General features: G+C 41.5%; 3 protein-coding genes and 1 long non-coding RNA gene across 18 annotated transcripts; 2 read left to right on the forward strand and 2 right to left on the reverse strand.

Annotated features, from left to right (window-relative positions):
* Positions 1 to 2,614: 2,614 nt before the first annotated feature.
* LOC105466567 (sorting nexin 25) lies at positions 2,615 to 152,034 on the reverse strand. Of its 11 annotated transcripts, XM_071092744.1 has the most exons (20): positions 145,629 to 146,206; positions 112,082 to 112,166; positions 100,106 to 100,322; positions 94,642 to 94,814; positions 91,611 to 91,797; positions 81,571 to 81,669; positions 76,415 to 76,485; positions 53,402 to 53,583; positions 46,031 to 46,162; positions 43,092 to 43,364; positions 33,802 to 33,966; positions 26,813 to 26,944; positions 24,161 to 24,301; positions 20,263 to 20,376; positions 14,965 to 15,129; positions 12,990 to 13,107; positions 8,847 to 8,913; positions 4,451 to 4,632; positions 3,868 to 3,968; positions 2,615 to 3,201 (listed from the first exon to the last, which is right to left on the reverse strand). In XM_071092744.1, the coding sequence occupies exons 1-20, from the start codon at positions 146,052 to 146,054 to the stop codon at positions 3,121 to 3,123; spliced, it is 3,111 nt and encodes a 1,036-aa protein (XP_070948845.1). In that variant the 5' UTR covers positions 146,055 to 146,206; the 3' UTR covers positions 2,615 to 3,120. The 11 variants fall into 11 exon arrangements, with proteins under 11 accessions (XP_070948845.1, XP_011713899.2, XP_011713900.3 ...); XM_011715597.3 differs by lacking the exons at positions 81,571 to 81,669; positions 145,629 to 146,206 and adding an exon at positions 151,779 to 152,034; XM_011715598.3 differs by lacking the exon at positions 81,571 to 81,669 and having other exon boundaries at positions 145,629 to 146,284.
* On the forward strand, positions 16,021 to 19,135 carry LOC139362263 (uncharacterized). Its single transcript, XR_011620727.1, has 2 exons — positions 16,021 to 16,698; positions 17,452 to 19,135. It is a non-coding gene; the product is annotated as an uncharacterized lncRNA (long non-coding RNA).
* A 150-nt stretch (positions 152,035 to 152,184) lies between the features above and the next one.
* Positions 152,185 to 200,464, forward strand: LOC105466569 (cilia and flagella associated protein 97). 4 transcript variants are annotated; one of them, XM_011715606.2, is made up of 5 exons: positions 152,186 to 152,345; positions 167,382 to 168,442; positions 183,387 to 183,652; positions 196,378 to 196,528; positions 197,625 to 200,464. In XM_011715606.2, the coding sequence occupies exons 2-5, from the start codon at positions 167,398 to 167,400 to the stop codon at positions 197,753 to 197,755; spliced, it is 1,593 nt and encodes a 530-aa protein (XP_011713908.2). In that variant the 5' UTR covers positions 152,186 to 152,345; positions 167,382 to 167,397; the 3' UTR covers positions 197,756 to 200,464. The 4 variants fall into 4 exon arrangements, with proteins under 4 accessions (XP_070948853.1, XP_011713908.2, XP_011713910.2 ...); XM_011715608.3 differs by having other exon boundaries at positions 152,337 to 152,452; XM_011715605.3 differs by lacking the exon at positions 152,186 to 152,345 and adding an exon at positions 152,408 to 152,560.
* A 13,798-nt stretch (positions 200,465 to 214,262) lies between these two features.
* LOC105466570 (solute carrier family 25 member 4) lies at positions 214,263 to 218,405 on the reverse strand. Of its 2 annotated transcripts, none has more exons than XM_011715609.3 (4): positions 218,180 to 218,405; positions 216,289 to 216,775; positions 215,644 to 215,784; positions 214,263 to 214,725 (listed from the first exon to the last, which is right to left on the reverse strand). In XM_011715609.3, exons 1-4 carry the CDS (start codon positions 218,288 to 218,290, stop codon positions 214,568 to 214,570), a joined length of 897 nt encoding a protein of 298 aa, XP_011713911.1. In that variant the 5' UTR covers positions 218,291 to 218,405; the 3' UTR covers positions 214,263 to 214,567. The 2 variants fall into 2 exon arrangements, with proteins under 2 accessions (XP_011713911.1, XP_070948857.1); XM_071092756.1 differs by having other exon boundaries at positions 216,289 to 216,887; positions 218,180 to 218,335.
* Positions 218,406 to 222,005: the final 3,600 nt, after the last annotated feature.

The following is a 222,005-nucleotide window of genomic DNA, read 5'->3' on the forward strand; positions in this document are numbered from 1 at the left end:
TCATAAATAATTGGCTAATTTATTACATATAAACTTAAAAAAAGTGGGTTATAAGACACTGCTTTGGAATCTTGCCCCTCCAAATCTTCCCTCAAAGATCTTAATGTAATGAGTAAAACAACTGCTATATACATATGCAGAATGTGTAATAAAACAAAAAGCAATTGCTATTTGAAAATATTTATAAGAAAGTTAAAGCAAATTGTTTCTTTGTGCTTCAGCTCATTTTCTACATTTTTAAAACCCTGTGGTAAAAACCTAAATGAAATCATCTACAAGAACTACAACTAAATACTGTTAAATTAGCAAAAGGCTTTCCTTATATAGATGACATCTATGAAGGCAAAAGGTGACAGTAAAAACAGTAAGATCCATATGCTTAAGACTGTACAAGGCTATTCATTTGTGAAACAAATATACATATCGAAGACAGGTCTCAGAAATACCTTAACTATCCCTTTTTAAATAAACATATTAAATGATGTGGCTTTATTTTATAAATCACAACCATCCCGACAGTGGATTTAAACAAGATTTCTTTTTCGTCATGGGAAAATGCAGTTAATATGGAGGTGACAGTCACTAAACTGTTGAATGGCAGAAAAGTATTTGCTCTAGTTTTATGTTCTGGCTTGTCTGTATTGCTTGAAACTTCATTTTGTCTTTGCGTAAGGGAAGAAATTTCAACAGACTCAGGTTTGAGATATCTCAAATTGTCATGTATTTCTGTCTCAAATCTCTTAATACCATCCATGTAACATTCCTTCAACCACTTGAAGATCCAAATTCCCAACCAGTATTCTCTTCTCCACACTTAATCCAGTTCCTAAAGATTCTTTTTTTTTTTTTTTTTTGAGATGGAGTCTATCTGTCACCCAGGCTGGAGTGCAGTGGCACGATCTTGGCTCACTGCAAGCTCCGCCTCCCGGGTTCACGCCATTCTCCTGCCTCAGCCTCCCGAGAATCTTTAGGGTTGGGTGCGGTGGCTCACGCCTGTAATCCCAGCACTTTGGGAGGCCGAGGCGGGCAGATCACCTGAGGTCAGGGGATCGAGACGAGCCTGGCCAACGTGGTGAAGCCCTTCCTCTACTGACAATACAAAAATTAGCTGGGCGTGTAGTCCCAGCTACTCAGGAGGCTGAGGCAGGAGAATGGCTTGAAACCGGGAGGCGGAGCTTGCAGTGAGCTGAGATTGTGCAATTGCACTCCAGCCTGGGCGACAAGAGCGAAATTCCGTCTCCAGAAAAAAAAAAAAAGAATCTTAAAATAGGAACATAATAAAAGATCGACCCTAACTAAAGAGCACTTTTTAAACTGCCATTAAAAGATGGGTTTCAGAAATCATACACTTTGACGTGTGCCATATGTGGTAACATGCTGTGCTCAAATGTCTTCCATAAATCCAATGCAGAATGTAAAATTTCAGTTTACTGTAGTTACCATAAAGCTGATGCTCTGGCACAAGTGAGCCCGTGCAAACTACCACTGCTGAGGACAGTAGTAAACCCCTTGACCTGCGAGTGCGGTGAGTCTGTAACTCGAGCTGAGGCTTCCAGATCATGACTCTTACACACACACACACACACACTCCTTCTCTAAGATTCCTTATAGCTGATATCTCATGGAAAAATGACAATTTATCATAAATAAATATAGAGACAAAATAATAGTGATCTTTCTCATTTGCAATATAAACTTAACAGCTACAGTTTAAATGATAGCATAGAATTATGCCTAAAATGGACATTTCCAATAATTGTATTATGATAAGTTCTCTGGGCTTGACAACTTCACCTTGCCTCTCTTCCTTGAATGTATTTTATCTGTTTTTTTCTATGTAGTCTTTTGAAGGATAATTTTTATCAATAGCCAACTTTGGGTATTTTTTTAAGTGTCAAATATCACGGTCTGAAAAAAGGATAAAAAAGCTATAATGAAAAAAATCTTAAGGATAACATTTGCTTTACTAATTTTTAATCATTTATCTTTCAGAACTTGTTTCTTATCAAGAAGTTGGCAGGTATGATACGTATATTATACGTATATAAACTGGCACAGGTTACATACTGGGGCATTAGGGGAGTATGTTTCAGGGATTCAAACTGAATTTTTACCTTTTACTTGTTTGTGTTGTTTTCAATATTCTTGGGGATTAGAGAGGGGAAAGTATGTTGTTGTCACATAATAGATGGTGAAACCCAGGAAAATGAAGTACTTGTCCATGGTCCCACTATCAGTAACAGGAAGTCTGTCCTCTGGATCTCCCCTAATGCCCTTATGGTCTAAAAGGCTCGATGATACAACCGAGCCCCTGAAGTAGCTGCCTTCCTCCTTCCGCTCCCCCATCTCCGCCCTGCCCATACTCCAAGGGTCAGCTCCCATCTCTCCTCCCTAATGCCTCACTTCAAGCACTAATCTGGCTCTTTCTGCTCACTAAAAATCATATATTTTCACAGATTTATTTTGTTTCTGGAGAAGGCAGCAAACTTTTACTTCCCTGCAGAAGTAGTTAAGTGCATAGCGTTTTCTCTAAAAAGGCATTCAATAAATATTTGAACTGCCTGTAGAGTTTCAACCTCTTTGAGATATAAGTATCTTAAATATCATAGAGCGCTGAGATTCATTTTTATATTTTATTGCTTTGAATGCTAAAACTATGGGAAATCTTTGGTAAAAATAAAGACAATAAAATCTTCACAATAGCTTTACACAAAGCATTGCACAACAATGTTCTTCAATATACATGAAATAATATAAGAAAGTTCACAATCCTCAGTGAGGAAATTAACTGTACAATATTCATAGTTCATTTTAAAACAAAATATTTTCATAAATATTTAAAATACTTCCTAGGTGCTCACATATTAACATCTGTATTTCAATCAGTATGTTGATCTTTAAAGTATTTATATTAAATAAAAATCAATAGAAGTTTTTTTCTGTTGCCTACCACAGCATAAGTCCCGTCCTCCCCGATTCTGCTGATTTCACATAAAACTAGAGGGAGGTAACTAAAATAAAAATCAGTATGGTTCTCAGTCAAGCCCTCTGTGGAAAAGAGGAAAATGTTTCATGTCTATTATTACACAGACATTTTTCTGGTGGTTTATTTGTGCAGTCTCAAACTTGGCCAGCTTTAAGTTGATCTAAATGAGTTCTCAGCTCAGGACACAGTTCAATTAGCAGCAGTTCCATCAGCACCTGAACCAAGAAAGAAGGAAAAAAGTAGAAAAATGTTTTTCTCCAAGGGTTTATTCAAAATAAATATCTGCGTCTAAGAGAAAAGTGTAATTTTAGGTCTGAAATAATCTCAGTAAACAAGTAACTCTCAAACAGTATTTAATATTGGTAACTATAATCAGAGAGATGACTGGGAAACAGTTGGCTTTGCTGAAATAAGAAAACCAACCAGTTAGGCGGCAATGTTATATCAAAAGTCAAGGGAGGATGGGCACGGTGGCTCCTGCCTGTAATCCCAGTACTTTGGGAGGCGGAGGCAGACAGATCACCTGAGGTCAGGAGTTAGCGACCATCCCGGCCAACATGGTGAAACCCTGTCTCTACTAAAAATACAAAAATTAGCCAGGTGTGGTGGTGCACGCCTGTGGTCCCAGCTACTCGGAAGGCTGAGGCAGGAGAATTGCTTGAACCCAGGAGGCAGAGGTTGCAGTGAGCCGAGATCACGCCACTGCACCCGAGCCTGGGGGATAAGAGCGAAACTCTGTTTCAAAAAAAAAAAAAAGTCAAGGGAAATGACTAGTCTGTGAGAATGCGAGCGTGCAGCCACTGGGGTACATGCTTTTTCTAACCAAATGAAGAAACAGACAAAAATGAAGCAGAAAACCCCCTGGGCTTTAATTCACTCACGTATAACAGATGCTTGTTGGCTCTTGTTTCTTGCAGTGCATTGAATATTTTTATTATGCCATGGCGGGCATTTTGCTGTCCAACAAGGCTCTGAAGCATATCTGAAAAATTAAGTTTATATTCTATGCTGCTATTGATAAAGTGCTCAGTGCATAGCTTTGCGGTGAAAGGAATATAACATTATACACATTCAGTCAATAAAGACATGGAGGCATGAGAAACATGAATGGTCAGTTCTCGCAAATGCTTCAGGAGAGAATTTTTCAACATAAGGCATTTATACAAATTACAGTTTTAATATGTTGCAACTACTAATTTTAATAATTAAAATGTTAATGTTTTGCTAAAAATTAAGCTCTCAAAACACTATACTTTAGCAGGATTTCCAAAACACAAAGTTTATTATCTGTTCTAAAACATTTTTCAAGTTAACATTCTCAGTAGCAAGTGACAAAAAATGGCTTAAAAGAGTATGATCCTTTTTTTTTTTTTCATTGTAAAAAATGGTTCCTGCAAGACATAAATGAAAATCACCTCAATGGGGTTCACATTCCCTCATGATCTGTAACAGCCCAGGCCTCACCTGGAATGTTTTCAAGCAGCTTTTGCTGCGCTCTCTGTTTTGTTTCCTGACTTTGCTCTTCGCTTCTGATTGTGGTCGGTGGTGCCAACTTCCCATGTGGCCAAAAAGCATCCCGGAAAATATTGATGTAGTAGACCAACATTTGTTCACTGAAAATCCAGTTGACTGTGTCCCGGATTTGTCTTTTAAGAGAAGAAGATTTCTTGGATGAGGTTTTTAGAAATTGTGTACTCTGCTCTCAAAAGGCACTTATCAATGCGAAGGTTAAGATACAGCCTGACCTAAATGTTCGATGAAAAAACTAGGAATTGGATTTTTTAAACTCTGGCTCTGAAAGTTATATATATTTTTAATTATTATTATTTTTTGAGATGCAGTCTTGCTTTGTCACACATGCTGGAATGCAGTGGTGCAATCTCGGCTCACTGCAACCTCCGCCTCCCAGGTTCAAGTGATTCTCCTGCCTCAGCTTCCCGAGTATCTGGGACTACAGGTACGTGCCACCACGCCCAGCTGATTTTTGCATTTTTAATAGAGATGGGGTTTCGCCATGTTGGCCAGGCTGGTCTCGAACTCCTGACCTCAGGTGATCCACCAGTCTTGGCCTCCCAAAGTGCTAGGATTACAGGTGTGAGCCACCACGCCTGGCCAATTTTTTTATTTTGGTAATACTGCATGACCATTTATTCCTAGAGCTAGTTTTGTCATTGGCACTAACTTCTCCAAATGTTGGCTGTGTTCAGTCTATAAAGACAAGAACAGAGAGATTGAGTTGTCTGCAGACTGCAACATTTCCATGAAGTGTTATAAGGTGAAAACATAAATCCATTTAAAGACTGTTAGAAGTGGTCTGGGGTCCTGAAGGCCTGCAGGAGGAGCAGGCTTTCCATAGCCGTCTTTTAGTGTTGCTGTGGCAGAGAATGCTGGGCAGGATACTCGGATCCACATAAAGCACTTCACATGCCCATGAGGCAAGGAAAAAGACAGTCCCTTTCACAGATACACCGCTATGTGGCCAATTTCAAAATTCCACAAGAACGAAAACTGGGTGGCAGGCATTTGACTTGCACAGTTACGCATTTGAGTTGGTTACCCAGGTCTTCCACACAACCCCATTTCGTCAGTCATTAGTCAAATTCTTTTTTTTTTTTTTTGAGACAGTCTCGCTCTGTCCCCCAGGCTGGAGTACAGTGGTACAATCTCAGCTCACTGCAACCTCCGCCTCCTGGGTTCAGGCGATTCTCCTGCCTCAGCCTCCCAAGTAGCTGGGACTACAGGCATGTGCCACCACGCCCAGCTAATTTTTTGTATTTTTAGTAAAGACAGGGTTTCACTGTGTTAGCTAGGATGGTCTTGATATCCTGACCTTGTGATCCGCCCACCTCAGCCTCCCAAAGTGCCGGGATTACAGGCGTGAGTCACCGTACCGGGCCAGTCGTTAGTCAAATTCTAACCAGTTACAGGTCCTCTGCTGTCAAGAGACAACTACACACAGTTCAAAGAGCCCAAGAGTGGTTGTGAGGTTGGGAGGAGAAAGTCTCTCCATCAAAAAGGGGAAAAGAATCATCTTAGACTATTTGTGCCAGAAGGACTTCACATTTCAAACTCAATTCATGAATAATAATATATTAAAAAGCCCTTGAAGAATCTGACTTCCAACCAGAATTTTAAATGGACAATGTAAGGTTTTCAGATAGTATCTAAAATAGATGTTTCAAGTCCAGTACTTTGCACATAGTAGTCAGTCACTATTGAATGTACATCTAAACTCCACTATGAGTCAAACTACACTGTCATCTCCATCTATAGCTGCACATCTCCCAGACTCTTCTCTATATTTCTTGGAACTGTGCAATTCAAATCTAGACCATATAAAATAAGTTTATTAATTTAACGGAATTTGTGGTTCACGAGAGCATCTACTGACCTGCCTGCCTACCTTCCTAAAATGTCAGTTTACAACTTGAGATTAGGAAGTGACTCTTCATAAAGGTCATCATCTAAGTTATTTTCTACCGATTTAGATCTGACTTTCTATCAGCCGAAGCCCGTCCGATGCTTTTGAAGCAATTCTAGCATGTGAAATTGTAGTCTACAAGGCAAGAGACACACACTGTGCTGCTGCTTAATTTCATGATGCGTCATCATCTGCTGAAGGCAAAAATAGCAAAGAACCATGTGCTCCATGATCACTACTTGACAAAAAGCCCAATGAAATCAACAGCCTGCAAATCCTCTACACGTGCCTCTTCTCCATCCCCGTGAAAATAACTGCCTGATGTTATGCACCACTCACAACCCACGGCTGCTCATTTTATAATTAAGAGCCAATATCATAAATAGGAGCAAGGAAAGTATGCATGATTTGCTGAAACTGAAAAGGAACTAAATTAGCAAGTCCTGAGTACTGAGAAACAGAAGGCCATCTGGGGAATTTCTTTTAATTACAGGTGCATGCACCCACCATGCCCGGCTAATTTTTGTATTTTTAGTAGAGATGGGGTTTTGCCATGTTGGCCAGGCTGATCTTGAACTCCTGACATCAAGTGATCCACCTGCTTCGGCCTCCCAAAGTGCTGGGATGACAGACGTGAGCCACCGTGCCTGGCATTTTTGGGGGAATTTCTTTATCTAAGGCTTGTCAATACAAAAGAGGTTTGTTTGCCTTAGACTAAAACAAAAAAGTAAACAGGCCAGTTTTTCTGATTAGAACAAAAGCCTATGATACTTAGGTCAACTAAAGAAGCCTGTAATGGACAATTACAGCTTTTTTTTTTTTTTTTTGGAAGAAAGGTCTTGGTCTTTCATCCAGGCTGGAATGCAGTGGCTCACGGCAGCCTTGACCTCCTGGACTCAAGCAGTCCTCCCGCCTGAGCCTTCTGAGGAGCTGGAATCACAGGCATGTGTGTACTACCACCCCTGGCTAATTTTTTTATTTTCTGTAGAGACGGGGTCTTACCATGTTGCCCAGGCTGGTCTTGAACTTCTGGGCTGAAGCAATCTGCCCACCTCAGCCTTCCAAAGTGCTGGGATTATAGGCATGAGCCACTGTGTCCAGCCAACTAAAACTATTTTTTTTTAACCTTAGGTAGAAGTAAACTTTTGTTTCTGACCACAAGGAAAATATATTCATTGGCAAATCAATAAAAAAAAATAGCAAATGTTCTTTACAGTGTTTCCTATAAAAATCTATAAGCTTTATTTGGTAAAACTATCATATTAACCTTGTACCAATGTCTGATCACTAAATCTTTCACTTGGGAAAATCTGATAATTTCACCTTAAAACTTATTTTGTTATATCAAAAAGTGATTTTTTTTTTTTTTAATTTCTAGAAGCTGACTCATATTCCTATTCTGCAGGAAATCATAATGTTTATCTTGTGAAGAATTCTGGGTATAGAGTTACCATATAAAAGATCTTGATAACAGTATTTCCAAATTCCAGGTGTAGAGATGAAGCAGGCACCAGGCCAGGGGGCCAGGTTAGGTCAGCTAATGGGTCTGGTGACTTCAGACAAGCAGTTGATCTCTTTGGTTCCACTTCTTCACCAACAAAATGAGGAGTTAGACTAATCTCTAAGACCCCCTTTCAGGCCTAAACCGATCTAAATCTATTCAACTTCTATTGGCTACGTGACTTTGCAGTTATGAAAAATTCCAATAATTTCTTAGAAACTGATAATAATTGACTGTATTAATTGAGTTCTCAATAACAAACCCAGGGCTTTCATAAATGAATGATCAAAATGTGGACTACTTTTTATGAGCAACATTAGAACACTCAGCGAAAGACCGGTATAAGTATATAATACCTTTATGTATATGGATAATATAATATAGTTTAGAATATACATATGGCTTATAACAGTGCTAGATGACAGGGCCACACATGCACCCCAGTGGATACTCAGATATTAACTAACAAGAAGAGTTAGCACTTCAGTGCTAGACAACTCTAAAAACCTTAATATATGGTCTGTATTTTCCTCTAAGTAAATGCCTGCCATGTGATGCTCATCCTACTTTCCTTCTGGCTTACAGTCTAAACCTTAAACTGATTCTCATTATTTGACATAAAAACATTCTACCCAAGATACTCAAACTAGTTGTGGTGATCAAAGGGGAGCTTTACAGAGCACAGCCTCCTGACCCGCGCCAGCCAGAGTGCAGAAGTAGCTCAAGCTTTTCTTATCTAACTCGCCACATGCATTCTGTGGGAGAAATTCTTTCAGAAACCGATTCTCCTATCCAATCTTAGAATCATATCAGAAATGAAAAGAGAGAGAAAATAAAAGACTTTCAGTTAAATCACTGGCTGCTAGATCATACGGTAATTTGACTGTCAAGGCAAAAGAGTACGGCATGGATCCAAATATTAATTTCATACAACTCACTTGTTGATGGTTCTTCCAAAAGTGACCTGAACGAGGGCAATTAATGTTCTTCTCACCCATTTAAACACTAAAACAGAAACCAGAGGAAAACTTTTTATCACAGGGTATCACAATTTGGGACATTTTCATAGCTGTACAAAGCATAAATCTTACCACTTAAGATCATTTGAGTCCTGCCATCAAGTCAAGACTATGACATCTGCAGAATTTGGGTTTAGGTTAGCGAAATTCTGCTCAGGAAAACTCTTCTGACTAGGCTTTCATTTTCTACTAAGCAACTGATGAGATGAAAGCAGAGTTTTTACAGTGTTTCAATGCCTCCCAACAGCTGAGCTCGCAAGTGTTAAGAGTACTTCATCTGTCCCTGGGCTACTGACAACATGTCTGTTTTCTGCCAGCACACAGTGTAATTCTATTTTAGATTTCTGTCTGCTTGCTGAACCCAATTTTGAACACACTGCGGAATGAGAAACATCTGCAGTCAAGTATTTTGAAATATTAATGAACTGACGGGTCTAACTGTTCCCGTTCGAAGCAGTTTGCAGATCACTGTGTACTTTATATAGACCACGTATTTGGGAGAGGATAAGTGAACGGTGAAGAGCCAGGACCCTGAATGAGAAATGAATTTGTAGTCTCCAGCGCCACCCCCCAGCAGCAGGGCACAAGTCACCTTCTCTGAACCCCAATTTCCTCCTCTGGAAAGGATGGTATTAACATGTGTCTTTCTTTGCACTGAAGGTCTTTCCCCATGTGTGTGAAAAAGACTGTGAAGGGTTCTACAGATCTACACTTTTATTATTGACATAGAGACACATTTTTATAGGTATAGAAAATGAACATAAACCAACAGAAGGCAAAGAAATGCTATGAGGATATTTTAGGTTCACAAATTGGAACTTAAACCCAAATTTTCATTTATATATTCACCTCCATCTATTGAAGTGTTTGGCTACTGACATACGAGGAAATAAGAAATTCAGACTCAGTCATAATGGGGCCAGGAGTTCAGGGCTCTTGTATCCACTAAGAAAAAGTAACAATGGCAAATTCCCAGACATCTCTGTACAAGGGCAACCACACAAATAAAAATCATAGAAAACATAGACTTGGCATTAGACTTCAATATACTCTAAAGCCATTTCTAAATTTTTTAATGGATCAAAATATCCAGTTAAAGTAGTATGAATCCCTCATGTAAAGTCAAGTCTTAGAGTCGGAACCATACCTCAAAAATGTCTTAAACTTTTTGATGGAATTTGCTGGAATGCTGCCAAGCATGTAGACGTGTTCGTTTTAGATTGGCGTTGAGGCTGGGATGATCGTCTGTCAGTGATGATAACTTCACTTTGCCTTTCTAGGGCAGGAAAGAGGTGGCTCATACCTAGAGGGTCTGAGGACAAGTGCAACTCTAGGAAGAGTGCCTGATGACCAGGGGGTTATTTTTAAAAAGAAAGGGGCAGGGGTATTACTGGTCCCTTTCTGTATACTAGAGCAAAAACCAAAACTCATTTTGCTACAAATTTTCTATCACTGATAGCCCCTTACTCTATTATTTTTCCCTCACCTTCCCTAGTCCCCAATACCCCCCGATACCCACATACACACGAGCCCCATTACTCCAAAGTCTTGTTTGTTCAAAGCCACAGAGGCAGCTGCACGAGCACTAGGATTCTGCTGATGACGAATAGATCACATCTCATTATAAATGAGGTTCTATTTATTCTCTCTGAAATGCCACTAGCAAAACCAAATATGCTCCGAGCAGGCAGAGATGGAGGAAGTGCATGCTACAGGCATGGTGAGGAGCCCTGCTCTGGCTGATACTGGCTCTGACACGCCTACCGTGTCTCTTAAGCTCTGTACCAACAGCAAAGACAAAAACAATGATGAAGGCTCGGACAGGGCCCTCATTCTTATCAACTCTATAGGAAACTGGGGAGATGCATGATTTAATGGGCCACATTTCACCAAAGAAGAGTCAGACTTTGGGTAGATTATTATTTGTCTATATTGAATCAAGTTAAACATCACTATGTATGTCTTAAAGCGTCCCAAATATTGAAAGGCTATTAGGTTTTTTATCTGAAAGGAGTTTTCATATGTGGATGATATGCCACCATATAGATACATCTTCAGTAAGTTATCTTCCATTTCCAAAATTTATCTTAGTTCCAACTTTTCATTAGTGTAATTATGCTAAAATATCCTTATGTGTAAATCTCTGCCTGCACTTTAGAATTTCATTTTGTCTATCGCTTAATGTGAATTACATTTTTGGACCCCTTAATCTGAAAATTCACTGATGGCAGAATCTGCATCTGATATGTTTTTGTTTCCCTACAGATCTGTATCTAAAACATATGGTCTCAAAGTGTTTGATGACTGACATTATATATTCTCTTGGCTTTGGCTCAGAAGCTCTCAAAGTGTTTGATGACTGACATTATACATTCTCTTAGCTTTGGCTCAGAAGGAGAAAAAGGTCAATAAGCAAAGATAGCAAAGATAATTCATTCTGGCACTTAACATTTTTCTTGCCTATTCATTCATCAGAGCATCCATCCAGGCATGTTACTGATCACCTACGATGGATCAGGCATTGTAGGAGATACTGAGGATTAAGACACAGAAGACAAATTCAAGTTGCACTTGAAATTTTTTCATCTGTTAACAATTCTTTAAGTGACATGTTAAGGGATTTATAAATGAGAAGGGATCCATGGCCCCATTTCCTATGTAAGACCAACTGGTAGCCTACTCCTTTGCCTCAAGGGAAAAGGTGCTGATGTGAACGACAGAGCCCAGGACATTGCCGCTGCACTGTTTGGCTGGCTGGTGCCATTACTGAGTCTTACTAACCCTTGCTCTTATCATTTGCTTCCCCTTCGAGGTGGTCAGGTGTGCCCGTGGGCACCCGCCATATCTCTAGCTGGTACTGAGGCTCCAGGTATGACAAAGTCTGCTGGTGTCAAGACTTAGAGTATTGGGAGCTGTGAACGTGTGGACGGAGAGTAGTATTAAGTCCTATTCAACGCTCAACACTAAGCCAGGAAGTCCAGTTTACCTGTCACCAAGGTGATGCTTTCGGGGAGAGGCACTTGTACAGCTCTTAAAGAAACAGAACTTTGATCCCCATTTTACAGTGGTTTCTTCTACATACATCTCTCCTTGAGGAATCACTAGGGCAGGATTTCTCAACTCCAGCACTGCTGTCATTTGGAGCAGGATAACTCTGCCGCGGGGCTGTCCTGAGCACTGTAGAATGTTTAGCAGCATCCCAGACTCTACCCACGAGATGCCAGTAGCACCCCTCACTCCACGGTATGACAATCAAAAACATTTTCAGACATCACCATATGTCCCTCCCTCCCTCTGTGAAGAACTACTGCTCAAGAGGAAAAAAGGTAGCTGAAAAACAGGGTAGAGGCATTCCCACGTCCTTGCCATGGAATTATCCTAACACCAAAACTCACTCTTAACAACAGGATTCTTACTGTGCTATGCAGAATAGTTTTCTGTATAACTTTTAGTGATAAGGCAATGAAGCTACGCCAAGTCACATAAAAAGGATTCCAACCTTCTGTAGTCAGAGGAACATGGTGCAAAGTACATCAGGATGCTACGCTACGTTAGGACAGAGATGATATCTGTCTTGGGGTGGTATATGTAGCATAGTGTCTAGTTGGCTCTTTTTTTTTTTTGAGACAGAGTCTCGCTGTCACCCAGGCTGGAGTGCAGTGGTGCGATCTTGGCTCACTGCAACCTCCGCCTCCTAGGTTCAAGTGATTCTCCCGCCTCAGCTTCCCAAGTAGCTGGGATTACAGGCATGCGCCACCACGCCCGGCTCATTTTTGTATTTTTAGTAGAAATGGGGTTTCACCATGTTGGCCAGGATGGTCTCGATCTCTTGACCTCATGATCCACCCACTTTGGCCTCCCAAAGCGCTGGGATTACAGGCGTGAGCCACTGCGCCTGGCCTGGGTTGGCTCTTAAAAGGCTATGTTGAATGAATGGAAGCATGAATATAAATACATGTCTGATGCATTTCAGCAATAAAGGGATATTAAATGCATGTGCATGTACGATTATGTATACCACTTAACTAGCAAATACCACTAAACAATAACAAAGAAGCTTACTTCCTCGAAGTTCAAAAATCTCCCCAATCAACATGAAACATGGTTCAGCCAAGGCGTCTTTCCTCCCATCCACATCATCGCCATAATCTGACAGGTCACTGTCCTCCTCTGTCTCCTCCTGGGAATACAGCAAAGTCACAGGAAGCAGATAACTTATCCAAGAAAATTGGCAGAGTTGTTCTCCTTTTTCAAGTGTAAATCCCAAACTATCTACTCATATTTTAGCCTTAATTTTTCAGTTTTCATGCAGAAACTATCCATTCTCAACACAGAGGACAGAATCAGAAAAGCTTGATTCTAGAGCCTTATTCAAGGCTTAAAATAAGCTAATTTTAAAAAATCTGTCACTGTATTAATAATCGTTAATTAATAGTGAATTAACAGACAATAAAATAGTTTTCTAACCATTTTGAATTTCAAAACTAAGGCTTTTATTTCATTTTATTTTTTTTAGTTTTCTCTCCCTTAAAACAGCAGGAAGTAAATATTTCTAAATTCACTTTTTTTTTTTTTTTTACAAACATGCATTTTAAAGTAATTTGGTTATTTTTAAAGCTGTGACTTAAGCTTTTATTCTGTCCTTCGGATAGTCCCATTTCTTCATCTGCACATCAGCAGGTTTCAGTTAAAAACTCATATGATCTACCAGGCACCAGGCTAGTGCAAATGAGTGTGAGGTGCCTTCTGGGGAGACTGACAGACACACAGGGCAGGACACAGTGCTGTCCCAGAGGTGCCGACGTTAGGTGCTGGAAGCAGCTGAGGAAGTGTACCGCAATGTCTGCGTAGAGGCAGCAGCTGAAACGTGGGCCCAGGCAGGTGTTTGGGAGGTACTTACATCAGGCGAGCAGAGGAAGGGACGGGGAAGTCATAAAAGCTAGAGGAGTTCCCTAAAACCTCACAGCATCACAGAAGTCCAGCAACAGCAAACGCCTCAAAGAGGCTGAGAAAGGTAAAGACTGAGAGGAAGCCACTGGCAGCTTCAGGTCACTTCACAGAGTGACTGAGCCATATGTCAACTCCAGGGGTTCAGGAGTAAAAGGGAGGTGAGACAGGTAAGCCAGCCAGGTACAGACGGACACATGAAGGAAAGAGGGGGAGACGCTTGGGGGGCCAAGGGTAGACGTGTGGACCGGAGCAGGAATGGGTGTGCTCTGTGGGACGTGCTGACTTCCGCGCCAGCTGAGAATGCAGAAGAGCAGTGTGCTCCTTTTCACCATCAGTTCCGCTGTCCAAACTCGAAGCCACCTCCGATGAAGAGGCAGTGACATCTGGCAGTGGACTGAGGGGAAGCCACATTTCAGAGGTGGTCCTGTGCAATTTGCAAGAGGGCCAGGCAAGGTACCTCCGTGGTGTGCACAGGAGTGCACAGCCTACTCTGGAGAGAAGTCTGGGGTTCAGAAGATGAGATCGAAAGCTCTGCAGGCTCTATACATTCCCTTATCCACACACTACTGCCAGATCATCCTGCTTCAGTATAGCCCATGCTTCTTCATGCCTGAGAATACAGCCTAAACTCTCAGCCTGGCGTGAACCTCACCCCTCCCCGCTTCTGTGCTGTACCTCATCTTCCATTAGAGCACGGCACAAAGCCGCCAGTCCAGGCCAACGACCTCCAGCCTATTCCATAAACACAACCTCCTCTACTGAACCTTCAGCATGAATCCCCCGCCCCCACCCACGACGGCCCACACTCGGCCTCCCTAGACCTGGGGACTGGCGCCCCGTGTGTAGCGGGGTTCCTGCAGAACTTCCTACTCTCCTTTCACTTACCAACTCCGAAGTGAGTCACTGCGAGTCACTTCCAACTGCGAGTCACTTGGAAGAATTAAGATACAGAAATACAAGCAGGTGCCTCAAAATGTGACAGTGATGATGGCTGAAAATGGAGGGATGTGCTTCCCCCCATGAGGAGCACGAGCTTAGTATCTGCTGAAATACGCTACAAAAGTGGTTCACCCTTTGGACAGCTCACCTCCTGGTGGGAGAAGAAGTCGCGAGGAAGTCTTTCCAAAAATGAGGATAATGAAAAGGAATTTTTTTTCCCCTGCACATCAATAACCTTGAGGTAGTCAGGAGAAGGGCTCAAGAAGGCATAAAGTGCTTCACTCTGACACAGTCTTTCATCTGACAGCAGATTCTGTGGAAGAAAGAGGATTAATGCTCTAGTGTGGGAAACTGTCTGTGCGGCTGGGAGCTACAAGCAAAGGCAAGCAAGGCGGAGCTGTCACAAATTTACTTTCCTCAGACTTCTGAGCCTAAAACCACTTCCCCTTCCCCCTGAAACAAACTGTATAAGATCAACTCTTAATGATCTTAACGGCAAACAATCCTCTCCAGGTTAACTAGTAGTGCCCAAATCACTCCGCTCATGGGAGACACCTATGCAGAAGGTAGAACTCACTCCACTCTGCACCGCCTGGTACAGCGGAAGATTCTTACTTTCCAGCTCACAGATCCAGGTGCTATCACTTGTGAAATACAACTTTCACTCATCTGTGTTTGACCAACTTAAATTTTTGCAAATTACACATGGATACCTCTAAATTGCCTTTTATGGTTATATTCAGACTTTGTACATCAGCTGAAAAAAAGAACTTTGAGTTATCACATGGTGGCACTACCTGCCAGGCAATAGTTTCATTTCCCCATGCTGCCACTTTCCAGGCAGTGCGCGTTTACATAATTAGGTAACAGTTTCTTTGCTTTTTTTTTGAGACGGAGTCTCACTTGGTCATCCTCGGTCATCATGCAGTGGCGCGATCTCGGCTCACCGCAACTTCCGCCTGCCAGGTTCCAGCAATTCTCCTGCCTCAGCCTCCCAAGTAGCTGGGACTACAGGCGCGTGCCATCACGACCAGCTAATTTTTGCATTTTTTAGTAGAGATGGGGTTTCACCATATTGGCCAGGCTAGTCTCGAGCTCCTGACCTCGTGATCTGCCTGCCTCGGCCTCCCAAAGTGCAGGGATTACAGGTGTGAGCCACCGCACCTGGCCATATATAAGTTTCTACTGGCCCTCAAACTGGAAAGCTCCGAAAGTTCTGTATGTACTTACCTGGCCTTAGAAGAGAGTAAAGAAGAACATAAATTGAGCTTGTCGATGTACAAGCAAGTGCTACATAGTAAGATGGCAGAATTAACAATGTGACCACAGAATATTTACACATCTAGTATTATAAGACGTCGGGCTTAGGAATAAGTAAACCTACAGGAACTGTCAGCCACGTAGGGAGATGGAACACTCAGGAGCCAGCTATGCCTCTGATGACACAGTGTTGGGGGAGGTGGAGGTTCAGTTCCAGAGGGGTTGGTCCATGACGGCAACATCCTATTTGTTGAGATGGCGAACGACCTGACAAGTGCTATGACCTTCCCTAGAAAAATCACCTCTGAGAGGGCCCAATACTGCCACGCTGGGGACAAAGGGTCCATGGAGCACCATCGGCATTCACGTACCCTGCAGAAGACTGGCCTGGAGGTGGGCAGGCCCTGCCATCGCCATTGAGAAGGAGATTAAGGGGGATGGGCAGTGCCCCTACTGCCCTCCCTGTCCCGGAATGCTGCAGTCTTTGTTTTTCAGAATTAAATGGTCAGTTCAACTTGTATGAGAAGATGGATCAGAAGGAGTGAGATATTCTCCCCCTACCTTGATGTCCTTCCCTCATCTACTCTCTAACATTTCACAAAATAGCAGGATGATACTAATGGTAAGTCTCAAATTTAATACAATCAGCATATTAATAGGGAAATCATTAGAGATGTAAATCTTTGACCTTAAATTATATTCAATTATGAAGGAAAACAACTCAAACAATTCAACAGCAAAACACGCGCGCGCACACACACACAATAATCCCATTAAAAAGTGGGCAAAGGACTTGAATAGAGACAAATGAAAACATAAAAATAGAAAACAGGTAAATGAAAAAATGATCAACATCATGAATCAGGGAAATATAAATCAAAGCCAGGAGACACCATCTCACGCCAGACAAAAGAAGTGCTGGCAAGGATATGAAAGAAAAGGAAACCCATGTACACTGTTGGTGGGCCTGTAAATTAGTACAGTCATTATGGAAAATGGTACGGAGGCTCCTCAAAAAATTAAAAATAGAGCTACCATATGATCCAACAATGTCACTACTGGATATGTATCCGAAGGAAATGAAATCAGTATGCCAAACAGATATCTGCATTCCCATGTTTAAAGCAGCACTATTCATAATAAAGAGGCAAGACATGGAATCAACTTAGGCGTTCAACAGACGATTGGATAGAGAAAATGTGGTATACATACATCAAGCTTGTCCAACCCACAGCCTGTGGGCTACACGTGGCCCAATGCAAATTTGTAAACTTTCTTAAAACATTATGAGATTTTTTTGTGATTTTTTTTTAAAGCTCATCAGTTATCATTAGTGTATTTTATGTGTGGCCCAAGACAATCCTCTTTCTTGCAGTGTGGCTCAGAGAAGTCAAAAGATTGAACAAGATGGAATATTATTCAGCCATGAAGAAGAATGAAATCCTGCCAATTGCAACAACGTGAATGAACCTGGAGGACCTAAGCTGAGTGAAACAAACCAGAAAGACAAATACTGCATGACCTCGTTCATCTGTATAATCTGAAAAAAAATAGATATATTAGAAGCAGAGAGAGGTGGTTACCAGAGACTGGGGAGGTAAGGATGGCAGAGATTGGTCAATGGCTGGAAAGTTACGATTTAACAGGAAGAGTAAGTTCTGGTGTTCTATTGCTCAGTTGGGGGACTATGGCTAACAGTAAGGTATTATATATCAAAAAGGAGCGAGAAGAAAGGTTTTTTAATGTTCTCGCCACAAAGAAATGATAAATGTGGCTGGGCACGGTCGCTCACACCTGTAATCCCAGCACTCTGGGAGGCCGAGGCAGATTGGTCACCTGAGGTCAGGAGTTCGAGACCTGCCTGTCCAACATGATGAAACTCCATCTCTACTAAAGATACAAAAATTAGCCAGGCGTGGTGGCATAATCCCAGCTACTTGGGGGGCTGAGGCAGGAGAACTGCTTGCTGCCTCAGCCCAGGTAGCTCCAGGTGGTGGAAGTTGCAATGAGGTGAGATCGTGCCACTGCACTCCAGCCTGGACACAAGAGAGCAAGAGTCCGTCTCAAAAAAATAAAGAAATGATAAATGCATGAGGTGATGGATATGCTAACTACTGTGATTTGATCATAACATATACATGTATCAAAACATCAAACTATACCTCATAAATACGTAAAAGTGCAATGTCAATTTAAAGAATTCTTTAAAGGATACAAATATGCAGAGTATTTTTTTCAGTCTCAGAATTTCTAGCTTCTACTGCATAGGCAAAACTTGTTTTATGAGGCAAAGTTCCATGCCTCTGAGAACTTCAGGGCTTTAAGAGCCAAGGTGTGATTAACAATTATACTCTGAATATAGATGGTGCAGCAAAGGAAAAAACAGTGGTTGTTATTGAGGACAGCACACCTTTGGCCTTATTATTTAAAAACAGACTGAGAGAAAATAATAAAGTGTTTAAAGGAAATTAAGAAAATATCTTCAGGGCCTTGGAGTAGGCCAAGATTTCTTAATAGGCACAAAAGGCATTAACCATAAAATAATTTTTTAAAAAAATGATAAAGTGGGCTACATTAAAATTGAGAACATCTGTACATTAAAAGAAATCATTAAGGAAAAGACAATCGATAGAAAGGGGGACAATATTTGTAGCACATAAGATCGGACAAGGAACTCATATCCAGACTGTGGACAAACCCACACAGCATTATGGAAAGGATGAGCAGCAGCACAATAGAAAAGTAGACACAACAAATGGCCAGGCGCAGTGGCTCATGCCCGGAGTCCCAGCACTTTGGGAGGTCCAGGTGGGCAGATCACCTGAGGTTGGGAGTTTGAGACTAACCCGACCAACATGGTGAAGCCCCATCGCTACTAAAAACACAAAAATTAGCCAGGCGTAGTGGCAGGTGCCTGTAATCCCAGCTACTCAGGAGGCTGAGGCAGGAGAATCACTCGAACTCGGGAGGCAGAGGTTGCAGTGAGCCAGGATCGTGCCATTGCACTCCAGCCTGGGCAACAAGAGTGAAACTCCGTCTCAAAAAAAAAAAAAAGAAAACACAAAAACCCCAAACACAATGAGATACCACGACACCCAAAATGGCTAAGAGGAAAAAGGCAAAAAATAAGTGTTGGTGAGGATGTGGAGCAATCAGAACCCTTACACACTGCTGGGGAGGGTATAAAAACTGCTATGACCATGAAGAAAAACGGAAAAATCCTAATCTCTGGGCATCAGCCGACATGTATCTGCCAAAAGACAAGTATTACATGTTTATATAAGCACTCTTGGTAAAAGCCTCAGAGTGGAAAGGAGCCAAAAGCTCATCAACAATGGAATGACTCCGGAATGCAGTGTATTCACACAATGAAAACCTTTCACAGCAACAAGAATGAATCGTCTACAACTAAGATGACACGATGGACGAGTCCCGTGAACATCATGAGTGAAAGAAGTCAGAGACGAAGGAATCCACACCATACGGTTCCATTTATGTAAAGTTCAAAGACAACTGTAACTAATCTATGGTGTTGGGAGCTGGGACAGCAGTTCCCTTTGGTGGGGGGCGGTGATGGGAGGGAGCCGGGGGCTGCTGGTGAAAATCAGTTTGTTAGACTGGCTGCTACTTACGTGGGTGTGTTCAGTTTGTGAAATGGAGACAGTTACACCCTTACGTGTATTTTTAGATGTACATTTTATTTTAATTTAAAAAAAACACCTGGCCGGGAGCGGTGGCTCGCGCCTGTAATCCCAGCACTTTGGGAGGCCGAGGCGGGCGGATCACAAGGTCAGGAGATCGAGACCATCCTGGCTAACACGGTGAAACCCTGTCTCTACTAAAAATACAAAAAATTAGCCGGGCGGGGTGACGGGCGCCTGTGGTCCCAGCTACTCGGGAGGCTGAGGCAGGAGAATGGCGGGAACCCGGGAGGCGGAGCTTGCAGTGAGCCGAGATCGCGCCACTCGCTCCAGCCTGGGCAACAGAGCAAGACTCCAGCTCAAAAACAAACTAACTAACAAACAAAAACCAAAAACAAACAAACAAACCAAAAAAACACCCAAGATTTTTTTAGCATCTAGCATGGCTTGTGAGAACAAAAACCAAACTACCACGCTCTTAGAATGATGACAGTTTAACCCCAAATAACTTTTTCTCTCATATCCCACATTTTTCACTTGCTTACCTGTAAAAACTTATTTAATTGATTCTTCGACTTCTCCATAAACTTTTGATCTACAGATTTGAAAGGCAGCTTGCTAAGAGAAGGCAACTGGACTTTTTTTAAAGAAGGGACGCACTGTGGGGGGAAAAATGAAATGTTAGTATTTTGAAATTACATTTTAATCTTAAAAAAAGATTGAGAATAATAATAATTAGAACAAAACAAATCTCCTCCTCCTGTACTTGTTCCTCTGAGGTGAAAACCTACCCATTTTAATCAGGCTTGAAGAACTGGGAGGAACGGAAACTGATGGAAACCTACATCCTCAAACCTACAGATCCCTGGGAGCTGGGAAGTCACACGGCCAGGCTGGTACGAGGGACCTGCACACCACGTGGAGCGGCACATGATGTGACAAATGAAAACCTGGCTCACAGAAAGTTTTTCAACTAGAAGGTGTTGTGTTGATAACATCTCCATAAAAAGCTAAAGTTAACAAAAGTAAACAATGGGAACAAAGAAAACTTGGGTTGTAGCTCTATTACTGCATTTCTTTTCTGTTTTTTTTTTTTTTTTTTTTTTTGAGACAGGATCTCACTCTGTCACCCAGGCTGAGTGTAGTGGCATGATCATGGCTCATGGCAGCCTTGATCTCCCGGGTTCAAGCCATTCTCCCACCTCGGCCTCCCAAGTAGCTGGGACTATAGGCACACACCACCATGCCTGGCTAATTTTTAAATTTTTGGTAGAGGTAAGGTCTATGTTGTCCAGGCCAGTCTCAAACTCCTGGATACAAGCGATCCTCCTGCCTCGGCCTCCCAAAGGGATTACAGGCATGAGCCACCACTCCCGGCCTTATTACTGCCTCTCAGTGGCAAACTATAGATTGTAAGTATATTAACAAAATATATTCCTAGTACGAAAAGAGCACCCTTCGTGGATTAAGTCCTCCCTTCTACCAGACACTGTGCTAGAAGCATGGCATGTGTTATTTCATCCTTACAACAACTCTGAAATTTTAGAGAAATGAAACAGGCAGTGAGAGCTGGAAGGGAAGACTAGAATCACAAAGTACCCAAAAAGGTGCTTCCTGTCACAGCTGCCGACAGGAAGCGTTCTCACAACAGGAAAACTCACACCGTAGGAAAGGGCCGGGGTAAGACAAGAGCCCAGCCATCAGTCCACAGACAAGGAAAGAGGACACAGGACGGGCATGGACTTCCATGTTTGTTTCTTTTAATGCTTCCATGTAATTGTTTCGATTGTCTAAGTAAATTTTACTTTCCCAAGACATTTCAAAATTTTCCCTCAACTCTTTTTCCTCCTGCTTTGATACTAAACTTTGGTTTCACAATAGTTTTTCACAGAGAAAACAACACATTTTTTCTGTAGTATCAATTTTACTCAACAACTTTGGGGAAAATTCATTGTTATACTGAGACAAATTTTTGCTTTCCACACTGCGAAGGTGACCAAAGGTCGTCTGAGAAATGTAGCATGCATGACATTCAGTTTTGGTCACTGTCCTTAAAAAGCAGTTGAAGAAATTATAGTGTGTAGTGATGAAAACAGGTTAAAAAGCCACTCTGGGGACAAGGTTAAAGAACAGAGACACATTTCATTCACAGAAGAGGAGTCTGAGAGGTGCCCATGAGGTTTTGTAAAGGAGCAGCGTGGCTTCAAACCGCGTTTTCAAACTTTGTTTTCCTTCCTCCTTTCTCCTTAATCTCAAGATGTAACTTTGAGATAGGCTGCGTATGTGTCTCCTTTCATTCTGAAGAGCAGCCTGGGAATGTGCTGTGAACCTCCACTCCCTTTCTTTCCCCATCCCATGCTTCCATGCTTTATGCACACTGATTTGCCCACATGCTTGTTAAGCACACACCATGCTCCTTATCTGGTCATCTATTTCCTTAGAAGCTTCAAGGGCCAGATCCTGATACGGACTAGACACCTCCAGCCACAGCGGCGCCGGCTGCTTCACTGGATGGAACAACAATTCAAGACGAGCCATCAGGGCAGGTCACGCCACCTGACAACTCCTAGTCCCGCTGCCTCTTCTGCATTCCAAACCCTCTCTTTAAAATCCCCTGGGTTCCCTCCACAATTCAAGGGTGGACATTTTTATTTTTATTTTTGAGATGGAATCTCACTCTGTCGCCAAGGCTGGAGTGGAGTGGCATGATCTTGACTCGCTGTAACCTCCGCCTCACAGGTTCAAGTGATTCTTTTGCCTCAGCCTCTTGAGAAACCGAGACTACAAGTGTGCACCACCACACCCAACTAATTTTTTGTATTTTTAGTAGAGATGGGGATTTCACCATGTTGGCCTGGCTGGTCTTGAACTCCTGACCTCAAGGGATCTGCCCACATCAGCCTCCCAAAGTGCTGGGATTACAGGCGTGAGCCAACATGCCTGGCTGAGGGTGGAAAGTTTTAGTAAGAATTCTGCCCACTCCTTCCCTTGCTAGCATGGATAATAAAATCTCACTCTCTTTTTGTCACACCTCACTCTTGTTATTATGATGATGGCTTCTTTCTACAAGCAGCGAGCAGCTGGACCCTATGACAGTTACAGTTTGACCAGTATCAGTTCACGCTGAGGAAGAGAAAAATGGACCTAAATTCAAGTAGAAATAATTGAAGAACTGTTCACTGCTGGGGAAGAAAGGCAATGACCCGTAGCAGAAGGAGAATTAGAGAAGACAGCAATTCCTGAGGACAAGTAGGAAGAATAATCTAAAAGTAAGATTCTATTAATAATCTTGATTTAGCCATTATGTACATGTCCTATGACAAGTCAGTTAAGCTCTGGGATCAGTTTCCCTCATTTCTCAAATAAAAGAATTAACCTAGATTAGTGGCTTTCAGACATTTTACATTGCAATCCAAAATGCACATATACACATACACATAAATAAAACCGAAACCAAAGGTCTATGAAACAGTGCTCATTACTACTGCTGCTACTACCAAAAAACACAATGGTGTTTACCATGTGCCACACATTCTTCTAAATGCTTTACATACACATATTCCCTTAATTCTCGTAACAACCCCATAAGGTAGGCACTATTAGTATTCGTTTTCACTGATAAGGAAAAAGAGATAAAAAGCAAGTGAATGATAAATCCCAGGTCAGGCCGAGCACCATAGCTCACACCTATAATCCCAGCACTTTGGAAGCCGAGGTTAGTGGATCACCTGAGGTCAGGAGTTCGAGACCAGCCTGGCCAACATGGTGAAACCCTGTCTCTACTAAAAATACAAAAATTAGCTGGGCGTGGTAGCACATGCCTGTAATTCCAGCTACTCGGGAGGCTGAGGCAGGAGAATCGCTTGAACCTGGGAGGCGGAGGTTGCAGTGAGCTGAGATCGTGCCATTGGATTCCAGCCTGGGCGACAGAGCAAGACTCCGTCTCAAAATATATATATGGATAAGTAAATAAATAAATCCCAGGTCACACAGCCATGAAGAGTAGAGCTGACATTCAGAGCTGAGCAGTCTGGTTCTAGAGGCTGTGCTCCAAGCACTGCACCTTACTGCCTCCCTTGTGTATGTGAGAGAATCCAGTGCAGTTCGTTCTTTCTACTGCTGCAACTTGTAACTGATGTCGCTACCATCAATGAATCACAATCGGCCACTGCCAGGTGTGAGATGTAGATGATGCTCAGGTCTCTTCCAGCTCTAGGGTTCTCTGGCGATTTACAATGAAAATCAGACAATTATCTGTCCTGATGGAATTAGGCTAGACTAGATGGTTTGATCTATGAGTCAATTTCCAAATGTCAGGATGAAAATGCCACTGTGCCAGTATCAACAGCAAAGGACGAAGATTAATCAGTTTTCTTATGTGTAAAAATTGAAACGAGCTCTTGTGCAGTAATTCTAGAATCTTGCATTCATGAGTATTCATACCTCACTGAGTTTCCGGTGTAAATTCTGAAACTCGCTGAGCCTTCTGGGGACTGTCCAGTTCTTAGTTTCAACTCCTCCAACTTCTTGTAGGCTTACCGTGACAAAGTAACACGGCAATTGCTCACCATTCTCTTCTGTAACCTTGGGGAAAACATCAAAATCGATACTTAACAAAAAGCATGGTGAACGGATGCAGCAGGAAGATTTGCAAGTGTCCTCCTAAGGAGATTTCCCTCCTCATGGTGTACCCTGCAGGATCCCTGCAACTGTGAATATTACAGAGTTTATTCTAGCGAGTAAGTTACATTATATGGCATAGTAGACCTTAAAATAGGGGGATTTCCTAGGTGGGCCTAACCTAAAAGCAAAGAGTTTTTGCTAGCTAGTAATACGAAAGGAAGTCAGAAAGATTCAAATTCCAAGAAGGAAGCCAGCAAGAGAACAGAGATCTCAGTTCCATGACCAAAGGAACTCAATTCTGCCAACACTCTGAATAAGCTTGGAAGTGGGTTTTACTGGGTCTTCAGACAAGACCTTAGTCTGGGAAACATACTGACTTCAGCCTGTGATCCAGCCGGCAGGGAGCCAAGGCACTCTGAGCTGGACTCCAGACCGACAGAGGTGTGACCAATAAATGGGTGTTGCTTTAAGCATGAAATGTGTTACACAGCAAAAGAAAACTAAACAGCAGGTTCATCCTGTGTTACTTTGAAAATAAATAAATAGCAAGCAAACAGGCACCAAATACATCAGAACCTCTCTCGGAGAAGGATGAGGGCACCTCCAGTTTAATTTCAGGATCCAACAAGCCCTGATTTCTATTCTTATTAAATTTTACACTGGGAGATAAAATTTCCTTTACCTCCCAACTGAGATATTGTGTGTGTCTGTGTGTGTGTGTGTGCGCGCACACACACACACACACACAATAATCCAGAATAGGCCACTACTATACTTAACATAAGAAGATAAAAGAAAAAAATGTAAAATGCATTGAATTTGAGCTTGAATTAGCATCATAAATTGAATTAGAGTCAGTAAGAAAGGCAAGGGAAAGAGATGAGAGGTTTACTGAGCACCCCCTCTGTGAGGCAGGATTATCACCCCACTGTAAGGATAGGGAAGTAGAGGTACAGACAGGGTACCTGACTTTCCTAAGACCACACTTCTGATGAGTCAGCTAGCACAGAATACAGGCATGTCTGGCTTGATGAAAATGCATCTTCCGCACCTTCCTGGGACTGCTTTGTGAGCTCCAGACGTCAGGTACCCCTTTCCCATTTCCACTATCTTTTCCCCAGCCAGAGTACCTCAGCAAGCTCCTTAGCAGCAACCGACTGCCAGGGCACAGAGCCTTGTGATGGTTTCCGTTCCTTCCTTCCCTTTCTGCCTCCCCTAATATTTGCCTTTGGAAGATGATTTTAATATGCTGTGAAGTGTCAGGGCCAGCTCTAAGCAAAACTGAGGAGATAACAGAATTTGTATTCTGTCCTCCAGCAGCCTCTTGTAGCAGCTTTTGCCATTACATTCCCCTGAGCCCATTACCTTCCTCCACTTCCACCCAAACAATAACTACCTGCAGTTACTGAGGGTTTCTATGTGGGAGTCCGAGGTTGGGCATGACCTTCCCTGATCCACTGCTCCCTACCTTCCATGGAGAAATGTGTATTGTTCAGCAGCTTAGCTTAATGGGAGCACCAGCAAGTGCCAAGGACATGCAGCAGGCACCTGGTTAGGCTCTCATGTACTGTGTGTCCTTTCAGGGTAGGTCTTGGAGAACATGCTTTGTTTTGCTATCCAACCTAGAGATAAATTTAAGGTTGTGAATTGACCCTCTCCCAACCCCTGTAAGAGTGTCAAGCCACTGGCTTGATGGAAAGGCAGGGAAGAACAAAGATAAGTCATATGAAATACCATTGAGGACCAAAAAAAGCACTCTCTTGCTCAGGACCTTGATATTTGCATATAATGTGGTTATGCAAACGACCACATTATATGACTTTCATCGCCAGGTTTCCACTTGACAGACAGTAGGGCAGGGGAGAAGGAAGTTGTCAACAGTAATGACGTAAACTCCTATAAGCATCTTTCCTCCTAAATGAAATTATTTTTATAGAAAAATGAAAAGGGATACAGTATGTTCTACAAACTCTTATCTCATATCCCTCAAAAAAAAAAAAACAGCAAAACAATTCAAAAAATATATTCATTGAAGATTTTAGAGATACTGAAATTTAAGCAATTGAAGTCAGTAGGGTGAAACAATCAGATGCACTTACATTTTTAGTTTTTCATCTCCAAGATTCATTTCAACCCTCAATGGAAAAATAAATGGCTCCAAGATTCATTTCAACCCTCAATGGAAAAATAAATGGCTAATTCAAGGACATTAAAGTTGCTTTCAATTCCAGTGAACAGGAAAAACGTGCTGTTTGAAGTGGAGTGAGATCAGATCTACACCACGCAGCCTTGTATAGTTCCCAGTCATGAGCGAACCAGAGTGAAAATTATGGGGGAAGGAAGGTAGGACAAATATGGTCTAAAAGAATGAGCATAAGTCTTCTACCCTCAATCTTCATTCTTCAGGATAAAATCTTTTTTAATAAAGTCAAACTTTAAAAATAAATTAAGAGGAAAAGCACTCAAACCTACCTCTCCACTGGTGATGGAGGCTTTCCACATGCCAAGGTTTTCACACCACCAATCCGTTCTTGCCATGTGCAGCTGAAGGTCTGTGCGTTCTTTCTCTATTAGGATTATTTCATCCCTCAACTTGGAAACAATCTGCCACAGGGAAAATATCCTGGGAGTTATGAAAACACTTAAAACTACGCAATTCGGCAAAGTAGCAGGATTCAAAGTCTACACAGAATAATCAGCTGTGTTTCAATACACTAACAGTGAATAATCCAAAAACAAAATTAGGAAAAAAATTCCACTTACAATAGCATTAAGAAAAATTCTTAGGAATTAATGTAAACAAGGAGGTGAAATAATTCTACAATGAAAACTACAAAACACTGATGAAAGAAACTAAAGAAAACAAATATCTGTAAAGGCATCCCATGTTCATGGATTGGAAGAATTAATATTGCTGTCAGTACTACCCCAAGCAATCTACAGGTTCAATGCAATCCCCAACAAAATTTCAGTAACAGTTTTTTGCAGAAATAAAAAAAAAAATTCATCCCAAAATTCATATAAAATCTCAAGAGACCCCAAATAGCCAAAACAATTTTGAAAGAGAACAAAGTTGGAGGACTCAATACTTCTTGACTTCAAAACTTACTACAAAGCTACAATAATCAAAACAGTGTGGTACTGGCATAAAGACAAACATACAGACCCAGGGAATATAGCCCAGAAATAATATATGGTCAAATGATTTTCAACAAGGGTGTCAAGACCATTCAATGGGGGAAAGAACAGTGTTTTCAACAAATCATGATGGGAAGACTGGATACTCATACATGCAAAAGAAAGAAGCTGGACCCTTGCCACCCAACCCTATATACAACAATTAACTCAAAGTAGATTAAAGATCTAAACAAAAGAGCTAAAAATCATAAAATGCATAAAAGAGAATATAGGGGGCCGGGTACAGGGCACAGTGGCTCACACCTGTAATACTAGCACTTTGGGAGGCTGAGGCGGGTGGATCACCTGAGGTCAGGAGTTGGAGACCAGCCTGACCAACATGACAAAACCCTGTCTCTACTAAAAATACAAAAATTAGCCAGGTTGGTAGGGGGGTGCCTATAATCCCAGCTACTCAGGAGGCTAAGGCAGGAGAATTGCTTGAACCTGGGGGTTGGAGGTTGCAGGGAGCTGAGATTGTGCTGCTTCACTCCAGCCTGGAGTGAAGACAGAGCGAGACTCCATCTCAAACAAAACAAAACAAAATAAAACAAAAACAAAAACAGAATATAGGGGAAAAGCTTCATCACATTGGCTTTGGCTATGATTTACTAGTTATGACACTTTAAAAGCACAGGCAACAAAAGAAGAAATAGACAAACTGGAATTCATCAAAATTTAAAACTGTGCATCAAAGAACACTACTGATATAGTAAAAATGCAAACCACAAAATATAAGAAAATATTTGCAAATCACCTCTCTGACAGAGTTTCCATCTCCAGAATATAGAAAACTCCTAAACCTCAATAAAACCCACAAACAACCCAATTTAAAAACGCACAAAGGATTTGAACAGACATTTTCCAGAGACACAAATGGCCAATAAGGACATGAAAGGATACTCAACATAACTAATCATTAGAGAAATGCAAATCAGAATCAAAATAAGATGCCAACTGATAACCATTAGGATGACTACTATAAAATAAGAAAATAACGAGTGTTGGCAGGGAGGACATGGAGAGATCGGAACCCTTGTGCACTGGTAGTGGGAATGTAAAATGGTATAGATGTTGTGGTAGAGAGTTTAATGATTCCTCAAAAAATTAAAAACAGAATTAGCATAGAACCCAGCAATTCTACTTCTGGGTATATACCAAAAGAACTGGAAGCAAGATCTTTTTAAGAGGTATTTGTATAACCACTTTCACTGTAACATTACTAACAATAGCCAAGAAGTGGAAGTAAACCAGGTGTCTATTGCTGGATAGTTAGCAAAACAAAATGTGGTATAAACATGCAATGAAATATGATTCAGCCTTAAAAAGCAATGAAATTCTAACACACACTACCACATGGATGAAGCCTGAAGACATTACTCTAAGTGAAAAATGCCAGTCACAGAAGGACAAATGTTGCGTGATTCCACTAACATCAGGTAGTTGGAGTAGCTAAATTCATAGAGATAAAAAATAGAATGATGATTTTTCCAGAGCAGGAGAGAGGGAAAAATGGGGAACTATTGTTTCATAGATACAAAATTTCAGTTTTTCATGATGAGAAAAGTTCTGGTGATGGTTGCAAAATACTAAAAAGCTTCTGCACAGAAAAATAATTAGCAGAAATAACAGACAACCCACAGAGTGGGAAAAAAATCTTCACAATCTATACATCCAACAAAGGACTAATATCTAGAATCTACAAAAAACTCAAACGAATTCGCAAGAAAAAAAACAAACAATCCCATCAAAAAGTGAGCTAAGTACATGAATAGACAATTCTGAAAAGAAGATGTACAAACGGCCAACAAGCATATAAAAAAAATGCTCAACATCAGGAATTATCAGGGCAATGCAAATCAAAACCACAATGTGATACCACCTTACTCTTGCAAGCATGTCCATAATGATAAAAAAAAAAATACAACAATAGTAGATGTTGGAGTAGATGTGGTAAAAACGGAACATTTTTACACGGTTGGGGGGAATGTAAACTAGTACAACCACTATGGAAAACAGTATGGAGATTCCTTAAAGAACTAAAAGTACATCTACTGTTTGATCCAGCAATTCCACTACTAGGCATCTACTCAGAGGAAAAGAAGTCATTATACAAAAAAGATACTTGCACAGGCATGTTTATAGCATCACAATTTGCAATTTCAAAAATACGGAACCAGCCCAAATGCCCATCAATCAACAAGTGGATAAAGAAAATGTGGTCTGTATGGAGCACAGGAGCATAGAATACTACTCAGCCATAAAAAGAAATGAAATAATGGCCTTCACAGCAACCCGGATGGACTTGGAGACTATTATTCCAAGTGGAGTAACTCAGGAATGGAAAACCAAATATCATATGTTCTCACTCATAAGTGGAAGCTAAGCTATGAGGAGGCAAAAGCATGACAATGATACATTGGACTTCGGGGATTCGGGAGAGGGTTGGAGCAGGGATGAGGGATAAAAGATTACAACTGAGTACAGTGTACACTGTTTAGGTGATGGGTGCAACAAAAATCTCAGAAAGCACCACTAAAGAATTTATTCATGTAACCAAATACCACCAGCTCCCTAAAAATGTACTGAAATAAAAAATAAAATTTTAAAAATAGCTAAAATGGTAAATGTTATATATATTTTACCAGAATTTACAAAAATAAATAATATTTTTTAAATGCCACACTCACCATCTCTTCAGATCTCTTTTATGAGAAAGCCTATAAAGTTATATAACTCTGTAGTTTGAGGACAGCAGCTTTGCTCCAAAACTCTCCTGAATATGCAGTGTTCAAGGGCTCTTTCCTTCCTCAGAAAGCCTACAGGAAGCACACCTTGCCTATGCCATTGTCCTGCATTTTATCATCAATAAGTACTGTGATCATTTTATTTTCATGTCTGTTTTAATTCCATAACCAGCATATTTGCTCCTTGAGGGCAGGCGTCAGACTCTATGTTACACTGAGTCTTCAGTGACTAACACAGCACCATGCATTTACTCATCACTTGTGTTACTGAGATTCTTCATGGTTAATGGTTTACTCCCAGCATTATCCTAGAATTGGACAGTTTGCTCCAGACTCACAAAATCTCTGTAAAGGAAAAAAACAAAAAAACCGGCCGGGTGTGGTGGTTCACGCCTGTAATCTCAGCACTTGGGGAGGCCGAGGCGGGTGGATCACGAAGTCAGGAGATCGAGACCATCCTGACTAACATGGTGAAACCCCATTTCTACTAAAAATACAAAAAAAAATTAGCCGGGCGAGGTGGCGGGCACCTGTAATCCCAGCTACTCGGGAGGCTGAGGCAGGTGAATGGCGTGAACCCAGGAGGTGGAGCTTGCAGTGAGCCGAGATCGGGCCACTGCACTCCAGCCTGGGCAACAGAGCGAGACTCCGTCTCAACAACAAAGACAACAAACAAAACAAAACAAAACAAAAACCTAGGCAGTAAATTTCAGGAATCAAACTAAAAGGCTAGCTTTACCATCTGGCGGCTAATTACACTGCTGGTACAGAGGTCTGTGAGAGAAGGAGGGTTAAGCAAACCACTGGCATTCTGTATTGAGGAGAAGTCTGCACCACTGTGTACTTACAGGAAAATGATCTGATTAATAATTAGATATTTAATCCAGAAAAGTCTTACTATTACAAGATATTGGGGGTGGAGTGTGTTAATTGCTAGATTGCCAAAACCGTTTTCAACATCAATCTTAGGGTTTTTTTTTTTTTTTTTTTGAGACTGAGTTTCACTCTGTTGCCCAGTCTGGTGTGCAATGGCGTGATCTCGGCTCATTGCCACCTCCACCTCCCAGGTTCAAGCGATTCTAGTGTCTCAGCCTCCCGAGTAGCTGCGATTACAGGTGCCCGCCACCATGACTGGCTAATTATTGTAGTTTTAGTAGAGGGGGGGTTTCACCACGTTGGCCAGGCTGGTCTCAAACTTCTGACCTCAGGTGATCCACCTGCCTTGGCCTCCCAAAGTGCTGGGATTACAGGCATGAGCCACCACGCCCGGCCAATCTTAAGTTTTTTAAAAAATTAATTATTAATTTTTTTACCAACATGAGTAAAACACAAAAGGAGGACTATGTCTCCTTCTGGAGAGAAGGATCAGCTGCCTTCCATCCTCAGGGCCCTTTCTGTCCCGTGCGCAACTGCCAGAAGCAGAGTGCTCCGTGAGTAGCCTGTGGACAATATGATTACATAGCAAACGTAGATCAGAGAGTAGAGTTCAAATTAAGCCATAGTACCAGTGAATTGCTCCACGTTTCCTGAAAATTCTTTCATATAATATATATGAAATATAATATAGCTAAGAATGTTTATTCCATGGTTATCAAAAGTTATTTTAAGAAGGGCTGAAGAATGTCTTTCAAACAAACAAACCAAGCAGAAAATAATTCAATGAACATTCTCTAGCTTATCTTTCATACTGTTATCCATAGATGCATTTTAATTTATAATGAGATGAATCCAGAATAAATAAGACAGCTGTTCTTAAAGAACATGCCACATTGCAGATACTGATTATCTGCCATGCCAGCAAATTCTGTGGATCATCTCAGACATGTTCCTATCACTGGGAAGACGATCAGGCTTTTGAGTTCTGTATGTAGTAACTGGGAATGACTCCCTGTAAGGGGGAGAATGAACTATTTCTTATGACAATCCAGGAAACCTGGCCATTTGTTTCCATTTCAGAGTACGATTAATATTGACTGATTGATTGATTGATGGAGTCTTGCTGTGTTGTCCAGGCTGGTGTGCAGTGGCATGATCTTGGCTGACTGCAACTTCTGTCTCCTGGGTTCAAGAGATTCTCCTGCCTCAGCCTCCTGCGTAGCTGGGATTACAGGCACCCGCCACCACGCAGGGCTAATTTTTGTATTTTTAGTAGAGACGGGGTTTCACAATGTTGTCAAGCCTCATAAAGTGCTGGGATTACAGGCGTGAGTCATTCGCCTGGCCACGGGTTTTTGTTGTTGTTGTTGTTGTTGTTGAGACTATTGCCCAGTCTGGAGTGCAGTAACGTGATCACGGCTCAGTGCAGACTTGACTTTCCAGACTCAAGAGATCCTCCTGTCTCAGCCTGCCTAGAGCTGGGGACTAGAGGCATGCACTACCATGCTGGGCTAATTTTTTAAAAAAATTTTTACTAGAAATGGGGTCTCCCTATGTTGCCCAGGCTGGTCTCAAACTCCTGGGCTCAAGCGATCCATCCATCTCAGCTTCCCAAAGGGCTGAGATTACAGGTATGTAATCTCATTGTGCAGCCAGCCCATCACCAATGATTATGAATGTGACACTCCCATTAAACTTCTTCCTACATAATTTTGTAAAAATATTACTACTAACCAAGATGACACACCTTTGCAGGTCTTTCTTCCTTCTCTTTTGCTTTTTCTTTGTTGAAGAAAACTCACTGTTTAACTAGACAGTAACTGGATTATAGATTAATAGATATTTTAATTGTAAATTGCTGACAGGCTCATGATACCAATTTTTCTTACATCTTGTCTCAGGAACATTCTCCTACTACAAAAGCATTTGAATGTCTACAAAAAGAGTACTAAAGAAGGCTCAATAGGATTGGGCACATGCTCACAGAAAACCCACTGTGACTCACTGAAATTGTTTTATTTTAAGTTGCTCTCATGTTGACCACTTGAAATCCTCAAACACACATTCAGAAAGTGCCAGAGACCAATCTGGCAGACCAAAGTGCATCAGCCATATCTATATTAGAGAAACCTCCTTGTTTAATTCTAAGGAGCAAAACACAAAGCAAAAAGCCACACCACAGCTTGGGTTTGAGAAAGGTCAATTAGTGAGATGCTGTACATTTTTAAACTTTCAAATTGTTGTTTTCTAGCAAAACAATTTATTTCCTGTACAATACTGTAAAGTTCCCTAAATTGCACTTGCAGCAGTTAAAAGAAAACTTTTTTTTTTTCAAAATATTGTCCTCGAGTATTTAATTAACTTTCAGAAATGACCCTGGCACAAGAGAAAGCTTACTTAGCCTGTTCCCCAAAGGCCCTGTAGGCAAAGCAGATGCAAAGGACAGAGTTACTCACAGCTGAAACTGAGAAAGAACTCCAAACCATAAGAGATTAAAAACAAATGCTTTCTAGTTCTATCCTAGAAGCAAAAAAATAACAATGGAACTTGCTCATGGTTAAAATTATTTTAAAAGAAAAGGACATTTCTCAACCTCAACTGAAAACTACCAAATTAGACAAATGTAAATTTTCAAAGACAACCTTGAAAGCAAAGAGTTACCTTCTTGTCAGGTTTTGGTGCATTTTGAATAGAATTTAGAGCTTGCCTTTTATATTCAAGTTTCTCATTTAGTTCTCGCAGTTTGTTTACAGCAAAACTGGCTTGTTCATTGATCCGATTGGTACTGTCATCCGCGGCTTCCTCACCAGCCTCATCTCTTGGGCCCTGGAGGGGAGAGTAACATACCACCATATCTTATAATGATAGAAAATTCAGTAATTATTATCTGTCACGATACCCTGTTGCAAAATACTACATTTCAGGAAGGAAAGAATACCAAAGTAGAAAATTCAGACTGCTTTTTCTCAGCAAAGAGAAAAATCAAAGTCTTTGGAACCAAAGTAAATGGTGTTCAGAATTGCAAAAAGGAAACATTTTATAGCCTAAAAAAAGGGGGGGAAATCCCATGCCATTATTTCCCAAGTGGTACGTCTAAGGAAATCTGCATAGAACAAGGGACGGCAACTCAGTTTTCTTCCCAACTCGACCTGATATTCTGTACCTAATCTTCAACCAAGACACTGACTTTTGGCTTCTTTCCAGTCTCCTAAGTATATTATTAAAAACTCATGCAATAAAAGAAAATTACCATATTCCCATGAGCGAAAGTATTTTCAGTATATACTTTGTTCAGTCCTTCTCTTGATATATTCTACAAATCAATAGGTATATTATTTTACAAGTAAAATAGCATTTGAAAGTGACTTAATAGTCATAAGAACTCTGTAACTTGGAAACGTCTGGCTAGATTACCCAACAGCACAGGAATTAGATTCATGAGCAGCAACAGCATGCAGGGCACTGCAGAGAACTGCTGAGATCCAGCTTCCAGTTTATCCTTAACTTTCTTCCAGGTTTTCTTGTTCTAACTTTTAGTAATCGTAACAAACAGTAAATTAAAATTTTTTCAAGGAAGAATAAAGTACCAATGGTCATAGAAAAATAGGCTGTTTGCATGTGTGTGTGGTTTTTTTTTTTTTTTTTTTTTTTTTTTTTGAGACAGAGTCTTACTCTGTTGCTCAGACTGGAGTGCAGTGACATGATCTCAGCTCACTGCAACCTCTGCCTCCCCGGTCCAAGCCATTCTCCTGCCTCAGCCTCCCGAGTAGCTGGTACTACAGGTGCTCACCACTATGTCCAGCTAATTTTTGTATTTTTAGTAGAGACAGGGTTTCACCATGTTGGCCAGGCTGGTCTTGAACTCCTGACCTCAACTGATCCACCTGCCTACCAAACTGCTGGAATTACAGATGTGAGCCACTGCACCCAGCCCATATGTTCTTTTAACTGGTTGTCTATAAATATATATATAAATGATATATAATTTCATACTTTGTATTCATTTGAATGGGTATTCTGCCTTCTTCACATAACACACAATGCTGGGTATTGAGGGTATTATCATCTTCAAAATTACCATTTTTAAGTCAGCCTTGTATGAGAATAATTAGAACAACAATGGCATTGAGAACTTATGAGGCACATTCCTAACGATGCTCCTGTTATGGGTTGATTCTGCTTTATTGCTGTCCCAGATGTACAAAAACAAACAAATGCATAAACTTTTTTCTACATTTTAATTATTTTCCTAGGATAAATTTCCTAAAGTTCCCACTTCTAGAGATTACTGGAACAAAGAGTTGGAGTTCTCGAAAGGTCAGTTATGTATCAGCCTCTTTGAATCCTAGGTGAAAGTAGATACTTTTTCCTATTTGTTTACTGTCACCTCACATCAAATGTCAGTTCACATCCTTATTCAATGTATCTGCTGAGTATAGATGTTTTAATTAATTTGAATAACCTCTTTTACAGCGTTTGCTGTAAAATTAACCATCTTAATTTCTGAAGTAGAGAGATAACATAGATACAACAAACTGTGACCTATCAAAAATAAAATGCAATAAATAGCGAATTTTGGACTAATCAGCTCAGTGATTTTACATGTAAAGGACCAAGCAACAAAACTTAAAAAAAAAGAATGTATATGAAGTTTAGACAACCAACAGTTCAGAGACCCCAAGATGACTTCTAATACCATCAAGAGCAAACACTTGAGTCCTCAGGGCTGGAGATAGTGAACTGGGCAGAAAGAAAAAATCCAAGACAAATCATAATCTTTCTATGTAAGATGACTATAAAAACAATTTGTTTCCTTTCACGCAAACCTTAAAACTCATAGGGGTCACTAACAGTAAATAAGAGATGGCAACTGGAGCTATCCAAAATAATTGTGTACGCTATAAGAAAACTAGACTTAACGTGTGGTTTAGCTGACAGAGTAGGAGCATCGCCATCTTGGACAAGCACCACCATTTAAAAGTTTCCCTTGACCAAAAACTGCCTAAATCCAAAGGGCATCAGCCTAATGGCTAAGGTCAGCAAGACCATAAACCACAAATGCCATCTCCAACCAGAAACATTCCAACCCTAAGATAAATCCCTCCCCGACCAGAGACATGCCAGCCCTGAGATAACCCTCCAGCCAGAGAGATGTCAGCCCCAAGATAACCTTCCCTCTGACCAGAGACATTCCAACCCTGCAATAAACTTCTTCTCCACACAGAAACATTCCAAGCCTGTGATAAGCTCTCTCACCCTAAAAACCAGTAACTACTCTTCGTCTGTAAGAGAGAGTGCTCCTGAATGAAATCGGCCAGAAGCCCCTCTCGGGTTTATTCTCCAAAATAAACCTGTCTTTGACTGTTAGGCCACTTTTCATGCTTCTTTCCTTTCTTTAACTCTTACATTTGATACTGAAACCTAGGATGGGTGTTGGGGATAGAGACTCTCTTGCAACTCAGGAAGCAGTGGGCAGCAGCAGCCCGTCCTGCTGGACCCTGAGTCTCTGGCCACCCACCCTGTCTTGTCTCTCACTTCACTTTTTGAGTGATTTGCGTGAGGAGGACAACTAACCCGAAGTGTACTGTGAGCCTCAGGCTGGGACTACTCACAGGTGGGTTCTTAAAACCCTCAGGTCTCAGGAATCCACCTCCAACTGCCCGCAACACGTATTTAGCTCTCTAGTCTTTGTCCCCTCCTCCTCCCTCATCCTCCCTTCTCTCTCTCTCTCTCTCTCTCTCTCTCTCTCTGTCTTCCTTGTGCAGCTCCAGTCAAAGAGGCCCTTTGCTGATTCCAACCGGAACATCCAACATCAGACACTAATCCAGACAACTGGTAAAATCTGCCTTCCCTAGGCTTTCTCACGGTGCCCAGGAAAGTCAGGTCTGCCATCCTGATCCTCAGAGGAGCAGTGGGACTAAACTAGAAGAAATCTTGGGGATACCCAGTTTCTTCTTAGCTTAACCATCCTCTTTTGGAAAGAGGACTCTGGGTCTCTGTCTTTTGTCTGGGGATGCCTGGAACAAAAAAACAGATACCCTTAGCCTCTTCTCACTCGTCCACATGGGTGCCAAACAATCCCACATTCCTACATCCTTCACAACTTCTCCAAACTTGGCTTATAAGAAGCACAAAGCCAGGCCGGGCGCGGTGGCTCAAGCCTGTAATCCCAGCACTTTGGGAGGCCGAGATGGGCGGATCACGAGGTCAGGAGATCGAGACCATCCTGGCTAACACGGTGAAACCCTGTCTCTACTAAGAAATACAAAAAATAGCCGGGCGAGGTGGCGGGCACCTGTAGTCCCAGCTACTCGGGAGGCTGAGGCCGGAGAATGGCGTGAACCCGGGAGGCGGAGCTTGCAGTGAGCTGAGATCCGGCCACTGCACTCTAGCCTGGGTGACAGAAAAAGACTCCGTCTCAAAAAAAAAAAAAAAAAAAAAAAGAAGCACAAAGCCAAAGTGTTTGGTTTTTCACTGCAACACAGCCTGGCCCCAATATAAATTAGATAATGACAACTGATGGCCCAAAAACGGCACCTTTGACTTTCAAATTCTCAGGGACCTTGACAATTTTATAACCACGAATAGCAAATGGCAAGTGGTTCTCTATATTCAGGCTTTCTTCTACCTTAGATCCCAACCCTCCCTATGTCAAGCTCGCACCCCTCATGAAATCCTTCTTCTTAAGGAAAACCCTCCCTGGGTCTCTCCTTCCTCCAAAACTCCTTCCTTGGAAACCCCTTTTGAGCCTGCAGATGGATCTCCTCTGTACTCTTATTCCCCTGCATCTGCTCCTCGCCTGTTCCAACCTCCACCCCAGTGGCCCCTCCTGCCCCCAAGCCTTCAGTCCCAAATCCTGCTCCTCCTCCTTCTCCACCTGTTACCTGTTCAAAAACTACTCCAACCAGTCAATCTGCCATTCTCCCCCTCCGGGAAGCAGCTGGGGTTGAAGGCACTGCTTGCGTTCATGTCCCTTTCTCCATGTTTGATTTGTCACAGATCAAACAGCATCTGGGATCTTTTTCTGAAAATCCCTCTCATTATCACTGGGAATTCCTACACATAACTCAATTCTTTAATTTAACTTGGCATGACATTTATATAACTCTAACCTCCAACCTCACCCCGATAAGAGCACTCAACTTAATTAAAATGAATATCCAAGCTATGAGTATATTTAAAAGGCCTTTATGTTTTCCTCTTCGTAAATCTTGTTTTCCTGGAAAAGGCTTTTTCCCAGTCAACTGAATTACTTTTCTCCACTCTGTCTTGCCACTCTTGGTGCATGTATGAAAGATCCTAAAATGACATCTGGTGGCCTGGGGCTCCTTGGGAAAACCAAAAAAGTGCCACAAATCCCGTTCTGGGAAAAAATCTCTGTTTTCCTTATGGAACCCTGGATTTAGAGGTGAATAAGTACCTTTCAAAATCTGTCTTTGTCTTCCAGCTACACTTGTTTATTAGGCCATGGAAATTGTTTTCCTAGCCTTTGTTCTTAAAGGGCCTCACCCAAAGGCCAATAATCCAATTGGGAAATTAGAAAAAAAAATCTTATAACTACTGGATCTTCTTCTGGGTGTCTGTGTGGCTATACATGTGTTGTGTGCAATGTCTACTAAAAGAGCTTTAATTAATTGGCCTAATAAAAATCAGTGCTTAAATCAAATATTTTTATGGGAAAAGTAAAAGCTATGCAATCTTTCAGTTCACGAGACTTTACAACTTACTGGCACAGTAAGATCAGAAATGTCTTAAGAACTGCCTGCATACATTTTTGCTTTCATTTATTGATCAAGCAGTTTCATACTTATCTCTGCCAAATACTGTAAGGTGTCAAAATCTAGCATACAGGCTACAAAATTATAACTCAGCCCAGACGGAATAATCTTTGCTTGTGTAATTTTTTAATAAATGAAACATTAATATTGGTCTAATAAAGTTAGCTACATCTTGAACTATTTAGTGAAATACCCTAACTTCTAATCTTGTGGCTTTAGGCAGTCTAGTCCACAGACATAAAGGAAGTTTGTTTTGGGAAAGGATTGTTACCATCTTTGTTTCAAAGCTAAACTGTAAACTAAGTTAATACACAAAAATAGATAAGGCCTGGGGACATATGAAATTAGCCATACCCCCTAGCTATGCAAATGATATTAAAGAAAAGATAATTTATATAAAAAAGTATCTTATATGGTAAATTCTTGTCCTAAAGTAAATTAACTGGTTGTTTAAAGAGAGGGATGTTTACAACAAATCAGAAAGTCGAGGCATGTCAGAGATTGTCTGTGTAAGTTGTGAAAAATTTTATAAAAGGGAATTCATATAAGAAATGTTGTACAATTTAAAAGTGATTAAGCCTCCTGAATGCTTTATAAAATGCTACTATAACTCTTAGCTGTACAACCTGCCTGCTTCACAGCTAGAGAAGGCCCAGGCCACACAGAGTCAAATGCTGGAATAAGTCAGACCTTATCTGCACTTCTGTCCAGGTCCTCAGCTCTCCACCTGGTACCTAATTAAAACCCCAAACTTACCAACAAAAGTAAAGGTTGCTAAAAGTTAACAGTGTAATATGTATTTAAGACTATTGAAAAAACATTTTACATATACTTTTGGCAAAAAGATTATAAGGAGGCATAGGAATGTGGATTTTTACCTAGATTAAAAGATTAAAGAATTGTTTTAAGTTGAATAAAATAAAAAAGAAGGTTCACACAAGTTTTGGAAGGTTAATTGTAAAGGAAATTCTGTGTGTAAACATATTGGCTAAAGTTGAAGGGGTATCATCCAGTTTTTCTGTAAACTGAGCATTAAAATAAAAGCACAACGGGTTTTTCTCAAAGCACTAACCTGCTCCTTAACAAAAATTATAAAGGGTTAAAAAGGGTCTATAAAAATCTTACCTTATGGTCAAACATTAAAATTGGGTAAATGTGTCTACAAGGTTTATTAAAAATTGAGTTTAACATTAATAGCACACTAATATAAAAGTAAAATTTGGCTTATTTGGTATAAAATCATATAGGAAGCATTGTCAAATACAAAATGGTGTTCGGCTTTCTTTGGGCTATGTTTGCATAAATAAGTTATTGGTATGTGTTCCAATGTTATGGGAGACTCCTATAATTCTGATATATCTTAATGTATGTTATCAGTAGTAATTATAATTGTGTTAAAATTACTTTGTGCCACAGAAGTAACAGATTTCCTTGTCCATTGTGTCTTTAACGATGGCTACCCTAAAACTTTTGGTCCTCCATAAACAATTGTTGTCTTGTTTTGGTCCTCTTTAGAAGGTGGTTTTATAATCAGCTATAAGGCTCTAACAGGTGCTCTTAAATGCAGGTTTCTGATAACTTTGGAGATTGTGACATCAGAATAGAGGAAAAATGTTCAGGACTCTTGAATAGCTAAAACGTTCATTAATGTCAAGCAGGACAGGAATTAACTGCATGAACAGAACTAACAGGGGACTGGAGTGATCTTTCTGACGTTTTGCTTAAAATATTGCTAATCCTTTGTTTTGCTTTTCAAAGTCAAAGTAACTTTTCTTTTGAGCTATTGACAGCTTTTAGCAATACTCCCATGAACAAAATTTGAAGCATACTTGTTTCTCTCTACCTGATTTTCTCTAGCATTTGGAAACTATCTCTGAGTATTCTTAAGTTATGGCAATATAGTTATTTGCATAAGTGCAGTAAGAATTTGTTTTCTTTTGTAACAGGGCACAGTTGGAAAAAGTGGTTATTTTACCAAGGCTTTGACTGGAATGGTGTGCTTCTCTTTAAGGAATCAAACTTCACTTACGAAGCCAATAAAGCCCTTAGAAAACTGGCCTCATATACTGTGTACACAGTTCCTGTACAGGGTTTCTGATCTGTGGTAAGTAAAGAAGGTCCCTTTCTGACAGGCCAGGAACCCCAAGTTATCCTGGAACCTCAAGAGGAGAAACATCACCCAACTCATAGGTATCTGACGGTAAAAATCCATGACTGGACTTGGCTTTAAAAAGGTCTTATCTCAGGTTCCTTCTACGGAACAAAGTTCATCAAAGCCAATTTAAAAGTCCTATTTAACAAATAATTCTTCTTACTGTGCTGTATGCAAATGATTAAACCAAGTATAATACAGCAAATCAGTCCTACCATGATGTGTCTTTTTTTTTTTCTTTTTTTTTTTTTTGAGATGGAGTCTCACATTGTCGCTCAGGCTGGAGTGCAGTGGCGCGATCTTGGCTCACTGCAACCTCCGCCTCCCGGGTTCAAGTGATTCTTCTGCCTTAGCCTCCCAAGTAGCTGGGACTACAGGCGCATGCTATCACATCCAGCTATTTTTTTGTATTTTTAGTAGAGACGAGGTTTCACTGTGTTGGCCAGGATGGTCTCAAACTCCTGACCTCATGATCCACCCGCCTCAGTCTCTGAGATTACAGAGTGAGCTGGGATTGCAGGCGTGAGCCACCACACCCGGCGATTTGTCTTTTACTAATGGTTACTTACAGAAAATTACACATGGACCTTCCCAAACAAGCCCCTCTGTCTCTCATTGGGTGAGGAATGTTGTTTCTATCTCAATCAATTGGGCCTAGTAAGAGACAAACTGCTGAAAAACTTAAAGAAAGGGCTAAAAAGCTAAGGGAATACCAAAATAACCAAACGGATTCTTGGTTTGGAAACAAAATCATAGCATGGGTGATCCCATTCCTGGGCCCTCTCCTAATAATATGCCTAGGACTAATGTTCTTACCCTGCCTAATTAACCTTTTTCAAAAATTTTTAAATGACAGGATTATGGCTATTTCACAGATAACTACCCAAAAACATCTACAGATGGCATTACTCCTACAGTCAATTTAAGACCAGAAAATTCTCCGTCCCCTCATCAGCAGGAAGTAGCCAGAAAGAACACGCCACCCCTTGTCCTTTTTATAACTACAGGGTCTGGAGTGACAGAGCAGGAGCATCGCCATTTTGGACAAGCACTGCCATTCTAAAGATCCCCTTGATCAAAAATCACCTAAATACAAAGGGCATCAGCCTAATAGTTAAGGTCAGTAAGACCACAAACCACAAATGACATCTCCAACTAGAAACATTCCAACCCTAAGATAAACCCCTCCCCAATCAGAGACATGCCAGCCCCGAGATAACCTTCCCTCTGGCCAGAGACATGTCAGCCCCAAGATAACCTCCCCTCTGGCCAGAAACATTCCAACCCTGCAATAAACTTCTCCTCCACACAGAAACATTCCAAACCTGTCATAAGCTCTCTCACCCTAAAACCCTTAAATACTCTTAGTCTGTAAGAGGGAGTGCTCCTGATCAAAAAAAATCTGCCAGAAGCCCCTCTCAGGTTTATTCTCCAAAATAAGTCTGTCTTTGACTGTTGAGCTGCTTTTCGTGTTTCTTTCCTCTTTATTTAACTCTTACATTAGCAAGTTTTCTTTTGGAGCATTTTAATTTCTTCTGACTTTTTTAAACTCCAAAATATTTCCTTTAACCCTTCCTGCATTCCCTACCTCTCCTCATTTTTTCCCCATCTCTTCTCTCTTCTAGGGCTATAGTTCTACTGGTTTTCTTAACTGGTCTAACCCATAAATGTCCCACCCTACAGACTTTCTGTCTTCACTTTTTAGGAGTCAGGCCAGAGATGTGTCTAAAACAGACAGAGGGCAGGAGGTCTCTGACTCAATGCCAGCAGGAGGGAACATGTAGGTCAGAGGATAAAAGGGCAAGAAGAAATACATACAACCAGAGACAAGGTTATTCACGTTTACTTTTTATTCTATTTAAGGTCTTGTATATTAAAATATGTTACTTTTATTCTATTTAAGGTCCTGTATATTAAAAGATAAAGATGTGCATCAAATTTGGCTCATACAATATGCACCCACCTAAACATATTTAAAAGCTTATCCAATAAAAAGGAGCAGAAAGTTAAATGTGACTCACCGTCTCATCCTTGTTGGAAATCATCTGTGAGGCATGTTTCTCTTCCTCTTTTATCAACAATTTCTCATACAGGTCACTGACAATAAATGAAGGGTAATACCTATCCTTTAGGATCTCATAAACATCTCCCTGGATTTTGTAGAATACTTCAATACCTTTATTTCCTACAAGACACTGCTGAATTTCTTTGTAAAGTGATTTTTCCACAGATATTTCTTTGCTCTCCACAAAGAAATTCTGATAAATTTCACCAACTAATTGTGGAATTTCATTCTGAAAAGACAGGAAGATAAAGAAAAGTAAGACATATCTCTGAGAAAGATTATTTTTCTCTGAATTCTCTGCATTTGAAAGTCAGAAGAAAGACACTTAAGGTGCACCCTGGTATGTAGAATTTTGTGTCCATATTCAGGATCCAGGGGCAAATGTCAGATCCTAAAAAAAAAAAAAAAAAAAAAAAAAAAACTGGTTCTTTAAATGAACATGTTAAACAGTCAACACCTGCAATTTCTTTTAACCACTGGAGGCGGGAAAAACAGAGTAACAGTTCTCCTCCTGTAATAGATTCCTTTTCATAAATCTGAATTCCGCAAGAAAAAAATGTGTTAGCTAATATCAATTTAACTTTTTACCTAATATTACCTAATATAAGTAACTAGAAGTGCCATTTCTCATCCCAGAAAGAAGTCAATATAATAACTGTGTAACTCAGAAAAACACTCTTCAGAATGACTACTTCAGAATGATTATGTCCTCGTCAAGCTTATATTAGACAGCTTTGTCTTCAGCAATGAGCCTGGGTCATCACCAGCCTACTTCAGAAATGCAAAACCTCTCTTCAGATTAACATAATCTTTATAGTTCCTCTAAAGGCATTGCATTAACTCTAGGAATGTTATGCAAAGTTTTCGACAACAGTAAAGAGCAAAAGCATACAACTTAATGAACATAACTAATTTAACATACATCCCAGAATGTCCAAATCAATGTTGCTAGATCAAAAAAATAAGGCTATTTCAAAGAAGCTATACGCTCTTATTCCATTGAAAAATTTCAAATTCTCTTCCATAGTTTAGGAAAAACTTTTTAGATTGCTCTTTACAATATTCCTTTGAGAACAACCAGAAGTTATTTGTAGTCAAAACTGGTGATTAAAATGAGTAACAGAGTTAGCAAATACAATATTGGATAAAATTAGGTAATTTGGGGCTTGTAAATTAACAATAAAAGGCATTCCTAAGAAGATTTAAAGACTGGATTTAGTTCCTTAACAAATATAGTTTATGATTTACGATATATTTTAAACTGGCAGTCTATTCTAGCAACATTCACATGCGAATGAGTAATTCAATGTACAAAATGCTCTTGGTGTTTCCCCCTGCCTTCCCCAAAACCAAATCTTGTTCTGTCGCCCAGGCTGGAGTGATCTTGGCTCACTGCAACCTCTGCCTTCCTAGGTTCAAGCAATTCTCCTGCCTCAGCCTGCCAGGTGGCTGGGATTACAGGCATGCACCACCATGCCTGGCTAATTTTTGTATTTTTAGTAGAGTCGGGGTTTCACCATGTTGGCCAGGCTGGTCCTGAACTCCTGACCTTGTGATCTGCCCACCTTGGCCTCCCAAAGGGCTGGGATTATAGGCATGAGCCAACGCGTCCGGTCTCTTCATACTTATTTCAATAAACCTCTCACAATAGTATATACTGATCACATATGTCACGTTATAGATATTGTGTATGTTTATAGACATATACATACATATACAGTTGTACCTCGGGATCTATGGAAGATAGGTTCTAAGATCTCCTGAAGATACCAAAATCCGAGGACATTCAAGTCCCTGATATAAAATGGTGCAGTGTTTTCGCATATAACCATGTACATTCTCTCGTATACTTTAAATCCTCTCTAGATTACTTATACCTAATAAAATGTAAATGCTCCGTAAATGATTGTGATTTTGTAGTTTTAGGAAATAATGACAAGGAAAAGGCTCTGTACATATTCAGTACAGATGCAGTTTTTTCCCCCCAAATATTTTCAGTCCATGGTTGATTGAGTCCACAGATATAGAACCCACAGATAAGGAAGGCTGACTGTATACATAAAGATTGTGTACACATAATTCTTAAATATATATTGCCAAATGCAAAGCACAATGCTGATTACTGGGATCTTCATTGCAAGATGTATGTGTACCCAAAAACATTTTTATTTTCCTTTATTCATATTTAAATTGAAATAAAAGCTAGGTGTGGTGGCTCATGTCTGTAATCCCAGTACTTTGGGAGGCCCACATAGACAGATCACCTGAAGTTAGGAGTTTGTGACTAGCCTGGCCAACATGGTAAAACCCTGTCTCTATTAAAAATACAAAAATTAGCTGGGTGTGGTAGCATGTGCCTGTAGTCCCAGCTACTTGGGAGTGTGAGGGAGGAGAATTGCTTGAATCTGGGAGGTGGAGATTGCAATGAGCCGAGATGGCCCCACTGCACTCCAGCCTGGGTAAAAGACTGAGACTCCATCTCAAAAAAAAAAAATTGAAATAAAAGGCAAAGTATGAAACATGCACATTATGATATTATAAATGGCAAGATTATGAGACTGAAGTGTAGGTGAGGGGACCAAATTCATTGTAATAGCAATGTGGATATGTATATGCCTGTTTATAATGTGTAAAAAAAAATACTCAAAACTAAATTCAATCTCTTGGTACATTTATAATACCTCTTTTCCCTTGACTACACATTCAAAAGCATCTTCTGCAAAAATATAATGTAATTTTATTTGCCATTATGGGCTAGAACACAATGTCAATATTGTATTTGGTTTAAAAGATTCTTTTAATGTATACTTATCTTGAGAAAAACAGATACACTGTCTCACATGCCAAGTTCACATCAGCTAGTGATTAATATTCCTTTCAGCCTACATATACTACCTTGTTAGCATTCTTTAAATGTTCCACAGATTCCCAAAAACTAATCAGAGCTCTCTTGTCCATCCTTTCCATGTACATTCCAAAGTGCTCTCTGTAGAAAGTATTGGCCAAGATATCTTCAAACTGAAGAATCTATTGAGAGAATTTAAGAAAACATTTTTAAAAATCAATTTTAAATATCAGTTAGCTTTAACTTCCAATGGACTAATTTCTACATTTAGGGTAAAAATGCATTTTTTTTTAAGGAATAAAGTAAAATTTTATTGTAGTAATTTACAATTTATTTAAGTAAACATACAGGTTTGTTACATAAGTATACCTGTGCCAGGGTGTTTTGCTGTATCTATTGACCAGTCCTCTAAGTTCTCTCCCCTTGTCCGCCCACCCCACAATAGGCCCTGGTGTGTGTTGTTCCCCTCCCTGTGTCCATGTGTTCTCATTGTTCAGCTCCCACTTATGAGTGAGAACATGTGATGTTTGGTTTTCTGTTCCCGTGTTAGTTTGCTGAGGATGATGGCTTCCAGCTCCATCCATGTCCCTGTAAAGGACATGATCTCATTCCTTTTTATGGCTGTGTAGTATTCTGTGGTATATATGTACCACATTTTCTTTATCTAGTCTATCACTGATGGGCATTTGGGCTGCTTCCATGACTTTGCTATTGTAAATAGTGCTGTAATAAACATATATGTGCATGTGTCTTTATAGCAGAACGATCTATATTCCCTTGTGTACATACGCAGTAATGGGATTGCTGGGTCAACTGGTATTTCTGGTTCTAGATCCTCAAGGAACTGTCATACTGTCTTCCAAAATGGTTGAAGTAATTTACATTCCCACCAACAGTGTAAAAGTGTTCCTATTTCTCCACAGCCTCGTCAGCATCTGTTTCTCGACTTTTCAATAATTGCCATTCTGACTGGTGTAAGATGGTATCTCATTGTGGTTTTGATTTACATTTCTCTAACAATCAGTGATGTGAGCTGAAAACATGCATTTTTTAAAGTCAGAGTGGATGTAACATAGTACTGGTAAACTGAAATATCTCTTACTACATTTTAAATGGAATAAAGCTTACTGAATATTCGAAATGCACATACTGAAAAAATAGCAATTTCCTATTACCCATTCACTCATTCAACAAAGATTTATTTGGCATTGCAAATCAGAAAGTGTCCGAGACAGGTCTCCATCAGTTTGGAAGTTTATTTTGCCAAGATTAAGGACATGTCTGGAAGAAATAAACATGGAGTCACAGAAACAGTCTGTGGTCTGTGCCTTTCTCCAAAGATGACTTTGAGTGCTTCAATATTTAAAGGGGAAAAGGGGGCTGGAGGGGAAAGGAGAGTATGGTAATCCACACGTTCCAAGCAAAAAGGAGCAGGCAGGGCAATAGTCAATTACGTAATCCTCTGACGCTCAGTAAATCGGCACTTTACACAAGATAAGATGAACACAGAGTAGCTACCTGCGGAGATATCAAACCTTCTGTCTGTAACTTCTGCTTAGGAACAAAAGGAAAAGCAGCTTCCTGCATGACTCAGCTTTCAGCTTAATTTTTTTCATATCCTTCGCCCACTTTTTGGTGGGGTTGTTTTTTTTCTTGTAAGTTTGTTTAAGTTCTTTGTAGATTCTGGATATTAGACCTTTATCAGATGGGCAGATTGCAAAAATTTTCTCCCATTCTATGGGCTGCTGGGGCAGGCATTTTCTAACAGCTCCTAGTAACTAACTTAAGGACATGGATATCCCTTGCTACAGACCATTAATAATTCATTTCTATAAATATTTCAGACCAATAATATTTAGTTAGTTTACTAGCTGTGGAACACTAGAACATGTGTCTTTATGTAAAGTCTACCAGTGAAGCATTTTGAAGCACAAAATCCTAACTGTACATGCTCCAAAGGGGTTTAAAGGAACCCGTATCAATTTGGCTAAGGAAGATGTGCCAACAATTCCAGCATCAACAGAAAGGGCCAGGAAACCCTTTCAGATTCAAGTCAAGTCCTGGGCTGCATTCGATAGTGTTCATTTTGGATTGGCCTTGGATCAAATAAGGAAAATGATACGCAAATTGGCATAAGGATCTGCCATTTATTGCCGCTGATTTCCAAACTCCATGTACTCCTATTTCCATTTCCTCTTCAACCCTATTTTAACTCTTCCTTCTATCTTTCCATTTTGGGGCCACTGGTGGTTGCAAAAAAAATAAGGCAACACAGACTCTTTGTTTTCAAAACAAAGCAAGACAGGAAGGCAACGCTGTGAAGTTAAAGTTGCTCAGGCTTTGGAAGTAGATATACTGAGGTTTGAATCCTGACTCCACTCCTTTCCAGTTCCGTGAGCTCTATGTTACTCCATCACTCTGAGTCTCAGTTTTTTCACCCATAAAATGTGAATGATACCACCTACTTTCCAGGTTGTTCTGAGACTTACTAATAATAACTGTTCTGAATCAACAAAGACAACAACAAAAACTAATCAGGAAGAGCCTGAACCAGGAGAAAGAGAAGGCAAAATAAGTGCCAAAAATCAGAATAGTTAAGAGGTCACTTTCTAGTTACATAAATATGGATAAAAGGATTAGCAGTGATTCTCAACTGGGATCCAAAGAGAAATTACAAAGGACACAAAAAAGTTTTGTGGGTGATGGCTATGTTTATTATCTTGATTGTGGCAATGGTTTAATTGAATATATGTGTATGTCAAAACTTATCAAATTGTACACTTTAAATACGAGCAGTACACTGCATGTCACATACCTTAATTAAGCTGTTTTAAAAACAAATATTCCATTAAGCCTTAATAATAGCATTGCAAAGACATGAAGTAGACAATGATTATACTAAGGACCCACTGTCAGGAGAACATATACTGACATTATTTTTGTGAGTTACCGATTGCTGGATCTGATTTCCCAGTATTTTTGTTAAGGACTTTTCTGTCTAGGGTCATGAGGGACACCATTCTGTAGTTTTTTTCCTCTGGTTTGGTATCAGTTATGCTAGCCTCCTCCTAGGATGAGATGAAGCGCTCCCTTCTCCGTTTTTTGAAAGAATATGGTTAAGATTGGTATTATCTCTTCCTTACTTGTTTTATAGAATTTACCCGTGAGGCTGGGCACAGTGGCTCATGTCTGTAATCCGAGCACTTTGGAAGGCCAAAGAGGGCAGATCACCTGAGGTCAGAAGATGGAGACCAGCCTGGCCAACACAGTGAAGCCCTGTCTCTACTAAAAATACAAATGTTAGCTGGGTGTGGTGGTGCATGCCTGTAACTCCAGCTATTCAGGAGGCTGAGGGAAGAGAATTGCTTGAATCTGGGAGACGGAGGGTGCAGTGAGCTGAGATCGCACCACTGGCACTCCAGCCTAGGCAACAGAGGAAGACTCCATCTCAAAAAAAAAAGAAAAAGAAAAAAGAAAATCACCAGTGAAATGATCTGAGTCTGGAGTTTTGTGAGAAGGTTTTAAATTATTATCATATTCTTCAATAAACTGTGGGTTATTCAGAGTTTCTATTTCTTTTTGTCTTTTTTTTGTTTTGTTTTTTGTTTTGAGATGGAGTCTCACTGTCACCCAGGCTGGAGTGCAATGGCGTGATCTCGGCTCATTGCAACCTCCACCTCCCGGGTTCAAGTGATTTCCTGCCTCAGCTTCCCGAGAAGCTGGGATTACAGACGCCCACCACCATGCCCGGCTAATTTTTGTACTTTTAGTAGAGACAGGGTTTCACCAAGTTGGCCAGAATGGTCTCGATCTCTTGACCTCATGATCCGCCCACCTCAGCCTCCCAAAGTGTTGGGATTACAGGCGTGAACCACTGCGTCTGGCCTCTATTTCTTTTTGAATCAGTTTTGGTAATTTGTATCTTCCAGGGAATTTGTCTATTTCATTTAAATTGTCAAATTTATTGGCTTGAAGTTGTTCACATTATTCCCTTAGCATCCTTTGAATGTATGTGGCATCTGTAGTGATGTCCTATTTCATTCCTAATATTGGTAATTCACATCTTCTCGCTTTCCTTCCTTCTAGTTATTTTAGTTTTTATTTATAGCTTCTTTAAAAATTTTTTTTAAAGTTTTCTTTTTTTTTTTTTTTTTTGTAGAGAGGGGAGTCTTGTTATGTTGCCCAGGCTGGTCTCTAACTCCTGGCCTCAAGCGATCCTCCTGTCTTCGCCTGCCACAGTGCTGGGATTACAGGCATGAGCCCCCTCACTGGGCCAATTCATAGCTTCTTAAAAGATTAGATCACTGATTTCATACCCTTCTTCTCTTCTGCTGCAAGCATTAAAAAGTATAGTTGACCCTTGAGCAACATGAGTTTGAGCTGCACAGGTCCACTTGTACAAGATTTTCTTCCATATCTGCCGCCCCGAGACAGCAAGACTAACCCCTCTTCTTCCTCCTCCTCTGCCTGGACAATGTGAAGATGATGCGGATGAAAACCCCTGTGATGATCCACTTCCGGTGAGTAGTAAAAATACCTTCTCTCCCTTATGATTTTCTTAGTAACATTTTCATTTTCTTTATAGCCTACTTTATTGTAACAGTACAGTATATAATACATATACAAGATCTGTGTTAACTGACTGTTATTGGTAAGGCTTCTGGTTAATAGTAGGATATGGGTAGTTAAACTTTTGGAGACTCTATAGTTATATGTGAATTTTTGCTCAGGGGAGGGTCAGCACTCCTAACCCCCACATTGTTCAAGGCCAACTGTATATAATTCCTCTGAGTGCTGCTTTAACTGCACAATATATCCCACAATATATATATCATAATATATCCCACAAATAATTGATATATTGCATATTCACTCCATTGAAAATAGTTTCTAATTTTCCTTATAATTTCTTCTTTGATGAAAGCCTTATTTAGATATGCTACTTATATTTCCAAATATTTGGGAATTTTCCACATCTTCCTATTACTGATATTACTGAGGGGGAATGTTAACATTTCCAACTGTACTTGTGAAATTTTTTCTCATTTTTGTCAGGTTTTGCTTCATGTACACTCTCAAGGTCTCCCTATTGATTAAGAACATCTGATTATTACATCTTCCTGATGAACTGACTCCTTTATCATAATGAAATGTTCTTCATCTCTGGTTCTACTCCTTGTTCTGAAGTCTGTTTTGTCTGACATTCACAGTAGCTACTCTAGAGTTCTTCTGCTTAGTATTCACATGTCTTTTTCCCTCTTACTTCCAACCTATCTGTGCCTTTATGTTTAGTTTCTTGTAAGCAACATATAACTGTCTTGCCTTTTTAAAAATTCACTCTGAATCTTTATTTTAATTGGAGGATTAACCTGATTTGGAAGTCGAAATTCTGAAATAAAGTTAATGGTAATTCTTCTGGATCAGATATGATGAGGTCATAGCAGAAGTTTTCTTCCCACTCATGAAGACATCAGAATGGCCCCAAACTAACCAAAGTCTTACCTTTCAAATAGCAAATGACTATAACTATTGGAATTCTGTCTCATCTTAGCCCTCCATCCTGAAGACTAGAGGAAATGGTTTTACTCTGAGGATGAACTACTGCAACAGAAATGAGTTTCTCTTTTCCTGAATGTCTGGAAAGAACAAATCAAAAATGGATCTGGCACTCTGGATTAAGTCTACTTCTAGTAGACACTGCCGGACAGACAACCTGCACTGAAATCACATTTAATTCCCCTAAAACGAGTTTCCATTATCTTTCTTGAGATCTTCCTGTACCACACATCTAAAAGTGTATCATCTTTTGACTAGGTAGCAAGCCATTATGCACTTCTCCTAGGTATTTATCTCATATTTCTACTGGATCACTTACCTTTTTATTTTATAATTACATGGGACTCTTTGAGAGCAGGGATTCTGTCTTATTTATTTTTAATCCTAGTACCTAGCACTATAACTGAGATATTGTGGGCCCTCAATAAATGTCTGTTGAATGAATGAAGGGGACATAAGACAAAGATCTCATCTATGATAAATGTGGCTAGAAATTAACCTAAGAGCCTCAAAACAAAAAGCTAATAAGGAGGAGGAAGGGAGCAACATTCAACCTGTCAAATCTATCATCTCTCTGATTCACCAAAATGTTACGTTTCCATCTAGAACACAGAGCCAGTATCTCAAATATTTTATTTTATTTTATTTTGCTAATAGCAAAATCAACAGACTTCCTGTGGTTAGAGGATCTCTATAAAAACAGGAGCTCCTTGGAGCTGCACTCGCACCACTTGTGTAAGATGCTGCAGAACCCTGGCCCGTGCAGGGCTGGCCCTGCCTGCAGAGGCTCTCGCACCACTTGTGTAAGGTGCTGCAGAACCCTGGCCCGTGCGGGGCTGGCCCTGCCTGCAGAGGCTCTAGCTGAGACTGGCCAGAAACAAGAAGAAAGCCAAGGCTTATCAGCGGAATAGGGAGGCAGGGGAACATCACAGATGAGTAGCTGAAGTAGAACTGAGAGCTACACAGGAAAGAATCAAGAGACTGAAAATCAGAACAAGTGAGGTCAGAGGCTGTGGTGTGAGTTACATTACACCAATGTTGGCCTCTTTGTAGCTAAAAGACACACTACAGGAGAGGAGTCTGGCATCTGCTTTGAGGTCCCATTCCTTCCATGGCACAGCTAAGCTCCTGGGCGGGACATGGGGCTGCTTCCTTCTATCTTAGCATGCTCCAGATCTTGGAAGACAAGTCTGGTCCTTCAGAGTCAGGACAGGTACTGAGGTAGGGCTAAAACACTTCCCTAAGCTCCATGATTTGGTTGGTATTGACAGACAGCCTGAAGTTGGACAGGACAAAAACAGTCAGAGAGATGATATGTTTCAGTGAGAAAGCACTCAGATTTGCAAACCAACCAGATCTGGGCTTTTATCTAGTTCTACCTTTTCCTATCTATGTGGTTTTAGGTAAGATACGTAAATTCACCATTTCATCACCTGAAAAATGAAGATATCAAGTAGAAATTTCATAATATTGTGGCAAGAGTTAAGTAAAATAATTGGAAGATGCCTCCTACTTCATAGGTGGTTATTTCTCATCAATTGATAATGGGAAACTTGACTGGACTCTTGTAAATATAAATATGCTCTTCTGGGTCCTCTGGGCAGGACAAAGGGGAGGTGGAAAAACATACACACATGCGCACACACGCACACACCCGATGCCTATCTGTCATACCTGTTACCATCCACAGAAGTCAAAGACACCAAGGAATATAGCTCCTTGACTCATAAAGCAAATATGTAAGTGTGTAGTTATGGCACACATGTCTAAGTTCAATACTAAAAAGGTGAAAGTCTTTATATGTAGTTCTATCAGCATTTATAATAAACTTGGTAGGGTCAAAACAAGAAACTATAAAGTTCTACCTTCTGGCTTTGAGGCCCTTCCCTCTCCTCCAGGGCCCCATCCTCTTGCTGGTCATAGGCAGGGCCTCCTAGGATTCGGATTCTCTTCTCACACTGCTTCTTTGCCACAGTCAGTTGGTTGATGTACCTCTTCATGTTCCTGGCCCTCAGGAGATCAGCTTTCATTGCCGCAGTTTCTTTACCTTGAATAGGAGTGAGGAACAGTACCTGGTCAGAGGACAAGGCATGAAAGGACAGAGCGATTCAGAACCAGATCGGTGTCTGCTGTGGGCATTCTGAACCAAGTGGATACTAAACAAAATAACAGAACAGAATTCACAATAAATACATACACATACTCCCAAATACAAATGCCAATCATTTCTAAATATAATTTCCAAATATACCACTGACAAATCTTACCCAAGGGTAAAACATTTTTTTAAAAAAACCTCGGTACAAATGCACTCACACATCTGTGTGTGGATTCTTTAACATCTTTATATGAATGTGTACGTACAAACACTCATTCATAAGCATGTACTGAGTGCTAGTTATGTGTCAAGACACTTGCTAGGCTTTTGAGATTGAAGACCAATTGTTGGCCCTCATGGACCTTTCAGAGTCTAGCAAGTAAGAAATCCAAAGAGAGGAATCCAAGCACCTATAACACAAGCTATGAAGAAAATATGCATATACCATGAACTGTTTAACAGAAGATTCTAACTCAGGCTTCTTTGAGGAAATTATATTTAAACAAACGTGAATAATCAGTAGAGTATGGCAGACAGAAAGAATAGCGAATGTGAAAGTGAGAAATAGGCAGGAAAGAGAACAGAGCTTTCGAGGAACTGAAAGAAGGCCGTTAGAGCAGGTGCAAAAGGAGCCAGAAGATCCAAAATAACTCTGATGCTGGCAGGAGCTACGAGGTGCACAGCCTTTCAGGCCAGAGAAAGGACTTTGATCTCTAGCCCAAGAGTACTGAGAAGCTTTAATGGGTTTTAAGCAGGAGTGTGCCATAAATGGATTTGTATCTTTAATGATTACATAGGAAGCAGGATAAAAGATAGCTTGGAAAAAGAAAGACTGCTAGGAGGAGGACAAGCTGGAAGACCATTGCAGTCCAACTGAGGAGGGAGATAATGATGGCCTATACCAGGGTTACGGCAGGCCAGTAGAGAGGACAAGAGGATGTCAGGACCCAGTGACTGGCTGGGCAGGGTAGAGGGCAGGTTGATGAGAAATTAAAAGGTATCAAATATGGCTCCTAGGTTTCCAACATGAGCAGCCAGGGGGATGGTGGGGCCAATTGCTAAGCTAGAAACACTGGAGAAAAAGGTTTGTGGAAGATGCTAACGCAACTCTGGACAATGTGGCAGGTGATATTTTCCAAAAACGCCTGCAATGCCTTCCATCTCACATGCTCTTTTTACAATGTCCCTCTGACAATCTCCCTCTGGCAAGTAGAATATATGTTTCCTTTTGTTGAATCTGGTTGGGGTCATGATTATGATGGAAGGGATGCTATGACTTCCAAGACGAGATCATAAAAGACCGAGGACTTGGAGCTCTGGGTCACTATGTGTGGCTCACCTGTCCTGAGGCTTCCATGCTTTGAGGAAGCTTCAACCATCAGTCCTTGGAGAGATCTATATGGAGAGGAACCAGGGCTCCCTGGACCACAGCTCTGGCTGAGATCTCAAGCTCATATTCAGAACCAATGAGGCACCGTGTGAGCACACCATCCTGAAAGTAAACTGTCCCACCCCAGTCAAGCCACTCCAGCTGATGTCACGTGACACAGAGTCATTACTTCCAAACCCTGCCCAGATTGCAGCTTCATGAGCGAAATAAGTGACTGTTGTTAAAGACACTATGTTTTAGGGTAGTTTGTTACACAGTAAAAGACAACCAAACAGGCAAAATGAGTCTGAGGGCTTCTGAGTACCTAAATGGAGAGAGAAGGTCTAGAGTTCAGAAACATTCAGCTTTGGGACAGTAAATGACATCATGGGAGTGTGTGAGACAACCCAGGAGGAAACAAATAATCCTAGACACAACTGAGATACACCTTACCCTTAAGAGTAAGGGGAAAGAGAAGCTGACAAGGGAGATCGTAAATATATCCTCATAAAAGTAGGTGTTTATCTCTTTATACACTGCTATATCCCCAGCACCTACAACAGTGCCTGGCAGCACAGGAGATACTCATTAATCAGAAGTTGAATGGATCAATGAACTCTTAAATGCTATATTTTGCTAATATGTATCAGGTATTGTGTTCTTTCTAGAATTTGGGGCTGAGGAGGAAAGAAAGAGGGTGAGCATCCTCAACTCCTACTCTTCAAGGACTCCCATCTGGCTTCTAACCCACCCTCCACCAAATCTGCTGTTGCCAAGATCACTAGGGACCTCAGGTCAAATCCAGTGGAAAGCTTTCAGAAGAGCCTGCAATCAGAGTTAGGTTAGAATCCTGGCTCTGTTACTTACAAGTTATGCCACCTCAAGCAAATATTTTTTTAAATTTAAAACCACTAACAATGGTTTGTTTCCTTAAGTTGACATATCATTTAAAGCAAAAGCAAAATACTCATACAAAATTAATTTTTTAAAAAATGACTAGACATTGAGCATTACACCTTGTGGAGAACAGGCTGGCTGTGTATATATACCTAAAGGCAAGGGCTGGGGTGAGGGAAGGATGTTTTTGTTTTAAGTGAGACAGAATTGAGCTGGTTTTAATGCTGATGAGAAGAAATCAGTAAAAAGTAAAGAGAGATGTGGCCAGGCATGGTGGCTCTCACCTGTAATCCCAGCACTTTGGGAGGCTGAGGCAGCAGGGTCACTTGAGGGCAGGTGCTTGGGACCAGCCTGGGCAAGATAACAAAACCCATCTCCACAAAAAGTTTTTTAAAAACTTAGCTAGGTGTGGCAGTGCGTGTCTGTAGTCCCAGATACTCAGGAGGCTGAGGAGAGAGGTTCACTTGAGCCCAGGAATTTGAGGCTGCAGTGAGTGATGATCCTGTACTCCAGCTTGAGCAGCAGAGCAAAATAAATAAATAAATAGAAGTTGAGAAAGGTGACAGACAAGGAATGGTATCCAGAAGACAGGTGAAGAGATCAGAGACCAGCTTTGGAGAAAGGCCACCTCCTCCCCTGCAGTAACATGGAAGGCAGAGCAGGTGGACATTGGATATGAGGAAGTCTGCAGACATGGCTAGATGCCAGAGCAGTTCCCTTCATATGGATTTAGTTTTGTGCAAGTAGAGAGCAAGGTCGTCTGTGTGGAGTGAGGGGGTGAGACTGAGTGATCAGAGGCCTGAGGAAAGGGGGCAAGTGTGGAATCTCTCATGCAAAGCAGAGGCGCTCAGCAGGACTGCCAGGAATGCTCAGGGCCCAGAGGACCGCTAGAGAAACAGAATGTTTCTCCCTAGGCATGGTAACTACATATCTGGGCAGGTGAAAGCATCCTCTCTGGAGGTGAGTCAGCACATACCTCGCCTAGATTTGAAACTACCAATGATAAAAGAGCATTTGCGTTTTGTCTCTTAGTTTCCCTGAGAGCAGTCTAAGTAATGGTTTGCACATCCTCCCAGCTGGAGACCTCCATCCGGTTCCCTAGGATGGTCATTACCGCTCTCAAGTCCCACTTAGTCAAATGTGCAAATGCATAACATAGTACTCAGGGAGGCTGCACAAATGAGCTGAAAAAACTTAAGACACGGTACCATAAAACAGTTTTATCAGAAGCAGCTTTTCTTGTACTGAACACAAAGGGCCACAGGCAGGCCTCAGGTCAATACATGGCCTTGTTCAAGGTGATCTGTCAGGTATTATCAGATATCTTTTCATCCCCTTTTCATTTACTTCAATAATGGTTTCTGAACTTGTGTTATGCTTGGCCAACAGACAGGACCTGCCTAAATACTCACTAATTTAGCATTTATCTCAACAGGAAAAAAATAGTATTTCAGAGACTCCTTTGTGGGAGGATGAAGGTAAATGTAGTTTGCCCCAAAATTAGTCTATTGCAAAGTAAGTTGTTTTGTGGGTGTATCCAAGGAAATACATGCTTGGAAGACTTAATTTTTCAACAAAACTTTACTTTTTAAATATATACCCTTAAACTTCATAGTTTGTGTATAATGTTTAAGTTACTCTAAAAATTTCGGGGCTCAAGTTGCCTCTTATTTGTAAAACAAACCTAGACCTCAATTTTAATTTGGGGTTAAAACATGTTAATAAAGAGAGAGAGACACACACAGGAAACTGACACCCATTTATCAACCTCTACATTCTTTTACCCAAAGTTTAAAAAGCCTTTCTAAAAGGACAAAACCCAGAAGAAAATTCCAAAGACAAGTGAGAAAGAGAAAAACCTTTCCCTAAAACCCAGCTGCAAGGCTGGGAAGAATGTTCTGGTGCTCTGCTTGAATGTGGCTTGCTCACGGGAATGCGCTCTGTTTGCTGATGGGCAACACAATGCCACTGTCTCATCACAAAGCTTGTAGCTAACAAATGCAACAGCAGCTTGTTGCTTAGACGGTTCTGTTTATTTTTGCCACATTCAGAGCCAAAGGACTAACGTAGAGCTCATGCATCCCATGCTGCTGGCATGCTAAAATCCTTGTAAATCCAGTGATGCAGATGAATACATTTCTTTGTGGCCTTAAAACCCATTCATCCAAGAAATATTCACGTCAAGAAAAGTATAGGCGAGCGGGTGTGTGACAACACCCCGTGACCCAGCTCACGCCAGTGTTATGTGGCTGTTTCTCTGTAGAGTCTTAAGTAGTAATACTGTGCATTGTTAGAAACTGGGTTAATCACACAACATTTAATCTAGCTTTAAAAAGAAGTGGCCAGCGAAACACTGGATGGCAGGGGGTCTTTAAACTGGTGCCAAGATGAACACACACATGATGTTAGGTTGGTGCAAAAGCAATCACGGGTTTTGCCATTACTTTTAATGGCAAAAAACACGATTACTTTTGCACTAACCTGTAATATTCCAAAGCAATTAGTTCAAACATTTACTGTTTTTCCTTCTAGATAGTCTAGGTTCTACCGAGATCAGAGCAAAAGGAAATGGGTGAATTTGGGTTCATTTAATGAAAAAGACATTTAGATTAGACATTAAACTCTTTTGGCTACAAAGACGTTACAACAGACTTTGAATAACATCACAGAAATGCTTTTCACTATAAATCCCCTGCCCATGATATAATTCTTCCTTAAGCAAGTGAAGTGGCTTGCAGTAAAACAAAAACACCAACATCTAACGACAAGTGTTAGATGCGATTTCTAATAAGGCAGCAGACAGCAAAGTAACTTAAAGTGCAAACTGATGACTCCAGAAATAGTACAACTGGATTAAAATGGCACCACTGTGGTTTTCAGGTATCAAAAAAGAAAAACACCAACAGTAGAATATTTTCCTTCCCTCATAACATGCTACCATGTTCCAGGGCATATCATAATGGCAGCATCCTCAGCAGACTCACTGAGGGATTTAATGGATAATACAGGGCAGGGTTTCTCAACCTCGGCACTACTGACATTTGGGCAGGATAGTTCTTAGCTGTGGGGGGCTATCCTGTGTATTGCAGGATGTTTAACAGCATCCCTGGCCCCTACCACTAGATGCCAGTAGCATCCCTTCCCCCAGAGATGACAACCAAAAATGTCTCCAGACTACTGTCATATGTCCCCTGGGGAGCAAAACTGCCACCTCCTACCCTCCACCTGGCCCCACTTAGTAGTGCTGATACAGAGGTACAGTCTGCTGCTCTAACAAGGAGGTTAGAGCAAACAGAGGACAAGGCCACACCCTCCTTCCCCTTCCCTCACTCCTCAACATGGGCTCTCTCCTCCGCCCAGGATGCTCAGGTCTCCCTGTGAAATGCAGGCAATTGAGGTGTGGAACAGAGATTTCCTCCCTAGAAAATGTTGGTTCTCCAATCCTCAACTGTATGTGCACTGACAGATTAACCAGCTTTTGAATCTTCCTTGTACATTCAAATAAAAGTTTTAGATTGGATGTGGTGGCTCATGCCTGTAATACCAGCACTGTGCAGGGCTGAAGTGGGAGGATGGCTTGAGGACAGGAGTTTAAAACCTGCCTGGGCAACACAGCAAGACTCTGTCTCTCTAAAAAAAAAAATTAGGCCAGATGTGGTGGCTCATGCCTGTAATCCCAGCACTTCAGGAGGCCGAGGTGGGCAGATCACCTGAGGTCGGGTGTTGGAGACCAGTCTGACCAACATGGAGAAACCACTTCTCTACTAAAAATACAAAATTAGCCAGGCGTGGTGGCGCATGCCTGTAATTCCAGCTACTCAGGAGGCTGAGGTGGGAGAATAGCTTGAACCTGGGAGGCGGAGGTTGCGGTGAGCCGAGATCGCGCCATTGCACTCCAGTCTGGGCAACAACAGCAAAATTCCATCTCAAAAAAATAAAAGTTTAAAAATTAGCCAGGCTTGGTGGCATGCACCTGTAGTCCTAGCTACTCAGGAGGCTGAGGCAGAAGGATCACTTGAGCCCAGGAGGTTGAGGCTGCAGTGAGCCGTGATCACTAAAGCCAGGAGTTTGAAGTCACAGTGAGCTATGATCACATCTCTATGTTCCAGCCTGGGCGACAGAGTGAGACTATGTCTCTAAAATATAAATAAGTAAATAGAAGTTTTACTAAATCCTCTTGACAGAAGGGTTCAAGAAACACGTATATATTTACTTAGGGACTAGTCAAGAATCGAAGTGAGAAATGGTACTTGACCTCTTAACACAAAGCTGGCAGCAATTCTCAGTAGTTACCAATCATCACAAACTTCTTCAAAATTATCTAGAAATCACCTCAATAGTTGCTAAGGAACTCAAAAAAATATTTGCCTTACTTTTCCACCTGAGGCTGGTATGTCCTTTTTTGAAAGAACAAATGGGCTTCTCTTATCACACTAAACACCTGAGATTTCATAGTCTAACGTGTCACTCCACTTCAGTGGAGAGTATATTCGAGGAATAGCAGAAATCGTACAGGAGTTGATGGCGGCACCACTCACTTTATGATGGAGAAGAGTACAGAGACATACGGACTTTGTGCAGCCCGACCAGGGTGTGCCCACTGCGTGCCCTGCCTTGCCTTCCTTTAATGTCTCGGTGCTGGAACTCCTAGCACTCCTGTTGGTTTAAGGCCCTCCAACAGGCTTGCAATATGTTTTTAAAGGAATAATATAGCAATTAAATCCACATATAAAATTACAAGCAGAACCCTGTTCCCAAATCGGCACTGTGAGTTGAGCAGATTTGAGAACTCAGATCTGACCCCGTACAATGTTTGCTGTGAGCAGGAGCCCAGGACGAAACTCAGGAGACTTGGGCTCAAGTTCTGGATTTGTGTCGGATTAGTGTGTGACTAACTAGTTCTATTCAAACCAGGTAAGTTGTCTGACATCCCTGGACGTCAGCTTTATTTGTATAAAATGCCGGTGTTAGAGTCTATGAGGACTGAAGTTCTCCTGGGGGAGAGAGGGCGAGTAGAGTTGGTTATAAACTCGTGAGACTATAGTGAGCACAACGGAAGTGCCCGAGCCCGTAGTCCTTCAGGCAGGGAATGGGTGGGGGCCAGGTGGTGACAGTGGGGAAGGGACAGCAGGCACTGGAGGTAGTGCTGGAGGTTCAAGGACTGGGCAGGGAGGAACCCTTGCAAGAGCCCCTGGGGCAATGGCAGGGAAACAGCCTGAGAGCTGGTCGTAGTCCACTCAGTCGGCTCTAACAGAACACCACAGACTGTGGCATATGAACAACAGACATTTACTCCGCACAGCTCTGGAGGCTGGAAGTCCACGAGAAGGTGCTGGCAGAGTCGGCGTCCCCGCACCACATCCTCACATGGCGGAAGGTGCAAGGCAGTCTCTGAGACCTCTTTCATAAGGGCACTGCAAGGAAAAACCAACTCCAACTGCATTTTTCCTTTGCTCTCACACCACAACAATCAATACCAAAGACTTCTGTGACCAAATGTGTGGAGGTTTTCTCCCCAAACCCCAAGCTAGTGCTGGGTGTCCTCTAATTCAATTCCAGTGTTCTCCATTTGAAGACAGTGTCAGATCCCACAGGCAGATGGTTCAGTCCACAAGACTGCCCCGCTACAAGACACTAGTTGCAAGTCTAGGCCTCCAGAACTTATGATCAACCAGCTTCAGGTCAGGGTTCCCACAGCCCCCTCTTTGAGTTTGATTAATTCATTACCACTGCTCACAGAACTCAGGGAAACTCTTACTTGCATTTACCAGTTTATTATAAAAAGTCTGACGATGTAATCCCAGAAATTTGGGAGGACGAGGCAGGTGGATCACCTGAGGTCCGGAGTTTTAGACCAGTCTAACCAACACAGTGAAACCCTGTCTCTACTAAAAAAAAAAAAAAAATACACAAATTAGCTGGGTGTGGTGATGGGCACCTGTAATTCCAGCTACCCGGGATTACAGAAGAATCGCTGGAACCCAGGAGGCAGAGTTTGCAGTGAGCCAAGATCATACTGATGCACTCCAGCCTGGGTGACAGAGCAAGACTCCATCTCAAAAAATAAAAATAAAAAAGTGTGACTAAGGGCCAGGCATGGTGGCTCACGCCTGTAATCCCAGCACTCTGGGAAGCCGAGACGGGCAGATCACTTGATGTCAGGAGTTCGAGACCAGTCTGGGCAACATGGTGAAACCCTGTCTCTACTAAAAATACAAAAATTAGCCGAGCGTGGTGGTACATGCCTGTGGTCCCAGCTACTCAGGAGTCTGAGGCACAAGAATCATTTGAACCCAGGAGGTTGCAGTGAGCCTAGATCGTGCCACTGCACTCTAACCTGGGCAACAGAGTGAGGCTCCATCTCAAAAAAGAAAAAAAAAAGTAATCAAAAGTCTGACTAAGGATACAGATGAAGAGACGCACAATGCAGGCGCCTGTAATCCCAGCTACTCAGAAGAATAAGGCAGGAGAATCACTGGAACCTGGAAGGCAGAGGTTGTTGCAGTGCGCTGAGATTGCACCACTGCACTCCAGCCTGGGCAACAGAGAGAGACTCTGTTTCAAAAAAAAAAAAAAAAAAGGTTGACTAAGGATACAGATGAAGAGATGCACAAGGCAAGGTATGGGGGAAGGGGTGCAGAGCTTCCATGACCTCGCTGGGTGTGTCACCCTCTGGGAACCTCCTTGAACACGGTCATTAGGCCTTTTATGGAGGCTTCGGTGGATAGGCATGACTGAAGACAACTGCGTTGAAATGTGATTGGACAAAAGGGGTGTGATCTAATACTAACAGACTGAGGGGGACACCCAGCAAGGCCCACCTGTTTAGATTCTTCTTGGCCTTTTCTGTGTAGCATTTCTTCTTTCGTGGTATGGGGCAAGACTCTCTTTGGAATGAGGGTCTTATGACCCATAACCAGATGACAGTACTGCCTTGGGCAGGTGAAAGGAGGGTAGGAAAAGGTCAGAGAGATTTTGTTTCCTGAGGTCTGCTTCTGAGGCCTAAAGTGCCCCAACATTACAATAAAACACTACAAGGGCTGTGTGAGTTACGAGCCAGGAACCATGGAAGAAAACCTGTGTGTGTGTGTGTGTGTGTGTGTGTGTGTATCACAATAATCATAATACCACAGGCATTAATACCATGCATGAAGGTGAAACCCTCATGATCTAATCACCCCCCAAAAGTCCCACTTTGTAATACCATCACCTTGGTGATTAGGTTTCAACAAATGAATTTTGGGGGACATAAATATTCAAACCATAGCAGGATATTCTATGAGTTTAGGTCATTCATAAATGTGGAATAGTTTATATCACTTCACTGCAATGCTAGAAAATCAGATCACATCAAAACATTAGAAAAGACCCTGAGAAGTCCACAAGAGTCCATAGATTAGCTAGCTCTCTTCTTTCAGGCAGGGAAACCTTTAAATTCTAAAATGGACCAAGAAGCTACATAATATCATTTAAAAAAGAATTCCTGGCTGGGCATAGTGGCTCACAGCTGTAATCCCAGCACTTTGGGAGGCTGAGGTGGGTGGATCACTTGGGGTCGGGAGTTTGAGACCAGTTTGGCCAGCAGGGTGAAACCCCATCTCTACTAAAACTACAAAAAAAAAAAAAAAAATTAGCTGGGCATGGTGGCAGGTGCCTGTAATCCCAGCTACTTGGAAGAATGAGGCAGGAGAAGCACTGGAACCCTGGAGGCAGAGGTGGCAGCAAGCTGAGATCGTGCCATTGCACTCCAGCCTGGGTGACAGAGGCTCTGTCTCAAAAAAAAAAAAAAAAAAAAAAAATTCCTAATGGAAATCATTGTGATTCTTATCAGCAAGTAACAGAGTCTATGTGTTTGTGTATGTACACATACATATTCAACATATTCTACGGTTCTAATTGATATATTAAATTGTAAAACTGTTTAGTTACATGCTTTAAAAACTTTAATTACACTTGGGTAAGATGTACAATTTTTAAAAATGAGTAACAAGGCACACCCTCCTGATCTGTGCCCTGAGTGTTTCACTCCCCAGTGTGTACTATTTACACACAGCAGTGTCCAGTGCACTCAAATCAACCTCATGTTCTTCGCTGTAGTAAGCTGAATGAACATGACTCTTGAATCACCTTATATATGCTTGATAACATTTCAGGATTCAGAACAGCAGAGAAGAAAGCTTTAAAGGGAGACGTGCTGGGCTCATTCACATCAAACTGTGGGGGAAACTTGGTTTATGTCCCATAACTACTAGAATTCCTACACTTGGCCAGCTTATTTTAAAAGACCATTTCTCAACTACTCTAGCTGTTCTGTCTAGTTCTAAATAAAAAGCTAGGTAGCTGGGTACTGAAAGGCAAATATGAATCTGTCAGCGGCTCGTTATCATCTGCAGCAGTGGTTCTCAGTGTGATTCCCGCACAGGCAGCACAAGCATCATCAGGGAACCAGTTGGTAATGCAAACTCTGGGGCGCACTCGAGATGGACAGAATCAGAAGCTTTTGGTAGGGCTAGGGGTTAGCAATCTGCGTTTTAACAAGCTCTCCAGTGAGGCTGATGCCACCACAGCTTGAGAACCACTGCTCTACAGGATTACACCCAGACTTTCAAGGATAACTCTGAGGCCGTTTAGGCCTTGTCTATTAATCTCATCTCTCCATTGCATACCAAGCACGAGCACATGATCTCACCTGACATATCTACATGCACAAGGCTGCTTCATGCCTCTCTTTTTCTATGTACATGTGCCGCCATCCACCCATATCCCCTGAGAAGCCCAGAGGGAATGAGAGCCTCTCGCCTTTATGACTCAACTCAGTGTTCCTCTGAAAAAGAAGCCCTTCTTGACCTCTGCTCCAGGTAGGGCAGACCACTCCACATATCTATGCCACTGCTATATCCTGAACACACAATTCTCATTGCATTTATCAAGCTGCATTGTCGTTTTGTATGTGTGTTGACCATCATCTTAGTGCACTGCTGTACCTAATACACAATGGCACCCAAAAAAGGTTGAGTAACTGAAAACCCACTTCTGGTTAATAAGATATCCTCCAGAGTACATTCTCTACTGCCATAAGGGGTCCTAACAGAACTCAAGAGCTCTTGTTTATCCAGGATCCAGGGAGGTGGGGCCGTGAACAATGAAGAAAGAGACATTAGATATAAACTGTAATGAATAAGGAGGAGTTATCTAGACAGAATGATATCGAGAGTAGGGTAGCACTTCAAGAAGAAGAAATAGAATGTGCAAAAAATACAAGGTACGAGGAATCAGGGTGAGTTCAGGAAATAGAAAAGTTAATGTGGCTGGAATGCAGAGAGACAGGGTGGAAGGGCAGGAGATAAAGCTGAAAATAGAGCCAGGGACCAGAGGAAGCAAGACCTTGTAGATCACGTCAAGGAGTCTTCATTATAAGGAAAATGGGAAGACAATGATGAGTTTTAAACATGAAGGTGACATGATAAACTATGTATTTTTTTAAAAAAAATCACTATGACTTCAGTATGAAAAATATATTACTTTTTCATAGACAGAAATTATGCTAGGAGGCCAATTAAGAAGTTACTATAGGCCAGGTGTGGTGACTCACACTTGTAATCCGAAAACTTTGGGAGGCCGAGGCAGGTGAGTCACCTGAGGTTAGGAGTTTGAGACCAGCCTGGCCAACATGGCGAACCCTCATCTCTACTAAAAACAGAAAAATTAGCCAGGTGTGGTAGTACCTGCCTATAATCTCAGCTAGTTAAAGAGGCTGAGGCAGGAGAATTGCTTGAACCCGGGAGGCGGAGGTTGCAGTGAGCCGAGATTGCACCATTGCACTCTAGCTTGGGTGACAGAGTAAGACTCAGTCTCAAAAAAAAAAAAAAAAAAAGGAGTTACCATAATAGTTCAAGAGGGTGACTGGTGGTAGAGGATGGTGATGCACGGAAAGGGAACAGAGTTGAGCTATATGTAGATGGTCCATCTGCATAATAATGGACCGGATCAAGTATACAAGGGAGAAGGAATCAAGAAGGTGGACTCAGGTTTGTGACTTGTATGAATAGATGGTGTTATGGACTGAATGTGTTCCTCTAAAATTCATCTGCTGAAATGTTAACTTCCAATAAGACAGTATTAGGAGGTAGGGACTTTGAAACACTTAGATGAGATAATGAAGATAGAAGCCCTGTGATGGAATTAGGGGCCTTATGCAAAGAGAAAGAGACCAGAATTCTCCTTCTCCTCCCTCCACCCTACCATATGAGGATATAGCAAGGAGGCCATCTGCAAACCAGCAAGAGGGCCCTCATCAGACACCAAATCTGCCAGTACCTTGATCTTGGACCTCCCAGCCTCTAGCCTGTAAGAAATAAACGTTGTTTAAGCCACCCAGTCGGTGGCAGTATGTGACAGCAGCCTGAACTGACTAAGACAGATGGTGATGCCATTCACTGAGGCAAGAAATTGCAGAAGGTGCCCAGCTCTGTGAGGCTTTCCGTGGATATTTTCATTTGCAGCCACTTTTGAGATATCCAAACAAAACTGTTGAGATGGCAGAGGTTAAGCAGAAAGGTACAGGATCTCTACGGACAGAGGTTAAGCAGAAAGGTACAGGATCTCTACGGACAGAGGTTAAGCAGAAAGGTACAGGATCTCTACGGACAGAGGTTAAGCAGAAAGGTACAGGATCTCTACGGACAGAGGTTAAGCAGAAAGGTACAGGATCTCTACGGACAGAGGTTAAGCAGAAAGGTACAGGATCTCTACGGACAGAGGTTAAGCAGAAAGGTACAGGATCTCTACGGACAGAGGTTAAGTAGAAAGGTACAGGATCTCTACGGACAGAGGTTAAGTAGAAAGGTACAGGATCTCTACGGACAGAGGTTAAGCAGAAAGGTACAGGATCTCTACAGACAGAGGTTAAGCAGAAAGGTACAGGATCTCTACAGACAGAAATTTGGAGTCTTCAGTATACAGATAAGGGAAAGGATTAGAGCAGGGCAGTGCTACCCAACATAACCTCTGCAATGATGGAAATATTCATAACTCACTATCCAATATAGTAGCCACACGTGGTTACTGAGTACTTAAAAGGTGGTTGATGTAACTGGGGAACCGAATTTATATTTACTTTTAATTAATTTAAATTTAAATAGTAACATGTAGCCCACGGCAATTATATTAGGCAGCACAGGTATAAAATAATTAGGTATAAAAGAGGAAAAACCCTGAAGAACTCCAACATTTAAAAGCTGAATGGAGTAAAGAAAATAAGCAGAAAAACAAACCGACAAAGAACTAGAATAAGACAGGGAGCGTTAGCCCAGGCAAGTGGAATTTCAAGAAGACTGAGTAGTCGACAATATCAGATGCTGCAGAAAGGTCAAAGAAGATGAACACTGAAAAAAGTTCATTGAAATTAGCCAGTTAGACTCACTAAGCTCCCCAAATTCTATGACCAACAGGCAGCTGATGTAATCAGTGGGTAAATTTTAGGCCTCAGTCAAAACATGTGGCCAGGTTTGAATGATAAAATAAGGACAGGGAAAAGAAAATTTTATGAGCAAACTAAAACTCCAGAGACTAATTGTTTCAAACTGTTTAGTACTTGTTAAGTTTTCTGTAAAAAGCTTTCCCTCTAATTACACCTAAAGTAATTTTGTTGCCCATAGGACAAAGACCTGACTTCGCTGGTCTCAAAAAAAAAAAACCTTTTTTTTAGTTCTATGATTTCATTTATTTTCCCCAGAATTGTATAAAATTAAACTAGCTGAGGCACCAAAGATTTTTTAAATCATACTTATTTTCTTTAAAAGACTGAAATTCCAAAAGAAAAAGGCCATCAAGAAAAAAAATCAAATAAAAATTTCTTCCTTGTTAAGGAGAGTAAAGTTTCTCTCTCTAAGACAAACCAATCTACTGTGAACCTAAAACGTACAGTTTTGGGTGGATTTTCTGGAGTGTGTTGAAGCCTCAAAAGCCTTATTTTGAACTGTCCTAAATATACAAAGTAAAGAGCTCTACAGTTTGTCTTATGTCATCCTGAAAAAAAGGCATTACAGAGTTAGCTGGTGGTGTGGTTTGAATGTTTGCATTCCCTCCAAAATTCATGTTGAAACTCACTCCCTACAGAATTATCAGGTGGGGCCTATAGGAGAAGATGAAGCCAGGATGAAATGAAATTGGTGCCTTATAAAACGGCTGAGAGAACTAGCTAGGCCCTTATGTCCCTCCATCATGCGAGGACACAGCAAGCATTTGTCCCCTCCAGGAGATGCAACAAGAAGGTGCCATTTTGGAAGTGGAACGCAGCCCTCACCAGCCACTGAATGCCACGGCCTTGATCCCGGATTCCCAAACTCCAGATAAGTAAGAAATAAATTTATCTTCTTTATAACAAATACCCAGTTTGTAGTATTTTGTTATAGCAGCAGGAATGGAGTGAGACAGTGGTTAATCCCTTAAGGTTTCAGAGGGTACACAATCAGGTAATGTCTCCCAATCTGTTACATGGCATTTTTTCTTTAAATCCTCGAAGTATTTTCACAATTGCATATCATCTCTTACATCACAATATCAATTGCGGTTCAAAAAGACTTGTCAGGCCAGGTGTGGTGGCTCAGATTAATTACAGCACTTTGAGAGGCTGAGGTGGGCAGATCGACTGAGCCCACGAGTTTGAGACCAGCCTGAGCAATGTGGTGAAACCCATCTCTACAAAAATACAAAAACTAGCTGGACGCGGTGGTGTGCACCTGTCATCCCAGCTACCCGGGAAGCAATTGCTTGAATCCGGGAGGTCAAGGCTGCAGTGAGCTGTGATTGCACCAACGCACTTCAGTGTGGTGACAAAGCCAGACCCTGTCTCCAAAAACAAAAGACTCACCAGAAACATCTTTATGTGGAACAAAACCATATTTATATTGTGTGTGTATTAATATACACTACATTCACAAATAGAGATCCCATCTCTAGGTAGAATACTAAACATTCCTAGGATCGTCCATCTGTTCATTCTTCTTTTAAACTTCCTCAGTTTCCCACTTGTAAAAAAGAATGCAGCAATAAGGAGAAAGAACATTGGAAACAAAATTACTTACGACTAACTTTTCTCTGGTTCTTTGTCTGATTTTCACTAGATCACACTACCTCCAAAATGCAAAGATCTTCAAAAACAACTCAATAATTATATTTTGGGGAGATTTTTTAATGCTAAAAATTTACCTTTAATGACTTTTATGGGAGGGGCGGAAACACATTCTTATTGAAATAAATTAAAGGGAGGGTCAATCTGAGAAACAATGACATAGCTATTTTTAATGCAGCTGTCTAGAAGCATTCTATAAATTAGACTTTTATTTGCCAACCATACATCAAAACTCCAAAGATCACAGAAATACAAGACTGACTTCCCGTAACATCCAATAAGTTACTCATACTGAGTTAAAAGAAAAACGACAAGGAGGAATGCTAAATTTGTTCTTATTTTTCCTTAGAAAAAGTATCTGCACTTAAATTATAACTTATTTAAAATTGAAAGCACCTACATATGAATTTTAATGGGGAGACAACAGATGGTGTAATGAATTAGCGGAAGTCACTTCAGATTGTTAATACATTGTTCTGCTCTAATAATGCAGCAGCATCAGCTTTACTGATACTTGACCTGGAAAGAGCAGAAACAGAAGACTATTAACTACTGTCTCTATAATGGTAACTTCCAAATATTTCTCTTCACGGTTGTTCTCTCTCCACAGCATGAATCCCAGCTTAGAAATGCCAAATGAGGACTTTCCTATGCCCCTCTTGCCCCAAATCCAGGATGTCCAAGACCAAACCCCTACATAACCCCTGACTCTTTCAATATCTTCACTGAGAACCCTTTATGATTATCTAGAGCACTCAATCTAAAGAGGAAAAACATTGAGTCCTGGAGAAATAAAATGACTTGTGCAGATTCCATCAGGAAGCTAGCAGCACAAGTGAACTTGAACCAAGCCCCCAAATTCCTGTGCTAAGGCTTTTTCTTTTATACCCCAAACTTGATCTCATCAACCTGCAGGAATGGGACACATTGACTAGAAGGGATGACCTCGCTGAGCAAAGTGTTTTGAGCTGCATTTATGCGTGCTTGATGCTTACTCCTTTTGATCAAAGTGATTTAGACTAACTGACCGCTGTTCCCTCCTCTGTAAAGTCAGCAGATCGCACTGGCACTATCATTGTCTTGGATCCTTTGTTCCATCTTCCGCGAGTCGCTAAGCATGCTGTTGTCCTTCATGATCTTCCTTATCAATCCCTTCCTTTTCACTAGCATTATCCAGGTCCTAGATTTCAATACCTTATTCCTACTTGGTGCATCAGCCTCCTAGTTGGAATACTCCAAAGATATTTTTTAAAGTCTTCATCATTTGTCTATTTTTTCATTTTCTGTTTATAAACAATTGTGTTTTACATTGTTTTTCTAACTCTGTTAGTGCTGCAATCCCTCATGGCACTATTTTGAAATGTTTTCATTACTATAAAATTATGAATATGGGCCAGACGCAGTGGCTCATGTCTGTAATCCCAGCACTTTGGGAGGCCAAGGCAGGTGGATCACGAGGTCAGAAGATCGAGACTATCCTGGCTAACACAACAAAACCCCGTCTCTACTAAAAATTAAAAAAAAAAAAAAATTAGCCAGCCGTAGTGGCGGGCGCCTGTAGTCCCAGCTACTGGGGACGCTGACGCAGGAGAACAGTATGAACCCGGGAGGTGGAGCTTGCAGTGAGCCGAGATCGCGCCACTGCACTCCAGCCTGGGCTACAGAGTGAGACTCTGTCTCAAAAAATAAATAAATAAAAATATAATGTAAATATTACATCAAAACATCTTAGCAACATACACTGGAAAGTGACCTGCTTTCTGTCTATAGATGTGCCTATTCTGGACATTTCATATAAATGAAATCATGCAATATGTGCCCTATTGCTTCTGGTTTCTTTCACTTGGCATAAGGTTTTCAAAGTTTATTCCTTTTTATTGTTGAATAATACTCCATTGTCTAGATATACCACATTTTGTTTATCCATTATTGATGGTGACTTGGTTGTTTCCAATTTTTGTCTATTATAAATTATGCTACTATAAACATTCCAGTTTTTTGTGGAGATTCAAATTCATTTCTCTTGGGTATACACCTAGGAGTAGAAATGCTAGGTCACACGGTAATTCTATGTTTAAAATTTTGAGGAACTGCCAAATTGTCTTCTATTTTCCATTTCCAACAGCAATGTGAAAGCTTTCCAATTTCTCCATATCCTCACCAACAGTTCTTATCTCTTTCATTTTAGCTACCCTAGAAGGTATGAAGTGATGTCTTGTGTTAGTTTCAACTGGGTTATCGCTCTTTTGATTACTGAGTTATAAGAGTTCTTTACATATTATAGATACAACCTCTTTATCAGATACATGATTTGCAAATATTTTTCCTCCATTCTGTGAGTTGTCCTTTCATTTTCTTGATAATGTCCCTTGACAAACATAAGTTTTTCATTTATTTCTTATTTTTGAGATGGGGTCTGGCTGTGTCACCCAGGCTGGAGTACAGTGGGATGATCACAGCTCATTGTAGCCTTGACCTCCTGGGCTCAAGCAATCCTCCCAGCTCAACCTCCCCAGCAAGTGGGCCTACAGGTGTGCACCACCATGCCTGGATAATTTTTTAAAATTTTTTTGTAGAGACAAGGTCTTGCTGTGTTGCCCAGGCTGGCCTCAAAACTCTTGTCCATGTCCGGGCACGGTGGCTCACGCCTATAATCCCAGCATTTTGGGAGGTGGAGGTAGGAGGATCACCTGAGGTCGGGAGTTCAAAACCAGCCTGGCCAGCATGGTGAAACCTCACCTCTACTACAAATACAAAAAAATTAGCCGGGCATGGTGGTGGGTGCCTGTAATCCCAGCTACTTGGGAGTCTGAGGCAGGAGAATCGCTTGAACCTGGGAGGTGGAGATTGCAGTGAGCCGAGACTGCGTCATTGTACTCCAGCCTGGGTGACAAAAGCGCAACTCTGTCTGAAACAAACAAACAAACTGCTGTCCTCTAGTAGTCCTCCCTCCTTGGTCCCCACAAAGTGCTGGGATTATAGAAGAGTCACTACACTCAGCCAAGTTCTTCATTTTTAAAGAAGTCCAATTTACTTTTTTCCCCTCGTCACTGTGCTTCCCTTCTTTCTTACTAGACCGGCACCATTTGCCAGAGCACTGACTCCATGGAACCTGTCTTTTTCTGGACACGAAGGCACGTGGTGGCTGGAATTACCTATACAGTTCCTCCATGGAGCCTGTCTTGTTCTGGACACGGAGGCACACAGTGGCTGGAATTACCTACACAGTTCTAGCTAGTCTACTTTTTGCCAAAGCGTGTTTTCCTAACTTTGAACCCTATTATAGTCATAAAAGGGACTAATGTAGAAAAAGCTAAATACTGATACCAGAATTAACCCAAAAGGAGAAAAGGCAGAAATTCTTAATGTGGTCAGAAAGCTTGCTAAAAAGAAATATTTCCAGCATTTTCACACACAAAAAAGGGAACTAAATGCTATACTTGAACTTGCCAGTTAAAATGCAGTGGGTTGAATTGTGCTCCCAAAAAGATATGTTGAAATCCTAACCCCAACATACCTACTAAAGCGATCTTATTCGGAAATGGGGTCTTTGCCGATGTGATCAAGTTAAGATAAAGTCATGCTTAATCAGGGTGGGCCCCGATCCAATATGACTAGCACCCCTTTTAAGAAAAGAGAGACGCAAAACCAGAGAAAAATATCACGTGACGACTGAGGCAGGGATTGCAGTGATACACCTCCAGGCCGGGGAACACCAAGGATTGCCAGCAACATGGAAAGCTAACACACAGACACCGAAGACTCCCGCGGCGCGCTCAGAAGCAGCGTGGCCCTGCCACAGCCTTGGTTTTAGACTTCTTGCCTCCAAAACGGTGAGAGAATACATTTTTGTTGTTTGTGCCAGACAGTTTGTGGTACTCTGCCATGGCAGCTCTAGGAATTGAGACAGAAGAACCTTTTAAATATTGTATGATTCTACTTACACGAGGTACATAGACCTGTCAAATTCAGAGACACAGAAAGTAGAATGGTGGTTGCCATGGGCTGAGGGGAGCGGGGAAGGCGGAGTTATTGTTTAACGGGTATGAAGTTTCAGTTTGGGAAGATGAAAAGTTCTGGAGATGGGTGGTAATGATGGCTACAGAACAGTATGGAAGTAATTAATGCCACAGAACTGTACACTTAAAAATGGTCAATTTTGTTAGGTTTATTTCGCCATAATTAACCCTCTTCTCCCCAAAAGAAAAACGTTTTTTCTAAGGAATGTGAGCTCCTTTAAATGACCAGGGCCAGAAAGGCATTTAGAATGTAACAGAGGTCATGTCACACTTCCCCATGAGCTAAATAATTACTTCTTGAAGCCACTTCTATTCAGGCTCTCGACTAACGCCAGGCAGTCATAAAATGTCATACACATTACAGTTTAACTATGTACGGCCAAGCACTAACCAATGTTGTTTCTGTAAACCCATGAGAATTCCTGACAACATTTGTAATTGCCCCCTTTCCTGATTTGTGTTTTCTCTTTAAAAACGTGAGCCTCTCTTTTGTTCTATGCAGCACTCAAGGCAACCTGGCAGTGTGTCCCTGTCTGTAGTCCTCAACTTCTGAACTTGAATACATTCTCTTTAAACTAGATTCTGACCTTTTTGATCATTTTGGGCAGAGAGAAACTAATACTTACAATAAACCAAACGCTTCAGTTATAATTAAAATTCAACCAGAATATACCATATTAAGACTAAATTCTTGCCAGTTACTTTGTCCTTATATATAAACATGTACACACATTCTCATGCTAAAATTTTGTATTAAGCACAAAGCAAGTAAGAGTTTATCTAAGCAGTTTAACTGTGCAAAAAGCAGGAAGATTAAAGTCACTGCAGCATTATACTATGCGGACACAGAGGCCGGAGGTGACAATCACTGCTAACCAGTAACCTCAGAGAAGCAATGAAACCAGTATTCAATGTTTTCTGTCCCAGGCAAAATGGCTCCAAGGCCCCAAGAGTGCTCAGTTTGTTTGTCTTTTCCTCAGTGCTTAAATCACAGAAGGAAGCCGGGATACCCAAAAGAGTTGCAAGGACAGCTTAAACGGAAAACACAGACACGAAAGAATCAAGCATCACTGAGAATGTCTATAACATAACTGTTACGGGCTGAATCGTGTCCTTCCCGCACTCCCAAAATAAATTCAGATGCTGAAGTACTAACGTCAAGTACCTTAGGATGTGACCTTATTTGGAGACAGAGTCTGCCAAGTCAATCAAGTTAAAATGCAGTCATTAGGTGGGCCCCAATGCAATATGACTGGTATCCTTGTAAGAACAGAAAATGTAGACATGAAGGAAAGACAGGTACAAAAGGACAATGTGAAGACACAGGGAGAAGATGGCCATCTGCAGACAGGGAAAGGCCTGGAGCAGGTCCTTCCTCACTGCTCTCAGAAGGAACTACCTTGCTGACACCTTGGTCTTGGGATTCCAGCCTCCAAAACTGTGAGAAAATTAATTTCTGTTGTTAAAACCACCCAGCTTGCACTTTTTAATGGCAGCCCTAGCGAACTAATGGAATAACAAAATAAGAAAGGTATTTTGCTGACTGAACTCAAAGAGGGGCACTAAAGAAGATTACAGTGGCAAGAGGGCATGCCTCTGCAGTGTTCTCTTTCAAACAGTTACCCATCTATCTGGAAGTGAAGCATCTTCTCTGCAAGAACAATGATAAAAAGGAGAGGAACAGAGTCCACGCTCTTGTAGCAATTCATCAGATCAAGTCTCCTTAGCTCAAAAGCCCATTTAAAGACGTCCTCATTCAGAGTAAAATCCCAAGTCCCCGCAGTACCAGTCAGGCCCTTGTGACTGGGTTCCCTGCCGCCTCTCTGAGCTCGTGTTTGGCTTCTCTCCCTTTCTTCAGCCCCATCAGTTTCCATAAACCCTGCAAGTTTCTGCATCAGGATTTGGCACCTGCCCTTCTCCAGATACCCCAAGGCTTCCAAATCACTGCTCAAAGCCCACCATCTCAGTGAGGTCTTCCCCAACTCACTCACTGAATGCAGAATTAGCCTCCCCGCAGCAGAACCAGCGCTCCCTCCCAGGGCTCCCCACATCCCAGCTTTGTTTTTCTCCAAGGAACCTGCGACCGTCTGAAATCACCACATATTTTCTGGTGATTGTCTAACTTCCTCCCAGCCTAGTTTGGGGAATCAGAATGCAGAGGTTTGGCTTTGTTTACTAGCGTATCATTACCACTCAGTAGGTGCTCAGTAAACACTGCTGAATGGACATACTTGCACAGGCTTCCTTGCAGGCTGAGCTGAGGAATCAGTGCCTCTTCATAGTCTATACCTGTATTTGCTTTCTACTTGCTCCTACCTTCTGTCAGGCTCAGGGAGCGAGTCCAGGTCCAAGTCCCCAGCCCGAGCTTCCTTTGCTTCTGTGTGCTGATGAGAACCCTGAAAGCATGCTTTAATGTCTTTGGCCCAACTCTTCCCTGTTCTTTTAGCACTCTACTTCCTCTCCGTGGCAGAGACTGGAGCAGGCCTGGGGGTTTTTGTGGAATGTCTGTTCTTCCAGGTGGAAGCCGTGTTTGCTGCCCCTCAGCTGCAAAGCAAGACCTGCTCTGCACTCTAGATTTTACACATTCTCTACCTTTGTATATGCAAGGGGGAACATTCTAGCATCAGGCAAACTACAAGGGAGTTGAGAGCCATCCTCACACCTTAATCATTCTTCGGTATCCTGCCTAGGAAAGAATCTTACTTCACTGGAAGAGAAACAAACAGGAAGAAAAAGATAGAGCAATACATATATATATGTGTATATATATGTGTGTGTGTGTGTGTGTGTGTGTATGTGTGTATATATATATGCCACCCTCCCCGCCCCCCAACAAAACTACAACACAAGAGTGGAAAGACAGAAAAAACTATTAGCAATCCGATGCTTAAATAAAGGAAAAAGATTTTATAATTCCTTTAAAAAATGCTTTAAAAAGGAAAATAAAGGAAAAGATTAAGTAAATTATGAAACCTCAACTTATTGGAGTCATTTAAATGACCATCAAGATTATGTTTCAAGATAGAAATATTAAATTTCAATATGTGAAAAAGAATTATGTAATCATGTTTCATTTAAAAACAGAACAGAAACATTACATACTGAATGATTCTAACCTTCTAAAAATTATGACTGCAGCTGAATAAACTTTATACAGGAATATAGAAGTACAAACAAAAGTTTTTGTTAGGATGAAATTATATTTACTTCTCTAATACTGTAATAGTATTGTTCTAATAAATTGAAATATTTAAATGTGAGCCAGAAAAGCTCCTATTTGCCAAAGACCTGACAGGAGGGAGAAGCTCGGGGCTCAGGCTGCCCTTTCAGATGCGGAACTGAAGAAAACAAACCCGCTCTTACCTTTGTGCCTCTTCAGTTGGGGAAAACTGCTGATTGTAGTCGCTTGGATTATTTCCACTACAATTTGATACCTGATTTTTAAAAAGAGAAAAGGAAAAAAGATTTAAGAGGAAGAAAATACTATTTTCAGAAATAACTTTAGACTGTCTTTATACTAAACAAATATCACACGGGAGCTGAATCCTGCCCACGGCTCATTAAAATAATCAACAGGGACTGAGCATCTGCAATAGGCCGGGCCCCACACCACATGCTAGTCACTTCTGAGGCCCTCATGTAATCACCACGAGCCTCCTCACCCCCACTCTGTTCCCTATACCAGAAGCATAACTGCTGTAGAAACTCTGAGGTTATGCTCAGCCTCCCTCTCCTCCATACTCCTAGGTGAGCAGAGCTAGCTGATTCCACTTCTTACATTTGTGCTGTCCAATAAGGTGATCACGAGCTACATGTAGCCATCCAATTAAACTAACAAACGTTTAGTTCCTCACACTAGCCACATTTCAAATGATCCACAGTACCTGTGACTTGTGGACCACGCTGGGCAGTGCGAGTAGAACATTTTCTTCACTGCAGAAAGTTCTACTGGATGGTGCCGTCTTCAATTGTTCTCAAAACTGTCCTCTCCCAGGCAGCCCCACTGCCCCACCTGAGTGCACTGCCTCATTGCTTCTCATTTAGAAGACGGTCCCCAACCCAACAGAATCAAAATATCTGCACCAGGACTCGCATCAATATTTTTAAAGCTCCCCTGGCAATTCTAAGGCACACGGAGAGCTGAGAAGCATGAGATTAGAGCACCAGCTATATATATGTGTGCCTAAGAAGACCTCCAAGTCAGGAAAAATAAATAAAATTCTACATTTTAAGTGCTGAGTACAACCCTGCAGTTGTAGCTATTTTAAGCATAAATTCAATGCTTTTACAAATCCAAATTCTTAAGTGCCCTTTAATGATTACTAAGTATTGCCCTAATCAAACTGGCTTATCCTGAGTGTTTCCTAGCCCTTAATTATATGAATTAATTTCATCTGCTGGTAATAAAATTATTTAACATTAATTCTTACTTTGAACACAAGCCGTGCAGTGTTCTAAGATTTAATGCTATATATGGCTGGCTTTTAAAGCACACAATTACATATATTCTTTTGCTTTCAACTAAAACCCAGAGGAGAGACAAATTTATCTTAGTCATAGCTACTCGTGGACTCCTCACAAATTTGCATCTTATTTTTTCATTAGGGTAATATAAACATCAGTGCTTGATTCTCATGACCTCAGAGCAGGCTGTCAGGATCAGTGTTGGCATGCCAGCCAGAGATGATGGCAGACGCTGCCGGCTGCCTGCCCAACGTCCAGTCTCCCTTCCTTCCTTGCTAAGTGACCTACACTTTTATCAGGGAAAGTGACACACCTAGCTAAAAAGGCTTTCTCCCCAGCAGTCAGAGATGGCCAGGTGATATCATTCTAGCCTTGGAGACAGGCAAAAGTCACTGGGCAGGGATTCCAGGAAAGTGGGCTAAAAGCAGCCTCCACAGAAAAGCCCTTTCCAACTTTAGTCCTCATCTTTCCCTCATTTTTCTGTGTAAAACAAGGATGCAATTGGCTAAAGGCACAGCAGTACCTTACAATCATGAGGGTAAAAGCCACAGGCTAGGCCGGGCACAGTGGCTCACACTTGCAATCCCAACGTTTTAGGAGGCTGAGGCACGAGGATTGCTTGAGGCCAGGAGTTCAAGAGCCTACGCAGTATAGTGAGATCTCATCTCTACAAAAAATTTAAAAGTTGGCTGGGAGTGGTGATGCATGCCGGTAGTCCTAGCTATTCTGGAGGATGAGGCAGAAGGATCCATTGGACCCAAGAGTTCAAAGTCACAGTGAGCTATGATTGTGTCACTGCACTCCAGCCTGGATGACAGAGCAAGACCCTGTTTCTTCAAAAAACAAAACAAACCCCAAAACAGAAAAAGGCCAGGTGTAGTGACTCATGCCTATAATCCTAATACTTAGGGAGGCTGAGGTGGGAGGATTGCTTGAGCCCAGGAGTTTGAGACCAGCCTGGGAAGCAAAGGGAGATCTTGTCTCTACTAAAAATAAAAAAAAAATTAGCTGGGCGTGGTGGTGCACACCTGTAGTACCAGCTACGCAGGAGCCTGAAGCAGGAGGATCACTTGAGCCTGGGTGGTTGAGGTTGCAGTGAGCTATGATTGTGTTACTGTACTCCAGCCTGGGCAACAGAGCAAGACCCCGTCTCAAAAACACAAAAACAAAAACTACAAGCTAAGGATGATGCAATAAGAAGACAGGAGGAGTTCAGGGTTCCAATGACATAATGAACCATCAAAACAGCCCCCAACTACCAATCTCAGGACATGTGGCGACATGGGGAAAATAAACACCTGCCTCATTTAAGTTGTTGCATGTCAAGTTGTCTTGTGGCCAAATGCCACTCCAACAGATAGAGAGCTTTCTGAGGAAGACTTAATGTGCTTCCACACAGCAATTCCAATTTCAAGAATTTATCATAAGGTAACAGTTTAACAAAAGAAAAAAACAAACATAAAAACCCAAAGCCCAAACTATCATATACATGTTTGTTGTAGAAGTTCTACAAAGAAACACATGAAAATACTCATGGTCAATAATGAGTACGGCCAATAATGCTTTCATTAAACAAACGCTTCTTAATCTTTTCTTATGTTCTACACAGACAGAAATGAACACCACCAATATGGTCCTTGCTTTCAGGACATATCAGATTAAACAGAAAGCATCCAGCCAGTAATACTTATAATAATAAACACTACAGGAAAATAGATGTTTACGACAGATTAATTTTTAAAATGCAAAATGGCACATACATTTATGATGGCAGATATGTATCTTTGTGTATATATGAGCCAGAAGTACGAGACAAAATAGAGATGAAATGAAGGGCAGTTGTGTTAAAATGGTAGACTTATAAGTCATTTTTAACTTTTTCTAAGCTGTTTTATCTATCTACCTATGTACCTAAGCCTACTCAAGCTGAACTAACCTTCTTTCTTCCATAGTAAGGTTTCCTTACCTCTCCATTTCTCTACTAGTACCATCATCCTTCTCAAAATCATCTTAGGTATCTACACTACCAATAAACACCAGTTTCAAAGCCCTGTGGATGGTCCTTTGAATGCCTTTAAACAAGCTCCTTGCTTACTCTACCTTCGGCTACCACCATTTCAGGCTGCCTTCTTTCCTAAGTGGGTCACTGCAATGGCTAAATGGTCTGTCTCCCTGACTTCAGTCCTCTCTCCCATCCAAACCATCCTGGGCACCTGTCAACACACCCTCCTACGGGACCACTCTCCTCATCTCTCCCTTGTTCAATACCCCCTGCCCCTCCCCAAATGAATAACCCCACATTCCTGCCTGCATTCCCTTCACAACTTGGCACTAGCTCTATTATTCAACAACTTCCTTTGTTTTTTTTTCTATGAATGTGAACCTAATTAAGCCTGGCTGGTTTCTATATTGCCCTCTCTAAACTACAGTCTTACACTTTGTTTCCTGCTGGAAGGCAGTCTTCCTACTTATCCACCTACCTGGATCTTACGTATATTACTTCTTCCCTCAAGTCTTCCCCATCCCTATAATGCACACCAATATCTGTCTTCTCTGAAATCCTGAATTACTTCTGCTCTACAGTAGTATCTATTTACTCTTTCATATTGCTGTTTTAAAGAGTCACACTTCCACAAGGAATGCTGTGAACAAAGAAAATGGTGTGCCCAGACATTTCAAGGCCTAATACACCTTCAAAGAATGCTGACACACTTTTGAGCCTAAGAATGTAGGCTGAAAACTACAAAACCATAGTTTTATGTATAATAAAGATATACTACTTTTTTCTCCCCAACTAGATCAAGAGCCTCTTAAACACAGGAGTTCTGTCTTATATTCTCCTATAGTATATAGCTTGGCACTAAACATATGGTAGGCACTCAATAGATATTAATGAGCTAAATTAACAAGAGTCAACATTTCTAACACTTAACAGGTACAAATAATATTTTGAACAATTTATTCTTTTGATATTCTTAGTGATTTCATGCTTTGGAACAAATGAGTCATCAAGGATACCAAAGAAAATACACACCATCTGAGTAAAGAGTTAAAGATTTGTTTTAAGGAAACCACAAAATTATAATGTAATACCAGCTAGCATTCATAGATTGTACTGGGTACCTGTTTCGATATTTTAATTTACATTATCTCACTTAACCCTCATAATAAGGTGCTATAGTTACATCCACATTACAGAGAAGGAAATTAGAATTCTATGAGATCTATGAGATCTCATATGAGATCTATACAAGGTCCCATTGCTTTTCAGTCCTAGAGATGGAATGACAATCCAGGGCTGCCTGGCTTCTAAAGCTCATGCTCCTAACCATTTTCCTGCTACTCTAAAATTCAATAGAGGTTAATACTTATCTTCTCCAGGGTTATTCTAAGTACATAAGTATGGCCAATGCCAGATCATCTTTCCAGCTTTACTGCCTTCTATATCCCTCCTGCATACTGTTTCCGCCAAACCAGACCAAATGTGATACCATGAACACACTCCAGGTCTTTCCTGACTCCCTTCTCATTAATATTTCTCCTTCTTCTTAACAGTACTCCTGTTTCTTCCTGCACACCATCACTTCCCCTTATCTGCTGAAATCCTATTAACTCTTATTCAACACTCCATTCATGGCCATTCCTCTCTGAAGCTTTCTTAAGATTTCCCTGCTGTAGAATAAAATATTTGCTCCTACCCACTTCCTTGGTGCTTTACACTCCACTTCCAGTCTTAGGATCTTGCTTCCTACTTAGCTACTTATAGTCACATGGGTCTCTTGTGCTGGAATGCAAACACTTGATGGCAGGGGGTGGAATCCAAGGAGTGTAACCAGTTCATCTTAGTACTCACCAGACCTTCTGCACACAGCACTTTGCACACAGTGGGTATCTGAAGATGATTATTGAATTTGTTTAATTCACTGTTACTGGATATCAAAAGGAAATAATTGACTTTTTCATTCTTGTTTTTTTCTCAACAAAACTATACAATATATACATCCAAACATATCCAAATGCTGGCTATCATTGAGGACACGGGCTTCCAGAGTTACCTAGCACTCACTTGGCTTTCTTTCTGCAGAGGAGGATACGACTTTGCAAGTGTTGAGTTCGGTTCAAGAATCAGGAGGGTTGATATTTGTATACTTTCCCTTGATCAAAAGTGCACAGATTGTTGGTATATATTTTGCAAAACAATGTAAAGTCAAGTATTAGGGAGGAGGGGCATAACAAGAATTCAGCTGTTTTCCAACTCTGGCAAGATCCTACCTACAGTATCCTTTGTCCCAGTGATAAGGAAAAGCCACATAAAGATAACTGCCATCTGCTCCCCAGAGCGGCCACGTCATCTCTCTTTGGTATTTTACAACTGGCTAAATAAAAAGAGCAAATTTGTGTTTCTGAACGCTTCCCAACAATCTCAGACTCACTGAAATGCTACACAGCAATTCAAAGTGATCACCTTAGATATTCACAGATTCAAGGCTGGGCGGGGTGGCTCATGCCTGTAATCCCAGCACTTTTGGAGGCCGAGGCAGATCACTTGAGGTCAGGAGTTCAAGACCAGCGTGGCCAACATGGTGAAACTCTGTTTTTACTAAAATACAAAAAAAAAAAAAAAAAATTAGCCGGGCATGGTGGCCGGCGCCTGCAGTCCCAGCTACTCGGGAGGCTGAGGCAGGAGAATCACTTGAACCTGGGAGGTGGAGGTTGCAGTGAGCTGAGATTGCGCCACTGCCCTCCAGCCTGTCCGGACATGCACATGCTATAATTTCATGGGAGAGTCAAAGGCTGGCCAAACCTTAGTCTCAGGTATGCAATGTGATAAATGGTTTAAAACAATGTTTTATAAAAATCAGTAAGATTATGGAGTAGAATACCATACATATTACAAGTGTCTATGAAAAACCAAAGAATTTTTATTTTTATTTAGAGACAGAGTCTCGCTCTGTTGCCCAAACTGGAGTGCAGTGGTGCAATCTCGACTCACTGCAACTTCCACCTCCCAGGTTCAAGCGATTCTCGTGTCTCAGCCTCTGGAATGCTGGGATTACAGGTGTGCGCGACCACGCCCAGCTAATTTTTGTATTTTTTGTAGAGATGGGGTTTCACCATGTTGTCCACGCTGGTCTTGAACTCCTGGCCTCAAGTGATCTACCCGCCTTCACCTCCCAAAGTGCTGGGATTTCAGGCGTGAACCACCACACCCGGCCTAAAGAATTTTATAATAATGTTTTCAGAGTTGCCACAGGCTAGGAATGTTTTTGTTAGAGGGACTTCAGTTAAAGAATGTGTGAATAAATAAAGCCATGATGCTGTTAGTCAGTTAAGCTGAAGTTTTTTCCTATCCATGGCACTACGAAAAGGACTGCTGGATAAGTGAGAAAGTGTATCAGAGTAGTGAAGAATGTGAGCTCTCACACTGGATGGCCTGTGTTCAAATCCTGTTTCTAACACACACTATGTCATCCTGGGAAAATGATTTAAGCTTTCTAAAACTAAAGCATTGTCATTTATAAAAAAGAGTAATAACAGTAAGTTTTCCTCAAAGGGTTGTTATACACCTTAAATTAGATAATACCCTTAAAAATCTTAAAACACAGCCTGCCCCGCGGTGAGAGTTCAATCAATGTTCATTATTATTCTTCCTTAATGCAGTTACTGAGTCTTTAGATAGGTACTATCTGGGGAAATGGTACGTGTATATGTTTGTTAAATATGTATAAATTTGAAGCAGCCTTACTTTTTCTTGATTACAGAAGCATTTTAGCCCAGTCAACCTGAGACCACCAGGATCACTCTAGTCCAGCAAACTCAGGTCAGTTGACCCCCAGGAAGAGCAAGAGACAGTGTAGCAGTGGAACCTGTGGGGCCTCTCCAAACCAGGGAAAACATAACATTACTATGGGATTCTAGGGAACAGTGGAGTGAAGGTGAAGTTTAAATGACGCAGCATTTTGACAGGCTCAAGGCAGGGCTGTGTAAAGGGGTCAACGTTGGGGGGATCCAGGGTCTCACTTCCTGAAAGCTGTCAGATAGACATACTGAGTCTAGAAACCCCGTAACTGCAGCTCTGCTTCTGGGTCGTAAATCGAAGCTGCTTCTTTGTGTCAGGCTGACTTAGATCATCCAGGCAAGAGCAGAGTCTGTCATGCTTACTGATACAATTCCAAACAGGAAGTGGCAGCTGAAGATTTTTGAAAACAAAGTTTCTCAGTGAATACGAAAGCACAAAGAAGGGGATCATCAGGACACTTGACTGCCATGGCAGGTACTTAGGGGAAATACTGTTTCCTGTTTACTTTGTAGGTGGCTTTAGCGTCTGTTATACCAGTCTGATAAATGGCTGGGCAGATGTGACTTTCTCAGTCTGCACCAGTTTTTACTTTCTCTAAAGTAGCATATGTTCATTGAAGATGAAGTAGCATATGTATATGTATATATATAGTAGCATATGTATATTTTCTCAAATATACAAAGCACAACATTCAAAGTTAACCACTATTAACATTTGAACTATCTTTATAACCTTTTTCTATGCAAACATAATTTTTTTGTTTTATAAAACTAGGTTTATGCTATACATATTGCCTTAGAGCCTTTTCATTAATTTATAATTAATGTTTTCCAGCACAATTAAATATTCTAATGCTACACCATGACCAATATATGGTATTCCATTGTATAGATACACCAAAAATCTTTTTAACCAAACCTTTTTTGTTAGGCATTTTGGTTATTATCAGCTTTTCTCTATTTAAAAAAAATTGCAGCCTGGCGTGGTAGCTCACATCTGTAATTCCAACACTTTGGGAGGCCAAGGTTGGTGGATAGTTTGAGGCCAGAAGTTTGAGACCCAGCCTGGGCAACATAATGACACCTCATCTCCACAGAAAATACAAAAATTATCCCGGCACAGTGGCCTCCCTCCCTTTCCCAGGATCCCATAGATAATAAACAACAGCCATATTTAAGACTAGCCTGGCCAATATGGTGAAATCCTGTCTCTACCAAAATACAAAAATTAGCCTGGCGTGGTGGGGCATGCCTGTAGTCCCAGCCTCGGGAGGCTGAGGCAGAAGAATCATTTGAACCCGGGAGGTGGAGGTTGCAGTTAGCTGAGATCGCACCACTGCATTCCAGCCTGTGTGACAGAGCGAGACTCTGTCCCCAAAAAAAAGACAGCCAGTGTATAACCTCTGTCATCTTTTTTCCTTGCCTTCATCCTGCTTGCTGGAATTAGGATATGATGGGTGAAATTCTAGAATCCACCCTGGACCATGAAAACTCTGGACAATACTCTCTGGATGGCAGAGCAGTGAGCTGGAAGGAGACTGGGTCCTTGAGAAGGAAGGAGCCCCCATACCACAAGTCCTGGGCTGCCTGCTTTACTATTCCGCCTTAACAAAGAAGGAAACCCTGCCATTGGCAACAATGTGGGTGAACCTGGAGGACACTGTGCTAAATAAAATAAGCCATATACTGCATCGTCTCACATACATGTAGAATCTGAAACAGTCCAGCTCCTAAAAGCAGAGAGTAGAATGGTGGTTACCAGGGGCTGAAGGTGGCAGGGAGACTGGAAGATGCTGGTTAAAGGGTACAAAGGTGAGTAACTCCTGGAGAGCTAACACACAGCGTGGTGACTATAGTTGGTAATACCGTATGATATACTTGAAATCTGCTAAGAGTTGATCCTAGGTGTTCTCACCACACATACAAAAAGGTAACCATGTGAGGTAATTGATATGTTAATTAGCTTGATTGCGGTAACTACTCCACAATGTGTACATACATCAAATATCAGCCAGGCATGGTGGCTCACCCCTGTAATCCCAGCACTTTGGGAGGCTGAGGCAGGAGGGAGGATCCCTTGAGCCCAGAAGGTCAAGGCTGCTGTGAGCTGTGATTGCACCACTGCACTCCAGCCTAGGTAACAGAGCGAGAACCTGTCTCTAAATAAATAAATGATGCTGTACACCTTAAATATACAGAATTTTTATTGGTCACGTGTACCTCAATCAATCTGGGGAAAAAGCTGGTATACTTTGGATGCCATCATTATTTGGGAGGTTTTTGGTAACCTTCAGCTGAATTAGATTCTAAGTAATTTAAGTACCTCCAATCTATTCATGGGTTGAAGCCAGTGGCTCTCAACCAGGAGCAGCTTTTCCCCCTAAGATACTTGGCAATGTCTGGAAGCATTTTTGTTTGTCGCAACTGTAGGGGTACAGCAGAATACCGCTGGCATTCAGTGGGCAGGGGCAAGGCACACTGCTAAAAATTCTACAATAAACAGAACAACCTCCCACAATAAAGAATTATCTAGCCCCAAATGTCAATTTTACCAAGATTGAGAAAACTTAGGTTAAAAATGTCTCTCAGGAAGGTCAGTGAGAAAACACCTTTTGTTCATTGCAATAAACGTGGTAAAAAAATGAGGTGTCCACTTCAGTCAATATTCTCCTCAACAGAGTTTCCATGTATCTCAAACAGTACAACCAGTTTTCAAATAATTAGAGTGCAATGAATTATACAACAGGATGTCTAGTCAAGACTTCAGATGGGAAGCAGATGGAAGAACACTCCATTTACAAGAGAATCTCAATACTAGTTGCATGTTACAATCACCCGGGGAGCTTTTAAAAAATCCTGATGCCCGGATTCCCCTCCAGACCAATTAGATAAAAATTCCTAGGGGTGAAGCCGAGGCACCTACTTGTGGAAGAGCAAACCATTTTCATTAGCACACAGTTTACAATGCACTGCAGGATTATACAATGCAGGCAGCACCGGATGCTTTCCTGGGCCACAAGCCACCCGCGCCTTTATAAGAGGTTCTGAAAGGACAGACCTTTAATTTCTATTGTAATGTTTGCTTTGACCCCACTTTATCTTCAAAACAATGGAACACTCAGTCTTTTCTCTAGTATAATGGCACTTGTGAGTTTCACTAATAGATGCACCTTCATTCTGAGCTCTGGTTTGCCTTCCTTGACTGTGGCATCCCTCACCACCCCCACCAACCGTGGGAAACCTATCCAGCTGCCCTTTAATATCCTGAATCAGGATGGCATTCACATTTTTGGCTCTTGTGCTGTTAGCAGAGTCGGTCACTGCTCCTACCAGAAAACAATGGAAAATTCAAAATATCACACAAGTATAACCACCACATCTTCACTTCAACACCCTGCATCCAGAAAAGAAGAAGAAGGAAAAGCTACAAAAGCTAGTGGGATACACAACTTACTTTTTTAAAAGGTCTCCGTGGTTCTAACATACAGTCAAGGTTAAAACCACTAAGTTAGTATATTTGAAAGATGCATTTCTAGTTCTACTGTGAAAGCACTTCATGCTGATTCAGAAAATAACCAAACTATTCCAGGACTACAAACATCACCTTCAAGGTTTTTTTGTGTTTGTTTTTAGTGCATTCTGCCCTAACAGAGTTGAAGGACTTTATTTCCTTTAGAAAATATGCATCTCTCAAATACGTAAAAAATAAAAGTGGATAGGTACATCAACTGCTTAGTCTAAATAAAACACATTACCTGCCTCAGGCAGCCTATCCCAAAATCGTACTGAGAGCAATCTGAAGCTAGTAACATAAAACACCAACAAAGTCAGATAGCAGAGTACTACAATTGTACCAGAAAAACAACAGAATAGCTCAGTCTATGAATTAAGAAAACAGTTCCAGTCGGGCACGGTGGCTCACACCTGTAATTACAGCACTTTGGGAGACTGAGACAGGCGGATCACTTGAAGCCAGGAGTTCAAGACCAGCCTGGCCAACATGGCAAAAACTAATCAGGCGTGGTGGCGTGTGCCTGTTGTCCCAGCTACTTGGGAGGCTGAGGTGGGAGGATCACTTAAACCCGTGAGGCAGAGGTTGCAGTGAGCTGAGATCCCTTGTAAAAGGATCCAACCTAATTAAATCTGAGAATGGACTCCTTTTGCCTCTAACAGACTAGTCACCCCTGACAAGCTCGATTATCTAATCCAAATACCTCCAAGTGCCCTTCCCACTGACTCTGCAAACCCTGCTGGAAACGCAAAGCCTAGTAATAAGGTGGAAGAAAGAGGAACATACAACACACAGAACGGGAATAGTGCACAAAAGGAACGCACCTTCCTGGTGCCTGTGTCCCATCACTCCTTGGCGGCGGTGGGTATGCCGTGGCAGGAGGCCATACTAGAAAGAGGTTAGGAACTGCAACATTTTATTTCACTCTCACTTATCAACAGTCACCGACAATGTCACTGAAGATGCTCAACGGTCACTCAAAAGGCATCCTTTAAATGTCAGACGATCCAGCTTGCCCATGGACTAGTGAAAGGATGAACCAAATGTGCTATATTCACACCATGGAATATTATTCAGCCAAAAAAAGGAATGGAGCATTGATACGTTATACAATGCAAATGAACCTTGAAAACACAATGAGTGAAAGCAAGCAGACACAAAAGGCCACATACTACATGATTCCATTTATATGAAATGCCCAGACTAGGCGAATCCATAGAGACAGAAAGCAGACTGGTGGTTGCCAAGGGCTGCAGGGAGGGAAGGAATGGGGAGTGACTGCTAGTGGGCACAGGGTTTCTTTTTAGGGTGATGAAAATATTCTGAAATTACATAGTAGTGACAGTCACAGAGTCTTTGAATACACTAAAACCACTGAATTGTACACTTAAAGGTGGTGAATTCTATGGTATGTGAATCATATCTCATTTTTTTAAAGGCATTCTTCAGTTTAGCACTTCTACTGCCTCTTAAGTCCCTCAGTGCTCAAGACCAAAGGGCCTGCTTCTCAGGGCACCTAGGGCGCTATCCCTTTAATCTTGCCCTATTTATGATGTCAAGAGGAAGTGATATTTGAGAAAGAGTTAAAGGCTCACACTATTTTTGTTTCATCACATATCAGAAGGGAAAGGAAAAACGTAAAATCAGAACTTCAGTGTAATGTTTGGTCAATCGAGTTAAGGCAATCCATGATGTTCCTACTGCAACACAAGTAAGCTGTTCAATCATCCTGGAGCAGCGTACACCATAGTTTTATTGTTTTTTTATTGTAGAGATGGGGTTTTGCCATGTTCCCCGGGCTGGTCTTGAACTGCCAGGCTCAAGCAATCTGCCCTCCTCAGCTTCCCCAAGTGCTAGGATTTTTTTTTTTTTTTTTTTTTTTGAGCTACTTCTTTATCTACCAGATGATGAACTGTATATAGTATTTAAATAGTTCTGAATCTTTGGCTGGTACATTTTGAAGAAGATAAACCATTCATTTTTATCAAGATTCATTCATCTTACAATACAGGAACTGTGTTAAGATGCAAAATAACAGATGGTGCTAGAGAACCAGTAGTAGATCATTCAAAATAATTAGTTCTGATTTTTAAAAAATCAGGAGCTTGCCTGTAGTGCCAGCTACTTGGAAGGCTGAGGGAGGAGGACTGTTTGAGCCTAAGAGTTTGTCCAGCGTGGGCAACACCGCAGGACCTTGTCTCTTAAAAAAAAAAAATCTCAGGCCTTTCTGTTTCCTCCATTAACTATTAAATAAATCCCTATGTGCTGGAATCTTCAGTTTGGCACACAAAATAGAACACTCACCCACAAGTCTGTAAGAACAAGGAATACCGATTCTCTTAATCTGCCACTGTTGACTCTCGATTGTTATCTTAAACTCGCTTGGGGTTACCAAATAGTCCACATCTGCCTTTACTGTGGAAAGACTATTTGGTTAAAGAAAAATGCTCAGGAATTCAATGAAGCCACAAATTATCAACATGAATTATCTGTTCATAAACAATGTCTTAGGAAGAAATTACAATGTTGTGGGGCATAGTCATCATGTTACCTTGTCACATCAGGCACCACAAATCCGGGAACGGCAGGCATGAAAGCACCAGGTGGATGAGTATTTGAGTATAGGTTTGAATAGCATCCCTACAACTAGAGTTTGGGGTGTGTGTGTGCGTGTGTGTGTGTGTGCAGTTTTAGGGAGAGGAGAGGCAACAAGGGTGTTCCACCACTGTGAGCTCTTTCACTTTTATAGAATGAGGCTTTAAAAGGAATCAAAGGACGCTGGGATAAGGATGACTTGAGTGGATGTAACCTGTAAGCCTCACATAACAAACCTGGAATACCGGCTCTTGGGTTCTAGCTCAAGTGTCACTCTTACAAAAAAGAAATGTCTACACTCAGACGTAAATAAAAAAAAATCTATAAAGAATATCATGTAGCCTATTCAAAATTATGCATGGCAAGAGAAACATAAAATCTCCAGATATTATATCAGATTTTTATTATACCCAAAATTAAACTACTTGTAAACAAATCCATTTACATCGAACCCGTCATTATGTATTTGAGGTATATATTTGTAAACTGAACCCGTCATTATGTATTTGTGACACCTAGATTAAGATATGACACCATGTATAAGAACACAGTGGCATCTACAAGGTATGTCTCCTTAGATGGTGTTTTATTCGAATCAGAAAATTAAACAGCATGAGTCATCTTAACGTTAACCCCAGTTCACAAGTGAATGTCACAAGTTTTAAACCCTCAACTAATTCAAACACCCAATTTCAACCAATATTTTACTTTTCCATCAGGGATTTACCAAAATTATTAATGAAAAACAAAATGAACATATAAGAGTTTTCTTTCTTTCCCATGTATTATCATTTGGGAACATTAAAAAGAAGAGTAGAGAAACAGAAGCCTAGAAAATTTACAAACTAGACAATACTATATAATCACACTAAATGCGTATATACTCTTAAAAAAACACAAAAATACACACTCACCCCTAAAATAACTCAGGTATAACAAGGGACATTGCGCTCCCCTATAAAAGATACTCCTATGGTATTTTCAAATGTGTTTTCTCAAAATAATTAATCTAGAACCTCTTATTCCCAAACCCAAGCCTCTGTACTGTCCAAGACAAACAAAAACCAACACAATGTTCTACTCTGTAATTTAAAAACACATCATCTCCTTCTGATGTCCTTCCAAGTCCTTCCAAAGCTTTTCTAAGGTAGTCATCTGAGCAGCTAAGCAGGTACTCCTGACATCTGAAGAGCTTTCAATCTATTATAGCCTCATTACAGCTGACTCTTGAAAAACATAGGTTTGAACTGCATGAGTCCACTTACACAGGATTTTGTTCTGCCTCTGCCACCTGAGACAGCAAGACAAATCCCTCCTTATTCTCCTCCTCCTCAGCGTACTTCCATGTGAAGAGATGAGGATGAAGACCTTTATGATGATCTGCTTCCACTTACTGCATAGTAAATATATTTTCTCTTTCTGATTTTCATAACATTTTCTTTTCTCTAGCTTACTTTATTGTAAGAATATAATACATAATACATATAACATACAAGGTAGGTGCTAATAACTTTATGTTATTGGTAAGGCTTTGGGCAACAGTAAGGTATTTAGTAGTTAAGTATACGGAGAGTCATTTTTTATTTTTTATTTTTATTGTTTTTATTGTTTTTTGAGACAGAGTCTCGCTCTCTCACCCAGGCTGGAGTGCAGTGGCATGATCTCAGCTCACGGCAACCTCCATCCCCCAGGTTCAAGTGATTCTCATACATCAGCCTCCTGAGTAGCTGGAACTACAGGCATGTGCCACCACACCTAGCTGATTTTTGTATTTTTAGTAGAGATGGGGTTTCACCGTGTTGGCCAGGCTGGTCTTGAACTCCTGACCTGAAGTGATCTGCCCACCTCAGCCTCCCAAAGCGCTGGGATTACAGGTGTGAGCCACTGTGCTAGGCCCAAGTCAAATGTTATATGTGATTTCTGACTGGGGGTGGGGGCGATGGGGATTGTGGGTGCCCCCAACTCCCAAATTGTTCAAGAGTCAACTGTATTTGAAAAACCTAATACTTTGAAAAAATCCATTCTAAGTACACTGTTAAGGTGATGCTGGATAAATTTAGCTGTCACAAAATAGTAAGATTTATAGACTTGTTTTATTTCTGCTTCCCTGCCTACTTTTTTTTTTTAACCTAACTAGGCAGCAGATGATAATCAGTAGTTGTTGCTGTGCTATAATTGAAGACCAAATACCTTAGTTGCTTCAAGAACTCCACATCAGAGTTGCTGTTAATGAGCTTGATGAAGTCCTCATAAGAGGGGGCATAGGTGTAGGCTCTCTTGTGATGCTCATTCACCTGCTCTCTGTACTCCAGCTGGGCAAGCAGCATTTGGTTAATGTAGTCTGGATTACTCAGTAACTCCACTACCGGCTTCAAGACTACAGGAAGAAGAAGAAATCGCCCCTGAGAAAGGTATTCTTCTTTAAGGGAATTGTTTATACATCACATAATTGAAACCAGATTTGGAAAACATTTTCCAAGTAGCTAAACAGAGGAATATCTATATAATACAATAAACAATTCAAAAATGTATACACGTGCACACATACCGCTGCCTATCCCTCCAAATATGTTATCTGTGGCTACAATCAAGTTGTCATTTTAATAAATAAGTGAAATGTAAAGGAATAATGAAGGGAAGTCATTTGGAACTCAAGTTGCTAACAAAACTATCAAAATTAAAGCTGGGCGCGATGGCTCACGCCTGTAATCCCAACACTTTGGGAGGCTGAGACAGGTGGATCACTTGAGGTCAGGAGTTCGAGACCAGCCTGGTTAACACGGTGAAATCCTGTCTCTACTAAAAATACAAAAATTAGCCAGGCATGGTGGCACACGTCTGTAATCCCAGCTACTCAGGTGGCTGAGACAGGAGAATCGCTTGAACCCAGGAGGTGGAGGTTGCAGTGAGCCGAGATCGCGCCATTGCACTCCAGCCTTGGCGACAGAGTGAGGCTCCGTCTCAAAAAACAACAACAACAACAAAAAAAACAAAAAAAATTAGGTACACTGATTTTTTCTTTTATTTATTTATATTACTTATAAGTTTCAATATGTTTGGGCAAACTTAGTCTGCCAAAGGATGCAAGTCAACATTCTCCCCAAGTGGTTAAAACAGACCTTAGAGGGGAAGTTAAAAAGTCAATGACACTATTACAAAGCCACCCTTTAACTTTAGATTTGAAACTTCCTCTTTGCTCTGTGGTTGGTTCTAATAGCTGATGGGCACAGCTGGCTTATCCTGAGAGAGTAAATGAGATAATCACTGCATCTCAAACGCGATGCTATTTGTCTGAGACTGAGAGGAGGGAAAGTTTCTCTTATCCTGACTAAGCATTTCCTTGGATACAGTTAACTTTTTTCGAGTAATCACATTATATTGTGCCACAGTTCCTTTTCATTTATTCCAAGTTCACAAAATTATGTACAGTCACGGATCACATAATGACATTCTGGTCAACAACAGACCGAATATATGACAGTAGCCCCCATAAGATTATAATGAAGCTGAAAATTTTCTAGCATTTAATGATGTCAAGCTGGTGTGAACAAACCTACTGCACTGTCAATAGTATAAAAATACAGCATATACAATTATGTACAGTACATAATACTTGATGATGATAAATGACTGTAATTACAAGAGTCAAAAAGTTAAAAAAATTAATAGTTCACAAAGTAAAAAAAGTTATAGTAAGCTAATGTTAATTTATTGAAGAAAATAAAATTTTAAATAAATTTAGTGTAGCCTAAGTGTACAGTGTTTATGAAGTCTGCAGGGGTGCACAGTCATGTCCTAGGCCTTCACAGTCACTCCCCACTCACTCAGACTCACTCAGAGCAACGTCCAGTCCTGCAAGCTCCATTCATGGGAAGTCTCCTATATAGGTGTACTATTTTTTATCTTGTATACCATATTTTTATTGTACCTTGGCTATATTTAGATACACAAATACCATTGTATTACAACTGCCTACAGTATTCAGCAGAGTAATATGGTGTACAGGTTTACAGTCTAGGAGCAATAGGCTACACCATATTGCCTCTGTGTGTAGTGGGCTGTCCCATGTAGGTGTGTAAGTACACTCTATGATATGTGCACAATGACATTATCTAATGACACATTTCTTGAGACATATCCCTGTTGTTAATCAATTCATTACTATATAGGCATTACCAATAAATCATATAGCAAAGATATTTTAAGTAAATATACTAATCAGAATTTGACTGTGGTCAAGCATGGTTGCTCCCACCTGTAATCTCAGCACTTTGGGAGGCCTACGCGGGAGGATCACTTGAACCCAGGAGTTCAAGACTTGCCTGGGCAACATAGTAAGACCCCCACCTCTATTTAAAAAAAAAAAAAAAAGAATTTGAATACACACATACACACACACACACGTAATATGTAAACATACACACTATGGATATTATATAGCTATTATACACACACGTATGTAATATGTAAATATACATACTATGGATATTATATAGCTATTATACACACACGTAATATATAAACATACACACTATGGATATTATATACCTATTATACACACACACACACACGCATACTTTCTTTTTTTTTTTTTTTTTTTTTTGAGACGGAGTCTCGCTCTGTCGCCCAGGCTGGAGTGCAGTGGCCTGATCTCAGCTCACTGCAAGCTCCGCCTCCCGGGTTCACACCATTCTCCTGCCTCAGCCTCCCGAGTAGCTGGGACTACAGGCGCCCGCCACCTCTCCCGGCTAGTTTTTTGTAGTTTTAGTAGAGACGGGGTTTCACTGTGTTCACCAGGATGGTCTCGATCTCCTGACCTCGTGATCCATCCGTCTCGGCCTCCCAAAGTGCTGGGATTACAGGCTTGAGCCACCGCGCCCGGCCCATACTTTCATTAATGTACATATTATTAGCCTAGATAACTCAAAAGCTATCACAAATGAATGCTTCCCTGTGGAGAGCATAAGAACTGGTTTTCTGTGTCAAAACATACAACATAATGGACTGTGTATCTGGCAATATGTCATATTAAAAATGTAAGTTTATCCTGTGTGGCCAAATACTTTGAGAGACATAACAAAATTTTGAAAATACTTCAAATCCCATATGTTCAACAGTAAACAAGGTCTGCATAGGTGTTATACAAATTATTTTCACATTAGTATGTAGCACATTAGTTTGCGCACTTATTGAATTAGTAAAATCAACTGTACAAGTTTACCTTTTGTTGTGAGAATTTCTGCAAGCATTATACGTAAGCTGAGAGACTGCACATCCTTTGAGGGGAGGAGACAAAACACCAGAACCCGAGAACACGTCTGTAGAAATCTTACTTCATCATCTGAGTTCCTCAAGCATGCGTGCAACACAAAAGGCCTCGGCTGCTCTTCATGTCTAAACAAAGACAGTGAAAAAGGAGGAGAGAAATTTCTAGAAACAATTCAATTATGTACTAGTAGGTAAAAAATATTTCAAATGGGAAACGCATTGGTTATAGTAACTCTGCCATCTCCTCAACAATCAAATTTCCTCAACCATCAACTAACCTGGAAAACTTTTGCTAGAATACATGCAAACGCATGGCCTTTCTGGATTTCAAATGAAATCATAACGACTAGCTTCAGTAGCATCAAAGGGTACATAGATAATTCCAGAATCATAGCAACAATCTAAAAAGGTACGAGTATTTATTTAGGTAATTTTTAAGTCTTCTAGATGTTTTCTTAAGTGTGACCTCCAGCTTCATTTTTCAAAAAAACCTAACAAAGCATAAACCAAGGTCGCCAGCCTGCTTTCTGACTGGGAGATCACAGGATAAAAAGACTACAGGTAGTTTAAGTGAGCCAGAGGGTCTATAAACTCCACATTATCTAACTTGTTGGCAAATTGCCTTCTGTGAGGCTCCCAAGTATTTTTCAGCCAGTCTTGACAACTTTGGTTGTGCACCTCCCTGTCGGTACTGACTCCATCCCAGGACCATTAATTTGGAATATCTGAGTGAAGAGGACTGGAAAACAGAACTTTCTATACTTCCCTTCCCAAAGTATCTTGATAGTGATTCAGGAAAGCCTGGGATGCTGCTTTTTCTAATGTCTTCTAGATAAGGAGGCAAAGTATATGAGATTCTTACAGTAACTAGTAGGTAACACTGAGAAAAAACATGAAACAGAGGGAGAGAAACATACCAGGTACTGCACAGGAAATGAAAGTAGTGCATATTAGTGCCTTTATAACTCGTGCCTCTCAGGTGTTAACTGAAATTTAGTTTTGCACTGGAGACTGAAGACTAGTTTCTAGAGCGTATATCGCTAGAAAAGAAAGGTTTCCTCTGTCTTGTACAACCTGGAGGAATTCTATCCTAACGTGTAAAGCCAACGACATGAAAAGAAATTTTTAGAAGAAGCCTTTTGCATATACTGATATGCTGACTTTTTAAAAAAGGCATCTTCAATTATTTTAAACTCTAGCTTTGCTGCCAGCTAGGTTGATATTTTATTATAGTAAGGTTAAGATGCTACTCCTTTATCATGTCAAGCACTTTTAAAGGTAATTCTTTTTTAAAATATCTATTTAGTTAATAAGCACTGGAGGAAGTTGGGGAAAAAAATCCACTTTTAATAGAGAAGCTTATTTAAATAATATCAAAATCCCTCTCAAAGAGCCCACAGTGCCTTCTCCGTATCAGTGGAAGGCAGACAACAAAGGAGCCTGGTGCTCAGACTGCCACAAGTTCCTCTCCCTCCTACAGCTAAGTTAGGGAAAATCCTTCTGACTGAGCCAAAGGCCAGAGGGCTGGCCAGAACAGCTTGATCTACGGTAAAAGGAAAGGCAGATCTCTCCCTGGAATCCCTCCACTAACTCCGAGCAGGATATTCCTAAGACGTGCTCTAGAAAGCGGACATCAAGTATTGCTTCAAAGCCAAGAAAGCATCACGAGGGGTGAGGCTGCTCTGTGGCAGGAGACGTCTACTAGCCTTCTGGTGGGTTGTAGCCATCAGTCTTTGCAGCATCCTTATTGTGTTCCGTGTGGATCAATCATTTGTTTGTGTAATTCCTACTACTTACCTCTGGGTTCTCATTCCTTGAGTAAGCAAAAGGACTTTAATATTTATTAAAAAGTTTCAAATGTACAATGACTTAATCCTCCTACCTACACCAAAAAGTAGACATCATCACTTGTATTCTATAGATGAGAAAATTAAGATCTGAATGATTATGTGAACAGTCAACGTCACAGAGGTAATAAGTGGTAGAAATAACTCTCTCAAGTCCTGCTCTGTTTCAATCTCAAGTCCCAACTCTACATTACACCACAATCAGAAATTACAAAGATAAAAAAGAACATTTCAGAGATAAAGAAGGAAAACACGAAAAAAACACACTCTTTTTTTCCCTCAAACTGCATGCCAGTACTTGACCAGCAAAGAAGAAAACTATGAAATTAAAGATGCTATTGAAATAATAGTATAAAAGCAATCATTTTTAGATTTTCCCAAAACATGCTGGAGCAAGACAGATGGGACAAAGGAAGAGGAAGCAGAGGCAAGAATTAAATGTGATCTAGATTGGCTTAAAGCGGCAATAGAATGATGTTCTAGAAATAAATACAGGCTGACCGGAAAGCTGCCTCCAGGAACAATTGCCCACCAGTCAACTAAACGATGTGTTGTTTTATTAAGGCAATTTATTATTGTTTGTCTGATAGTGGCCAATTCAATTGGGTGCTACCCAGGCTACCAAAGTCATTCTGCAGCCAATAGACATCTGCACACTACTGGAGATTTCTAGGACAAGTGCACTGTGGACCTGGGGCAGGCAGATACAGCTATTTGCCATTAAACCTGGACTCTCTGTCTGCCGGTCTGATTGTATGGTCTGTATAAGATGCTACACGGACAATATTAGTTCTCCAGGACACAATCATCTATATGAAAAATGCCAGTGACCTACTGGTACTTTTTCAAATATCCATAATCCATGAGAAATGTGGTAGAATTTTTTTTTCTTTATTTTGTTCTTTATTCTTTATCATCAACTAGAGCTTCTAGGCATAGCCCAGATGCCAGTGAAATAAATCTACCCTTGGCATAAGAAAACTAGAAGCCCAAAGAGAAGGAGCTTCTAATATTAAATCACTTTCTGTTTCTATTATTCTGATGCTTTATCCATATATTTATATTATCCACAAAAGCAGTAATCTCAAAAGCTAGTAAACGTCTGGATGAAAAATATATTCTCATGTTGAAATTAGATAATCATAAAACCACTGAATTTTTCTAACCACTTGCTCTTCTCCCAAATCTAAACCCATCAGTTTTCTAACTGGAATAAACATTGATTTAAAATACTGTCCTCAAGTCAGCACAGTAGCTCACTGTAATCCCAGTACCTTAGCAGGCTGAGGCAGGTGGATCACTTGAGGTCAGAAGTTCAAGACCAGACTGGCCAACATGGTGAAACCCTATCTCTACTAAAAATACAAAATGTAGCTGAGTGTGGTGGCACATGCCTATAATCCCAGCTACTCGGGGGGCTAAGGCACAAGAATTCTTGAACCCGAGAGGTGGACGTTGCAGTGAGCCGAGATCACACCACTGCACTTTAGCCTGGGCAAAGAGTGAGACTGTCTGAAAGAAAAAAATAAAATAAAAAATAATATACATATATGGAGAGAGAGATAGAATACTGTCCTCTATTGGACCATCATTTACATACTTTCAAATGAGCTTTCACTGAATTCAAACAAGTCTTTCACAGTATTTGTCAAGAGGGACTATGGAACACTTGAAATAATGGATACCACAGCAAATTAGCAGGTGCTTGCAGAGGTTGGTGAACACTTCGAAAGCAGAGGCTGAAGCTTTTGAGACTCTAGGAGGTAACCCAAGAGCCCTATTTCTCTCACTTTCCTTACTGATTCACACCCCTCCCCGCTTACTGGAAGTTACTTTCTCTATAAGCAGCAGTTTTCAAAGGGAGGTCCAGAGACTCCTGGGTGTCCCCAAGATCCTTGCAGGGGATCTGGGATGTTAAAACTGTAGTAATATAAAAAGGTCATTTGTCTTTTTCATTCTCATTCTTCCAAGCATAGTAGTTTCCACAGGCTACATGATGTGAGATGACATCATCATTCTTATGGCTAAGGAAAAGTGTACCATGTACTCTTGCACTTTAAAAATTCCTAGTTTTTAAATATCAAATATGGTAAATATCAATAGATACGATGAGTTGTGAAATGGTAAATGTTGGCTCTCCTGAGAAAAAAAAATGCTCTGATTTGGATCATTTGCCCATTCCATGGTGTAAATACTCTCACCACGGCCCATTTCAAGCTACCAATCTGGTATAACTGAACCAAAAGCTGGGAAGACCTGTGCACAGTTCACTCCTGCATGCCCGTACAAGCCAGTTCCAGCACGCCACCAGATAGAACCCATAGAAATGAGCTCCTTGAGGTTCTCAGAAACTTTTAAGAATGTAGAGAAATCCTAGGAACAAAAAGTCTGAGAATCACTGCTTTACAGTAACGGTTTTCAAACCATGGTTTGTGACTTTTAAGTAAGAAAATAAAATTGAGTTGGACTTAAACATTAATTTTTTAAAATGTTAAAAAAAGTGTCAAAGTTATTAGAGGTAATAAAAGTACTGTTTTATGAAACTGGGTCATAATATCAAGTGAATTTCTCACAGTGGGTCATAGTTTTTAAAAAAAGTTCGCGAAACACAGGGGTGGCAGGCTGGAAAACAGTGGGCATGTCACGGCTCTGTGGATTTTGGCCTCATAAATCTGAGGGAAGGAAGAAGAGTCACAGGAAGGGGCAAGACAGCTGGAATGGAGACCTGCTGCACAGCCGCATTCGGCAGCAAGGTCGCCTACAGGAACAGCATCACAGGGCAGAAGGGTGACGTCATCTAAATACTTTACCTCTTCCCTGAAGGCGAGAATAGGCCACATTAACTATTCTCATTCCTGTTCCAACAGTGTCCATATCCACACAGGCAGAAGGCTACTCATTTCAGTTGGACAGCTTTTTATGAACAATTGTTAGGTACATAACAATACAAAGGCCTAACAAGCCTAAATATTAGCTACTTTCATAATGAAATTTCTCTATTTAAAGCCTACAAGCTCCAATATGTACAACTGTTATGTAACAATACAAAGGGCTAATAAGCCTAAATATTAGCTACTTTCATAATGAAATTTCTCTAGTTAAAGCCCAGAAGCTCCAATATTAAGTACCTTTGAAAATCAGTTTTCAGGATATCGTGATGCAACAGAGTTCAACACAGGACTCACAAAAAGAAACATGAACCATATTTAAATTTGTCTAAATACTGTAAACTCATTCACTCTGCTCATGCTAGAAAACACTATATTTAAATTTTTTATGTCTAGGTACTCATAATACTATAAGATCATCACAGTGCTGGCTCAGTAAAATTCATTTTACTGTTTATTTATAGAATTAATTGTATTTATAAGTGGTTTTCCAGCAGAAAGTGAAAAACAAAACTACTCTATCAGAACACAATAATTATTCCCCCTTAATAAATCTACATTTTCAAGCAAGTGCCAGCAATAGGCAGAATATTTTAGAGTTTTATCTTGACTTTGACCCCTTACTCAATTAAAAAAAAAAATGTAATGCAAAAAAAGGGGGTAAGTTGCTTATAACAGTTACCTGGCATTAGCAGCTTTCAGGTCACAGAAATGAGTGAGTAAAGTCCTCACAACATCATTGCAGACAACTTTAACCACATCCACGTGACTCAGTCTGTGGTGCAGCTGTCTGGCAATTTCCCAAAAGTCTTCCAAGAGCAGATGGTAAAGTTGTCCCTCATCTCTGCTGAGGTTTCCATACCAGGACAGAATGTAATCTCTATAACTGTAGTCGAACACTACCAGGAATAAACAAAGCAATGAGTAAAACAAATGAAAGAAGCAAACACCAAGACCGCATTTCTACTGGAAACTGGCCACCTAACTATTTAATATTCACTGTTTAAAATTAAAGAGAGGAGAAAACAGAACTCATGAGAATTCCTAAGTCTTTTAAAACGAAAGATTCTCATCTAACTAGAATGTTTAGGTATGGTGACCACGTCCTAAATTTTCCTACAGAGCCCTATTTTAAAATATTCTATCTTGGTGCCAAACTACCTACATTTATTAAAAAATCAGAGCAATACACTTATGAAGTGCACCCATTATCAATCTATTGCCTCTCCGCTCCGAATTCAGCCTTTTTGTCCCGCTCTATGATTCTGGAGCTGGGCCCTGCAAACACCGTCAGTCTCTTTGCCCACTGGCATAACGTTAAGTCTATCAGTAGCACATGCTGAAGGGCAACTGGAGGAGGAAGGGGCTGCTCTCCCCAGTTCCTGTGTGTTCTTCTCTGTTCCTGCCACATTTAGCAGCAGGCATGGTACCCGAGGGTGTTTACCCCAATAGCGAGTTCCAGTGCCATCCACAGGGGAGTTTCTGAAAGAATTCTGCTGGCATCCTATGGGTGGCTCCCCCTCGCCTGTGGTATCTGCTCAACCTTCTTCACCATCAAGTGGGCCAAGGTTGTGCCTTCTCCAAGGCCTGGATCTCAATTCTAAGGTAAAGAAGGAAACTTCTTCCAAATTTATTCTGTCCTAAGGTGCTCTGCCTCAGCCCTAGCGAGAATGGCTGCTCCCAATATCTGCTCTTGCTATATTCTTTGGTGTCTCTTTACTCCTTAGTACTTAATCCCATGTTGTACATTAATAATTCTTTATATTTAACTCTCCCTGTTCAATTACATTGTGCTTTCTGTCTTGTAACAAGACCTCAACTAACATAGGAAGAATCCCATAAACCAGTCTTGGATATCACACTAGGTTTAGCCTCTGTGGCCAATCGCCTTCTTTGGAAGATTTCTAGTGTCTATGTTCTTAATTCTGTGCTTCGGAATTAGGAAAGCCTAGCCATAGACCAGTGCTATCTAATATGAATATGAGAGCCACATATGTAAGTTTCAAGTTTTCTAGAAGACACATTAAAAAAGTAAAAAGATACCACAACAAGAAGCTCATAAAAAATAAGATAAACAATAAAAAAGTATAAAGAAACAGGTAAAATTCACTTTAATAATATATTCATTTAACAAAATATATTCATTTAACAAAATATATTCACAATATTATTTCAACATGTAATCAATATTTAAAACCTTTTTTAAAATAAAATACTTTGCTTTTTTTCATACTAAGCTCTGTAAGCTGGTATATATTTTATTCTTTCAGCAATCTCAATTTGAACCAGCCACATTTGGGGTGCTCTACTGTGTTGGACAGCACTATTTCTAAAGCCTATATAGAAAGAAGCTGAAGCCAGCGTGATGTCTACAAGAAGCTACGTCTTTTCAAAATAAAATATTGGTGGGCTTGGTGGTGACTCCCCACAGGGCCCCAAGAGAGAAAAACATTTAGCTACACAATCCTGCTCCACCTCAAGGGTACCGAGGTCATTTTTTATCACTTGTTTCTCAGAGTTTTTTTTTTTTTTTAACTTTTCAAACTCTATTTGATTGGGCTTAATTACAGATGTGACTATACATCATTTCAGATAAATAATTTATCCTCCTGCTTTTCTTTGCTTGTCTGCACGCTACTTTATCCCCGGGAATCCTACGTGAACCAGATCTACTTCACAATTCCCTATGAACAACTAACCTATAATTGTCAAACAAGTTTTTAGCTTAGAATTTGGGGTTCATTTTATGCATCTTGGCCACTACACGCCAATTTAGAAGCTTAAGAATAATAAATTGGCTGGGAGCAGTGGCTCACGGCTGTAATCCCAGAACTTTGGAAGCCCAAGGTGGGAGGAACACTTGAGCCCAGGAGCTTGAGACCAGCCTGGGCAACATGGCAAAACCCCATCTCTACAAAAAATACAAAAATTAGCCGGATATGGTGGCGCATGCCTATATTCCCAGCTACTTGGGGCTGAGGGGGGAGGATCATTTGAGCCTGGGAGGTGGAGGCTGCAGTGAGTCAAGACAGCACCACTACATTCCAGCCCGGGTGAGCGAGCAAAACCCTGACTCAAAGAAAGAAAAAAAGAAAGAAATTTAGGTGAGCTTTCTGGGGGAGGGATTGTATGGTGGGGAGAGGGAGTCATTTTTCTTAGAAAACTGAATCACAACGGAATCACATATTTGCAAGTGCCTACAGGTCAAAGGAAGCACAATTTTTGTATTAATATTCTATGATGGCTTTTTTCATGGCTGAATATCAACCATGGAAGTACATTCAAGGTTTTTTCACATTTCCAGTATTCTGCAATTCAGCTTTATAATAATTTATAAAACAGCATTTTAAATCCCATAACTCAAAAATATGCCACAGCATTAAGATTTTTGTTCACAAACAATGATGCAAAGGTTTAGATAAATTTTCAGAGTGATTAAGTTGTAGGGATAAGACAACTGTGCCTTCCAGCTGAGAACAATTAATTGCCAAAGACAGAAAAAAAGATACTACCTCGATCTTTTACTACTCAGCAAATACAATTTATAGAGGGCTTCTAGTATGTAAGGTGGAATCAATATCCGTATCACTAAGCACTGGACACAAAAGGGAAGGTAAAACAAAAGCAAAACCAGAAAACAAGGCATCTGAAACTCTTAGTCATTTTCTGCTCATTTTTCAGATATTAACTTGAATATATAGCTGTTATATTTTCTAGATTTTGCAAAAGGTAGCTACATCTCATCCCTAAATCGTATGATTCCATTAAGGAAAAACATCGGAAATGGTTTCTGACCCAGATGAAACTGCAAAAACAGGAATGGGTTCATCCCATCATCTCATTTATTGGTAACAAACACATAGACCATGGTTCCTACACAGGAGTGAGTTTCATCCCTTCAGGAAATTGAGGCTCAAAGAAGTGAAGTAACTTGCTCAAAGAGGTGGCAAAGCCAAGTCTCCTACCTGCCAGTCACTCTTTCTACTCAGCACACTGTAGTCCTGCACATAGGTGAACAAGATAGCTGCATGAGTAAAAGACAGGCAAAACCTAAAATAGCATCCTCGTCCACTGGATATCCAGTTTGTTTAAAACACATTTACATGAAAAAATATATGTAAAAGGCTGTTCTTTGTAAAACTGCTGTACAAGACACAAAGAACCAACAGGTGAGGCCAGGCGCAGTGGCTCAGGCTTGTAATCCCAGCAACGATACTTCTCTTCAAACTAAGTATCATAAAACTATACATAACTTAAATATAAAAAGTACAGGCTTGGCACGGTGGCTCACATCTGTAATCCCAGCACTTTGGAAGGCTGAGGCAGGCAGATCACCTGAGGTCAGGAGTTCCAGACCAGCTTGGCCAACGTGGTGAAACTCTGTCTACTAAAAATACAAAAATTAGCCGTGCATGGTGGTGGGCGCCCGTAATCCCAGGTACTCCACAGGCAGAGCCGGGAGAATCACTTGAACCTGGGAGGCGTAGGTTGCAGTGAGCCAAGACTGCGCCACTGCACTCCAGCCTGGGTGACAAAGCGAGACTGTCTCAAAAAAAAAAAAAAAAGAAGAAGAAGAAAACAAAGCCATGATTCTAAATATAAATTATATAACCATATAAACTAATTTACACAAGTACACATATGAACAAAATGAAACATACCCTACGGGTCAATTTAAGGAGACAGAGAAATTCATAACCATAAAATTATTTCATGGCTTTTATTAAGAAATAAACATTCAACATCAAGATGCCAACTAAAGAAAAAAAAAAGAAATACACAGAAACAATATAATTAATCACAATGAGAAATGAAAGAACACTTATCCCCTGCCAGGCAAAAAAATCTTCCTTCTAAAGCCATGATAACACCCAACACAAATTCAGGTGCTACTGTCATTCAAGTATATCTAGTTTTAGAACTGCTCTCAAAGAAATGAGTTGGTAAAAAGGAGGCCACTGGAGATTATAAAGAATGACGTAACATGATGGAAACTTTAGTTTTAGTTAGGTTAAACTGAAAACAGGATTTAGGAAAACAAAGTAGAGAAAAACTATAGATGAGGACACAAGTTAAAAGGCTCCCACGTTAGTCTAGACAACAGGATGTTAGGTAATTGCTACCCACAAATTTTCAGAAAAGGAATGAGCTAAGTAAACAGTATAACAAAGAGAGCTTCAAGAGGGCCATTTTTTCTACCCTTGCCTTTTCCCCTGAGCAATTCAGAAATACAATTCAGAGATACATGTCCTGCCCATGAGGTAGAGCCCCATGGGTCATAAAAGTCCACGGCCTGGGTCTCTTAGAACAAAGAGACAGTCCTCATTCAACCAGAAACTTGTCTGACAATGACAATGATAAACAACAACAATTCTATTGTTCATTTAGATGGTCTTTTATGGTTTGTAAAGTTTTAAAATGCAATGGAAAGTCATCTTCTGGAAAGATTTGGGGTTATTAGTTTATGTGATTGATAGAGCTATTTACTTATCCAACAAAAAAAAAAGTACACATATTTCATGTCACTGGGAAAAGAGCACGAACTAGAACTTGATGAGTTGAGCTTTCTAAAGGGTGGGAGAAGTCACGCGAGCCCTGCTTCCTCCGTGCCACCATCTAACTCCGAGACAGCCAGACATCTGGAACAGCCATACGGCGGGCCTTGGAAAAAAGACTACCACATAAGGTTTGCCTTATCCAGGACCCGTTCCAAAGCTGTTAAAAGTTCTATACACAAGTTCTGTTCTCCATAAAACTTCTGTTATACTTTGACAATGACCTTGCAGTATCTTCTGCTGTCATGATTGTTTTCAAGTTATGATCCTGTGTATAACAATTACTATAGGCATATTTACCACTGAAACTCAGAAAAGCATTAAGAGCCAATCAAAACTAGCTGAAATGTACTCACCTTGAAATGTATATGTGGGCTGGGCACGGTGGCTCACGCCTGTAATCCCAGTACTTTGGGAGGCCAAGGCGGGTGGATCACCTGAGGTCAGGAGTTCAAGACCAGCCTGGCCAACATGGTGAAACCCCGTCTCTACTAAAAATACAAAAGTTAGCCGAGCTTGGTAGCTCATCCCTGTAGTCCCAAGCTACTAGGGAGGCTGAGGCACGAGAATCACTTGAACCCGGGAGGCGGAGGTTACAGTGAGCTGAGATCATGCCACTGCACTCCAGCCTGGGCAACAGAGTGAGACTTGGTCTCCAAAAAAAAAAAAAAAGTCTGTAACATTAATTGCAAAAAATGAGGGTAATGGCCTTTAATTCTAAGATATTCAGACAGTGGGTTTTTTTATATGTGGCATTTGGATTTTTGTTTTTCAGAGTATTTTGTGTGGCAGACAGTGTCTTTCATAAGACAGTCTGAGGTCAGCATCCCCAAGGTCTTGAAAAAGATACAATCTCATGAAGAATTATATTTTCAATTCAAGAACTTTCAATTTAACATTCAACACACCACTGAACAAATAACATATACTCAATAATTATACAATTAAATTATCTGGTCCACACTGGAGATAGTTCAAGGTAGGCTAGTGCAAATTAGGCAATAGAGCTGTTGAGATTTAATAGTAAGTCAAAAAGATTTTTAGAAGTCTTTTTTTTTCTATTTTCTGTCAGTTTTCTGATAAATGTAGCTTTTGGAGAAATTTCTGAAGTTATCTGGTACAGAGGGGTAACTGTTCTGACTTCTCAAGAGTTCATTCATATTAGATCTGAACCCCTAAAATATAGTTTTACATTTTAAACTGGCTAGCAAAACAGAGCAGTCATATGCTTCGATCACTTTCCTCAAGTGTGCCATTTAACTTACAGCATTTGTAGCTTTAGTATTTCTTATGGTTCCATAGAAACCTGGAGTATATTATTTTGCTCTGCATTTTTGACTATTCCTTCTTTCTTCTTTGTAATTCAATCCGTAAAGACTTAAATCCTAACATACTGAGCTACAACACAAGCACAAATTTAGTCATAAAAATATCTACTCACAAACATGTAGAACATGTATACCTGCAGACACACATACATGCCTTATATGGTACTTAACTCTTTAAATGTTTTTAAATTACACACTCTAAAAACAATAAAATAGATACATAAAGATAAAATAGTACCATAATGTTCTCTAGTTTAAATTAGCTTCCAAGGAGGAGATTTTTAGATAAATATTTCATAAGCATTTAATATAACTGAACTCAAATTACTTCAGCCTTAACAAGTATATTATTTAATGTTTTGCAAATGTACGAGACCCTCAATTTGATTAATATTAAATCTATTATAGCTAGTTAATAACATTCTGAATTCCAATTAAATATACTGGTGTCGGGTTTACAAATGTAAATCAAACCACTCCCGAGATACAAATTATAACCACTAAAGATTTTCTACATGCTGATGAAACCTCTTAGCCTTCTCAACATACATTTCTAGATTATAATTCTCCATAAAATTAACTGGTCAAATTTTTCTTGGAAGGTGATTCTAGTTTTGTTTGTTGTTGCTGTTGAATAACTACTGCCAAATGCATGAATTTTACTCCCAATAACTAACTTTCTAGCAGCTACTAGCTCTCCTTCTGTTAAGATTATATAATGCGCAACTTCGCAGCTTTTCTCTGAAAACCGCTTTAAAGCGAAGGACAGGTAAAAAAAAAAAATTTGAACATTAAGAATGTGGTTTAAAAACAAATGGTGAAGTATAATAAACTAAAACGCTTACCCAAAGGTTTTGGAAAACATTTTCCTTTCAGAAGAAACCAATGAATACAAATTAGCTTGAGGATAATGTTTTTGCCAACTAAGCCTCAACCCTTATCCTGTCTTTTTTCTTTCCCCACAAGTACTTCTGAAACAAACTGGTCTAAAATAAAGGTCACGTCTAAATACAGATAAATTTCTAAGTCTTCAAAAATTAAAGAGACACTCATGTTCATAGCAGCATCATTTACAATAGCCAAAAGGTGGACAGCAACCCAAGCATCCACTGATGAGTGAATGGATAAACAAAATGTGGCACACATACACACACACACACACATACACACACACACACACACACATGCAATGGAATATCATTCAGCCTGAAAACAGAAGGAAATCCTGTCACATGCTACAACACGGATGAAACTTGAGGACATCAAGTAAAACAAGCCAAACACAAAAAGACAAATACTATATGATTCCACTTAGGTAAGATACTTAGAGTAGCCAAACTCTCAGGGACAAAAAGTAGAACAGTGGTTACCGGGGCTGGAGGAAGAGAAAGGGGTTGTCACTTAACAAGTAAAGAGTTTCAGTTTTGCAAGATGAAAACAGTTCTAGAGATTGGTTGCATGATAATGTGGATGTACTTAACACTACTGAACTAAGGCCAGGCGCGGTGGCTCACGCCTATGATCCCAACCCTTTGGGAGGCTAAGGCAGGCAGATCACTTGAGGTCAGGAGTTCGAGACCAGCCTAACCAACATGGTGAAACACCATCTCTACTAAAAATACAAAAATTAGCTGGGCATGGTGGTGTGTGCCTATAATGTCAGCTACTTGGGAGGCTGAGGCGCAAGAATTGCTTGAACCCAGGAGGCGGAGGTTGCAGTGAGCCGAGATCATACCACTGCACTTCAGCCTGGGCAACAGAGCAAGACTCCATCACACACACACACACACACACACACACACACACACACACACACACATACACACAACACATTATTGAACTATATACTTAAAATGGTTATAATGATAAGTTTTATGTCTATTTTAACACAATTAAAAATTTTTTTAATATTAAGGGCAGAGTTCTAATTCCAGGGGTGGTAGAATAGCTTATATCAGACTAACCTTCCTATAGAAAATAATTTGGAAATCTGGAAAAAATATTAAAAAACTACAGATGTTCCTCACCTTATGATGGAGTTGCATCCTAATAACACCCCCATCCCACCCCACAAAAGTAAAAAAATCATAATCTGAACTATCATAAATCAGGAACCATCTGTATATAAAAGCACTGAGAGCAACCAAACTTAGCAATTAGAAGGGAATCTATTATTGAAAGAAAGGAATGGTACTAGGTAAGATCCATGTTTACACACAGCTTTTCCCTACAGGCAACAGCAGTCTTAGAGGTACAGGCAGTAAACTGGAAGAGAAGGTCTTTTTTTTTTTTTTTTTTTAATATATCAGGAAACAGGCCGGGCGCGGTGGCTCAAGCCTGTAATCCCAGCACTTTGGGAGGCCGAGACGGGTGGATCACGAGGTCAGGAGATCGAGACCATCCTGGCTAACACGGTGAAACCCCGTCTCTACTAAGAAATAAAAAAAACTAGCCGGACGAGGTGGCGGCGCCTGTAGTCCCAGCTACTCGGGAGGCTGAGGCCGGAGAATGGCGTGAACCCGGGAGGCGGAGCTTGCAGTGAGCTGAGATCCGGCCACTGCACTCCAGCCTGGGCTACAGAGCGAGACTCCGTCTCAAAAAAAAAAAAAAAAAAAAAAAATATATATATATATATATATATATCAGGAAACAGATTTAAGAGTTGCCAGGTCTGCTGAAAATAAAGCCAAGAAATAAACGCCATGAAATCTAAGTACAGATTCTCAAACTCATTGCCAACTGTGAACTACACATGTATAATTGTCAACTGTGAACTACACACGTAAAATTGTCAACTGTGAACTACACATGTATAGGGGTAAGACGACAGGAGACCAGTGGAAAGCAACAGCTGGAAGACTCAAAGACCTGAGCAGATACTCCAGCTACTGTCCACCGGGGAGACAGAGTTTGGAGCTAGAATTCCACTAATGGTGTTGGGCTTTTCATTGCAATTGTGGACAGGCCATGAACCACAGGAGTCTATGTCCCCAGACTGAGGGATTCACTTTAGATTAAGGACAAAATCCAAACACACCCATCCTAAGAAAATGTATAAAAAACCAAGTATCTTCAAGGTGATCAACCATTAATTAAACTGTATACTAAAAAACTCTTCAGAGGAAGATAACAGAATCTAGAATGTCTAAAAAGCAGCATCCACATTGTCCAGTATACAATAAAAAACAACTAGACATCAGAAGAAACCCCCAAAAAGTGACATCTAGTCAAGAGAAAAAGCCATTAACAGAAACCAACATCAAGATAGCCTGGATGTTGGAATTAGCATAAAAGAACTTTAAAGCAGCTACTACAAAATATGTTCAAGAAAGTAAAAATAAAAATGTCATAATAATTGACAGATGAGAGAATCTCAGCAGAGAAGCAAAAATTACAGAAACAACAACAAGAAAAAAGAACCAAATGGAAATTCTAGACATGAAAAGCACAAAGTGTGCAATAAAAATTTCACTGGATGTACTTAACTACAGATTGGAGATGAGACAGAAAAAACAACTGGTGAACTTGAAAAAAAAATAATCATCATCCTATCTATCTAAAGAACAGACAGGAAGAAAAGACTGGTAAATTGGACTTTATCAAAATTGAAAACATCCACTCAAAGATAGCATTAAGAAAACAAAAGGCAATTTACAAACTAGGAGATAAATTCTCTCTATCTGTATCTAACAAAAGACATGAATCCAGGTATTTTAAAAACTATAAATAAATTTAAGTTTAAAAAAGAAAGACTCGAATAGACACATCACAAATAAAAATCTGAAAATTGTCAATAACACATGAAAAGGTGTTTAATATCATAGTCAGTACGGATACATAATTTAAGGCCACAGTAAGATACACCCATCAGAATGGCTAAAAGAGGAACAAAACAACAGCAAATGTTGGTGGTAATATGAAACAACCGGAACTCTCATAAATTGTTGGTGAGAGTCTAAAAAGATACAACCATTTTGGAATACTGTTTGGTAATTTATTATAAAGTTAAACATACAACTATCGTATGGCTCAGCAATTCTACTGCTAGATATTTATCCAAGAGAAATAAAAATGTATGTCCGCTGAAATACTTGTTGATAGCAACTATTGACTAACTTTCCAAAACTTAGAAATAACCCAAATGTCCAACAGGAGAAAGGATAAACATATTGTGATAGCTGGATCAGTGTAATGGAATACCACCCACCCAAAAGTAACAAAGAATAAACTGATACACACAACATGGATGAATCTCGAAAACATTATGCTGAGTGAAAGAAGCCAGGCATAAAAGAATACACACTGTATGGTTCCATTTCCATAAACTTTTAGAAGAAGCAAAACGAAGTGATACCAAGAAGGGTCGGTGTTGATCAAAGGGGAGCATGAGGCAAATTTTCTAGAATGATGGAAATGTACTCTATTTTGAATGAGGTGGTTATACAGTTATGCACATTTATGAAAATTACTGAATTGTATAATTAAGATTTGTACATTTCAAAGTATGTAAATTTTACCTCAATAAAAGCAATTAAGAATAAATCCTGCACATTTTTTTTGAGATGGGGTCTCATTGTGTTACCCAGACTGGAGTGCAGTGGTGCAATCCAGGCTCACTGCAAATCTCTGCCTTTTGGGCTCAAGCAGTCCTCCCACTTCAGCCTTCCAAGTAGCTAGGACTGCAGGCATGTGCCAACATTCCTAGTTAATATTTATATTTTTTGTAGAGACTGAGTTTCACCATGTTACCAGGCTGGACTCCTGGGCTCAAGCAATTCACCCACCTCAGTCTCCCAAAATGCTAGGATTACAGGCATGAGCCACCACACCCAGCCAATCTTATACTCCAAAATCGTGATTATGAGATTATGAATAATAGCTAAATTTTAAATCCAGTAAGTTTTATATGTCATTGTACTTTAACTACTAATAGAAATATTTTTAAAAATTTAATTATGTCCCCAAAGGTCTAAAATTATATGAATCCACACAATTTTAAACTGTTTCTGTACTGATATAGTACTCTCATTTTCAGATTTTGATATGGTGATTTTTGTGAACTATGATGAGTAAAACTTATGTATGTACCTATCACTTATTCAGTTCTCTTAACGTCATGTCTAACATCATGTATTCACCTGAAAAACTCATGGCTTGTTTTCTGAAAGTTAACTAAAACTGTCACTGCTTTTAGAAATTTGATATTTAAAATCTTTCTTAAACCTTAATTTGATCCTCAAAATATATTATCTTTTAAAATTTTAATATTTAAAAGCACACTTATTTATTCCCACTTTCAGACATAGCCATATTTTACCTTCCACCACCCCGCTTCTGCCTTCAATATAAGCTTCATTGCATGTTCATTCCTCTGAAAGACTACTATCACTTAGTTGGGTTTAACTGGTTTGTCTGTGAGTGAGCCTGAGTCTGTCTATCCCCAAAATGCTTTCTCTAGGTTATAACTAGAAGAAAAAAAAAATTCCTAAAACCCATTTTAGAAAAGAGAGAAGAGATTTGTGCTTCATATGATGGAACTAGCTCTACCTGGCTGGCTAGTTTCATATGATCTGTAAATTCCTACTCAACAAATATGTAAATCCCTTACATGCAGACAAAACATGGATGTATTTAGTCACCAAATATAAACTCATGAAGAAAAAATTCCTAATGCTACATGCAGACAAGAAGAATAAATTTGGAGATTATTATTTTCCTTTTAGAACATAATGAATTGCTTTACATGGTAATTACATACTCTCATTTAATCCTTACCTTCTTTCAGAGCTTTATCCATATTATGAGAAATTACTACCCTTCTAGACTGAGCTGATTCATGCCAGCTTCCATACACAGGACTCTGAAACGAAAAGAAAAAAATACAAAGCAGATTACTGAATGAATAAATCACATATAAAAACAAAATCAAAGGTATGAAATGCCATCTAAACAAGCATTAAGATAAGGCTTAACGAATAATAGAAGTTTTTCCACAAAAGTAAATAAATGCTTAAGGTTAAAATTTTTTGGAAAAAAAAATTAAGGAAGGATTTTCCCTACCAGATATCAAAACAGTACAGTGACTGTATAGGAATAAATAAATCAACACAATGGTAGAGAGTACACAAACTGATGTAGCTATATATGTGCAAATTAAGAACATAATTTTCTTTAAAAAACTGAAATTAATGATAAAAATCACACACTATTCAGTAAATGATGTTGGAATAATTTGATATTCACATGGGAATAAAAGGTTACGGTCTTACACTTTGCATATAAATAACTCCAAAAAGATTAAGCAGCTAAACATGTTTTAAACTAAAAAAGAATTAAGACGAAATAAGGGAGCAGCTTTTTATAATCTTGGAATGGAAAAGGCTTCTCTAAAATAAAACACAAAATCCAAATGGTATGAAAGGGAAAAAAAACGACAAATCTGACTACCTAAAATACAAAATTCTTGTTTCAAAAAAGATGATGCAAACAAAACATAAATGATAGACTAGGAGACAATATCTATAACATGTGTAACAAAGAAATATTATTACATACAGACTCCAAAAATAAGAAAAATAACTCAAAAGAAAACCAAGCAAAGAAGTTGAAAGGGAAATCATAAAAGATAAACAATGACCAATAAATGTATGACAAAAAAATGCAATCCCCTTTTTTATTAGAGGAATGCAAATTAGAGCAACGAGACACCATCAGACTGCCAAGGCAGAGGAAAGGACTCATGTATCTAATGTTGACAAGGACACAGGGAAATGGTTGTTTTCATATATTGTTGGGGGAAATATCTATTTCTACAAGCTTTTAAGAAGGCAACTGAGCCACATATGTCAAAATTTCAAAGGACTTTTTTGAGTCTCACATGTTGCCCAGGCTGGAGTACAGTGGTGCTCATTGCAACCACTCAGCTCACTGCAACCTCCGCCTCCCAGATTCAAACACTTCTCCTTAGCCTCCAGAGTAGCTGGGACTTCGGGCGCACGACACCACATCCAGCTAATTTTTTATTTCTAGTAGAGATGGGTTTTCGCCATGTTGGCCGGGCTGGTCGGGAACTCCTGACCTCATGTGATCACCTGCCTCGGCCTCCCAAAGGGCTGGGATTATAGGCGTGAGCCACCGCACCCGGCCTAAAGGACTCTCTATTCTGCATTGCCACTCCTAGGGCTCTGCCCAACAGAAATGTGAAAAAGTATAAGGAATTTTACTGCTATATTAATTATAGGCGCAAAAAAATTGGAAGTAACGCAAGTTTTTATATATATGTCAACAGACAAAGAGTTAAATAAATTATGGTATACCATTAAAAAGATATATATATACCTTCATGGAAAGTTTTCTATGATGGGAAAATGTTTGCAAGCACAAACACTTTTAAAAGTGGTTTCCTCTAGGCCAGAGGTACAGAATTTTAAGTCTATGTGTGTCTGTATAACAGCAAGTGATGTTAAAAAAATAAATAAATAACTGTATAAAGATACTACTTTGGGCTGGGTGCAGTGGCTCACACTTATAATCCTAGCACTTTGGGAGGCCGAGGCTGGCAGATCACTTGAGGTCAGGAGTTTGAGTCCGCCTGGCCAACACAGTGAGACCTCGTCTCTACTAAAAATACAAAAATCAGCTGGGCGTGGTGGCGGGCACCTGTAATCCCAGCTACTCGGCAGGCTGAGGCATGAGAAGAGCTTGAACCCAGGAGATGTAGGTTGCAGTGAGGTGAGATCTCGCCACTGCACTCCAGCCCAAGTGAGAGAGCAAGACTCTGCCTGGGGGGTGGGGAGGGAAGATACTATTTGGCATTTTTTTTCTTTTTTTTCTTAAAGGAGAGACTATAGAATTAAAACCCCACTATCTGTCTAGTGAGACTACATTAAAAAGAAGATTTTTTTACTTGATCACATATCACAGTAATCAAAAGCATGTATAACATAATTGGGGTCTACTTATTCGTTTGGAAGGAAAAAAATGCAGAACATTTTTTTTTCAGGTGAGAAATATTACAAGTTCTTGACCAGCACTGTCACATGACTTGGAGATCTAAAAGGCTAATGCTACTGTCACCCTCATCCTACAAACCAGTGTGGAGAACCACTTTGTTCTCAAGCAGAGGCCAGACCAGCACAGATGCAATCAATCCCACAGCCCCAGGCCACCCAACTGAGAGTGGAGAATTTCCAGTCCTTGATTAGTCTCATGCTATCTACAATCAAGTGCCAAGGATGTCATCCCTGTTCGTGCTTGCTGTTATTAAAAACAAACAAAAGTCTTCTGGTGACCTTATAAAAAAAGAGGAAAAAAAGACAGATTCAAGATTTCTTAGTGGAATTTTTTTTTTTAAACCGTAAGATGTACATGTTGCACCCAAGAAAGAAAAGATATTCCTTTATGCTCAAATTAACATATAGCATTCAATATTTTCCCAAGGAATTTTTTAAAAATCTTAATCATAATCACATATAGACAGACATTTAATGCATAAAAGAAAATCATGTGACCTTTTAAAACTATTTTCTAGTTTCTGGGTAGCTCTCTATGAAATTAAATACATGGTCTAGATTTTATTGAAATTTTAACATTTTTCATTTGGTTCACAGAAGAAAAAAAATGTAAGAAATGAGGAATTTTCAAATTCTACTGCTTTTAAAACATCAGGCAGATATTTAAATAACTTACAAATTTTGGGGGTAATATTTAATTGAGTTAAATGCTTTCAGAGGTCTACACTGCTAAATAATTTTAATCACAACTTCTCAATGCTTTGGCAAATAGTTAAATGAACAATACTGATCAAATGACAAAACCAAAGCCAAAAAACTTTTTAAAGAAGTTCCTGGCTGGTGGCAGTGGCTCACGCCTACAATCCCAGCACTTTGGGAGGCAGAGGCAGATGGATCACTCGAGGTCAGGAGTTTGAGGCCAGCCTGGCTAACATGGTGAAACCCCATCTAAAACTTAAAAAATCAGCCGGGCTTGGTGGCAGGCACCTGTAGTCCCAGTTACTCAGGAGGCTGAGGAAGGAGGTCTGACTAAGCCCAGGAGATGAAGGCTGCAGTAACCCATGACTGTACCACTGCATCCAGCCTGGGCAATATAGCAAGACACTGTCTCAAATAAACAAACAAACAAACAAGAGTTGTTCCTGAATTTGAGTTCTTAAAATGGAAACAGCCTGTAAGGGCTGGGTATGAATATGACTGACATGCATATCTGAAGTATATTCTTTGGATATGTGTCTATCTTTATAACTTCCTTCAAAAATTTTTATTTTTTATTCTTATTTTTTATCTTCCTAGTTATGGATCTACTACCTCTTGCCATGTGTCTATTTATTTCTTTTATCTCTCTACTTCATACTTACATGTAACCTACAAACATGTTTGTCACTACTGACTACATCTGAATAAGGCCTTTCGTCTATTTAATGATAAAACTATGGTTTCTCTAAGAGCTAGGGGAAGGAGGGAATGGTGAGTTAATGTTTAAAGGGTATAGAGTTTCAGTTTGGTGGGGGGGTTGTTTTTTGATAAGGTCTCACTCTGTTACCCAGGCTGGAGTGCAGTGGTGCAATCTTGTCTCACTGTAGTCTCGATCTCCTGGCTCAAGCAATCCTTCCACCTCAGCCTTCTGAGTAGCCAGAATTACAAATGTGTGTCTCTGTGTGTTTCGCTATGTTTTAAGTTTTTTGTAAAGATGGGAGTTTCACCATGTTGCCCAGGTTGGTCATGAACTCCTGGCCTCAAGCGATCCTCCCACCTAGGCCTCCCAAAGTGCTGGGATTACAGGCACGAGTCACCGTGCCTAGCAGAGTTTCAGTTTTACAAGATGAAAACAGTTATGGAGATAGATGGTAGCAATGGTTGCATAACATTGTAAATGTATTTAATATCACTGAACTGTATACTCAAAAATGGTTTAGATAGCACATTTTATAAGTATTTTACCACAATAAAAATCAAATTGCAGGGGAGATGGGTTTATGAGAATAATGTTTTCTATTTCAGCTCTATTTAAGCAAAACCCCTACCTATTATTCTTTCAATCTGATTTTCCAATCTGGTTCTGAAGTTCCCACACCCTACCCGCTAGGAGTCACCGGCCCTTACTAGAAAGAAAACAGTTCTTTGTTCCTATCCCATCCCCATAGCCTGATGGAGAATCTGTAAGCCAGGAGAACAGGAAAGAGAAAAAAAACACCTCATGGGCCAAAAATAACAGGGTTACTATGTGCAATGTTGTGATACGTATCGGGTTTCATCCAGGGTTCCTGGCTCCTAACTCCCACAGCCAGTCTTTTGCTCCAGGCTTTTGTTATAATGTTGGGTGTGTCTGGCCTGGAGGCCTCTGCCTTTTTTCTGTCCTCCTTCCACTCTCAGGGTCCCCTGCCTCTCTGGCTGTGGGTCTTAAGACCTTCCCATCAGAGAGTCCCACTCTATACTATAGAGGAAGGCAAGCTCCAGAGGAGGGCTCAGTGAGTTTCAGGACAGCTGAACATGTGAGGTTCCTGCAGGGTGGTGCCCAGGGAGGGCATGAAAGCTCTGCACCCTTCCCCCATCCCTCAACATAGCATTTCTTCATCTGTATCCTTTGCAATATCTTTTACAAAAAAACAGTAAATGTAAGTAAGCGTTTCCCCGAGTTCTGTGAGCTGTTCCAGCAAATTAACTGAACCCAAAAGGGGGTCATGGGCACCTCAAATTGAAGCTGGTTGGTCAGAAGTTCCAGAGGCCCAGACTTACAGACTAATGTTGAGGGTGGGGGGCTGAGGGCTCTTGGGGACTGAGCCTCGCTTAACCTATGGGCTCTGACACTGTCTCCAGGTAGACGGTGCTGGAACAATTAGAGGGCACCCTGCTGGTGTCTGCTGCTTGGTGTGTGGGGAAAAAACACCCACACATTTTGTCACAAAAATCTTCTATGTTTATGTTTGCTGTGGTACAAAAGTAGAGGAAAAACAGTTTTCTGTACACATTCTGCATGGAAATTCCTTTTTACAGATTTATTATTTATAAAGCCAGAATCTCCTCATGTCTGAATGAGTAGCCACTACATATTCTATTTCTTTCAGGTCAAAAGGGTAGAATCCACTAATCATTTTCCCCAAGATGAAATTTCAGAAAAAAAGAGAAAGAAGGTAATGAAAATTCAACAAATTTAAAACATGAATAAATTCCTGTGGCTCTGAGGACAACCAAGCAATAATTGTCTTCATTCTCCTATTTATAGGTTTGAAAAAAAGGAACTTCACAAGGCACATTTCCCCAAAGACTTGTTCTATTATGCTAGCATAGGCCTCAGGTAAAGACAACCTCTTCCTGACAATCATCTTCCTAAAATGCCTGTTTTAGGAAAGAGGAAAGAAAACACATGTTCAAAATACACTCACAAAGGATAACTGATAATCTTCAGTATCTCTTGCTTTAAGTTTTCAGTATCCATATCACAATATTAACTCATAAAAGCTCTTGGTGAAACAGACCACTGTCCTGTAAAATATACACCTTATTTTCTATTTAAATAAATAAACAACACACAAAAAATAAAAAATAAAAAAAAAGCGAAAGATAAAAAAGATTTAAAAAACAACAACAAAAATAAAGTTTGTCTTCATTTTAAGATTTAAACCTATTTGAAAACAACGTATCAAGATCATTTTTAATTACCCAGTGAGTTTTTCTGGAGACAGAGAACATTTTAAGAACATTTTTAGAGTATTTTTCTAAAGACAGAGCAAAACTTGAAAGCTTTTCTTTTTTTTCCTTTTGAGATGGAGTCTTGCTCTGTCGTCCAGGCTGGAGTGCAGTGGTGTGATCTTGGCTCACTGCAACCTCCGCCTCCTGGATTCAAGCAATTCTCCTGCCTCAACCTCCTAAGTAGCTGGGACTACAGGCACCTGCCACCATGCCCGACTAATTTTTGTATTTTTAGCAGAGATGGAGTTTCACTGTGTTAGCCAGGATGGTCTTGATCTCCTGACCTTGTGATCCGCCCGCCTCGGCCTCCCAAAGTGCTGGGATTACAGGCGTGAGCCACTGCACTTGGCCGAAACCTTTTCTTTCATATATGTGACAATGCGCATACGTTTTATCAATAAACCCTTTTCTGAATATATGTCAGCTTTCTGTTTACTCCGGAGTACCAGCCATAATGTGCTCAAACTATCTTTGTGTCAAGGCTACAGAAACCCTCTTATGAGGAAGCAACATCCAGAGAGAAGCCAGGCAGAGAAACCTGAGTACTCAGACACCAGGAGCAACTGAACAACCAGAAACTCCCTGGAATCCAGCCAATATACACACCTCATTGTCCGCTGTTTTTAAGTAGGACACTGCTCACTGGCAGCCAGAACAGCCAACCTGTAACTCGCAATTTTTTTTCATGCCTATTACCTGGTCTTCTCAAATAAACAAGTGCTCTCGCCTCCACTACATACAGTTAAAAGTTTAATGTATTTTTGGTGCTATTTTGTAAAGGGAAACAGTTGTACAGAGTTCAAGGGGTGACAAGTGTAATATCCTATAAAGCTACTGAAATGGTTCATCTTATAAAAGCAAACACAAACTCCCCAAAAATCATCATTAACCACATGGAGCCGTCACATGGCTGAGTCTCTCCAAGTATACTCAGCATCTGACGATCCACTGGGATCTCATGACTGATACTCTCATTCTTAAACTATGATATTCTCAAAACCAGGACCTCTTTCAAAACAATGATATTCTGCCTCAGCCTCAAAGACTGATTTATTCCAAACCAAAGAAATGAAGAAAATAGGCATATCCCTTCTCAGAAGGATGAGAAGGGACTAAGAAACTTGAAAGGTCAGCTATACCTAATATGACTAAGATTCTGACAAAAGATCGTCACGTGAGCCATAGTGTCATTCCCCACCTGGAAGTCAAGCAGTCATGTTAAGAGGAAGAACACAGGCTCCCACGGCAGGCGGGCTCCGCTCTGCCATTTACTAATGTGGGTCCTTGACCCAGCCACTCTCCTCTCTAGCTTGCATTTTATGTGGGCTAATATGCCTCAAGACGATCAAATAAATAATATCAGGGATCTAAAAAAAGATGATAGGGGCCTGAAAAGAACTCTAAATGTGTAAAGGGGATTGCAACAACTGTGCTGCTAGGTGCTCTAAATTTTTTTTTTTTTTTTTTTTGAGACGGAGTCTCTCTCTGTAGCCCAGGCTGGAGTGCAGTGGCACGATCTCAGCTCACTGCGACCTCCACCTCCTGAGTTCAAGTGATTCTCCTGCCTCAGCCTCCTGAGTAGATGGGACTACAGGTACGTGCCACCATGCCCAGCTAATTTTTGTATTTATAGTAGAGTCGGGGTTTCTCCATGTTGGCCAGGCTGGTCTTGAACTCCTGACCTCAGGTGATCCGTCCACCTTGGCCTCCCAAAGTGCTGGGAGTACAGGCAAGAGCCACCAAATCCGGACTAATTTTTTTTTCCCCAACAACAACAAAAAATGAAAGTTATGAATTTTGGATGATATCTTCAACTAATTCAATGTTATTACAAACTCTGCAGGCTGCCACTGTTTGGGCTAAACTTCGAGCCATGTTCAAGCCGTGGGCGTCTAGTCTGTAATGGCTGCTCTCACAAAGCTCTTAGCAGAGCACCCACCAGACGGTATCACAAATACAACTCAAAATGTTACCAACTTTCAACAAATCTAAAGTTGGTTGATCGATGGGTTTTCTAAAGGCACAGGAATGGCAGAAATAAAGGCAAGGAGAGGTTGAAAAGTTAAGCAACCAGTAAGACACAGCATAACAGAGCACATAATTCTTGAAGTACTTTTTGCCTTTGAGGATACGCTTTACAGAGAAGAAAGTGCACACTCCTGGAGATGTTTTGCTATGATGTAAAGCATTTAAATATCCGAACAAAACCTGGTTTGACAGTTTCCTGAGTTGCGCTTTTATTATGCTGAACCATAAACTAAAGAATATCTTACTTTCCTTATCAAAAAAACCCAGAAAATTGTTAACATGATACTGAGAGGTTATCGTTTAGGGAGATTGTATTAACAGAAAATAGTGGATTTGTGTCTTTTTTTTCCCTCTTAATCAAGCACAATTTCTACTTTAGATATAGGAAGGAGCAGCTATTCTTTGAAATTCAACCTACAAGTTTTCTCATATTACTGTTTTTCTAAATTTCAAAGATGCTATAATTTCTTTTTAAACTGTTATTTCCAATTACATAAACAGCAGAGATACATTCTCTGTTATAGATATAAGGAATTAAACTGACTCATAATGATCCAGATGATCACTAATACCATTTTGGTATATTTCCTTCTTCTCAGTGATTCCAACACTTACTATGTAACCTTGGGCAAGTTACTTTTCCATAGCTCACTTTCCTCATATGTAAAATAGAGATAACAATAGTACCTACCTCACAAAATTGATATGAGCGTTAACACACACCAAGTACTGTAACAATGTCTGACCACAATAAATTATTGGTAACTTTTTCATTTGTACACTTTTTAAAAGAAATTGGGATCATGGTATATATACAACTTTGTATCTGGCTTTTTACACTCAGTACTTTATCATGAATATCTTTTATAATAATAAAAGACTCAGACAATGTTTTGAATAGCTTATACCATAATTTATTCTCTTACTCTATCTTCAGTTTGTCTCCACCTTTGTTTTTCTATTTCAAACAAAAAATGTTGCCACTGTTATGCTACTGGTACCACCAAAAATGTTCTAAAACATACTAAAATCATCTATAAAATATATAGCTGGATTTGGACTCTGACTTAATTCAAAAGATTAAATGACTCAAGAATTTTCTTTTGTTTCACAGGGGAGTCTTTTTTTCCTTCCAGTCAGGGTCTCACTCTGTTGCCCAGGCTGGATGGAGTACAGTGGCACAGTCATGGCTCACTACAGCCTCAAACTCCTGGCTACTATAGGGGATCGGTCAGGGTGGTGTAAAAAGTTATAGGGAAAGATGCAAACCTTCTTGGAAGGCCAGGAGGTTTTGCAAAGCTGAAGGCAGCTAATTCTCTTACCCTGAGGCAGAAGGTGAGAAGTAGATGCGAGGGAATGGAGGGGAATTTATCTAGGTAAGTTTATTTACTTATGTTGTCCGGAAGCTGACCTTAGATTGTCTGCACACAAGACTGCTCCCTGCAAGGGGGCACAACAATGTTAATTACCCACAGATTATGTTGGCTCCAAGCCTTTGCCATTAAATCTGTACTGAATATATACAAGCAGCTTTGGCTTATCAGGACTGCACGGTCTTTTCAGCCCCTAGTGCCAGCAGTACCCTAGCCACACTCACGCAAAATACCTGCATCTGCATATTCATTTCATCTGGCTCGGCCAGGGTCCACAGGACAGACTCAGCAGGGCTCAAGCAATCCTCCCACCTCAACCTCCCAAAGAGCTGTGACTACAGGCGTGTACACCAATCCCAGCTAATTTTTTATTTTTATTTTTTTGTAGACACAGGGGTCTCACTATGTTGCCCAAGCTGGTCTTGAACTTGTGTCCTCAAGCAATCCTCCCACCTTGACTTCCCAAAATGTTGGGATTATAGTTGTGAGCCACTGCAACTGGCCAAAAGGGGAGTCTTCTATCAGCTGAGAAGAAACTGAAGGAACAAAGGAGAGAATGGGGTGGGGGGTGAGGTACTCTGAACTTTTCTGGCCTTGAAGCACAAATTATGCATAGGTGAACTGGAAAAATCCCTTTTCAGGGATTTTTTGAATCCCTGAAAAGGGATTTTGGCCAACCGAAACCATGTCTTTTAGGTTTGGCCAACCCTAAACCATGTCCCTTGAAAGCCCAGGTCCTCTGAGCAGGGCACCTCCAGAAGGAGAACTGAGTAATGAACAAGAGAGGCCGTGTGAAGGCACAGGTCAGGGCCTTCTATCCCCGAGGGGTACTTAATAAGATCAACACAGCTTCCAAAAGCCTACATCTGTATCCTGATTTTACTTCACATGAACATAGAGGAAGATGAATGTCAGATTAGATCAGAAGCTTCTGTAGCTTATTACACCATGTATCAAAGTATGTTTTGCGTCCAGGCCAAAGGCCAACCATGCCTATATGCATCAAATGTATGATTCAGGTTCTGTTTATACTTCCATAATGAAAGACAATTATGTGTTAAGATAGATCCAGAGACTACATCCTATGAAGGGATATGAAACCATTAGATCTCTTCTCTGAACAAATACGAAATTAAAATGTGCTTCCCACTGGGGCATAATCCCCTTCTTATTACTATGACAAAAGCATATTCCATCACATTAGAGTGGCAAAGGCACTCAGCTAAAACCCAGAATAAATGAGGCTGCAGTTGCTTCTTCCCCATTAACTTGCTGGGCTATAGTGAACATGTCCACCTTTCTGAAAGTCACGTCAATGTAAAATAATAATGCCTGCACTATTTACATTAATGAATTATTATGCATTTGAAGGAGGATAATATGCACGTAAAAGTGCTTTAACAATTATAAAGCAGTTCACAGATACAGATTACTATTATGGTTCCAAAAGTCATAGTCTAAACTTTTTAACAATGTTAATTACCTTTCTGAAAAATGATTATAGTTATATTACATGGGATTGATGTTATGACCTCTCATGCTGTCATATTTTACTTTCATAGCAAATTCCTTTCGTAATGTGTCCTGCTGATTAACCTGCTTTCTAAAAGAAAAATAAGTATTAACACAAAGGCAAAATCTTTATTAACTGATCAATAGAAGTAGATTTTGAGGTCAGTTATTAATACTTAGGTTGTTTTTGGGCCTGGTGGCTCACGCCTGTAATCCCAGCACTTTGGGAGGCCAAGGCAGGCCGATTATGAGGTCAGGAGATGGAAACCATCCTGGCTAACATGGTGAAACCCCATCTCTACTAAAAATACAAAAAAATTAGCCAGGCATGGTGGCGGGCTGAGGCAGGAGAATGGTGTGAACCCGGGAGGTGGAGCTTGCAGTGAGCCGAGATCACGCCACTGCACTCCAGCCTGGGCAACAGAGCCAGACTCAGTCTAAAAAAAATAATAATAATAACAATAATAATAATACTTAAGTTGTTTTTCCATTCAACTGGAAGAATTAGATTCATGGGGAGAAAAAAGAGCTTTATCTCTAATTTCTAAGATTTAGATCTGAAGATCTGTACAAAACATACTCCATTTGATTACAAGAGAAATTTAAGTATATTTCAAATCAGACAAACACTTGAAAATTGAAATCAGAACATGTACTTGAAAACATACAGGCAGATAGCGGTTTGACTAAATTGGCAAGTAGAGAACGAATAGAGGCTAGAAAAAATGAATGAAGAAAAGCAAACTGGCTTAGAAAAAGGTAACTGAAAATCCTGACAATAATTTTTGCATTCCTAAAAAAGTTTGTACGATAAAAAAAATTCTGTAACTATTTTATCACTGGCTTCTATTGTAATTTTGAGTTCATAAGGCAAATCATAGGTTTCTATGATACGAATCATGTTTCCATCGATTTATTCAATCATCTAACATTTACTAAGGACTCACTCTGTGTGCCTGGCACTTAGCTGGGTACTGGAGAGGGAACGGTAAACAAATTATGTTCTCTGTACTCACAGGGCTTCATTTATTTTTATTTTTATTTTTTTTCAGACAAAGTCTCACTCTGTCACTGGAGTGCAATGGCGCGATCTCGCCTCCCAGGTTCAAGTGATTCTCCTGCCTCAGCCTCCCGAGTAGCTGGGACTACAGGCATGTACCACCATGCCCAGCTAATTTTTTATTTTTAGTAAAGACGGGGTTTCACCATGTTGGCCAGGCAGGTCTCGAACTCCTGACCTCAGGTGATCCACCCGCCTCAGCCTCCCAAAGTGCTGGCATTACAGGTGTGAGCCACCACCACCAGCCTTGGCTTTATTTTTGATGGAAACTCATAATCGGTAGCTAATGAGCCATACCACCATGGAAGGCTGGGCTTAGGAATTCCAATATTCTTCCTGTTCTGGCATGCTCTCTCCATTTCACTTTCTGGCCCAGGGCACAAAAGAAAAATTACTCAAGTATACAATCAATCTAAGAGAATTTTGAAGTTCATACATATTGAAGTATATTGCAAAACTAATTCTCATGTCATAATAGTTCTCACTGATAGCACTGAACATCAATGATGGGGAAGCCAGAAGAGCTGCCCCTCTTTAAAGCTGTTCTGTAACTCAACAACTGAATGAGTCACATAGAATTGCCTTTTTCACAGAGGTCTTTAGTCACGAAAGCAATCACTGTTTTGTACTCCATTACTGTCCTGGAATACCATAATTCCATTATCTTAGTTAATTTGTTAACTATGAGGAAACATTTTAAATGGTCCATTTTCGAGGCATGATAATCTAAGTACTGGTATGCAGCCTGTGGACATGACAAACTGCACGGCTCGTGCACCTAGAAAGTCATGATAAGCAAATAGGATGTAGAGGAGGGGTCAGCCCATAAAAGGGAAGAAAATTTCGTTATTGGGAAATTGAAACTTAAGCGAGGAAGGGGATGGGGTATAACCTTATAAGGGGGATAATAAAACTCAGGCGACTTCCGGGAAGATTTTAACCCCATAGTACTTGACCAATGAGGAACTGGGGAGGGGACTTGCATGCTAGGAGATAAATTACCTGCTGAAACTGCCCCCGGTGTGCCTGCCTACCAGACACCCCATCTCGCAAGAGCACCATTAAAAGTCTCACTTCTGCTGTACTTCGTGTCTCTGAGTTCATTCTTTGGGTTTAGACAGGTGAGTGTGTTTTTCACATTAACTAGCTTTTAAATAAACTGGTGATAAAATACTTAGAAAAAAATATTACATTGGTAATTTGATTCAATGGGACCTTGACTTCCATAGTTCCTTTGAAGTGAAAAGTTGCACCCCATACCCAGCAGCCCAGATAGCATAAACGTATCATATTAAGATGTGGAATGAATTACTGCCATAAAAGACTAGCTACATAAAGACAAAAATACAATGCAATTAAATCTACTCAAAGAGGCAGACTTTTATATCCCTTTTAATTGATGACTATAAGTTATTTACTGCAGTCCAGATGTAGATCATACAAATTGCTTCTTCTGCTTCTACCTAAAATAAATGTGTTGACATTCAAAGAATAAATTCTGCTTTTTTTTTTTTTTGGAAGATGGAGTCCTGCTCTGTTGTCCAGGCTGAAGTGCAGTGGTGCCATCTCTTAGACGTGAGTTAGTTTCCTTGGGCCTTGTTGACATCAGGAAGCCCCTATCTGTAACTTGAAAACATTCTACATCAGTTTTCCTCAAGAATCACTTGGGGAATTTGTTCAAATGCAGATTTTTTAGACACTATTCCCTTACATTCTTAATTCACAAAGTTTAGGATATGTCTTTAGAGTAAGTATAGTATTTTTAACAACATTTCCTAAATTATTTCTGTGACCCTCAGACCACACTTTAGGAAACACTGCTAACTGGTCCTGATGATGAAAATTATGATCCCTGGGCCAGGCACGGTGGCTCATGCTTGTAATCCCAGCACTTTGGGAGGCTGAGGCAGGTGGATCACCTGAGGTCGGGAGTTCAAGACCAGCCTGACCAACATGGAGAAACCCCATCTCTACTAAAAAAAAAAAAAATACAAAATTAGCCAGGTGTGGTGGTGCCTGCCTGTAATACCAGCTACCTGGGAGGCTGAGGCAGGAGAATCACTTGAACCCGGGAGGTAGAGATTGCGGTGAACCAAGATTACGCCACTGCACTCCAGTCTGGGCAACAAGAGCAAAACTCTGTCTCAAAAAAAAAATTATGATCCCTGAATAAAACAGAAGTGTTTAATTATTTGGAAAATCAGGAAGGTTTGTTTTAATGTAGAGTCATTCATAACTTGGACTTTAGGTTAACTAAAATGATAATTATAATATTTCATTTGTATGTTCATAAAGAGGCAGTATGAACTTTCTCTACAGAATTTTATTCCACAATGATAGTAACAAGCCATTAATCACTTTAAAAGGCAAGGAAAATCAGTTAAATGCATGAGAGGTAGTTTTAAATACAGTGCTTAGGCCAGGCACAGTGGCTCACGCCAATAATCCCAGCATTTTGGGAGGCTAAGGTGCACCCATGACTTGAGCCAGGAATTCAAAGCCTAGCCTGGGCAACACAGCGAAACCTCATCTCTACTAAAAAATTTAAAAATTAGCCAGGCGTGGTGGCATGTGCCTATAGTCCTACCTCCTCAGGAGGCTGAGGTGGGAGGATCACCTGAGCCCAGGAAGTTGAGGCTGTAGAGAGTCATAATTGCATCACTGCACTCCAGCCTGGGTGACAGGAGTGAGACCCTGTCTCTAAATAAATAAAAATATAAAAATAAATAAATATCATGCTTGAATCAAAAATCATTTATTTTCCTGGAATGGTCTACACTGTGTAGAGGCAATAAATAAACCCATTCTTGGAAATTTAACATGGTTAAAACATACTCCTCTAAAGAAGAAACAGTTCTTCCCAATACCTGACTTGTGTGCCATGTAGTCAGTAAAACTGTGCCTGAGCACAGTCACAAGAGAATGGCCTGAATGACACTGGTACACCCAGAGATAGCCGTGGGCAAAATAAACAACAGATGGCAACCTCCATTCTCCCCACCCTCAGCCTCCTCATCCCTCTGATTTAATAATGGATCATGCAATCTTCCTTCAACATTTCACCAGAGAACTTCTGGGGGCAATTCCTTCAGTCAAAGAGAAAAAAGACAACAGACATAGAACATTCCACCCACGCGGCAACTGGACCTCCTCGCCTCCAGCAACCCTCATCCCCACTTCTCGGCGCTCGCCCATTCTCACGGCCACATGGAAGGCTTTTGCATGACAGCAGATAGGAGGCCTCGCAGGCCTCTGACCCTTCCGTTTTCTCCAAGCTCTCAGCGTCCTCCGGGCCTCGGCTCCTCCCTTGGCTTGATGAGGCCTGGGGGGCTCTCATTAAACATTCTTGTGCCCTGGCCCTCTGTCACACCAAGCCCACAGACATCTCCACTGCTTCACTCCAGGAGTTTGTTAGCGTTCCAGCTACAAAAGTTTCACAACCACACGGCAGGCGTCGCTAGTCTTTCATGGCCTCCAGCTTCACATCTTGGCCCTTAACTCCTCAGCACTCAGCCCACGTACCTTTGTGATGCTGCTTCTCCCTGATGAGACAGCAGAGCACAGAGATCAAGAGGGCTGGCTCTCCTGTCAAAGAAAGCCTGGCACCATCCTAGCAAGCTCTGTCACCTTCGGCTAGTCACCCCATCTCTCTAAACCTGCTTCCTGACCCATACAATGGGAATAGCAGAAACTTTCTCATAGGATAACTGTGAGGGTTCAATGAGAATGTAAAGTGTCTAGTGAAATGCTTGGTACACAATAAGGGCTCAACAAATGGTTCTGCTGTTATTCTTTCCAATGATGTTTTTTCCAAACCTTTTACCGCCTTTCTTAAAATTACCCTGTACAGGCACAGGCTCACACCTATAATTGTGGCACTCTGGGAGGCTGAGGCAGGAGGACTGCTTCAGGTCAAGAGGTAAAGGGCTGCAATGAGCTACAATCTTCCTCTACACTCTAGCCTGGGCTACAGAGCAAGACGCTGTCTAAAATAAAATAAAATAAAAATAAAAAAATATCCTCTACACATATCATAGTTCTCACTATCAGTAATTAATTTTGTCTCCCGCTTACCAAAATATTCGAGACTATCCAGCTTGAAATACCTTAATTCCCTGCCATTCTCCACGAAGTTCTCTCCATGTGCCCCCGTTTTTATCTCCTACTAAAGTCAAACTCCCCACCTATGCTCTGATCCTGCCCCCTTGGGCATGGCTCCATCAATTGCCATCTATCTCTGAGATGTTCAGGCCCTTCCTCTCTACTTTCCCATCTTTCCCTTAACCTAAAAATGTGCTTAAATGTCTCTCCCTGACAACAAAAATCCCGCAACACACACTCTACTCTAGGTACCACTTTCTCTTCTGGCTTTCTCAGCCAGGCTTCTACAGAGCACAGGCCGCACACTGTGAACCTCTCCACTCCCACCCCCAAACCACACTGGCATGGACCTCCAAAGGCCCCCCAGTTGCCAAGTCCAGGGCACACCCTCGGTCCTCCCGACCTCTCTGCCCCACCAGACACTGTTGACCATCTGCTCCCTCTTGCTCTCTGAGTTTCTCTCTCTATCTCACAGCCTCTAAATGCTCTTTCTCTCCTCGGTGGGCTGCTCCTCCCTTGCCTACACTTGGACTCGCTGCTTCTCAGCCATCCTACTGCACTGGGCAGTCTCATTCCCTGTAGTCTTAACTGTCAGGTATACACTGACCACCAACAAATCGACCTGCTTAACCCTGATCTCTCCTGCAAACTGCACACCTGCAGACCTAACTGCCAGCTGGACAGATCCACAGGCATCAAAAAATCTACATGGCCAAAATGTACCACATCCTTAGGTCCCACCGTCCCAAACCTACACAAAGGGCACCTGTGCCCATTCAACCTCCAAGCCAGAAACCTGGAATTACCTAGATCTCTCCCTCTCCTGCCCGCAATAAATGCATGCTTACCGAGCAGAAATGAAGAGCATGATGAAGCCGCCTGGGTGGAAGGGCAATTGATTCAGACCTTCAACAACAAGTGGAGCTGAACCTACAAAAATGCAGGCGAAGGCCTTCCCAGGTGCACGCACACCCGCCCAACGGTAAACTCGGGAACAGCAAGCAGTTCGGCTTAAAGAAGAGGAATACGAGTGAAGGCTATAAAGGCAGGGCAGCCCTGTCATGAAGACCTTGACACGAGGCCAAGCGTTGTGGACCCACAACCTCCCTCCTCTCTAAGTGACTGGCCTAGTTCTACACAATGACGTAAGGGAAACAAAACAAAAAAGATAAATGACTGGCCTCGGCCCATCACAGAAATCCTGTCCCCCATGCCAACAACAGGTAAGAAACGGGCACCTGCCCAAACCTGGCCAGTAAGATGTGAGAGGAACACTGCCAGGAGCATTTCTAAGCACATTTTCCTTGTTCCAAAAAGGGACTCTCTTCCTCTGGGTAGCATCCTGCATGGCCGTGGTGCCTGAAACAGATACAGTCACCCGGACAACAGCCCGAAAGCTCTTCCGATGCACAGGGCTAAGAAACACAGAGAAACGGTCCTGGAGGCTCAGTGGTCTCCACGTGGAGCCTGCCCTAGCCCTGAGCTTGTCCTCTCTCTGGACTGTGTATTCTTTCTTAAGAGAATACATCTCCTTATTGTTTAAAAATCAAAGGAAGGAGATACAGGGATCAGTCATGTTTAGAGAACATTGGATCAAAAAGCTAAACAGATTTCTTTATAGTAGGAGTTCTTACAATGTTCATTTAATCATACACATTGTAAAGCTTTAAGAATTTTGTTTTTCCAAGGCCCAGTGTGGTGGCTCATGCCTGTAATCCCAGCACTTTGGGAGGCCAAGGTAGGAGGATCACTTGAGCCCAGGAGTTCAAGACCAGCCTGGGCAACATAGTGAGACCTTGTCTCTACAAAATTTTTTTTTTTTTTTTTTTTTTTTTTTGAGACGGAGTCTCGCTCTGTCGCCCAGGCTGGGGTGCAGTGGCCGGATCTCAGCTCACTGCAAGCTCCGCCTCCCGGGTTTACGCCATTCTCCTGCCTCAGCCTCCCGTGTAGCTGGGATTACAGGCGCCCGCCACCACGCCCGGCTAGTTTTTGTTGTATTTTTTAGTAGAGACGGGGTTTCACCGTGTTAGCCAGGATGGTCGCGATCTCCTGACCTTGTGATCCGCCCGTCTCAGCCTCCCAAAGTGCTGGGATTACAGGCGTGAGCCACCGCGCCCGGCCAATCTCTACAAAAAATTTAAAAATTAGCTGGGTGTGGTGGCACATGCCTGTAATCCTATCTACTTGGGAGGCTGAGGTGGGAGGACTGCTTTAGTCCAGGAGGTCAAGGCTACAGTGAGCTATAATTGTGCCACTGCGCCCCAGCCTGGGCAACACAGTGAGACCCTGTCTCAAACAAACAATAAAAAAAATTTTAGTTTTCTCAGACTTATTTGACCAGCAAACTAGCCTCCCGTGCTTCCTCTTCTTTGTTTTTGCAGTGTACCTAAAAGCATCTCCCAGAACTAAGTGTTAATGAATCATAGTTTGGGAAACACTGATTTTTACCAGAAGAGACTAAAAAAGTATATGCCTGGCTGTTATAATGCAGTGATGACACCGTAATATAGGCACAGAAAAAGTGATCACAGAATCCAAAAGGCACCACTGCCATTCTACTAGGTTCTCACTCAAAATGCCAGATGGGTTTCATGCTATGGACCAACTGCATGAATTTTTAGTGGCTGCCTGGAATGCCGTATTGAGAGGGATTCTGCAGTCACATCCTGGTGCCTTACTTGATTAGTAAAGAGTCTCATGAGCACAGAAGGGACAGCTGTGACATCATTCAAGTTCATTGTGAGACCTCTGAAGTGACATTAAGTCCTAAGCAGATCCTAGAATCATCCCAAAGCTTCCCAAGTTGTTTTAATTCTGAATCAGGCCAGACAAATTTTTAATAATTAAAAAGGCAATAAAGTGGTTAAGTGTGTAGACTCCAGAGTTAATAAAGAGAGACATGGGTTTAACTCAGTTCTTTCACTGATTAGGTAGCCTGGGTGCATCATTTAACCTCACTAAATCTCAGTTTTCCCATCTGCAAAATGAGAATAACAGTCCCTACCTCCCATGATAGATGTAAGAATTAAACTGGGTAACGTAATGCAGCGAATACATCTGCAAACAGCCAGTGCAAGAGATGTTAAGTTTAGCTCTACCAATTACTAAGGCATTCACTTCATGACGTTCACATTATATAACTCCTGTAATACATGTATTTGTCCACTGTATTCATAGTCATAGATGATGGTGAAATAAGTCAAACTGGGGCCACAGGAATGATTTCCCTGAACCCGTTAACAATGCCAACATATGCCATGCTAAGCAAATGACATAGAGGATTATAAAGCACAGTTCAAAGTGAGTGTCACTGGCCTTTAAGAAGACATAGACATACTGGCCGGGAGCGGTGGCTCACGCCTATAATCCCAGCACTTTGGGAGGCCGAGGCGGGTGGATCACGAGGTCAGGAACTAGAGATCATACTGGTTCACACAGTGAAATATGGTGAAACCCCGTCTCTACTAAAAATACAAAAATTAGCCGGGCGTGGTGGTGGGCATCTGTAGTCCCAGCTACTCGGGAGGCTGAGGCAGGAGAATGGCATGAACCCGCGAGGCGGAGCTTGCAGTGAGGCAAGATCGTGCCACTGCACTCCAGCCTGGGCAACAGAGCGAGATTCCGTCTCAAAAAAAAAAAAAAAAAGACATAGAATATACAAATCTAACTACTGGGTGATTGTTTTCTGCAATACACAGATCTCATATGTATTTTTTTAGATCCTTCCATAGAGGAAGTCAAGAAACAATGACCAGTCCAATAGTAATAAGCCTCCCTGACACTCAGAACGAGTTATTGAAATGCCATTTACCACTTTAAAAAAACAAACAGGGCTCATCTTGGAGAAATGGTTAATTTCAGGTATAAGCAGAAGACATTCAAAACGAGCCTGAAACATTTTGTTATACCACATAGCAAGAAAACACTCAAAGACCACAAGGGTTATGTCCAAAGGATGCAAGAGTCAACTAACAAGGGCTCCCACTGGCCAAAGATGGGATAATATAGGCTTCAAAAAATATATTAATCACAACTTATTGAAACCCATCAAATATAGTCAAATCCATGAATTCATTTTACATACATATATAGAGAGAGAGAGAGAAAGAGACGGAGTTTTGCTCTTGTTGCCCAGGCTAGAGTGCAGTGGTGTGATCTCAGCTCACTACAACCTCCGCCTCCCGGGTTCAAGCAATTGTCCTACCTCAGCCTCCCGAGTAGCTGGGATTACAGGCATCCGCCACCACACTCAACTAATTTTTTGTATTTCTAGTAGAGACGGGTTTCACCATGTTGTAAAGGCTGGTCTCCAACTCCTAACCTCAGTGACCCACCTGCCTCAGCCTCCCAAAGTGCTGGGATTACAGGCGTGAGCCACCGCGCCCAGCAGAATTCATAATAATACTTTTTAAAAACACACAATGGGGGAATCGGTCACCTTCAGAGGATAAGGAACTAACTCATTGTGGAAACTGATAAAGTGAAGAATCAAGGTTTCATCCAGCTTTTCTACTGAACTGTACCTTTATGTAACCAAAGAGCAGACAAGGGACAAGAGACAATACTCTTCTAAAAGTATTTAAGTCAATAACTGAAAAATGACAAAATTTCACCATCTTGTCACTCCTAATAAATTAATGGATCTAGGTATTGAGTGTCAATAGCTACTAATATCACAAAGGGAAAGAGAACCAGGTACAACATGACTTCTAATAAAAGAGCACACCACTAGCTAAAGTCTTGCCAAAGGAATCAAACAGGAGTTTGAGCAGGCCTCTGGACCCACTGTCAGTTTGCAGGACACAGAGCACACAGAGGAGCACATTGAACTGCATCACTGATGTGCAATCAGCAAAATCCAGACACAGGACACTCTACAGGACAAATCCTCTAGGTTCTTCAGTAGATAAACTGAAGAAAATAAAAGGATAGAAGGGAAACTTTTTTTTTTAAGAGACAAGACTAAACTATTATGTCCACTGATGCACACCAGAGTGATAAAACTATAATGACACGCAAGGAAGTGATTCCTATAAAGTCAAGATGAGGTTGCTAAGGTAGGAGAGAAGGTGATGACATTGGAGTGGAGATACAAAGGGGTGTATCTCCAGAGAATTCTCTCTATAATCATCCATCCATCTATACATTTGTTTGGTGGGATTTTCTGAATCTGCATTTTTTATTTTGTAATAAAAAGGTTTGTAAAAAATAAGTGTAAAAGCTACCACTTAACATCTTCCATATCCAAAGCATGATAATCTTTATTTTACAAATGCTATCACATTGTTCCAAAGAACCTTTGAAAGTATTTACTATATCCTTTTTTCAGATGGAGAGACTTCTCTCTTAAGCAAGCTGCCCACTGTCACAGTTATTAGGGGAGAGCCCAGATTCAAATCCAGACCAATGACAAACTCCAAATCCATTCTCTTCATGCCTATGCTTTACTGATTCCCAGTTATTCATTCTTTTAAATATGTATCACTTGCCTACTAAATCATCCGACTAGGCCTTAAAGACACAGAGGGAAGTTTCTGCCTTCATATGGTGTTCAATAACTAATGAAGAGGAAACACCAGGAGCCATCCGAATGAGTATAAAATTACAACTGTGACAACTACCGTGAAGGAGGGGTATACGGCACTATATTCCTACTGTGAAGGAGGGGTATAGATCTACTGTGAAGGAGCGGTATACAGCACTATATTCCTACCGTGAAGGAGCGGTATACGGCACTATATTCCTACCGTGAAGGAGGGGTATAGATCTACTGTGAAGGAGCGGTATACGGCACTATATTCCTACTGTGAAGGAGGGGTATAGATCTACTGTGAAGGAGCGGTATACGGCACTATATTCCTACCATGAAGGAGGGGTATATATCTACCATGAAGGAGCGGTTCATGGGCGCTATATACCTACCGTGAAGAAGGGGTATATGGCTCTATATACCTATCGTGAAGGAGGGGTATATTGCTCTATATAGCTACTGTGAAGGAGCGGTATACGGCGCTATATACCTAACGTGAAGGAGGGGTATACGGCGCTATATTCCTACCATGAAGGAGCAGTACATGGGCACTATATACCTATGGTGAAGGAGGGGTATACGGCGTTATATACCTACCGTGAAGGAGGGGTATACGGCGCTATATACCTACCGTGAAGGAGGGGTATACGGCGCTATATTCCTACCATGAAGGAGCAGTATATGGGCGCTATATACCTATGGTGAAGGAGGGGTATATGGTGCTACATACCTACTGTGAAGGAGGAGTATATGGTGCTATATATATGGTGCTATATACCCACAGTGAAGGAGAGGTATTATGGCACTATAAGAAGATGTAAGTTGAAAGATAGGAAAAGCTTCCCTGCAAAACTGATGACTGAGGTCTAAAGGAAGAGAAGTTAACTAGGTACAGGGGGCAGCGGAGTGCTCAAGGCAGGGGAAACAATATATAAAGTCCCTACAGACAGAAAAAGCCGGGCCCTATGAGGACTGAGGGTGGAGCATGAGGAGTGACAGTAATTATGACTGGAGGTTAGGCTAGAGATCTAGGAAGAACAATAAGTTACTGAAAGTTTTAAACAAACATGTTGCTAAAGAGGAATTTGATTAGGCTTGCATTTTTAAAAGAATCAATGGAAGGGGGAGCCAACATAGAGGCAGAGACCAATGGAAAGGTTGTTACAGTTATCTAGGTGGGACATGATGGTAGCTGAGACCAAGCAGGAAAGACTGAAAGAAGTGGATGAATGCAAGATACTCAAGAGATAAGGGCAGGCACCCCTGTAATCCAACATTCTGAGAGGCCAAGGCAGGAGGAAGGCTTGAGTCCAGGAGTTTGAGACCTGCGTGGGCAACAGAGACCCCATCTCTAGAAAAAACTTTTTTAATTAGCGCGGGTCAGGCACAGTGGCTCACACCTTTAATCCTGGCCTCCTTGGGAGGCCAAAGCAGATGAACGGCTTGAGCTCAGGAGTTCAAGATCAGCCTGGGCAACATGGTGAAACCCGTCTCTACAAAAAATACAAAAACTAGTCAAGGGCGGTGGCACGCACCCTTAGACGTAGCTACTTGAAAGGCTGAAGTGGGAGGAAGCCAGGATCATGCCACTGCACTCCAGCCTGGGCAACAGAGCCAGATCCTGTCTCAGAAAAATAAAAATAAAAAAAATTAGCTGGGTGTGGTGGCACCCACCTGTAGTCCCAGCTATTGTGGGGGTGAGGCATGGAGGATCACAAGAGCCCAGGAGGCCGATGCTGTAGTGCGCCATGACTGTGCCACTGCACTCCAGCCTGGGCAACAGAGTGACACCCTGTCTCAAAAATAAATAAATGAATAAAAAAATAAAATTAACAAAAGAGGTAAAAGGACAGGACTTGATGGAGTGCCTATGGGGTATGAGGAGAAGGAGATGTCAAGAAGGACTCAGTTAAGCCGGGTGCGGTGGCTCACACCTGTAATCCCAGCACTTTGGGAGACTGAGGCGGGTAGATCACGAGGTCAGGAGATCGAGACCATCCTGGGTAACATGGTGAAACCCCGTCTCTACTAAAAATATAAAAATTTAGCCAGGCGTGGTGGTGGGCGCCTGTAATCCCAGCTACTCGGGAGGCTGAGGCAGGAGAATTGCTTGAACCTGGCAGGCAGAAGTTGCAGTGAGCCGAGATCGCGCCACTGCACTCCAGCCTAGGCGACAGAATGAGACTCCGTCTCAAAAAAAAAAAGGACTCAGTTGTGGGACCTGACTTTCGGAGGTGCTATTCACTGACACAGGAACAAGAGGAACAGAGACAGACATTGGTCATAAGATGTCATGGACTCAAGCTTCGGGTACCACTGGGACTGCCAGGTGGAAATGTCAAGTTAAGCAGTTGAATAAATAAGTCTGAGGCCCAAAACTAGATCTGAAACTCAGGAATAAATCTCTTAAGTCCTCAATGTCGACAGGGATGATTATTGTAGGAGGCCAAAGTTGAGACTGCCCTAAACTAAGAGAATAAAGAATGAGACCTCAAGAATGACCCAAATGCAAATCTGGGAAACATCCAACTTTCTGAGCTATCTAGGGGTTGCAATTTCAGAAAAAAAGAAAGATTCAGTGAAATGGGAAAAAATCAGAAAAAAAAAAAGAGATTAACAACTCTGCTTCAGGAAAAACACATGGAAATTTCTGGAACAGTTGAGATGTAGATTTCATGTATAACAAATTGGCAGCCGGCAAGCAGCCCTCAGGTATGTATTTTCATGAGTTGATTTACATAAGAGGAAGAGGCCTTGTGGGAGGTGGCTTATGTGTAGGGACTCAGGGTTGGGGACTAGAGAAGGCCCTGGCTTGATCCCAGCAGTCAGTCTGAGCCAGATGGAGAGAAGCCACAAAAAAAAAGAAGACGCTGTCTTCACAGGAGATGCAAGGAGGGGCATAAGTTCCTTAGCTTCCATAAGAAGAAAACATTTTTTCTTCTTTTTTTTTTTTTTAAGACAGAGTCTCGCTCTGTAGGCCCAGGCTGGAGTGCAGTGGCACGATCTTGGCTCATTGCAACCTCCACCTCCAGGGTTCAAGTGATTCTCCTGCCTCAGCCTCCTGAGTAGCTGGTACTACAGGCACGTGCTTACCACGCCGGCTAATTTTTTGTAGTTTTAGTAGAGACAGGGTTTCACCGTGTTAGCCAGGATGGTCCTAATCTTCTGACCTTGTGATCTGCCCACCTCGGCCTCCTAAAGTGCTGGGATTACAGGTGTGAGCCACCATGCCTGGCCCAAAAACATTTTTTAAAAACAAGCCTGAGTGAGAGCAACAGGGCTAACCTCCCAGCTTCTATAAAGCATACATGGGGCCTTGGCTTAGATAAACCCTGAAGGACAGACCAAGCCCCTCCAGACACGCAGCTCTGGAGGACTGAGACAGTAGCACCCTGGCAGGGAACATCTTTCTCACAGACTGGCAGTGGCGCCATAGCACAGGGACCTCTCTCCAGTGCTTTGCAGGCAACAAGAATGGAAGAATGGAAGTTGAAATTATCCCCAAATACATGGGACACTGTCTGTGGCTCCCGGAAACGCTGATGGGGTGGTAGAGCAAGGACGTAGGAGTACTGCAAGAGGATGAGGTTCTGTATGCGATCAGAACCTCATTTAAAAAACTTTAAAATTAGTTTAATTTATGTAAACTCACCCATATATACAGGTGGGTGAGAACTACAGAAATTCAGGTTACTTTAGAAATGAGTATTTGTAAAATATTTATCTAATTTTCCAAGAGATATATTCCACACTAAAATAGAAAGTCTATTGAATAGATCCTAGTAGCCTAATAAACAAGTTCATGTGTCTTATCCTAAAGATGCACAATCCCTTGCTCCCCTCTTGGCTTCAGAAGCGTTTTACTTACAGTTAAACCATATTCATTTTTCTTTACATCCAGCTTGTGGCTACTCATACCTAGAAACCCTGGGCTGACAAACAGCAGGACTGGCAAGTGCTTAGAGTAGCTGCTGAGTGCTGGCTAGCTGCAGGGGCAAAGCAGGCATACCTCACACACCTAGCTGCCTTCTCCCAAAGCAGCACCTGGGCTGACAGGCCCACCAACATACATGCAAACCTGCTGGGATTTCTGGAAAGTTCCACCATACTTACAAAAACTACAGAAGCAGTCCAGGAGTAGTGGCTCATGCCTGTAATCCCAGCACTTTCTGTGGCCGAGGGGCATGGATTGCCTGAGGTCAGGAGTTCGAGACCAGACTGGCCAACATGGCAAAACCCTGCCTCTACTAAAACTACAAAAATTAGCCGGGCGTGATGGCGGGCGCCTGTAGTGTCAGCTACTTGGGAGGCTGAAGCAGGAGAATCACTTGAACCCGGGAGGCGGAGGTTGCAGTGAGCCAAGAATGCACCACTGCACTCCAGCATGGGTGACAGAGCCAGACTCCGTCTCAAAACACTATAGAAGCACACACTCCTAGACTAAAGCAGGGTGTGACTTAGACCTAAATCCTCAGGCTATTCAGGAGGGCCCCTGCGAAGGGCTGCCTACCTACCTGTCATCCCCATTCAACCAAACAACCTAGGTGGGATAGGTGACCTACAGCTGTGAAGGATAAAAATACAGGTTCTGAGTTTGCAATTTTTTCTTTCAAAAGTACAGCTGCAATGTTAAAAATGCTGGCAAGGTGGTATGCAATTGTTTCAATACTAACAGCCTTCCACAGACACTGTTCATTTTCTGTGTCCTGAACCCTTGGCACCAAACTTGCTGCGTCACCTTTCTAGCACAACCATGTGTACCATTCTGACTATAAAGAATTCTACATTTTAAGGAATCTAGGGCACTTCCCATCCCCAAAATGATATGGTTGGGAAACAAAGCCTAAGATATTTTTAGGGAGGCAACAGTCAATTACCATGACCAATGTGACATAGTGTGCTTCAAAAACAAAAGCAGCTTAAGACTCAGAAGTGCGAAATAAATCCCCTGGGAACGGCCAGAATTAAGAAGGCTCCAAGTAGAATATTCAACTTGGGAGACGTTCCTACATCTGCTGTTATATACTGTGGGATCCTTTGGTTTGGGGTTGAATTTATTGTTTAAAAGAAAAGTTAGGGCCCTCCTGAGAATATTCTTGAACCTATCTGTAATGATAACTAATGAAAATCGTATCAAAGTCTCACTCACTCCTGAAAGTACTGCCTGTTGTCTCCGTTCACAAAAACACAGCTTCATTAACGCTCACTTTTCATCATTGCAGCTACACCGTATTTCTCTCTCTCTCTCTCTCTCTCTCTTTCTCTCTTTTTTTTTTCAAGACAGAGTCTCACTCTATCACCCAGGCTGGAGTGCAGTGGCGTGATCTTGGCTCACTGTAACCTCCATCTCCCGGGTTTGAACAATTCTCCTGCCTTGGCCTCCCAAAGTGCTGGGATTACAGGCATGAGCCACTGCACTCGGCCCAGCATTTCTCCTTTTAAGTCCATCCCAATCACATAGCCATTCAATGTTTCAAAGCACAGCTCTGATGCTATCACTCCTGGGCTCAGAAAATGCCAACAGTCACCACGCCTGAAGACTAAAATTCAGTTCTATTCCCCGGCATTTCCACGGCCTGGCCAACACTACCTTTCCAATCCCAGCTCCTATGAGTCATCTCATATACTCACTGGTAACTCAAATCACAAGTGGTACATGTACTCTGGACCCATTTTGTTGTTTTTTAAAAATTAGAAGAACACATATTGCTTCCTTTAGACGATTTTGCTAAATTCAAATACAAACTTGTTGGCCGGGGGAGGTGGCTCACGCCTGTAATCCCAGCACTTTGAGAGGCTGAGGCGGGTGGATCACCTGAAGTCAGGAGTTCAAGACCAGCCTGGCTAACATGGTGAAACCCCATCTCTACTAAAAATTATAAAAATTAGCCGGGTGTGGTGGCGGGTGCCTATAATCCCAGCGACTCCGGAGGCTGACGCAGGAGAATCGCTTGAACCCAAGAGGCAGAAGTTGCAGTGAGCCAAGACCGTGCCACTGCACTCCAGCCTGGGCAACAAGAGCAACACTCCATCTCAAAAAAACAAACAGCAAACAAACAAATACACATTTTTGTCATTTCCTAGGTACACTTGATTAGCACTGTTTTCTGTCCCAGGCCTAATTATGTATTGTACCTTCACACTTTGAAGTTATCACTATTCATCTACAACTTCATCTTATGCTGACTAATCTTAATAGTTCTATCATGACAGATGATACAGAAAATAATTTTCCTTTATGTGTAATCACTGTTCACATACCAAGATTATATGTATCAAAAACTTCTCCTTTTGAATACATGTGTGTATGTGCCTATATGTGTGTCAAATATATCTGGAATAAACACAAACTATTAATAGTGGCTGCCTAGAGGGAAGATGTTTTCTCACTGTATACCTTTCTGCATGCTTTTTTAAAATCATATGATTGTGCAACCTATGGAAAAAATTAAATTAAAAAATAATGAATTTAAGTCAGGCGAGGTGACTCACACCTGTAATCCCAGCACTTTGGGAGGCCAAGATGGGTGGATAACTTGAGCTCAGAAGTTCGAGACCAGCCTGGGCAACATAGCGAAACCCCATCTCTACCGAAAATACAAAAATTAGCTGGGTGTGGTGGTGCACACCTGTGGTCCCAGCTACTCAGGAAGCTGAGGCAGGAGGTGGGAGGATGGCTTGAGCCGGGGAGGAGGAGATCGCAGTGAGCCAAGATGGCACCACTGCCCTCCAATCTGGGCGAAAGAGCCAGATCTTGTATGAATTTAAATGAAAAATATTTAATTTAAATGAAAATGAAAAATTTTCATTTTTAATTTAAATGAAATTTAATGAAATGCAATTTAATGAAATGAAATGAATTTAAATGAAAAAAATGAACTTAATGTAAAACAACACTTATACCACAGAGAGGATTTAAAGTTTTCAAAAAGCCACCTTCCTCAAAAGTATTTTTCTCAGTGGCCGCCATGACTTAAATTCCCCAGTTAAAATACAAAAGAATATTCTGAAGACAGTAAATATATTGCATGCCATTATCCATAATCAAATGACTGAGGATTAGTTTATCACATTAGCACAAGAAAGGAAAAAGTCACAAAGAGGCTGTATGTAGTCTCCCTAATTCCCGTTTCTTTTCCTTTTCCCCTCGAGTAACTAAATGAGTTTGTTTTACTCAAAGAACATTTGTATTAGTAAAAGAACTCATTTAGGAATCCTAGTCGTCTGACCCAAGCGAACTGGAGCAGTAGATTGCTGTGTGAATGTGTTTACTGTCTGTCTCTACAAACATCTGGTCTCCCACCCAGGCCTCCCTGTGGGTTGAATCTACTGGGCTGGAGAGGGCAGGGAAGGGAATACTCTTGTGTATCTTGGAATCCTCCCCAACACCCAAAACAGTGCCATGTGCTTACAGAAAGCATTATTCCAGTTCTTAATGCCACCTATTGCAAAGCTCTGACCCTTCTCTAGGAAACTGTGGTTGAAATTTCAGACCTAAAAATGTCAGTTGGATACTTAAAATTGTTCTTCTAAAAATCCATCTATTGAGCACACACTTTGTGTCTGACACTGGCACTCAGCAACTAACTAGACAACAAAATTACCTCACAAGGTCAGAATATGAGGTAGGTGGCAGACATTCAGTAAATGCTTATTAATCCGATTTGATGAACTTGTTAAACTACTTTCTGGCTAAACTTTTAAGTCTTTCATTAATGCTTTCTTCACATGGCAGTGGCCTTTAGTTTCCAATATTCTACTAAGAACTCAACTTTTTATTTTTATTTTTTTAAGGTACAAGGTCTCACTCTATATGGCGGTGTGATCATGGCTCACTGCAGCCTCAAACTCCTGGGCTCAAGCGATCCTCCCGCCTCAGTCTCCCAAGTAGCTGGGGACTGCAGATGTGCACCACCACTCCCAGCTAATTTTTTTTCTTTGTCATTTTTTTTTGGTAGAGATGGAGTTTTTCTATGTTGACCAGGCTGATCTCCAACTCCTGGCATCAAACATTCCTCCCATTTTGGTCTCCTAAGGCACTGGGATTAAAAGTGTGTGTCACCACACCCAGCACACCCAACTTCTGTGGACTTCTTGTATCAGCCCTCCAATCCTCATTAGCAACTGCCTATTTATTTTTGAACTCAGGGGACATAAAGAAAGAAGTCTCTAAGGGCTGAGCATGTTGGCAGGTAGATGAACTTGCCCTACAGGGAGAGTCTGCTAAAGGGGAGGTAACAGGCTATATTTGCATTTCTAAAGGGGAAGTGGGGAACTGGGGGAAAAAGAAGAGAGAGAAAAATAATTAAACCATCTCTTAGGAAAGTGGGGGTACTCAGTTAAACTATGGTCAGGTCACTGAACTGCAGCCTGAGCAATAGAGCGAGACCTTGTCTTTAAAAAAAAAAAAAAAAAGATCTAATAAACCCTAGAGTAAAAGAGAAAAATCTGCATTAGACTACACCACAGAAAAACTGACAGTTACTCTCTTTTACCTTCCTACCATCAAAACCTAAGAAATGGTGTCCTCTTTTCCATTATGAGAAGATACACTTCGAACTGCTGATCTTGTGATGATAACAAGGTTTTCTGAACTATGGATTCATTCTTGCCCTATTTCTCTTGCTGTTGTTTTGGCTGGATCAAGTGCTGAGGTCAAATAACTGTGGCTAGTAAACATGAGGTTCAGACCCAGGTGAGTTAACTGGCCTGGCAGAAAATCAAACAACCTTGGACACGGGACACCACACTGCGACAACCCACACAACAAAGCTGGACTCACAACTGTCAACACCAAGAGAAGGCCGGCCCTAGAGCATCACAGTTCCACGCTGCTCACCTGTAACAAAAGTCCAAGTTTTTCTAAACTGGGGTCCAGATATCATCTGTCAAGACTTTAGCATCAACCTTCTTGACCTTCATAAAAGCTTCTGTGCTATCTGAAGGTACCACGGAAGTCTGGGATGAAATTTCTGATATGAAAATTATTTTTAGAACTTTAATCGACAGTGATTCTCATCCAAGTAAATCAAAATCCATGCACATAGGAGATGCTCAATAGATACAAGATCAACTGGAAGGGAAAAGCACTAAGTTAGTGATCACAAATGGACATAACTTTCGTCATCATCATCAGCGAACGCTTCTTGAGCTCCTACTAGGTATAAGCGATAACAAAAGGTGTCAATCACAGGTCCTAACCACAGGCAGTTTACAATGGATAACTATTACCCTATGAAGTATACAGAAGCATTTGAAAACCTCTAGACATAAAATCACCTTTCCCTTTTCAGTGAGGCTTCCCTAGTTACCTATGTTTAACAGTGTATGCATTTTTTTCCTCTACCAAAAGAAGTCAAGAAGAAAAAACAAGGGAAGGGAGGGATACAGAGCTAGAAGGACTGATCCCAGTGTCTGACATGTATAGCTCACACTAGGAGAACTCAAAATATGTAAGAATAAATGAGGATTCTCTTCTTCACGCTGAATCCAAATTTGTACAGTAGTCACCGTTATTCTAAGGAGCTCCATTTGGTTCACTGCTAAACAGCCTCCCCCTCCACATATGTTAGCTGACCTGTGTGGTCCAGCTCGCACAGCACTGACTGTAGATATTTTATACTACACCACATGCTTCTGCTTCCCACTCTTCCATTCATAAAGAAGAGAACATTTAAAAAGCACACACAGCCAGGCACGGTGGCTCATGCCTATAATTCTAGCCCTTTGGGAGGCTGAGGCAGGAGGATCACTTGAGGACCCTGTCTCTACAAAAAATTAGCCGGGCATGGTGGCTTGCACAACAGAGCAGACCCTGTCTCAAAGCAAAAAAAAAAAAGCAAATTACACAAATTATTGGAAAAACAGCACTAGAGGCTTGAGTAAACAGTACCAGTACTACAAAGAAAATAGAATTTCATGCGAATGACATGTATTTCAGTTCTAAGCAATACATAACTCAGAATGTAATTTCCTAATGTACTTAAAATTTTCTTTTAGTTTTTTGTTTTTTTTAAAGAGACAGGGTTAGGCCAGGCAGAGTGGCTATTGCCTGTAATCCTAACACTTTTGGAGGCTGAGGAGGGAGAATCATTTGAGTCAGGAGTTCAAGACCAGCCTTGGCAACATGGTGAACCTGTGCCCGGCCCCTAACGCACTTAATGTCTTATTTAAGGCTATTTTAGGAATTCAAGGACAAAAATAATTACCAATATTCCTTTTCCTTATATTATACTTCACCTCTTCTATTACCTGAAATCTTCCGGTAGTGTTCATGAGAGATTTATACATGCTGCATTTTCTCTGTCACCTTTAAAATACTATTTTCTCCAACTCCTCTACTAAACAATCTTTCTAGATGATAATCCAAGTTTTACCTACCCAGAGGTGCCAGTGAGCTGGGAGATCTGGGGGAATGCATTTTCCAGGAAACAGATTGCTAACCCACAACAGGAGGCTTTCAATGCCCTGGGAGATGGACTGTAATACCAGGACTTTTATCTTAACCTAACCCTCTAAACTTCTTCCCCCACCTACTAGTCCCTCTTGTCTCTTAACTCTTAATCACTGTTTGTTTCAGAAACATTTATCACTATCCCACAGTATTTATTTGCTGCCTGCTCCCCCATAAGATCTCCAGAGAGCAGGATATTTACGTGTCTTGTTGATTCAACCTCAGCTTCCAAAACAGTACCTGGCTCACACAAGAAGCTCAATAAATATTTACTGAATCAATTATAACATCTTACAATACCCAAGAATTAAGTCATATTTTATTGATCAACAAATCAACTAGTAAAATCTTACTTGTCATTGCAGAAAAAAAGCGAGAGGAGAGACACATCTGCTCCCCAACTCCTGCTAAATGAGATATGAAAAACGGATGGCTAAGTGGAGATTTTGTAAGAGAAACAAACGTTACTAATTTTTGAGACCACTTCTAAAAACAGGAGATGCCTGTTCCTTAATATACTGCCTTGTTTATCAGCTTCTGAGTGAAATGTCTGTTACCTACTACAGCCTTCCGCCATTATCTCAGTGCTGCAATCTGAACTAACACTGAGAGTAGTTTGGTGGAGTGTGATGCTTTCTTTTAAAATAAAGGAGTGAGCAGGTCATGTGATAAGCAAAATACAGACCCTGGGGACAATGATCATTAACAAATATTCTCATGAAGTTGAGCCACTGCCATTTCTCTTACCCCAAAGCGCTTGGGCATTTTCAGTGGAATGATGGTATCACTCTGTCGAGCAGTGAATTTTTAAGCTGGGATAGAATAAAGTTCCCTTTAAAGGCTTATGAGAAGGAATGTGAAAGAAAGATAGGGCAGTGGGTTTGGCAACTGAGGATGAGAAGCGCTCATTTAAAATGCTGTGCTTTCCTACATTCCCTAGCCCCAGCCCTAATGTCCCACAGCACGCTGAGGATGGCTTTCTTTTCGGTGCAAACCAGTGATTTCTGGCATCCCCCTTCCAAATCACAGAAGCCGGCGGGGACTGCACTACTCCAATACTTATCAGCATGGTGGAAGGCAGGATGGGGTGGTGGGAAGCGTACGCGGGCTTGAGGGGTGAGGTGCGGGGCCAGTGACCAAAGCAACTTTCCTCATCAGCAAACGGTCATAAAGTTGCCTCCCACCGAGAACGGCCAGAAGAACCAAGTGGATGGCCAGGACCGCGCGCAGAGCCTGCGCGGAGCGAACGCCGTGATTGCCTTCTTACCCTCCCACGGCAAGCGACGCCGAAGGTCCGGGGAGACCGTCAGGGCTGTGACTGAGGATGGTTGTCGAGTGACCACAGAGCCTAGTAAATAACGCGTATCTCCTCCAGCACCGCGGAGCGCGAGCCAGGAGCCCGCCGCACGCGGGGTGCCGGGGCCGCAGCCCAGCCCCACGGCTCCGGGCTTCCCGCTTCGAGAAGGGCACGCCGCGGCCCCCCGGGGCTCGGGGCGCGGGCGCTGGCACCGGAAGCGGGAAGGGCCGGCGGAGCCAGGTGGCCAGGAGTCGGGTACTTACCCACGGCGGGCGGCGGGCGGCTGAGGTCGCGGCCAGCCGGCTCCAGGCGGCGGCGAAGTCAGGCGGCGGGGCGCGCGGGCTCCGGCAGACTAGGGCGAACAGGGTCCCCAGCAGGAAGGCGGCCGCAGCGCAGCTCAGGTACAGGCTGAGCCTGAGCAGGACGGAGCTCAGCCCCGCGGCCCCTGCAGCCTCCCCGCCGCCGGGCCCCAGGAAGGAGAGGGCCACGGCGGCGAGTGCGGCCACCGCCACGGGCCCCCACCAGCTCCGGCCGCCCGGGCCCCCCGGCGCCGCCGCTGCTGCCTCCGCGTCCCCCGGGGACTCCGGCCGCCGCTCGTGCCTGAAGCCCGGGGCAGGACGGCCGCCGGCGCCTGCGGCCCGCGCGGGGCTGAGGCCAGCGCCGCCACTGTCGGTCGCATCGGGGTGCATGCTGCTTCCTGGGCCGCTAAGGACAGGCACATCTCCTGCCCCGCGGTCCCCCGCCGGCGCTCCGGAGGCAGGGGGAGCCCGCGCTCATGCCTCGCCCGCGGTCCACCGAGGGAGCGGCCCCCGCAGACGCCGCCGGGCCCCTCTCGGCGACCCCTCAGCGCCGCTACCAGGCGCTGGGCCCGTAGCTGCCGGGCCGGGCGCAGCCAGGGAGCCCCACCGTGTTGTGACTGAAGCCTGGCCAGCCTGACGCGGGCGGGGCGGGGCCGCCCTGAAGTGCGTGTCGGGCGGGGCCCGGAGCCACGGCGGCAGCTGAGTGACAGCCAGGAGGCGCCCACCCACAGCGCGGGGGCGGGGTCCGGGACTGGGCCCCACGGGGAGGGGGCGCGACCCAGCGCGGCGCACACCGCTCTTTCCCACGCTCCCCTCCGCCTCCACAGGATGCCGTCTGTTCGTGGAAAATTTTGCTGCAGGTGTCAGCGGCGCTGGTAATTCCCCAGCTCAGGTGATCCCGTAATTCTCCCTCTCCGCTCATCACCGGCAGTAACCTCTTCTCTTTGCTTGCAGCCTGCAACATTTCCGCCTGGTCTTCACTCGCTATTTAAATAGGCAGCTGTTCCCAAGCCTGCCTGTCACAGTTTCTAAAGACCTTCCCTTTCCCACCCTGCCGCCTTAAGCAAGGCATCAGACACGTGCGGTGGAGTAAGTGAAGCCTGCAATTCCTAGCTATGGAAAGGTCCACAGAAGTCTGCTGGTGTAACAGGGTGCAGGCAGCTGCCCATCATCACTTTGGTTCCAATTCTGTTTCTTTTTTCCCCCCAACTATTCAGCACAAATGCTATTAGCCACGCAAAAGAACGTGGTCCAAATAATTTTTAGAGTATATATTTGCCTCTTCTTCTGTCATAGTCCCAGCCAGTAATATACAGGTAACGCTTGCTAATTAGATGCCAGTATGCTACTTAAACACTGGCAATTACTGCTAAGACTAATAAAGTAGCAGATGTAGCTTTTACTTTTAGTATTAATTGGTATTCATGGGCATTTCATTCTTTCTTTTTTCTTTTCTTTTTTTGAGACGGAGTCTCTGTTGCCCAGGCTGGAGTGCAGTGGGGCGATCTCTGCTCACTACAATCTCCACCTCCCGGGTTCAAGTCATTCTCCTGGCTCAGCCTCCCGAGTAGCTGGGACTACAGGGGTCCACCACCACACCCAGCTAATTTTTGTATTTTCAGTAGAGACAGGGTTTCACCATGTTGGCCAGGATGGTCTCGATCTCCTGACCTCGTGATCCGCCCACGTCAGCCTCCGAAAGTGCTGGGATTACAAGCATAAGCCACAGCGCCCGGCCTCACTTCATTCTTTCTTAAACCTTCTAAGTCAGAAATGAAGAGTGCCTCATGCTAGATGTGACTTTGCCATGCCAAGGTGATGATCAAAAGAAGTTACCAGCTTCCTTTACTCCTCCTTTTTTAAGAAAATAGGGGCAGGCGCGGTGGCTCACGCCTGTAATCCCAGCACTTTAGGAGGCTGAGGCGGGCAGATCACGAGGTTAGGAGTTCAAGACTACCTGGCCAACATAGTGAAACTTGAACCTGGGAGGTGGAGGTTGCAGTGAGCTGACATCGTGCCATTGCACTCCAGCTTGGGCAACAGAGTGAGACTTCGTCTCAAAAAAGTAAAATAAAATAAATAAAGCAGTATAATTAATTTTGCAGAAGCCCTTTTGCCTCTAAAATAGTTAATTTTCAGCCAACTGGAGCCCCTCAAAGTGTACCCTACAAACCCAAATTATTCAAATAAAGCATAGCGGCTTGTTATCACCAACAACCAAATCTATGTTTTTTGATCATTTACATGCCGAGGACTGTATTCTGAAGGCTTTATGATAAATTTAAATTAATTTTTCAATTTTAGCACTAGCTCATCATAATAGTAACTAACAGCACTTACTGTGTGCCAGATACTATTCTAAGGACCAAACATACTTCATTTAATCTTCATAACAACCCCAACAGATATCTCCATCTACACAGTGGGGAACTGAAGCACAGGAGGTAAGATAACATGCTCAACATCACAAAGCTAATAAATAACAGAACTAGGATTTAGTTGTTACTCCATGTGGTCTAGCTTCAGAGCTTGTGCATTGAATCACTATGCCATGATGCTTCCTAAGAATTCTGTGAGTTAGTCATCTCATATTACAGAAAAAAAAAAAAAAGTTAAATTATTGATCCTGATCTGTATTCTATGCTTAAAAGTGGATAGTTTTGGGCCTGGCATGGTGGCTCATGCCTGTAATCCCAGCACTTTGGGAGGCCGAGGTGGCTGGATTACCTGAGGTCAGGAGTTTGAGACCAGCCTGATCAACATGGCAAAACCCCGTCTGTACTAAAAATACAAAAATTAGCCATGCGTGATGGCGTGCGCCTGTAATCCCAGCTACTTAGGAGGCTGAGGCAGGAGAATCACTTGAACCTGAGATACAAGTTGCAGTAAGCCCAGATGGCGCCAGCACGTCAGCCTGGGGAAGAGAGCAGGACACTGTCTCCAAAAAAAAAAAAGTGGATAGTTTTGTAGCTTTGTGAGAATAGCAGCAACTTAGCCTCCTAACAAATGCTAAGTGATTATAACTTGAACCAACTGGTCTGAAACTTATTGACAGGCCAGGCCTGTAACTCTTAAGACCCTGATCTTTCCAATACACCCACATATGTTATACCCAGGAGTAATGCAGATATGAATAAATGTAAGCCTGGGGTCAGAAAACTTCCTCACAGCACATTTGTATATATTTTTTGGAGAAATGTATTGCGGTTAAATCAGCATTGACACTTTGACATTTGTTTAACAAATGGTAGTCCAGCCTCCACCCTGTGTGGTTTGAGGAACATTGAGAAGTGAGGTAAGATAAGTGTGACAATGGTTAATTTTAGGTGTCAACTTGACTGGATTGGGATTACCTGGAAAACTAACAAAGGATTATTTCTGGGTGTGTCTATGAGGGTGTTTCCCAAGAAGATTGCCCCTGGGTTAGTGGACTGAGTGGGGAAGATCCACCCTTGATGTGGGCAACCATCCAATCAGCTGTGGCCCAGAAAGAACAAAAAGGTGGTTTCCTCTGTGCCCTGGAGCTGGGATACACTCTTCTCCCATCCCTGGACAGCAGAACTCCAGGCTTTCTGGCGTTGAGACTCCAGGTTACACTAGCAGCCTCCTGTGTTCTCAGGCCTACCGCCTCAGAGTTATGCCATCCGATTCCCTGGTTCTGAGGCCTTCAGAGTTGAACTGAGCCATACTACCAGCTTTTCCAGGCTCTCCAGCTGGCGAAGGGTGTATGTATCATCAGAGTTCTCAGCCTCCATAATCACGTAAGCCAATTTCTCCAATACATTCCTTCTCATATATCTATCTATATCCTTTTGGTTCTGTCTCTCTGGAGAACATTAATACATCTTCCTTTTTTTTTTTTTTTTGAGACAGAGTTTCGCTCTCGTCGCTGGAATGCAATGGTGTGATCTTGGCTCACCGCAACCTCCGCCTCCCGGGTTCAAGAGGAGCTCCTACTTCAACCTCCCAAGTAGCTGGTATTACAGGCATGCACCACCATGCCTGGCTAATTTTTTGTATTTTTAGTAGAGATGGGGTTTCTGCATGTTGGTCAAACTGGTCTCAATCCCCCAACCTCAGGTGATCCGTCCACCTCGGCCTCCCAAAGTGCTGGGATTACAGGAGAGAGCCACCACGCCCGGCATACATCTCATTCTATCTGTCCTGCAGCACATCTTAATGTTGTAACGTGGACCAGAGGCACACAGTTCATGGGCTGAATAATATTCCATTTTATGTATCTACTACATTCTCCTTCATCTGTCTGTTGATGAACAAACACTTGAGTTTTTTTTGCCACCTTTTGGCTATACTGCTATGAACATGGGTGCAGAAGTATCTGTTTGAGACCCTGCTTTCACTTATTTTTAGTATATGTCCAGAAAGAAATTGCTGGGTCATATAATTCTATGTTCAAGCTTTTTAGAACATGCCATACCATTTTCCACAGTGGCTGAGTATTCTACATTCCCACAAGCATGCATAAGGGTTTCAATCTTTCCACATTCTTGCCAATCCTTATTTTCTGGTTTTTTTGTTTTTTTTTTTTTTTGACTAAAGCCATCCTGGTGGCTGTGACCTGGTATCTCATTGTGTTTTTGACTTGCATTTCCCTAATTAATGGTGTTGTGTATCTTTCAATGTGCTTATTGGCCATTGGTATATTTTCTTTGGAGAAATATCTACTCAAGTCCTTTGTAAGATAAACTTTTGATCACAGTTTGTTTATTTATTTAGAGAGGGGCTCGCTCTGTTGCCCAGGCTGGAGTGCAATGGTGCGATCTCAGCTCACTGCAACCTCTGCCTCCCGGGTTCAAGTGATTCTTGTGTGTCAGCCTCCCGAGTAGCTGGGATTACAGATGTGCACCACCACACCTGGCTAATTTTTGTATTTTTAGTAGAGACAGGGTTTCACCATGTTGGCCAGGCTGGTCTGGAATTCCTGACCTCAGGTGATCTGCCCACCTTGGCCTCTCAAAGTACAGGGGATTATAAGTGTGAGCCACCGTGCCGGCCGACCACAGTTTAACAACTATCCCTGGAAAGTGGTGCCAGCGTAGTTTTATTAAGCACTTAAAAAAAAGTGAAATGCTTTTTTTTTTTTTTTTTTTTTTTTTTTTTTTTAAGACACGGTCTTACTCTGTTGCCTAGGCTGGAGTGCAGTGGCACAATCTTGGCTCCCTGCAGCCTCCACCTCCTGAGTTCAAGCGATTCTCCTGTCTCAGCCTCCTGAGTAGCTGGGACTACAGGCTCACACCACCATGCCCAGCTAATTTTTGTATTTTTAGTAGAGACGGGGTTTCACCATATTATTCAGGCTGGTCTTGAACCCCTCTCAGGTGGCCCACCCGCTTCAGCCTCCCAAAGTGCTGGGATTACAGGCGTGAGCCACCACGCCCAACCAATGGTTTCTTTTAGGCAACAAAAAGAGAATTGATTATACTTTTGGTAATTAAGACCAACAAGTACAAAATGCATTGTGAAGGACGAAAACAGACAATCTTTACTGGAACTCCCCGGGACAGGGTAAGACCCATATTTCCTACCCTTCTTTGCACTTAGGGTATGAACAATATTTATTGAGTACCTACTGGATTGGGTACCATTGCTGCTATAACAAATTACTACACATTTAGTAGTTAAAACAACACAAGTGTATCGTCTTACAGTGCTGAAGGTCTTAAGTCTAAAATCAAAATTTGTGGGCTCGGGTTCCTTCCGAAGGTTTCAGGAGAGAATCCGTTTCCTCCTTTTGCAGCTCCTACCTGCACTCCTTGGCTCATTACCTCTTTCTGACATCACTCCAACCTCTAGCTTCTGTGCTCACAGCTCCCACTACTGACTTTGAACTTCTTGTCTCCCTCTTATAAGGACCTTTGTGATTCCGTTGGGTCCACTGGATAATCCAAGTTAATCTTCCCATTTTGATCCTTAATCACATCAGCTAAGTCCTGTCTGCTACATAAGGTGACATATTCACGTGATGTGGGGATTAGGAGGTACACATTTTTGGGGTGCCATCATCCTACCATACCTGAGAGTTCAACGAGAAGTTATTGCATTCAATATATTCTGCAGAGATCATTTTTACCTTAGATTGTTTTAACTACCCACCTCGTGGACCCCTCGGCAAAGGTCTTTCCATTCTGCTACCAGCCTCTGGTCCATAGAACGAACTAGTGGTATGAACTGAACTTTGCTGATAGAAAATATCACAAACGCACAGCCGCCGTCCTTTTTTATTCTTGTTTTGGTAGAGAATTACAAGATAAGGCAGCTTTCCCTATTAACTCACGATAACAACGGGGCCTACCCGCGTCGCCCTAGGCAGCCGGGAGCAGCAGTAATGCCTCTAGGGCGCCCTGGCAACCACGCGGGCTGGACCGCCTTCTTCCGCGGCTCTTCTCGTGTGCGCGTCCCTGGCCCGGCCTCCAGCTCCGCCCGCGTGGAGCCCCGGCCTGGCCGCCTGCCCGCCGCGCTCTGTGACGCCCGCCGCGAGGGCCGCGCGAGGCCCGGCGTGCGCCCCCGCCTCTCCCGAAGCGCCGGGCCCCGCGCCGCCCCTCCTTTCCCTTTCCGCTCTCTCCGCCTCCGGAAGCGCGGGCGCGCGGCGCCGGGAGCCCGTTCAGGGTCGCGGGAGTGCGCCAGCGCCGCGCGTGGGGCTGTGGCGGCCGCGGCTCTCAGGTGAGGGGCGCGCGAGCGGCTCCTGCCTCCCTGCTCGCGGGGTCACGCTCCTTTCCGTTCGAATCCGTTTCCCCGCTCCGGAGCCCAGGCGGCGGCGAGTACTCGGGGTGGGTTTAACGAAGCCTGCGCGGGCGGTGGGAGGCCGCGCCCCCACGACAGAGGCGCCCGTGGCGGCGGGTCCCGGCGCCGCCGCACCCCGTTCCCCGGCGAGAACGGTGGGTCCCGCCCTCTCCCGCGTTCCGGGTGGCGTTGAGGGTCGGGATCATCCCTAAATTGAGATTGGGCCGCGACCACATGCAGGGCCCTGACGACTGCCTCCTACCTCTAAGTACTCGAACCTATCCCACGAGGCCCGAGGGACCATTTGCCTTCCGGGGACGGTAGGGGGTGTGGACAAGAGCCCAGAGTTCCTGGAAACAGGTGTTTAATTTGGGCCGGGATTTTCATGTACCCAATTGGGTATCTTGTTGGAGGCCTATTGTACTATTTAACTACAGAAATGTCACAGTAACAAGATGACAGTTTAAAAAGTGTCCGGTGCTTTTCTGTGTATTTTCCTGATGTTCGGTGAAAGCGCTAGTCGGGTTACTGCTGACTGTAGGACCTGGCAAGTGGGGCGTGTCCAGTGACTCCCAGGCAGCTTTGGTGAAAACTTCCCTCTGTCTCTATTTTTATTTTTTGAGACAAGGCCTTGCTCTGTGCCTCAGGGTGGAGTGCACGATCATGTCTCACTGCAGCCTCCCAAGTCCTGGGCTCAAGCCATCCTCCTGTCTCGGCCTCCCAAAGTGCTGTGATTACAGGCGTGAGCCACGCCCCTCCTGGCAAAGCTCTGTCTTGATTGAGCACCAGAGGGTTGTTATGGTCTGATGAACTATCCTTTAATTTTACCCTTTCCTAGTCTGTTGTAAAGAGAGTCTTAACTACTTTATTAAGTCATTTTTCTTATTTATTCTCTGTGGTAAATTAAATCACTTCGTAGTAAATGTTATCAAAAGAATTGCTTAGTGGATGGGATTGTTGGGTAAATTTTCCTGTAAATTAAGTCACATGAGTGTTTAAATCTTTACAATAACGCTGTTGGATGTTATTAACCAAAATTTAAACCTGAAAAGTCTCACAGGCACCGGACTACGCACCATGGCGCGTGAACTGTGGCCATTTAGGGAGGCAGCCGGCTTCCAGCTCTTGGGGACTTGTATGACCTTACCATGGATGCAGATAAAGACATAGTTCTGGTGTGTGTATCTGGAGGGGTGGGGGAAGAGGACAGCAAACTATCAAGGAAACTAGGCTGAAACACGGTGATTTTTTTTTTTTTTTTTTTTTTTTTTTTTGAGATAGGATCTCACTCTGTTGCCTAGGCTGGAGTGCAGTGGCCGGATCTCGGCTCACTGCAGCCTCAGCTCCCAGGTTCCAGCGATTCTTCCACCTCAGCCTCTGGAGTAGCTGGGACAACAGGCGAGAGCTACAATGCCCGGCTAATTTTTGTATTTTTTGTAGAGGTGGGGTTTGGCCATGTTGGCCAGTCTGGTCTCAAACTCCTGGGCTCAAGTGGTCTGCCTGCCTGGGCCTCCCAAAGTTACAGGTATGAGCCTATAACATAAGCCACCACGCCCAGCCATACACATACAAGGCGATTTTTCTGCCCTTGTGGGTAGCAAAGAGCACGGCTCAATCTTAAATCTCCTAACTCCAAACTCCTTTGCAGGATAAACAGTCTTTGAATGACTAAATTCGTCAGGTTTCCATCGGGTACTGGGGATACAAAGATGAGGAAGTGACGAGGAGCTCCCCAGTCTGGCAAGGAGACAAGTGTAGGGGACGGGGGAGGGAAAAACAAAAACCTTTTTCCTGCAGCTGGGGCTCCAGAAGTTAAACTTACCAGACAGGGGAAAAGGCATACGTATTTTATTTTATGTTAATTTTCACAATGACACAGGGCTTTTCTAGAAAAGAAGTGGATAGGCCAGAAAGTTTCTATACAGTGTTTAAAAGATGATAAACTGGAGATGTGACATGAAGAGATCTTAAAACCAGGTGGAGGATTAGATTTCTAGGGGTTTAAACCATGGGAGTAAATAAAGGCATACCTTGGAGATATTTTAGTTGGTTGCAGACCACCACAATAAATTAAATCTCGCAGTAAAGCAAGTCACATGAATTGTTTGGTTTCCCAGTGCATATAAAAGTTATGTTTACACTAGACTGTGGTCTGTTCAGGGTATAATGGTATTATGCTTAAGAAATGTACATACCTTATCTAAAAAATAATTTATGGCTAAAAAATGGCTGTCAATCATCTGAGCCTTCAGGGAGTTGTAATTTTTTTTGCTGGTGGGGGGTCTTGCCTCACTGTTGATGGCGGCTGACTGACCAGGGTGCTGAGTGCTGAAGGTTGGGATGGCTGTGGCAATTTCTGAAAATAAGACAATAATTAACTTTGCTTCATTGACTTCTTTTCACAAAAGATTTCTGTAGTTTGTAATGCTGCTTGACAGCATTTGATCCACAGTAGAACTTTTCTTTTTTTTTGAGACGGAGTCTTGCTCTGTCACCTGGGCTGGAGTGCAGAGGTGGGATCTGGGCTCACTGCAACCTCTGCTTCCCGGGTTCAAGCAGTCCTCCTGCCTCAGCCTCCCAAGTAGCTAGAATTACAGACATGGACCACCACACCCGGCTAATTTTTATGTATTTGTAGTAGAGATGAGGTTTCACCATGTTGGTGAGACTGGTCTCGAACTCCGGACCTCAAGTGATCCACCCACCTCGGCCTCCCAAAGTGCTGGGATTACAGGCGTGAGCCACAGCACCCAGCCTCACAGTAGAACTTTTAAAACGAGGTCAGTCTTCTCAAACCCTGCCGTTGCTTTATTAGCTAAGTATGCTGAGTATTCTAAATCATTTGTTGTCATTTCAACAATGTTCACAGCTTCTTCGCCAGGAGTAAATTCCATCTCAAGAAACTTTCTTTGCTCATCCATAAGAAGCAAGTCCTCATCTGTTCAAGTTTTATTATGAGATTGCAGCAATTCAGTTACATCTTGAGGCACTGCTTATTTTTTCTTTTTTGAGACAGGGTCTTGTTCTGTCACCCAGGCTGCAGTGCATTGGCATGATCACAGGTCATTATAGCCTCAACCTCCCCAGCCCAAGTGATCCTCCTGCCTCAGCCTCTACAGACACGTGCCACCACACCCAGCTTTTTTTTTTTTTTTTTTTTTTTTTGAGACAGAATGTCACTGTCACCCAGGCTGGAGTGCAGTGACACGAGCTCGGTTCACTGCTGCAACCTCTACCTCCCAGGTTCAAGTGATTCCCATGCCTCAGCCTCCCAAAAGTAGCTGGGATTACAGGCATGTGCCACCACACCTAGCTAATTTTTAGTAGAGACGGAGTTTCACCGTGTTGACCAGGCTGGTCTCGAACTACTGTCGTCAAGTCATTTGCCTGCCACAGCCTCCCAAAGTGCTGGGATTATAGGTGTGAGCCACCGTGCCCAGCTAATTTTGTAGTTTAGTTTTTTCTTTTAAGAAATGGGATCTCACTGTGTTGTCCAGGCTGATATAAAACTTCTGGGCTCAACTGGTCCTCCTGCCTCGGCCCTCCAAAATACCAGGCTCCACTTCTAATTCTAGTTCCCTTGCCATTTCTACCACAGCTGCAGTTCCTTCCTCCACTTAAGTCTTGAATCCCTTAAAGTTATCCATAAGGGTTAGAATCAGCTTCTTCCAAACTCTTGTTGATATTGATATTTTGACCTCCTCTGAATCATAAGTGTTCTTAATGGGGAAAGTTTTCAATTTATTTTGCTCAGATCCATCAGAGGAATTAGTATTTATAACCAATACAGCCTTACAAAATACATTTCTTGAAAAGTAAGACTTGAAAGTTGACTTACTCCTTGATCCATGGGCGGCAGCATGGATGTTGTTAGCAGGCGTGAAAACAACGTTAATCTTGCACATCTTCATTAGAGCTATTGGGTGACCAGGTACATTATCAATGAGCAGTAATATTTTGAATTTTTTTGTCTGAGCAGTCGATCTCAACAGTGAGCTTAAAACACTCAGTGAATTATGGCTGTAAATAGGTGTGCTGTGATTTGGGCTTTTTGGCTTTTTGTGTTATATATAGACCACAGGCAGAGTAGATTTAGCATAAATCTTAGGGCCCTTAAGATTTTTTCTTTTTCTTTTTTTTTTTTTTTTTTTGACAGAGTCTTGCTACCTCGCCCAGGCTAAAATGCACTGCCACAATCTTGGCTCACTGCAACCTCTGCCTCCTGGTTTCAAGTGGTTCTCGTGCCTCAGCCTCCCAAGTAGCTGAGACTATTAATATAAAAATTAGCCCGGCTAATTTTTGTTATTTTTTGTAGAGATGGGGTTTCACCATATTGGCCAGGCTGGTCTCGAACTCCTGACCTCAGGTGGTCTGCCTGCCTTGGCCTCTGAAAGTGCTTGGATTATAGGTGTGAGGCACCGTACCCAGATTTTTTTTTTTTTGAGACGGAATCTTGCTCTGTCACCCAGGCTGTAGTGCAGTGGCCCGATCTCAGCTCACTGCAACCTGCCTCCTGGGTTCAACCTATTCTCCAGCCTCAGCTTCCCAAGTAGCTGGGATTACAGGTACATGCCACTACGCCTGCCTAATTTTTCTATTTTTTGTAGAGACGGGGTTTCGCCATGTTGCTCAGGCTGGTCTCCATCTCCTGGCCTCAAGTGATCCACCCATCTCAGCCTCCCAAAGTGCTGGAATGACAAGCGGGAGCCACTGTACCCAGCCTAAGGGCCCTAATATTTATGAAATGGTAAATGAGCACGGGCTTCATTTTAAAGTCACCAGCTCCCTTAGCCCTTAACAAGAGTCAGCCTGTTCTTTGAAGTGTTGAGACCAGGCATTGACTTCTTCCTCTAGCTATGAAAATCCTAGATGGTTAGCATCCTTTTCCAATAGAAGACTGTTTCATCTACACTGGAAATCTGATGTTTATTGTAGCCACATTCAGCAATTCTCTTAGCTAGATCTTCTGCAGCTTCTCCATCAGCACTTGCTGTTTTACCTTGTACTGTTTTTTGTTTGTTTGTTTGTTTGTTTGAGACAGAGTTTTCGCTCTTGTTGCCCAGGCTGGAGTGCAATGATGCAATCTCGGCTCACTGCAACCTCCGCCTCCTGCCTTCAAGCGATTCTCCTGCCTCAGCCTCCCGAGTAGCTGGGATTACAGGCATGTGCCACCACACCCGACTAATTTTGTATTTTTAGTAGAGACAGGGTTTCACCATTTTGGTCAGGCTGGTCTCGAACTCCTGACCTCAGGTGATCTGCCCGTCTCAGCCTCCCAAAATGCTGGGATTACAGGCGTGAGCCACCATGCCTGGCTTGCCTTGTACTTTTATGTTATAGAGAAGACTTCTTTTCCTTCCTTCCTTCCTTATTTTTTTTTTTTTTTAAGACAGAGTCTGTGTCACCCAGGCTGGAGTGCAGTGATGCAATCTTGGTTCACTGCAGCTTCTGCCTTCCCAGATCAAAGGATTCTCATGCCTCAGTCTCCCAAGTAGCTGGGACTTCAGGCTCCCACCACCACGCCTGGCCAGTATTTGTATTTTTAGTAGAGATGGGGTTTCACCGTGTTGGCCAGGCTGGTCTTGAACTCCTGACCTCAAGTGATCTGCCCACTTCAGCCTCCCAAAGTGTTGGGTTTATAGGCATGAGCCACCACACCCGGCTGAGCAGCCTTCTTTTCTTAAACCTCTTGAGACAGCCTCTGGTAGCCTGAGATTTCTATATCGTCTTTACCTCTCTCGGCCTTCATAGACTTAAGCGAGTGAGGGCCTTGCTTTGGACTAGGCTTTGGCTTAGGGGAACGTGGTGGCTGACTTGGTGTGTCCAGACCATTCGGACTTTCTCCATATCAGCAGTAAGGCTGTTTCGCTTTCTTATTCCTGTGTTCGCTGGAGTAGCAGTCTTAATTTCCTTCAAGAATTTTTTCTTTGCTTTCACAACTTGGCTAACTGGTGCAAGAGGCCTGCTTTTGGCCCGTCTCCTGGACTTTCAACATACCTTCCTCACTAAGCTTAATCATTTCTAGCTTTTGATTTAAAATTTTCTAAGGGATGGGAGTTGGAATGATTTGGACGTTAAGTGGACTTTTAGGAAAATTTCAACTTTTCGCGGTGGCTCACACCTGTAATCCCAGCCCTTTGGGAGGCCATGCGGGTGGATCCCGAGATCAGGAGATCAAGATCAAGACCATCCTGGCTAACACGGTGAAACCCCGTATCTACTAAAAATACAAAAATTAGCTGGGTGTGGTGGCGGCGCCTGTAATCCCAGCTACTCGGGAGGCTGAGGCAGGAGAATCACTTGAACCAGGGAGTCAGAGGTTGCAGTGAGCCGAGATTGTGCACCACTGCGCTCCAGCCTGGGCGACAGAGCAAGACTCTGTCTCAAAAAAAAAAAAATTAAATTAAAAAACAACTTTCCTATTAATATATTTGCCAGTAAAATCCAGCAGAGACATTCAGTGTAATAGTCACGTGGCTGTTAATAAGTTTATATAAATATGTGTAATATTAATTCTGGGCCAAGAATTAATTGAAACTTATTACTTGATTGTGAGTTAGTAAAAGTGCTCTTTTGTTATGTTTAAGATCTCTTCATTTCTTCAGACAGTGTAATCATCCATCTCTTATAGCTAATTTTCTGATTTCGGTTTCTTCAAATTTCAAGAAAATGTTTATTTTTTATATTTGTAATTTAAACTATATGTCTTTTTTTTTTTTTTTTTTTTTCCAATTAAGAGGGAGTCTCGCTCAATTGCCCAGGCTGGAGTACAGTGGCAAAATAGCAGCTCACTGCAACCTCTGCCTCCCGGATTCAAGCGATTCTCCTGCCTCAGCTTCCTGAGTGGCTGGGATTACAGGCACCTGCCATCACACCCGGCTAATCTTTGTATTTTTGTAGAGATGGGGTTTCACCACGTTGGCCAGGCTGGTTTTGAACTCCTGACCTCAAGTTATCCACTCCCCTCAACTTCCCAAAACGCTGGGATTACAGGCACGACCCACTGTTCTTGGCCTTAAACTACATTTCTTCAACTCTGGCTCCTGATTTATTTTAGTGAGGCCTTAATCTATTAGCTGAGTTTCCCTAGACACTGTCATATTACCTATGCCACTTGACACTGTCTAGTACCACCCAAAGTTTAAACTTTCATTCCATCTTATATGTATCGTAGTACATTACCTTTTGATGAAAGCTTTTTATCTCCATAGATGAGTGGCATTTCAAACCCTTGCCTGTGACTCTCGGGAATGTGAAGCTAGTTTTAACATCAAGACCTAGTGCACACCATGCATATAAGTAATAGAAACAACAGTTTCATGAAACTTATTCTTATAATATGTAATGCACTCTTTTTTTTTTTTTTCTTTTGAGATGGATTCTCCCCCTCTGTCTACCAGGCTGCAAGCACAATCTCAGCTCACTGCAACCTCCGCCTGCCGGGTTCAAGTGGTTCTCCTGCCTCAGCCTCCCGAGTAGCTGGGATTATAGGCGTGTGTGACCACACCCAGCTAATTTTTTATATTTTTGGTAAAGACAGGGTTTCATCATGTTGGCCAGGCTGGTCTTGAACTCCTGCCTCAAATGATCTGCCCGCCTCGGCCTCCCAAAGTGCTGGGATTGCAGGCATGAGCCACTGTGCCCGGCCTGTAATGCACTCTTGATGATTACACTCTATTCTACTTCTTTGTCAGTTTAATGATTGACATGAGCTACTTAATTGATTTTACACTGGATTGCGACCCATAGTGTATAAGATATTACTCTAGGCTATGCTGTTAAACCATTTACTTTTGGAATTTGAAGAAACTTAATTTAAAAATTTTAATTGCAAAGATATTCTTTTCTTAACCACACAACACAGTAAGAAAGGAAAAAACCATAAAACCTCAGTTCTTTTTAGAGTCCAGAATGCTCACCATTACACTGTGGTGTATCCACAATTCTTTTTATTCCACTCCTTGACATTTTGTTTTCAAAGGTGAATTATCTTACAAAAAAAGGTGACATTTTTGGGAGTTTAATGACAGTGTTATAAGACCGATTCACCATTCAGTGGCTATTTTAGTTTGTTTTTCTTTTTACATTCAAGTGGGCAAAATTAGATTATGATCAGCCACAGTCTTTATGTTTGTGATGATCCATGATCGCTGGCCTCTATCCAAGTTTTTCCATTTCTGCTTCCCCTGACCACACTACTCCTCTCCCCTCCCCTCGTGGGTTATACTCATGTTTAATGTATGTCTTTCCAATCCATGTTCTATAACTTGGCTTGTATGTTTGTGCTTATGAAGAACATAGCATTGTTTTGTATATGTTTTAAGTTTTATGTAATTGTATCATTGCTTGCTTGCTTATTTATTTATTTTGAGACAGGGTCTTGCCCTGTAGCCCAGACTGGAGTGCAGTGGTTAATCATGACTCATTGCATTATCAACCTCCTGGGCACAAGTGATCCTCCCACCTCAGCCTCCTCAGGGACTACAGGCACACCACTATGCCCAGCTAATTTTTATTTTTTAATTTTTTGTAGTGACGAGGGCTCATTATGTGGTCTGGAACTCCTGGGCTCTGGGCTCAAGCAATCCTCCCACCTTGGCCTCCCTAAGTGCTGAGATTACAGGCGTGAGCCATGGTGCCAGCCTCGTTGGCTTTTTAAATTCTGCTTTTTTATTCAATGTTATTTTTTTAGATCTCAGTGTATCCTTTTTGGCAGATATGTGCTTACACAATTTGTTTATTCATTTTCCTCTTAATAGACAGTGAAGTTGTTTCTCTTGCATTGCTATTGCAAACAGTAGTGGATGCTGTGCTGTGGTGAACATCCTGTGTACATGCCCAGGATCGCACAACTGGGAAGTAGCAGAATCATATTTTGAGTCTGGGCGTGTCTGACTCCATTCATTCATTTCAACCACTGAGCAGACTCCCACACATCACTTACCTGCCTAATTTATTACACAAACACTATTATGGTAACAGTAATGGCACTATAATGGGATTGTGTGTCATTTTTCTTTTAACAGGTCAATTCTTAATTTATGGCCTCCTCCCCTTTACTTTTGCTTTAACTGTAAATTATATTATTCAGTATAGAAAAGTTTTGTATTCTGTATTTTTCATGTTCATACATCATCTAAATCAAGGGTCTACAAGCTGGGCACAGTGGTGTGCGCCTGTAGTCCCGGCTACTCTGGAGGCTGAGGTGGGAGGATCACCTAAGCCCAGGAGTTGGAGACTGCAGTGAGCTAGAATCCTGTCACTGCACTCCAGCCTGGGCGATGGAGTGAGGACCTGTTTCTTCAAAAAATTTAAATAAAATCAACCAGGGATCTACAAACTTTTCTTTTTTTTGAGATGGAGTCTTGCTCTTGTCACCCAGGCTGGAGTGCAATGGCGTGATCTCAGCTCCCTGCAACTTCTGCCTCCCATGTTCAAGTGATCCTCCTGCCTCAGCCTCCCTAGTAGCTAGGATTACTTAGCCTCCCTAGTAGCTAGGATGCACCACCACGCCTGGCTAATTTTTGTATTTTTAGTAAAGAAGGAGTTTCACCATGTGGGCCAGGCTGGTCTTGAACTCCTGACCTCAGGTGATCCACCCGCCTCGGCCTCCCCAAGTGTTGGGATTACAGGCGTGAGCCACCATGCCCAGCCTACAAACTTTTCAGTAAGGGATCAGATGGTAAGTATTTTAGTCTCTGTGGGCCATAGGGTCTCAGTCACAACTACTAAGCTCGGCAGTCGTAGTGTGAAAGCTGGGAGAGACAATACCTGTGCCCGTGAGTGGGGATGTGTTCCAGTAAAATGTTATTTACAAAAACAGACGGCAGACAAGATCTGGCTTGTGGACAGGTACTTTGCTGACTCCTGATCTAAGTGATTATGTTAACAGTAATATTTATAGATAGAAGCTTTTCAGTGTTACAAGTAATGCTAGAATTCCCTTTATTTGTCTATTTATTTATTTATGAGATGGAGTCTCTCTCTGTCGCCCAGGCTGGAGTTCAGTGGTGCGATCTCAGCTCACTGCAGCCTCTGTCTCCTGGGTTTCAGCAGTTCTCCTGCCTCAGCCTCCTGGGTAGCTGGGATTACAGGCACCCACCACCACGCCCAGCTAATTTTTGTATTTTTAGTAGAGATGGGATTTCACCATGTTGGCCAGGCTGGTCTCGAACTCCTGAACTCAGGTGATCCACCCGCCTTGGCTTTTCAAAGTGCTGGGATTACAGGCATGAGCCACCACTCCAGACTTCTAAAGAGTCTCCCTTTGTTGCCCAGGCTGGTCTTGAACTCTGGGCTCAAGTGATCCTCCCACCTCAGCTTCCCAAAGTGCTGGGATTACAGACGTGAGCCGCTGTGGCTGGCCTCCTAATAAAGTTTTGTTTGGTTTTGGTTTTGGTTTTTTGAGAGAGAGTCTCTCTCTGTCACCCAGGCTAGAGTGCACTGGCACAATCTCAGCTCACTGCAAACTCTGCCTCCCGGGTTCAAGCAATTCACTTGCCTCAGCCTTCTGAGTAGCTGGGATTACAGGCGCATGCCACCATACCTGGCTAATTTTGTGTGTTTTTAGTAGAGATGGGGTTTCACCATGTTGGCCAGGCTGGTCTCAAACCCCTGACCTCAGACGATCTGCCCGCTTTGGCCTCCCAAAGTGCTGGGATTACGGTTGTGAACCACCGTGCAGGGCATCTTTTTTCTTTTTAGTATAATATCTTTAGGATAAACTTTCAGAAGTGACGTTACTGATTCAGAAGTTTTTTTGTTTTTTTTTTTTTTGAGACGGAGTCTCGCTCTGTCACCCAGGCTGGAGTGTAGTGGCTGATCTCAGCTCACTACAAGCTCCACCTCCCGGGTTCACGCCATTCTCCTGTCTCAGCCTCCCGAGTAGCTGGGACTACAAACGCCCGCCACCTCGCCCGGCTAGTTTTTTGTATTTTTTAGTAGAGACGGGGTTTCACCGTGTTAGCCAGGATGGTCTTGATCTCCTGACCTCGTGATCCACCGTCTCGGCCTCCCAAAGTGCTGGGATTACAGGCTTGAGCCACCGCACCCGGCCTGATTCAGAAGTTTTTAGTTTTTTTTATGGCTCTAAAAGTGCCAGATGCCTTTTGAAAGAGACAAGTTTCAGTTTGTATAAATTACTTGAGACAGCTGGGCGCAATGGCTCTCACCTGTAATCCCACCACTTTGGGAGGCTGAGGTGGGCAGATCATTTGAGGTCAGGAATTTGAGACCAGCCTGGCCAACATGGTGAAACCCCATCTCTACTTAAAATAAAAAATTAGCCGGACGTAATAACTCATGCCCGTAATCCCAGCTACTCAGGAGGCTGAGTCAGGAGAATTGCTTGAGGCAGAGTTCGAAGTGAGCCGAGATCATGCCAGTGCATGCCAGCCTGGGTGACAGAATGAGACTCTCTCTCAAAAAAACAAAAACAAACAAAAAAACTTTATTAGGAGGCCGAGCACAGTGGCTCATGACTGTAATGAGCACTTTGGGAGGCTGAGATGGGAGGCTCATTTGAGCCCAGAGTTCAAGACCAGCCTGGGCAACATAGGGAGACTCTGTCTCTAGAAAATAAAGAAGAAGCTGGGCACGATGGCTCATGCCTGTAATCCCAGCACTTTGGGAGGCCAAGGTGGGCAGATCACCTGAGTTCAGAGTTTGAGACTAGCCTGGCTAATATGGCAAAACCCCATCTCTACTAAAAATATAAAAATTAGCTGGGCATGGTGGTACATGCCTGTAATCCCAGCTACCTGGGAGGCTGAGCCAGGAGAGTCACTGAAACCTGGGTGGTGGAGGCTGCAGTGAGCCGAGATCCCACTACTGCACTCCAGCCTGGGTGACAGAGAGAGACTCTGTCTCAAAAAAAAAGGGAGAAAGAAAGTAAGAAAAACCCGGGTGTGGTGGTACATGCCCATAGTTCCAGCTACTAGGCAGGCTGAGGTGGGAGGATCACTTGAGCCCAGGAGTTGGAGACTGCAGTGAGCTAGAATCCTGTCACTGCACTCTAGCCTGGGTGACAAAGCAAGACCCTGTCTCAAAAGATAAAACATAAAAATAAACTTTATCAAGTATCTGTCTTTTAAGGATTTGGGATAGAGACTTCCCTCTGTCAGTTTGAATTTTAAAATGAGAAGGCATTAATCGATGCTATGGAAAATAGTAAAACTGGTATTTTAATGTTTATTAGGTATACATTTATAATCTTAAATTTTAAGATCTTCTTACACATTAGAATTTTAAAAATCACTTGTATTTTGCTTAATCTTCATTTAGCTGATAAAATATATTAAATTTTCCTAAATGTTGTATACCATTTGCTAACTTAACATCACAAATTTTTATTGTTTAGATTTTTTTTTTTAGGTACCTCAAACTGCTGGCTAGGCACACTTACAAACCTATCAAAGGAAATCTTCCTAAGCACTTAGATATTGTTTATAAAACCAGCTAAGTCTAAACTTACTGATTTAATCAATTAGATTCCCTTCTGTGCTTAAATGCAGATGACAGTTTAATTTTTATGAATCTAATACGTCAGAGTCTTTTCAACTCTTCGAAACACTAAAGACAAGCAGAATTAACCCATGATAAAATGTATTACCACACATACCTTAACCTGTCATGTTAATTTATCACAATAGTATTAATAATACAAGTTTGACTCACTTTTAAATTATATCTATACTTTAAAAAGGATTTTTTTAAGGTTGCACAGTCACTTAAGCAATTAAAGGCTGCAGAGTGTTGTGGCTGGTTTAGGATACAGATTACATAATTGTTTACTCCTTGATTTGATGTAAAATAGAATTAATTATAATATGAATATAGTGAGCACATAATTGCATTTTTTGCTATTTTTGTTTTGTTTTGTTTTGTTTTTAAGATAGAGTCTCGCACTGTCGCCCAGGCTGGAGTGGTACAATGGCGTGATCTCGGCTCACTGCAATCTCCACCTCCTGGGTTCATGCCATTCTCCTGCCTCAGCCTCCTGAGTAGCTGGGATTACAGGTGCACACCACCACACCTGGCTGATATTTTGTATTTTTAGTAGAGATGGGGTTTCACTATGTTGGCCAGAGTGGTCTCGAACTCCTGACCTCATGATCCACCTGCCTTGGCCTCCCAGAGTGCTGGGGATTACAGGCATAAGCCACCGCGCCCTGCCCTTTGCTGTTTTATTATTGGAAATTATTTTATTGTCACTGTTGAATATCAGTGTGTACTCATGGCTTCTCATAGAAATTATTTTTTCATTTTTATGTATACTTGTCTTTTTTCTTTTTCAGTGCTGAATTGTCCAACGTGGACAGTGGAAGCCCCTTTAAACTGATCCTCTGTTTGATTCCCGCCACCCCAGGCATATTTATGAATATTGTGCTTTCTGGCAACAATAAGCTGATCCAGGCTCTTCGCTCCAGAAATGCAGTCCCCTGCCTGCCAAGGAGTCCTGGGGTTTTTTTAGTGGAGAATAGCATTAGAAGGTCAATTCTGATCTTAAGGTTATCAGTAATGGATAATGTGACACAGCTGCTTTGACCACTGTAATAACAGATTAAAAAAATTTTTTTAAAGACTATGACTTTATAGTGATGTTTCTAATTTAACTGTATGGAATATTAAAATATTTTAAATCAATGTTTTTATCATAGTAATATATAAATTTACAGGTCAACTAGTAATTTAAGGTCTATAACAAAAACAGTGGTCTCTAAGGAAAAAAAAACACAAAAATCAAGTGGTCCCTGCCCCATAATAAAGGGAACTACTTTGAACATTTTAATCCATTTTTTGTAATACTTAACTCCGCGTGTCTGAATAATATGCCTTGATTTTTCCATTTTAGACAGCCATTGGCTGTCTGCTGTGAAATATCTCTTATATCAGACCCCCTTTAACACAGTGAGACATATACTCTTCCCCTTTCATTTTCTACATGTGCTTTTGGCACAGTTTGTGATCACACATTCAGAAGTTTGACATACCTGTGCAGCCTGTCTGTGTGACTTAGAACTTTTGTTCCTCTTCAAGAAGGGATGGGGAACCTTGACAAGAATCATCTCCTTGTCTCTGCTGCTTCCTCCCTAACTGCGGTAAAGGAGCAGAAAGGGGACAGAGACAGCAAGTCCTGAAATATGTTAGGCAGTCCTCACTGCACGGCTTCCACTAGAATCGTGTGTGGACTGGTTTAGCTGGTCCTATGAGATTTTTCTTCTTTTCCTTTCTTTTATTTTTTTGACTTTTATTCTCAAGGGAGGTGACCTATGAGTTTTTTTTAACTCTATCCTTTCTTATTCTAAACTCTAATTGTATTTAATTTGTATATTTTTTGGGTTTTTGTTTTTGTTTGTTGTTGTTGAGACAGAGTCTCGCTCTGTCACCAGGCTGGAGTGCAGTGGTGTGATCTCTGCTCACTGCAACCTCCACTTCCTGGCTTCAAGCAATTCTGCCTCAGCCTCCCGAGTAGCTGGGACTACAGGCACAGGCCATCACGCCCAGCTAATTTTTGTATTTTTGGTAGAAACGGAGTTTCACCACGTTGGCCAGGATGGTCTCGATCTCTTTGCCTGGTGATCCGCCATCCTTGGCCTCCCAAAGTGTTGGGATTACAGGCGTGAGCCACCGCGTCAAGCCTTTTTCTTTGTTTCGTTGTACTTAATTTATAGAAGGCAGATTATCCTTAAGGTTCGCTTAGGTATCCATGTTTGTGACATCCCTGCCTTGATGATCTGTTATTTTCTTGTGAACTTAATTATGGGACTTTTTTATTTTTCAAATAATTGGTAGAACTTGTTACTCATACAACCCCATCATCATTTCACTGAGTTACTTTTTTGTTGTTTTTATAATTTTTTTTTTTTTATATATTAACCACACTTGTCAGTTTGGGAAAATAATTATTGTATACAAATGGAAAGTATTTGGAAATCACTCTTTAGTCTGATGTTTACCTTTTTTTTTTTTTTGCAGATATATTTTTGCCATCATGGATCAGTTTGGAGATATATTAGAAGGTGAAGTCGACCATTCTTTCTTTGACAGTGACTTTGAAGAAGGAAAGAAATGTGAAACTAACTCAGTTTTTGACAAGCAAAATGATGACCTGAAGGAAAGAACAGATAAAGATACAAAAAATGTGAACTCGAACACTGGAATGCAAACAACAGAAAATTATCTTACTGAGAAGGGAAATGAAAGAAACCTGAAACTTCCCCCAGAACACCCTGTAGAGAACGATGTTACACAAACTGTAAGTTCTTTCTCATTGCCAGCCTCTTCAAGATCAAAAAAATTGTGTGATGTTACAACAGGACTTAAAATACATGTGTCCATTCCAAGTAGAATTCCCAAAATTGTAAAAGAAGGTGAAGATGATTACTACACAGATGGAGAGGAAAGCAGTGATGATGGGAAGAAATACCATGCCAAGTCCAAGTCCACCAAACCATCTACCAACGTTAAAAAAAGCGTAAGGAAAAAGTATTGCAAAGTTAGCTCCTCTTCCTCCTCCTCTTTATCTTCCTCATCTTCAAGTTCAAGCACAGATTGTTTAGATGCAGGGTCTGATAGCCATCTATCTGATTCATCTCCATCATCCAAGAAACATGTATCTGGTGTAACCCTCCTGTCACCAAAACAGAAGTATAAATCAGAAATAAAATCGACAGAAACACAGCCTTCAAGTATGACACCAAAATGTGGCCACTACCCTGAGGAGTCTGAAGATACTGTGACCGACGTAAGTCCCTTATCAACTCCAGACATTAGCCCTCTTCAGTCTTTTGAACTGGGCATAGCAAATGATCAAAAAGTGAAAGTTGAAAAGCAAGAAAATGTGAGCCAAGAAATATATGAAGATGTTGAGGATTTGAAAAATAATTCAAAATATTTGAAATCAGCCAAAAAAGGGAAAGAAAAACATGAGCCTGGTCTGTCCTCAAAGTCGTCTTCAGTGTTAGACTCCAGTTTGGAGCACAGACATAAACAAAAAGTCTTACATGACACAATGGATCTGAACCATCTTTTGAAAGGTAATTTTCTTTTCCTCTTAAAGTATGTGTATTTACATATGGAGCATAAATATTAAATGCTATGAATTTGCATTGATTGTTCTAGTAGATTTTTTTTTTTTTTTTTTTTTTTGAGACGGAGTCTCGCTCTGTCGCCCAGGCTGGAGTGCAGTGGCCGGATCTCAGCTCACTGCAAGCTCCGCCTCCCGGGTTTAGCCATTCTCCTGCCTCAGCCTCCCGAGTAGCTGGGATTACAGGCGCCTGCCACTTCGCCCGGCTAGTTTTTTGTATTTTTTAGTAGAGACGGGGTTTCACCGTGTTAGCCAGGATGGTCTCGATCTCCTGACCTCGTGATCCGCCAGTCTCGGCCTCCCAAAGTGCTGGGATTACAGGCTTGAGACACCGCGCCCGGCCGATATTTTTTATTGCTGGGAATAATTGATAGTAACTTTACTAAATACTGTATTTTACCATAAAAATATCTGGAATATCATTTGTATTATTTGGTATAGTAGTTTGTATTTGTATAATACATATTTTATTTTAGTGCCTTACAAACTCACAATGCCTAAAGAAAACAGGTGGATAAGATAAATGAGAGAAGGGGAGCTAGATGTTTTTCTGCTTGCGATAGAGACACAGGCATGTTTCGCTTTCTTCTGCACGACAGGCAGCAGCGCTCAGGCTAACACCCGATGTGGTGTCCTCATATCAGGGACAGCGGCAAGAATGCTGGCAAATGAGAGAACTCAGAGCAAACTAAAGAGGACTCTTTAGACTTTTAAGTTAGAGGCTAAAGAGCATTACTTACAAATAATTACCAAATTGATGAAAAACATTAAGTTGCTTTAAGATATGAGGTATTTTTGAACTAGAATAGTCTTTTTGCTTTGTTTCTGTATCAATTTATTATTATTTATATTTAGTTTGAAAGTAACAATTTTCCAGTTCAAATAAAAGCAATTTCAAAGTTTTATCTTTGGACTAGTTAATAGAACTAATAACACTGGGTAGGTTTTAGGTCAGTTGATGATAAAGTTTTTAAATTGTAAATAGAATTCTCTTCCTTTGTTTGAAATGTTAAAGTCTGGCCAGGCGCCGTGGCTCAAGCCTGTAATCCCAGCACTTTGGGAGGCCGAGACGGGCGGATCACAAGGTCAGGAGATCGAGACCATCCTGGCTAACATGGCGAAACCCCGTCTCTACTAAAAACACACAAAAAAAAAATTAGCCGGGCGAGGTGGCGGCGCCTGTGGTCCCAGCTACTCGGGAGGCCGAGGCAGGAGAATGGCGGGAACCCGGGAGGCGGAGCTTGCAGTGAGCTGAGATCTGGCCACTGCACTCCAGCCTGGGCGACAGAGCGAGACTCCGTCTCAAAAAAAAAAAAGAAAAAAAAAGAAATGTTAAAGTCTTTAGCTAGATAAATTACATATGGTAGCAATGTAAGGGCATAAATACCTTGTTAGTAGAACACGGTCAAATTGACAAAGTGTATTTAGGAGCAGTTCACACTTGATGTTCCCTCTTTTGTAGGTTTTGTTTTTTGTTTTTGAGACAAGGTCTTTGTCGTCCAGGCTGGGGTGAAGTCACATGACCACAGCTCACTGCAGCCTTGACCTCCTGGGCTTAAGTAATCCTCCTGCCTCAGCTTCCTGAGTACCTAGGACCACAGTCATGCCCCACCACACCTGGCTAATATTTTTTATTTTTGTAGAGATGAGGTTTTACTATGTTGCACAGGCTGCCTCGAACTCCTGGCCTCAAGCAAACCTCCTACCACAGCCTCCCAAAGGGCTGGGGTTATGGTGCATGCCACTGCATCTGGCACTTTTGTAGGCATTTTTTCCCCCTTTCTCTGATTGTACCTGTTGATTGTTTAGAGTCTCTGAAAAATCACACTCTTAGTGTTGGCCATCACCATCTAGTGGCTAAGCCTCCATCCCATAAATCTTTCCTAATAAACGCTTATTCAGCCTCTTAGAACTTTCAGCATTAAAGAGTTTTCTATTCATGCCCTCAATTCCTCCCAAAAGAACTAAAGTGATCTTTTACAAAGTAAATTAAAAAAAAAAAAAAAAGGAAATCGGTCCTACTAGTTTCCACTCTTCAGTGACTTACTCTTATATTAAAATAATACCTGGCCAGGAGCGGTGGCTCACACCTATAATCCCAGCACCTTTGGAGGTGGAGGTGGGCAGATCACTTGAGGTCAGGAGTTTGGGAGCAGCCTGGCCAACATGGCAAAACCCCATCTCTACAAATAATACAAAAAATTAGCCGAGCGTGGTGGCACACGCCTGTATTCTCAGGTACTCGGGAGGCTGAGGCATGAGAATTGCTTGAGCCTGGGAGGTGGAGGTTGCAGTAAGCTAAGATTGCACCACTGCACTCCAGCCTGGATGACAGAGCAAGACTCCCATCTCAAAAAAAAAAAAAAAATGTATCTACGTGTGTATATATATATGAAGCCAGGCATAGCGGCACATGCCTATAATCCCAGCTACTTTGAAGGCTGAGGCCAGAGCCAGAGGGTCCCTTGAGTCCCACCTAGGCAACACAGTGAAACCCATATATTATTATTAAAATAATAATAATATCAGCCGGGCATGGTGCTCATGCCTGTAATCCCAGCACTTTGGGAGGCTGAGGCAGGCAGATCATGAGGTAAAGAAATCGAAACCATCCTGGCCAACCTGGTGAAACCCCGTCTCTACTAAAAATACAAAAATTAGCCAGGCGTGGTGGCGGGTGCCTATAGTCCCAGCTACTCAGGGGGCTGAGGCAGGAGAATAGCTTGAACCTGGGAGGCGGAGATTGCAGTGAGCAGAGATCGTGCCACTGCACTGCACTAAGATCGTGTTGCACTCCAGCCTGGCAACAGAGCGAGACTCCGTCTCAAAAAAATGATAATAATATCTAAATTCCTTATTGTTGCCTAACAGACTCTCATCCCAGGCAGTGCATTAATATCACCTAGAGAACTCTTAAAACAAATACTGACGCCCAGGCTCTACCCACAGGGATTCCGATGCATTTGGTCTAGTATGCTGTTAAGATTGATGAGAACCGTTGCTCTACGTTGTATGGATATTGCTGGCCTTTTGGACCTGATGTCATATTACTGTGCTCCAGTCACACTTGCTGTTGCTGCTACTGTTGTAAGGACACTCCAGGTTTTTTCCCAGTGGTGGGGCACTTGCATTGCCGCGGCCCTTTTTCTTTGCACAGGGCTCTGCTTCTACCTGTTTCTCAAGTCTCTCAGTTTATACACCACTGCCTCACAGAGCCTTTTTCTAGGCATCTATCTTTGGGAGCTTTTACACACCTCTCTGTGTCGCAAAAGCGTGTTTCCCTCCATCGAGATAGTTACCGGACCCTGAAATTAGTGTAGTTTGTTTGCTCGTGTGTCCCATTGGAGTGAACGAAGGCAGGATCTTATTTCTTGTTGGAATTCCCAAATACAGGCACATAGTAGACAGTATTTGTGGACTGAAGGGACTGTCAGGAAGCAGCTTCTGTTGCTCAGCTCTGCTGGTTAGGAAATGTATTTCGTATGTTTCGGGGAAATTTGCTTTTGTAACAGTTGCCCATTCCTGTTAAATTTGCCATCTGAAATACATAGAAAAAGTCTGCATCCTTCTGCATTACAATCTTTAAGAAGTTTGATGAATATTCTCCCCTGGGTAAAATCTCTAATTTTTAATCAAGCCATCTGGGGTAACAATTTTCACTTTTTTCTTCTAATTCTTATGGCCACTTCCCAGTCTGTGTGTTCATTAATTAAGCTAGAGCATACGATTCGCTAGGTGGATGCTTCATTGGGTTGATAGACAGCAGGCTGCAGCTGTCTCCTGCTGCTCTGGATTTCCAGCACCAACCTCAAGTGTGCTAACACAACTTTTAAACATTTTGATCGTAGGACCCTTTTACATTCGGAAAAGTTATTGAGGATTCTGAAGAGCTTTTGTTTATATAGGCTATAGCTTATATCCATAAATATTTACCATATTAGAAATTAAACATTTTAAAAATAGTTGTTTAATAGTAGTAATAAACTCATTATATAGTTGCCATATAATGTAAGTAACATATGTCATGAAAAAGCTGTATGTCCAAAAAATCAGTGATTTTTGCTAATCACTAGTGTCTGGTTTAATAGAACATAGCTGGATTCTCAAATCACCTTCTGCTTATAATCTATTATAATCTATATATCATTGGCTGAAGGATATATAGAAAATCTGGCATATACAAAATGTGGTTCAGAAATGAAGGAGTATTTTAATAACCTTTTCCGTTAATTGTGGATTTTTTTTTAATACCACAAGTCGTATTTTCTGTTTCCTTTTTTTTTTTTTTTTTTTTTTTGAGACAGTCTCACTCTGTCGCCCAGGCTGCAGTGCAGTGGTGCGAGCTCGGCTCACTGCAACCTCTGCCTCCCAGGTTGAAGCGATTCTCCCGCCTCAGCCTCCCGAGTAGCTGGGATTACAGCTGCCCTCCACCACACCCGGGTAATTTTTGTATTTTTAGTAGAGATGGGGTTTCACCATGTTGGTCAGGCTGGTCTGGAACTCCTGACCTCAGGTGATCTGCCTGCCTTGGCCTCTCAAAGTGCTGGGATTACATGTGTAAGCCACCTCGCCCAGCTCACAAGCAGTAGTTTCTTAGATGTTGCAATGTGAAATCTGAAATTAATCTCAATTAACTTTTAATTGTGAATTTCAGAGTCTGTTACATTAAAACATATTGATATTTCTCTTTTTTTTTTTTTACTATTATACTTTAAGTTCTAGGGTACATGTGCATAATGTGCAGGTTTGTTACATATGTATACTTGTGCTGTGTTGGTGTGCTGCACCCATCAACTCATCATTTACATCAGGTATAACTCCCAATGCAATCCCTCCCCCCTCCCCCCTCCCCATGATAGGCCCCAGTGTGTGATGTTCCCCTTCCCGAGTCCAAGTGATCTCATTGTTCAGTTCCCACCTATGAGTGAGAACATGCAGTGTTTGGTTTTCTGTTCTTGCGATAGTTTGCTGAGAATGATGGTTTCCAACTGCATCCATGTCCCTACAAAGGACACAAACTCATCCTTTTTTATGGCTGCATAGTATTCCATGGTGTATATGTGCCACATTTTCTTAATCCAATCTGTCACTGATGGACACTTGGGTTGATTCCAAGTCTTTGCTATTGTGAATAGTGCTGCAATGAACATATGTGTGCATGTGTCTTTATAGCAGCATGATTTATAATCCTTTGGGTATATACCCAGTAATGGGATGGCTGGGTCATATGGTACTTGTAGTTCTAGATCCTTGAGGAATTGCCATACTGTTTTCCATAATGGTTGAACTAGTTTACAATCCCACCAACAGTGTAAAAGTGTTCCTATTTCTCCACATCCTCTCCAGCACCTGTTGTTTCCTGACTTTTTAATGATTGCCATTCTAACTGGTGTGAGATGGTATCTCATTGTGGTTTTGATTTGCATTTCTCTGATGGCCAGTGATGACGAACATTTTTTCATGTGTCTGTTGGCTGTATGCATGTCTTCTTTTGAGAAATGTCTGTTCATATCCTTTGCCCACTTTTTGATGGGGTTGTTTGTTTTTTTCTTGTAAATTTGTTTGAGTTCTTTGTAGGTTCTGGATATTAGCCCTTTGTCAGATGGGTAGATTGCAAAAATTTTCTCCCATTCTGTAGGTTGCCTGTTCACTCTGATGGTAGTTTCTTTTGCTGTGCAGAAGCTCTTTAGTTTAATTAGATCCCATTTGTCAATTTTGGCTTTTGTTGCCGTTGCTTTTGGTGTTTTAGACATGAAGTCCTTGGCCATGCCTATGTCCTGAATGGTATTACCTAGGTTTTCTTCTAGGGTTTTTATGGTATTAAGTCTAACATTTAAGTCTCTAATCCATCTTGAATTAATTTTCGTATAAGGAGTAAGGAAAGGATCCAGTTTCAGCTTTCTACTTATGGCTAGCCAATTTTTCCAGCACCATTTATTAAATAGGGAATCCTTTCCCCATTTCTTGTTTTTGTCAGGTTTGTCAAAGATCAGATGGCTGTAGATGTGTGGTATTATTTCTGAGGACTGTGTTCTGTTCCATTGGTCTAACATATTGATATTTCTTGATTGAGTTTTAATGTATATTTTACTTATGCATGGTTTTGTAATGTGACATATTGGGTATTTGAAAAATATTGTTTCACTGAGCTTACAGATGTTGGCAGGCCAGGCACAGTGGCTATGCCTGTCATCCCAGCACTTTGGGAGGCAGAGGTAGGCAGATCACTTGGGCCCAGGAGTTTGAGACCAGCCTGAGCAACATGATGAAACCCTGTCTCTACAAAAAATACAAAAATTACCTAGGCATGGTGGTGTATGATTCTGTAGTCTCAGCTACTGGGGGAGGTTGAGATAGGAGGATCACTTGAGCCAGAGAGTTGGAGGTTGCAGTGAACTGAGATCATGCTACTCCATTCCAATCTAGGAGACAGAGCAAGACACTGTCTCAAAAAAAAAAAAAAGTTGGTAAATTTCAGAATACATTATATAGAAATCATAGTTGTTCATATCACTACCAGCCTCATCAGAAAGCTCTTGAGAAGCTGTCAAACTCATGGTGGCAGATACAAGTTTACCTAAAATACTATTTTTTGCTAAAAAGCTCAAATTTTATTATTGGTAACAAATACTGTCAACTGTTTTCCTCGAAGTGATAGAGTTGTTCTTTTTTTTTTTTTTTTTTTTTTGAGACGGAGTCTTGCTCTGTCACCCAGGCTGGAGTGCAGTGGCCGGATCTCAGCTCACTGCAAGCTCCTCCTCTCGGGTTCACGCCATTCTCCTGCCTCAGCCTCCCGAGTAGCTGGGACTACAGGCACCCGCCACTTCGCCCGGCTAGTTTTTTGTATTTTTTAGTAGAGACGGGGTTTCACCGTGTTAGCCAGGATGGTCTCGATCTCCTGACCTCGTGATCCGCCCATCTCAGCCTCCCAAAGTGCTGGGATTACAGGCTTGAGCCACCGCGCCCGGCCCAGAGTTGTTCTTTAAGATTATATTTGTAATGCAAAAATTGGATAGTGGTTGAAATTAAATCATAAAATTTCATGAGATAATGCAGATTGTTCACTAATATTGTGTAATAACATATATCTTGATATATTTGGTTTTTTTCTTGTGCGTCAAACTTCTATTGCTGCATTGCTCTTCCTTCATAATTCTTACTGTGATTTCTGTGTGTTGAACCCATTTCCCGTTCAGAAAAAAAAGGTGCAGCTCACTGCCAGCACTCATTTCTTGGGGCACATGGGAAATGTGTTAAAAAGTAGCAGCCTATTGTTTGGCATTAAAAAATATTGTTCTTATAAGATTAGGTTAAAAAATGGATTGAAGAGAGAAATGTTCTAGAAGATAAATTAAAATGTTTAATATGTCTAGTGGGCTTTATTTTTTAAATATGGGCTTGTTTGACTAAATCATAATTTTTATTTTTAAGGGGACACTTCCATTTTTTAAAATGTTGTAAGTACTATTTGATCCCACAGATTATAAACCCCACTGTACCCTAGGAAAGAGCATAAAAAACGAGCATACAAAAGGAAGGTATTGTTTCAGCCAATCAAAAAAAGCTTCTTACAGGAAGGAAACACTGGACTCTTAGAATTGTCAAGTTTTAAAAAACCGTCTAATAGAAAATAGTCTGATTTCTGGGCTTTTTGTTCAGGGTCATCAGTGATTATCCAGGATTTTGAATACAAGAAAGAAATTCTGAATGAAACAATGTTTCTCATATAACAGGCCGCCCAAAGATAGAATAGGCTTCAGGGTTGACTGAGTGGCTCAAAACGTCATCAGGAACCTACTTTCTAGCACTGTTCCTCCAGCCCTGGTGTTGGCTTCATTCTCAGGCTGCTAGGAGATGTCTGCAGCTGTTCTCAGTGTTCACCTTCAGACACCGCAGTGTCCACCTTCAGACACAGCAGTGTCCACCTTCAGACACAGCAGTGTCCACCTTCAGACACAGCAGTGTCCACCTTCAGACACAACGGTGTCCACCTTCAGACACAGCAGTGTCCACCTTCAGACACAACGGTGTCCACCTTCAGACACAGCAGTGTCCACCTTCAGACACAGCAGTGTCCACCTTCAGACACAACAGTGTCCACCTTCAGACACAGCAGTGTCCCGAGGAAGAGACATTGTCTCTTCTCTGACTCTTGGAATGGAGAAAACTTCTTAAAGAAATGTGGCCCAGTTAGCTTCCACTTAGGTCTCCTTGTCCAGAACTGGTTACACTTCCATTCCCGAACCAGTCGTTGGTAGGGAAATGGGATTATCCGGGGCCAAGCAGGCTCATCCTGGAAGCCAGGGATCTGTGAAGTAGGAGGACAATAGATGTACAGTAATTGGGCAGCCAACTTTGTCCAACAGAGCTTCTCAAACTTCAGTATGCAGACGGTTAAGCCAGGGATACTGTTAAAATGCAGATTCAGGTTCAGTAAAACTAAGGTAAGAGCTAAATCGGCATTTCTAACCAACTCCTACTGGTGATACCCGTGCTGCAGATCTAGGGACCTTGGACTGAATATCGAGACAGTAAACTATTTGGTTCTATTGAAAATAAAGCATTCTTCACTCTTCCTATCTAACCCATTTCTGAAACTTAATTGGATATAGAGAACCTAAATCTTTTTAACTTTTAAATAAGAATCCTACCCCAAACTCTGAACAGTTCCCCAGTTATAATTAAATTGAAATACTGTTGAAAAACATTGAACACAGATGCTGAGCTAAAATGTAGAAGGGAAGCTTTATTCATAGTAGTGCATAGAAGAGATTTGCCAGCAGGTGGCGCTCGGGGCTTTTTAAGGCACGGGAACAAACATGGCATTTTGCCAGTTGGTACATCTGTTATTGGAGTCCATAACATAAAAATCCACCAAGGATTCTTTATAATAATAAAGCATTTTAAACACTAATTATGACTTTGTCAGTATTACATAAGGTATGGCCATCATTTTTCAAAATTATTCATGCTCGATTTACACAGTGAAGCATTTCAGATCCAAAATTCTTTTCCTATGTTTTCTTTATTTTCCACCGTATAACTGCAACTGTGGTCACGGTAGGTGGATATGTATGCAGAGCCAGGCTGGTGCCTTTTCTGCATTCATCTCTAAATATACTTTATCACTTCTAACTTCTACTAACTAAGCTTTTCTAGGCTGCTTTGGTTTACCTGATTTCTTCACTGCCTTTTCCACTTCCTGGAACGTAAATCCACTTAGTGTGGGGAGGATAATGGTGAAGACGACACGTGAGCCTGTCAGAGCACGGCTGAGGCAGGAATGCAGCATACTCTCTGCATCTTTTCAGTTTAAACATTTTCACGGACTTCAGTACAGAGGTTCGGTAAACCAGTTTACTGCTAGTGAATACTGAGTAAAAAATTTGCAAATTAACAGCCATATTAGGTGAGCGTTCAGACAATGAAGGATACCTATAGCCAACCACATCAACATTTATTGGTTTAAAAGAACTTTTTTTTTTTTTTTTTTGAGGCAGAGTCTCGCTCTGTCACCCAGGCTTGAGTGCAGTGGCGCAATCTAGGCTCACTGCAGCCTCCACCTCCCGGGTTCAAGCGATTCTCCTGCCTCAGCCTCCTGAGTTGCTGGGATTACAGGCACGTACCACCACGCCCAGCTAATTTTTGTATTTTTAGTAGAGATGGAGTTTCATCTTATTGGCCAGGCTGGTCGTGAACTCCTGACCTCAGGTGATCCGCCTGTCTTAGCCTCCCAAAGTGTTGGGATTACAGGTGTGAGCCACCACGCCCAGCCCTTTTGTTGTTTATGAAATAGAAATTTGAACTATAAAATATTAAACCTATGAAACAAAGATTAATAAAAGAATGTAAAATTAAATCTACCAGTATAGGGCATGGAATGATGAAACAGTATTGAACCAAGGTAAAGACAGTTTTGAAAGTGGAATAAAATTTAGGCTTCTGGGTGTTAGCGACGTGATCACAAACAAGCCAGCAACTGTTCTGAGCTTCAGACACTCTATTTGTGGGAGGAGATTGTTGATACATGTTGCTAGGGTCCATTCTAACTTCAGAGTTCTTCAGGTTCTGTGAGAAATAGTGGAAGAAGGGAAGATCGTTGCAGACTGGCAGTATTAGATACGGGACTTTAAAGTGGATCTTGAAAGATTAGTCGAATTTCTGAATATTCAACCTCAAAGCTCAAGGGTGGCTGAGTTGGGGAATTTTCCACCTCCGTGCAAAGCTGCCTTTGCTATGTAAATGTCAAAAAATGGTTGGAATTAGATCTTTGATCTTGAGCTGTAAATCCCTGAATAGGCAGAGAGGGCATTAAACAAATGGAGTAGTAAACAGAAGTTTAGACATCAAGTTATGGCATGAATCTCACCTATTTGGAGAGCATTGAAGAAGTTGACCACACTAGATTCGAAGGTATGTTTCCTATTTTGTGTAGGTAAAATTAGGTCTCTTTAAAAAGAATCTGAAACAGCAAAATTTAAAACATTTTAGAAATACGTTACCTCAAAATCTACTATATAAACTATGAAATAATCACTACAGGATGTATTTTGAGAAGAAAAATAAATATAAGAAATGGGATTAAAGAAGCATTGGTGAGCAAAGAAACTGGTTAAATTTTTTGCTAAAATGATACCAATGTGTGAGGGATTGAAGTGCCTTGTTTAAGGGGAAGATACAGACCCTGTTATGCTCTGTAAGAAAGGAGATGCCCATACTGAGATTAGCTATCAGCACGTCCTGCCTGGCAGCACATTTTATCCTTTCTTCCTGGCAAACTGCAGGAAATCTCAATACCCCCAACACACTACCAAGTATTGCCAAACATTTAAGAAAAGCAAAAGCCAACAGAGAGGCACCAGACTCATAGCTGAAGAGTGTAATACTTCAGAGTCTTAAAAGAGCAAGCTTGATGATTTTAGGATCTTCAAGGACAAAACTGTTTTCACTAACAAGACTATCCCGGCTGGCACGGTGGCTCATCCCTGTAATCCCAGCACTTTGGGAGGTGAGGTGGGAGGATCACCTGAGGTCGGGAGTTCGAGACCAGGCTGACCAACATGGAGAAACCCCGTCTCTACTAAAAATACAAAATTAGCTGGGCGTGGTGGCACATGCTTGTAATCCCAGCTACTAGGGAGGCTGAGGCAGGAGAATCGCTTGAACCTGGGAAGCAGAGGTTGCAGTGAGCCGAGATCACACCATTGCACTCCAGCCTGGGCAACAACAGCAAAACTCTGTCTCAAAAAAAAAAAAAAAAAAAAAAAAAGACTATGACTATGCCTTAATTTGCTTTTTATATATTTATTAATATTTATTTTTATTTTTTTGAGACAGAGTCTCACTCTGTTGCGCAGGCTGGAGTGCAGTAGTGTGATCTCTGCTCACTGCAACCTGCACCTCCCGGGTTCAAGCAATTCTCATGCCTCAGCCTCCCCAGTAACTGGGATTACAGGCATGTGCCACCATGCCTAGCTAATTTTTGTATTTTTGTAGTATTTTTGTCTGCAGACAAAAGTCTGCAGAGACAAGGTTTTAAGCCAGGCATTAAAGACTTGCAAAACCATTAAACTCTGCCACTCGCTGGCTTTTAAAAATAAAAATGTTATGTTCACATATAATTGGTTTATTATTTTTAGAGGAATTAATAGCTTTAAAACACTTAATTTCTAGCATGGTAACTATTGGTAAATGTAACCCACATACACATTCTTTGGGGTCCTCAGTCTTTAGGAGGGTGTTAAGGGGTCCTGAGGTCTAGGGGAATGGAATTAGAATAGGTGATCAGACTATTCATAATGCTGCAAACTTTTGGAGGAAATCTTAGAGAAAAAAATTTTAAACTCAGTCAGTCTTCCAAAATAGAAAAGAATGAGAAAAAACAGTAACAAAACTTTGGTTAAAGATCACAGAAAAAGAGTGCAAACAATGCAAGTGGGTGGCTGGGTGATTTTAACTTATCAGAAGATACTATCAGAGCACATTAAAAAAACCCAGAAGTATTAGCCTTAAAAATGAAGGAAATTCTGACATAATGCTACATGGGTGAACCTTGAGGACATGATGCTGAGTGAAATAAGGCAGTCTCAAAAAGACAAGTGCTGTATGATTATATCAGATGCTTGGAGTGGTTGAAATTATAGAGACAAAGAATGGTGGCTTCCAGAGGCTAAGGGAAGGGAGCAATGGGGAGTTAGTGTTTAATGGATACAGAATTTGTTTTACACAATGGAAGGAGTTTTGGAAATGGTTGGTGGTGATGGTTACACAATATGAATATATTCAGTACCACTGAACTGTATACTTACAAATGGTTAATGTGGTAAATTTTGTGTTCCATGTATTTTGCCACAATAAAAAAATAAAACACTAGCCCTGTCTGATAGGGTTTCTGTTATGCTAAATATGAGTGCTCAATATATGCCAACAGAATTGGGAAAAAAGTAAACAAAATTCAGCCTTAAAAAGTATTTAAAATAGTATAGGAAGAATGAAAATAAGGGCTAGAAAAATATATGCCAGGCATATCTCCTTTAACAAGGAGAAAATAAAACTTACCAATCTATTAATATACAAAATAGAACTCAAGATGTGAAAATCACTAAAAGAGATAGAGAAGGGTGTTTTACATTAGTAAATGGTCAGATACACCAAAAAGATAAAAGTCATTGATTTGAAATGTGTGATAAAGGCAAAACAGAACTGGAAAATAACATTTGGGAAGCCACATCACCATGGAAGCATTGATAATCAATTTTAACCAGTAACAACAAAAACTTGCATCTGCTCGTGGGATGCTCTTGGCCACAGGTATTTTGTCACACAATGATTTTTTAAAAGTGATGAACTAATCAGTTACTACTGCTACGTGACAGATTACCCCAACACTTAGGGAATAGAGAGACCCAAAGGTAGAGGTGATTCAGTGACTAGGACTACAGTCAACCAGGTGCTGTGTACTCACATCAGGTGCCTGGGCTTGGTACAACCTGAAGACCAGAACCCAAGGGCCCACATGGGGTTCTGCATGTGGCCTGGCTCCTCATGTGTCAGCCTTAGGGTAGTTGGACTTCTTTCATGGTGGCTCAGGATTCTAAGCACGTGTGTTCCAGGAAACAAGGCAGAAACCTCACTGCCTTTTATGACCTAGCCTCAAAAGTCACATAGCATCATTTCTTTCATGCTCTATTGGTTGAAATGGTCATAAACCCTCCCAGATTTAACGCAAAAGGGCATAAACCCCTACTTCTTAATGGGAGGAGTGTCAAATACTGTAAATTATAATAATCCTCAATTTAAATATTTGATATTTTAAAATCTCTTCAGTCCAACTTCTGGCCACAGATTTATTAACATTCTTCCCATATGCAAAAATGCATTCGCCCTTTCCACAGATGCGCCTACCTGGAGATCTGGGATGTAAATCATGTCCAGCTGCAGCTGAGATTCCTCAGATGTGGTTTCTTAGCTACAGCTCTTTGAGTACTTTGAGAATCTCCTGGGAAAGGCTAGGGATGAGGCACAGTTTTACTTTTAAACCCCGTAAGTCTTGGCTCTTTTATATTCTTTGTAAATTTTGTTTGAAAACTGGCCAGTTCTTTTATTATTTTTTTAGTTCACCTCTCTTTGTCCGTTCTTATTGTGGGTAAAGTAGACCACTGGTACCTTCAGCATTCTGCTTGGAGCTCTGCTCGGCCAGATCTACCAGTGCAGTTGTTAGTTTTTCCATTTCCCTTAACACAAGCACAGTGTTGCTAAACATTTTGCCATTTCATCGTCTGAGACTTCATCAACAGCCTTCTCTAGGCCCTTGCAGCTGTGCTGGCCACCAGGTCCCAAAGCAGGTCCCGAAGCTGGTACTAAGTTTGTTCCAGGAGCACCTCATTTCCTGTGCCATGGTTAGGCACTTTGATCCTGGCCTTTGAGTCTTTGCAGGCTGCTGCTTCACACAACTAAGTTTTGTGGTGATGTGTTAGCAGAGCAGCAGTAACTAATATAAAACAGAGAACATTTCCATCATCCTAGAAAATGTGCTTCATGCCACCCTTTGATCAAAACCCACCCTTCAGCCTGGTGCAGTGGCTCATGTCTGTAATCCCAGCACTTTGCGGGGTCGAGGTGGGTGGATCACCTGAGGTCAGGAGTTCAAGACCAGTCTGGCCAACATGATGAAGCTCCCATCTCTACTAAAAATACAAAAATTAGCTGGGCTTGGTGGCGGATGCCTCTAATCCCAGCTACTCAGGAGGCTGAGGGACAGAGCAAGACCCTGTCTCAAAAAAAAAAAAAAAAACATTAGAGAAAAATAGCTTACTATTAATTTCCTTTAGAATTGAATTTTAAAGGGCTTATAGATAAATTAATCTAGAAGTCTTGCTCTACAAAAGGAACCTGGTGAGCATAAAATACTAAGCTACGTCTAATCTTTTCTGACAAAGTCGTAATCCAGATGTCATTAGTATTATTTCATACATACTTTTTCATGTATGAATACATATTTTTAAGGGTTAAAGCATGTACCACCGGGCCGGGCACAGTGGCTCACGCCTGCAATCCCAGCACTTTAGGAGGCTGAGGTGGATGGTTCACCTGAGGTCAGGAGTTCAAGACCAGCCTGGCCAACATGGTAAAACCCCATCCTTACTAAAAATACAAAAATTAGCCAGGCGTGGTGGCAGATGCCTGTAATCCCAGCTACTCTGGAGGCTGAGGCAGGAGAATCGTTTGAACCCAGGAGGGGGAGGTTGCAGTGAGCTGAGATTGCGCCATTGCCCTCCAGCCTGGGCAACAAGAGGGAAACTCTGTCTCAAAAGAAAGGGGAGGAGGAAGAAAAAGCATGTACCGCATACTTACTTTGTTTGACCATTTTCTCTTTTTTTTGTTCTTTTCTGTAGCTTTTCTGCAATTAGATAAAAAAGGACCACAAAAGCATCACTTTGATCAACCTTCAGTAGCACCTGGGAAAAACTACTCTTTCACAAGAGAAGAGGTGAGACAGATCGATCGGGAAAATCAGAGGCTTTTGAAAGAACTGTCAAGACAGGCGGAAAAGCCAGGAAGCAAAAGTACAATTCCTAGATCAACTGATCATCCCCCAAAGTTATATCACAGTGCTCTCAACAGACAGAGGGAACAACAAAGGATTGAGAGAGAAAACTTGGTAAGTAACTAAAATAGTCATCAAAGAAAATGTGTTTGCACTGGTTTGTACGTCCAGCTTACAGGAAACCTAAATACAGCCAAATATTCAAACTTCATTACATAAGAGCAGGTACAGTATGTGTGGTATGAAACATATGATATGCTGTAAGTCTGGAAGATACAATATGTATTTTTATCCAGGAAACTATATATTAAGAGACCACTGGCCAGATGCAGACCTATAGAATTATAGGTCACACCTATAATTCTAGCACTCTGGGAGGCTGAGGTGGGCAGCTTGCTTAAGGCAAGGAGTTTGAAACCAGATTGTGCAATCTGGCAAAACCCCAGCTCTACCAAAAATGCAGAAATTAACTGGGCATGGTGGCACACACCCGTGATCCCAGATACTTGGGAGGCTGAGGTGGGAGGAGCATCTGAACCCGACTGGCGTAGGTTACAGGGAGCCGAGATTCTACCACTGGACTCCAGCCTGGGCAACAGAGCCAGACTCCATCTCAAAAAAAGAAAAAAAACAAAAAAAATAAAAAAGAGAGAGAGAAGGAGACCATTAAAGGAAAATACTGAAAGTTCCATTATTTATTTGCCTAGATCAGTTAAATCACTACAGTGGAACAGGAAGTGGTATCCAAGGGTCAGATACAGTGTTTCTTCTGTGAAGTATTCAGTCACTAGTGAAATCTCTTTTACTTTATTGTGTCCCGGAAAGCTAAAATAAATTTTGTATCACTTATTTTAAAGGATCAGTGTATCTCCAATAGGCCAAATTGTTAGTCTGCTACTTAAATGTATGAAACATTGATTGTTACAAATCATATAGTTTGATATTCTAAGAAAATAAAAATGGGAACTGTTGAAAATCTTCACATTTAAAACTATTATAGCATATTTTCTTCATAAGATTTAGTTTATAATAATTGCTGATACTTACTGAGCTTTTACTAAACACTAGGGATTGTTTTCTGAGTATCTTCCAAGTATTAACTTACTGAATCCTGACAACAATTCTCTGAAGTAGGTAACTATTTTTATCCACATCTTACGATGAAAAAACTGAGCTCAGACAGGTTAAATATTTAGCACAGAGCTACTAAGTATGCTGCTGAGCCAAGATTTTAAACCTGGGTAGTCTCTTAAACTAGAATTAGACCCTTAATGAACACATAAACTCTGAGCTAAAATAATTTAGAAAGCTATTAAAATTATTAAGACGATTTTCAAAATTAACCCTCCTTATGTGTCATTACCAGTGTTTTCCTACGTAACCATATGCTTACCTAAACTTGTAACAACTCCTTTGTACATTTCTTTATTACCATACTAACCCCAAGATTTGGGAAGCTAGGATTACTATTTATAAAAACTAGTAGTCTTGAACTCTTCAAGAGGATTACCCTGCATGTGGCAAGGAACAGATAACTAAGCTAGGTGAAATGAGGTTGGTGGGAGCTGAGATAGATGATAGCGCTCCACACATCACCTTCGCAATATTCAAGATTCATTCATGTTTCATGGAAATTTGAAATTCCCATATGTCGCAAACATTTGGGATTACTTCCTTTGTTTTCACTCTCGCACCTGTCTCTGGGCTGATCTCATTTAATCAACAATTACATTGTGCATACTATTTTACAAGTGTTAGGCGTTTCAGGCAAATCCTGATAGCAATCTTACGGTTACTGTAGTTACAGAAGAGTAAAAGAGACACTGGGTGGGGCACAGGAACTTACTCAGGGTCACACAGCTAGCAAGTGTCAGAGCCCAGGTGCAAATCCAGGTTGCCTAGCTTGGGGGTTACCTTTTTTATTAACCAGCTTTATTGAGATAATTCACAGACTATTACCCATTTAAAGTATACACATTCAATGATTTTGGGTATATTATTAAGTTGTAGTAATGTATATATAACTTAAAATTTGCCATTTTAACAATTTTTAAGTGTATAATTCAGTGGCATTAAGAATATCCACAGTGTTGGGCAACTGTCACTTTAACAATTTTTAAGTGTATAATTCAGTGGCATTAAGCGTATCCACAGTGTTGGGCAACTGTCACTACCATCTATTTCTAAAGCGTTTTCATCACTTCATACAGATGCTGTGCTTATTAAACAGCTCTCCTTTCCCCACCCGCTTATCATCTGAGGGTGTCTAGTCTACTTTCTGTCTCTATGAATTTAGCTATTCTAAATATTTCATATGAGTTAGGACCATATCTGATTTATTTCACTTAAAATGTTTTCACGTTTCATCTATATTGTAGCATGTATCAGAACCTAATTCCTTTTTATGGCTGAATACTATTCCATTGTAGGTGTAGACCTAAGCTACAGTGAATAATACTGAAGTGAATATTGGCAACTATCTGTTCATGTCCCTGCTTTTAGTTCCTTAGGGTGTACACATAGAGTAGAATTCCTGGGTCATATGGTAATTTTGTGTTTAGCTTTTTAAGGAACCTGAGTTTACTTTTTTTTTTTTTTTTTTAGAGATGGAGTCTCACTCGTTGCCAGGCTGGAGTGCAGTGGCGCGATCTCAGCTCACTGCAACCTCTACCTCCCAGGTTCAAGCGATTCTTCTGCCTCAGCCTCCTGAGTAGCTGGGACTGCAGGCACATGCCACCACACCCGGCTAATTTTTTGTATTTTTAGTAGAGATGGGGTTTCACCGTGTTAGCCAGGATGGTCTCAATCTCCTGACTACATGATCCTCCTCTGCCTCCCAAAGTGCTTCGATTACAGGCGTGAGCCACTCCACCCATTGACTTTGGTTATTTTTCTATTTAAAAAATCCTATTAGTCCAGGCCTGATGACTCATGCCTGTAATATAAATATAACTATTTATATTGAGCCTGTTTGACAGTCTTAAATATTACCTTCCTGACCAGAAGTATGGTCTTAACCATACTTCAAGCCTTCTCATACTCAACCTTAAAAAAAAAAAGAGCCACATTCACTCTTTAAGTGTGAGCTGATACTTTTTTTTTTTTTTTTTGGAGAGATGAGATCTCACTTTGTTGCCCAGACTGGTCTCAGACTCCTGACCTCAGGCAATCCTTCCGCCTTAGCCTCCTAAAGTGCTGGGATTACAGGCGTGAGCTGCTGCACCCAGGCTGATAAACTTTTTAATCTGTTTGCTAAACTGTTAATATTTAAAATATACATGCATGTGTTCAGCACACACAGACACACTTTTGTAGTTATTTCTGTGTTAGATATACTGCAAAACAGAATTCATTCCTTTATATTTTTTATGATTTATATTCCTTCATTTGCTCTATCTCCAGTGACAGAGAACAATTCAGGTGGCTAACAGACATGATGACTAAAGCATTTCTGTTCTGGCACTCTTACATCAGTGTGTTAGCAATTCAGAGGCTATTTAGATGGAAATAATCCCAGACAAAGAAGTAGCGTTGTGCAGAAAAGATAGAGAAGGAAGGCAACGATTGTATAAAACTGACTTCTGTGCTCTACAGTTAAAAGCATACTGTTCATCTGTCCTTCTGATGAGGTTCAAGATCATCATTATTTGTTTCAATAGGTAGATACTATCCTTCCTCTCATTAAACATTGCATCCAAACAAAAATTAAGGGAATAAAAATTATTCTAGCTTATTAGCCTAGCTTATTAGCAAATTTTAAATTCCGAGAAATGAAAATTTTATCCAATAGAGAGTGTTTTTATCCAGTAGATAACTTTATCAGTAGAAAGCCTCAATGATCATTATAATTTAAATAATATTAGAATTTTATTACTTGTAAAAAGGGGAGTAATTTTTTAATTCATGAATTCTGAAATATTATTTTTAGCCAGGTACAGTGGCTTACGCCTGTAATCCCAGCATTTTGGGAGGCCAGGGCCGGAGGGTTGCCTGAGCCCAGAAGTTCAAGACCAGCATGGTCAACATTGTGAGATTCCATCTCTACAAAAAATAAAAAATTAGCCAGGCGTGGTGGCGCATGGCTGTAATCCCAGCTGCTCCGGAAGCTGAGGAGGAGGATCACTTGGTCCTGGGAGGTCAAGGCTGCAGAGAGCCATAATCACTCCACCTCCACCTCCTGCGTTCAAGTGATCCTTCAGCCTGGGTGACAGAGCAAGACCCTATCTCAAAAAAAAAGAAAGGAAGATTCTTGTTGAACCATATCTCTTTCTTTTCATTTGAACTTTTTTCCAAAAGAGCACAAGAACAATCTTAGCAGAAGGAGAGGTGGTTAAAGATACTTGGTTTATGGTTTCACTTTACCCTTTAGGAAGAAGTGAGATTATTTCATTCTTTTGAATGCGTGTCAGTTTCCTCAGGTGTGAAAGAATGTTGAGGGGAGAGAAGTAATTCAAGCAAAGTTATGGAGGAAGTAAGATTCCTAGAGGACTGTAGTATCAGGGTTGGAGCCTAAAGTTAACTAAATGGAGTTAACTTACTTTTTTTTTTTTACTTTCTAAGATTATGTTTGTAAATAAAATAGTCCTTAGTTATTTTGTTGCTCTTGTTTTGGGGGGAGTTTTTTGTTGGCTTTTGGAGATGTTACCCAGGCTGAATTCCTGGGCTTAAGTGATCCTCCCAGCTCAGCCTCCTGAGTAGCTGGGACTACAAGCGTGTAACACCCCGCCTAGCTTATTAGCAAATTTTAAATTCAGGGGAATGAAAATAAATAGACAATATCGTCTAGCCCATCTTTTCATGTACAAAAATTTAAACGAACAAATAAATAATGTATTAATGATTTCTGCAGCTGTTAGCATAAGTTTTCCAGTTAGGAGTTCTTGTGTGTTTTATTTTATTTTATTTTAAAAATAAAAGGCATGTATGAATTTAGAAACTTAAGGCAGTTCTTTTTCTTTTTTTTTTTTTTTTTGAGACAAGGTCTCGCTTTGTCACCCAGGCTGGAGTACAGTGGCACAATCTTGGCTCACTACAACCTCTGCCTTGCGAGTTCAAGCTATTCTCCTGCCTCAGCGCCCTGAGTAGCTGAGATCACAGGCATGTGCCACCACCCCTGGCTAGTTTTTGTATTTTTAGTAGAGACAGAGTTTCACCATGTTGGCCAGACTGGTCTCAAACTCCTGACCTCAGGTGATCTACTGGCCTCAGCATCTCAAAGTGCTGGGGTTACAGGCGTGAGCCACCACACCTGGCCTAAGGCAGTTCTTTAAAACATTCAATGAAAAATAGCCCAGGGCCGGTAGATCACCTGAGGTCAGGAATTTGAGACCAGCCTGGGCAACATGGTGAAACCCATCTCTACTAAAAATACAAAAAATTAGCCAGGCGTGTTTAGTGGGTGCCTGTAATCCCAGGGCTCCTGTAATCCCACCTACTCAGGAGGCTGAGGCAGGAGAATCACTTGAACCCGGGAAGCAGAGGTTGCAGTGAGCCAAGATACTCTCCTGGGCAACAAGAGCAAAACTCCATCTCAATAAATAAATAGATAAATAATAAATAATAAAATTCTCCTCTTCTGTGCTTTGCCTGCTAGTATACAGGAGTAACTTTATTTTATTTATTTATTTATATGATCTCACTCTGTCACCCAGGCTGGAGTGCAGTGATGTGATCTTGGCTCCTTGCAACCTCCACCTCCTGGGTTCAAGTGATTCTCCTGCCTCAGCCTCCTGAGTAGCTGGGACTACAGGCTTACGCCACCACACCCAGCTAATTTTTGTATTTTTAGTGGAGATGGTATTGCCATGTTAGCCAGGCTGGTCTCAAACTCCTGACCTCAAGTGATCCATGCGCCTCAGCTTCCCAAAGTGCAAGGATTACAGGCGTGAGCCACTGTGCCTGGCCTATAGGAGTAACTTCAGAATAAGAATACTATAGGAGTATTCTTATACAGAATAATTAAAGGGAGATTGTGATAAATTGTCACAAAAATGAAGATTTATAGCAAGTCTCATACCTACTATGAATATTAATCTACTGATTAACAGTACTTTTGTTCTAAGATCTTGAAATAATGTATAGTGTACTTAATTTGGGTTTCCTTCTTTTCTGGTTAGGATCTGTTATCTCCTTCCATTGAAGAAAGCCAGCTAATGATAACTCTGTGGCTCCCACTGTTGAAATGTAGAGAACAGTCGTCTTGATTCTCCCTGTGTGGGGGACAGTTGTTACTTTTTAGTGTCCTTACAAGGTCTTTGCTTCATCACTCTAGAAACACTAAAGCAACTCTCGTCTGCCAATGGCTGCAGAAATCATTAAGACATTATTTATTTGTTTAAATTTGTTTAAACATCAAAAGATGGGCTAGGTTAATTTTTTTTCTGAAGAGAATAATTCTGGTTATAAAATAAATATTTGGACAAGTGTATTTGTTCATTTTCCTACTGCTATAAAGATACTACCTGAGACTGGGTAATTTATAAACGAAAGAGGTTTAATTGACTGACAGTTCTGCAAGGTTGGAGAAGCCTCAGGAAACTTAGAATCATGCTGGAAGGCAAAGCAGAAACAAGGCACGTCTTACATGGTGGCAGGACAGAGAGGGAGCACAGGGGAAACTACCGCTTTTAAGCCTCGGATCTCGTGAGAACTACATCACTATCACGAGAACAGCATAGGGAAACCACCCCCATGATCCAGTCACCTCCTACCAGGTCCCCCCTCCACACGTGGGGATTCCAATTCGGGATGAGATTTGGGTGGGGACACAGAGTCAGACCATATCAATAAGTATATAATGCAGTATTGTTAACTATAGTCAACATGCCGTACATTAGATCTCCAGAACTTACTCATCTGGCACGACTGGAACTTTGTGTCTCGGGTACGTGACATTTGCTAAGAGACTAGATCTTATGGGTTCTCACCACACATGTAAATAAAAATGGTAACCCTGTGAGATGATGGATGTGTGAGTAGCTCAAGGGTGATCATTTCAACATGTATACATATATCAAAACTTCAAGTTGTTTACCTTAATATATATAATTACCCAAAATTGCACTTTTTTTTTTTTTTTTTTTGAGACAGAGTCTTGCTCTTGTTGCCCAGGCTGGAGTACAGTGGCACAATCTTGGCTCACTGCAATCTCCAGCTCCTGGTTTCAAGCAATTCTCCTGCCTCAGCCTCCCGAGTAGCTGGGATTACAGGTGCCCACTAATTTTTGTATTTTTGTACAATGCCCCACTAATTTTTGCATTTTTAGTAGAGATGGGATTTCGCCATGTTGGCCAGGCTGGTCTCAAACTCCTGACCTCAGATGATCTGCCTGCCTCGGCCTCCCAAAGTGCTGGGATCGCAGGCGTGAGCCACTGCACCCAGCCAAAAAATGCAGTTTCTAAAAAAAAAAATGCGGACGAACTCTTTTGGGATTCATTATTAGAACCTGATTTGAGTGGCAGTTCTAAGATTTTGTAAACCATACATTACCATTCTTATTGTTTTTTAATCCATTAAATATTTAATGTCTGTTAGGAGCAATGTAAAGAAGGAATATAAGGCCGAGACGGGTGGATCATGAGGTCAGGAGATTGAGACCATCCTGGCTAACACAGTGAAACCCCGTCTACTAAAAAATACAAAAAAAAACTAGCAGGGCAAGGTGGCAGACGCCTGTAGTCCCAGCTACTCGGGAGGCTGAGGCAGGAGAATGGCGTAAACCCGGGAGGCGGAGCTTGCAGTAAGCTGAGATCCGGCCACTGCACCCCAGCCTGGGCGACAGAGCGAGACTCCATCTCAAAAAAAAAAAAGAAGGAATATAAAATACTCCCCTAACTATCATGTACTTTAAAACTTAGCTGGAAGATAATACTGTTGTTGCATGTCAGACAACTAGAAAATACAGCAGTATTAACAATATCACTAATTTTAATAAGTTCTTTTTTTTTTTTTTTTGAGAAGGAGTCTCACTCTGTCACCCAGGCTGGAGTGCAGTGGCACAGTCTCGGCTCACTGCAACCTCCACCTTCCGGGTTTAGGTGATTCTCATGCCTCAGCCTCCTGAGTAGCTGGAACTGTAGACGCCTGCCACCACACCGGGCTAATTTTTTTTCTATTTTTAGTAGAGATGGGGTTTCACTGTATTGGCCAGGCTGGTCTCGAACTCCTGACCTCAAGTAATCTGCCTGCCTCAGCCTTGCAAAGTATTGGGATTATGGGGTGAGCCACCACGCCCAGCCTTAATAAGTTTTTGCTAGATACTAGGCACTGTTTTAAGCACTTTAGATGCATTATATCACTTAATTACTAAAAACTAACTCTGAGGTTATTTCATTATTAATATCCCTGTCATGGAATTTGATCAAGGATACAATCAGTGGCAGAGCCAAGTGTTAAGCCCAAATCTTTCTGACTATATACCTTACATTTATTATCACTGTATTAGAATTGTTACAGCATTTTGAATTTTTTTTTTTTTTTTTTTTTTTTTTGAAATAAGGTCTTGCTCTGTCACCCAGGCTGGAGTGTAGTGGTGTGATCATGACTCACTGCAGTCTCGACCTCCTGGACTCAAGCCGTTCTCCTCTGCCTCTTGGGTAGCTGGGATCACAGGCACGTACAACCATGCCCGGCTAATTTTTGTATTTTCTGGAAGAGACGGGGTCTCGCCATGTTGCCTAGGGAGGTCTTGAACTCCTGGGCTCAGACAATCCTCCTGCCTTGGCCTCCCAAAATGCTGGGACCACAGATGTGAGCCACTACACCCAACCTGAACTACTGTTTTTTAAGTTTTACATGAGAGTTCTAAATTGATGACTAAATTAAAATGCATACACTTTTGATTTTGGGGCTTACACCAGGAGTGTCCACTCTTTTGGCTTCTCTCGGCCACATTGGAAGAAAAAAAATTGTCTGGGGCCATACATAAAATATGCTAACCATAGCTGATGAGCTAAAAAAAGAAATTGCCAAAAAAATAAATCTCATAATGTTTTAAGAAAGTTTATGAATTTGTGCTGGGCCGCATTCAAAGCCATCCTGAGCCGCATGCAGCCTGCAGGCCACAGGTCGGACAAGGTTAGTTTACACCTTAAAATTTAGGGTAATCAACACTTTGTATTTTGATATTATTTCTATAGACGAGTTATTTCTCACATCCTTTAGCTTTTGTTTAGCTTGTTTTATTCATGTAACACTCAGATGGACACATGGTATTGTTCCGTGTGATTTGGGTACATGAGCCGAATCATTTCTCTCTTATTTCCCTAAGTTTCTGCGTGTAAACTTGATAATTTATATATCAGACTCCAGAATGGGTTTACTTTTTGCATTATTGTACAATTATTTCAAAGTTGACTTTGATCACATCTATATTGTTTTGTATCTGATGAATAAGTATTGTAATTATCTTAAAATTTGTAAAAGAAAAAATACTCATCCAACCAAATAAATAAACTTAGGACATTAGGAGTTTAATAGACATTGAGACTTCTACCAGCAAAAAAGCAAAATTGAAAGATAACTGAAAATACCAGGTCTTCTGTCTTGTCCTTTCTCCCCTGCACAGCTCAGTGCGTAGTTAATAGGATAATCAGACAGAACGGCAGATGCACTCTGCTAGTGAAAGACACTGAAGATGTGACCCCAGGAAGTTCCAGTACAGTTATAAACTGCAGGTAGAGAAGATACAATTTCAGGAGGTTTGGACACCGGAATCACACAGCTTCTCTGTCCACAATGCAAGAAAGAGAATATGATGGAAGACTGTGGACTTTACAGTCAGGTGGAACCACGTTCAAATCGAAACTCAGCTCAGCAAAGGGCACCACTAACACTAGTTGGGTAATTTGAGTAGGTGACTCTTTTCTAGCTTTTGAAGGCTAAAAACTAGGGCTGGGCACTTCACACAGAAGGAGCAGCATGCAGGCAGGCAGTAAAGATGTTCTCGGTGGTTGTGTCCGGTTCTGCGTGTGTTTCGCACCCTCTGCCGTTTGCCTCCAAGCCTCCTTTTGTTTCTATAACAACCTCCTCTCCCTTTTCTAAACGGCCCTTCCCCTGCATATCTTGGCTTATTCTTCCACCGTCTCTTCCTGCTTTGGAATTGCTGCTCAGGAACTCAGCGCAGAAGGGCAGGGGTAAAACTGATCGAACACCAAGTGGAAGAAGAGTTTTGGGAGGGGTCGGTGGTGATGTTTCATAACAGTGTGAACGTACAGAATGCCACAGAACCGTACGCTTAGAAGTGCTTAAAATGTGGTTTCATTTTACCACAATAAAAGGAAGAAAGAAAAAAAGATTGTACAGAGAAAACTTGTCCTATGACTGAATTCATGAGTCTGATTTTTTAATGTGAAACTTAGTGCAGGTCAGTACTCCCTTTGCAAATAAGATTAGCTTCCTTCAGAGAAAGTTTGAATCAATAAAGAAAATAACAAAATACAATCATGGATCAATTCCCCAAGCGGTTTAGTCTACCTCAGTATTTCTTTCTCAACAATGCCTATGAAAAGCCAACAGAATAAACTCTTTCACCTTTTAAGAAATAATTATAAACAAAATTTAGAACATTATACATTAGTCTGTGTTACTGAATTGTAAAAAATTACCATGTTATTGGATACTGTATTGCCTTGGCCAATTGGTTTATATATCCTTTTTTTTAATTAAAGTATTATTAAAATGGAGACAGGGTTTCACCATGTTGTCCAGACTGGTCTGGAACTCCTGAGCTCAAGCAGGTCATCCACCCGCCTTGGCCTCCCAAAGTGCTGGGACTACAGGCATGAGCCACTGTGCCCAGCCTACATATCTTTTTTAAAAACTTTATATTCTTTACTAATTGGTTTTCAAACTTCTTAACAGTAAAAGCTTTTTTTCTCCAAATTAAATGTTATGCAGAATCTTTAGTATATAAAACAGACAATGCAGAAAGCATAGCTGGGCTAGTAGAAATTAGCAGCAAAAGCCAAAATTGACAAATGGGATCTCATTAAACTAAAGAGCTTCTGCACAGCAAAAGAAACTACCATCAGAGTGAACAGGCAACCTACAGAATGGGAGAAAATTTTTGCAATCTACTCATCTGACAAAGGGCTAATATCCAGAACCTACAAAGAACTCAAACAAATTTACAAGAAAAAAACAACCCCATCAAAAAGTGGGCAAAGGATATGAACAGACATTTCTCAAAAGAAGACATGCATACAGCCAACAGACACATGAAAAAATGCTCATCATCACTGGCCATCAGAGAAATGCAAATCAAAACCACAATGAGATACCATCTCACACCAGTTAGAATGGCGATCATTAAAAAGTCAGGAAACAACAGGTGCTGGAGAGGATGTGGAGAAATAGGAACGCTTTTACACTGTTGGTGGGATTGTAAACTAGTTCAACCATTATGGAAAACAGTATGGCGATTCCTCAAGGATCTAGAACTAGATGTACCATATGACCCAGCCATCCCATTACTGGGTATATACCCAAAGGAGTATAAATTATGCTGCTATAAAGACACATGCACTCGTATGTTTATTGCAGCACTATTCACAATAGCAAAGACTTGGAATCAACCCAAATGTCCATCAGTGACAGATTGGATTAAGAAAATGTGGCACATATACACCATGGAATACTATGCAGCCATCAAAAAGGATGAGTTTGTGTCCTTTGTAGGGACATGGATGCAGCTGGAAACCATCATTCTTAGCAATCTATCACAAGAACAGAAAACCAAACACCGCATGTTCTCACTCATAGGTGGGAACTGAACAATGAGATCACTTGGACTCAGGAAGGGGAACATCACACACAGGGGCCTGTCATGGGGAGGGGGGAGGGGGGAGGGATTGCATTGGGAGTTATACCTGATGTAAATGACAAGTTGATGGGTGCAGCACACCAACATGGCACAAGTATACATATGTAACAAACCTGCACGTTATGCACATGTACCCTACAACTTAAAGTATAATAATAATAAATGAATTTAAAAAAAAAAAAAAAAGAAATTAGCAGGGGAAGACCCAAGGGCCCTCCCTGCTGGCCTTTCCCCAGTGGCCTACCAGCCCTTGAGGCACTATGCAAAGGAAACGGTGAAAGGCACTGCTCTACAACGTACATGTGGAGAATCTGTGGTAGCTTCCATGTGTGTGTGGTCAGTCCTAGGTTTTAACACTAGGTTCTTAGCATTATAACTCCCATTACGTCATGTCTGTGAGAAAATCAGGTTTAATGTATTTTATTTCAACTTACAGCACCTTTCCTAAGACTAACCTGGCACAAAAGAATCAGTCCTCTAGCAAGCTTGTCTAACCCACCTGATTTTGTTGTTTGTTGTTCTGTTTTAGGCTTTTAGCAACCTGAAGCCATGGTTTTTAGTTTCTGTCTCTAGCGATGCGCAGGAAAGAGAGATGAGGAAGGGGCTTTACTGGCCCAACCAGAAACAGAAACTAAGAACCCGTGACTGTATTCTCTCTGTTGGACACCCCTGGATGAACTGTTATATCACAGTGGTTTGGTGAGCTGTGGGATAGGCAAAAGCCCTTGGATTTTTATGAAATTAAATTATCTGAAATATGTTTTTCACATGGTATGTCAGGAATGATTTAAAATCTTTTGGCCGGATGTGGTGGGTCTCGCCTGTAATCCCAGCTACTTAAGAGACTGAGATGGGAGGATCCCTTAAGCCCAGGAGTTCCAGGCCAACCTGAGTGACAGAGTAAGATCTTATCTCTTAAAAAAGGAAAGAAAGTGAGTGTCACGCTCTAGAATGTATTGCCTTGTTAAAAATGATTGCTGTTTAACCTTGGCTTTCAAATTGACTGTCTTTATTGAAGGCTTTATTGAAAAGGCTTGAGGCTGTGAAACCAACAGTAGGTATGAAACGCTCAGAACAACTGATGGACTATCATCGCAATATGGGCTATCTCAGCTCATCACCACTGTCCAGACGAGCCAGATCCACTCTCGGCCAATACAGCCCATTAAGTAAGCAGGACAAAATAGATCAAAATTATTTTATATTTGTTTGTATCTTGTATCCATTTTTTTAAAAAATGTCACTTATGTTATTCTGATAGAGTTTTAAATGCCAGCACTGGAGTGCATTCTGTTATTTCTCACTGTCATGTTTTGTTTTATTTGTATTAGTTCACTTAATTTCAGGTTTCATTTACAGCCTATAATGACAGGAAGGAAACCAGGAGATAAAACAATCGAAAATATCAGTAGGTTCTGAGGTAATTGAGGAAGTACTTTTAATTGTAAAGTTGATTGAGGGAAGAAATGCATAGATGTGCTGTTTAAAAGCTGCTGAAACGTTCTCCCTAGGTAGTTAAGAATTATTGCTAATAGACTCCAGCCCTTATATGTGCTTTTTTTTACTTACTGGATAACTAAAACAAAAATTAGCAAACTGATCACACAGCAAGCCTTACCACTTTACAGTAAGCAGTAAGGCTTGTTGTGTGATCAGTTACAGACCTAGCCAGTTGTGTGTCCCAGAGAGTACAAGAATGGAGTGACCATTTAGTGCCGGAGTGTGCAACATCTAGAAAGGTCAGTGTCCTTTACAGAAGTTTATATTGTACTTGATGTATGTATTCTAAACTATGTAATAAATAGAAGGTAATACCAAACCATTCGATGCCACAACTTCCCAGCGCCTGCCCCGTGTGAGTCTTCAACTCTCATGACTAGTAGTTCCATTTATTCTTCTCCAAACCTTGCTTCCGTGGTATAGTGACTAAGACAGGGTCTTGTTTTAGTAAGTCATACTTTAGCACTGTCCCTAAATGTAGTATATAAATGGTTATACGAAGGGATTTTTTTCGCATGAATTATTTGAGAAGCTTTTACAAATGTTTGTTTTCCATGCCAGTCCAGTGCCTCAGAATCCCCTGGGGTGGCATCTGGGTGTGTTTGTTACTATATTTTTTGAGTTCCACAGGGAATTCTGAAGTGCATTCCTAGTCGAGAATCATTGCATTAGACTATTAGACACACATAGAATGTGGAAGAAAAACTAGTCTGGACTTAAAGTGAGGAGAAGTTTCTCAGATATTTCTTCTTTGTGTATTTTCAGGAGGAGCTTCCAGGACATCCAGTGCTACGAGTGGTCTCAGTTGTAGGAGTGAGCGATCAGCTGTTGACCCCTCCAGTGGCCACCCTCGAAGAAGACCTAAACCCCCTAATGTCCGTACAGCTTGGTTATAAAACACTTTTTTTTACTTTAAACATTGTTCACACAACTTTTATTGAAGTGCTCGTGCTATTACGATAATTCTCTGTGTAAACATCTATAATACCGTTTAGCAATTTAAGGTGTACAACAGTGCGTTGTAATTTATTGTTATTCAGTGCAAAATTATTGTCAAAAAGACGATTTAATGTAAAGAGTGTTTCCCGAGGATGTATTCATATAAGATGTGTTCTTAATAGAGAAATAGTGGTATGCATGTGTATCTTCTCATTATAGAAATTGATTCCATTGTCATGCTGTCAAAATAGTAATGATAGTATCATTGCATGTTGTACTCAAGATGTTCACTATATAGTTTTCAATTTGTGTTATTTTCATTTCTTTATAAGCGTTATACCATGAGCTTAGCTCCTAAATTTGGCTGGCTTTGTTTTTCATCTGCTTTAGAACTTACGTGGCATGGCGTAGCTTGATTGTATGAGATTGAACACTGATTATGAAACAAATCTTGAAATGTGTTTTCATTGGTAGAGCTGATCTAGATTTGATGAGCAGATTGAGAGACGCTTCTATTGGAGCAATTCTTGTAATTCACCAGAGGTATCTAGTTATTGTATAAGTGCACTGAGTGTTAGATCTTAAAAGTTTGATCAACCATTCCAAACCATTTCAAATATGAATATTAGAAAGTTCAACTTAGAAGCTTCCCTTTGTGTTTTTATGCATTCAGGTAAAGTCCTATTTATGATTCTTAGAAATGAGGTAGGTTTTAGAGCTACAGTCTTCTAACTTGTGAATAGTTTAAGGACCACATCAGTTGCATCATAAGCAAAACCTGTAGTATTTGTTGAATCAGTGAAATGGCACCATCAGCATGAAGAGCCAAGAAGCAGATCCTGGGGTGTGCTGGACAGCGTTTTAGGTAATTCAGTATTTACTGTGTTACTAGAGAAGACCTAGCGTAAGAAAGAAATGCTTTAGAAATTCCAGTAAGTATTTATAAGGCCTGAGAAAACTAAAATTTGAACAAAAAGGGAAATAAATCACACGTTTGCTGAGGCTGCTGCTTTAAATATTGGCTACTTTTCTTGTTTTGGTTTACTCTGATTTGTTTGATTGAACCCTGGAAGTATTATTTTTACCAGCCCCACATTTAAAGACCTAGTAATCTTGACGGAATTGGTAATGGCAGATAGGGTTTAATACTGCTGACTTTCCAAATTAGAATTTTTTTTCTGTCAAACTTAGGCTTTTGTATAGCAAAGTATGGTATCTCATTGTTACCATCGTTGTTCACCACTAGCCTTTTCAGTAGGCCCTTAAAATGTATTGGAAAAGTTCCATGTTAAATGACAAATGTCTGTCTTCAGTATGAATTTTTGATCTGTAGCCACAGTAAGATTTCTGTTTTCCAGTGGTCAGGCTCTGTAGCACGTATGCTGAATGCTTTTTCCTTAGCACCTTTAACAGTAACGTGTTACTACATTTTCCAAAACATCAATTCAAATGTCTCGGTTTTAGTTTGTATTAATAGATTTTGTTGAGGGTAGGGCCTGCGAACGTGGGCGCAGTGAGGTTAAATAATTCATGTGACCACAACCTGGCTTTGAGGTTCTTCTTCTTTAGGGGGCCATAATGTTCATTCATTGTTATTTGATGCTCTGTTCTGATGAACATGTTATTACACCTGCTGTATATGTAAGCTTTAGCTATACTAAACCAAGGCTTTATTTTCTTTTGTTTTTTAACTTACTGTACTTTGAATGTTTTCAAGAGAGGGAAGATAATGCTGAATTTTAAATTTAGCCTTTGAACATCTGTCCAATAGTGAATTAATCAGTTTTTTAAAAATTGATTTTTAAGTTGTTCCAGAAAAATGTTTTATATATATAATCTTTTATATATATAAAATCTTTTTTATAAATTTTATTTTAAAAATCTTTAAAAAAAGATTTATATATATATAAAGATTATATATATTTATATATAGTCTTTTCTGTTCATAATGGCATTAGTCTCTGAATACATTTTATATTATCTTTGCTGCCACATGTCAGGATACAACACAATAGTTTTATAAATAAAAACTGTACTTTGATTTTAGGTACTAATTTAATGCTTTAGTTTTTACTACTTTGAAAGGGGAAGTTCATCTAAGTATTACTGATAACAGGGATCCAAATTAAAGTAAAAGTTGGAAAGGGCAACAGTCTTTTAAGCAGTACTTACAATTCTGTTGTCATGGTTACTTATATATAATGAATATGACTAGACAAATAGGAGTTGGAAAATGTGGTATATTCTCTAAGTCAAGATGCTCTGAAGTTATTATAGTTTAAGGGACATTCTTAAGGAATTACTTAAGTATATTACTCTTTTTGTTTTCAAGGACATGAAAAAGTAAAGGATGGTCGAGCACTATTTTATATTTTTTTGACCTGTACTGAATATATGTACTTTGAAGATTTACATCTATAACTAGAAAGTATAGTAATCTGAGGTCTGGTTATTAGGCCAGATTCTTGTTCAGTTATTTTTATCTCTGTCAAAAGTTAAAACTAATGTTGCCTCCTTTTTAGTAAGATTCTATGAAAGTTTTTTAACTATTAAAGTTATTTCTTAAGGGGTAGCTCTTATACTTCCTCTACTGTCTTTCTCAGTTTCCATAAAAAGCTGTTTTCTTAGCGATTACTCCAAATAAAGTTCTTCGGTTTGCTGAAAAATGTAGTGTAATGCAGTTGTTTTCTCCCTGCTAACCCGAGTGTCCAAAATAGGTATCTAGACAGCTTTAAGAAGGTGACGGTCACGGGTAAGTGATGACTGTGCCTCTCATCTTCAGATTCTTCAAATACTGCATACTGTGAAACATGTTAAGACCAATATAAATCCAAAGATGTGAGTTGATTATACTTTAATAATTAAATTCATAAAAAGTTTACTATCTTTAATGCCAAAAAAGTCTTAACCCATAAATGATTATATACAATCTTAGAAAATGTGCTTAACAGTTATGGCTTCTTTATTTCTATGAGTAAAGATTAGTAAGAAACTTAAAATTAACATCCTTTTAAAATTTTCTGTTCCATTTTAATGTATTTTAGGCATTTAGAACTAGCCTGGTATAATGAAGAAGGAAATAAAAGCATTAAAGATAACTGAGTTTTGATCCTATGTTTATCTCTAAAATGCGCTGTCTTGTTCCTATTTTCAAAATCAGAATAACTTTTACGTGCCTTACAAGACCAAGAATTAGTAGGAATAAAGTTGGAAGGATGGTGTCAGTTATTTCTGTCTTTGAAAGTATAATATTTACATGGAAAAGAGTTTGCTTAAAATTATATTCTTAATCAGAATTTATTTAAATGACATCATCTAATTGCTTTTGTAAAATTGTTATGGTATTACAATACAGTGGACACTCTTACAGCTTAAAGAAATGGGCTTTTTGTTGTTGTTGTTTGTATTTTTGAGACGGAGTCTCGCTCTGTCACCCAGGCTGGAGTGCAGTGGCACGATGTTGGCTCACTACAACCTCCGCCTCCCAGGTTCAAGCAATTCTCCTGCCTCAGCCTCCTGAGTAGCTGGGATTACAGGCACACGCCATCATGCCTGGCTAATTTTTTGTATTTTTAGTAGAGATGGGGTTTTGCCATGTTGGCCAGGCTGGTCTCGAACTCCTGACCTCAAGTGATCCACCCACCTCAGCCTCCCAAAGTGTTGGGATTACAGGCGTGAGCCACTGCGCCTGGCCAATAAATATTTTTTAAAAGTAGTCATGTACATCAACGTTTCTTACATGTTCTGTATGAGTAATAAACACCTAAAGCTTGCTGCAAAACATCAGTTTAGGAACTTTTTATGAGGGTTTAATAATACTAGCGCCATTGGAATAAATTCCCGAGTAGCTCCTGCAGTAGCTTATCTGAGCTCTCAACAGCAAAGAGAAAGAACGCTAGAGCAAATAGGATTATGTTATGGCAGAAATTTTTATTTGATTTTTCAATTCTGGTGATGGATTTTTAATTCATTTAGAGATATTTTTGGAGCCACCATAATAGACTCAAGATTCTATGCTTCCATTTCCAAATTTATTTGGTAAATCCAGGTAAGTTGCACTATTTGCCCTAGATGACATTTTTGAGGTTTAACTGGTTTACAAAATAAAACTTAAGAGGTAACATCATTATTTTACTATAATGAGACAGAGTTTTTTCACATGACTCTAATCCACAATTATAAGATAGTAAAAGAATTTGAGGCCGGGGACGGTGGCTCACACCTGCAATCCCAGCACTTTGGGAGGCCGAGGCGGGCGGATCACAAGGTCAGCAGTTCGAGACCAGCCTGGCCAATATGGTAAAACCCCGTCTCTACTAAAAATACAGAAATTAGCCACGCATGGTGGTGGTGTGCCTGTAGTCCCAGCTACTCGGGAGGCTGAGGCAGCAGAATCGCTTTAACCCAGGAGGCAGAGGTTGTAGTGAGCCGAGATCATGCCACTGCACTCCAGCCTGGGTAACAGAGCCAGACTCCATCTCAAAAAAAAAACGTATTTGAAGAGTCACCAAAAATGATAAAAACTATGGTGCCAAATTCTTACAGGATATATATTGCAATGATAGTCTTCACCAAAAAACCACACATCACATTTTATCTCATACATTTTGGAATTATAGCTAGTCTGCAAAGTCTGGAGGGTGCTTTGTTGTTGATTGCATTCTGAGAATCTATTTCATGCAGAAAATATGCAGCAGTAAGCAAATATATCTGTTTCCCACATAGTTACCTGTACAAACTAGAAAAATCTAATTGTTCCATTAACTACTGTCTTCACTTTTAACACTTGAGTGTAGTTTTGCCTGTTTTTGAGCTTCATATAAATGGGATTATGCTCTTGTGTATGACTTTGTAGCTCAACATCTTTATGTTTGTGAGATTCTTTGATATTGTTGCATGTAGCTGTAATTGGTTCACACTGATTTTTATGTAGTATTCTAGTACTTGACTATACCATGATTCATGTATCTATTATGTGGTTGATGGATATTGTGGGTGGTTTCTAGGTTTTGACTATTACAAATAATGCTGATGTGAGGACTTTTGTAAACGTGCCTTGGTTGCTCTGTGTGTACGTTTTAGTTGGGCATGCAGTTAGCAGTGGAGTTGCTGGCTCAGAGCCGTGCTTGTGTTTAACAGTGCCAGAGTCTTCCACAGTGAGTGTAACAGCTCCTTCTTCCACAAAAGTGTAAGTTTGTGTTGCTCTAGAGACTCGTTAATATTATTGTCAGTCTTTTTTTTCTTTTTCTTTTTTTTTTTTTTTTTGAGTCTGGGTCTTGCTCTGTCACCCAGGCTGGAGTGCAGTGGCCCGACCGATCATGGCTCACTGCAGCCTTGACCTCCCTGGCTCAAGCGATCCTCCCACCTCAGCCTCCCAAGTAGCTAGGACAACAGGCATGCGCCACCATGTCCAGCTAATTATTGTATTTTTTTGTGGAGATGGGATTTCGCCGTGTTGCCCAGGCTGGTCTCGAGTGCCTGGGCTCAAGCAATCCTCCTGCCGAGGCCAACCAAAGTCCTTGCAATCCCAAAGGGATTCCATGTGTGAGCCACAGCAACTGGCCTTTCAGTCATTTTTTTAAAGTTTTAACTATTCAAGTAGATATTTAATATAGCTCATTGTGATTTTAATTGTATTATTTTGACTAATAATTAGATTGAACACTTTTTTAGAATTTTTCAACTTTTAGATATAGAGGGTACATATGCAGGTTTGTTACATGTATATTGTACCCAGGCAATGAGCATATTACCCAATGGGTAGTTTTTCGGTCCACGTCCCATTCCTTCCCTTCCCCATCTGGTAGTCCACAGTGTCTATTCCCATGTTCATGTCCGTGCATGCTCAGTGTTTAGCTTCTACTTAGAAATGAGAAGATTTTCCGTTTCTGTGTTAATTTGCTTAGGATTATGGCCTCCAACTCCATCCACGTTGCTGCAGAGGACACGATTTCATTATTTTTATGGCTGTGTCATGTTCCTTGGTGCATATGTACCACATTTTCTCTATCCAGTCCACTACTGAAGGGCACCTCGGTCAATTCCATGTCTTTGCTATTGTAAATAGCATAGAGATGAACATACAATTGCATGTGTATTTTTGGAATAAGGCTTTATTTTCCGTTGGGTATATACCCAGTAATGGGATTGCTGGGTCAAATGGTAGCTCTGTCTTCAGTTCTTTGAGGAATCTCCAAACTGCTTTCCGCAGTGGCTGAACTAGTTTACATTCCCATCAACAGTGTATAAGCATTCCCTTTTCTCCACAGCCTCTTCAGCATCTGTTGTTTTTTGACTTTTTATAATAGCCATTCTGACTGGTGTGAGATAGTATCTCATTGTGGTTTTGATTTGCATTTCTCTGATAGTGATAACGAACATTTTTTCATGTTTCTTGTCCACTTACATGTCTTTTGAGAAGTGTCTGTTCATCTCCTTTGCCCATTTTTTTTTTTTTAAGGTGGAGTCTTGCGCTGTGGCCCAGTGCTCTGCACTGGAGTGGTGCGATCTCGGCTCACTGCAACCTCCGCCTCCCGGGTTCAAGCGAGTCACCTGCCTCAGCCTCCCAAGTAGCTGGGACTACAGGTCTGTACCACCACGCCCAGCTAATTTTTGTATTTTTAGTAGAGGTGGGGTTTCACCGTGTTGGCCAGGCTGGTCTCAAACTCCTGACATTTTGCCCTTTTTTTGAGATGGAGTTTTGCTCTGTCGCCCAGTCTGGAGTGCAATGGTGTGATCTCAACTCACCACAACCTCCGCCTCCCGGGTTTATGCGATTCTCCTGCCTCAGCCTCCTGAGTAGCTAGGACTACAGGCGTGCACCACGACTCCCAGCTATTTTTTATATTTTTAGTAGAGATGGGGTTTCACCATGTTGGCCAGGATGGTCTCAATCTCCTGACCTCATGATCTGCCCGCTTTGGCCTCCCAAAGTGCTGGGATTACAGGCTTGAGGCACCACGCCCGGCTGATTTTGCCTATTTTTTAATGGGATTATTTTTTGCTTGTTGATTTAAGTTCCTTGTAGATTCTGGATATTAGTCCTTTGTCAGAGGCATTGTTTGTGAATATTTTCTCCCATTCTGTAACTTTACTCTGTTGACAGTTTCTTGTGCTGTGCAGAAGCTCTTTAGTATAGTGAGGTCACGCATGTCAATTTTTGTTTTGTTGCAGTTGCTTTTGAGGACTTAACCAAAAATTCATTGCCAAAGTCAATGTTTAGAGGGGTATTTGCTAGGTTTTTCTCTAGGATTTTTTTTTTTTCCCTTGAGACAGCGTCTGGCTCTGTCACCTAGGCTAGAGTGCAGTGGCTCACTGCAACCTCCGCCACCCTGGTTCAAGTGATTCTCCTGCCTCAGCCTCTTGAGCAGGGTGCCACCGTGCCTGGCTACTTTTTGTATTTTCAGTAGAGTTTCATCATGTTGGCCAGGCTAGTCTTGAATTCCTGACCTCAAGTGATCCACTCACCTCAGGCTTCCAAAGTGCTGGGATTACAAGTGTGAGCCCACTGCGCCTGGCCTCTTCTAGGATTTTTAGAGTTTGAGGTCGTACATTTAAATATCTAATCCATCTTGAGTTAATTTTAGTACATGGTGAAAGGTATGGGTCTGGTTTCAATCTTCTGCATATGGCCAGCCAGTTATCCCAGCACCATTTACTTAACAGGGAATTCTTTTCCCACTGCTTGTTGGTGATGGCCTTGTCGAAGATGAGATGGTAGTAGGTGTGAAGCTTTACTTCTGAGTTTTCTCTTCTGTTCCATTCTATTCTACTCTGTTTTTGTACCAGTACCATGCTATTTTGGCCACTGTGCCAGTGTGATGCCTCCAGCTTTGTTCTTTTTACTTAGAATTGCTTTGGCTATTAATACTCGCTCTTTTTTGGTTCCATATGAATTTTAGAATGTTTTTTTTTTTTTTTTTTTTTCCTAATTCCATGAAGAAATTAGAAGAAATGTTGGTAGTTTGATAGAGATAGTGTTGGGTCTGTAAATTCCTTTGGGCAGCATGGCCATTTTAACATCTTTCAACCCATGAGCATGGAATGTTTTTCATTTATTTTTGTCATGTCTGATTTCCTTCAGCAGTGTTTCATAGTTCTCCTTCTAGAGATCTTTCACCTCCTTGGTTAGCTGTATTCCTAAGTATTTCATTTTCTTTGTGGCTATAATAAATGGGATTGTGTTCTTGATTTGCCTGTCAGCCTGGATGTTACTGGTGTAGAGAAATGTTACTGATTTCTATAAATTTACGTTGATTTTGTATCCTGAAATCTTATTATAATTGTTCATCAGTTCTAGTAGCCTTTTGGCAAAGTCATTAGGGTTTTCTAGATATAGAATCATATTGTCAGTAAAGAGAGATAGTTTGGCCAGGCGTGGTGGCTCATGCCTGTAATCCCAGCACTTTGGGAGGCCAAGGCAGGCAGATCACGAGTTCAGGAGATCAAGACCATCCTGGCTAACACAATGCCTGTCTCTACTAAAAATACAAAAAATTAGCCGAGCATGGTGGCACGCACCTGTAGTCCCAGTTACTTGGGAGGCTGAGGCAGGAGAATCGCTTGAACCTGGGAGGCAGAGGTTGCAGTGAGCTGAGATCGTGCTACTGCACTCCAGCAGCCTGGGCAACAGAGTAAGACTTTGTCTAAAAAATAAAATAAAAATAAAAAAAAAGAGAGAGAGAGAAATAGTTTGATTTATTTTCCTTTTGGATTCCTTTTATTGCTATGGCCAGGACTTCTAATATTCTGTTGAATAGGAGTGCTGAGAGCAGGCATCCTTGTCTTCTTCCAGTTCTCAAGGGAAACCCAGCTTTTGCTTGTTCAGTATGATGTTGGCTGTGGGTTCGTCATTGAAGGCTCTTATTATTTTGATGTATGTTCCTTCGATGCCTAGTCTATTGAGGGTTTTTTTTTTTTTAATTATGAGGGGATGTTGGATTTTACCAAAAGCTTTTTCTGTGTCTATTGAGATGATCATATGGTTTTTGCTTTTAATTCTGTTTATGTGGTAAATCACATTTATTGATTTACATATGTTGACCCAGCCTTGCATCCTAGGAATAAAGCCTAATTGATCCTGGTGAATTAACTTTTTGATATGCTGTTGGATTCAGTTTACTAGTATTTTGTTGAGAATTTTTGCATCTGTGCTTATCAGGGATATTGGCCTGAAGAGTCCTTTTTTTGTTGTATCTCTGCCAGATTTTGGTATCAGGCTGATGCTGGCTTCAAAGAATGAGTTGGGGAGGATCCCTTCCTGTTGGTTTTATTTGGAATAGTTTCAGTAGGATTAGTACTAGTTCTTTTTTGTATGTCTGGTAGAATTTGGCTGTGAATCCATCTTTTGCAGGGTTTTTTTTTTTTTTTGAATTTTTATTTTTGGTAACAGATTCTATTTCAGAGCTTGATATTGGTCTATTCAAGGTTTCAGCCTCTTCCTGATTCAATCTTGGGAGATTGTGTGTTTCCAAGAATTTATCCATTTCCTCTAGATTTTAAATTTTGTGTGCATAGTTGTTCATAGTATTCTCTGAGGATCTTTTGTATTTCTGTGGGATGAGTTGTAATGTCATCTTTGCCATTTCTGATTATACTTACTTGGATCTTTCTTCTTTGTTAATCTAGCTAAGCTAGCATTGTATTAATCTTCCCCCCCCCCCCCCCCACCACCACCAAAGAACTCTTGGTTTCACTGATCTTCTGTATGGGTTTTTTTGTTCGTTTGTTTTTGAGACAGGGTCTCGCTCTGTCCCCCAGGCTGGAGTGCAATGGCGCGATCTTGTCTTACTGCAACTTCTGCCTCCCAGGCTCAAGCAATCCTCCCTCCTCAGCCTCCCAAGTAGCTGGGACTACAGGTGCACACCACCATGCCAGGACGATTTTTGTATTTTTAGTAGAGATGGGGTTTCACCATGTTGGCCAGGATGGTCTCGAACTCCTGACCTCACGATCCACCCACCTCGGCCTCCCAAAGTGTTGGGATTACAGGCATGAGCCACCACGCCCATTCTAAACTTTCCTCTTAATACTGCTTTAGCTGCATCCCAGAGATTTTGGTAAGCTGTGTCCCTATTTTCATTAATTTCAAAGTGCTTTTATTTCTACCTTAATTTCGATGTGTATCCAGGAGTTATTCAGGAGCAGGTTGTTTAATTTCCATGTATTAGTGTAGTTTTGAGAGATCGTGGTATTGGTTTCTATTTATATTGTACTGTGGTCCGAGAATGTGCTTGGTATGGTTTCAGTTTGGGTTCTTTTATTTTTGGAGACTTGCTTTATGACGGAGCCTGTGGTTGGTCCGTGTGTTGTGTGTGCAGATGAGAGGAATGGATATTCTGTGGTTGCTGGCGGAGTGTTCTGTGGAGATGTCTGTGAGGTTCAGTTGGTCAGGTGTTGAGTTTAGGTCGAGTTTCTTTGTTAGTTTTTCTGCCTCGATGATCCGTCTACTGCTGTCAGTGGGGTGTGGAAGTCTCCCACTGTTCTTTTGTGGTTGTCTAAGTCTTTTCATAGGCCAAGAAGACCTTGTTTTATGAACCTGGGTGTTCCAATGTTGGGTGTGTATATTTAAAATAGTTAAGCTTCTTGTTGGATTATGCCTTTTATCATTATGTAATGCCCTTATTTGTCCTTCTTAATTTTTATTGGTTTAAAGTCTGTTTTATCTGATACAAGAATAGTGACTCCTGTTCTTTTTTGATTTCTCTGTGCATAGTAGATCTTTCTGCAACCCTTTGCTTTGAGCCTGTGGTGTCTTTACTTGTGAGCTTGGTCTCTTGAAGACAGAAGATGGATGAGTCTTTTTTTTTTTTTTCTTTGAGACAGGGTCTTTTTCTGTTGCCCAGGCTGCAGTGTGGTGGTACAAACATGGCTCACTGCAGCCTCAACCTGGGCTCAAGCAATCGCCCCTCCTCAGCCCCCCAAGTAGCAGGACTACAGGCGTGTGCCACCACACTTGGCTGAATTTGTGTGTGTGTGTGTGGAGACAGGGTTTCGCCATGTTGTCCGGTCTGGCCTTGAACGCCTGGGCTCAAGCAGTTCTGCCTATCTTGGCCTCCCAAAGTACTGGGATTACAGGCACAAGCCACCCTGCCAGGTCCCTTCCCGGATATTTTTAATGTTACTTCAGTCATTAAAGGTTGTATGTAACATATCTGAAATGCTTGGACAGAGCGTTTTGGATTTTCGGTATTTTCAGATTTTGTAATATGTGCATATACATAATGAGATGCCTTGGGGATGGGACCCAAGTCCAAACATGGAATTCATTTATGTTTCATATACACAGTACACACATAGCCTGAAGGTCATTAATACAGTATTTTTAATAATTGCATGCATGACAAAGTTTTGACTGTGACCCATCACAAGGTCAAGTGTGGAATTTTCTATCTGTGGCACTATGTCAGTGCTCGAAAAGTTTTGGATTTTAGACCATTTTGGTTTTCAGATTTTTGGATTAGGGATCAAGAATGAAAATTGTTTTTCCCAGGTGCAATGAACATATTGTTATTTTTCCCTCAAACATGAAGGCATAAAACCTTGGCATTCTCACTGATAAACATTTTTTTTTTCTTCTTTAGACGGAGTCTTGCTTTGTCACCAGGCCGGAGTGCAGTGGTATACTCTCAGCTCACTGCAACCTCCATCTCCCAGTTTCAAGCGATTCCCCTGCCTCAGCCTCCCGAGTTGCTGGGACTACAGGTGCATACCACCACGCCCAGCTAATTTTTGTATTTTTACTGTAGAGATGGGGTTTCACCATGTTGGCCAGGATGGTCTCGAACCCCTGACCTCGTGATCCGCCCACCTCGGCCTCCCGAAGTGCTGGGATTATAGGCGTATGCCACCGTGCCTGGCCTGATTAACCTTTTTCTTCAATGTCTGTATCATGTCCTTTCTGTTCTTCAAAACACATTACTCATTTTCATTGCCATCATTCTAATCCATGCCTTCATCACATCACATTTGGGTTACTAAAATAAGCTTTTAGCTAGAAAAAGCTGAGGAAACACTGACTTAAGATTATATGTTATGTGGTGTGTTACTTAAGTCACGTCTCACATATTTTTAGTCTGTTTTACTTGCCTAATAAAAGAAAGCCCCTGAGAGCAAGGACCATATGAAGCTTTTGCATTGGTTATGGCATTCAGGCTGACAGGAAGCCATACATGGGTGTCACTCAATATGTGTGATTCATCAGTGACTGCAAAAATGGCAAAACTAAACTCATCTAATCCTTAAAGGGCTACGAAAATTAAAATGACTACGTAGAACACACAAAAGTCACACACGAGATGTTTGATGTGAGGCATGTTAGAGGCATTTTGTTGTTGTTTAGGGACAGATCTGACCCTGTCTCCCAGGCTGGAAATCAGTGGTACGATCAGAGCTCACTGCAGCCTCCCTCCTCAGCCTCTTGAGTAGCTAAGACTACAGGCATGTATCACCACACCCACCTAATCTTTTATTTTTTGTAGAGACAAGGTCTCCTTATGTTGCCCAGGCTGGTCTCGAGCTTCTGGGCTCAAGTGATCCTCCCACCTCGGCCTCCCAGAGTGCTGGGATTATGGACAAGTCACCATGCCTGGCTGGTGATATTTCTACAATGTTTATGACTTCAAAAATGGTAAGACAGCTGATTCCCATTATTCACAGGAGTTACATACTACAAAGTTGAGGCAAACACTGAAACATTTTGCCAAGCGGAAATACAAGGTTAGGTTCCCATGAGCCGCTGGTCACAAAAATCATACATAACCTTGTTTTATGTATTTACACTTAAAGACACCTTATTTAATATATATTGCTGATGGTTAACACTGAGCTCATGGCCCAGGCCCGAAGCCAGCTATTCTGACACATGCATTTTCCACAAGGCATGTTTTAGCCCTCCTGTGCTGAGGAACAGCACTTGTGCACTCTGCTTGGGGGTTAACTGGCAATGATTGTGCCTCAGATAAACCGCATTGGCCACTGCACAAAGCTTGGGGGCCTTTTTAAACAGCAGAATTACTGTAGCATGAAGTAAACACGTGAACAGGATGCTTGTTTACAGGATGAGGCTGAAATGAAAAGGCCGGGTAAGTGTCACCTTGTTCCACTCCAGCTGGGGACATGTGTGTCAGGCAACATCGCTGTGTGTCCAAGGACCTTAAAGTGGTTACAAATAAAGTTTGTCAGTGAAGCCAGTTTACAGATATGTAATCTGTGAATGAGATCAACTATACTTTATTGTGGATTAATAAAATTACTGCTATTCAGGAGGAGCAGAAAAGCAAAGAATCTTTATGACACGGTAGACTTTGTTCAATTTTATTTAAGGGCTTGAAATTTGTATTTAAGGCAGCCGTAAGTTTTTATTCATTGCATTATACAACTCCAACAAGCCTGTCTGGCCACCCCCACGGTGCTTTGCATGTTCAGGATTTCACCCGAGCTGATGAAACCCTCTCCCAAGTATTTTGTAGGTTCCCTGTGCTTTTTAGATGCACCTTCCCTTCCCGCTCCTTCTTACATCCAACAGAAACTTGCTACACACCTTCTCCAGCCTGGGCATTATCGCAGGTGTAGAAGATAAGTCCTTCTTGCGGTGCTTGCATTCTCTTGCAGCCTTGCACCTTGTGGGTGTTTAGTAAATGCCACCTCAACACAAGGGATACCACATATTTTACAGAATAAAATGGAACGGAAGCAGTCGCCCAGTTAATTGAGATTTCAACACAAATACTTGAGACAAGTTTTTACTGTTTTTAGTGTCCAATTGTTACCATTATGGACTCACTCATGTTGTATCATCCTCCATAATTTTTCTCATACATTTAAAATAAGGTCTTAAAAAGATATAAGATGCCAATAGGTGAGGCTTTAGGGGAGAAAATACCTAAAAATGATTGGGGCAGGGGGTGGTGGCGGTGAGGGAGGGCTGCGCCTAGGAGAGAGCTGTGTGGGAAACAGGGCTGATGAGAAATTCCTGGGGCGGGTACCCAAGAGTCGGATGCTCAATTCGAAGTTGCCACTTTTACGTAAACCAGACCTTCCAGCATGACACGGCTTTGCACAGTGATGGTATGGCATGAGGGTAGGTTAGTGAGGGAAGTACTGCCTGTTCTCCTGCCAGATCCCAGCACTCTGTCAGAGGCTGAGGGTTCTAGGAATTCCTGGTGAGTTAAGTGGCCTCGGTAAGGAACTGGCTCAGCAGGGCCTGGGGTAACGTTCATTAGAGATAACCTCAGCAGGAAGTGGGAGGGCCGACATCTGGGTCACATGCAGAATGTGGACAATGTGCACTACTTAATAAATGTTCATGCCTCTTCCCTCCCCCTTCCATGCCAAGATTAAAGACCAGAACACAATTATGTTTCTTGGTTGGGTTGGGAGCATGCACTGTTCATTCATTGTGTCAGGTCTCCCTCCTCCTAAACTTGGGCCCTGCTTTGAGATACACTCCATGCAAGTACTTGCCTACTAGCCTGCCCTGCTTTTATTCCCTATCAGCGACAGGATTTGGATCCTCATATTATCCTTAGAATGAAAAGCAACAGGAGGACAATGGATCCAGGAGGCCTCTAACTGCACATGTGCTACCTCACCTCTAGGAGACAGGATGGAGAGGTACCTTCTTTTTAGCCCTTTAGACTTTATTGGCCTAGATATCTACTAGGTAAGGTCAGATGTGATCCTGGATTTTATAAAACTCAGACCTTGGTAACTGTGGTAAAAGCAACACAGCCAATTTTTAGCTGGGGAGGCAGGAGTGAGTTGGTGGAAGGGCTTGGTAAGCAAGGTAAAGAACAGAGACCAACCCCCACCACCCAACCACCCGTTAGAAAACACCGAGAAGACATTTGCCTGCCTTTCAAGCTTTGCCAAGGATACAGGGACTTATCACAATGAGTGAGTTCAGACCAGGAGTTCAAGACCAGCCTGGCCAACGCAGCGAAACCCCATCTCTAATAAAAATACAAAAAATTAGCTGTGCGGTGGTGCACACCTGTAATCCCAACAGGTCTTCCGATTAGTCACAATCCAGGAGACTAGAGCAACTGTTTGGTCTTTTCCTGGTCCCAAAGTGTGAACTTTCCAACCTGAAATTCTAAGTATTTTCCCCTGGCTCACAAATCTCGGAGGGGCAAATGCAAAACTGACTTCCTGTAGGTCTTGATAAATTCTTACAGAAGTACTGAAGGATGCTTTCCACACCCATGCTTCTAAATCTAGTTATTTTCTTTCAAAGTCTCCATCTCCCACCACTCCCTCCCCCGATTTCATTTCCCTTCTATTCCTTCTCAAGCAAGATGTACTGTCTTAAATTATCTAACAATGGCATCTCACCTTTTCTCCCCTCCTATCTTTTCTCCCTTCCACGGGGCCTAAGAGGTATTAAATACTAGCTTGATAACTGCGCTATGGACTGAATGTGTCCCTTCAAAATTCATCTGTTGAAATCTTAACCCCCAAAGTGGTGGTGTTTGGAGGAAAGGCATTTGGGAGGTAACCGGGTCATGCGGGTAGAGCCCTCATGAATGGGATTAGTGAGATTATAAAAGGGACTACAGAGAGCTCTGTCGCTCTTTCTGTCATGTAAGGATACAAGAAGTCAGTAATCTACAACCCAGAAGAGGGCCCGCATTAGAACCTGACCAAACAGGCACCTTGATCTTGGACCTCTGGTCTACAGAACTAAGTTTCTGTTGCTTATAGGCCATCAGTCTACAGTACTTTGTTATAGTGGCCTGAACTAAGACGATTGATTTTTTTTTTTTGAGACAGGGTCTTGCCCTGTTGCTTAGGATGGATGTGGTGGCCATCTCAGCTCACAGTGACCTCTGTCTCTCAGGTTCAAGCGATTCCGGTGCCTCAGCCTCCCGAGTAGTTGGGATTAAAGGTGTGCACCACCACATCTAGCTAATTTTTTGTATTTTTATTAGAGATGGGGTTTCGCTGCATGGGCCAGGCTGGTCTTGAACTCCTGGTCTGAAGTGATAAGCCTGCCTCTGCCTCCCAAAGTGCTGGGATGACAGGTGTGAGCCACCGCACCTGGCCTTGACTTTCAATGAACACTCTCCACTTATCATAAAATTCTAGGTGTCACAGTTATCTAAAGGGATGAAAACAGAGCATTTCCTAATCATAGAAAATTCTCCAGACTGTGACTTAAAGCTTTTAGCAGAATCTCAGAATTTCTAAAGACTGCAGGAAAGTGCCTAAAACAAGGCAGGATTACAAAAGCCATTGTCACTTTCTAGCCTACAGCAACACTGGGTAAGATAGAATATGACCTGCCTGAGTTTGAAAAATGGAACTTTAAGCATTGTATGTTCTCATATAATACATACTCAATATAATATCTGGCATTTAGAAGCTTGGCCACAGACTGATAAATGAATCATGCTAGAAAATATACATTTTTGATCTTTTAAAAACGCATTTTACAGTTAATAAGAGTTCAGTAAAATAGAAAACGTGCATTAAGTGGTCTTTATTGATGTTTCACATTCAGTTATTTCTTATCACTTCTTCAGTTAATTGTACAAGTATGATAAATTATTTTCTATTTGCTGTGGGAATTTAAATGTAAAATAAATACAAAATACATCTGTGGTTTAATGAACACTCAATGAAGGATCTTTTCTGAGGTATTCCTTTCAGTCTGGTTTTATCCCAGATCTTTTTACTTCCCCTAGGAATAGTCTATTAAACCACACAATGGATCTGTGAACTTGTGGATCAAGGTCACTGTAAATCAGTGAACTTGTGTTTTGATTACATTAGACATACTTTTTGATCTCATCATACAACACCAATACAAAAGCACCACCCATGCCTCTCAACACATTGGACCAGGCACCTTTGAAGAAGGCCTTGGCTCCTTCATCTTTTGCAATCTTCCTCCAGCAGTCAACTGTCCCCGTGTACATAATATCAGCTGTGGAAACAAACGGTGAGGGCTCCGTAACGCTGGGGGAAAGAGACTTTCCTCTGAAAGATATCTGCACACACTGTTACCAGCTGTATAAAATCAGGGTCATCTGGGCATGGAGTCCCAGCTCCATGCAACATTCCACTGGACATGTCCTTCCTTGCTTAACTGGCAGGCTGGGCCTCCTGTCATTCCTACTCCATTAGTTCAAGGTCAGTGAAGAACTGGGGCAATTAACCAAGTAATTCACAGACTGCCCGACTGTGAAACAAGAAGGGCGCAGAGCAGCAGGAGTATTACGCTACGTGGTTACCTTGTTTCATGGAGGACCAAACTGCGGCCTAGCGTCAGATGATACTGCACAAGGTTATGCAGTTAAAATAAAAGGCTGTAACGAGTTGAAACATATGAAACTGCTAACATTGGACTGTTTTTGATTTTTAAAGTGGCAATTTCATATGGTTCACCCTATAGAAGCCAAAACTTTTTATGGCACAACAGATTGCTTCAGGCCATCTCTACCCAGCCAAACACCCCATCCCACTAACACCTGTAAGTCAGAGGGAAGCGAGAGTTCTCCGTAAGCAGCAGCTACTTCTTCTCCCCAGCTGTTGCACCCAGGCTCATAGGGAAGAGGGCCTAGGGTCTCTACAACGCTAGATACCTAGTTAAATTCACATCTAAGTATCTTTCTGTTGATGTTCTTACCATCTCTTTAATAAAATGGAAAAAACTTTTCCCTAATAGGATAGTTGAGAATGTCAACTATCCTATTAGGGGGAAATTAATACAATCTTTCTTCCCTAAGTCCTTATCAAATAATTTTGAAAATTAATTTCCAGTCAGGAAGACTGAAAGGAACACTGTAAAACGTTCTCCTCGAGCAAAAATAAAGAGGTTTAGATGAGTAGAGCACCAGCTTACCCCCTTTCCGGCCGGACTGCATCATCATCCTACGACGAACAGTGTCGAAGGGGTAGGACACCAGCCCTGCGACTGCCGTCACACTCTGGGCAATCATCCAGCTCACAAAAATGTGCACGTTCTTGGGGTCAGGCAGCATCCCTGTGGACAGAGCCAAGAAGCCGAACGGCTATGAAGCGACTGTTCTCAGCAGAAAGCAGGTGGAGGGAGAGAGGCCACCGCACCTCCAGCTGCACGCTCTGACCTTGCGGGGAACCTGCCCCTGTGCAGGTGCCTCACGTATGAGGCGGCCAGCAAAGGTGGCTGCTGCCGTCTCTGGACCCCGGGGAGCCAGTGCTCTGCTCATATGCAGGGCACTGGAAGTGGCTTCAAGTTAAACTCAGTAACTGCTATGGCTGTGTCTAGAGGGAGACAGGCTCCCCCTTCCTCCTCTCTTAATAACTAAAGGCCAGAGTGTATTTCAGTAGAGGACACGAAGACTGCTTTAGCTATTAATTTATGCACACCACCTCCTCATTCAGAAGCCTCGATTATCCCAGAGACTAGAAAAAAAGATGGATATATATCAAGTCCTTTGTGAGTTACAGATCCCGTAGGATCCTCTATCCACACCGCCCTCCTTCTCCCCTGATGCCCCTCTCTCACCCTTGGCAGTATCATAGACTCCGAAGTAGGCAGCTCTGTAGATAATGATGCCTTGGACAGAGACGTTGAAACCTTGGTAGAGACCCCTCAGGCCATCAGACTTGAAGATCTTGATGATACAGTCGCCCAGACCATGGAACTCACGCTGGGCGGCACCCTTGCCCACGTCGGCAGCCAACCTGGTCCTAGCAAAGTCCAGCGGGTAGACAAAGCAAAGGGAGGTGGCCCCAGCGGCCCCACCAGATGCCAGGTTACCAGCAAAGTAGCGCCAGAACTGCTTATGCCGATCCACACCCCCTAAGAAGAGCTGCTTGTACTTGTCCTTGAAGGCGAAGTTGAGAGCTTGGGTGGGGAAGTAACGGATCACGTTGGCCAGGTTACCCCTCCAGAAGGAGAGAAAGCCCTGCTCCTTGGGGATTCTCACCACACAATCAATGATCCCTTTGTACTGCTTCTCAGCACTGATCTGTTTGCTGGCATGCTGGACCTGGTGGAGGGGAGGGTGGGTGACAGAGGACAGGCAGGGCAGGGACAGGGGAAGAGGACAGGAGAAAAAAGAAGGTTTTCTCAGCACTGATCTGTTTGCTGGCATGCTGGACCTGGTGGAGGGGAGGGTGGGTGATAGAGGACAGGCAGGGCAGAGACAGGGGAAGAGGACAGGAGAAAAAAGAAGGTTTGCACTTCCTAGATTTTTTTTTTTTTTTTTTTGAAGAAAAAAAGGATGAGGAAATCAAATGGATACTGAGGACATGTAAATGGATACTGTTATCCATGTTAGTTACTAGATAACAAGCCAAAATAATCCAATGTGGCTTCAATTATTAGGGTATTTGAGGGAAAAGGTGTTGCCCCAAATTGAAGAGGTGACTGAATTGTATAAAGCTAGCCATTTATCTATTTCACTTTCCCTAGGTCTGAGAACTGTATGAGGGGCTTACTGGGGGACAGAATGAGTAACACTCCCTGCTTCAAAGGGCTTTGGATTTAATAGACATGATGGCCAAAAAATGACAATTTCTCAGTGTCACTCTGATCACCCTGGAGATGAGGATCTCTAGTAGATGCTCTAATAGAGGAAGGAGAATAAATCCACTAAGCATTAGGGCTCCAAAGTTTTCAAGCAGACAATCCAAGTAATCAATTATTGAGGGTTCGCTGCCTTTGTGAGCAATTTGTGGGGGGTTTTGTTAGCAATTTTGACTCCCAAATTGGGCTCTTCCTCATTGAGGGGCCCTGACCTTTTGGGCAGGTGGAGAAAAACAGGAGGATGATGATAAGCCATTCAGCGACCAGGTAGGGGAGGAAAAGATTTGGAGACAGGATGATCTGAGTTTATCCCGAAAATTGTTTCTTAACATTTTAAAACCTCAGCTTCATCTGTAAAATGGAGAAGAAAAACTCTCTCACACAGGTTACATAAAGATGAAGGCGTCAGCCTGCATACAGCACTGTGCGTGAGATACGATAAGGGAATTCCTGCGTGATGATTATTTTGGTGTTTTCATTGTAAAGGTGCGTGCGCATAAGACGGTGCCAAAAATACTGGCAATCACTAGGTGCCTCCAGGCCTGAGTGCACGCCAGTGCTGTCACGGGCGCAGGATCTGGCACACGTAAACCGGCTCCGGGTGGGTTTCCATATATAGACACCCGAACGCCGGGCGCCACCCGACACCAGGAATCTGCGACTGACGCTGGACCTGTCTCTACGCAGAGGGCACCTTCTTCCCCCACAAGCGGGCGGGCGCCCGGGCCTGTGGCCTGGCGCAGATTTTCCGCGGCGCCCCGCACCCTGCAGCTCGCGCCGCATCGCGCGCCCCGCCCAGCCCACCTCGCCAGCGCCCGCGCCTCGCACCGCGCCCGCGCCACCCCTTGCACCGCGCCGTCCTCACCTGCAGCAGCAGTTTGACCCTCTCGATGGGGGCGACCGCGGTCTTGGAGACTGCAGCGGCGACACCACCGGCCAGGAAGTCCTTTAGGAAGCTCCAAGCGTGATCACCCATGGTGACAGCTCGACGCACTCAGCCCGCAGGCAGCCCGCTCGCGCTCTCGCCCACGCCCGGCCTGGCACCGCCGCGCAGTCCCCGACCCTGCGCGACGCGAAGGGGCCGCCGCCTCGCCCGCAGCCCCCCCTTATATCCGCGCCGGGCTCTCGCGAGAGGAGGCGGGTCGCGGCCGGCGCGCGCGCCGCGCATTGGCTGGGCATGTACGCGGCGCCCCCTCCTCCCGCTTCAGAGGGCATCAGGGGCAAAGGCGTTTCCGGGAGCGGTGCTGGGCCGGGGGCTGTCCCTGCAACTTGGGACATTTAAAGGGCACATTCATGTTATCTGTCCCGCCGAGCCCAAGGAACACCGTGTCACCGCGGCATGTGGGCCGCGTATTTATAGCACAAGCAGCCTTAGGCCGGGTTGAAGCCGGGGCAGACACCGGGCGGCTGCCTCCAGCGGAGCGTTCTTGACCCTCCGGCCTGCACGGGCCGCCCTCAGGCCCAGGGATTTCGAGCCGTTTCCTCCTTCTTGCATCTAAAGGCGCCCCCCACCAGAACTCACTGCCTGGATATGGGCTTCCTTAGAGCCGTGCGCTCCGGAGAGAATAAATGGCAATCCTCTCAGATACTGTGGTCACTCGATGCTGTGATTGCCTCATAGAATCTGACAAACTGCTGCCTCTCACTTCATTTCATTCAATCGTTCGTTCCATCATTCATTCTGCTGTTACATATTGATGTGTCTGACACTCAGTGCCCACAGGAAAGGCCTGGTGCAGGGGGAACTAGGTGAATTCATACTTGTTTTGGCAAAACTCTGACTCTCAAACACAGGTCACTTCTTTTGTAAGCCCCTAAAGGGTTTAACGTACCACTCTGCTCTCAGCGGAATTTCAGCACATATCAGGGCAGAATGTTCTCAGTCAGCTGGTGCCTTCTTGAGGGTCAGTGCTGTCAGTCTTCCAGAGAAGATCCAGTCCTTAGCTGTATTTGCCTCTTTTTAATGGCAGCTGGGGTTGAGGAAATGCTATTTAATCCCAGGAAATTGATTGCAATTAATTTCTTAAAATATATAAATTTGAGCTTTTATTTTCCTTAGCTTGTTTTTTAGGCAGTTCATGTAACCATACAGCTTTTCAAATACAACTGTTCCTTCCCCTAGAATGACTGCAATTTGTTTTTAACTTTAAACTCTTTACTCAATGATCTTCCCATGTTTGCTAATTTTCATTTGTACCTTTAACGAAGTTTATTGTTTTTATAAGCTTTTTTCTTTATTATGTTTGCTGACATCATGTTAGAGGTTTATGGAGCTGCAGCTGTGTGTCACCTGGGCCTGGAGACTTTGGTATAGCAGAAGTCACTCCGGTTCCAGGGCCACAGAGGGCAAGCGTTTTTCTAAGAGTGGGGCAGGCTAGAGTTCCGCAATCCAGGTAAGCAGAATGAAAGCTAGGAACTAGTGCGAAGTTGCCTGAGGTCAGAGCAGACAGAAAGTCAAGACCTCGGAAGAGACAAACAGATAAACCATGTATGTGTTCATTCAACAGACTCTTGTTGAGCATTCACTGTGTCCCAAGAACCAAGTGTAGCCCTGCCGATTGAGTATAAGTAGACATGGCCCATCTCCAAAGACCTTAGAGTTCAGTGTATTCATCACTTGCTCCACTTTATCACAACTTCACTTACAGATTTCCATGGATCAGCATAATCCACACAGTAATCCTTTTTAATTATAATAGCGCACTGTATCCCATCCTGTAATATAGAGTTGCTTTTAAACCTCCATTTTCCTTTTAATTGTACATTAGAATTGTGTCTTATTTTTATTATGAAAAATAGGCCGGGTGTGGTGGCTCATGCCTGAAATCCCAGTATTTTGGGAGGCTGAGGCTGGCAGATTACCTAGGTCAGTAGTTCAAGAACAGCCTGGCCAACATGGCAAAACCCTATCTCTACTAAAAATACAAAAATTAGCCGGACGTGGTGGCTCATGCCTGGAATCCCAGCAGTTCAGGAGGCTGAGGCACGAGAATCGCTTGAACCTGAGAGGCAGAGGTCATAGTGATCTGAGATCACTCCACTGCACTTCAGCCTGGGCGACAGAGAAAGACTCTCACTCAAAAAAAAAAAAAGAAAAGAAAAGTAATGCTGTTATATTGAAACTTGCACAAACTGCATTTTCTCCTCTAAGTTTTTTCTTCTCATATATTTCCCAAATGGAATGGATAGATTAAGATTTTTAAAGTTTTGTAGCTTTTGCTACATGTTGACAAATTGCTCTTCAGATGGGCTTTCTCTCACACTCTCCTCCAACACGGGCTTTAAAAAAAACAGAGTTATTTGTGAGTTATTTATGAGTTTGAATTTGTATTTAATTACTATGAAGCTGTATATATTCCATATGATTCAATTGAATCTGACAGTTTGACAAAGTTTCCCTTTTGTGTAAACTTTTAATCTTCATTGACTACTGCTGGAGTGGAAGCAGAGTATTTATATTAACAACAATTCTTTATATATTTGGGGCACTAAATATGTGTTGAATGTTTTTCATTTTGTTGTTTTCCTTTTGGTATTTATTATATCGTTCTATTAGTGTTATGAACAGATTTATAGTATGATGATATACTTCATGTTCTGATGTAAATGTATCTCTTTTCTAGATATAGCAGTCTATTTACTCTAGTACATATATCAGTTTTTTTCTTCTACTTTGGGTAGCTATTTTTAAAATGTCTAACACCATGTTTTATATTGTATGGAGGTATAGGTCTAATTTCACTTTTCTCCATATCATGTGTGGGTATCCCAATACTAATTCTTAAGCAGGTATTTTCTTCTCTCCATTATTTGTCTTATATTACTAAGTCTAGTTTGTCATATATTAAGTTGTCATAATAGCTTTAATTTATGAAATATCCACACTATGACATATTTATTTGATCTTCATTTTTAAAAAATAAGCTGATATATGATTCTACAATCACTTAAAAAATAAAGTTTTATCTGCTTATATGTCTGGATTAATTTTTACTATCAAGTTGTTCAATTATTTAAACATCACGGGAAGATATTAGACATTTAAATTAAATTAAATCTTAATTAACATACTAATTCAGGAAGTATTATCATCTTTGTTACACTTAATTTTACCAATCAGAGTTTTTGATGTTTTCTAAATGGGAGATATATTTCTCCTTAGCTACTCTCCAGTTACCCTGTTCTATAGAAGGAGTCATAGCTGGAATCCTTGACAAGAGGTTTTTCATGGAAACTCATACACTGTCCTCTGCCTCCATGGACTTTCTCAGAAAAGAGAGGCCTCAGATGCCCTCAGGAGCATGAGCTGCCTGGGGTCACAAGATCCCAGTATCACTTACACAGGCAGGGGAGAGAATGGTGCTCGGCAGAACACGTGTCCACCCGCCCAACCCAGTACTTAGTGGCTTTCTTCCAGCAGGAGAATGGACGAGGCATCTAGGAGATGAGAAGAAACTCTGCTTTCAATCGTGGATGGGGTCTTGGATGCTGGTGGGAACAGGGCCATGTAGAAATGAGAGTAGGGTGGAAAGCGAGCCTTTTGGATTTTTAGTGGAAGCTCTTATAGACTTAGTCTCTTACCAAACTGGGAATAGAGAATGGGAGTTGCTAAAGAGTAAGAGTCACAAGAAATAAAGAAAAACAATAAAAGATGTGCTTTTGGTGGTGATAACATAATGCCTGAGTGCAGG

The sequence above is a fragment of the Macaca nemestrina genome, chromosome 3 (assembly GCF_043159975.1).
Source record: "Macaca nemestrina isolate mMacNem1 chromosome 3, mMacNem.hap1, whole genome shotgun sequence".
Lineage (NCBI taxonomy): Eukaryota > Metazoa > Chordata > Mammalia > Primates > Cercopithecidae > Macaca > Macaca nemestrina.

Excerpts from the sequence above, each read along its gene's own strand:
- LOC105466567 (XM_071092744.1), bottom strand. The coding sequence starts at position 146,054 with ATGCACCCCGATGCGACCGACAGTGGCGGCGCTGGCCTCAGCCCCGCG. Across the intron at positions 24,302-26,812 it reads CCTCCATCACCAGTGGAGAG|GTTACAGAAGAGAATGGTGA; the intron begins GTAGGTTTGAGT and ends GTTTTCCCCAAG. Across the intron at positions 13,108-14,964 it reads ACTTCTTCTCCCACCAGGAG|GAGGAGACAGAGGAGGACAG; the intron begins GTGAGCTGTCCA and ends CTGTATTCCCAG.
- LOC105466570 (XM_011715609.3), bottom strand. The coding sequence starts at position 218,290 with ATGGGTGATCACGCTTGGAGCTTCCTAAAGGACTTCCTGGCCGGTGGT. Across the intron at positions 215,785-216,288 it reads AGTCTATGATACTGCCAAGG|GGATGCTGCCTGACCCCAAG; the intron begins GTGAGAGAGGGG and ends CTCTGTCCACAG. Across the intron at positions 214,726-215,643 it reads GCAGTCCGGCCGGAAAGGGG|CTGATATTATGTACACGGGG; the intron begins GTAAGCTGGTGC and ends TTGTTTCCACAG.
- LOC105466569 (XM_011715606.2), top strand. The coding sequence starts at position 167,398 with ATGGATCAGTTTGGAGATATATTAGAAGGTGAAGTCGACCATTCTTTC. Across the intron at positions 183,653-196,377 it reads GGATTGAGAGAGAAAACTTG|GCTTTATTGAAAAGGCTTGA; the intron begins GTAAGTAACTAA and ends TCTTTATTGAAG. Across the intron at positions 196,529-197,624 it reads CGGCCAATACAGCCCATTAA|GAGGAGCTTCCAGGACATCC; the intron begins GTAAGCAGGACA and ends GTGTATTTTCAG.